The 284,750-nt window shown below is 49.6% G+C and overlaps 2 protein-coding genes and 40 non-coding genes across 42 annotated transcripts; 14 read left to right on the top strand and 28 right to left on the bottom strand.

The window, feature by feature from the left end:
* Positions 1-14,213: 14,213 nt before the first annotated feature.
* Positions 14,214-14,286, top strand: trnak-uuu (transfer RNA lysine (anticodon UUU)). Its single transcript has one exon. It is a non-coding gene; the product is annotated as a tRNA-Lys (tRNA).
* A 3,668-nt stretch (positions 14,287-17,954) lies between these two features.
* trnak-uuu (transfer RNA lysine (anticodon UUU)) lies at positions 17,955-18,027 on the top strand. Its single transcript has one exon. It is a non-coding gene; the product is annotated as a tRNA-Lys (tRNA).
* A 219-nt stretch (positions 18,028-18,246) lies between these two features.
* trnaq-uug (transfer RNA glutamine (anticodon UUG)) lies at positions 18,247-18,318 on the top strand. The gene has a single exon. It is a non-coding gene; the product is annotated as a tRNA-Gln (tRNA).
* Positions 18,319-19,820: 1,502 nt separating this feature from the next.
* Positions 19,821-19,893, top strand: trnak-uuu (transfer RNA lysine (anticodon UUU)). The gene has a single exon. It is a non-coding gene; the product is annotated as a tRNA-Lys (tRNA).
* Positions 19,894-21,693: 1,800 nt separating this feature from the next.
* On the top strand, positions 21,694-21,766 carry trnak-uuu (transfer RNA lysine (anticodon UUU)). Its single transcript has one exon. It is a non-coding gene; the product is annotated as a tRNA-Lys (tRNA).
* A 3,669-nt stretch (positions 21,767-25,435) lies between these two features.
* Positions 25,436-25,508, top strand: trnak-uuu (transfer RNA lysine (anticodon UUU)). The gene has a single exon. It is a non-coding gene; the product is annotated as a tRNA-Lys (tRNA).
* A 5,547-nt stretch (positions 25,509-31,055) lies between these two features.
* trnak-uuu (transfer RNA lysine (anticodon UUU)) lies at positions 31,056-31,128 on the top strand. The gene has a single exon. It is a non-coding gene; the product is annotated as a tRNA-Lys (tRNA).
* Positions 31,129-35,941: 4,813 nt separating this feature from the next.
* On the top strand, positions 35,942-36,014 carry trnak-uuu (transfer RNA lysine (anticodon UUU)). Its single transcript has one exon. It is a non-coding gene; the product is annotated as a tRNA-Lys (tRNA).
* Positions 36,015-103,440: 67,426 nt separating this feature from the next.
* On the top strand, positions 103,441-103,512 carry trnaq-uug (transfer RNA glutamine (anticodon UUG)). The gene has a single exon. It is a non-coding gene; the product is annotated as a tRNA-Gln (tRNA).
* Positions 103,513-111,841: 8,329 nt separating this feature from the next.
* Positions 111,842-111,914, top strand: trnak-uuu (transfer RNA lysine (anticodon UUU)). Its single transcript has one exon. It is a non-coding gene; the product is annotated as a tRNA-Lys (tRNA).
* A 219-nt stretch (positions 111,915-112,133) lies between these two features.
* trnaq-uug (transfer RNA glutamine (anticodon UUG)) lies at positions 112,134-112,205 on the top strand. Its single transcript has one exon. It is a non-coding gene; the product is annotated as a tRNA-Gln (tRNA).
* A 2,647-nt stretch (positions 112,206-114,852) lies between these two features.
* Positions 114,853-114,925, top strand: trnak-uuu (transfer RNA lysine (anticodon UUU)). The gene has a single exon. It is a non-coding gene; the product is annotated as a tRNA-Lys (tRNA).
* Positions 114,926-115,144: 219 nt separating this feature from the next.
* Positions 115,145-115,216, top strand: trnaq-uug (transfer RNA glutamine (anticodon UUG)). Its single transcript has one exon. It is a non-coding gene; the product is annotated as a tRNA-Gln (tRNA).
* Positions 115,217-131,069: 15,853 nt separating this feature from the next.
* Positions 131,070-133,317, bottom strand: LOC140348017 (cilia- and flagella-associated protein 91-like). The gene has a single exon (XM_072434253.1). It carries the CDS (start codon positions 133,269-133,271, stop codon positions 131,070-131,072), a length of 2,202 nt encoding a protein of 733 aa, XP_072290354.1. The 5' UTR covers positions 133,272-133,317.
* Positions 133,318-145,569: 12,252 nt separating this feature from the next.
* Positions 145,570-147,021, top strand: LOC140348016 (tripartite motif-containing protein 16-like). The gene has a single exon (XM_072434252.1). It carries the CDS (start codon positions 145,575-145,577, stop codon positions 147,000-147,002), a length of 1,428 nt encoding a protein of 475 aa, XP_072290353.1. The 5' UTR covers positions 145,570-145,574; the 3' UTR covers positions 147,003-147,021.
* Positions 147,022-154,265: 7,244 nt separating this feature from the next.
* trnaa-ugc (transfer RNA alanine (anticodon UGC)) lies at positions 154,266-154,337 on the bottom strand. Its single transcript has one exon. It is a non-coding gene; the product is annotated as a tRNA-Ala (tRNA).
* Positions 154,338-164,053: 9,716 nt separating this feature from the next.
* On the bottom strand, positions 164,054-164,135 carry trnas-cga (transfer RNA serine (anticodon CGA)). Its single transcript has one exon. It is a non-coding gene; the product is annotated as a tRNA-Ser (tRNA).
* A 1,626-nt stretch (positions 164,136-165,761) lies between these two features.
* On the bottom strand, positions 165,762-165,833 carry trnaa-ugc (transfer RNA alanine (anticodon UGC)). The gene has a single exon. It is a non-coding gene; the product is annotated as a tRNA-Ala (tRNA).
* Positions 165,834-170,062: 4,229 nt separating this feature from the next.
* On the bottom strand, positions 170,063-170,144 carry trnas-uga (transfer RNA serine (anticodon UGA)). Its single transcript has one exon. It is a non-coding gene; the product is annotated as a tRNA-Ser (tRNA).
* A 1,258-nt stretch (positions 170,145-171,402) lies between these two features.
* Positions 171,403-171,474, bottom strand: trnaa-ugc (transfer RNA alanine (anticodon UGC)). Its single transcript has one exon. It is a non-coding gene; the product is annotated as a tRNA-Ala (tRNA).
* A 4,228-nt stretch (positions 171,475-175,702) lies between these two features.
* trnas-cga (transfer RNA serine (anticodon CGA)) lies at positions 175,703-175,784 on the bottom strand. The gene has a single exon. It is a non-coding gene; the product is annotated as a tRNA-Ser (tRNA).
* A 1,282-nt stretch (positions 175,785-177,066) lies between these two features.
* On the bottom strand, positions 177,067-177,138 carry trnaa-ugc (transfer RNA alanine (anticodon UGC)). Its single transcript has one exon. It is a non-coding gene; the product is annotated as a tRNA-Ala (tRNA).
* Positions 177,139-181,366: 4,228 nt separating this feature from the next.
* On the bottom strand, positions 181,367-181,448 carry trnas-cga (transfer RNA serine (anticodon CGA)). The gene has a single exon. It is a non-coding gene; the product is annotated as a tRNA-Ser (tRNA).
* Positions 181,449-182,699: 1,251 nt separating this feature from the next.
* Positions 182,700-182,771, bottom strand: trnaa-ugc (transfer RNA alanine (anticodon UGC)). The gene has a single exon. It is a non-coding gene; the product is annotated as a tRNA-Ala (tRNA).
* A 4,203-nt stretch (positions 182,772-186,974) lies between these two features.
* Positions 186,975-187,056, bottom strand: trnas-cga (transfer RNA serine (anticodon CGA)). The gene has a single exon. It is a non-coding gene; the product is annotated as a tRNA-Ser (tRNA).
* Positions 187,057-188,308: 1,252 nt separating this feature from the next.
* Positions 188,309-188,380, bottom strand: trnaa-ugc (transfer RNA alanine (anticodon UGC)). The gene has a single exon. It is a non-coding gene; the product is annotated as a tRNA-Ala (tRNA).
* A 4,203-nt stretch (positions 188,381-192,583) lies between these two features.
* Positions 192,584-192,665, bottom strand: trnas-cga (transfer RNA serine (anticodon CGA)). Its single transcript has one exon. It is a non-coding gene; the product is annotated as a tRNA-Ser (tRNA).
* Positions 192,666-193,922: 1,257 nt separating this feature from the next.
* On the bottom strand, positions 193,923-193,994 carry trnaa-ugc (transfer RNA alanine (anticodon UGC)). The gene has a single exon. It is a non-coding gene; the product is annotated as a tRNA-Ala (tRNA).
* A 4,229-nt stretch (positions 193,995-198,223) lies between these two features.
* On the bottom strand, positions 198,224-198,305 carry trnas-cga (transfer RNA serine (anticodon CGA)). Its single transcript has one exon. It is a non-coding gene; the product is annotated as a tRNA-Ser (tRNA).
* A 7,445-nt stretch (positions 198,306-205,750) lies between these two features.
* trnas-cga (transfer RNA serine (anticodon CGA)) lies at positions 205,751-205,832 on the bottom strand. The gene has a single exon. It is a non-coding gene; the product is annotated as a tRNA-Ser (tRNA).
* Positions 205,833-227,079: 21,247 nt separating this feature from the next.
* On the bottom strand, positions 227,080-227,161 carry trnas-cga (transfer RNA serine (anticodon CGA)). The gene has a single exon. It is a non-coding gene; the product is annotated as a tRNA-Ser (tRNA).
* Positions 227,162-228,425: 1,264 nt separating this feature from the next.
* Positions 228,426-228,497, bottom strand: trnaa-ugc (transfer RNA alanine (anticodon UGC)). The gene has a single exon. It is a non-coding gene; the product is annotated as a tRNA-Ala (tRNA).
* A 4,228-nt stretch (positions 228,498-232,725) lies between these two features.
* trnas-cga (transfer RNA serine (anticodon CGA)) lies at positions 232,726-232,807 on the bottom strand. Its single transcript has one exon. It is a non-coding gene; the product is annotated as a tRNA-Ser (tRNA).
* A 1,264-nt stretch (positions 232,808-234,071) lies between these two features.
* On the bottom strand, positions 234,072-234,143 carry trnaa-ugc (transfer RNA alanine (anticodon UGC)). Its single transcript has one exon. It is a non-coding gene; the product is annotated as a tRNA-Ala (tRNA).
* A 4,229-nt stretch (positions 234,144-238,372) lies between these two features.
* On the bottom strand, positions 238,373-238,454 carry trnas-cga (transfer RNA serine (anticodon CGA)). The gene has a single exon. It is a non-coding gene; the product is annotated as a tRNA-Ser (tRNA).
* A 1,252-nt stretch (positions 238,455-239,706) lies between these two features.
* On the bottom strand, positions 239,707-239,778 carry trnaa-ugc (transfer RNA alanine (anticodon UGC)). Its single transcript has one exon. It is a non-coding gene; the product is annotated as a tRNA-Ala (tRNA).
* A 4,203-nt stretch (positions 239,779-243,981) lies between these two features.
* On the bottom strand, positions 243,982-244,063 carry trnas-cga (transfer RNA serine (anticodon CGA)). The gene has a single exon. It is a non-coding gene; the product is annotated as a tRNA-Ser (tRNA).
* Positions 244,064-245,315: 1,252 nt separating this feature from the next.
* On the bottom strand, positions 245,316-245,387 carry trnaa-ugc (transfer RNA alanine (anticodon UGC)). Its single transcript has one exon. It is a non-coding gene; the product is annotated as a tRNA-Ala (tRNA).
* Positions 245,388-249,615: 4,228 nt separating this feature from the next.
* trnas-cga (transfer RNA serine (anticodon CGA)) lies at positions 249,616-249,697 on the bottom strand. Its single transcript has one exon. It is a non-coding gene; the product is annotated as a tRNA-Ser (tRNA).
* Positions 249,698-270,571: 20,874 nt separating this feature from the next.
* On the bottom strand, positions 270,572-270,643 carry trnaa-ugc (transfer RNA alanine (anticodon UGC)). The gene has a single exon. It is a non-coding gene; the product is annotated as a tRNA-Ala (tRNA).
* Positions 270,644-274,871: 4,228 nt separating this feature from the next.
* On the bottom strand, positions 274,872-274,953 carry trnas-cga (transfer RNA serine (anticodon CGA)). Its single transcript has one exon. It is a non-coding gene; the product is annotated as a tRNA-Ser (tRNA).
* A 1,240-nt stretch (positions 274,954-276,193) lies between these two features.
* Positions 276,194-276,264, bottom strand: trnaa-ugc (transfer RNA alanine (anticodon UGC)). Its single transcript has one exon. It is a non-coding gene; the product is annotated as a tRNA-Ala (tRNA).
* Between the last annotated feature and the right edge of the window lie 8,486 nt (positions 276,265-284,750).

The raw sequence follows: 284,750 nt of genomic DNA, 5'->3' as shown, positions 1-284,750 counted from the left end.
CAGAGTGGCCCTTCCCCGGGCATAGTCTGGGGAGAGTGGGGGGTGGCTCTGGAGGTGCTCCGGGGGCTTCAGGGGGTGCTCAGTGGAGGCCATGCCCAGCCAGAGTGTCCCTTCCCCGGGCAGAGTCTGGAGGAGTGGGGGGTGGCTCTGGAGGTGCTCCGGGGGCTCCAGGGGGTGCTCGGCGGAGGCCATGCCCAGCCAGAGTGGCCCTTCCCCGGGCAGAGTCTGGAGGAGTGGGGGTGGCTCTGGAGGTGCTCCGGGGGCTCCAGGGGTTCCAGGGGGTGCTCAGTGGGGGCCATGCCCAGCCAGAGTGGCCCTTTCCCGGGCAAAGTCTGGTCGTGTGCGGGGTGGATGATCCCTGCTCCGCCTCACGCGAGTTCGAGACCGGCTGGGTGCCCTTTTATCCATGAGGCACTGCACTGCCTCCGGCAGCCGAGTTCGGGGCCCGGTGAGGGCTCCAGGCTCCAGGGGCTCCGACCCGGAGCCTCCGACCCGCAGAAGGTGCTCCCTGGCCGGGCAAAGTCTGGCCGTGTGCGGGGTGGATGATCCCTGCTCCGCCTCACGCGAGTTCGAGACCGGCTGGGTGCCCTTTTATCCATGAGGCACTGCACTGCCTCCGGCAGCCGAGTTCGGGGCCCGGTGAGGGCTCCAGGCTCCAGGGGCTCCGACCCGGAGCCTCCGACCCGCAGAAGGTGCTCCCTGGCCGGGCAAAGTCTGGCCGTGTGCGGGGTGGATGATCCCTGCTCCGCCTCACGCGAGTTCGAGACCGGCTGGGTGCCCTTTTATCCATGAGGCACTGCACTTCCTCCGGCAGCCGAGTTCGGGGCCCGGTGAGGTCTCCAGGCTCCAGGGGCTCCGACCCGGAGCCTCCGACCCGCAGAAGGTGCTCCCTGGCCGGGCAAAGTCTGGCCGTGTGCGGGGTGGATGATCCCTGCTCCGCCTCACGCGAGTTCGAGACCGGCTGGGTGCCCTTTTATCCATGAGGCACTGCACTGCCTCCGGCAGCCGAGTTCGGGGCCCGGTGAGGGCTCCAGGCTCCAGGGGCTCCGACCCGGAGCCTCCGACCCGCAGAAGGTGCTCCCTGGCCGGGCAAAGTCTGGCCGTGTGCGGGGTGGATGATCCCTGCTCCGCCTCACGCGAGTTCGAGACCGGCTGGGTGCCCTTTTATCCATGAGGCACTGCACTGCCTCCGGCAGCCGAGTTCGGGGCCCGGTGAGGGCTCCAGGCTCCAGGGGCTCCGACCCGGAGCCTCCGACCCGCAGAAGGTGCTCCCTGGCCGGGCAAAGTCTGGCCGTGTGCGGGGTGGATGATCCCTGCTCCGCCTCACGCGAGTTCGAGACCGGCTGGGTGCCCTTTTATCCATGAGGCACTGCACTTCCTCCGGCAGCCGAGTTCGGGGCCCGGTGAGGGCTCCAGGCTCCAGGGGCTCCGACCCGGAGCCTCCGACCCGCAGAAGGTGCTCCCTGGCCGGGCAAAGTCTGGCCGTGTGCGGGGTGGATGATCCCTGCTCCGCCTCACGCGAGTTCGAGACCGGCTGGGTACCCTTTTATCCAAGAATCAACTGGAGTGTGGAGCTTCTACGGGCCTCCAGGGGCACTGCCGACCCAGAGCTGTGCCCCGGCTTCAGTTCTCTGTATCTCAGGAAGTTTTTTATTTATACATCTATTTCATCCATAATCTCTGGCGCCTAAAGGGTTATCAGTCCTTGGGGCTTGGGGCTAGGCTTGGCGTTTGTCAAATATTTATTTATTTTTGTCCACCTTTATTTACAAAAAATACAGAAGATGGCAGCAGATGATAAGGTATTGAAACCAACAACTCTGTATTCTAACCCTTTAAGCGCCAAAGTCGCAGAAATGCAACTTTACCGTACAAGGAAATTAATGAAATAATAGTAGAAAATGAATCACTTCAGTCATTGGTCGGTTCGGTGCAACTTCCCTTTATTAGCCAGGTATGATCCAGGGCAGATCCGGTAAGGAAAAAAATGGCTGGAGGAAGTACACGTGGCATGCAATTTACAGCAGATTCTGACTCTGAAGGGTATTATCTCCCCGAGAGTGACGATGGATTTCCAAGTGGAGATGAAGGGACTTCGAAACAACGGACAGGTGCAAAGGACAGACGGAGGCGAGGAACCAGTGGAACCAGTGGCTGCAGTAAAACTTGCCCGGTGGATGAGAGCTGGGACATGCTGAGAGAGGTCGAGGTATTTGAGGCATGGATCAAACCTTTTGAAGACCCAGTTGGCTACACAGGAGAGATGGATCTGACGGATGCTAATCCATTTGATATTCTGTCACTCTTTCTGACCGATCAGTTTTGGACTTTCATTACTGATGAGACAAATAGATATGCACATCAGTGTATGGCACCTATGATTCTGAAGCCACATTCAAGATTTCTTGAGTGGTATGATGTATCAGTCACCGAAATGAAAGCTTTCTTCGCTTTGCATCTCTCCATGGGCCTTGTTGAGAAACCTGAAATCGAGGATTACTGGGGAACATTTTGGCTTACACAAACGCCTGGATTTGGAAATGTAATGTCAAGAAACAGATTTGAAATCATTCTTTCGTTCTTTCATTTTGTCAACAATAATGATTATGTGAGAACAGGCGAGCCCGGGCACGATAAACTGTTCAAAGTCCGCCCAATAATAGATTTGATTATTCCCAAATTTGCAGCAGTTTACAGTCCAATCAAGGAGCTTTCTTTAGATGAAATGACAATAGCTTTCAAGGGGAGATCTTCACTAAAATGTTACTCTCCGAATAAACCTGACAAATATGGCTATAGAGTGTATGCCCTGAGTGAAAGCTGTTCAGGGTATGTTTTGCGCTGGTCAATGCACACTGGACAGTACAAAAATAATGCAAGCAACATCAGTGCAACACACGCAGTTGTCCGTGAGTTGGTTTCTCCCTTTACGGGCAAAGGACACGAGATTTACATGGACAGTTACTATACCTCGCCTGTAATTGCAAATGAATTAGCAGATTTGGAAACTGGACTGTGTGGGACGGTAAGGATTACCAGGTTGGGGATGCCAAAATGCCTTGGTAAAAGTGTCTTACAGCTGAAAAAAGGAGATGACCCAGTTTTTTGCAGAAAGGGAAAACTCCTGGCTTGTGCTTGGCACGATACTAAACGTCTCACCATGTTGTCCACAGTCCATGGAAATGATTGTGTTCAGAGGAGGATCCGATCCAAGACAGATGACACTGGCTTCCGTGACATCAAAAGACCTGTATGTGTCGACCAGTACAACGCCTACATGGGTGGAGTGGACACTGCTGACCAGAGGATGAAGACATACCTCTTTCCACACAGGTCCCGGAAATGGTATCATCGCATATTCAATGCCATTATAAGCATAAGTATTGTCAACTCACACATCATATACACCAAATCCACTCCAGGCCCACACAAACCTTTAAAGGTTTACATTCAGAAGATTATTGATGCATTACTGGCTGATCACTCCAAAAAACAAGAAAGGCGCTCAAGACCGGAGGGTGAAATGCCACAGAGACTCACAGAGCGTCATTGGCTTTGTCAAGCAGAGGGACGTCCAGACTGCGCCGTGTGCTCTGACCGCTCTCGTACCAAAGGCAGGCGGCAAACAAAGTACAGGTGCCGTCAGTGTGGCGTTGGCCTCTGTGCGGTTCCATGCAACGAGAGATACCATACGCTAAAAAACTTTAAATGCTGTCATTTGGATATGTAAAAGTGCAGGGTACCTTGACCCTGGATGGACATCTTTTCTGTGATGGCTCTCTCCTTTCTTCACTGCTTTCTCCACAACCTGCCTGGCACCAATGATGGATGTATAAGTTGGAAAAATAAAAAAAATGAAAAAAATACATAATAAATACCGTGTTTGTCATCATTTGGTCAGAACTTGTAATCAGGGCCCGAGTTTGAAGATGTGAGCAAAAGGGGTGAAAATGGGTTAAAATGTGAAAAAACACCAAAATGAGCAAAATGAAATAATCCCCCATCATCAGTGCACAGTTTGCCCCCAGAAAAGCACTCCCCTGGGGCCTGGAGGTGATCTGACCACCAGAATATAGTACCATATACCCCTGCTGGTCTTAGAAAAAAAACCGAGCTTCCAGCCAATAGTACACTATACCCGAGGGACTCTGTCGTTTTTCGGCAATAGTACACTATACCCGAGGGACTCTGTCGTTTTTCGGCAATAGTACACTATACCCGAGGGACTCTGTCGTTTTTCGGCAATAGTACACTATACCCGAGGGACTCTGTCGTTTTTCGGCAATAGTACACTATACCCGAGGGACTCTGTCGTTTTTCCGGGCCGTAGTATGAAGTTGTGAGCAAAAGGGGTGAAAATGGGTTAAAATGTGAAAAAACACCAAAATGAGCAAAATGAAATAATCCCCCATCATCAGTGCACTGTTTGCCCCCAGAAAAGCACTCCAATGGGGCCTGGAGGTGATCTGACCATCAGAGTATAGCACCATATGCCCCTGAGGGACTTAGAGTAAAAACCGAAATAGTACACTATACCTGAAAAGACTCTGTCATTTTTCGGCAATAGTACACTATACCCGAGCGACTCTGTCGTTTTTCCGGGCCGTAGTATGAAGTTGTGAGCAAATGGGGTGAAAATGGGTTAAAATGTGAAAAAACACCAAAATGAGCAAAATGAAATAATCCCCCATCATCAGTGCACTGTTTGCCCCCAGAAAAGCACTCCCCTGGGGCCTGGAGGTGATCTGACCATCATAGTATAGCACCATATGCCCCTGAGGGACTTAGAGTAAAAACCGAAATAGTACACTATACCTGAAAAGACTCTGTCATTTTTCGGCAATAGTACACTATACCAGAGCGACTCTGTCGTTTTTCGGCAATAGTACACTATATACCGTTGGACTTAGTCGTTTTTTGGGCTCGTGGGAATAAGCGTTCAGCTCAAAATTCCCGGGCTAAATCACGCTGCTCCCGAGAAATTCTTACGCTGCTCTCACGCGGAATGTGCAAAATGGTAATGCTGGGAGGGAGGGGCGGGCGGTTTTTGAGAATGACGTTTTTCGCAATCGAAACAGGTACATTTCCTGGTTGTGCGGATACCGGGCAAGGAGCTCGTTTGACGGGCACACGAGAACCGCGATCGATGGGCCCCGTTCTGGTTTTATCCAGCTTCCAAGGCTCCTTCACAGCCGTAATGTCAAGTCATGGTTCGGAGGTGCGGAGGTGAGCGTCGGATCACGGAGCCTCTGAATGGAGCCCCGCGCTCCGCGCTCCACCGGGCTCTAAGCGCCGCTCAGACCCGGCATGAGAGGGTCTATTTTCGGCTTGATTTTACCAGACTCCCGGGCACTTCCAGAAGCTTCCTGTTTGCTCTGATTGCTCGGGGCAGAGCACGGTGTCACGCTGACCACGGGCTGTACGCGGAGGTGAGAGCTGGTTGTAAGGCGGATCACGGAGCCTCTGAATGGAGCCCCGCGCTCCGCGCTCCACCGGGCTCTAAGCGCCGCTCAGACCCGGCATGAGAGGGTCTATTTTCGGCTTGATTTTACCAGACTCCCGGGCACTTCCAGAAGCTTCCTGTTTGCTCTGATTGCTCGGGGCAGAGCACGGTGTCACGCTGACCACGGGCTGTACGCGGAGGTGAGAGCTGGTTGTAAGGCGGATCACGGAGCCTCTGAATGGAGCCCCGCGCTCCGCGCTCCACCGGGCTCTAAGCGCCGCTCAGACCCGGCATGAGAGGGTCTATTTTCGGCTTGATTTTACCAGACTCCCGGGCACTTCCAGAAGCTTCCTGTTTGCTCTGATTGCTCGGGGCAGAGCACGGTGTCACGCTGACCACGGGCTGTACGCGGAGGTGAGAGCTGGTTGTAAGGCGGATCACGGAGCCTCTGAATGGAGCCCCGCGCTCCGCGCTCCACCGGGCTCTAAGCGCCGCTCAGACCCGGCATGAGAGGGTCTATTTTCGGCTTGATTTTACCAGACTCCCGGGCACTTCCAGAAGCTTCCTGTTTGCTCTGATTGCTCGGGGCAGAGCACGGTGTCACGCTGACCACGGGCTGTACGCGGAGGTGACCCATCCACCCCGCATACGGCCAGACTTTGCCCGGCCAGGGAGCACCTTCTGCGGGTCGGAGGCTCCGGGTCGGAGCCCCTGGAGCCTGGAGCCCTCACCGGGCCCCGAACTCGGCTGCCGGAGGCAGTGCAGTGCCTCATGGATAAAAGGCACCCAGCCGTCCAACTCGCGTGAGGCGGAGCAGGGATCATCCGTGAATCAACCATGAAAATGGTACAAATCATGGTTCTATGTATACCAGACAAGGAGCTTGGTCTATTGGCACTCAAGACCCGCCATCGTAGGGCCCCGTTCTGGTTTTATCCAGCTTCGAAGGCTCCTGCGCACTGCGGGTTTGTTTACATTTTGCGGCTGTGGTTTGCTCCGGCTAACCTCACGCCGGACACGTTGGAAGCGAGGCCGAGACAGAGGTCCCACCAGGCGCGGGGCTTCAGTCTGACTGGCTTCCCCCGCGCCTGGCCCCTTGTCTCCGGAGATGGGACCGTCACTCACCCCCGCACTGAAGGACGCGCGGCTTGAAGGATGATGGCTGCGCTTAGCCCCTGTGCCAGGGGCTCTGAGCCAGTCCCCTTCAGCCTCAACGCGTCCGGTGGGAACACAGTCCGGGTCCATTGTCACTCACCCCTGCGCAGAAGGACGCGCGGCTTGGAGGATGATGGCTGCGCTTAGCCCCTGGCACAGGGGCTCTGCACCAGTCCCCTTCAGCCTCAACGTGTCCGGTGGAACAACAGTCCAGGCCCTCTGTCACTCACCCCCGCACTGAAGGACGCGCGGCTTGAAGGATGATGGCTGTGCTTAGCCCCTGTGCCAGGGGCTCTGAGCCAGTCCCCTTCAGCCTCAACGCGTCCGGTGGGAACACAGTCCGGGTCCACTGTCACTCACCCCTGCGCAGAAGGACGCGCGACTTGGAGGATGATGGCTGCGCTTAGCCCCTGGCACAGGGGCTCTGCACCAGTCCCCTTCAGCCTCAACGCGTCCGGTGGAACAACAGTCCAGGCCCACTGTCACTCACCCCCGCACTGAAGGACGCGCGGCTTGGAGGATGATGGCTGCGCTTAGCCCCTGTGCCAGGGGCTCTGAGCCAGTCCCCTTCAGCCTCAACGCGTCCGGTGGGAACACAGTCCGGGTCCATTGTCACTCACCCCTGCGCAGAAGGACGAGCGGCTTGGAGGATGATGGCTGCGCTTAGCCCCTGGCACAGGGGCTCTGCACCAGTCCCCTTCAGCCTCAACGCGTCCGGTGGAACAACAGTCCAGGCCCTCTGTCACTCACCCCCGCACTGAAGGACGCGCGGCTTGAAGGATGATGGCTGTGCTTAGCCCCTGTGCCAGGGGCTCTGAGCCAGTCCCCTTCAGCCTCAACGCGTCCGGTGGGAACACAGTCCGGGTCCACTGTCACTCACCCCTGCGCAGAAGGACGCGCGGCTTGGAGGATGATGGCTGCGCTTAGCCCCTGGCACAGGGGCTCTGCACCAGTCCCCTTCAGCCTCAACGCGTCCGGTGGAACAACAGTCCAGGCCCACTGTCACTCACCCCCGCACTGAAGGACGCGCGGCTTGGAGGATGATGGCTGCGCTTAGCCCCTGTTACAGGGGCTCTGCGCCAGTCTCCTTCAGCCTCAACGCGTCCGACGGAACCACAGTCCGAGCCCATTGTCACTCACCCCCGCGCAGCAGGAGGCGCGGCTTGAAGGATGATGGCTGCGCTTAGCCCCTGGGCCCAAGGGCTCTGCGCCAGTCCCCTTCAGCCTCAACGTGTCCGATGGCTCTGCGCGGGGCGGGGGGCAGGGCCGGCGCATATTTTTGGTCCGACTCCGGTCCCTTCCTCGTCTCTGAGTTTGTCAAATGCAGCGCCTGTCCAGGGCTCACTTTGCTATCAACTGGCTGGTCACCGCCATCGTAGGGCCCCGTTCTGGTTTCATCCAGCTTCGAAGGCTCCTGCGCACTGCGGGGTTGTTGGCATTTGTGGTCCTGATTTGCGCTGGCTCACCCTTACGCTGGACACAGCGCCAGATGATATATTTGGTCCGACTCCGGTCCCTTCCTCGTCTCTGAGTTTGTCAAATGCAGCTCCTGTCCAGGGCTCACTTTGCTATCAACTGGCTGGTCACCGCCATCGTAGGGCCCCGTTCTGGTTTCATCCAGCTTCGAAGGCTCCTGCGCACTGCGGGGTTGTTGGCATTTGTGGTCCTGATTTGCGCTGGCTCACCCTTACGCTGGACACAGCGCCAGATGATATATTTGGTCCGACTCCGGTCCCTTCCTCGTCTCTGAGTTTGTCAAATGCAGCGCCTGTCCAGGGCTCACTTTGCTATCAACTGGCTGGTCACCGCCATCGTAGGGCCCCGTTCTGGTTTCATCCAGCTTCGAAGGCTCCTGCGCACTGCGGGGTTGTTGGCATTTGTGGTCCTGATTTGCGCTGGCTCACCCTCACGCTGGACACAGCGCCAGATGATATATTTGGTCCGACTCCGGTCCCTTCCTCGTCTCTGAGTTTGTCAAATGCAGCTCCTGTCCAGGGCTCACTTTGCTATCAACTGGCTGGTCACCGCCATCGTAGGGCCCCGTTCTGGTTTCATCCAGCTTCGAAGGCTCCTGCGCACTGCGGGGTTGTTGGCATTTGTGGTCCAGAGCCCCGGCTCTAAATTAAACCTGTTACCCTAGTAGGCCGGCCTCCGGGTCCCCCTCTCTTCTTCGGTTATGGAGTACATTGGGCGCGGGGGCAGCCAGTGGAGGGCAAGGGCCCTGCCTCCAAGTGTGGTGTAGGGGACAGGGGAGCCAGGGCCTTGGGGTCCTGGTGCTTTTTATCTTCTAAAGTGGCTCAGAGTACCAAGGGCACGGACTTCCAGGGGGCTGCACCAAGGGTGTGTAGCTCGTGTTGGGGTGCTTAAGTGTGGGTACCCAGGGACGAAAGGTGGGCCGGGGCCGGCGCGAGCCTCTGTGGTGAGTGCTGGGCCGTTCCCTTGGTACTCCAGTCGGAGTACCAAGGGCACGGACTTCCATGGTACAGTACCAAGGGCACGGACCTCCAGGGGGCTGAAACAAGGGTGTGTAGCCCGTGTGGGGGTGCTTAAGTGTGGGTCCCCGGGTTCGAAGGGAGGGCCTGGTCCCCGGTGGTCATCCCCGGAGTCCCAGAGCCTGCAACCCGGGGAAGAGTGGCCCGTCCCCAGACTGAGTTTGGGGGAATGCGGGGTGGCTCTGGAGGGGCTCCAGGGGTTCCAGGGGGTGCTCGGCGGAGGCCATGCCCAGCCAGAGTGGCCCTTCCCCGGGCAGAATCTGGGGAGAGTGGGGGGTGGCTCTGGAGGTGCTCCGGGGGCTCCAGGGGTTCCAGGGGGTGCTCAGTGGGGGCCATGCCCAGCCAGAGTTGCCCTTCCCCGGGGTGAGTCTGGAGGAGTGGGGGGTGGCTCTGGAGGGGCTCCAGGGGTTCCAGGGGGTGCTCGGCGGAGGCCATGCCCAGCCAGAGTGGCCCTTCCCCGGGCATAGTCTGGGGAGAGTGGGGGGTGGCTCTGGAGGTGCTCCGGGGGCTCCAGGGGGTGCTCAGTGGAGGCCATGCCCAGCCAGAGTGTCCCTTCCCCGTGCAGAGTCTGGAGGAGTGGGGGGTGGCTCTGGAGGTGCTCCGGGGGCTCCAGGGGTTCCAGGGGGTGCTCGGTGGAGGCCATGCCCAGCCAGAGTGGCCCTTCCCCGGGCAGAGTCTGGAGGAGTGGGGGGTGGCTCTGGAGGTGCTCCGGGGGCTCCAGGGGTTCCAGGGGGTGCTCGGAAGAGGCCATGCCCAGCCAGAGTGGCCCTTCCCCGGGCATAGTCTGGGGAGAGTGGGGGGTGGCTCTGGAGGTGCTCCGGGGGCTCCAGGGGGTGCTCAGTGGAGGCCATGCCCAGCCAGAGTGGCCCTTCCCCGGGCATAGTCTGGGGAGAGTGGGGGGTGGCTCTGGAGGTGCTCCGGGGGCTTCAGGGGGTGCTCAGTGGAGGCCATGCCCAGCCAGAGTGTCCCTTCCCCGGGCAGAGTCTGGAGGAGTGGGGGGTGGCTCTGGAGGTGCTCCGGGGGCTCCAGGGGGTGCTCGGCGGAGGCCATGCCCAGCCAGAGTGGCCCTTCCCCGGGCATAGTCTGGGGAGAGTGGGGGGTGGCTCTGGAGGTGCTCCGGGGGCTCCAGGGGGTGCTCAGTGGAGGCCATGCCCAGCCAGAGTGTCCCTTCCCCGGGCAGAGTCTGGAGGAGTGGGGGGTGGCTCTGGAGGTGCTCCGGGGGCTCCAGGGGGTGCTCGGCGGAGGCCATGCCCAGCCAGAGTGGCCCTTCCCCGGGCATAGTCTGGGGAGAGTGGGGGGTGGCTCTGGAGGTGCTCCGGGGGCTCCAGGGGGTGCTCAGTGGAGGCCATGCCCAGCCAGAGTGTCCCTTCCCCGGGCAGAGTCTGGAGGAGTGGGGGGTGGCTCTGGAGGTGCTCCGGGGGCTCCAGGGGGTGCTCGGCGGAGGCCATGCCCAGCCAGAGTGGCCCTTCCCCGGGCATAGTCTGGGGAGAGTGGGGGGTGGCTCTGGAGGTGCTCCGGGGGCTCCAGGGGGTGCTCGGCGGAGGCCATGCCCAGCCAGAGTGGCCCTTCCCCGGGCATAGTCTGGGGAGAGTGGGGGGTGGCTCTGGAGGTGCTCCGGGGGCTCCAGGGGGTGCTCAGTGGAGGCCATGCCCAGCCAGAGTGTCCCTTCCCCGGGCAGAGTCTGGAGGAGTGGGGGGTGGCTCTGGAGGTGCTCCGGGGGCTCCAGGGGGTGCTCGGCGGAGGCCATGCCCAGCCAGAGTGGCCCTTCCCCGGGCATAGTCTGGGGAGAGTGGGGGGTGGCTCTGGAGGTGCTCCGGGGGCTCCAGGGGGTGCTCAGTGGAGGCCATGCCCAGCCAGAGTGTCCCTTCCCCGGGCAGAGTCTGGAGGAGTGGGGGGTGGCTCTGGAGGTGCTCCGGGGGCTCCAGGGGGTGCTCGGCGGAGGCCATGCCCAGCCAGAGTGGCCCTTCCCCGGGCATAGTCTGGGGAGAGTGGGGGGTGGCTCTGGAGGTGCTCCGGGGGCTCCAGGGGGTGCTCAGTGGAGGCCATGCCCAGCCAGAGTGTCCCTTCCCCGGGCAGAGTCTGGAGGAGTGGGGGGTGGCTCTGGAGGTGCTCCGGGGGCTCCAGGGGGTGCTCGGCGGAGGCCATGCCCAGCCAGAGTGGCCCTTCCCCGGGCATAGTCTGGGGAGAGTGGGGGGTGGCTCTGGAGGTGCTCCGGGGGCTCCAGGGGGTGCTCAGTGGAGGCCATGCCCAGCCAGAGTGGCCCTTCCCCGGGCAGAGTCTGGAGGAGTGGGGGGTGGCTCTGGAGGTGCTCCGGGGGCTCCAGGGGTTCCAGGGGGTGCTCGGCGGAGGCCATGCCCAGCCAGAGTGGCCCTTCCCCGGGCATAGTCTGGGGAGAGTGGGGGGTGGCTCTGGAGGTGCTCCGGGGGCTCCAGGGGGTGCTCAGTGGAGGCCATGCCCAGCCAGAGTGGCCCTTCCCCGGGCAGAGTCTGGAGGAGTGGGGGGTGGCTCTGGAGGTGCTCCGGGGGCTCCAGGGGTTCCAGGGGGTGCTCAGCGGAGGCCATGCCCAGCCAGAGTTGCCCTTCCCCGGGGTGAGTCTGGAGGAGTGGGGGGTGGCTCTGGAGGGGCTCCAGGGGTTCCAGGGGGGTGCTCGGCGGAGGCCATGCCCAGCCAGAGTGGCCCTTCCCCGGGGTGAGTCTGGAGGAGTGGGGGGTGGCTCTGGAGGGGCTCCAGGGGTTCCAGGGGGTGCTCGGCGGAGGCCAGGCCCAGCCAGAGTGGCCCTTCCCCGGGCATAGTCTGGGGAGAGTGGGGGGTGGCTCTGGAGGTGCTCCGGGGGCTATGCCCAGCCAGAGTGGCCCTTCCCCGGGCATAGTCTGGGGAGAGTGGGGGGTGGCTCTGGAGGTGCTCCGGGGGCTTCAGGGGGTGCTCAGTGGAGGCCATGCCCAGCCAGAGTGTCCCTTCCCCGGGCAGAGTCTGGAGGAGTGGGGGGTGGCTCTGGAGGTGCTCCGGGGGCTCCAGGGGGTGCTCGGCGGAGGCCATGCCCAGCCAGAGTGGCCCTTCCCCGGGCAGAGTCTGGAGGAGTGGGGGTGGCTCTGGAGGTGCTCCGGGGGCTCCAGGGGTTCCAGGGGGTGCTCAGTGGGGGCCATGCCCAGCCAGAGTGGCCCTTCCCCGGGCAAAGTCTGGTCGTGTGCGGGGTGGATGATCCCTGCTCCGCCTCACGCGAGTTCGAGACCGGCTGGGTGCCCTTTTATCCATGAGGCACTGCACTGCCTCCGGCAGCCGAGTTCGGGGCCCGGTGAGGGCTCCAGGCTCCAGGGGCTCCGACCCGGAGCCTCCGACCCGCAGAAGGTGCTCCCTGGCCGGGCAAAGTCTGGCCGTGTGCGGGGTGGATGATCCCTGCTCCGCCTCACGCGAGTTCGAGACCGGCTGGGTGCCCTTTTATCCATGAGGCACTGCACTGCCTCCGGCAGCCGAGTTCGGGGCCCGGTGAGGGCTCCAGGCTCCAGGGGCTCCGACCCGGAGCCTCCGACCCGCAGAAGGTGCTCCCTGGCCGGGCAAAGTCTGGCCGTGTGCGGGGTGGATGATCCCTGCTCCGCCTCACGCGAGTTCGAGACCGGCTGGGTGCCCTTTTATCCATGAGGCACTGCACTTCCTCCGGCAGCCGAGTTCGGGGCCCGGTGAGGGCTCCAGGCTCCAGGGGCTCCGACCCGGAGCCTCCGACCCGCAGAAGGTGCTCCCTGGCCGGGCAAAGTCTGGCCGTGTGCGGGGTGGATGATCCCTGCTCCGCCTCACGCGAGTTCGAGACCGGCTGGGTGCCCTTTTATCCATGAGGCACTGCACTGCCTCCGGCAGCCGAGTTCGGGGCCCGGTGAGGGCTCCAGGCTCCAGGGGCTCCGACCCGGAGCCTCCGACCCGCAGAAGGTGCTCCCTGGCCGGGCAAAGTCTGGCCGTGTGCGGGGTGGATGATCCCTGCTCCGCCTCACGCGAGTTCGAGACCGGCTGGGTGCCCTTTTATCCATGAGGCACTGCACTGCCTCCGGCAGCCGAGTTCGGGGCCCGGTGAGGGCTCCAGGCTCCAGGGGCTCCGACCCGGAGCCTCCGACCCGCAGAAGGTGCTCCCTGGCCGGGCAAAGTCTGGCCGTGTGCGGGGTGGATGATCCCTGCTCCGCCTCACGCGAGTTCGAGACCGGCTGGGTGCCCTTTTATCCATGAGGCACTGCACTTCCTCCGGCAGCCGAGTTCGGGGCCCGGTGAGGGCTCCAGGCTCCAGGGGCTCCGACCCGGAGCCTCCGACCCGCAGAAGGTGCTCCCTGGCCGGGCAAAGTCTGGCCGTGTGCGGGGTGGATGATCCCTGCTCCGCCTCACGCGAGTTCGAGACCGGCTGGGTACCCTTTTATCCAAGAATCAACTGGAGTGTGGAGCTTCTACGGGCCTCCAGGGGCACTGCCGACCCAGAGCTGTGCCCCGGCTTCAGTTCTCTGTATCTCAGGAAGTTTTTTATTTATACATCTATTTCATCCATAATCTCTGGCGCCTAAAGGGTTAATGTGTTTGCTTCACAATGTCTTAAATGGTGGTCACAACAAGTAGAACTTACTGAAAAAAACAAGTCAATGCTCCTGTTGAACTCCACTGAATCCAGATATTCCTATCAAAGTGGCTGCTGTACTCCAGATCTTCTTCCGATGTCTTCTTGGCCGTCTCTGGTGAGTTGTGCTGGCTAAGGTATGTGACCAGTATAAGTACCGTATGCCATAGCCCCACCTTCTTTTCAGGGTTTCAACGACTGTGGTAATGGCCATTCTGCAAATGGGCCTTCAATGTGTAGTCAATTTACATACAAGCCGTCAACAAAGTTATCGATGCAGACCAACAAGAGACATCAAATACATAGCCAGTGATCAGCCAAACAAGTTGAATCATTGTGAAACTTCAAAATCATTTTTGCAACTGTCTTTGGTACCCATTGAAGGATTACATTGTCATTGACATTGTAAAGATGCAAGGCCTCATGGGAGTCAGACTCTGGATCCAGTTTATTTGCTGCTAAAAGAACACTGTTCCCAAAAAAGGTTATGCACAGCTATGAAATGATCCAGGCTCCATTTGGCTCTGTCTCACTCAGAGCCTGGATAGCTCAGTCGGTAGAGCATCAGACTTTTAATCTGAGGGTCCAGGGTTCAAGTCCCTGTTCAGGCGGTTGTATTACTATGTAATTATTGTAAGATATTAAACACAATACTAGACCATACAATTTTAATGACTCATGCCGGCATGTAGACAGAATTTGGACTTGCCTAATGCGAAAAGAACTTCCCGTGGTTCCCCTACATCAAAAACACTGCATGTGATATATCATATCAGATTGATCACCAACCCTCATCAAATTCAACCCTACATGGCGGTATTGCATTGTATGGTTCCATGGTGTAATGGTTAGCACTCTGGGCTTTGAATGCAGTGATCCGAGTTCAAATCTCGGTGGAACCTAGAACTTTCTTGAGTTGACTGTAAACTGCAAACCAATGTGTGCCATGGTCCCACCCTCTTTTTTCAACGAGTGTCAATTTACATGCAAGCCATCAACAACAGTGTTTATGGAGCCAAGAGCCATACAATATCATGGACATTGATCAAAGTAAAAGTTCAGTTTAGTTTATTACTGAAAAAGAAACAATTCTTGTATTTCGATTTTAAAGCCAGCATCACTGCCCAAGAGTCAGTGTCTAGAGACAGAGTGATATTACTGAGAAAACAAGCTGATATATTCTATTGTGCAATGCTAAATAGTGAAGCCAGAACAACACCCCAACTATGAAGCACTTTCTATAAAATGCAGACAGATCATGGCTGTGGTTGAGCTCTACTTTTGACTTACATTTGGCACAGGAGTCCTGATATTGGCCGTACAGTTCCTATTCGTGAACAAGTTGCTGACAAGAAAACCCCAAAGAGGAGCACTTATGAGCATGAAGAAGCACAAGTGGTTCCATTTGAAGTAATCTTGGAGCAAGGACTTTTTCTTTTGCATTACCAATGGAGGCTTTTGTCATATGGAACTGCCCCCCAACAAAAAGCACTTACTGAATTTCATTGACAAGTCAATGCTCATGTTAGGGAAATAAGAATGACTCTCTGAAACTGGTGTTTAAACAAACTTTTCCAGAACGTAATTTCAAAGTGCATGCAGACAAAGACATCAACACTACCCCAACAAGTAGCACTTACTGCATTCAAAAGTCAAGTCAGTGCTTGTGCCAGGGTAATGTGAATGACCAGGTAGAGTGAAAACTTCATGGTATTTTTCAAAACTTGAGATACTTGCAGTTATTGAGGCCAAAGTCACAACCAAGACAACCCCAAAGAGAAGCACTTATGATTGCAGAAGCCAACAGTGGCTCAAGTTGAGGTCGTCTTAATGTGTTTGCTTCACAATGTCTTAAATGGTGGTCACAACAAGTAGAACTTACTGAAAAAAACAAGTCAATGCTCCTGTTGAACTCCACTGAATCCAGATATTCCTATCAAAGTGGCTGCTGTACTCCAGATCTTCTTCCGATGTCTTCTTGGCCGTCTCTGGTGAGTTGTGCTGGCTAAGGTATGTGACCAGTATAAGTACCGTATGCCATAGCCCCACCTTCTTTTCAGGGTTTCAACGACTGTGGTAATGGCCATTCTGCAAATGGGCCTTCAATGTGTAGTCAATTTACATACAAGCCGTCAACAAAGTTATCGATGCAGACCAACAAGAGACATCAAATACATAGCCAGTGATCAGCCAAACAAGTTGAATCATTGTGAAACTTCAAAATCATTTTTGCAACTGTCTTTGGTACCCATTGAAGGATTACATTGTCATTGACATTGTAAAGATGCAAGGCCTCATGGGAGTCAGACTCTGGATCCAGTTTATTTGCTGCTAAAAGAACACTGTTCCCAAAAAAGGTTATGCACAGCTATGAAATGATCCAGGCTCCATTTGGCTCTGTCTCACTCAGAGCCTGGATAGCTCAGTCGGTAGAGCATCAGACTTTTAATCTGAGAGTCCAGGGTTCAAGTCCCTGTTCAGGCGGTTGTATTACTATGTAATTATTGTAAGATATTAAACACAATACTAGACCATACAATTTTAATGACTCATGCCGGCATGTAGACAGAATTTGGACTTGCCTAATGCGAAAAGAACTTCCCGTGGTTCCCCTACATCAAAAACACTGCATGTGATATATCAGATTGATCACCAACCCTCATCAAATTCAACCCTACATGGCGGTATTGCATTGTATGGTTCCATGGTGTAATGGTTAGCACTCTGGGCTTTGAATGCAGTGATCCGAGTTCAAATCTCGGTGGAACCTAGAACTTTCTTGAGTTGACTGTAAACTGCAAACCAATGTGTGCCATGGTCCCACCCTCTTTTTTCAACGAGTGTCAATTTACATGCAAGCCATCAACAACAGTGTTTATGGAGCCAAGAGCCATACAATATCATGGACATTGATCAAAGTAAAAGTTCAGTTTAGTTTATTACTGAAAAAGAAACAATTCTTGTATTTCGATTTTAAAGCCAGCATCACTGCCCAAGAGTCAGTGTCTAGAGACAGAGTGATATTACTGAGAAAACAAGCTGATATATTCTATTGTGCAATGCTAAATAGTGAAGCCAGAACAACACCCCAACTATGAAGCACTTTCTATAAAATGCAGACAGATCATGGCTGTGGTTGAGCTCTACTTTTGACTTACATTTGGCACAGGAGTCCTGATATTGGCCGTACAGTTCCTATTCGTGAACAAGTTGCTGACAAGAAAACCCCAAAGAGGAGCACTTATGAGCATGAAGAAGCACAAGTGGTTCCATTTGAAGTAATCTTGGAGCAAGGACTTTTTCTTTTGCATTACCAATGGAGGCTTTTGTCATATGGAACTGCCCCCCAACAAAAAGCACTTACTGAATTTCATTGACAAGTCAATGCTCATGTTAGGGAAATAAGAATGACTCTCTGAAACTGGTGTTTAAACAAACTTTTCCAGAACGTAATTTCAAAGTGCATGCAGACAAAGACATCAACACTACCCCAACAAGTAGCACTTACTGCATTCAAAAGTCAAGTCAGTGCTTGTGCCAGGGTAATGTGAATGACCAGGTAGAGTGAAAACTTCATGGTATTTTTCAAAACTTGAGATACTTGCAGTTATTGAGGCCAAAGTCACAACCAAGACAACCCCAAAGAGAAGCACTTATGATTGCAGAAGCCAACAGTGGCTCAAGTTGAGGTCGTCTTAATGTGTTTGCTTCACAATGTCTTAAATGGTGGTCACAACAAGTAGAACTTACTGAAAAAAACAAGTCAATGCTCCTGTTGAACTCCACTGAATCCAGATATTCCTATCAAAGTGGCTGCTGTACTCCAGATCTTCTTCCGATGTCTTCTTGGCCGTCTCTGGTGAGTTGTGCTGGCTAAGGTATGTGACCAGTATAAGTACCGTATGCCATAGCCCCACCTTCTTTTCAGGGTTTCAACGACTGTGGTAATGGCCATTCTGCAAATGGGCCTTCAATGTGTAGTCAATTTACATACAAGCCGTCAACAAAGTTATCGATGCAGACCAACAAGAGACATCAAATACATAGCCAGTGATCAGCCAAACAAGTTGAATCATTGTGAAACTTCAAAATCATTTTTGCAACTGTCTTTGGTACCCATTGAAGGATTACATTGTCATTGACATTGTAAAGATGCAAGGCCTCATGGGAGTCAGACTCTGGATCCAGTTTATTTGCTGCTAAAAGAACACTGTTCCCAAAAAAGGTTATGCACAGCTATGAAATGATCCAGGCTCCATTTGGCTCTGTCTCACTCAGAGCCTGGATAGCTCAGTCGGTAGAGCATCAGACTTTTAATCTGAGGGTCCAGGGTTCAAGTCCCTGTTCAGGCGGTTGTATTACTATGTAATTATTGTAAGATATTAAACACAATACTATACCATACAATTTTAATGACTCATGCCGGCATGTAGACAGAATTTGGACTTGCCTAATGCGAAAAGAACTTCCCGTGGTTCCCCTACATCAAAAACACTGCATGTGATATATCATATCAGATTGATCACCAACCCTCATCAAATTCAATCCTACATGGCGGTATTGCATTGTATGGTTCCATGGTGTAATGGTTAGCACTCTGGGCTTTGAATCCAGTGATCCGAGTTCAAATTTCGGTGGAACCTAGAACTGTCTTGAGTTGACTGCAAACCAATGTGTGCCATGGTCCCACCCTCTTTTTTCAACGAGTGTCAATTTACATGCAAGCCATCAACAACAGTGTTTATGGAGCCAAGAGCCATACAATATCATGGACATTGATCAAAGTAAAAGTTCAGTTTAGTTTATTACTGAAAAAGAAACAATTCTTGTATTTCGATTTTAAAGCCAGCATCACTGCCCAAGAGTCAGTGTCTAGAGACAGAGTGATATTACTGAGAAAACAAGCTGATATATTCTATTGTGCAATGCTAAATAGTGAAGCCAGAACAACACCCCAACTATGAAGCACTTTCTATAAAATGCAGACAGATCATGGCTGTGGTTGAGCTCTACTTTTGACTTACATTTGGCACAGGAGTCCTGATATTGGCCGTACAGTTCCTATTCGTGAACAAGTTGCTGACAAGAAAACCCCAAAGAGGAGCACTTATGAGCATGAAGAAGCACAAGTGGTTCCATTTGAAGTAATCTTGGAGCAAGGACTTTTTCTTTTGCATTACCAATGGAGGCTTTTGTCATATGGAACTGCCCCCCAACAAAAAGCACTTACTGAATTTCATTGACAAGTCAATGCTCATGTTAGGGAAATAAGAATGACTCTCTGAAACTGGTGTTTAAACAAACTTTTCCAGAACGTAATTTCAAAGTGCATGCAGACAAAGACATCAACACTACCCCAACAAGTAGCACTTACTGCATTCAAAAGTCAAGTCAGTGCTTGTGCCAGGGTAATGTGAATGACCAGGTAGAGTGAAAACTTCATGGTATTTTTCAAAACTTGAGATACTTGCAGTTATTGAGGCCAAAGTCACAACCAAGACAACCCCAAAGAGAAGCACTTATGATTGCAGAAGCCAACAGTGGCTCAAGTTGAGGTCGTCTTAATGTGTTTGCTTCACAATGTCTTAAATGGTGGTCACAACAAGTAGAACTTACTGAAAAAAACAAGTCAATGCTCCTGTTGAACTCCACTGAATCCAGATATTCCTATCAAAGTGGCTGCTGTACTCCAGATCTTCTTCCGATGTCTTCTTGGCCGTCTCTGGTGAGTTGTGCTGGCTAAGGTATGTGACCAGTATAAGTACCGTATGCCATAGCCCCACCTTCTTTTCAGGGTTTCAACGACTGTGGTAATGGCCATTCTGCAAATGGGCCTTCAATGTGTAGTCAATTTACATACAAGCCGTCAACAAAGTTATCGATGCAGACCAACAAGAGACATCAAATACATAGCCAGTGATCAGCCAAACAAGTTGAATCATTGTGAAACTTCAAAATCATTTTTGCAACTGTCTTTGGTACCCATTGAAGGATTACATTGTCATTGACATTGTAAAGATGCAAGGCCTCATGGGAGTCAGACTCTGGATCCAGTTTATTTGCTGCTAAAAGAACACTGTTCCCAAAAAAGGTTATGCACAGCTATGAAATGATCCAGGCTCCATTTGGCTCTGTCTCACTCAGAGCCTGGATAGCTCAGTCGGTAGAGCATCAGACTTTTAATCTGAGGGTCCAGGGTTCAAGTCCCTGTTCAGGCGGTTGTATTACTATGTAATTATTGTAAGATATTAAACACAATACTAGACCATACAATTTTAATGACTCATGCCGGCATGTAGACAGAATTTGGACTTGCCTAATGCGAAAAGAACTTCCCGTGGTTCCCCTACATCAAAAACACTGCATGTGATATATCATATCAGATTGATCACCAACCCTCATCAAATTCAACCCTACATGGCGGTATTGCATTGTATGGTTCCATGGTGTAATGGTTAGCACTCTGGGCTTTGAATGCAGTGATCCGAGTTCAAATCTCGGTGGAACCTAGAACTTTCTTGAGTTGACTGTAAACTGCAAACCAATGTGTGCCATGGTCTCACCCTCTTTTTTCAACGAGTGTCAATTTACATGCAAGCCATCAACAACAGTGTTTATGGAGCCAAGAGCCATACAATATCATGGACATTGATCAAAGTAAAAGTTCAGTTTAGTTTATTACTGAAAAAGAAACAATTCTTGTATTTCGATTTTAAAGCCAGCATCACTGCCCAAGAGTCAGTGTCTAGAGACAGAGTGATATTACTGAGAAAACAAGCTGATATATTCTATTGTGCAATGCTAAATAGTGAAGCCAGAACAACACCCCAACTATGAAGCACTTTCTATAAAATGCAGACAGATCATGGCTGTGGTTGAGCTCTACTTTTGACTTACATTTGGCACAGGAGTCCTGATATTGGCCGTACAGTTCCTATTCGTGAACAAGTTGCTGACAAGAAAACCCCAAAGAGGAGCACTTATGAGCATGAAGAAGCACAAGTGGTTCCATTTGAAGTAATCTTGGAGCAAGGACTTTTTCTTTTGCATTACCAATGGAGGCTTTTGTCATATGGAACTGCCCCCCAACAAAAAGCACTTACTGAATTTCATTGACAAGTCAATGCTCATGTTAGGGAAATAAGAATGACTCTCTGAAACTGGTGTTTAAACAAACTTTTCCAGAACGTAATTTCAAAGTGCATGCAGACAAAGACATCAACACTACCCCAACAAGTAGCACTTACTGCATTCAAAAGTCAAGTCAGTGCTTGTGCCAGGGTAATGTGAATGACCAGGTAGAGTGAAAACTTCATGGTATTTTTCAAAACTTGAGATACTTGCAGTTATTGAGGCCAAAGTCACAACCAAGACAACCCCAAAGAGAAGCACTTATGATTGCAGAAGCCAACAGTGGCTCAAGTTGAGGTCGTCTTAATGTGTTTGCTTCACAATGTCTTAAATGGTGGTCACAACAAGTAGAACTTACTGAAAAAAACAAGTCAATGCTCCTGTTGAACTCCACTGAATCCAGATATTCCTATCAAAGTGGCTGCTGTACTCCAGATCTTCTTCCGATGTCTTCTTGGCCGTCTCTGGTGAGTTGTGCTGGCTAAGGTATGTGACCAGTATAAGTACCGTATGCCATAGCCCCACCTTCTTTTCAGGGTTTCAACGACTGTGGTAATGGCCATTCTGCAAATGGGCCTTCAATGTGTAGTCAATTTACATACAAGCCGTCAACAAAGTTATCGATGCAGACCAACAAGAGACATCAAATACATAGCCAGTGATCAGCCAAACAAGTTGAATCATTGTGAAACTTCAAAATCATTTTTGCAACTGTCTTTGGTACCCATTGAAGGATTACATTGTCATTGACATTGTAAAGATGCAAGGCCTCATGGGAGTCAGACTCTGGATCCAGTTTATTTGCTGCTAAAAGAACACTGTTCCCAAAAAAGGTTATGCACAGCTATGAAATGATCCAGGCTCCATTTGGCTCTGTCTCACTCAGAGCCTGGATAGCTCAGTCGGTAGAGCATCAGACTTTTAATCTGAGGGTCCAGGGTTCAAGTCCCTGTTCAGGCGGTTGTATTACTATGTAATTATTGTAAGATATTAAACACAATACTAGACCATACAATTTTAATGACTCATGCCGGCATGTAGACAGAATTTGGACTTGCCTAATGCGAAAAGAACTTCCCGTGGTTCCCCTACATCAAAAACACTGCATGTGATATATCATATCAGATTGATCACCAACCCTCATCAAATTCAACCCTACATGGCGGTATTGCATTGTATGGTTCCATGGTGTAATGGTTAGCACTCTGGGCTTTGAATGCAGTGATCCGAGTTCAAATCTCGGTGGAACCTAGAACTTTCTTGAGTTGACTGTAAACTGCAAACCAATGTGTGCCATGGTCCCACCCTCTTTTTTCAACGAGTGTCAATTTACATGCAAGCCATCAACAACAGTGTTTATGGAGCCAAGAGCCATACAATATCATGGACATTGATCAAAGTAAAAGTTCAGTTTAGTTTATTACTGAAAAAGAAACAATTCTTGTATTTCGATTTTAAAGCCAGCATCACTGCCCAAGAGTCAGTGTCTAGAGACAGAGTGATATTACTGAGAAAACAAGCTGATATATTCTATTGTGCAATGCTAAATAGTGAAGCCAGAACAACACCCCAACTATGAAGCACTTTCTATAAAATGCAGACAGATCATGGCTGTGGTTGAGCTCTACTTTTGACTTACATTTGGCACAGGAGTCCTGATATTGGCCGTACAGTTCCTATTCGTGAACAAGTTGCTGACAAGAAAACCCCAAAGAGGAGCACTTATGAGCATGAAGAAGCACAAGTGGTTCCATTTGAAGTAATCTTGGAGCAAGGACTTTTTCTTTTGCATTACCAATGGAGGCTTTTGTCATATGGAACTGCCCCCCAACAAAAAGCACTTACTGAATTTCATTGACAAGTCAATGCTCATGTTAGGGAAATAAGAATGACTCTCTGAAACTGGTGTTTAAACAAACTTTTCCAGAACGTAATTTCAAAGTGCATGCAGACAAAGACATCAACACTACCCCAACAAGTAGCACTTACTGCATTCAAAAGTCAAGTCAGTGCTTGTGCCAGGGTAATGTGAATGACCAGGTAGAGTGAAAACTTCATGGTATTTTTCAAAACTTGAGATACTTGCAGTTATTGAGGCCAAAGTCACAACCAAGACAACCCCAAAGAGAAGCACTTATGATTGCAGAAGCCAACAGTGGCTCAAGTTGAGGTCGTCTTAATGTGTTTGCTTCACAATGTCTTAAATGGTGGTCACAACAAGTAGAACTTACTGAAAAAAACAAATCAATGCTCCTGTTGAACTCCACTGAATCCAGATATTCCTATCAAAGTGGCTGCTGTACTCCAGATCTTCTTCCGATGTCTTCTTGGCCGTCTCTGGTGAGTTGTGCTGGCTAAGGTATGTGACCAGTATAAGTACCGTATGCCATAGCCCCACCTTCTTTTCAGGGTTTCAACGACTGTGGTAATGGCCATTCTGCAAATGGGCCTTCAATGTGTAGTCAATTTACATACAAGCCGTCAACAAAGTTATCGATGCAGACCAACAAGAGACATCAAATACATAGCCAGTGATCAGCCAAACAAGTTGAATCATTGTGAAACTTCAAAATCATTTTTGCAACTGTCTTTGGTACCCATTGAAGGATTACATTGTCATTGACATTGTAAAGATGCAAGGCCTCATGGGAGTCAGACTCTGGATCCAGTTTATTTGCTGCTAAAAGAACACTGTTCCCAAAAAAGGTTATGCACAGCTATGAAATGATCCAGGCTCCATTTGGCTCTGTCTCACTCAGAGCCTGGATAGCTCAGTCGGTAGAGCATCAGACTTTTAATCTGAGAGTCCAGGGTTCAAGTCCCTGTTCAGGCGGTTGTATTACTATGTAATTATTGTAAGATATTAAACACAATACTAGACCATACAATTTTAATGACTCATGCCGGCATGTAGACAGAATTTGGACTTGCCTAATGCGAAAAGAACTTCCCGTGGTTCCCCTACATCAAAAACACTGCATGTGATATATCAGATTGATCACCAACCATCATCAAATTCAACCCTACATGGCGGTATTGCATTGTATGGTTCCATGGTGTAATGGTTAGCACTCTGGGCTTTGAATGCAGTGATCCGAGTTCAAATCTCGGTGGAACCTAGAACTTTCTTGAGTTGACTGTAAACTGCAAACCAATGTGTGCCATGGTCCCACCCTCTTTTTTCAACGAGTGTCAATTTACATGCAAGCCATCAACAACAGTGTTTATGGAGCCAAGAGCCATACAATATCATGGACATTGATCAAAGTAAAAGTTCAGTTTAGTTTATTACTGAAAAAGAAACAATTCTTGTATTTCGATTTTAAAGCCAGCATCACTGCCCAAGAGTCAGTGTCTAGAGACAGAGTGATATTACTGAGAAAACAAGCTGATATATTCTATTGTGCAATGCTAAATAGTGAAGCCAGAACAACACCCCAACTATGAAGCACTTTCTATAAAATGCAGACAGATCATGGCTGTGGTTGAGCTCTACTTTTGACTTACATTTGGCACAGGAGTCCTGATATTGGCCGTACAGTTCCTATTCGTGAACAAGTTGCTGACAAGAAAACCCCAAAGAGGAGCACTTATGAGCATGAAGAAGCACAAGTGGTTCCATTTGAAGTAATCTTGGAGCAAGGACTTTTTCTTTTGCATTACCAATGGAGGCTTTTGTCATATGGAACTGCCCCCCAACAAAAAGCACTTACTGAATTTCATTGACAAGTCAATGCTCATGTTAGGGAAATAAGAATGACTCTCTGAAACTGGTGTTTAAACAAACTTTTCCAGAACGTAATTTCAAAGTGCATGCAGACAAAGACATCAACACTACCCCAACAAGTAGCACTTACTGCATTCAAAAGTCAAGTCAGTGCTTGTGCCAGGGTAATGTGAATGACCAGGTAGAGTGAAAACTTCATGGTATTTTTCAAAACTTGAGATACTTGCAGTTATTGAGGCCAAAGTCACAACCAAGACAACCCCAAAGAGAAGCACTTATGATTGCAGAAGCCAACAGTGGCTCAAGTTGAGGTCGTCTTAATGTGTTTGCTTCACAATGTCTTAAATGGTGGTCACAACAAGTAGAACTTACTGAAAAAAAACAAGTCAATGCTCCTGTTGAACTCCACTGAATCCAGATATTCCTATCAAAGTGGCTGCTGTACTCCAGATCTTCTTCCGATGTCTTCTTGGCCGTCTCTGGTGAGTTGTGCTGGCTAAGGTATGTGACCAGTATAAGTACCGTATGCCATAGCCCCACCTTCTTTTCAGGGTTTCAACGACTGTGGTAATGGCCATTCTGCAAATGGGCCTTCAATGTGTAGTCAATTTACATACAAGCCGTCAACAAAGTTATCGATGCAGACCAACAAGAGACATCAAATACATAGCCAGTGATCAGCCAAACAAGTTGAATCATTGTGAAACTTCAAAATCATTTTTGCAACTGTCTTTGGTACCCATTGAAGGATTACATTGTCATTGACATTGTAAAGATGCAAGGCCTCATGGGAGTCAGACTCTGGATCCAGTTTATTTGCTGCTAAAAGAACACTGTTCCCAAAAAAGGTTATGCACAGCTATGAAATGATCCAGGCTCCATTTGGCTCTGTCTCACTCAGAGCCTGGATAGCTCAGTCGGTAGAGCATCAGACTTTTAATCTGAGGGTCCAGGGTTCAAGTCCCTGTTCAGGCGGTTGTATTACTATGTAATTATTGTAAGATATTAAACACAATACTAGACCATACAATTTTAATGACTCATGCCGGCATGTAGACAGAATTTGGACTTGCCTAATGCGAAAAGAACTTCCCGTGGTTCCCCTACATCAAAAACACTGCATGTGATATATCATATCAGATTGATCACCAACCCTCATCAAATTCAACCCTACATGGCGGTATTGCATTGTATGGTTCCATGGTGTAATGGTTAGCACTCTGGGCTTTGAATGCAGTGATCCGAGTTCAAATCTCGGTGGAACCTAGAACTTTCTTGAGTTGACTGTAAACTGCAAACCAATGTGTGCCATGGTCCCACCCTCTTTTTTCAACGAGTGTCAATTTACATGCAAGCCATCAACAACAGTGTTTATGGAGCCAAGAGCCATACAATATCATGGACATTGATCAAAGTAAAAGTTCAGTTTAGTTTATTACTGAAAAAGAAACAATTCTTGTATTTCGATTTTAAAGCCAGCATCACTGCCCAAGAGTCAGTGTCTAGAGACAGAGTGATATTACTGAGAAAACAAGCTGATATATTCTATTGTGCAATGCTAAATAGTGAAGCCAGAACAACACCCCAACTATGAAGCACTTTCTATAAAATGCAGACAGATCATGGCTGTGGTTGAGCTCTACTTTTGACTTACATTTGGCACAGGAGTCCTGATATTGGCCGTACAGTTCCTATTCGTGAACAAGTTGCTGACAAGAAAACCCCAAAGAGGAGCACTTATGAGCATGAAGAAGCACAAGTGGTTCCATTTGAAGTAATCTTGGAGCAAGGACTTTTTCTTTTGCATTACCAATGGAGGCTTTTGTCATATGGAACTGCCCCCCAACAAAAAGCACTTACTGAATTTCATTGACAAGTCAATGCTCATGTTAGGGAAATAAGAATGACTCTCTGAAACTGGTGTTTAAACAAACTTTTCCAGAACGTAATTTCAAAGTGCATGCAGACAAAGACATCAACACTACCCCAACAAGTAGCACTTACTGCATTCAAAAGTCAAGTCAGTGCTTGTGCCAGGGTAATGTGAATGACCAGGTAGAGTGAAAACTTCATGGTATTTTTCAAAACTTGAGATACTTGCAGTTATTGAGGCCAAAGTCACAACCAAGACAACCCCAAAGAGAAGCACTTATGATTGCAGAAGCCAACAGTGGCTCAAGTTGAGGTCGTCTTAATGTGTTTGCTTCACAATGTCTTAAATGGTGGTCACAACAAGTAGAACTTACTGAAAAAAACAAGTCAATGCTCCTGTTGAACTCCACTGAATCCAGATATTCCTATCAAAGTGGCTGCTGTACTCCAGATCTTCTTCCGATGTCTTCTTGGCCGTCTCTGGTGAGTTGTGCTGGCTAAGGTATGTGACCAGTATAAGTACCGTATGCCATAGCCCCACCTTCTTTTCAGGGTTTCAACGACTGTGGTAATGGCCATTCTGCAAATGGGCCTTCAATGTGTAGTCAATTTACATACAAGCCGTCAACAAAGTTATCGATGCAGACCAACAAGAGACATCAAATACATAGCCAGTGATCAGCCAAACAAGTTGAATCATTGTGAAACTTCAAAATCATTTTTGCAACTGTCTTTGGTACCCATTGAAGGATTACATTGTCATTGACATTGTAAAGATGCAAGGCCTCATGGGAGTCAGACTCTGGATCCAGTTTATTTGCTGCTAAAAGAACACTGTTCCCAAAAAAGGTTATGCACAGCTATGAAATGATCCAGGCTCCATTTGGCTCTGTCTCACTCAGAGCCTGGATAGCTCAGTCGGTAGAGCATCAGACTTTTAATCTGAGAGTCCAGGGTTCAAGTCCCTGTTCAGGCGGTTGTATTACTATGTAATTATTGTAAGATATTAAACACAATACTAGACCATACAATTTTAATGACTCATGCCGGCATGTAGACAGAATTTGGACTTGCCTAATGCGAAAAGAACTTCCCGTGGTTCCCCTACATCAAAAACACTGCATGTGATATATCATATCAGATTGATCACCAACCCTCATCAAATTCAACCCTACATGGCGGTATTGCATTGTATGGTTCCATGGTGTAATGGTTAGCACTCTGGGCTTTGAATGCAGTGATCCGAGTTCAAATCTCGGTGGAACCTAGAACTTTCTTGAGTTGACTGTAAACTGCAAACCAATGTGTGCCATGGTCCCACCCTCTTTTTTCAACGAGTGTCAATTTACATGCAAGCCATCAACAACAGTGTTTATGGAGCCAAGAGCCATACAATATCATGGACATTGATCAAAGTAAAAGTTCAGTTTAGTTTATTACTGAAAAAGAAACAATTCTTGTATTTCGATTTTAAAGCCAGCATCACTGCCCAAGAGTCAGTGTCTAGAGACAGAGTGATATTACTGAGAAAACAAGCTGATATATTCTATTGTGCAATGCTAAATAGTGAAGCCAGAACAACACCCCAACTATGAAGCACTTTCTATAAAATGCAGACAGATCATGGCTGTGGTTGAGCTCTACTTTTGACTTACATTTGGCACAGGAGTCCTGATATTGGCCGTACAGTTCCTATTCGTGAACAAGTTGCTGACAAGAAAACCCCAAAGAGGAGCACTTATGAGCATGAAGAAGCACAAGTGGTTCCATTTGAAGTAATCTTGGAGCAAGGACTTTTTCTTTTGCATTACCAATGGAGGCTTTTGTCATATGGAACTGCCCCCCAACAAAAAGCACTTACTGAATTTCATTGACAAGTCAATGCTCATGTTAGGGAAATAAGAATGACTCTCTGAAACTGGTGTTTAAACAAACTTTTCCAGAACGTAATTTCAAAGTGCATGCAGACAAAGACATCAACACTACCCCAACAAGTAGCACTTACTGCATTCAAAAGTCAAGTCAGTGCTTGTGCCAGGGTAATGTGAATGACCAGGTAGAGTGAAAACTTCATGGTATTTTTCAAAACTTGAGATACTTGCAGTTATTGAGGCCAAAGTCACAACCAAGACAACCCCAAAGAGAAGCACTTATGATTGCAGAAGCCAACAGTGGCTCAAGTTGAGGTCGTCTTAATGTGTTTGCTTCACAATGTCTTAAATGGTGGTCACAACAAGTAGAACTTACTGAAAAAAACAAGTCAATGCTCCTGTTGAACTCCACTGAATCCAGATATTCCTATCAAAGTGGCTGCTGTACTCCAGATCTTCTTCCGATGTCTTCTTGGCCGTCTCTGGTGAGTTGTGCTGGCTAAGGTATGTGACCAGTATAAGTACCGTATGCCATAGCCCCACCTTCTTTTCAGGGTTTCAACGACTGTGGTAATGGCCATTCTGCAAATGGGCCTTCAATGTGTAGTCAATTTACATACAAGCCGTCAACAAAGTTATCGATGCAGACCAACAAGAGACATCAAATACATAGCCAGTGATCAGCCAAACAAGTTGAATCATTGTGAAACTTCAAAATCATTTTTGCAACTGTCTTTGGTACCCATTGAAGGATTACATTGTCATTGACATTGTAAAGATGCAAGGCCTCATGGGAGTCAGACTCTGGATCCAGTTTATTTGCTGCTAAAAGAACACTGTTCCCAAAAAAGGTTATGCACAGCTATGAAATGATCCAGGCTCCATTTGGCTCTGTCTCACTCAGAGCCTGGATAGCTCAGTCGGTAGAGCATCAGACTTTTAATCTGAGGGTCCAGGGTTCAAGTCCCTGTTCAGGTGGTTGTATTACTATGTAATTATTGTAAGACATTAAACACAATACTAGACCATACAATTTTAATGACTCATGCCGGCATGTAGACAGAATTTGGACTTGCCTAATGCGAAAAGAACTTCCCGTGGTTCCCCTACATCAAAAACACTGCATGTGATATATCATATCAGATTGATCACCAACACTCATCAAATTCAACCCTACATGGCGGTATTGCATTGTATGGTTCCATGGTGTAATGGTTAGCACTCTGGGCTTTGAATGCAGTGATCTGAGTTCAAATCTCGGTGGAACCTAGAACTGTCTTGAGTTGACTGTAAACTGCAAACCAATGTGTGCCATGGTCCCACCCTCTTTTTTCAACGAGTTTCAATTTACATGCAAGCCATCAACAACAGTGTTTATGGAGCCAAGAGCCATACAATATCATGGACATTGATCAAAGTAAAAGTTCAGTTTAGTTTATTACTGAAAAAGAAACAATTCTTGTATTTCGATTTTAAAGCCAGCATCACTGCCCAAGAGTCAGTGTCTAGAGACAGAGTGATATTACTGAGAAAACAAGCTGATATATTCTATTGTGCAATGCTAAATAGTGAAGCCAGAACAACACCCCAACTATGAAGCACTTTCTATAAAATGCAGACAGATCATGGCTGTGGTTGAGCTCTACTTTTGACTTACATTTGGCACAGGAGTCCTGATATTGGCCGTACAGTTCCTATTCGTGAACAAGTTGCTGACAAGAAAACCCCAAAGAGGAGCACTTATGAGCATGAAGAAGCACAAGTGGTTCCATTTGAAGTAATCTTGGAGCAAGGACTTTTTCTTTTGCATTACCAATGGAGGCTTTTGTCATATGGAACTGCCCCCCAACAAAAAGCACTTACTGAATTTCATTGACAAGTCAATGCTCATGTTAGGGAAATAAGAATGACTATCTGAAACTGGTGTTTAAACAAACTTTTCCAGAACGTAATTTCAAAGTGCATGCAGACAAAGACATCAACACTACCCCAACAAGTAGCACTTACTGCATTCAAAAGTCAAGTCAGTGCTTGTGCCAGGGTAATGTGAATGACCAGGTAGAGTGAAAACTTCATGGTATTTTTCAAAACTTGAGATACTTGCAGTTATTGAGGCCAAAGTCACAACCAAGACAACCCCAAAGAGAAGCACTTATGATTGCAGAAGCCAACAGTGGCTCAAGTTGAGGTCGTCTTAATGTGTTTGCTTCACAATGTCTTAAATGGTGGTCACAACAAGTAGAACTTACTGAAAAAAAACAAGTCAATGCTCCTGTTGAACTCCACTGAATCCAGATATTCCTATCAAAGTGGCTGCTGTACTCCAGATCTTCTTCCGATGTCTTCTTGGCCGTCTCTGGTGAGTTGTGCTGGCTAAGGTATGTGACCAGTATAAGTACCGTATGCCATAGCCCCACCTTCTTTTCAGGGTTTCAACGACTGTGGTAATGGCCATTCTGCAAATGGGCCTTCAATGTGTAGTCAATTTACATACAAGCCGTCAACAAAGTTATCGATGCAGACCAACAAGAGACATCAAATACATAGCCAGTGATCAGCCAAACAAGTTGAATCATTGTGAAACTTCAAAATCATTTTTGCAACTGTCTTTGGTACCCATTGAAGGATTACATTGTCATTGACATTGTAAAGATGCAAGGCCTCATGGGAGTCAGACTCTGGATCCAGTTTATTTGCTGCTAAAAGAACACTGTTCCCAAAAAAGGTTATGCACAGCTATGAAATGATCCAGGCTCCATTTGGCTCTGTCTCACTCAGAGCCTGGATAGCTCAGTCGGTAGAGCATCAGACTTTTAATCTGAGGGTCCAGGGTTCAAGTCCCTGTTCAGGCGGTTGTATTACTATGTAATTATTGTAAGATATTAAACACGATACTAGACCATACAATTTTAATGACTCATGCCGGCATGTAGACAGAATTTGGACTTGCCTAATGCGAAAAGAACTTCCCGTGGTTCCCCTACATCAAAAACACTGCATGTGATATATCATATCAGATTGATCACCAACCCTCATCAAATTCAACCCTACATGGCGGTATTGCATTGTATGGTTCCATGGTGTAATGGTTAGCACTCTGGGCTTTGAATGCAGTGATCCGAGTTCAAATCTCGGTGGAACCTAGAACTTTCTTGAGTTGACTGTAAACTGCAAACCAATGTGTGCCATGGTCCCACCCTCTTTTTTCAACGAGTGTCAATTTACATGCAAGCCATCAACAACAGTGTTTATGGAGCCAAGAGCCATACAATATCATGGACATTGATCAAAGTAAAAGTTCAGTTTAGTTTATTACTGAAAAAGAAACAATTCTTGTATTTCGATTTTAAAGCCAGCATCACTGCCCAAGAGTCAGTGTCTAGAGACAGAGTGATATTACTGAGAAAACAAGCTGATATATTCTATTGTGCAATGCTAAATAGTGAAGCCAGAACAACACCCCAACTATGAAGCACTTTCTATAAAATGCAGACAGATCATGGCTGTGGTTGAGCTCTACTTTTGACTTACATTTGGCACAGGAGTCCTGATATTGGCCGTACAGTTCCTATTCGTGAACAAGTTGCTGACAAGAAAACCCCAAAGAGGAGCACTTATGAGCATGAAGAAGCACAAGTGGTTCCATTTGAAGTAATCTTGGAGCAAGGACTTTTTCTTTTGCATTACCAATGGAGGCTTTTGTCATATGGAACTGCCCCCCAACAAAAAGCACTTACTGAATTTCATTGACAAGTCAATGCTCATGTTAGGGAAATAAGAATGACTCTCTGAAACTGGTGTTTAAACAAACTTTTCCAGAACGTAATTTCAAAGTGCATGCAGACAAAGACATCAACACTACCCCAACAAGTAGCACTTACTGCATTCAAAAGTCAAGTCAGTGCTTGTGCCAGGGTAATGTGAATGACCAGGTAGAGTGAAAACTTCATGGTATTTTTCAAAACTTGAGATACTTGCAGTTATTGAGGCCAAAGTCACAACCAAGACAACCCCAAAGAGAAGCACTTATGATTGCAGAAGCCAACAGTGGCTCAAGTTGAGGTCGTCTTAATGTGTTTGCTTCACAATGTCTTAAATGGTGGTCACAACAAGTAGAACTTACTGAAAAAAACAAGTCAATGCTCCTGTTGAACTCCACTGAATCCAGATATTCCTATCAAAGTGGCTGCTGTACTCCAGATCTTCTTCCGATGTCTTCTTGGCCGTCTCTGGTGAGTTGTGCTGGCTAAGGTATGTGACCAGTATAAGTACCGTATGCCATAGCCCCACCTTCTTTTCAGGGTTTCAACGACTGTGGTAATGGCCATTCTGCAAATGGGCCTTCAATGTGTAGTCAATTTACATACAAGCCGTCAACAAAGTTATCGATGCAGACCAACAAGAGACATCAAATACATAGCCAGTGATCAGCCAAACAAGTTGAATCATTGTGAAACTTCAAAATCATTTTTGCAACTGTCTTTGGTACCCATTGAAGGATTACATTGTCATTGACATTGTAAAGATGCAAGGCCTCATGGGAGTCAGACTCTGGATCCAGTTTATTTGCTGCTAAAAGAACACTGTTCCCAAAAAAGGTTATGCACAGCTATGAAATGATCCAGGCTCCATTTGGCTCTGTCTCACTCAGAGCCTGGATAGCTCAGTCGGTAGAGCATCAGACTTTTAATCTGAGGGTCCAGGGTTCAAGTCCCTGTTCAGGTGGTTGTATTACTATGTAATTATTGTAAGACATTAAACACAATACTAGACCATACAATTTTAATGACTCATGCCGGCATGTAGACAGAATTTGGACTTGCCTAATGCGAAAAGAACTTCCCGTGGTTCCCCTACATCAAAAACACTGCATGTGATATATCATATCAGATTGATCACCAACCCTCATCAAATTCAACCCTACATGGCGGTATTGCATTGTATGGTTCCATGGTGTAATGGTTAGCACTCTGGGCTTTGAATGCAGTGATCTGAGTTCAAATCTCGGTGGAACCTAGAACTGTCTTGAGTTGACTGTAAACTGCAAACCAATGTGTGCCATGGTCCCACCCTCTTTTTTCAACGAGTTTCAATTTACATGCAAGCCATCAACAACAGTGTTTATGGAGCCAAGAGCCATACAATATCATGGACATTGATCAAAGTAAAAGTTCAGTTTAGTTTATTACTGAAAAAGAAACAATTCTTGTATTTCGATTTTAAAGCCAGCATCACTGCCCAAGAGTCAGTGTCTAGAGACAGAGTGATATTACTGAGAAAACAAGCTGATATATTCTATTGTGCAATGCTAAATAGTGAAGCCAGAACAACACCCCAACTATGAAGCACTTTCTATAAAATGCAGACAGATCATGGCTGTGGTTGAGCTCTACTTTTGACTTACATTTGGCACAGGAGTCCTGATATTGGCCGTACAGTTCCTATTCGTGAACAAGTTGCTGACAAGAAAACCCCAAAGAGGAGCACTTATGAGCATGAAGAAGCACAAGTGGTTCCATTTGAAGTAATCTTGGAGCAAGGACTTTTTCTTTTGCATTACCAATGGAGGCTTTTGTCATATGGAACTGCCCCCCAACAAAAAGCACTTACTGAATTTCATTGACAAGTCAATGCTCATGTTAGGGAAATAAGAATGACTATCTGAAACTGGTGTTTAAACAAACTTTTCCAGAACGTAATTTCAAAGTGCATGCAGACAAAGACATCAACACTACCCCAACAAGTAGCACTTACTGCATTCAAAAGTCAAGTCAGTGCTTGTGCCAGGGTAATGTGAATGACCAGGTAGAGTGAAAACTTCATGGTATTTTTCAAAACTTGAGATACTTGCAGTTATTGAGGCCAAAGTCACAACCAAGACAACCCCAAAGAGAAGCACTTATGATTGCAGAAGCCAACAGTGGCTCAATTTGAGGTCGTCTTAATGTGTTTGCTTCACAATGTCTTAAATGGTGGTCACAACAAGTAGAACTTACTGAAAAAAAACAAGTCAATGCTCCTGTTGAACTCCACTGAATCCAGATATTCCTATCAAAGTGGCTGCTGTACTCCAGATCTTCTTCCGATGTCTTCTTGGCCGTCTCTGGTGAGTTGTGCTGGCTAAGGTATGTGACCAGTATAAGTACTGTATGCCATAGCCCCACCTTCTTTTCAGGGTTTCAACGACTGTGGTAATGGCCATTCTGCAAATGGGCCTTCAATGTGTAGTCAATTTACATACAAGCCGTCAACAACAGTGTTTATGCAGCCAAGAGCCATACAATATCATGGACATTGATCAAAGTAAAAGTTCAGTTTAGTTTATTACTGAAAAAGAAACAATTCTTGTATTTCGATTTTAAAGCCAGCATCACTGCCCAAGAGTCAGTGTCTAGAGACAGAGTGATATTACTGAGAAAACAAGCTGATATATTCTATTGTGCAATGCTAAATAGTGAAGCCAGAACAACACCCCAACTATGAAGCACTTTCTATAAAATGCAGACAGATCATGGCTGTGGTTGAGCTCTACTTTTGACTTACATTTGGCACAGGAGTCCTGATATTGGCCGTACAGTTCCTATTCGTGAACAAGTTGCTGACAAGAAAACCCCAAAGAGGAGCACTTATGAGCATGAAGAAGCACAAGTGGTTCCATTTGAAGTAATCTTGGAGCAAGGACTTTTTCTTTTGCATTACCAATGGAGGCTTTTGTCATATGGAACTGCCCCCCAACAAAAAGCACTTACTGAATTTCATTGACAAGTCAATGCTCATGTTAGGGAAATAAGAATGACTCTCTGAAACTGGTGTTTAAACAAACTTTTCCAGAACGTAATTTCAAAGTGCATGCAGACAAAGACATCAACACTACCCCAACAAGTAGCACTTACTGCATTCAAAAGTCAAGTCAGTGCTTGTGCCAGGGTAATGTGAATGACCAGGTAGAGTGAAAACTTCATGGTATTTTTCAAAACTTGAGATACTTGCAGTTATTGAGGCCAAAGTCACAACCAAGACAACCCCAAAGAGAAGCACTTATGATTGCAGAAGCCAACAGTGGCTCAAGTTGAGGTCGTCTTAATGTGTTTGCTTCACAATGTCTTAAATGGTGGTCACAACAAGTAGAACTTACTGAAAAAAAACAAGTCAATGCTCCTGTTGAACTCCACTGAATCCAGATATTCCTATCAAAGTGGCTGCTGTACTCCAGATCTTCTTCCGATGTCTTCTTGGCCGTCTCTGGTGAGTTGTGCTGGCTAAGGTATGTGACCAGTATAAGTACCGTATGCCATAGCCCCACCTTCTTTTCAGGGTTTCAACGACTGTGGTAATGGCCATTCTGCAAATGGGCCTTCAATGTGTAGTCAATTTACATACAAGCCGTCAACAAAGTTATCGATGCAGACCAACAAGAGACATAAAATACATAGCCAGTGATCAGCCAAACAAGTTGAATCATTGTGAAACTTCAAAATCATTTTTGCAACTGTCTTTGGTACCCATTGAAGGATTACATTGTCATTGACATTGTAAAGATGCAAGGCCTCATGGGAGTCAGACTCTGGATCCAGTTTATTTGCTGCTAAAAGAACACTGTTCCCAAAAAAGGTTATGCACAGCTATGAAATGATCCAGGCTCCATTTGGCTCTGTCTCACTCAGAGCCTGGATAGCTCAGTCGGTAGAGCATCAGACTTTTAATCTGAGGGTCCAGGGTTCAAGTCCCTGTTCAGGCGGTTGTATTACTATGTATTTATTGTAAGATATTAACCCTTTAGGCGCCAGAGATTATGGATGAAATAGATGTATAAATAAAAAACTTCCTGAGATACAGAGAACTGAAGCCGGGGCACAGCTCTGGGTCGGCAGTGCCCCTGGAGGCCCGTAGAAGCTCCACACTCCAGTTGATTCTTGGATAAAAGGGTACCCAGCCGGTCTCGAACTCGCGTGAGGCGGAGCAGGGATCATCCACCCCGCACACGGCCAGACTTTGCCCGGCCAGGGAGCACCTTCTGCGGGTCGGAGGCTCCGGGTCGGAGCCCCTGGAGCCTGGAGCCCTCACCGGGCCCCGAACTCGGCTGCCGGAGGAAGTGCAGTGCCTCATGGATAAAAGGGCACCCAGCCGGTCTCGAACTCGCGTGAGGCGGAGCAGGGATCATCCACCCCGCACACGGCCAGACTTTGCCCGGCCAGGGAGCACCTTCTGCGGGTCGGAGGCTCCGGGTCGGAGCCCCTGGAGCCTGGAGCCCTCACCGGGCCCCGAACTCGGCTGCCGGAGGCAGTGCAGTGCCTCATGGATAAAAGGGCACCCAGCCGGTCTCGAACTCGCGTGAGGCGGAGCAGGGATCATCCACCCCGCACACGGCCAGACTTTGCCCGGCCAGGGAGCACCTTCTGCGGGTCGGAGGCTCCGGGTCGGAGCCCCTGGAGCCTGGAGCCCTCACCGGGCCCCGAACTCGGCTGCCGGAGGCAGTGCAGTGCCTCATGGATAAAAGGGCACCCAGCCGGTCTCGAACTCGCGTGAGGCGGAGCAGGGATCATCCACCCCGCACACGGCCAGACTTTGCCCGGCCAGGGAGCACCTTCTGCGGGTCGGAGGCTCCGGGTCGGAGCCCCTGGAGCCTGGAGCCCTCACCGGGCCCCGAACTCGGCTGCCGGAGGAAGTGCAGTGCCTCATGGATAAAAGGGCACCCAGCCGGTCTCGAACTGGCGTGAGGCGGAGCAGGGATCATCCACCCCGCACACGGCCAGACTTTGCCCGGCCAGGGAGCACCTTCTGCGGGTCGGAGGCTCCGGGTCGGAGCCCCTGGAGCCTGGAGCCCTCACCGGGCCCCGAACTCGGCTGCCGGAGGCAGTGCAGTGCCTCATGGATAAAAGGGCACCCAGCCGGTCTCGAACTCGCGTGAGGCGGAGCAGGGATCATCCACCCCGCACACGACCAGACTTTGCCCGGGGAAGGGCCACTCTGGCTGGGCATGGCCCCCACTGAGCACCCCCTGGAACCCCTGGAGCCCCCGGAGCACCTCCAGAGCCACCCCCACTCCTCCAGACTCTGCCCGGGGAAGGGCCACTCTGGCTGGGCATGGCCTCCGCCGAGCACCCCCTGGAGCCCCCGGAGCACCTCCAGAGCCACCCCCCACTCCTCCAGACTCTGCCCGGGGAAGGGACACTCTGGCTGGGCATGGCCTCCACTGAGCACCCCCTGAAGCCCCCGGAGCACCTCCAGAGCCACCCCCCACTCTCCCCAGACTATGCCCGGGGAAGGGCCACTCTGGCTGGGCATGGCCTCCACTGAGCACCCCCTGGAGCCCCCGGAGCACCTCCAGAGCCACCCCCCACTCTCCCCAGACTATGCCCGGGGAAGGGCCACTCTGGCTGGGCCTGGCCTCCGCCGAGCACCCCCTGGAACCCCTGGAGCCCCTCCAGAGCCACCCCCCACTCCTCCAGACTCACCCCGGGGAAGGGCCACTCTGGCTGGGCATGGCCTCCGCCGAGCACCCCCCTGGAACCCCTGGAGCCCCTCCAGAGCCACCCCCCACTCCTCCAGACTCACCCCGGGGAAGGGCAACTCTGGCTGGGCATGGCCTCCGCTGAGCACCCCCTGGAACCCCTGGAGCCCCCGGAGCACCTCCAGAGCCACCCCCCACTCCTCCAGACTCTGCCCGGGGAAGGGCCACTCTGGCTGGGCATGGCCTCCACTGAGCACCCCCTGGAGCCCCCGGAGCACCTCCAGAGCCACCCCCCACTCTCCCCAGACTATGCCCGGGGAAGGGCCACTCTGGCTGGGCATGGCCTCCGCCGAGCACCCCCTGGAGCCCCCGGAGCACCTCCAGAGCCACCCCCCACTCCTCCAGACTCTGCCCGGGGAAGGGCCACTCTGGCTGGGCATGGCCTCCACTGAGCACCCCCTGGAGCCCCCGGAGCACCTCCAGAGCCACCCCCCACTCTCCCCAGACTATGCCCGGGGAAGGGCCACTCTGGCTGGGCATGGCCTCCGCCGAGCACCCCCTGGAGCCCCCGGAGCACCTCCAGAGCCACCCCCCACTCCTCCAGACTCTGCCCGGGGAAGGGACACTCTGGCTGGGCATGGCCTCCGCCGAGCACCCCCTGGAGCCCCCGGAGCACCTCCAGAGCCACCCCCCACTCCTCCAGACTCTGCCCGGGGAAGGGACACTCTGGCTGGGCATGGCCTCCACTGAGCACCCCCTGGAGCCCCCGGAGCACCTCCAGAGCCACCCCCCACTCTCCCCAGACTATGCCCGGGGAAGGGCCACTCTGGCTGGGCATGGCCTCCGCCGAGCACCCCCTGGAGCCCCCGGAGCACCTCCAGAGCCACCCCCCACTCCTCCAGACTCTGCCCGGGGAAGGGCCACTCTGGCTGGGCATGGCCTCCACCGAGCACCCCCTGGAACCCCTGGAGCCCCCGGAGCACCTCCAGAGCCACCCCCCACTCCTCCAGACTCTGCACGGGGAAGGGACACTCTGGCTGGGCATGGCCTCCACTGAGCACCCCCTGGAGCCCCCGGAGCACCTCCAGAGCCACCCCCCACTCTCCCCAGACTATGCCCGGGGAAGGGCCACTCTGGCTGGGCATGGCCTCCGCCGAGCACCCCCTGGAACCCCTGGAGCCCCTCCAGAGCCACCCCCCACTCCTCCAGACTCACCCCGGGGAAGGGCAACTCTGGCTGGGCATGGCCCCCACTGAGCACCCCCTGGAACCCCTGGAGCCCCCGGAGCACCTCCAGAGCCACCCCCCACTCTCCCCAGATTCTGCCCGGGGAAGGGCCACTCTGGCTGGGCATGGCCTCCGCCGAGCACCCCCTGGAACCCCTGGAGCCCCTCCAGAGCCACCCCGCATTCCCCCAAACTCAGTCTGGGGACGGGCCACTCTTCCCCGGGTTGCAGGCTCTGGGACTCCGGGGATGACCACCGGGGACCAGGCCCTCCCTTCGAACCCGGGGACCCACACTTAAGCACCCCCACACGGGCTACACACCCTTGTTTCAGCCCCCTGGAGGTCCGTGCCCTTGGTACTATACCATGGAAGTCCGTGCCCTTGGTACTCCGACTGGAGTACCAAGGGAACGGCCCAGCACTCACCACAGAGGCTCGCGCCGGCCCCGGCCCACCTTTCGTCCCCGGGTACCCACACTTAAGCACCCCAACACGAGCTACACACCCTTGGTGCAGCCCCCTGGAAGTCCGTGCCCTTGGTACTCTGAGCCACTTTAAAAGATAAAAAGCACCAGGACCCCAAGGCCCTGGCTCCCCTGTCCCCTACACCACACTTGGAGGCAGGGCCCTTGCCCTCCACTGGCTGCCCCCGCGCCCAATGTACTCCATAACCGAAGAAGAGAGGGGGACCCGGAGGCCGGCCTACTAGGGTAACAGGTTTAATTTAGAGCCGGGGCTCTGGACCACAAATGCCAACAACCCCGCAGTGCGCAGGAGCCTTCGAAGCTGGATGAAACCAGAACGGGGCCCTACGATGGCGGTGACCAGCCAGTTGATAGCAAAGTGAGCCCTGGACAGGAGCTGCATTTGACAAACTCAGAGACGAGGAAGGGACCGGAGTCGGACCAAATATATCATCTGGCGCTGTGTCCAGCGTGAGGGTGAGCCAGCGCAAATCAGGACCACAAATGCCAACAACCCCGCAGTGCGCAGGAGCCTTCGAAGCTGGATGAAACCAGAACGGGGCCCTACGATGGCGGTGACCAGCCAGTTGATAGCAAAGTGAGCCCTGGACAGGCGCTGCATTTGACAAACTCAGAGACGAGGAAGGGACCGGAGTCGGACCAAATATATCATCTGGCGCTGTGTCCAGCGTAAGGGTGAGCCAGCGCAAATCAGGACCACAAATGCCAACAACCCCGCAGTGCGCAGGAGCCTTCGAAGCTGGATGAAACCAGAACGGGGCCCTACGATGGCGGTGACCAGCCAGTTGATAGCAAAGTGAGCCCTGGACAGGAGCTGCATTTGACAAACTCAGAGACGAGGAAGGGACCGGAGTCGGACCAAATATATCATCTGGCGCTGTGTCCAGCGTAAGGGTGAGCCAGCGCAAATCAGGACCACAAATGCCAACAACCCCGCAGTGCGCAGGAGCCTTCGAAGCTGGATGAAACCAGAACGGGGCCCTACGATGGCGGTGACCAGCCAGTTGATAGCAAAGTGAGCCCTGGACAGGCGCTGCATTTGACAAACTCAGAGACGAGGAAGGGACCGGAGTCGGACCAAATATATCATCTGGCGCTGTGTCCAGCGTAAGGGTGAGCCAGCGCAAATCAGGACCACAAATGCCAACAACCCCGCAGTGCGCAGGAGCCTTCGAAGCTGGATGAAACCAGAACGGGGCCCTACGATGGCGGTGACCAGCCAGTTGATAGCAAAGTGAGCCCTGGACAGGCGCTGCATTTGACAAACTCAGAGACGAGGAAGGGACCGGAGTCGGACCAAAAATATGCGCCGGCCCTGCCCCCCGCCCCGCGCAGAGCCATCGGACACGTTGAGGCTGAAGGGGACTGGCGCAGAGCCCTTGGGCCCAGGGGCTAAGCGCAGCCATCATCCTTCAAGCCGCGCCTCCTGCTGCGCGGGGGTGAGTGACAATGGGCTCGGACTGTGGTTCCGTCGGACGCGTTGAGGCTGAAGGAGACTGGCGCAGAGCCCCTGTAACAGGGGCTAAGCGCAGCCATCATCCTCCAAGCCGCGCGTCCTTCAGTGCGGGGGTGAGTGACAGTGGGCCTGGACTGTTGTTCCACCGGACGCGTTGAGGCTGAAGGGGACTGGTGCAGAGCCCCTGTGCCAGGGGCTAAGCGCAGCCATCATCCTCCAAGCCGCGCGTCCTTCTGCGCAGGGGTGAGTGACAGTGGACCCGGACTGTGTTCCCACCGGACGCGTTGAGGCTGAAGGGGACTGGCTCAGAGCCCCTGGCACAGGGGCTAAGCACAGCCATCATCCTTCAAGCCGCGCGTCCTTCAGTGCGGGGGTGAGTGACAGAGGGCCTGGACTGTTGTTCCACCGGACGCGTTGAGGCTGAAGGGGACTGGTGCAGAGCCCCTGTGCCAGGGGCTAAGCGCAGCCATCATCCTCCAAGCCGCGCGTCCTTCTGCGCAGGGGTGAGTGACAATGGACCCGGACTGTGTTCCCACCGGACGCGTTGAGGCTGAAGGGGACTGGCTCAGAGCCCCTGGCACAGGGGCTAAGCGCAGCCATCATCCTCCAAGCCGCGCGTCCTTCAGTGCGGGGGTGAGTGACAGTGGGCCTGGACTGTTGTTCCACCGGACGCGTTGAGGCTGAAGGGGACTGGTGCAGAGCCCCTGTGCCAGGGGCTAAGCGCAGCCATCATCCTCCAAGTCGCGCGTCCTTCTGCGCAGGGGTGAGTGACAGTGGACCCGGACTGTGTTCCCACCGGACGCGTTGAGGCTGAAGGGGACTGGCTCAGAGCCCCTGGCACAGGGGCTAAGCACAGCCATCATCCTTCAAGCCGCGCGTCCTTCAGTGCGGGGGTGAGTGACAGAGGGCCTGGACTGTTGTTCCACCGGACGCGTTGAGGCTGAAGGGGACTGGTGCAGAGCCCCTGTGCCAGGAGCTAAGCGCAGCCATCATCCTCCAAGCCGCGCGTCCTTCTGCGCAGGGGTGAGTGACAATGGACCCGGACTGTGTTCCCACCGGACGCGTTGAGGCTGAAGGGGACTGGCTCAGAGCCCCTGGCACAGGGGCTAAGCGCAGCCATCATCCTTCAAGCCGCGCGTCCTTCAGTGCAGGGGTGAGTGACGGTCCCATCTCCGGAGACAAGGGGCCAGGCGCGGGGGAAGCCAGTCAGACTGAAGCCCCGCGCCTGGTGGGACCTCTGTCTCGGCCTCGCTTCCAACGTGTCCGGCGTGAGGTTAGCCGGAGCAAACCACAGCCGCAAAATGTAAACAAACCCGCAGTGCGCAGGAGCCTTCGAAGCTGGATAAAACCAGAACGGGGCCCTACGATGGCGGGTCTTGAGTGCCAATAGACCAAGCTCCTTGTCTGGTATACATAGAACCATGATTTGTACCATTTTCATGGTTGATTCACGGATGATCCCTGCTCCGCCTCACGCGAGTTGGACGGCTGGGTGCCTTTTATCCATGAGGCACTGCACTGCCTCCGGCAGCCGAGTTCGGGGCCCGGTGAGGGCTCCAGGCTCCAGGGGCTCCGACCCGGAGCCTCCGACCCGCAGAAGGTTCTCCCTGGCCGGGCAAAGTCTGGCCGTATGCGGGGTGGATGGCCCTGGGTCTGGGCGGCGCTAAGATCACGGAGCGGGTCACCTCCGCGTACAGCCCGTGGTCAGCGTGACACCGTGCTCTGCCCCGAGCAATCAGAGCAAACAGGAAGCTTCTGGAAGTGCCCGGGAGTCTGGTAAAATCAAGCCGAAAATAGACCCTCTCATGCCGGGTCTGAGCGGCACTTAGAGCCCGGAGGAGCGCGGAGCGCGGGGCTCCATTCAGAGGCTCCGTGATCCGCCTTACAACCAGCTCTCACCTCCGCGTACAGCCCGTGGTCAGCGTGACACCGTGCTCTGCCCCGAGCAATCAGAGCAAACAGGAAGCTTCTGGAAGTGCCCGGGAGTCTGGTAAAATCAAGCCGAAAATAGACCCTCTCATGCCGGGTCTGAGCGGCGCTTAGAGCCCGGTGGAGCGCGGAGCGCGGGGCTCCATTCAGAGGCTCCGTGATCCGACGCTCACCTCCGCACCTCCGAACCATGACTTGACATTACGGCTGTGAAGGAGCCTTGGAAGCTGGATAAAACCAGAACGGGGCCCATCGATCGCGGTTCTCGTGTGCCCGTCAAACGAGCTCCTTGCCCGGTATCCGCACAACCAGGAAATGTACCTGTTTCGATTGCGAAAAACGTCATTCTCAAAAACCGCCCGCCCCTCCCTCCCAGCATTACCATTTTGCACATTCCGCGTGAGAGCAGCGTAAGAATTTCTCGGGAGCAGCGTGATTTAGCCCGGGAATTTTGAGCTGAACGCTTATTCCCACGAGCCCAAAAAACGACTAAGTCCAACGGTATATAGTGTACTATTGCCGAAAAACGACAGAGTCGCTCTGGTATAGTGTACTATTGCCGAAAAATGAGAGTCTTTTCAGGTTTAGTGTACTATTTCGGTTTTTACTCTAAGTCCCTCAGGGGCATATGGTGCTATACTATGATGGTCAGATCACCTCCAGGCCCCAGGGGAGTGCTTTTCTGGGGGCAAACAGTGCACTGATGATGGGGGATTATTTCATTTTGCTCATTTTGGTGTTTTTTCACATTTTAACCCATTTTCACCCCATTTGCTCACAACTTCATACTACGGCCCGGAAAAACGACAGAGTCGCTCGGGTATAGTGTACTATTGCCGAAAAATGACAGAGTCTTTTCAGGTATAGTGTACTATTTCGGTTTTTACTCTAAGTCCCTCAGGGGCATATGGTGCTATACTCTGATGGTCAGATCACCTCCAGGCCCCATTGGAGTGCTTTTCTGGGGGCAAACAGTGCACTGATGATGGGGGATTATTTCATTTTGCTCATTTTGGTGTTTTTTCACATTTTAACCCATTTTCACCCCTTTTGCTCACAACTTCATACTACGGCCCGGAAAAACGACAGAGTCCCTCGGGTATAGTGTACTATTGCCGAAAAACGACAGAGTCCCTCGGGTATAGTGTACTATTGCCGAAAAACGACAGAGTCCCTCGGGTATAGTGTACTATTGCCGAAAAACGACAGAGTCCCTCGGGTATAGTGTACTATTGCCGAAAAACGACAGAGTCCCTCGGGTATAGTGTACTATTGGCTGGAAGCTCGGTTTTTTTTCTAAGACCAGCAGGGGTATATGGTACTATATTCTGGTGGTCAGATCACCTCCAGGCCCCAGGGGAGTGCTTTTCTGGGGGCAAACTGTGCACTGATGATGGGGGATTATTTCATTTTGCTCATTTTGGTGTTTTTTCACATTTTAACCCATTTTCACCCCTTTTGCTCACATCTTCAAACTCGGGCCCTGATTACAAGTTCTGACCAAATGATGACAAACACGGTATTTATTATGTATTTTTTTCATTTTTTTTATTTTTCCAACTTATACATCCATCATTGGTGCCAGGCAGGTTGTGGAGAAAGCAGTGAAGAAAGGAGAGAGCCATCACAGAAAAGATGTCCATCCAGGGTCAAGGTACCCTGCACTTTTACATATCCAAATGACAGCATTTAAAGTTTTTTAGCGTATGGTATCTCTCGTTGCATGGAACCGCACAGAGGCCAACGCCACACTGACGGCACCTGTACTTTGTTTGCCGCCTGCCTTTGGTACGAGAGCGGTCAGAGCACACGGCGCAGTCTGGACGTCCCTCTGCTTGACAAAGCCAATGACGCTCTGTGAGTCTCTGTGGCATTTCACCCTCCGGTCTTGAGCGCCTTTCTTGTTTTTTGGAGTGATCAGCCAGTAATGCATCAATAATCTTCTGAATGTAAACCTTTAAAGGTTTGTGTGGGCCTGGAGTGGATTTGGTGTATATGATGTGTGAGTTGACAATACTTATGCTTATAATGGCATTGAATATGCGATGATACCATTTCCGGGACCTGTGTGGAAAGAGGTATGTCTTCATCCTCTGGTCAGCAGTGTCCACTCCACCCATGTAGGCGTTGTACTGGTCGACACATACAGGTCTTTTGATGTCACGGAAGCCAGTGTCATCTGTCTTGGATCGGATCCTCCTCTGAACACAATCATTTCCATGGACTGTGGACAACATGGTGAGACGTTTAGTATCGTGCCAAGCACAAGCCAGGAGTTTTCCCTTTCTGCAAAAAACTGGGTCATCTCCTTTTTTCAGCTGTAAGACACTTTTACCAAGGCATTTTGGCATCCCCAACCTGGTAATCCTTACCGTCCCACACAGTCCAGTTTCCAAATCTGCTAATTCATTTGCAATTACAGGCGAGGTATAGTAACTGTCCATGTAAATCTCGTGTCCTTTGCCCGTAAAGGGAGAAACCAACTCACGGACAACTGCGTGTGTTGCACTGATGTTGCTTGCATTATTTTTGTACTGTCCAGTGTGCATTGACCAGCGCAAAACATACCCTGAACAGCTTTCACTCAGGGCATACACTCTATAGCCATATTTGTCAGGTTTATTCGGAGAGTAACATTTTAGTGAAGATCTCCCCTTGAAAGCTATTGTCATTTCATCTAAAGAAAGCTCCTTGATTGGACTGTAAACTGCTGCAAATTTGGGAATAATCAAATCTATTATTGGGCGGACTTTGAACAGTTTATCGTGCCCGGGCTCGCCTGTTCTCACATAATCATTATTGTTGACAAAATGAAAGAACGAAAGAATGATTTCAAATCTGTTTCTTGACATTACATTTCCAAATCCAGGCGTTTGTGTAAGCCAAAATGTTCCCCAGTAATCCTCGATTTCAGGTTTCTCAACAAGGCCCATGGAGAGATGCAAAGCGAAGAAAGCTTTCATTTCGGTGACTGATACATCATACCACTCAAGAAATCTTGAATGTGGCTTCAGAATCATAGGTGCCATACACTGATGTGCATATCTATTTGTCTCATCAGTAATGAAAGTCCAAAACTGATCGGTCAGAAAGAGTGACAGAATATCAAATGGATTAGCATCCGTCAGATCCATCTCTCCTGTGTAGCCAACTGGGTCTTCAAAAGGTTTGATCCATGCCTCAAATACCTCGACCTCTCTCAGCATGTCCCAGCTCTCATCCACCGGGCAAGTTTTACTGCAGCCACTGGTTCCACTGGTTCCTCGCCTCCGTCTGTCCTTTGCACCTGTCCGTTGTTTCGAAGTCCCTTCATCTCCACTTGGAAATCCATCGTCACTCTCGGGGAGATAATACCCTTCAGAGTCAGAATCTGCTGTAAATTGCATGCCACGTGTACTTCCTCCAGCCATTTTTTTCCTTACCGGATCTGCCCTGGATCATACCTGGCTAATAAAGGGAAGTTGCACCGAACCGACCAATGACTGAAGTGATTCATTTTCTACTATTATTTCATTAATTTCCTTGTACGGTAAAGTTGCATTTCTGCGACTTTGGCGCTTAAAGGGTTAGAATACAGAGTTGTTGGTTTCAATACCTTATCATCTGCTGCCATCTTCTGTATTTTTTGTAAATAAAGGTGGACAAAAATAAATAAATATTTGACAAACGCCAAGCCTAGCCCCAAGCCCCAAGGACTGATAACCCTTTAGGCGCCAGAGATTATGGATGAAATAAATGTATAAATAAAAAACTTCCTGAGATACAGAGAACTGAAGCCGGGGCACAGCTCTGGGTCGGCAGTGCCCCTGGAGGCCCGTAGAAGCTCCACACTCCAGTTGATTCTTGGATAAAAGGGTACCCAGCCGGTCTCGAACTCGCGTGAGGCGGAGCAGGGATCATCCACCCCGCACACGGCCAGACTTTGCCCGGCCAGGGAGCACCTTCTGCGGGTCGGAGGCTCCGGGTCGGAGCCCCTGGAGCCTGGAGCCCTCACCGGGCCCCGAACTCGGCTGCCGGAGGAAGTGCAGTGCCTCATGGATAAAAGGGCACCCAGCCGGTCTCGAACTCGCGTGAGGCGGAGCAGGGATCATCCACCCCGCACACGGCCAGACTTTGCCCGGCCAGGGAGCACCTTCTGCGGGTCGGAGGCTCCGGGTCGGAGCCCCTGGAGCCTGGAGCCCTCACCGGGCCCCGAACTCGGCTGCCGGAGGCAGTGCAGTGCCTCATGGATAAAAGGGCACCCAGCCGGTCTCGAACTCGCGTGAGGCGGAGCAGGGATCATCCACCCCGCACACGGCCAGACTTTGCCCGGCCAGGGAGCACCTTCTGCGGGTCGGAGGCTCCGGGTCGGAGCCCCTGGAGCCTGGAGCCCTCACCGGGCCCCGAACTCGGCTGCCGGAGGCAGTGCAGTGCCTCATGGATAAAAGGGCACCCAGCCGGTCTCGAACTCGCGTGAGGCGGAGCAGGGATCATCCACCCCGCACACGACCAGACTTTGCCCGGGGAAGGGCCACTCTGGCTGGGCATGGCCCCCACTGAGCACCCCCTGGAACCCCTGGAGCCCCCGGAGCACCTCCAGAGCCACCCCCACTCCTCCAGACTCTGCCCGGGGAAGGGCCACTCTGGCTGGGCATGGCCTCCGCCGAGCACCCCCTGGAGCCCCCGGAGCACCTCCAGAGCCACCCCCCACTCCTCCAGACTCTGCCCGGGGAAGGGACACTCTGGCTGGGCATGGCCTCCACTGAGCACCCCCTGAAGCCCCCGGAGCACCTCCAGAGCCACCCCCCACTCTCCCCAGACTATGCCCGGGGAAGGGCCACTCTGGCTGGGCATGGCCTCCACTGAGCACCCCCTGGAGCCCCCGGAGCACCTCCAGAGCCACCCCCCACTCTCCCCAGACTATGCCCGGGGAAGGGCCACTCTGGCTGGGCCTGGCCTCCGCCGAGCACCCCCTGGAACCCCTGGAGCCCCTCCAGAGCCACCCCCCACTCCTCCAGACTCACCCCGGGGAAGGGCCACTCTGGCTGGGCATGGCCTCCGCCGAGCACCCCCCTGGAACCCCTGGAGCCCCTCCAGAGCCACCCCCCACTCCTCCAGACTCACCCCGGGGAAGGGCAACTCTGGCTGGGCATGGCCTCCGCTGAGCACCCCCTGGAACCCCTGGAGCCCCCGGAGCACCTCCAGAGCCACCCCCCACTCCTCCAGACTCTGCCCGGGGAAGGGCCACTCTGGCTGGGCATGGCCTCCACTGAGCACCCCCTGGAGCCCCCGGAGCACCTCCAGAGCCACCCCCCACTCTCCCCAGACTATGCCCGGGGAAGGGCCACTCTGGCTGGGCATGGCCTCCGCCGAGCACCCCCTGGAACCCCTGGAGCCCCCGGAGCACCTCCAGAGCCACCCCCCACTCCTCCAGACTCTGCCCGGGGAAGGGCCACTCTGGCTGGGCATGGCCTCCACTGAGCACCCCCTGGAGCCCCCGGAGCACCTCCAGAGCCACCCCCCACTCTCCCCAGACTATGCCCGGGGAAGGGCCACTCTGGCTGGGCATGGCCTCCGCCGAGCACCCCCTGGAGCCCCCGGAGCACCTCCAGAGCCACCCCCCACTCCTCCAGACTCTGCCCGGGGAAGGGCCACTCTGGCTGGGCATGGCCTCCACTGAGCACCCCCTGGAGCCCCCGGAGCACCTCCAGAGCCACCCCCCACTCTCCCCAGACTATGCCCGGGGAAGGGCCACTCTGGCTGGGCATGGCCTCCGCCGAGCACCCCCTGGAGCCCCCGGAGCACCTCCAGAGCCACCCCCCACTCCTCCAGACTCTGCCCGGGGAAGGGACACTCTGGCTGGGCATGGCCTCCACTGAGCACCCCCTGGAGCCCCCGGAGCACCTCCAGAGCCACCCCCCACTCTCCCCAGACTATGCCCGGGGAAGGGCCACTCTGGCTGGGCATGGCCTCCGCCGAGCACCCCCTGGAGCCCCCGGAGCACCTCCAGAGCCACCCCCCACTCCTCCAGACTCTGCCCGGGGAAGGGACACTCTGGCTGGGCATGGCCTCCACTGAGCACCCCCTGAAGCCCCCGGAGCACCTCCAGAGCCACCCCCCACTCTCCCCAGACTATGCCCGGGGAAGGGCCACTCTGGCTGGGCATGGCCTCCATTGAGCACCCCCTGGAGCCCCCGGAGCACCTCCAGAGCCACCCCCCACTCTCCCCAGACTATGCCCGGGGAAGGGCCACTCTGGCTGGGCATGGCCTCCGCCGAGCACCCCCTGGAACCCCTGGAGCCCCCGGAGCACCTCCAGAGCCACCCCCCACTCCTCCAGACTCTGCCCGGGGAAGGGCCACTCTGGCTGGGCATGGCCTCCACCGAGCACCCCCTGGAACCCCTGGAGCCCCCGGAGCACCTCCAGAGCCACCCCCCACTCCTCCAGACTCTGCACGGGGAAGGGACACTCTGGCTGGGCATGGCCTCCACTGAGCACCCCCTGGAGCCCCCGGAGCACCTCCAGAGCCACCCCCCACTCTCCCCAGACTATGCCCGGGGAAGGGCCACTCTGGCTGGGCATGGCCTCCGCCGAGCACCCCCTGGAACCCCTGGAGCCCCTCCAGAGCCACCCCCCACTCCTCCAGACTCACCCTGGGGAAGGGCAACTCTGGCTGGGCATGGCCCCCACTGAGCACCCCCTGGAACCCCTGGAGCCCCCGGAGCACCTCCAGAGCCACCCCCCACTCTCCCCAGATTCTGCCCGGGGAAGGGCCACTCTGGCTGGGCATGGCCTCCGCCGAGCACCCCCTGGAACCCCTGGAGCCCCTCCAGAGCCACCCCGCATTCCCCCAAACTCAGTCTGGGGACGGGCCACTCTTCCCCGGGTTGCAGGCTCTGGGACTCCGGGGATGACCACCGGGGACCAGGCCCTCCCTTCGAACCCGGGGACCCACACTTAAGCACCCCCACACGGGCTACACACCCTTGTTTCAGCCCCCTGGAGGTCCGTGCCCTTGGTACTATACCATGGAAGTCCGTGCCCTTGGTACTCCGACTGGAGTACCAAGGGAACGGCCCAGCACTCACCACAGAGGCTCGCGCCGGCCCCGGCCCACCTTTCGTCCCCGGGTACCCACACTTAAGCACCCCAACACGAGCTACACACCCTTGGTGCAGCCCCCTGGAAGTCCGTGCCCTTGGTACTCTGAGCCACTTTAAAAGATAAAAAGCACCAGGACCCCAAGGCCCTGGCTCCCCTGTCCCCTACACCACACTTGGAGGCAGGGCCCTTGCCCTCCACTGGCTGCCCCCGCGCCCAATGTACTCCATAACCGAAGAAGAGAGGGGGACCCGGAGGCCGGCCTACTAGGGTAACAGGTTTAATTTAGAGCCGGGGCTCTGGACCACAAATGCCAACAACCCCGCAGTGCGCAGGAGCCTTCGAAGCTGGATGAAACCAGAACGGGGCCCTACGATGGCGGTGACCAGCCAGTTGATAGCAAAGTGAGCCCTGGACAGGAGCTGCATTTGACAAACTCAGAGACGAGGAAGGGACCGGAGTCGGACCAAATATATCATCTGGCGCTGTGTCCAGCGTGAGGGTGAGCCAGCGCAAATCAGGACCACAAATGCCAACAACCCCGCAGTGCGCAGGAGCCTTCGAAGCTGGATGAAACCAGAACGGGGCCCTACGATGGCGGTGACCAGCCAGTTGATAGCAAAGTGAGCCCTGGACAGGCGCTGCATTTGACAAACTCAGAGACGAGGAAGGGACCGGAGTCGGACCAAATATATCATCTGGCGCTGTGTCCAGCGTAAGGGTGAGCCAGCGCAAATCAGGACCACAAATGCCAACAACCCCGCAGTGCGCAGGAGCCTTCGAAGCTGGATGAAACCAGAACGGGGCCCTACGATGGCGGTGACCAGCCAGTTGATAGCAAAGTGAGCCCTGGACAGGAGCTGCATTTGACAAACTCAGAGACGAGGAAGGGACCGGAGTCGGACCAAATATATCATCTGGCGCTGTGTCCAGCGTAAGGGTGAGCCAGCGCAAATCAGGACCACAAATGCCAACAACCCCGCAGTGCGCAGGAGCCTTCGAAGCTGGATGAAACCAGAACGGGGCCCTACGATGGCGGTGACCAGCCAGTTGATAGCAAAGTGAGCCCTGGACAGGAGCTGCATTTGACAAACTCAGAGACGAGGAAGGGACCGGAGTCGGACCAAAAATATGCGCCGGCCCTGCCCCCCGCCCCGCGCAGAGCCATCGGACACGTTGAGGCTGAAGGGGACTGGCGCAGAGCCCTTGGGCCCAGGGGCTAAGCGCAGCCATCATCCTTCAAGCCGCGCCTCCTGCTGCGCGGGGGTGAGTGACAATGGGCTCGGACTGTGGTTCCGTCGGACGCGTTGAGGCTGAAGGAGACTGGCGCAGAGCCCCTGTAACAGGGGCTAAGCGCAGCCATCATCCTCCAAGCCGCGCGTCCTTCAGTGCGGGGGTGAGTGACAGTGGGCCTGGACTGTTGTTCCACCGGACGCGTTGAGGCTGAAGGGGACTGGTGCAGAGCCCCTGTGCCAGGGGAAAAGCGCAGCCATCATCCTCCAAGCCGCGCGTCCTTCTGCGCAGGGGTGAGTGACAGTGGACCCGGACTGTGTTCCCACCGGACGCGTTGAGGCTGAAGAGGACTGGCTCAGAGCCCCTGGCACAGGGGCTAAGCACAGCCATCATCCTTCAAGCCGCGCGTCCTTCAGTGCGGGGGTGAGTGACAGAGGGCCTGGACTGTTGTTCCACCGGACGCGTTGAGGCTGAAGGGGACTGGTGCAGAGCCCCTGTGCCAGGGGCTAAGCGCAGCCATCATCCTCCAAGCCGCGCGTCCTTCTGCGCAGGGGTGAGTGACAATGGACCCGGACTGTGTTCCCACCGGACGCGTTGAGGCTGAAGGGGACTGGCTCAGAGCCCCTGGCACAGGGGCTAAGCGCAGCCATCATCCTCCAAGCCGCGCGTCCTTCAGTGCGGGGGTGAGTGACAGTGGGCCTGGACTGTTGTTCCACCGGACGCGTTGAGGCTGAAGGGGACTGGTGCAGAGCCCCTGTGCCAGGGGCTAAGCGCAGCCATCATCCTTCAAGCCGCGCGTCCTTCAGTGCGGGGGTGAGTGACGGTCCCATCTCCGGAGACAAGGGGCCAGGCGCGGGGGAAGCCAGTCAGACTGAAGCCCCGCGCCTGGTGGGACCTCTGTCTCGGCCTCGCTTCCAACGTGTCCGGCGTGAGGTTAGCCGGAGCAAACCACAGCCGCAAAATGTAAACAAACCCGCAGTGCGCAGGAGCCTTCGAAGCTGGATAAAACCAGAACGGGGCCCTACGATGGCGGGTCTTGAGTGCCAATAGACCAAGCTCCTTGTCTGGTATACATAGAACCATGATTTGTACCATTTTCATGGTTGATTCACGGATGATCCCTGCTCCGCCTCACGCGAGTTGGACGGCTGGGTGCCTTTTATCCATGAGGCACTGCACTGCCTCCGGCAGCCGAGTTCGGGGCCCGGTGAGGGCTCCAGGCTCCAGGGGCTCCGACCCGGAGCCTCCGACCCGCAGAAGGTTCTCCCTGGCCGGGCAAAGTCTGGCCGTATGCGGGGTGGATGGCCCTGGGTCTGGGCGGCGCTAAGATCACGGAGCGGGTCACCTCCGCGTACAGCCCGTGGTCAGCGTGACACCGTGCTCTGCCCCGAGCAATCAGAGCAAACAGGAAGCTTCTGGAAGTGCCCGGGAGTCTGGTAAAATCAAGCCGAAAATAGACCCTCTCATGCCGGGTCTGAGCGGCACTTAGAGCCCGGAGGAGCGCGGAGCGCGGGGCTCCATTCAGAGGCTCCGTGATCCGCCTTACAACCAGCTCTCACCTCCGCGTACAGCCCGTGGTCAGCGTGACACCGTGCTCTGCCCCGAGCAATCAGAGCAAACAGGAAGCTTCTGGAAGTGCCCGGGAGTCTGGTAAAATCAAGCCGAAAATAGACCCTCTCATGCCGGGTCTGAGCGGCGCTTAGAGCCCGGAGGAGCGCGGAGCGCGGGGCTCCATTCAGAGGCTCCGTGATCCGCCTTACAACCAGCTCTCACCTCCGCGTACAGCCCGTGGTCAGCGTGACACCGTGCTCTGCCCCGAGCAATCAGAGCAAACAGGAAGCTTCTGGAAGTGCCCGGGAGTCTGGTAAAATCAAGCCGAAAATAGACCCTCTCATGCCGGGTCTGAGCGGCGCTTAGAGCCCGGTGGAGCGCGGAGCGCGGGGCTCCATTCAGAGGCTCCGTGATCCGACGCTCACCTCCGCACCTCCGAACCATGACTTGACATTACGGCTGTGAAGGAGCCTTGGAAGCTGGATAAAACCAGAACGGGGCCCATCGATCGCGGTTCTCGTGTGCCCGTCAAACGAGCTCCTTGCCCGGTATCCGCACAACCAGGAAATGTACCTGTTTCGATTGCGAAAAACGTCATTCTCAAAAACCGCCCGCCCCTCCCTCCCAGCATTACCATTTTGCACATTCCGCGTGAGAGCAGCGTAAGAATTTCTCGGGAGCAGCGTGATTTAGCCCGGGAATTTTGAGCTGAACGCTTATTCCCACGAGCCCAAAAAACGACTAAGTCCAACGGTATATAGTGTACTATTGCCGAAAAACGACAGAGTCGCTCTGGTATAGTGTACTATTGCCGAAAAATGAGAGTCTTTTCAGGTATAGTGTACTATTTCGGTTTTTACTCTAAGTCCCTCAGGGGCATATGGTGCTATACTATGATGGTCAGATCACCTCCAGGCCCCATTGGAGTGCTTTTCTGGGGTCAAACAGTGCACTGATGATGGGGGATTATTTCATTTTGCTCATTTTGGTGTTTTTTCACATTTTAACCCATTTTCACCCCATTTGCTCACAACTTCATACTACGGCCCGGAAAAACGACAGAGTCGCTCGGGTATAGTGTACTATTGCCGAAAAATGACAGAGTCTTTTTAGGTATAGTGTACTATTTCGGTTTTTACTCTAAGTCCCTCAGGGGCATATGGTGCTATACTCTGATGGTCAGATCACCTCCAGGCCCCATTGGAGTGCTTTTCTGGGGGCAAACAGTGCACTGATGATGGGGGATTATTTCATTTTGCTCATTTTGGTGTTTTTTCACATTTTAACCCATTTTCACCCCTTTTGCTCACAACTTCATACTACGGCCCGGAAAAACGACAGAGTCCCTCGGGTATAGTGTACTATTGCCGAAAAATGAGAGTCTTTTCAGGTATAGTGTACTATTTCGGTTTTTACTCTAAGTCCCTCAGGGGCATATGGTGCTATACTATGATGGTCAGATCACCTCCAGGCCCCATTGGAGTGCTTTTCTGGGGTCAAACAGTGCACTGATGATGGGGGATTATTTCATTTTGCTCATTTTGGTGTTTTTTCACATTTTAACCCATTTTCACCCCATTTGCTCACAACTTCATACTACGGCCCGGAAAAACGACAGAGTCGCTCGGGTATAGTGTACTATTGCCGAAAAATGACAGAGTCTTTTTAGGTATAGTGTACTATTTCGGTTTTTACTCTAAGTCCCTCAGGGGCATATGGTGCTATACTCTGATGGTCAGATCACCTCCAGGCCCCATTGGAGTGCTTTTCTGGGGGCAAACAGTGCACTGATGATGGGGGATTATTTCATTTTGCTCATTTTGGTGTTTTTTCACATTTTAACCCATTTTCACCCCTTTTGCTCACAACTTCATACTACGGCCCGGAAAAACGACAGAGTCCCTCGGGTATAGTGTACTATTGCCGAAAAACGACAGAGTCCCTCGGGTATAGTGTACTATTGCCGAAAAACGACAGAGTCCCTCGGGTATAGTGTACTATTGCCGAAAAACGACAGAGTCCCTCGGGTATAGTGTACTATTGCCGAAAAACGACAGAGTCCCTCGGGTATAGTGTACTATTGCCGAAAAACGACAGAGTCCCTCGGGTATAGTGTACTATTGGCTGGAAGCTCGGTTTTTTTTCTAAGACCAGCAGGGGTATATGGTACTATATTCTGGTGGTCAGATCACCTCCAGGCCCCAGGGGAGTGCTTTTCTGGGGGCAAACTGTGCACTGATGATGGGGGATTATTTCATTTTGCTCATTTTGGTGTTTTTTCACATTTTAACCCATTTTCACCCCTTTTGCTCACATCTTCAAACTCGGGCCCTGATTACAAGTTCTGACCAAATGATGACAAACACGGTATTTATTATGTATTTTTTTCATTTTTTTTATTTTTCCAACTTATACATCCATCATTGGTGCCAGGCAGGTTGTGGAGAAAGCAGTGAAGAAAGGAGAGAGCCATCACAGAAAAGATGTCCATCCAGGGTCAAGGTACCCTGCACTTTTACATATCCAAATGACAGCATTTAAAGTTTTTTAGCGTATGGTATCTCTCGTTGCATGGAACCGCACAGAGGCCAACGCCACACTGACGGCACCTGTACTTTGTTTGCCGCCTGCCTTTGGTACGAGAGCGGTCAGAGCACACGGCGCAGTCTGGACGTCCCTCTGCTTGACAAAGCCAATGACGCTCTGTGAGTCTCTGTGGCATTTCACCCTCCGGTCTTGAGCGCCTTTCTTGTTTTTTGGAGTGATCAGCCAGTAATGCATCAATAATCTTCTGAATGTAAACCTTTAAAGGTTTGTGTGGGCCTGGAGTGGATTTGGTGTATATGATGTGTGAGTTGACAATACTTATGCTTATAATGGCATTGAATATGCGATGATACCATTTCCGGGACCTGTGTGGAAAGAGGTATGTCTTCATCCTCTGGTCAGCAGTGTCCACTCCACCCATGTAGGCGTTGTACTGGTCGACACATACAGGTCTTTTGATGTCACGGAAGCCAGTGTCATCTGTCTTGGATCGGATCCTCCTCTGAACACAATCATTTCCATGGACTGTGGACAACATGGTGAGACGTTTAGTATCGTGCCAAGCACAAGCCAGGAGTTTTCCCTTTCTGCAAAAAACTGGGTCATCTCCTTTTTTCAGCTGTAAGACACTTTTACCAAGGCATTTTGGCATCCCCAACCTGGTAATCCTTACCGTCCCACACAGTCCAGTTTCCAAATCTGCTAATTCATTTGCAATTACAGGCGAGGTATAGTAACTGTCCATGTAAATCTCGTGTCCTTTGCCCGTAAAGGGAGAAACCAACTCACGGACAACTGCGTGTGTTGCACTGATGTTGCTTGCATTATTTTTGTACTGTCCAGTGTGCATTGACCAGCGCAAAACATACCCTGAACAGCTTTCACTCAGGGCATACACTCTATAGCCATATTTGTCAGGTTTATTCGGAGAGTAACATTTTAGTGAAGATCTCCCCTTGAAAGCTATTGTCATTTCATCTAAAGAAAGCTCCTTGATTGGACTGTAAACTGCTGCAAATTTGGGAATAATCAAATCTATTATTGGGCGGACTTTGAACAGTTTATCGTGCCCGGGCTCGCCTGTTCTCACATAATCATTATTGTTGACAAAATGAAAGAACGAAAGAATGATTTCAAATCTGTTTCTTGACATTACATTTCCAAATCCAGGCGTTTGTGTAAGCCAAAATGTTCCCCAGTAATCCTCGATTTCAGGTTTCTCAACAAGGCCCATGGAGAGATGCAAAGCGAAGAAAGCTTTCATTTCGGTGACTGATACATCATACCACTCAAGAAATCTTGAATGTGGCTTCAGAATCATAGGTGCCATACACTGATGTGCATATCTATTTGTCTCATCAGTAATGAAAGTCCAAAACTGATCGGTCAGAAAGAGTGACAGAATATCAAATGGATTAGCATCCGTCAGATCCATCTCTCCTGTGTAGCCAACTGGGTCTTCAAAAGGTTTGATCCATGCCTCAAATACCTCGACCTCTCTCAGCATGTCCCAGCTCTCATCCACCGGGCAAGTTTTACTGCAGCCACTGGTTCCACTGGTTCCTCGCCTCCGTCTGTCCTTTGCACCTGTCCGTTGTTTCGAAGTCCCTTCATCTCCACTTGGAAATCCATCGTCACTCTCGGGGAGATAATACCCTTCAGAGTCAGAATCTGCTGTAAATTGCATGCCACGTGTACTTCCTCCAGCCATTTTTTTCCTTACCGGATCTGCCCTGGATCATACCTGGCTAATAAAGGGAAGTTGCACCGAACCGACCAATGACTGAAGTGATTCATTTTCTACTATTATTTCATTAATTTCCTTGTACGGTAAAGTTGCATTTCTGCGACTTTGGCGCTTAAAGGGTTAGAATACAGAGTTGTTGGTTTCAATACCTTATCATCTGCTGCCATCTTCTGTATTTTTTGTAAATAAAGGTGGACAAAAATAAATAAATATTTGACAAACGCCAAGCCTAGCCCCAAGCCCCAAGGACTGATAACCCTTTAGGCGCCAGAGATTATGGATGAAATAGATGTATAAATAAAAAACTTCCTGAGATACAGAGAACTGAAGCCGGGGCACAGCTCTGGGTCGGCAGTGCCCCTGGAGGCCCGTAGAAGCTCCACACTCCAGTTGATTCTTGGATAAAAGGGTACCCAGCCGGTCTCGAACTCGCGTGAGGCGGAGCAGGGATCATCCACCCCGCACACGGCCAGACTTTGCCCGGCCAGGGAGCACCTTCTGCGGGTCGGAGGCTCCGGGTCGGAGCCCCTGGAGCCTGGAGCCCTCACCGGGCCCCGAACTCGGCTGCCGGAGGAAGTGCAGTGCCTCATGGATAAAAGGGCACCCAGCCGGTCTCGAACTCGCGTGAGGCGGAGCAGGGATCATCCACCCCGCACACGGCCAGACTTTGCCCGGCCAGGGAGCACCTTCTGCGGGTCGGAGGCTCCGGGTCGGAGCCCCTGGAGCCTGGAGCCCTCACCGGGCCCCGAACTCGGCTGCCGGAGGCAGTGCAGTGCCTCATGGATAAAAGGGCACCCAGCCGGTCTCGAACTCGCGTGAGGCGGAGCAGGGATCATCCACCCCGCACACGGCCAGACTTTGCCCGGCCAGGGAGCACCTTCTGCGGGTCGGAGGCTCCGGGTCGGAGCCCCTGGAGCCTGGAGCCCTCACCGGGCCCCGAACTCGGCTGCCGGAGGCAGTGCAGTGCCTCATGGATAAAAGGGCACCCAGCCGGTCTCGAACTCGCGTGAGGCGGAGCAGGGATCATCCACCCCGCACACGGCCAGACTTTGCCCGGCCAGGGAGCACCTTCTGCGGGTCGGAGGCTCCGGGTCGGAGCCCCTGGAGCCTGGAGCCCTCACCGGGCCCCGAACTCGGCTGCCGGAGGAAGTGCAGTGCCTCATGGATAAAAGGGCACCCAGCCGGTCTCGAACTCGCGTGAGGCGGAGCAGGGATCATCCACCCCGCACACGGCCAGACTTTGCCCGGCCAGGGAGCACCTTCTGCGGGTCGGAGGCTCCGGGTCGGAGCCCCTGGAGCCTGGAGCCCTCACCGGGCCCCGAACTCGGCTGCCGGAGGCAGTGCAGTGCCTCATGGATAAAAGGGCACCCAGCCGGTCTCGAACTCGCGTGAGGCGGAGCAGGGATCATCCACCCCGCACACGACCAGACTTTGCCCGGGGAAGGGCCACTCTGGCTGGGCATGGCCCCCACTGAGCACCCCCTGGAACCCCTGGAGCCCCCGGAGCACCTCCAGAGCCACCCCCACTCCTCCAGACTCTGCCCGGGGAAGGGCCACTCTGGCTGGGCATGGCCTCCGCCGAGCACCCCCTGGAGCCCCCGGAGCACCTCCAGAGCCACCCCCCACTCCTCCAGACTCTGCCCGGGGAAGGGACACTCTGGCTGGGCATGGCCTCCACTGAGCACCCCCTGAAGCCCCCGGAGCACCTCCAGAGCCACCCCCCACTCTCCCCAGACTATGCCCGGGGAAGGGCCACTCTGGCTGGGCATGGCCTCCACTGAGCACCCCCTGGAGCCCCCGGAGCACCTCCAGAGCCACCCCCCACTCTCCCCAGACTATGCCCGGGGAAGGGCCACTCTGGCTGGGCCTGGCCTCCGCCGAGCACCCCCTGGAACCCCTGGAGCCCCTCCAGAGCCACCCCCCACTCCTCCAGACTCACCCCGGGGAAGGGCCACTCTGGCTGGGCATGGCCTCCGCCGAGCACCCCCCTGGAACCCCTGGAGCCCCTCCAGAGCCACCCCCCACTCCTCCAGACTCACCCCGGGGAAGGGCAACTCTGGCTGGGCATGGCCTCCGCTGAGCACCCCCTGGAACCCCTGGAGCCCCCGGAGCACCTCCAGAGCCACCCCCCACTCCTCCAGACTCTGCCCGGGGAAGGGCCACTCTGGCTGGGCATGGCCTCCACTGAGCACCCCCTGGAGCCCCCGGAGCACCTCCAGAGCCACCCCCCACTCTCCCCAGACTATGCCCGGGGAAGGGCCACTCTGGCTGGGCATGGCCTCCGCCGAGCACCCCCTGGAACCCCTGGAGCCCCCGGAGCACCTCCAGAGCCACCCCCCACTCCTCCAGACTCTGCCCGGGGAAGGGCCACTCTGGCTGGGCATGGCCTCCACTGAGCACCCCCTGGAGCCCCCGGAGCACCTCCAGAGCCACCCCCCACTCTCCCCAGACTATGCCCGGGGAAGGGCCACTCTGGCTGGGCATGGCCTCCGCCGAGCACCCCCTGGAGCCCCCGGAGCACCTCCAGAGCCACCCCCCACTCCTCCAGACTCTGCCCGGGGAAGGGCCACTCTGGCTGGGCATGGCCTCCACTGAGCACCCCCTGGAGCCCCCGGAGCACCTCCAGAGCCACCCCCCACTCTCCCCAGACTATGCCCGGGGAAGGGCCACTCTGGCTGGGCATGGCCTCCGCCGAGCACCCCCTGGAGCCCCCGGAGCACCTCCAGAGCCACCCCCCACTCCTCCAGACTCTGCCCGGGGAAGGGACACTCTGGCTGGGCATGGCCTCCACTGAGCACCCCCTGGAGCCCCCGGAGCACCTCCAGAGCCACCCCCCACTCTCCCCAGACTATGCCCGGGGAAGGGCCACTCTGGCTGGGCATGGCCTCCGCCGAGCACCCCCTGGAGCCCCCGGAGCACCTCCAGAGCCACCCCCCACTCCTCCAGACTCTGCCCGGGGAAGGGACACTCTGGCTGGGCATGGCCTCCACTGAGCACCCCCTGAAGCCCCCGGAGCACCTCCAGAGCCACCCCCCACTCTCCCCAGACTATGCCCGGGGAAGGGCCACTCTGGCTGGGCATGGCCTCCACTGAGCACCCCCTGGAGCCCCCGGAGCACCTCCAGAGCCACCCCCCACTCTCCCCAGACTATGCCCGGGGAAGGGCCACTCTGGCTGGGCATGGCCTCCGCCGAGCACCCCCTGGAACCCCTGGAGCCCCCGGAGCACCTCCAGAGCCACCCCCCACTCCTCCAGACTCTGCCCGGGGAAGGGCCACTCTGGCTGGGCATGGCCTCCACCGAGCACCCCCTGGAACCCCTGGAGCCCCCGGAGCACCTCCAGAGCCAGCCCCCACTCCTCCAGACTCTGCACGGGGAAGGGACACTCTGGCTGGGCATGGCCTCCACTGAGCACCCCCTGGAGCCCCCGGAGCACCTCCAGAGCCACCCCCCACTCTCCCCAGACTATGCCCGGGGAAGGGCCACTCTGGCTGGGCATGGCCTCCGCCGAGCACCCCCTGGAACCCCTGGAGCCCCTCCAGAGCCACCCCCCACTCCTCCAGACTCACCCCGGGGAAGGGCAACTCTGGCTGGGCATGGCCCCCACTGAGCACCCCCTGGAACCCCTGGAGCCCCCGGAGCACCTCCAGAGCCACCCCCCACTCTCCCCAGATTCTGCCCGGGGAAGGGCCACTCTGGCTGGGCATGGCCTCCGCCGAGCACCCCCTGGAACCCCTGGAGCCCCTCCAGAGCCACCCCGCATTCCCCCAAACTCAGTCTGGGGACGGGCCACTCTTCCCCGGGTTGCAGGCTCTGGGACTCCGGGGATGACCACCGGGGACCAGGCCCTCCCTTCGAACCCGGGGACCCACACTTAAGCACCCCCACACGGGCTACACACCCTTGTTTCAGCCCCCTGGAGGTCCGTGCCCTTGGTACTATACCATGGAAGTCCGTGCCCTTGGTACTCCGACTGGAGTACCAAGGGAACGGCCCAGCACTCACCACAGAGGCTCGCGCCGGCCCCGGCCCACCTTTCGTCCCCGGGTACCCACACTTAAGCACCCCAACACGAGCTACACACCCTTGGTGCAGCCCCCTGGAAGTCCGTGCCCTTGGTACTCTGAGCCACTTTAAAAGATAAAAAGCACCAGGACCCCAAGGCCCTGGCTCCCCTGTCCCCTACACCACACTTGGAGGCAGGGCCCTTGCCCTCCACTGGCTGCCCCCGCGCCCAATGTACTCCATAACCGAAGAAGAGAGGGGGACCCGGAGGCCGGCCTACTAGGGTAACAGGTTTAATTTAGAGCCGGGGCTCTGGACCACAAATGCCAACAACCCCGCAGTGCGCAGGAGCCTTCGAAGCTGGATGAAACCAGAACGGGGCCCTACGATGGCGGTGACCAGCCAGTTGATAGCAAAGTGAGCCCTGGACAGGAGCTGCATTTGACAAACTCAGAGACGAGGAAGGGACCGGAGTCGGACCAAATATATCATCTGGCGCTGTGTCCAGCGTGAGGGTGAGCCAGCGCAAATCAGGACCACAAATGCCAACAACCCCGCAGTGCGCAGGAGCCTTCGAAGCTGGATGAAACCAGAACGGGGCCCTACGATGGCGGTGACCAGCCAGTTGATAGCAAAGTGAGCCCTGGACAGGCGCTGCATTTGACAAACTCAGAGACGAGGAAGGGACCGGAGTCGGACCAAATATATCATCTGGCGCTGTGTCCAGCGTAAGGGTGAGCCAGCGCAAATCAGGACCACAAATGCCAACAACCCCGCAGTGCGCAGGAGCCTTCGAAGCTGGATGAAACCAGAACGGGGCCCTACGATGGCGGTGACCAGCCAGTTGATAGCAAAGTGAGCCCTGGACAGGAGCTGCATTTGACAAACTCAGAGACGAGGAAGGGACCGGAGTCGGACCAAATATATCATCTGGCGCTGTGTCCAGCGTAAGGGTGAGCCAGCGCAAATCAGGACCACAAATGCCAACAACCCCGCAGTGCGCAGGAGCCTTCGAAGCTGGATGAAACCAGAACGGGGCCCTACGATGGCGGTGACCAGCCAGTTGATAGCAAAGTGAGCCCTGGACAGGCGCTGCATTTGACAAACTCAGAGACGAGGAAGGGACCGGAGTCGGACCAAATATATCATCTGGCGCTGTGTCCAGCGTAAGGGTGAGCCAGCGCAAATCAGGACCACAAATGCCAACAACCCCGCAGTGCGCAGGAGCCTTCGAAGCTGGATGAAACCAGAACGGGGCCCTACGATGGCGGTGACCAGCCAGTTGATAGCAAAGTGAGCCCTGGACAGGCGCTGCATTTGACAAACTCAGAGACGAGGAAGGGACCGGAGTCGGACCAAAAATATGCGCCGGCCCTGCCCCCCGCCCCGCGCAGAGCCATCGGACACGTTGAGGCTGAAGGGGACTGGCGCAGAGCCCTTGGGCCCAGGGGCTAAGCGCAGCCATCATCCTTCAAGCCGCGCCTCCTGCTGCGCGGGGGTGAGTGACAATGGGCTCGGACTGTGGTTCCGTCGGACGCGTTGAGGCTGAAGGAGACTGGCGCAGAGCCCCTGTAACAGGGGCTAAGCGCAGCCATCATCCTCCAAGCCGCGCGTCCTTCAGTGCGGGGGTGAGTGACAGTGGGCCTGGACTGTTGTTCCACCGGACGCGTTGAGGCTGAAGGGGACTGGTGCAGAGCCCCTGTGCCAGGGGCTAAGCGCAGCCATCATCCTCCAAGCCGCGCGTCCTTCTGCGCAGGGGTGAGTGACAGTGGACCCGGACTGTGTTCCCACCGGACGCGTTGAGGCTGAAGGGGACTGGCTCAGAGCCCCTGGCACAGGGGCTAAGCACAGCCATCATCCTTCAAGCCGCGCGTCCTTCAGTGCGGGGGTGAGTGACAGAGGGCCTGGACTGTTGTTCCACCGGACGCGTTGAGGCTGAAGGGGACTGGTGCAGAGCCCCTGTGCCAGGGGCTAAGCGCAGCCATCATCCTCCAAGCCGCGCGTCCTTCTGCGCAGGGGTGAGTGACAATGGACCCGGACTGTGTTCCCACCGGACGCGTTGAGGCTGAAGGGGACTGGCTCAGAGCCCCTGGCACAGGGGCTAAGCGCAGCCATCATCCTCCAAGCCGCGCGTCCTTCAGTGCGGGGGTGAGTGACAGTGGGCCTGGACTGTTGTTCCACCGGACGCGTTGAGGCTGAAGGGGACTGGTGCAGAGCCCCTGTGCCAGGGGCTAAGCGCAGCCATCATCCTCCAAGTCGCGCGTCCTTCTGCGCAGGGGTGAGTGACAGTGGACCCGGACTGTGTTCCCACCGGACGCGTTGAGGCTGAAGGGGACTGGCTCAGAGCCCCTGGCACAGGGGCTAAGCACAGCCATCATCCTTCAAGCCGCGCGTCCTTCAGTGCGGGGGTGAGTGACAGAGGGCCTGGACTGTTGTTCCACCGGACGCGTTGAGGCTGAAGGGGACTGGTGCAGAGCCCCTGTTCCAGGAGCTAAGCGCAGCCATCATCCTCCAAGCCGCGCGTCCTTCTGCGCAGGGGTGAGTGACAATGGACCCGGACTGTGTTCCCACCGGACGCGTTGAGGCTGAAGGGGACTGGCTCAGAGCCCCTGGCACAGGGGCTAAGCACAGCCATCATCCTTCAAGCCGCGCGTCCTTCAGTGCGGGGGTGAGTGACGGTCCCATCTCCGGAGACAAGGGGCCAGGCGCGGGGGAAGCCAGTCAGACTGAAGCCCCGCGCCTGGTGGGACCTCTGTCTCGGCCTCGCTTCCAACGTGTCCGGCGTGAGGTTAGCCGGAGCAAACCACAGCCGCAAAATGTAAACAAACCCGCAGTGCGCAGGAGCCTTCGAAGCTGGATAAAACCAGAACGGGGCCCTACGATGGCGGGTCTTGAGTGCCAATAGACCAAGCTCCTTGTCTGGTATACATAGAACCATGATTTGTACCATTTTCATGGTTGATTCACGGATGATCCCTGCTCCGCCTCACGCGAGTTTGACGGCTGGGTGCCTTTTATCCATGAGGCACTGCACTGCCTCCGGCAGCCGAGTTCGGGGCCCGGTGAGGGCTCCAGGCTCCAGGGGCTCCGACCCGGAGCCTCCGACCCGCAGAAGGTTCTCCCTGGCCGGGCAAAGTCTGGCCGTATGCGGGGTGGATGGCCCTGGGTCTGGGCGGCGCTAAGATCACGGAGCGGGTCACCTCCGCGTACAGCCCGTGGTCAGCGTGACACCGTGCTCTGCCCCGAGCAATCAGAGCAAACAGGAAGCTTCTGGAAGTGCCCGGGAGTCTGGTAAAATCAAGCCGAAAATAGACCCTCTCATGCCGGGTCTGAGCGGCACTTAGAGCCCGGAGGAGCGCGGAGCGCGGGGCTCCATTCAGAGGCTCCGTGATCCGCCTTACAACCAGCTCTCACCTCCGCGTACAGCCCGTGGTCAGCGTGACACCGTGCTCTGCCCCGAGCAATCAGAGCAAACAGGAAGCTTCTGGAAGTGCCCGGGAGTCTGGTAAAATCAAGCCGAAAATAGACCCTCTCATGCCGGGTCTGAGCGGCGCTTAGAGCCCGGTGGAGCGCGGAGCGCGGGGCTCCATTCAGAGGCTCCGTGATCCGCCTTACAACCAGCTCTCACCTCCGCGTACAGCCCGTGGTCAGCGTGACACCGTGCTCTGCCCCGAGCAATCAGAGCAAACAGGAAGCTTCTGGAAGTGCCCGGGAGTCTGGTAAAATCAAGCCGAAAATAGACCCTCTCATGCCGGGTCTGAGCGGCGCTTAGAGCCCGGTGGAGCGCGGAGCGCGGGGCTCCATTCAGAGGCTCCGTGATCCGACGCTCACCTCCGCACCTCCGAACCATGACTTGACATTACGGCTGTGAAGGAGCCTTGGAAGCTGGATAAAACCAGAACGGGGCCCATCGATCGCGGTTCTCGTGTGCCCGTCAAACGAGCTCCTTGCCCGGTATCCGCACAACCAGGAAATGTACCTGTTTCGATTGCGAAAAACGTCATTCTCAAAAACCGCCCGCCCCTCCCTCCCAGCATTACCATTTTGCACATTCCGCGTGAGAGCAGCGTAAGAATTTCTCGGGAGCAGCGTGATTTAGCCCGGGAATTTTGAGCTGAACGCTTATTCCCACGAGCCCAAAAAACGACTAAGTCCAACGGTATATAGTGTACTATTGCCGAAAAACGACAGAGTCGCTCGGGTATAGTGTACTATTGCCGAAAAATGAGAGTCTTTTCAGGTATAGTGTACTATTTCGGTTTTTACTCTAAGTCCCTCAGGGGCATATGGTGCTATACTATGATGGTCAGATCACCTCCAGGCCCCAGGGGAGTGCTTTTCTGGGGGCAAACAGTGCACTGATGATGGGGGATTATTTCATTTTGCTCATTTTGGTGTTTTTTCACATTTTAACCCATTTTCACCCCATTTGCTCACAACTTCATACTACGGCCCGGAAAAACGACAGAGTCGCTCGGGTATAGTGTACTATTGCCGAAAAATGACAGAGTCTTTTTAGGTATAGTGTACTATTTCGGTTTTTACTCTAAGTCCCTCAGGGGCATATGGTGCTATACTCTGATGGTCAGATCACCTCCAGGCCCCATTGGAGTGCTTTTCTGGGGGCAAACAGTGCACTGATGATGGGGGATTATTTCATTTTGCTCATTTTGGTGTTTTTTCACATTTTAACCCATTTTCACCCCTTTTGCTCACAACTTCATACTACGGCCCGGAAAAACGACAGAGTCCCTCGGGTATAGTGTACTATTGCCGAAAAACGACAGAGTCCCTCGGGTATAGTGTACTATTGCCGAAAAACGACAGAGTCCCTCGGGTATAGTGTACTATTGCCGAAAAACGACAGAGTCCCTCGGGTATAGTGTACTATTGCCGAAAAACGACAGAGTCCCTCGGGTATAGTGTACTATTGCCGAAAAACGACAGAGTCCCTCGGGTATAGTGTACTATTGGCTGGAAGCTCGGTTTTTTTTCTAAGACCAGCAGGGGTATATGGTACTATATTCTGGTGGTCAGATCACCTCCAGGCCCCAGGGGAGTGCTTTTCTGGGGGCAAACTGTGCACTGATGATGGGGGATTATTTCATTTTGCTCATTTTGGTGTTTTTTCACATTTTAACCCATTTTCACCCCTTTTGCTCACATCTTCAAACTCGGGCCCTGATTACAAGTTCTGACCAAATGATGACAAACACGGTATTTATTATGTATTTTTTTCATTTTTTTTATTTTTCCAACTTATACATCCATCATTGGTGCCAGGCAGGTTGTGGAGAAAGCAGTGAAGAAAGGAGAGAGCCATCACAGAAAAGATGTCCATCCAGGGTCAAGGTACCCTGCACTTTTACATATCCAAATGACAGCATTTAAAGTTTTTTAGCGTATGGTATCTCTCGTTGCATGGAACCGCACAGAGGCCAACGCCACACTGACGGCACCTGTACTTTGTTTGCCGCCTGCCTTTGGTACGAGAGCGGTCAGAGCACACGGCGCAGTCTGGACGTCCCTCTGCTTGACAAAGCCAATGACGCTCTGTGAGTCTCTGTGGCATTTCACCCTCCGGTCTTGAGCGCCTTTCTTGTTTTTTGGAGTGATCAGCCAGTAATGCATCAATAATCTTCTGAATGTAAACCTTTAAAGGTTTGTGTGGGCCTGGAGTGGATTTGGTGTATATGATGTGTGAGTTGACAATACTTATGCTTATAATGGCATTGAATATGCGATGATACCATTTCCGGGACCTGTGTGGAAAGAGGTATGTCTTCATCCTCTGGTCAGCAGTGTCCACTCCACCCATGTAGGCGTTGTACTGGTCGACACATACAGGTCTTTTGATGTCACGGAAGCCAGTGTCATCTGTCTTGGATCGGATCCTCCTCTGAACACAATCATTTCCATGGACTGTGGACAACATGGTGAGACGTTTAGTATCGTGCCAAGCACAAGCCAGGAGTTTTCCCTTTCTGCAAAAAACTGGGTCATCTCCTTTTTTCAGCTGTAAGACACTTTTACCAAGGCATTTTGGCATCCCCAACCTGGTAATCCTTACCGTCCCACACAGTCCAGTTTCCAAATCTGCTAATTCATTTGCAATTACAGGCGAGGTATAGTAACTGTCCATGTAAATCTCGTGTCCTTTGCCCGTAAAGGGAGAAACCAACTCACGGACAACTGCGTGTGTTGCACTGATGTTGCTTGCATTATTTTTGTACTGTCCAGTGTGCATTGACCAGCGCAAAACATACCCTGAACAGCTTTCACTCAGGGCATACACTCTATAGCCATATTTGTCAGGTTTATTCGGAGAGTAACATTTTAGTGAAGATCTCCCCTTGAAAGCTATTGTCATTTCATCTAAAGAAAGCTCCTTGATTGGACTGTAAACTGCTGCAAATTTGGGAATAATCAAATCTATTATTGGGCGGACTTTGAACAGTTTATCGTGCCCGGGCTCGCCTGTTCTCACATAATCATTATTGTTGACAAAATGAAAGAACGAAAGAATGATTTCAAATCTGTTTCTTGACATTACATTTCCAAATCCAGGCGTTTGTGTAAGCCAAAATGTTCCCCAGTAATCCTCGATTTCAGGTTTCTCAACAAGGCCCATGGAGAGATGCAAAGCGAAGAAAGCTTTCATTTCGGTGACTGATACATCATACCACTCAAGAAATCTTGAATGTGGCTTCAGAATCATAGGTGCCATACACTGATGTGCATATCTATTTGTCTCATCAGTAATGAAAGTCCAAAACTGATCGGTCAGAAAGAGTGACAGAATATCAAATGGATTAGCATCCGTCAGATCCATCTCTCCTGTGTAGCCAACTGGGTCTTCAAAAGGTTTGATCCATGCCTCAAATACCTCGACCTCTCTCAGCATGTCCCAGCTCTCATCCACCGGGCAAGTTTTACTGCAGCCACTGGTTCCACTGGTTCCTCGCCTCCGTCTGTCCTTTGCACCTGTCCGTTGTTTCGAAGTCCCTTCATCTCCACTTGGAAATCCATCGTCACTCTCGGGGAGATAATACCCTTCAGAGTCAGAATCTGCTGTAAATTGCATGCCACGTGTACTTCCTCCAGCCATTTTTTTCCTTACCGGATCTGCCCTGGATCATACCTGGCTAATAAAGGGAAGTTGCACCGAACCGACCAATGACTGAAGTGATTCATTTTCTACTATTATTTCATTAATTTCCTTGTACGGTAAAGTTGCATTTCTGCGACTTTGGCGCTTAAAGGGTTAGAATACAGAGTTGTTGGTTTCAATACCTTATCATCTGCTGCCATCTTCTGTATTTTTTGTAAATAAAGGTGGACAAAAATAAATAAATATTTGACAAACGCCAAGCCTAGCCCCAAGCCCCAAGGACTGATAACCCTTTAGGCGCCAGAGATTATGGATGAAATAGATGTATAAATAAAAAACTTCCTGAGATACAGAGAACTGAAGCCGGGGCACAGCTCTGGGTCGGCAGTGCCCCTGGAGGCCCGTAGAAGCTCCACACTCCAGTTGATTCTTGGATAAAAGGGTACCCAGCCGGTCTCGAACTCGCGTGAGGCGGAGCAGGGATCATCCACCCCGCACACGGCCAGACTTTGCCCGGCCAGGGAGCACCTTCTGCGGGTCGGAGGCTCCGGGTCGGAGCCCCTGGAGCCTGGAGCCCTCACCGGGCCCCGAACTCGGCTGCCGGAGGAAGTGCAGTGCCTCATGGATAAAAGGGCACCCAGCCGGTCTCGAACTCGCGTGAGGCGGAGCAGGGATCATCCACCCCGCACACGGCCAGACTTTGCCCGGCCAGGGAGCACCTTCTGCGGGTCGGAGGCTCCGGGTCGGAGCCCCTGGAGCCTGGAGCCCTCACCGGGCCCCGAACTCGGCTGCCGGAGGCAGTGCAGTGCCTCATGGATAAAAGGGCACCCAGCCGGTCTCGAACTCGCGTGAGGCGGAGCAGGGATCATCCACCCCGCACACGGCCAGACTTTGCCCGGCCAGGGAGCACCTTCTGCGGGTCGGAGGCTCCGGGTCGGAGCCCCTGGAGCCTGGAGCCCTCACCGGGCCCCGAACTCGGCTGCCGGAGGCAGTGCAGTGCCTCATGGATAAAAGGGCACCCAGCCGGTCTCGAACTCGCGTGAGGCGGAGCAGGGATCATCCACCCCGCACACGGCCAGACTTTGCCCGGCCAGGGAGCACCTTCTGCGGGTCGGAGGCTCCGGGTCGGAGCCCCTGGAGCCTGGAGCCCTCACCGGGCCCCGAACTCGGCTGCCGGAGGAAGTGCAGTGCCTCATGGATAAAAGGGCACCCAGCCGGTCTCGAACTCGCGTGAGGCGGAGCAGGGATCATCCACCCCGCACACGGCCAGACTTTGCCCGGCCAGGGAGCACCTTCTGCGGGTCGGAGGCTCCGGGTCGGAGCCCCTGGAGCCTGGAGCCCTCACCGGGCCCCGAACTCGGCTGCCGGAGGCAGTGCAGTGCCTCATGGATAAAAGGGCACCCAGCCGGTCTCGAACTCGCGTGAGGCGGAGCAGGGATCATCCACCCCGCACACGACCAGACTTTGCCCGGGGAAGGGCCACTCTGGCTGGGCATGGCCCCCACTGAGCACCCCCTGGAACCCCTGGAGCCCCCGGAGCACCTCCAGAGCCACCCCCACTCCTCCAGACTCTGCCCGGGGAAGGGCCACTCTGGCTGGGCATGGCCTCCGCCGAGCACCCCCTGGAGCCCCCGGAGCACCTCCAGAGCCACCCCCCACTCCTCCAGACTCTGCCCGGGGAAGGGACACTCTGGCTGGGCATGGCCTCCACTGAGCACCCCCTGAAGCCCCCGGAGCACCTCCAGAGCCACCCCCCACTCTCCCCAGACTATGCCCGGGGAAGGGCCACTCTGGCTGGGCATGGCCTCCACTGAGCACCCCCTGGAGCCCCCGGAGCACCTCCAGAGCCACCCCCCACTCTCCCCAGACTATGCCCGGGGAAGGGCCACTCTGGCTGGGCCTGGCCTCCGCCGAGCACCCCCTGGAACCCCTGGAGCCCCTCCAGAGCCACCCCCCACTCCTCCAGACTCACCCCGGGGAAGGGCCACTCTGGCTGGGCATGGCCTCCGCCGAGCACCCCCCTGGAACCCCTGGAGCCCCTCCAGAGCCACCCCCCACTCCTCCAGACTCACCCCGGGGAAGGGCAACTCTGGCTGGGCATGGCCTCCGCTGAGCACCCCCTGGAACCCCTGGAGCCCCCGGAGCACCTCCAGAGCCACCCCCCACTCCTCCAGACTCTGCCCGGGGAAGGGCCACTCTGGCTGGGCATGGCCTCCACTGAGCACCCCCTGGAGCCCCCGGAGCACCTCCAGAGCCACCCCCCACTCTCCCCAGACTATGCCCGGGGAAGGGCCACTCTGGCTGGGCATGGCCTCCGCCGAGCACCCCCTGGAACCCCTGGAGCCCCCGGAGCACCTCCAGAGCCACCCCCCACTCCTCCAGACTCTGCCCGGGGAAGGGCCACTCTGGCTGGGCATGGCCTCCACTGAGCACCCCCTGGAGCCCCCGGAGCACCTCCAGAGCCACCCCCCACTCTCCCCAGACTATGCCCGGGGAAGGGCCACTCTGGCTGGGCATGGCCTCCGCCGAGCACCCCCTGGAGCCCCCGGAGCACCTCCAGAGCCACCCCCCACTCCTCCAGACTCTGCCCGGGGAAGGGCCACTCTGGCTGGGCATGGCCTCCACTGAGCACCCCCTGGAGCCCCCGGAGCACCTCCAGAGCCACCCCCCACTCTCCCCAGACTATGCCCGGGGAAGGGCCACTCTGGCTGGGCATGGCCTCCGCCGAGCACCCCCTGGAGCCCCCGGAGCACCTCCAGAGCCACCCCCCACTCCTCCAGACTCTGCCCGGGGAAGGGACACTCTGGCTGGGCATGGCCTCCACTGAGCACCCCCTGGAGCCCCCGGAGCACCTCCAGAGCCACCCCCCACTCTCCCCAGACTATGCCCGGGGAAGGGCCACTCTGGCTGGGCATGGCCTCCGCCGAGCACCCCCTGGAGCCCCCGGAGCACCTCCAGAGCCACCCCCCACTCCTCCAGACTCTGCCCGGGGAAGGGACACTCTGGCTGGGCATGGCCTCCACTGAGCACCCCCTGAAGCCCCCGGAGCACCTCCAGAGCCACCCCCCACTCTCCCCAGACTATGCCCGGGGAAGGGCCACTCTGGCTGGGCATGGCCTCCACTGAGCACCCCCTGGAGCCCCCGGAGCACCTCCAGAGCCACCCCACACTCTCCCCAGACTATGCCCGGGGAAGGGCCACTCTGGCTGGGCATGGCCTCCGCCGAGCACCCCCTGGAACCCCTGGAGCCCCCGGAGCACCTCCAGAGCCACCCCCCACTCCTCCAGACTCTGCCCGGGGAAGGGCCACTCTGGCTGGGCATGGCCTCCACCGAGCACCCCCTGGAACCCCTGGAGCCCCCGGAGCACCTCCAGAGCCAGCCCCCACTCCTCCAGACTCTGCACGGGGAAGGGACACTCTGGCTGGGCATGGCCTCCACTGAGCACCCCCTGGAGCCCCCGGAGCACCTCCAGAGCCACCCCCCACTCTCCCCAGACTATGCCCGGGGAAGGGCCACTCTGGCTGGGCATGGCCTCCGCCGAGCACCCCCTGGAACCCCTGGAGCCCCTCCAGAGCCACCCCCCACTCCTCCAGACTCACCCCGGGGAAGGGCAACTCTGGCTGGGCATGGCCCCCACTGAGCACCCCCTGGAACCCCTGGAGCCCCCGGAGCACCTCCAGAGCCACCCCCCACTCTCCCCAGATTCTGCCCGGGGAAGGGCCACTCTGGCTGGGCATGGCCTCCGCCGAGCACCCCCTGGAACCCCTGGAGCCCCTCCAGAGCCACCCCGCATTCCCCCAAACTCAGTCTGGGGACGGGCCACTCTTCCCCGGGTTGCAGGCTCTGGGACTCCGGGGATGACCACCGGGGACCAGGCCCTCCCTTCGAACCCGGGGACCCACACTTAAGCACCCCCACACGGGCTACACACCCTTGTTTCAGCCCCCTGGAGGTCCGTGCCCTTGGTACTATACCATGGAAGTCCGTGCCCTTGGTACTCCGACTGGAGTACCAAGGGAACGGCCCAGCACTCACCACAGAGGCTCGCGCCGGCCCCGGCCCACCTTTCGTCCCCGGGTACCCACACTTAAGCACCCCAACACGAGCTACACACCCTTGGTGCAGCCCCCTGGAAGTCCGTGCCCTTGGTACTCTGAGCCACTTTAAAAGATAAAAAGCACCAGGACCCCAAGGCCCTGGCTCCCCTGTCCCCTACACCACACTTGGAGGCAGGGCCCTTGCCCTCCACTGGCTGCCCCCGCGCCCAATGTACTCCATAACCGAAGAAGAGAGGGGGACCCGGAGGCCGGCCTACTAGGGTAACAGGTTTAATTTAGAGCCGGGGCTCTGGACCACAAATGCCAACAACCCCGCAGTGCGCAGGAGCCTTCGAAGCTGGATGAAACCAGAACGGGGCCCTACGATGGCGGTGACCAGCCAGTTGATAGCAAAGTGAGCCCTGGACAGGAGCTGCATTTGACAAACTCAGAGACGAGGAAGGGACCGGAGTCGGACCAAATATATCATCTGGCGCTGTGTCCAGCGTGAGGGTGAGCCAGCGCAAATCAGGACCACAAATGCCAACAACCCCGCAGTGCGCAGGAGCCTTCGAAGCTGGATGAAACCAGAACGGGGCCCTACGATGGCGGTGACCAGCCAGTTGATAGCAAAGTGAGCCCTGGACAGGCGCTGCATTTGACAAACTCAGAGACGAGGAAGGGACCGGAGTCGGACCAAATATATCATCTGGCGCTGTGTCCAGCGTAAGGGTGAGCCAGCGCAAATCAGGACCACAAATGCCAACAACCCCGCAGTGCGCAGGAGCCTTCGAAGCTGGATGAAACCAGAACGGGGCCCTACGATGGCGGTGACCAGCCAGTTGATAGCAAAGTGAGCCCTGGACAGGAGCTGCATTTGACAAACTCAGAGACGAGGAAGGGACCGGAGTCGGACCAAATATATCATCTGGCGCTGTGTCCAGCGTAAGGGTGAGCCAGCGCAAATCAGGACCACAAATGCCAACAACCCCGCAGTGCGCAGGAGCCTTCGAAGCTGGATGAAACCAGAACGGGGCCCTACGATGGCGGTGACCAGCCAGTTGATAGCAAAGTGAGCCCTGGACAGGCGCTGCATTTGACAAACTCAGAGACGAGGAAGGGACCGGAGTCGGACCAAATATATCATCTGGCGCTGTGTCCAGCGTAAGGGTGAGCCAGCGCAAATCAGGACCACAAATGCCAACAACCCCGCAGTGCGCAGGAGCCTTCGAAGCTGGATGAAACCAGAACGGGGCCCTACGATGGCGGTGACCAGCCAGTTGATAGCAAAGTGAGCCCTGGACAGGCGCTGCATTTGACAAACTCAGAGACGAGGAAGGGACCGGAGTCGGACCAAAAATATGCGCCGGCCCTGCCCCCCGCCCCGCGCAGAGCCATCGGACACGTTGAGGCTGAAGGGGACTGGCGCAGAGCCCTTGGGCCCAGGGGCTAAGCGCAGCCATCATCCTTCAAGCCGCGCCTCCTGCTGCGCGGGGGTGAGTGACAATGGGCTCGGACTGTGGTTCCGTCGGACGCGTTGAGGCTGAAGGAGACTGGCGCAGAGCCCCTGTAACAGGGGCTAAGCGCAGCCATCATCCTCCAAGCCGCGCGTCCTTCAGTGCGGGGGTGAGTGACAGTGGGCCTGGACTGTTGTTCCACCGGACGCGTTGAGGCTGAAGGGGACTGGTGCAGAGCCCCTGTGCCAGGGGCTAAGCGCAGCCATCATCCTCCAAGCCGCGCGTCCTTCTGCGCAGGGGTGAGTGACAGTGGACCCGGACTGTGTTCCCACCGGACGCGTTGAGGCTGAAGGGGACTGGCTCAGAGCCCCTGGCACAGGGGCTAAGCACAGCCATCATCCTTCAAGCCGCGCGTCCTTCAGTGCGGGGGTGAGTGACAGAGGGCCTGGACTGTTGTTCCACCGGACGCGTTGAGGCTGAAGGGGACTGGTGCAGAGCCCCTGTGCCAGGGGCTAAGCGCAGCCATCATCCTCCAAGCCGCGCGTCCTTCTGCGCAGGGGTGAGTGACAATGGACCCGGACTGTGTTCCCACCGGACGCGTTGAGGCTGAAGGGGACTGGCTCAGAGCCCCTGGCACAGGGGCTAAGCGCAGCCATCATCCTCCAAGCCGCGCGTCCTTCAGTGCGGGGGTGAGTGACAGTGGGCCTGGACTGTTGTTCCACCGGACGCGTTGAGGCTGAAGGGGACTGGTGCAGAGCCCCTGTGCCAGGGGCTAAGCGCAGCCATCATCCTCCAAGTCGCGCGTCCTTCTGCGCAGGGGTGAGTGACAGTGGACCCGGACTGTGTTCCCACCGGACGCGTTGAGGCTGAAGGGGACTGGCTCAGAGCCCCTGGCACAGGGGCTAAGCACAGCCATCATCCTTCAAGCCGCGCGTCCTTCAGTGCGGGGGTGAGTGACAGAGGGCCTGGACTGTTGTTCCACCGGACGCGTTGAGGCTGAAGGGGACTGGTGCAGAGCCCCTGTGCCAGGAGCTAAGCGCAGCCATCATCCTCCAAGCCGCGCGTCCTTCTGCGCAGGGGTGAGTGACAATGGACCCGGACTGTGTTCCCACCGGACGCGTTGAGGCTGAAGGGGACTGGCTCAGAGCCCCTGGCACAGGGGCTAAGCACAGCCATCATCCTTCAAGCCGCGCGTCCTTCAGTGCGGGGGTGAGTGACGGTCCCATCTCCGGAGACAAGGGGCCAGGCGCGGGGGAAGCCAGTCAGACTGAAGCCCCGCGCCTGGTGGGACCTCTGTCTCGGCCTCGCTTCCAACGTGTCCGGCGTGAGGTTAGCCGGAGCAAACCACAGCCGCAAAATGTAAACAAACCCGCAGTGCGCAGGAGCCTTCGAAGCTGGATAAAACCAGAACGGGGCCCTACGATGGCGGGTCTTGAGTGCCAATAGACCAAGCTCCTTGTCTGGTATACATAGAACCATGATTTGTACCATTTTCATGGTTGATTCACGGATGATCCCTGCTCCGCCTCACGCGAGTTTGACGGCTGGGTGCCTTTTATCCATGAGGCACTGCACTGCCTCCGGCAGCCGAGTTCGGGGCCCGGTGAGGGCTCCAGGCTCCAGGGGCTCCGACCCGGAGCCTCCGACCCGCAGAAGGTTCTCCCTGGCCGGGCAAAGTCTGGCCGTATGCGGGGTGGATGGCCCTGGGTCTGGGCGGCGCTAAGATCACGGAGCGGGTCACCTCCGCGTACAGCCCGTGGTCAGCGTGACACCGTGCTCTGCCCCGAGCAATCAGAGCAAACAGGAAGCTTCTGGAAGTGCCCGGGAGTCTGGTAAAATCAAGCCGAAAATAGACCCTCTCATGCCGGGTCTGAGCGGCACTTAGAGCCCGGAGGAGCGCGGAGCGCGGGGCTCCATTCAGAGGCTCCGTGATCCGCCTTACAACCAGCTCTCACCTCCGCGTACAGCCCGTGGTCAGCGTGACACCGTGCTCTGCCCCGAGCAATCAGAGCAAACAGGAAGCTTCTGGAAGTGCCCGGGAGTCTGGTAAAATCAAGCCGAAAATAGACCCTCTCATGCCGGGTCTGAGCGGCGCTTAGAGCCCGGTGGAGCGCGGAGCGCGGGGCTCCATTCAGAGGCTCCGTGATCCGCCTTACAACCAGCTCTCACCTCCGCGTACAGCCCGTGGTCAGCGTGACACCGTGCTCTGCCCCGAGCAATCAGAGCAAACAGGAAGCTTCTGGAAGTGCCCGGGAGTCTGGTAAAATCAAGCCGAAAATAGACCCTCTCATGCCGGGTCTGAGCGGCGCTTAGAGCCCGGTGGAGCGCGGAGCGCGGGGCTCCATTCAGAGGCTCCGTGATCCGACGCTCACCTCCGCACCTCCGAACCATGACTTGACATTACGGCTGTGAAGGAGCCTTGGAAGCTGGATAAAACCAGAACGGGGCCCATCGATCGCGGTTCTCGTGTGCCCGTCAAACGAGCTCCTTGCCCGGTATCCGCACAACCAGGAAATGTACCTGTTTCGATTGCGAAAAACGTCATTCTCAAAAACCGCCCGCCCCTCCCTCCCAGCATTACCATTTTGCACATTCCGCGTGAGAGCAGCGTAAGAATTTCTCGGGAGCAGCGTGATTTAGCCCGGGAATTTTGAGCTGAACGCTTATTCCCACGAGCCCAAAAAACGACTAAGTCCAACGGTATATAGTGTACTATTGCCGAAAAACGACAGAGTCGCTCTGGTATAGTGTACTATTGCCGAAAAATGAGAGTCTTTTCAGGTATAGTGTACTATTTCGGTTTTTACTCTAAGTCCCTCAGGGGCATATGGTGCTATACTATGATGGTCAGATCACCTCCAGGCCCCAGGGGAGTGCTTTTCTGGGGGCAAACAGTGCACTGATGATGGGGGATTATTTCATTTTGCTCATTTTGGTGTTTTTTCACATTTTAACCCATTTTCACCCCATTTGCTCACAACTTCATACTACGGCCCGGAAAAACGACAGAGTCGCTCGGGTATAGTGTACTATTGCCGAAAAATGACAGAGTCTTTTTAGGTATAGTGTACTATTTCGGTTTTTACTCTAAGTCCCTCAGGGGCATATGGTGCTATACTCTGATGGTCAGATCACCTCCAGGCCCCATTGGAGTGCTTTTCTGGGGGCAAACAGTGCACTGATGATGGGGGATTATTTCATTTTGCTCATTTTGGTGTTTTTTCACATTTTAACCCATTTTCACCCCTTTTGCTCACAACTTCATACTACGGCCCGGAAAAACGACAGAGTCCCTCGGGTATAGTGTACTATTGCCGAAAAACGACAGAGTCCCTCGGGTATAGTGTACTATTGCCGAAAAACGACAGAGTCCCTCGGGTATAGTGTACTATTGCCGAAAAACGACAGAGTCCCTCGGGTATAGTGTACTATTGCCGAAAAACGACAGAGTCCCTCGGGTATAGTGTACTATTGCCGAAAAACGACAGAGTCCCTCGGGTATAGTGTACTATTGGCTGGAAGCTCGGTTTTTTTTCTAAGACCAGCAGGGGTATATGGTACTATATTCTGGTGGTCAGATCACCTCCAGGCCCCAGGGGAGTGCTTTTCTGGGGGCAAACTGTGCACTGATGATGGGGGATTATTTCATTTTGCTCATTTTGGTGTTTTTTCACATTTTAACCCATTTTCACCCCTTTTGCTCACATCTTCAAACTCGGGCCCTGATTACAAGTTCTGACCAAATGATGACAAACACGGTATTTATTATGTATTTTTTTCATTTTTTTTATTTTTCCAACTTATACATCCATCATTGGTGCCAGGCAGGTTGTGGAGAAAGCAGTGAAGAAAGGAGAGAGCCATCACAGAAAAGATGTCCATCCAGGGTCAAGGTACCCTGCACTTTTACATATCCAAATGACAGCATTTAAAGTTTTTTAGCGTATGGTATCTCTCGTTGCATGGAACCGCACAGAGGCCAACGCCACACTGACGGCACCTGTACTTTGTTTGCCGCCTGCCTTTGGTACGAGAGCGGTCAGAGCACACGGCGCAGTCTGGACGTCCCTCTGCTTGACAAAGCCAATGACGCTCTGTGAGTCTCTGTGGCATTTCACCCTCCGGTCTTGAGCGCCTTTCTTGTTTTTTGGAGTGATCAGCCAGTAATGCATCAATAATCTTCTGAATGTAAACCTTTAAAGGTTTGTGTGGGCCTGGAGTGGATTTGGTGTATATGATGTGTGAGTTGACAATACTTATGCTTATAATGGCATTGAATATGCGATGATACCATTTCCGGGACCTGTGTGGAAAGAGGTATGTCTTCATCCTCTGGTCAGCAGTGTCCACTCCACCCATGTAGGCGTTGTACTGGTCGACACATACAGGTCTTTTGATGTCACGGAAGCCAGTGTCATCTGTCTTGGATCGGATCCTCCTCTGAACACAATCATTTCCATGGACTGTGGACAACATGGTGAGACGTTTAGTATCGTGCCAAGCACAAGCCAGGAGTTTTCCCTTTCTGCAAAAAACTGGGTCATCTCCTTTTTTCAGCTGTAAGACACTTTTACCAAGGCATTTTGGCATCCCCAACCTGGTAATCCTTACCGTCCCACACAGTCCAGTTTCCAAATCTGCTAATTCATTTGCAATTACAGGCGAGGTATAGTAACTGTCCATGTAAATCTCGTGTCCTTTGCCCGTAAAGGGAGAAACCAACTCACGGACAACTGCGTGTGTTGCACTGATGTTGCTTGCATTATTTTTGTACTGTCCAGTGTGCATTGACCAGCGCAAAACATACCCTGAACAGCTTTCACTCAGGGCATACACTCTATAGCCATATTTGTCAGGTTTATTCGGAGAGTAACATTTTAGTGAAGATCTCCCCTTGAAAGCTATTGTCATTTCATCTAAAGAAAGCTCCTTGATTGGACTGTAAACTGCTGCAAATTTGGGAATAATCAAATCTATTATTGGGCGGACTTTGAACAGTTTATCGTGCCCGGGCTCGCCTGTTCTCACATAATCATTATTGTTGACAAAATGAAAGAACGAAAGAATGATTTCAAATCTGTTTCTTGACATTACATTTCCAAATCCAGGCGTTTGTGTAAGCCAAAATGTTCCCCAGTAATCCTCGATTTCAGGTTTCTCAACAAGGCCCATGGAGAGATGCAAAGCGAAGAAAGCTTTCATTTCGGTGACTGATACATCATACCACTCAAGAAATCTTGAATGTGGCTTCAGAATCATAGGTGCCATACACTGATGTGCATATCTATTTGTCTCATCAGTAATGAAAGTCCAAAACTGATCGGTCAGAAAGAGTGACAGAATATCAAATGGATTAGCATCCGTCAGATCCATCTCTCCTGTGTAGCCAACTGGGTCTTCAAAAGGTTTGATCCATGCCTCAAATACCTCGACCTCTCTCAGCATGTCCCAGCTCTCATCCACCGGGCAAGTTTTACTGCAGCCACTGGTTCCACTGGTTCCTCGCCTCCGTCTGTCCTTTGCACCTGTCCGTTGTTTCGAAGTCCCTTCATCTCCACTTGGAAATCCATCGTCACTCTCGGGGAGATAATACCCTTCAGAGTCAGAATCTGCTGTAAATTGCATGCCACGTGTACTTCCTCCAGCCATTTTTTTCCTTACCGGATCTGCCCTGGATCATACCTGGCTAATAAAGGGAAGTTGCACCGAACCGACCAATGACTGAAGTGATTCATTTTCTACTATTATTTCATTAATTTCCTTGTACGGTAAAGTTGCATTTCTGCGACTTTGGCGCTTAAAGGGTTAGAATACAGAGTTGTTGGTTTCAATACCTTATCATCTGCTGCCATCTTCTGTATTTTTTGTAAATAAAGGTGGACAAAAATAAATAAATATTTGACAAACGCCAAGCCTAGCCCCAAGCCCCAAGGACTGATAACCCTTTAGGCGCCAGAGATTATGGATGAAATAGATGTATAAATAAAAAACTTCCTGAGATACAGAGAACTGAAGCCGGGGCACAGCTCTGGGTCGGCAGTGCCCCTGGAGGCCCGTAGAAGCTCCACACTCCAGTTGATTCTTGGATAAAAGGGTACCCAGCCGGTCTCGAACTCGCGTGAGGCGGAGCAGGGATCATCCACCCCGCACACGGCCAGACTTTGCCCGGCCAGGGAGCACCTTCTGCGGGTCGGAGGCTCCGGGTCGGAGCCCCTGGAGCCTGGAGCCCTCACCGGGCCCCGAACTCGGCTGCCGGAGGAAGTGCAGTGCCTCATGGATAAAAGGGCACCCAGCCGGTCTCGAACTCGCGTGAGGCGGAGCAGGGATCATCCACCCCGCACACGGCCAGACTTTGCCCGGCCAGGGAGCACCTTCTGCGGGTCGGAGGCTCCGGGTCGGAGCCCCTGGAGCCTGGAGCCCTCACCGGGCCCCGAACTCGGCTGCCGGAGGCAGTGCAGTGCCTCATGGATAAAAGGGCACCCAGCCGGTCTCGAACTCGCGTGAGGCGGAGCAGGGATCATCCACCCCGCACACGGCCAGACTTTGCCCGGCCAGGGAGCACCTTCTGCGGGTCGGAGGCTCCGGGTCGGAGCCCCTGGAGCCTGGAGCCCTCACCGGGCCCCGAACTCGGCTGCCGGAGGCAGTGCAGTGCCTCATGGATAAAAGGGCACCCAGCCGGTCTCGAACTCGCGTGAGGCGGAGCAGGGATCATCCACCCCGCACACGGCCAGACTTTGCCCGGCCAGGGAGCACCTTCTGCGGGTCGGAGGCTCCGGGTCGGAGCCCCTGGAGCCTGGAGCCCTCACCGGGCCCCGAACTCGGCTGCCGGAGGAAGTGCAGTGCCTCATGGATAAAAGGGCACCCAGCCGGTCTCGAACTCGCGTGAGGCGGAGCAGGGATCATCCACCCCGCACACGGCCAGACTTTGCCCGGCCAGGGAGCACCTTCTGCGGGTCGGAGGCTCCGGGTCGGAGCCCCTGGAGCCTGGAGCCCTCACCGGGCCCCGAACTCGGCTGCCGGAGGCAGTGCAGTGCCTCATGGATAAAAGGGCACCCAGCCGGTCTCGAACTCGCGTGAGGCGGAGCAGGGATCATCCACCCCGCACACGACCAGACTTTGCCCGGGGAAGGGCCACTCTGGCTGGGCATGGCCCCCACTGAGCACCCCCTGGAACCCCTGGAGCCCCCGGAGCACCTCCAGAGCCACCCCCACTCCTCCAGACTCTGCCCGGGGAAGGGCCACTCTGGCTGGGCATGGCCTCCGCCGAGCACCCCCTGGAGCCCCCGGAGCACCTCCAGAGCCACCCCCCACTCCTCCAGACTCTGCCCGGGGAAGGGACACTCTGGCTGGGCATGGCCTCCACTGAGCACCCCCTGAAGCCCCCGGAGCACCTCCAGAGCCACCCCCCACTCTCCCCAGACTATGCCCGGGGAAGGGCCACTCTGGCTGGGCATGGCCTCCACTGAGCACCCCCTGGAGCCCCCGGAGCACCTCCAGAGCCACCCCCCACTCTCCCCAGACTATGCCCGGGGAAGGGCCACTCTGGCTGGGCCTGGCCTCCGCCGAGCACCCCCTGGAACCCCTGGAGCCCCTCCAGAGCCACCCCCCACTCCTCCAGACTCACCCCGGGGAAGGGCCACTCTGGCTGGGCATGGCCTCCGCCGAGCACCCCCCTGGAACCCCTGGAGCCCCTCCAGAGCCACCCCCCACTCCTCCAGACTCACCCCGGGGAAGGGCAACTCTGGCTGGGCATGGCCTCCGCTGAGCACCCCCTGGAACCCCTGGAGCCCCCGGAGCACCTCCAGAGCCACCCCCCACTCCTCCAGACTCTGCCCGGGGAAGGGCCACTCTGGCTGGGCATGGCCTCCACTGAGCACCCCCTGGAGCCCCCGGAGCACCTCCAGAGCCACCCCCCACTCTCCCCAGACTATGCCCGGGGAAGGGCCACTCTGGCTGGGCATGGCCTCCGCCGAGCACCCCCTGGAACCCCTGGAGCCCCCGGAGCACCTCCAGAGCCACCCCCCACTCCTCCAGACTCTGCCCGGGGAAGGGCCACTCTGGCTGGGCATGGCCTCCACTGAGCACCCCCTGGAGCCCCCGGAGCACCTCCAGAGCCACCCCCCACTCTCCCCAGACTATGCCCGGGGAAGGGCCACTCTGGCTGGGCCTGGCCTCCGCCGAGCACCCCCTGGAACCCCTGGAGCCCCTCCAGAGCCACCCCCCACTCCTCCAGACTCACCCCGGGGAAGGGCCACTCTGGCTGGGCATGGCCTCCGCCGAGCACCCCCCTGGAACCCCTGGAGCCCCTCCAGAGCCACCCCCCACTCCTCCAGACTCACCCCGGGGAAGGGCAACTCTGGCTGGGCATGGCCTCCGCTGAGCACCCCCTGGAACCCCTGGAGCCCCCGGAGCACCTCCAGAGCCACCCCCCACTCCTCCAGACTCTGCCCGGGGAAGGGCCACTCTGGCTGGGCATGGCCTCCACTGAGCACCCCCTGGAGCCCCCGGAGCACCTCCAGAGCCACCCCCCACTCTCCCCAGACTATGCCCGGGGAAGGGCCACTCTGGCTGGGCATGGCCTCCGCCGAGCACCCCCTGGAACCCCTGGAGCCCCCGGAGCACCTCCAGAGCCACCCCCCACTCCTCCAGACTCTGCCCGGGGAAGGGCCACTCTGGCTGGGCATGGCCTCCACTGAGCACCCCCTGGAGCCCCCGGAGCACCTCCAGAGCCACCCCCCACTCTCCCCAGACTATGCCCGGGGAAGGGCCACTCTGGCTGGGCATGGCCTCCGCCGAGCACCCCCTGGAGCCCCCGGAGCACCTCCAGAGCCACCCCCCACTCCTCCAGACTCTGCCCGGGGAAGGGCCACTCTGGCTGGGCATGGCCTCCACTGAGCACCCCCTGGAGCCCCCGGAGCACCTCCAGAGCCACCCCCCACTCTCCCCAGACTATGCCCGGGGAAGGGCCACTCTGGCTGGGCATGGCCTCCGCCGAGCACCCCCTGGAGCCCCCGGAGCACCTCCAGAGCCACCCCCCACTCCTCCAGACTCTGCCCGGGGAAGGGACACTCTGGCTGGGCATGGCCTCCACTGAGCACCCCCTGGAGCCCCCGGAGCACCTCCAGAGCCACCCCCCACTCTCCCCAGACTATGCCCGGGGAAGGGCCACTCTGGCTGGGCATGGCCTCCGCCGAGCACCCCCTGGAGCCCCCGGAGCACCTCCAGAGCCACCCCCCACTCCTCCAGACTCTGCCCGGGGAAGGGACACTCTGGCTGGGCATGGCCTCCACTGAGCACCCCCTGAAGCCCCCGGAGCACCTCCAGAGCCACCCCCCACTCTCCCCAGACTATGCCCGGGGAAGGGCCACTCTGGCTGGGCATGGCCTCCACTGAGCACCCCCTGGAGCCCCCGGAGCACCTCCAGAGCCACCCCCCACTCTCCCCAGACTATGCCCGGGGAAGGGCCACTCTGGCTGGGCATGGCCTCCGCCGAGCACCCCCTGGAACCCCTGGAGCCCCCGGAGCACCTCCAGAGCCACCCCCCACTCCTCCAGACTCTGCCCGGGGAAGGGCCACTCTGGCTGGGCATGGCCTCCACCGAGCACCCCCTGGAACCCCTGGAGCCCCCGGAGCACCTCCAGAGCCACCCCCCACTCCTCCAGACTCTGCACGGGGAAGGGACACTCTGGCTGGGCATGGCCTCCACTGAGCACCCCCTGGAGCCCCCGGAGCACCTCCAGAGCCACCCCCCACTCTCCCCAGACTATGCCCGGGGAAGGGCCACTCTGGCTGGGCATGGCCTCCGCCGAGCACCCCCTGGAACCCCTGGAGCCCCTCCAGAGCCACCCCCCACTCCTCCAGACTCACCCCGGGGAAGGGCAACTCTGGCTGGGCATGGCCCCCACTGAGCACCCCCTGGAACCCCTGGAGCCCCCGGAGCACCTCCAGAGCCACCCCCCACTCTCCCCAGATTCTGCCCGGGGAAGGGCCACTCTGGCTGGGCATGGCCTCCGCCGAGCACCCCCTGGAACCCCTGGAGCCCCTCCAGAGCCACCCCGCATTCCCCCAAACTCAGTCTGGGGACGGGCCACTCTTCCCCGGGTTGCAGGCTCTGGGACTCCGGGGATGACCACCGGGGACCAGGCCCTCCCTTCGAACCCGGGGACCCACACTTAAGCACCCCCACACGGGCTACACACCCTTGTTTCAGCCCCCTGGAGGTCCGTGCCCTTGGTACTATACCATGGAAGTCCGTGCCCTTGGTACTCCGACTGGAGTACCAAGGGAACGGCCCAGCACTCACCACAGAGGCTCGCGCCGGCCCCGGCCCACCTTTCGTCCCCGGGTACCCACACTTAAGCACCCCAACACGAGCTACACACCCTTGGTGCAGCCCCCTGGAAGTCCGTGCCCTTGGTACTCTGAGCCACTTTAAAAGATAAAAAGCACCAGGACCCCAAGGCCCTGGCTCCCCTGTCCCCTACACCACACTTGGAGGCAGGGCCCTTGCCCTCCACTGGCTGCCCCCGCGCCCAATGTACTCCATAACCGAAGAAGAGAGGGGGACCCGGAGGCCGGCCTACTAGGGTAACAGGTTTAATTTAGAGCCGGGGCTCTGGACCACAAATGCCAACAACCCCGCAGTGCGCAGGAGCCTTCGAAGCTGGATGAAACCAGAACGGGGCCCTACGATGGCGGTGACCAGCCAGTTGATAGCAAAGTGAGCCCTGGACAGGAGCTGCATTTGACAAACTCAGAGACGAGGAAGGGACCGGAGTCGGACCAAATATATCATCTGGCGGTGTGTCCAGCGTGAGGGTGAGCCAGCGCAAATCAGGACCACAAATGCCAACAACCCCGCAGTGCGCAGGAGCCTTCGAAGCTGGATGAAACCAGAACGGGGCCCTACGATGGCGGTTACCAGCCAGTTGATAGCAAAGTGAGCCCTGGACAGGCGCTGCATTTGACAAACTCAGAGACGAGGAAGGGACCGGAGTCGGACCAAATATATCATCTGGCGCTGTGTCCAGCGTAAGGGTGAGCCAGCGCAAATCAGGACCACAAATGCCAAAAACCCCGCAGTGCGCAGGAGCCTTCGAAGCTGGATGAAACCAGAACGGGGCCCTACGATGGCGGTGACCAGCCAGTTGATAGCAAAGTGAGCCCTGGACAGGCGCTGCATTTGACAAACTCAGAGACGAGGAAGGGACCGGAGTCGGACCAAATATATCATCTGGCGCTGTGTCCAGCGTAAGGGTGAGCCAGCGCAAATCAGGACCACAAATGCCAACAACCCCGCAGTGCGCAGGAGCCTTCGAAGCTGGATGAAACCAGAACGGGGCCCTACGATGGCGGTGACCAGCCAGTTGATAGCAAAGTGAGCCCTGGACAGGCGCTGCATTTGACAAACTCAGAGACGAGGAAGGGACCGGAGTCGGACCAAAAATATGCGCCGGCCCTGCCCCCCGCCCCGCGCAGAGCCATCGGACACGTTGAGGCTGAAGGGGACTGGCGCAGAGCCCTTGGGCCCAGGGGCTAAGCGCAGCCATCATCCTTCAAGCCGCGCCTCCTGCTGCGCGGGGGTGAGTGACAATGGGCTCGGACTGTGGTTCCGTCGGACGCGTTGAGGCTGAAGGAGACTGGCGCAGAGCCCCTGTAACAGGGGCTAAGCGCAGCCATCATCCTCCAAGCCGCGCGTCCTTCAGTGCGGGGGTGAGTGACAGTGGGCCTGGACTGTTGTTCCACCGGACGCGTTGAGGCTGAAGGGGACTGGTGCAGAGCCCCTGTGCCAGGGGCTAAGCGCAGCCATCATCCTCCAAGCCGCGCGTCCTTCTGCGCAGGGGTGAGTGACAGTGGACCCGGACTGTGTTCCCACCGGACGCGTTGAGGCTGAAGGGGACTGGCTCAGAGCCCCTGGCACAGGGGCTAAGCACAGCCATCATCCTTCAAGCCGCGCGTCCTTCAGTGCGGGGGTGAGTGACAGAGGGCCTGGACTGTTGTTCCACCGGACGCGTTGAGGCTGAAGGGGACTGGTGCAGAGCCCCTGTGCCAGGGGCTAAGCGCAGCCATCATCCTCCAAGCCGCGCGTCCTTCTGCGCAGGGGTGAGTGACAATGGACCCGGACTGTGTTCCCACCGGACGCGTTGAGGCTGAAGGGGACTGGCTCAGAGCCCCTGGCACAGGGGCTAAGCGCAGCCATCATCCTCCAAGCCGCGCGTCCTTCAGTGCGGGGGTGAGTGACAGTGGGCCTGGACTGTTGTTCCACCGGACGCGTTGAGGCTGAAGGGGACTGGTGCAGAGCCCCTGTGCCAGGGGCTAAGCGCAGCCATCATCCTCCAAGTCGCGCGTCCTTCTGCGCAGGGGTGAGTGACAGTGGACCCGGACTGTGTTCCCACCGGACGCGTTGAGGCTGAAGGGGACTGGCTCAGAGCCCCTGGCACAGGGGCTAAGCACAGCCATCATCCTTCAAGCCGCGCGTCCTTCAGTGCGGGGGTGAGTGACAGAGGGCCTGGACTGTTGTTCCACCGGACGCGTTGAGGCTGAAGGGGACTGGTGCAGAGCCCCTGTGCCAGGAGCTAAGCGCAGCCATCATCCTCCAAGCCGCGCGTCCTTCTGCGCAGGGGTGAGTGACAATGGACCCGGACTGTGTTCCCACCGGACGCGTTGAGGCTGAAGGGGACTGGCTCAGAGCCCCTGGCACAGGGGCTAAGCGCAGCCATCATCCTTCAAGCCGCGCGTCCTTCAGTGCGGGGGTGAGTGACGGTCCCATCTCCGGAGACAAGGGGCCAGGCGCGGGGGAAGCCAGTCAGACTGAAGCCCCGCGCCTGGTGGGACCTCTGTCTCGGCCTCGCTTCCAACGTGTCCGGCGTGAGGTTAGCCGGAGCAAACCACAGCCGCAAAATGTAAACAAACCCGCAGTGCGCAGGAGCCTTCGAAGCTGGATAAAACCAGAACGGGGCCCTACGATGGCGGGTCTTGAGTGCCAATAGACCAAGCTCCTTGTCTGGTATACATAGAACCATGATTTGTACCATTTTCATGGTTGATTCACGGATGATCCCTGCTCCGCCTCACGCGAGTTGGACGGCTGGGTGCCTTTTATCCATGAGGCACTGCACTGCCTCCGGCAGCCGAGTTCGGGGCCCGGTGAGGGCTCCAGGCTCCAGGGGCTCCGACCCGGAGCCTCCGACCCGCAGAAGGTTCTCCCTGGCCGGGCAAAGTCTGGCCGTATGCGGGGTGGATGGCCCTGGGTCTGGGCGGCGCTAAGATCACGGAGCGGGTCACCTCCGCGTACAGCCCGTGGTCAGCGTGACACCGTGCTCTGCCCCGAGCAATCAGAGCAAACAGGAAGCTTCTGGAAGTGCCCGGGAGTCTGGTAAAATCAAGCCGAAAATAGACCCTCTCATGCCGGGTCTGAGCGGCGCTTAGAGCCCGGTGGAGCGCGGAGCGCGGGGCTCCATTCAGAGGCTCCGTGATCCGACGCTCACCTCCGCACCTCCGAACCATGACTTGACATTACGGCTGTGAAGGAGCCTTGGAAGCTGGATAAAACCAGAACGGGGCCCATCGATCGCGGTTCTCGTGTGCCCGTCAAACGAGCTCCTTGCCCGGTATCCGCACAACCAGGAAATGTACCTGTTTCGATTGCGAAAAACGTCATTCTCAAAAACCGCCCGCCCCTCCCTCCCAGCATTACCATTTTGCACATTCCGCGTGAGAGCAGCGTAAGAATTTCTCGGGAGCAGCGTGATTTAGCCCGGGAATTTTGAGCTGAACGCTTATTCCCACGAGCCCAAAAAACGACTAAGTCCAACGGTATATAGTGTACTATTGCCGAAAAACGACAGAGTCGCTCTGGTATAGTGTACTATTGCCGAAAAATGAGAGTCTTTTCAGGTATAGTGTACTATTTCGGTTTTTACTCTAAGTCCCTCAGGGGCATATGGTGCTATACTATGATGGTCAGATCACCTCCAGGCCCCAGGGGAGTGCTTTTCTGGGGGCAAACAGTGCACTGATGATGGGGGATTATTTCATTTTGCTCATTTTGGTGTTTTTTCACATTTTAACCCATTTTCACCCCATTTGCTCACAACTTCATACTACGGCCCGGAAAAACGACAGAGTCGCTCGGGTATAGTGTACTATTGCCGAAAAATGACAGAGTCTTTTTAGGTATAGTGTACTATTTCGGTTTTTACTCTAAGTCCCTCAGGGGCATATGGTGCTATACTCTGATGGTCAGATCACCTCCAGGCCCCATTGGAGTGCTTTTCTGGGGGCAAACAGTGCACTGATGATGGGGGATTATTTCATTTTGCTCATTTTGGTGTTTTTTCACATTTTAACCCATTTTCACCCCTTTTGCTCACAACTTCATACTACGGCCCGGAAAAACGACAGAGTCCCTCGGGTATAGTGTACTATTGCCGAAAAACGACAGAGTCCCTCGGGTATAGTGTACTATTGCCGAAAAACGACAGAGTCCCTCGGGTATAGTGTACTATTGCCGAAAAACGACAGAGTCCCTCGGGTATAGTGTACTATTGCCGAAAAACGACAGAGTCCCTCGGGTATAGTGTACTATTGCCGAAAAACGACAGAGTCCCTCGGGTATAGTGTACTATTGGCTGGAAGCTCGGTTTTTTTTCTAAGACCAGCAGGGGTATATGGTACTATATTCTGGTGGTCAGATCACCTCCAGGCCCCAGGGGAGTGCTTTTCTGGGGGCAAACTGTGCACTGATGATGGGGGATTATTTCATTTTGCTCATTTTGGTGTTTTTTCACATTTTAACCCATTTTCACCCCTTTTGCTCACATCTTCAAACTCGGGCCCTGATTACAAGTTCTGACCAAATGATGACAAACACGGTATTTATTATGTATTTTTTTCATTTTTTTTATTTTTCCAACTTATACATCCATCATTGGTGCCAGGCAGGTTGTGGAGAAAGCAGTGAAGAAAGGAGAGAGCCATCACAGAAAAGATGTCCATCCAGGGTCAAGGTACCCTGCACTTTTACATATCCAAATGACAGCATTTAAAGTTTTTTAGCGTATGGTATCTCTCGTTGCATGGAACCGCACAGAGGCCAACGCCACACTGACGGCACCTGTACTTTGTTTGCCGCCTGCCTTTGGTACGAGAGCGGTCAGAGCACACGGCGCAGTCTGGACGTCCCTCTGCTTGACAAAGCCAATGACGCTCTGTGAGTCTCTGTGGCATTTCACCCTCCGGTCTTGAGCGCCTTTCTTGTTTTTTGGAGTGATCAGCCAGTAATGCATCAATAATCTTCTGAATGTAAACCTTTAAAGGTTTGTGTGGGCCTGGAGTGGATTTGGTGTATATGATGTGTGAGTTGACAATACTTATGCTTATAATGGCATTGAATATGCGATGATACCATTTCCGGGACCTGTGTGGAAAGAGGTATGTCTTCATCCTCTGGTCAGCAGTGTCCACTCCACCCATGTAGGCGTTGTACTGGTCGACACATACAGGTCTTTTGATGTCACGGAAGCCAGTGTCATCTGTCTTGGATCGGATCCTCCTCTGAACACAATCATTTCCATGGACTGTGGACAACATGGTGAGACGTTTAGTATCGTGCCAAGCACAAGCCAGGAGTTTTCCCTTTCTGCAAAAAACTGGGTCATCTCCTTTTTTCAGCTGTAAGACACTTTTACCAAGGCATTTTGGCATCCCCAACCTGGTAATCCTTACCGTCCCACACAGTCCAGTTTCCAAATCTGCTAATTCATTTGCAATTACAGGCGAGGTATAGTAACTGTCCATGTAAATCTCGTGTCCTTTGCCCGTAAAGGGAGAAACCAACTCACGGACAACTGCGTGTGTTGCACTGATGTTGCTTGCATTATTTTTGTACTGTCCAGTGTGCATTGACCAGCGCAAAACATACCCTGAACAGCTTTCACTCAGGGCATACACTCTATAGCCATATTTGTCAGGTTTATTCGGAGAGTAACATTTTAGTGAAGATCTCCCCTTGAAAGCTATTGTCATTTCATCTAAAGAAAGCTCCTTGATTGGACTGTAAACTGCTGCAAATTTGGGAATAATCAAATCTATTATTGGGCGGACTTTGAACAGTTTATCGTGCCCGGGCTCGCCTGTTCTCACATAATCATTATTGTTGACAAAATGAAAGAACGAAAGAATGATTTCAAATCTGTTTCTTGACATTACATTTCCAAATCCAGGCGTTTGTGTAAGCCAAAATGTTCCCCAGTAATCCTCGATTTCAGGTTTCTCAACAAGGCCCATGGAGAGATGCAAAGCGAAGAAAGCTTTCATTTCGGTGACTGATACATCATACCACTCAAGAAATCTTGAATGTGGCTTCAGAATCATAGGTGCCATACACTGATGTGCATATCTATTTGTCTCATCAGTAATGAAAGTCCAAAACTGATCGGTCAGAAAGAGTGACAGAATATCAAATGGATTAGCATCCGTCAGATCCATCTCTCCTGTGTAGCCAACTGGGTCTTCAAAAGGTTTGATCCATGCCTCAAATACCTCGACCTCTCTCAGCATGTCCCAGCTCTCATCCACCGGGCAAGTTTTACTGCAGCCACTGGTTCCACTGGTTCCTCGCCTCCGTCTGTCCTTTGCACCTGTCCGTTGTTTCGAAGTCCCTTCATCTCCACTTGGAAATCCATCGTCACTCTCGGGGAGATAATACCCTTCAGAGTCAGAATCTGCTGTAAATTGCATGCCACGTGTACTTCCTCCAGCCATTTTTTTCCTTACCGGATCTGCCCTGGATCATACCTGGCTAATAAAGGGAAGTTGCACCGAACCGACCAATGACTGAAGTGATTCATTTTCTACTATTATTTCATTAATTTCCTTGTATGGTAAAGTTGCATTTCTGCGACTTTGGCGCTTAAAGGGTTAGAATACAGAGTTGTTGGTTTCAATACCTTATCATCTGCTGCCATCTTCTGTATTTTTTGTAAATAAAGGTGGACAAAAATAAATAAATATTTGACAAACGCCAAGCCTAGCCCCAAGCCCCAAGGACTGATAACCCTTTAGGCGCCAGAGATTATGGATGAAATAGATGTATAAATAAAAAACTTCCTGAGATACAGAGAACTGAAGCCGGGGCACAGCTCTGGGTCGGCAGTGCCCCTGGAGGCCCGTAGAAGCTCCACACTCCAGTTGATTCTTGGATAAAAGGGTACCCAGCCGGTCTCGAACTCGCGTGAGGCGGAGCAGGGATCATCCACCCCGCACACGGCCAGACTTTGCCCGGCCAGGGAGCACCTTCTGCGGGTCGGAGGCTCCGGGTCGGAGCCCCTGGAGCCTGGAGCCCTCACCGGGCCCCGAACTCGGCTGCCGGAGGAAGTGCAGTGCCTCATGGATAAAAGGGCACCCAGCCGGTCTCGAACTCGCGTGAGGCGGAGCAGGGATCATCCACCCCGCACACGGCCAGACTTTGCCCGGCCAGGGAGCACCTTCTGCGGGTCGGAGGCTCCGGGTCGGAGCCCCTGGAGCCTGGAGCCCTCACCGGGCCCCGAACTCGGCTGCCGGAGGCAGTGCAGTGCCTCATGGATAAAAGGGCACCCAGCCGGTCTCGAACTCGCGTGAGGCGGAGCAGGGATCATCCACCCCGCACACGGCCAGACTTTGCCCGGCCAGGGAGCACCTTCTGCGGGTCGGAGGCTCCGGGTCGGAGCCCCTGGAGCCTGGAGCCCTCACCGGGCCCCGAACTCGGCTGCCGGAGGCAGTGCAGTGCCTCATGGATAAAAGGGCACCCAGCCGGTCTCGAACTCGCGTGAGGCGGAGCAGGGATCATCCACCCCGCACACGGCCAGACTTTGCCCGGCCAGGGAGCACCTTCTGCGGGTCGGAGGCTCCGGGTCGGAGCCCCTGGAGCCTGGAGCCCTCACCGGGCCCCGAACTCGGCTGCCGGAGGAAGTGCAGTGCCTCATGGATAAAAGGGCACCCAGCCGGTCTCGAACTCGCGTGAGGCGGAGCAGGGATCATCCACCCCGCACACGGCCAGACTTTGCCCGGCCAGGGAGCACCTTCTGCGGGTCGGAGGCTCCGGGTCGGAGCCCCTGGAGCCTGGAGCCCTCACCGGGCCCCGAACTCGGCTGCCGGAGGCAGTGCAGTGCCTCATGGATAAAAGGGCACCCAGCCGGTCTCGAACTCGCGTGAGGCGGAGCAGGGATCATCCACCCCGCACACGACCAGACTTTGCCCGGGGAAGGGCCACTCTGGCTGGGCATGGCCCCCACTGAGCACCCCCTGGAACCCCTGGAGCCCCCGGAGCACCTCCAGAGCCACCCCCACTCCTCCAGACTCTGCCCGGGGAAGGGCCACTCTGGCTGGGCATGGCCTCCGCCGAGCACCCCCTGGAGCCCCCGGAGCACCTCCAGAGCCACCCCCCACTCCTCCAGACTCTGCCCGGGGAAGGGACACTCTGGCTGGGCATGGCCTCCACTGAGCACCCCCTGAAGCCCCCGGAGCACCTCCAGAGCCACCCCCCACTCTCCCCAGACTATGCCCGGGGAAGGGCCACTCTGGCTGGGCATGGCCTCCACTGAGCACCCCCTGGAGCCCCCGGAGCACCTCCAGAGCCACCCCCCACTCTACCCAGACTATGCCCGGGGAAGGGCCACTCTGGCTGGGCCTGGCCTCCGCCGAGCACCCCCTGGAACCCCTGGAGCCCCTCCAGAGCCACCCCCCACTCCTCCAGACTCACCCCGGGGAAGGGCCACTCTGGCTGGGCATGGCCTCCGCCGAGCACCCCCCTGGAACCCCTGGAGCCCCTCCAGAGCCACCCCCCACTCCTCCAGACTCACCCCGGGGAAGGGCAACTCTGGCTGGGCATGGCCTCCGCTGAGCACCCCCTGGAACCCCTGGAGCCCCCGGAGCACCTCCAGAGCCACCCCCCACTCCTCCAGACTCTGCCCGGGGAAGGGCCACTCTGGCTGGGCATGGCCTCCACTGAGCACCCCCTGGAGCCCCCGGAGCACCTCCAGAGCCACCCCCCACTCTCCCCAGACTATGCCCGGGGAAGGGCCACTCTGGCTGGGCATGGCCTCCGCCGAGCACCCCCTGGAACCCCTGGAGCCCCCGGAGCACCTCCAGAGCCACCCCCCACTCCTCCAGACTCTGCCCGGGGAAGGGCCACTCTGGCTGGGCATGGCCTCCACTGAGCACCCCCTGGAGCCCCCGGAGCACCTCCAGAGCCACCCCCCACTCTCCCCAGACTATGCCCGGGGAAGGGCCACTCTGGCTGGGCATGGCCTCCGCCGAGCACCCCCTGGAGCCCCCGGAGCACCTCCAGAGCCACCCCCCACTCCTCCAGACTCTGCCCGGGGAAGGGCCACTCTGGCTGGGCATGGCCTCCACTGAGCACCCCCTGGAGCCCCCGGAGCACCTCCAGAGCCACCCCCCACTCTCCCCAGACTATGCCCGGGGAAGGGCCACTCTGGCTGGGCATGGCCTCCGCCGAGCACCCCCTGGAGCCCCCGGAGCACCTCCAGAGCCACCCCCCACTCCTCCAGACTCTGCCCGGGGAAGGGACACTCTGGCTGGGCATGGCCTCCACTGAGCACCCCCTGGAGCCCCCGGAGCACCTCCAGAGCCACCCCCCACTCTCCCCAGACTATGCCCGGGGAAGGGCCACTCTGGCTGGGCATGGCCTCCGCCGAGCACCCCCTGGAGCCCCCGGAGCACCTCCAGAGCCACCCCCCACTCCTCCAGACTCTGCCCGGGGAAGGGACACTCTGGCTGGGCATGGCCTCCACTGAGCACCCCCTGAAGCCCCCGGAGCACCTCCAGAGCCACCCCCCACTCTCCCCAGACTATGCCCGGGGAAGGGCCACTCTGGCTGGGCATGGCCTCCACTGAGCACCCCCTGGAGCCCCCGGAGCACCTCCAGAGCCACCCCCCACTCTCCCCAGACTATGCCCGGGGAAGGGCCACTCTGGCTGGGCATGGCCTCCGCCGAGCACCCCCTGGAACCCCTGGAGCCCCCGGAGCACCTCCAGAGCCACCCCCCACTCCTCCAGACTCTGCCCGGGGAAGGGCCACTCTGGCTGGGCATGGCCTCCACCGAGCACCCCCTGGAACCCCTGGAGCCCCCGGAGCACCTCCAGAGCCACCCCCCACTCCTCCAGACTCTGCACGGGGAAGGGACACTCTGGCTGGGCATGGCCTCCACTGAGCACCCCCTGGAGCCCCCGGAGCACCTCCAGAGCCACCCCCCACTCTCCCCAGACTATGCCCGGGGAAGGGCCACTCTGGCTGGGCATGGCCTCCGCCGAGCACCCCCTGGAACCCCTGGAGCCCCTCCAGAGCCACCCCCCACTCCTCCAGACTCACCCCGGGGAAGGGCAACTCTGGCTGGGCATGGCCCCCACTGAGCACCCCCTGGAACCCCTGGAGCCCCCGGAGCACCTCCAGAGCCACCCCCCACTCTCCCCAGATTCTGCCCGGGGAAGGGCCACTCTGGCTGGGCATGGCCTCCGCCGAGCACCCCCTGGAACCCCTGGAGCCCCTCCAGAGCCACCCCGCATTCCCCCAAACTCAGTCTGGGGACGGGCCACTCTTCCCCGGGTTGCAGGCTCTGGGACTCCGGGGATGACCACCGGGGACCAGGCCCTCCCTTCGAACCCGGGGACCCACACTTAAGCACCCCCACACGGGCTACACACCCTTGTTTCAGCCCCCTGGAGGTCCGTGCCCTTGGTACTATACCATGGAAGTCCGTGCCCTTGGTACTCCGACTGGAGTACCAAGGGAACGGCCCAGCACTCACCACAGAGGCTCGCGCCGGCCCCGGCCCACCTTTCGTCCCCGGGTACCCACACTTAAGCACCCCAACACGAGCTACACACCCTTGGTGCAGCCCCCTGGAAGTCCGTGCCCTTGGTACTCTGAGCCACTTTAAAAGATAAAAAGCACCAGGACCCCAAGGCCCTGGCTCCCCTGTCCCCTACACCACACTTGGAGGCAGGGCCCTTGCCCTCCACTGGCTGCCCCCGCGCCCAATGTACTCCATAACAGAAGAAGAGAGGGGGACCCGGAGGCCGGCCTACTAGGGTAACAGGTTTAATTTAGAGCCGGGGCTCTGGACCACAAATGCCAACAACCCCGCAGTGCGCAGGAGCCTTCGAAGCTGGATGAAACCAGAACGGGGCCCTACGATGGCGGTGACCAGCCAGTTGATAGCAAAGTGAGCCCTGGACAGGAGCTGCATTTGACAAACTCAGAGACGAGGAAGGGACCGGAGTCGGACCAAATATATCATCTGGCGCTGTGTCCAGCGTGAGGGTGAGCCAGCGCAAATCAGGACCACAAATGCCAACAACCCCGCAGTGCGCAGGAGCCTTCGAAGCTGGATGAAACCAGAACGGGGCCCTACGATGGCGGTGACCAGCCAGTTGATAGCAAAGTGAGCCCTGGACAGGCGCTGCATTTGACAAACTCAGAGACGAGGAAGGGACCGGAGTCGGACCAAATATATCATCTGGCGCTGTGTCCAGCGTAAGGGTGAGCCAGCGCAAATCAGGACCACAAATGCCAACAACCCCGCAGTGCGCAGGAGCCTTCGAAGCTGGATGAAACCAGAACGGGGCCCTACGATGGCGGTGACCAGCCAGTTGATAGCAAAGTGAGCCCTGGACAGGAGCTGCATTTGACAAACTCAGAGACGAGGAAGGGACCGGAGTCGGACCAAATATATCATCTGGCGCTGTGTCCAGCGTAAGGGTGAGCCAGCGCAAATCAGGACCACAAATGCCAACAACCCCGCAGTGCGCAGGAGCCTTCGAAGCTGGATGAAACCAGAACGGGGCCCTACGATGGCGGTGACCAGCCAGTTGATAGCAAAGTGAGCCCTGGACAGGCGCTGCATTTGACAAACTCAGAGACGAGGAAGGGACCGGAGTCGGACCAAATATATCATCTGGCGCTGTGTCCAGCGTAAGGGTGAGCCAGCGCAAATCAGGACCACAAATGCCAACAACCCCGCAGTGCGCAGGAGCCTTCGAAGCTGGATGAAACCAGAACGGGGCCCTACGATGGCGGTGACCAGCCAGTTGATAGCAAAGTGAGCCCTGGACAGGCGCTGCATTTGACAAACTCAGAGACGAGGAAGGGACCGGAGTCGGACCAAAAATATGCGCCGGCCCTGCCCCCCGCCCCGCGCAGAGCCATCGGACACGTTGAGGCTGAAGGGGACTGGCGCAGAGCCCTTGGGCCCAGGGGCTAAGCGCAGCCATCATCCTTCAAGCCGCGCCTCCTGCTGCGCGGGGGTGAGTGACAATGGGCTCGGACTGTGGTTCCGTCGGACGCGTTGAGGCTGAAGGAGACTGGCGCAGAGCCCCTGTAACAGGGGCTAAGCGCAGCCATCATCCTCCAAGCCGCGCGTCCTTCAGTGCGGGGGTGAGTGACAGTGGGCCTGGACTGTTGTTCCACCGGACGCGTTGAGGCTGAAGGGGACTGGTGCAGAGCCCCTGTGCCAGGGGCTAAGCGCAGCCATCATCCTCCAAGCCGCGCGTCCTTCTGCGCAGGGGTGAGTGACAGTGGACCCGGACTGTGTTCCCACCGGACGCGTTGAGGCTGAAGGGGACTGGCTCAGAGCCCCTGGCACAGGGGCTAAGCACAGCCATCATCCTTCAAGCCGCGCGTCCTTCAGTGCGGGGGTGAGTGACAGAGGGCCTGGACTGTTGTTCCACCGGACGCGTTGAGGCTGAAGGGGACTGGTGCAGAGCCCCTGTGCCAGGGGCTAAGCGCAGCCATCATCCTCCAAGCCGCGCGTCCTTCTGCGCAGGGGTGAGTGACAATGGACCCGGACTGTGTTCCCACCGGACGCGTTGAGGCTGAAGGGGACTGGCTCAGAGCCCCTGGCACAGGGGCTAAGCGCAGCCATCATCCTCCAAGCCGCGCGTCCTTCAGTGCGGGGGTGAGTGACAGTGGGCCTGGACTGTTGTTCCACCGGACGCGTTGAGGCTGAAGGGGACTGGTGCAGAGCCCCTGTGCCAGGGGCTAAGCGCAGCCATCATCCTCCAAGTCGCGCGTCCTTCTGCGCAGGGGTGAGTGACAGTGGACCCGGACTGTGTTCCCACCGGACGCGTTGAGGCTGAAGGGGACTGGCTCAGAGCCCCTGGCACAGGGGCTAAGCACAGCCATCATCCTTCAAGCCGCGCGTCCTTCAGTGCGGGGGTGAGTGACAGAGAGCCTGGACTGTTGTTCCACCGGACGCGTTGAGGCTGAAGGGGACTGGTGCAGAGCCCCTGTGCCAGGAGCTAAGCGCAGCCATCATCCTCCAAGCCGCGCGTCCTTCTGCGCAGGGGTGAGTGACAATGGACCCGGACTGTGTTCCCACCGGACGCGTTGAGGCTGAAGGGGACTGGCTCAGAGCCCCTGGCACAGGGGCTAAGCGCAGCCATCATCCTTCAAGCCGCGCGTCCTTCAGTGCGGGGGTGAGTGACGGTCCCATCTCCGGAGACAAGGGGCCAGGCGCGGGGGAAGCCAGTCAGACTGAAGCCCCGCGCCTGGTGGGACCTCTGTCTCGGCCTCGCTTCCAACGTGTCCGGCGTGAGGTTAGCCGGAGCAAACCACAGCCGCAAAATGTAAACAAACCCGCAGTGCGCAGGAGCCTTCGAAGCTGGATAAAACCAGAACGGGGCCCTACGATGGCGGGTCTTGAGTGCCAATAGACCAAGCTCCTTGTCTGGTATACATAGAACCATGATTTGTACCATTTTCATGGTTGATTCACGGATGATCCCTGCTCCGCCTCACGCGAGTTGGACGGCTGGGTGCCTTTTATCCATGAGGCACTGCACTGCCTCCGGCAGCCGAGTTCGGGGCCCGGTGAGGGCTCCAGGCTCCAGGGGCTCCGACCCGGAGCCTCCGACCCGCAGAAGGTTCTCCCTGGCCGGGCAAAGTCTGGCCGTATGCGGGGTGGATGGCCCTGGGTCTGGGCGGCGCTAAGATCACGGAGCGGGTCACCTCCGCGTACAGCCCGTGGTCAGCGTGACACCGTGCTCTGCCCCGAGCAATCAGAGCAAACAGGAAGCTTCTGGAAGTGCCCGGGAGTCTGGTAAAATCAAGCCGAAAATAGACCCTCTCATGCCGGGTCTGAGCGGCACTTAGAGCCCGGAGGAGCGCGGAGCGCGGGGCTCCATTCAGAGGCTCCGTGATCCGCCTTACAACCAGCTCTCACCTCCACGTACAGCCCGTGGTCAGCGTGACACCGTGCTCTGCCCCGAGCAATCAGAGCAAACAGGAAGCTTCTGGAAGTGCCCGGGAGTCTGGTAAAATCAAGCCGAAAATAGACCCTCTCATGCCGGGTCTGAGCGGCGCTTAGAGCCCGGAGGAGCGCGGAGCGCGGGGCTCCATTCAGAGGCTCCGTGATCCGCCTTACAACCAGCTCTCACCTCCGCGTACAGCCCGTGGTCAGCGTGACACCGTGCTCTGCCCCGAGCAATCAGAGCAAACAGGAAGCTTCTGGAAGTGCCCGGGAGTCTGGTAAAATCAAGATGAAAATAGACCCTCTCATGCCGGGTCTGAGCGGCGCTTAGAGCCCGGAGGAGCGCGGAGCGCGGGGCTCCATTCAGAGGCTCCGTGATCCGACGCTCACCTCCGCACCTCCGAACCATGACTTGACATTACGGCTGTGAAGGAGCCTTGGAAGCTGGATAAAACCAGAACGGGGCCCATCGATCGCGGTTCTCGTGTGCCCGTCAAACGAGCTCCTTGCCCGGTATCCGCACAACCAGGAAATGTACCTGTTTCGATTGCGAAAAACGTCATTCTCAAAAACCGCCCGCCCCTCCCTCCCAGCATTACCATTTTGCACATTCCGCGTGAGAGCAGCGTAAGAATTTCTCGGGAGCAGCGTGATTTAGCCCGGGAATCTTGAGCTGAACGCTTATTCCCACGAGCCCAAAAAACGACTAAGTCCAACGGTATATAGTGTACTATTGCCGAAAAACGACAGAGTCGCTCTGGTATAGTGTACTATTGCCGAAAAATGAGAGTCTTTTCAGGTATAGTGTACTATTTCGGTTTTTACTCTAAGTCCCTCAGGGGCATATGGTGCTATACTCTGATGGTCAGATCACCTCCAGGCCCCATTGGAGTGCTTTTCTGGGGGCAAACAGTGCACTGATGATGGGGGATTATTTCATTTTGCTCATTTTGGTGTTTTTTCACATTTTAACCCATTTTCACCCCTTTTGCTCACAACTTCATACTACGGCCCGGAAAAACGACAGAGTCCCTCGGGTATAGTGTACTATTGCCGAAAAACGACAGAGTCCCTCGGGTATAGTGTACTATTGCCGAAAAACGACAGAGTCCCTCGGGTATAGTGTACTATTGCCGAAAAACGACAGAGTCCCTCGGGTATAGTGTACTATTGCCGAAAAACGACAGAGTCCCTCGGGTATAGTGTACTATTGCCGAAAAACGACAGAGTCCCTCGGGTATAGTGTACTATTGGCTGGAAGCTCGGTTTTTTTTCTAAGACCAGCAGGGGTATATGGTACTATATTCTGGTGGTCAGATCACCTCCAGGCCCCAGGGGAGTGCTTTTCTGGGGGCAAACTGTGCACTGATGATGGGGGATTATTTCATTTTGCTCATTTTGGTGTTTTTTCACATTTTAACCCATTTTCACCCCTTTTGCTCACATCTTCAAACTCGGGCCCTGATTACAAGTTCTGACCAAATGATGACAAACACGGTATTTATTATGTATTTTTTTCATTTTTTTTATTTTTCCAACTTATACATCCATCATTGGTGCCAGGCAGGTTGTGGAGAAAGCAGTGAAGAAAGGAGAGAGCCATCACAGAAAAGATGTCCATCCAGGGTCAAGGTACCCTGCACTTTTACATATCCAAATGACAGCATTTAACGTTTTTTAGCGTATGGTATCTCTCGTTGCATGGAACCGCACAGAGGCCAACGCCACACTGACGGCACCTGTACTTTGTTTGCCGCCTGCCTTTGGTACGAGAGCGGTCAGAGCACACGGCGCAGTCTGGACGTCCCTCTGCTTGACAAAGCCAATGACGCTCTGTGAGTCTCTGTGGCATTTCACCCTCCGGTCTTGAGCGCCTTTCTTGTTTTTTGGAGTGATCAGCCAGTAATGCATCAATAATCTTCTGAATGTAAACCTTTAAAGGTTTGTGTGGGCCTGGAGTGGATTTGGTGTATATGATGTGTGAGTTGACAATACTTATGCTTATAATGGCATTGAATATGCGATGATACCATTTCCGGGACCTGTGTGGAAAGAGGTATGTCTTCATCCTCTGGTCAGCAGTGTCCACTCCACCCATGTAGGCGTTGTACTGGTCGACACATACAGGTCTTTTGATGTCACGGAAGCCAGTGTCATCTGTCTTGGATCGGATCCTCCTCTGAACACAATCATTTCCATGGACTGTGGACAACATGGTGAGACGTTTAGTATCGTGCCAAGCACAAGCCAGGAGTTTTCCCTTTCTGCAAAAAACTGGGTCATCTCCTTTTTTCAGCTGTAAGACACTTTTACCAAGGCATTTTGGCATCCCCAACCTGGTAATCCTTACCGTCCCACACAGTCCAGTTTCCAAATCTGCTAATTCATTTGCAATTACAGGCGAGGTATAGTAACTGTCCATGTAAATCTCGTGTCCTTTGCCCGTAAAGGGAGAAACCAACTCACGGACAACTGCGTGTGTTGCACTGATGTTGCTTGCATTATTTTTGTACTGTCCAGTGTGCATTGACCAGCGCAAAACATACCCTGAACAGCTTTCACTCAGGGCATACACTCTATAGCCATATTTGTCAGGTTTATTCGGAGAGTAACATTTTAGTGAAGATCTCCCCTTGAAAGCTATTGTCATTTCATCTAAAGAAAGCTCCTTGATTGGACTGTAAACTGCTGCAAATTTGGGAATAATCAAATCTATTATTGGGCGGACTTTGAACAGTTTATCGTGCCCGGGCTCGCCTGTTCTCACATAATCATTATTGTTGACAAAATGAAAGAACGAAAGAATGATTTCAAATCTGTTTCTTGACATTACATTTCCAAATCCAGGCGTTTGTGTAAGCCAAAATGTTCCCCAGTAATCCTCGATTTCAGGTTTCTCAACAAGGCCCATGGAGAGATGCAAAGCGAAGAAAGCTTTCATTTCGGTGACTGATACATCATACCACTCAAGAAATCTTGAATGTGGCTTCAGAATCATAGGTGCCATACACTGATGTGCATATCTATTTGTCTCATCAGTAATGAAAGTCCAAAACTGATCGGTCAGAAAGAGTGACAGAATATCAAATGGATTAGCATCCGTCAGATCCATCTCTCCTGTGTAGCCAACTGGGTCTTCAAAAGGTTTGATCCATGCCTCAAATACCTCGACCTCTCTCAGCATGTCCCAGCTCTCATCCACCGGGCAAGTTTTACTGCAGCCACTGGTTCCACTGGTTCCTCGCCTCCGTCTGTCCTTTGCACCTGTCCGTTGTTTCGAAGTCCCTTCATCTCCACTTGGAAATCCATCGTCACTCTCGGGGAGATAATACCCTTCAGAGTCAGAATCTGCTGTAAATTGCATGCCACGTGTACTTCCTCCAGCCATTTTTTTCCTTACCGGATCTGCCCTGGATCATACCTGGCTAATAAAGGGAAGTTGCACCGAACCGACCAATGACTGAAGTGATTCATTTTCTACTATTATTTCATTAATTTCCTTGTACGGTAAAGTTGCATTTCTGCGACTTTGGCGCTTAAAGGGTTAGACACAATACTATACCATACAATTTTAATGACTCATGCCGGCATGTAGACAGAATTTGGACTTGCCTAATGCGAAAAGAACTTCCCGTGGTTCCCCTACATCAAAAACACTGCATGTGATATATCATATCAGATTGATCACCAACCCTCATCAAATTCAACCCTACATGGCGGTATTGCATTGTATGGTTCCATGGTGTAATGGTTAGCACTCTGGGCTTTGAATGCAGTGATCCGAGTTCAAATCTCGGTGGAACCTAGAACTGTCTTGAGTTGACTGTAAACTGCAAACCAATGTGTGCCATGGTCCCACCCTCTTTTTTCAACGAGTTTCAATTTACATGCAAGCCATCAACAACAGTGTTTATGGAGCCAAGAGCCATACAATATCATGGACATTGATCAAAGTAAAAGTTCAGTTTAGTTTATTACTGAAAAAGAAACAATTCTTGTATTTCGATTTTAAAGCCAGCATCACTGCCCAAAAGTCAGTGTCTAGAGACAGAGTGATATTACTGAGAAAACAAGCTGATATATTCTATTGTGCAATGCTAAATAGTGAAGCCAGAACAACACCCCAACTATGAAGCACTTTCTATAAAATGCAGACAGATCATGGCTGTGGTTGAGCTCTACTTTTGACTTACATTTGGCACAGGAGTCCTGATATTGGCCGTACAGTTCCTATTCGTGAACAAGTTGCTGACAAGAAAACCCCAAAGAGGAGCACTTATGAGCATGAAGAAGCACAAGTGGTTCCATTTGAAGTAATCTTGGAGCAAGGACTTTTTCTTTTGCATTACCAATGGAGGCTTTTGTCATATGGAACTGCCCCCCAACAAAAAGCACTTACTGAATTTCATTGACAAGTCAATGCTCATGTTAGGGAAATAAGAATGACTATCTGAAACTGGTGTTTAAACAAACTTTTCCAGAACGTAATTTCAAAGTGCATGCAGACAAAGACATCAACACTACCCCAACAAGTACTACTTACTGCATTCAAAAGTCAAGTCAGTGCTTGTGCCAGGGTAATGTGAATGACCAGGTAGAGTGAAAACTTCATGGTATTTTTCAAAACTTGAGATACTTGCAGTTATTGAGGCCAAAGTCACAACCAAGACAACCCCAAAGAGAAGCACTTATGATTGCAGAAGCCAACAGTGGCTCAAGTTGAGGTCGTCTTAATGTGTTTGCTTCACAATGTCTTAAATGGTGGTCACAACAAGTAGAACTTACTGAAAAAAAACAAGTCAATGCTCCTGTTGAACTCCACTGAATCCAGATATTCCTATCAAAGTGGCTGCTGTACTCCAGATCTTCTTCCGATGTCTTCTTGGCCGTCTCTGGTGAGTTGTGCTGGCTAAGGTATGTGACCAGTATAAGTACCGTATGCCATAGCCCCACCTTCTTTTCAGGGTTTCAACGACTGTGGTAATGGCCATTCTGCAAATGGGCCTTCAATGTGTAGTCAATTTACATACAAGCCGTCAACAAAGTTATCGATGCAGACCAACAAGAGACATCAAATACATAGCCAGTGATCAGCCAAACAAGTTGAATCATTGTGAAACTTCAAAATCATTTTTGCAACTGTCTTTGGTACCCATTGAAGGATTACATTGTCATTGACATTGTAAAGATGCAAGGCCTCATGGGAGTCAGACTCTGGATCCAGTTTATTTGCTGCTAAAAGAACACTGTTCCCAAAAAAGGTTATGCACAGCTATGAAATGATCCAGGCTCCATTTGGCTCTGTCTCACTCAGAGCCTGGATAGATCAGTCGGTAGAGCATCAGACTTTTAATCTGAGGGTCCAGGGTTCAAGTCCCTGTTCAGGCGGTTGTATTACTATGTAATTATTGTAAGATATTAAACACAATACTAGACCATACAATTTTAATGACTCATGCCGGCATGTAGACAGAATTTGGACTTGCCTAATGCGAAAAGAACTTCCCGTGGTTCCCCTACATCAAAAACACTGCATGTGATATATCAAATCAGATTGATCACCAACCCTCATCAAATTCAATCCTACATGGCGGTATTGCATTGTATGGTTCCATGGTGTAATGGTTAGCACTCTAGGCTTTGAATCCAGTGATCCGAGTTCAAATCTCGGTGGAACCTAGCACTGTCTTGAGTTGACTGTAAACTGCAAACCAATGTGTGCCATGGTCCCACCCTCTTTTTTCAACGAGTGTCAATTTACATGCAAGCCATCAACAACAGTGTTTATGGAGCCAAGAGCCATACAATATCATGGACATTGATCAAAGTAAAAGTTCAGTTTAGTTTATTACTGAAAAAGAAACAATTCTTGTATTTCGATTTTAAAGCCAGCATCACTGCCCAAGAGTCAGTGTCTAGAGACAGAGTGATATTACTGAGAAAACAAGCTGATATATTCTATTGTGCAATGCTAAATAGTGAAGCCAGAACAACACCCCAACTATGAAGCACTTTCTATAAAATGCAGACAGATCATGGCTGTGGTTGAGCTCTACTTTTGACTTACATTTGGCACAGGAGTCCTGATATTGGCCGTACAGTTCCTATTCGTGAACAAGTTGCTGACAAGAAAACCCCAAAGAGGAGCACTTATGAGCATGAAGAAGCACAAGTGGTTCCATTTGAAGTAATCTTGGAGCAAGGACTTTTTCTTGTGCATTACCAATGGAGGCTTTTGTCATATGGAACTGCCCCCCAACAAAAAGCACTTACTGAATTTCATTGACAAGTCAATGCTCATGTTAGGGAAATAAGAATGACTCTCTGAAACTGGTGTTTAAACAAACTTTTCCAGAACGTAATTTCAAAGTGCATGCAGACAAAGACATCAACACTACCCCAACAAGTAGCACTTACTGCATTCAAAAGTCAAGTCAGTGCTTGTGCCAGGGTAATGTGAATGACCAGGTAGAGTGAAAACTTCATGGTATTTTTCAAAACTTGAGATACTTGCAGTTATTGAGGCCAAAGTCACAACCAAGACAACCCCAAAGAGAAGCACTTATGATTGCAGAAGCCAACAGTGGCTCAAGTTGAGGTCGTCTTAATGTGTTTGCTTCACAATGTCTTAAATGGTGGTCACAACAAGTAGAACTTACTGAAAAAAAACAAGTCAATGCTCCTGTTGAACTCCACTGAATCCAGATATTCCTATCAAAGTGGCTGCTGTACTCCAGATCTTCTTCCGATGTCTTCTTGGCCGTCTCTGGTGAGTTGTGCTGGCTAAGGTATGTGACCAGTATAAGTACTGTATGCCATAGCCCCACCTTCTTTTCAGGGTTTCAACGACTGTGGTAATGGCCATTCTGCAAATGGGCCTTCAATGTGTAGTCAATTTACATACAAGCCGTCAACAACAGTGTTTATGCAGCCAAGAGCCATACAATATCATGGACATTGATCAGGGTAAAAGTTCAGTCAAGTTAATTACTTAAAAAGAAACAATTCTTGTATTTCAATTTTAAAGCCACTATCACTGCCCAAGAGTCAGTGTCTAGAGACAGAGTGATATTACTGAGAAAACAAGCTGATATATTCTATTGTGCAATGCTAAATAGTGAAGCCAGAACAACACCCCAACTATGAAGCACTTTCTATAAAATGCAGACAGATCAAGGCTGTGGTTGAGCTCTACTTTTGACTTACATTTGGCACAGGAGTCCTGATATTGGCCGTACAGTTCCTATTCGTGAACAAGTTGCTGACAAGAAAACCCCAAAGAGGAGCACTTATGAGCACGAAGAAGCACAAGTGGTTCCATTTGAAGTAATCTCGGAGCAAAGACTTTTTCTTTTGCATTACCAGTGGAGGCTTTTGTCATATGGAACTGCCCCCCAACAAAAAGCACTTACTGAATTTCATTGACAAGTCAATGCTCATGTTAGGGAAATAAGAATGACTCTCTGAAACTGGTGTTTAAACAAACTTTTCCAAAACGTAATTTCAAAGTGCATGCAGACAAAGACATCAACACTACCCCAACAAGTAGCACTTACTGCATTCAAAAGTCAAGTCAGTGCTTGTGCCAGGGTAATGTGAATGACCAGGTAGAGTGAAAACTTCATGGTATTTTTCAAAACTTGAGATACTTGCAGTTATTGAGGCCAAAGTCACAACCAAGACAACCCCAAAGAGAAGCACTTATGATTGCAGAAGCCAACAGTGGCTCAATTTGAGGTTGTCTTTATGTGTTTGCTTCGCAATGTCTTAAATGGTGGTCACAACAAGTAGAACTTACTGAAAAAAACAAGTCAATGCTCCTGTTGAACTCCACTGAATCCAGATATTCCTATCAAAGTGGCTGCTGTACTCCAGATCTTCTTCCGATGTCTTCTTGGCCGTCTCTGGTGAGTTGTGCTGGCTAAGGTATGTGACCAGTATAAGTACTGTATGCCATAGCCCCACCTTCTTTTCAGGGTTTCAACGACTGTGGTAATGGCCATTCTGCAAATGGGCCTTCAATGTGTAGTCAATTTACATACAAGCCGTCAACAACAGTGTTTATGCAGCCAAGAGCCATACAATATCATGGACATTGATCAGGGTAAAAGTTCAGTCAAGTTAATTACTTAAAAAGAAACAATTCTTGTATTTCAATTTTAAAGCCACTATCACTGCCCAAGAGTCTGTGTCTAGAGACAGAGTGATATTACTGAGAAAACAAGCTGATATATTCTATTGTGCAATGCTAAATAGTGAAGCCAGAACAACACCCCAACTATGAAGCACTTTCTATAAAATGCAGACAGATCAAGGCTGTGGTTGAGCTCTACTTTTGACTTACATTTGGCACAGGAGTCCTGATATTGGCCGTACAGTTCCTATTCGTGAACAAGTTGCTGACAAGAAAACCCCAAAGAGGAGCACTTATGAGCACGAAGAACCACAAGTGGTTCCATTTGAAGTAATCTCGGAGCAAAGACTTTTTCTTTTGCATTACCAGTGGAGGCTTTTGTCATATGGAACTGCCCCAACAAAAAGCACTTACTGAATTTCATTGACAAGTCAATGCTCATGTTAGGGAAATAAGAATGACTCTCTGAAACTGGTGTTTAAACAAACTTTTCCAGAACGTAATTTCAAAGTGCATGCAGACAAAGACATCAACACTACCCCAACAAGTAGCACTTACTGCATTCAAAAGTCAAGTCAGTGCTTGTGCCAGGGTAATGTGAATGACCAGGTAGAGTGAAAACTTCATGGTATTTTTCAAAACTTGAGATACTTGCAGTTATTGAGGCCAAAGTCACAACCAAGACAACCCCAAAGAGAAGCACTTATGATTGCAGAAGCCAACAGTGGCTCAATTTGAGGTCGTCTTAATGTGTTTGCTTCACAATGTCTTAAATGGTGGTCACAACAAGTAGAACTTACTGAAAAAAACAAGTCAATGCTCCTGTTGAACTCCACTGAATCCAGATATTCCTATCAAAGTGGCTGCTGTACTCCAGATCTTCTTCCGATGTCTTCTTGGCCGTCTCTGGTGAGTTGTGCTGGCTAAGGTATGTGACCAGTATAAGTACCGTATGCCATAGCCCCACCTTCTTTTCAGGGTTTCAACGACTGTGGTAATGGCCATTCTGCAAATGGGCCTTCAATGTGTAGTCAATTTACATACAAGCCGTCAACAACAGTGTTTATGCAGCCAAGAGCCATACAATATCATGGACATTGATCAGGGTAAAAGTTCAGTCAAGTTAATTACTTAAAAAGAAACAATTCTTGTATTTCAATTTTAAAGCCACTATCACTGCCCAAGAGTCAGTGTCTAGAGACAGAGTGATATTACTGAGAAAACAAGCTGATATATTCTATTGTGCAATGCTAAATAGTGAAGCCAGAACAACACCCCAACTATGAAGCACTTTCTATAAAATGCAGACAGATCAAGGCTGTGGTTGAGCTCTACTTTTGACTTACATTTGGCACAGGAGTCCTGATATTGGCCGTACAGTTCCTATTCGTGAACAAGTTGCTGACAAGAAAACCCCAAAGAGGAGCACTTATGAGCATGAAGAAGCACAAGTGGTTCCATTTGAAGTAATCTTGGAGCAAGGACTTTTTCTTTTGCATTACCAATGGAGGCTTTTGTCATATGGAACTGCCCCAACAAAAAGCACTTACTGAATTTCATTGACAAGTCAATGCTCATGTTAGGGAAATAAGAATGACTCTCTGAAACTGGTGTTTAAACAAACTTTTCCAGAACGTAATTTCAAAGTGCATGCAGACAAAGACATCAACACTACCCCAACAAGTAGCACTTACTGCATTCAAAAGTCAAGTCAGTGCTTGTGCCAGGGTAATGTGAATGACCAGGTAGAGTGAAAACTTCATGGTATTTTTCAAAACTTGAGATACTTGCAGTTATTGAGGCCAAAGTCACAACCAAGACAACCCCAAAGAGAAGCACTTATGATTGCAGAAGCCAACAGTGGCTCAAGTTGAGGTCGTCTTAATGTGTTTGCTTCACAATGTCTTAAATGGTGGTCACAACAAGTAGAACTTACTGAAAAAAACAAGTCAATGCTCCTGTTGAACTCCACTGAATCCAGATATTCCTATCAAAGTGGCTGCTGTACTCCAGATCTTCTTCCGATGTCTTCTTGGCCGTCTCTGGTGAGTTGTGCTGGCTAAGGTATGTGACCAGTATAAGTACTGTATGCCATAGCCCCACCTTCTTTTCAGGGTTTCAACGACTGTGGTAATGGCCATTCTGCAAATGGGCCTTCAATGTGTAGTCAATTTACATACAAGCCGTCAACAACAGTGTTTATGCAGCCAAGAGCCATACAATATCATGGACATTGATCAGGGTAAAAGTTCAGTCAAGTTAATTACTTAAAAAGAAACAATTCTTGTATTTCAATTTTAAAGCCACTATCACTGCCCAAGAGTCAGTGTCTAGAGACAGAGTGATATTACTGAGAAAACAAGCTGATATATTCTATTGTGCAATGCTAAATAGTGAAGCCAGAACAACACCCCAACTATGAAGCACTTTCTATAAAATGCAGACAGATCAAGGCTGTGGTTGAGCTCTACTTTTGACTTACATTTGGCACAGGAGTCCTGATATTGGCCGTACAGTTCCTATTCGTGAACAAGTTGCTGACAAGAAAACCCCAAAGAGGAGCACTTATGAGCACGAAGAACCACAAGTGGTTCCATTTGAAGTAATCTCGGAGCAAAGACTTTTTCTTTTGCATTACCAATGGAGGCTTTTGTCATATGGAACTGCCCCAACAAAAAGCACTTACTGAATTTCATTGACAAGTCAATGCTCATGTTAGGGAAATAAGAATGACTCTCTGAAACTGGTGTTTCAACAAACTTTTCCAAAACGTAATTTCAAAGTGCATGCAGACAAAGACATCAACACTACCCCAACAAGTAGCACTTACTGCATTCAAAAGTCAAGTCAGTGCTTGTGCCAGGGTAATGTGAATGACCAGGTAGAGTGAAAACTTCATGGTATTTTTTAAACTTGAGATACTTGCAGTTATTGAGGCCAAAGTCACAACCAAGACAACCCCAAAGAGAAGCACTTATGATTGCAGAAGCCAACAGTGGCTCAATTTGAGGTCGTCTTAATGTGTTTGCTTCACAATGTCTTAAATGGTGGTCACAACAAGTAGAACTTACTGAAAAAAACAAGTCAATGCTCCTGTTGAACTCCACTGAATCCAGATATTCCTATCAAAGTGGCTGCTGTACTCCAGATCTTCTTCCGATGTCTTCTTGGCCGTCTCTGGTGAGTTGTGCTGGCTAAGGTATGTGACCAGTATAAGTACCGTATGCCATAGCCCCACCTTCTTTTCAGGGTTTCAACGACTGTGGTAATGGCCATTCTGCAAATGGGCCTTCAATGTGTAGTCAATTTACATACAAGCCGTCAACAACAGTGTTTATGCAGCCAAGAGCCATACAATATCATGGACATTGATCAGGGTAAAAGTTCAGTCAAGTTAATTACTTAAAAAGAAACAATTCTTGTATTTCAATTTTAAAGCCACTATCACTGCCCAAGAGTCAGTGTCTAGAGACAGAGTGATATTACTGAGAAAACAAGCTGATATATTCTATTGTGCAATGCTAAATAGTGAAGCCAGAACAACACCCCAACTATGAAGCACTTTCTATAAAATGCAGACAGATCAAGGCTGTGGTTGAGCTCTACTTTTGACTTACATTTGGCACAGGAGTCCTGATATTGGCCGTACAGTTCCTATTCGTGAACAAGTTGCTGACAAGAAAACCCCAAAGAGGAGCACTTATGAGCATGAAGAAGCACAAGTGGTTCCATTTGAAGTAATCTTGGAGCAAGGACTTTTTCTTTTGCATTACCAATGGAGGCTTTTGTCATATGGAACTGCCCCAACAAAAAGCACTTACTGAATTTCATTGACAAGTCAATGCTCATGTTAGGGAAATAAGAATGACTCTCTGAAACTGGTGTTTAAACAAACTTTTCCAGAACGTAATTTCAAAGTGCATGCAGACAAAGACATCAACACTACCCCAACAAGTAGCACTTACTGCATTTAAAAGTCAAGTCAGTGCTTGTGCCAGGGTAATGTGAATGACCAGGTAGAGTGAAAACTTCATGGTATTTTTTAAACTTGAGATACTTGCAGTTATTGAGGCCAAAGTCACAACCAAGACAACCCCAAAGAGAAGCACTTATGATTGCAGAAGCCAACAGTGGCTCAATTTGAGGTCGTCTTAATGTGTTTGCTTCACAATGTCTTAAATGGTGGTCACAACAAGTAGAACTTACTGAAAAAAACAAGTCAATGCTCCTGTTGAACTCCACTGAATCCAGATATTCCTATCAAAGTGGCTGCTGTACTCCAGATCTTCTTCCGATGTCTTCTTGGCCGTCTCTGGTGAGTTGTGCTGGCTAAGGTATGTGACCAGTATAAGTACCGTATGCCATAGCCCCACCTTCTTTTCAGGGTTTCAACGACTGTGGTAATGGCCATTCTGCAAATGGGCCTTCAATGTGTAGTCAATTTACATACAAGCCGTCAACAACAGTGTTTATGCAGCCAAGAGCCATACAATATCATGGACATTGATCAGGGTAAAAGTTCAGTCAAGTTAATTACTTAAAAAGAAACAATTCTTGTATTTCAATTTTAAAGCCACTATCACTGCCCAAGAGTCAGTGTCTAGAGACAGAGTGATATTACTGAGAAAACAAGCTGATATATTCTATTGTGCAATGCTAAATAGTGAAGCCAGAACAACACCCCAACTATGAAGCACTTTCTATAAAATGCAGACAGATCAAGGCTGTGGTTGAGCTCTACTTTTGACTTACATTTGGCACAGGAGTCCTGATATTGGCCGTACAGTTCCTATTCGTGAACAAGTTGCTGACAAGAAAACCTCAAAGAGGAGCACTTATGAGCACGAAGAAGCACAAGTGGTTCCATTTGAAGTAATCTCGGAGCAAAGACTTTTTCTTTTGCATTACCAATGGAGGCTTTTGTCATATGGAACTGCCCCCCAACAAAAAGCACTTACTGAATTTCATTGACAAGTCAATGCTCATGTTAGGGAAATAAGAATGACTCTCTGAAACTGGTGTTTCAACAAACTTTTCCAAAACGTAATTTCAAAGTGCATGCAGACAAAGACATCAACACTACCCCAACAAGTAGCACTTACTGCATTCAAAAGTCAAGTCAGTGCTTGTGCCAGGGTAATGTGAATGACCAGGTAGAGTGAAAACTTCATGGTATTTTTCAAAACTTGAGATACTTGCAGTTATTGAGGCCAAAGTCACAACCAAGACAACCCCAAAGAGAAGCACTTATGATTGCAGAAGCCAACAGTGGCTCAAGTTGAGGTCGTCTTAATGTGTTTGCTTCACAATGTCTTAAATGGTGGTCATAACAAGTAGAACTTACTGAAAAAAAACAAGTCAATGCTCCTGTTGAACTCCACTGAATCCAGATATTCCTATCAAAGTGGCTGCTGTACTCCAGATCTTCTTCCGTTGTCTTCTTGGCCGTCTCTGGTGAGTTGTGCTGGCTAAGGTATGTGACCAGTATAAGTACCGTATGCCATAGCCCCACCTTCTTTTCAGGGTTTCAACGACTGTGGTAATGGCCATTCTGCAAATGGGCCTTCAATGTGTAGTCAATTTACATACAAGCCGTCAACAAAGTTATCGATGCAGACCAACAAGAGACATCAAATACATAGCCAGTGATCAGCCAAACAAGTTGAATCATTGTGAAACTTCAAAATCATTTTTGCAACTGTCTTTGGTACCCATTGAAGGATTACATTGTCATTGACATTGTAAAGATGCAAGGCCTCATGGGAGTCAGACTCTGGATCCAGTTTATTTGCTGCTAAAAGAACACTGTTCCCAAAAAAGGTTATGCACAGCTATGAAATGATCCAGGCTCCATTTGGCTCTGTCTCACTCAGAGCCTGGATAGCTCAGTCGGTAGAGCATCAGACTTTTAATCTGAGGGTCCAGGGTTCAAGTCCCTGTTCAGGCGGTTGTATTACTATGTAATTATTGTAAGATATTAAACACAATACTAGACCATACAATTTTAATGACTCATGCCGGCATGTAGACAGAATTTGGACTTGCCTAATGCGAAAAGAACTTCCCGTGGTTCCCCTACATCAAAAACACTGCATGTGATATATCAAATCAGATTGATCACCAACCCTCATCAAATTCAACCCTACATGGTGGTATTGCATTGTATGGTTCCATGGTGTAATGGTTAGCACTCTGGGCTTTGAATCCAGTGATCCGAGTTCAAATCTCGGTGGAACCTAGAACTGTCTTGAGTTGACTGTAAACTGCAAACCAATGTGTGCCATGGTCCCACCCTCTTTTTTCAACGAGTGTCAATTTACATGCAAGCCATCAACAACAGTGTTTATGGAGCCAAGAGCCATACAATATCATGGACATTGATCAAAGTAAAAGTTCAGTTTAGTTTATTACTGAAAAAGAAACAATTCTTGTATTTCGATTTTAAAGCCAGCATCACTGCCCAAGAGTCAGTGTCTAGAGACAGAGTGATATTACTGAGAAAACAAGCTGATATATTCTATTGTGCAATGCTAAATAGTGAAGCCAGAACAACACCCCAACTATGAAGCGCTTTCTATAAAATGCAGACAGATCATGGCTGTGGTTGAGCTCTACTTTTGACTTACATTTGGCACAGGAGTCCTGATATTGGCCGTACAGTTCCTATTCGTGAACAAGTTGCTGACAAGAAAACCCCAAAGAGGAGCACTTATGAGCATGAAGAAGCACAAGTGGTTCCATTTGAAGTAATCTTGGAGCAAGGACTTTTTCTTTTGCATTACCAATGGAGGCTTTTGTCATATGGAACTGCCCCCCAACAAAAAGCACTTACTGAATTTCATTGACAAGTCAATGCTCATGTTAGGGAAATAAGAATGACTCTCTGAAACTGGTGTTTAAACAAACTTTTCCAGAACGTAATTTCAAAGTGCATGCAGACAAAGACATCAACACTACCCCAACAAGTAGCACTTACTGCATTCAAAAGTCAAGTCAGTGCTTGTGCCAGGGTAATGTGAATGACCAGGTAGAGTGAAAACTTCATGGTATTTTTTAAACTTGAGATACTTGCAGTTATTGAGGCCAAAGTCACAACCAAGACAACCCCAAAGAGAAGCACTTATGATTGCAGAAGCCAACAGTGGCTCAATTTGAGGTCGTCTTAATGTGTTTGCTTCACAATGTCTTAAATGGTGGTCACAACAAGTAGAACTTACTGAAAAAAACAAGTCAATGCTCCTGTTGAACTCCACTGAATCCAGATATTCCTATCAAAGTGGCTGCTGTACTCCAGATCTTCTTCCGATGTCTTCTTGGCCGTCTCTGGTGAGTTGTGCTGGCTAAGGTATGTGACCAGTATAAGTACCGTATGCCATAGCCCCACCTTCTTTTCAGGGTTTCAACGACTGTGGTAATGGCCATTCTGCAAATGGGCCTTCAATGTGTAGTCAATTTACATACAAGCCGTCAACAACAGTGTTTATGCAGCCAAGAGCCATACAATATCATGGACATTGATCAGGGTAAAAGTTCAGTCAAGTTAATTACTTAAAAAGAAACAATTCTTGTATTTCAATTTTAAAGCCACTATCACTGCCCAAGAGTCAGTGTCTAGAGACAGAGTGATATTACTGAGAAAACAAGCTGATATATTCTATTGTGCAATGCTAAATAGTGAAGCCAGAACAACACCCCAACTATGAAGCACTTTCTATAAAATGCAGACAGATCAAGGCTGTGGTTGAGCTCTACTTTTGACTTACATTTGGCACAGGAGTCCTGATATTGGCCGTACAGTTCCTATTCGTGAACAAGTTGCTGACAAGAAAACCTCAAAGAGGAGCACTTATGAGCACGAAGAAGCACAAGTGGTTCCATTTGAAGTAATCTCGGAGCAAAGACTTTTTCTTTTGCATTACCAATGGAGGCTTTTGTCATATGGAACTGCCCCCCAACAAAAAGCACTTACTGAATTTCATTGACAAGTCAATGCTCATGTTAGGGAAATAAGAATGACTCTCTGAAACTGGTGTTTCAACAAACTTTTCCAAAACGTAATTTCAAAGTGCATGCAGACAAAGACATCAACACTACCCCAACAAGTAGCACTTACTGCATTCAAAAGTCAAGTCAGTGCTTGTGCCAGGGTAATGTGAATGACCAGGTAGAGTGAAAACTTCATGGTATTTTTCAAAACTTGAGATACTTGCAGTTATTGAGGCCAAAGTCACAACCAAGACAACCCCAAAGAGAAGCACTTATGATTGCAGAAGCCAACAGTGGCTCAAGTTGAGGTCGTCTTAATGTGTTTGCTTCACAATGTCTTAAATGGTGGTCATAACAAGTAGAACTTACTGAAAAAAAACAAGTCAATGCTCCTGTTGAACTCCACTGAATCCAGATATTCCTATCAAAGTGGCTGCTGTACTCCAGATCTTCTTCCGTTGTCTTCTTGGCCGTCTCTGGTGAGTTGTGCTGGCTAAGGTATGTGACCAGTATAAGTACCGTATGCCATAGCCCCACCTTCTTTTCAGGGTTTCAACGACTGTGGTAATGGCCATTCTGCAAATGGGCCTTCAATGTGTAGTCAATTTACATACAAGCCGTCAACAAAGTTATCGATGCAGACCAACAAGAGACATCAAATACATAGCCAGTGATCAGCCAAACAAGTTGAATCATTGTGAAACTTCAAAATCATTTTTGCAACTGTCTTTGGTACCCATTGAAGGATTACATTGTCATTGACATTGTAAAGATGCAAGGCCTCATGGGAGTCAGACTCTGGATCCAGTTTATTTGCTGCTAAAAGAACACTGTTCCCAAAAAAGGTTATGCACAGCTATGAAATGATCCAGGCTCCATTTGGCTCTGTCTCACTCAGAGCCTGGATAGCTCAGTCGGTAGAGCATCAGACTTTTAATCTGAGGGTCCAGGGTTCAAGTCCCTGTTCAGGCGGTTGTATTACTATGTAATTATTGTAAGATATTAAACACAATACTAGACCATACAATTTTAATGACTCATGCCGGCATGTAGACAGAATTTGGACTTGCCTAATGCGAAAAGAACTTCCCGTGGTTCCCCTACATCAAAAACACTGCATGTGATATATCAAATCAGATTGATCACCAACCCTCATCAAATTCAACCCTACATGGTGGTATTGCATTGTATGGTTCCATGGTGTAATGGTTAGCACTCTGGGCTTTGAATCCAGTGATCCGAGTTCAAATCTCGGTGGAACCTAGAACTGTCTTGAGTTGACTGTAAACTGCAAACCAATGTGTGCCATGGTCCCACCCTCTTTTTTCAACGAGTGTCAATTTACATGCAAGCCATCAACAACAGTGTTTATGGAGCCAAGAGCCATACAATATCATGGACATTGATCAAAGTAAAAGTTCAGTTTAGTTTATTACTGAAAAAGAAACAATTCTTGTATTTCGATTTTAAAGCCAGCATCACTGCCCAAGAGTCAGTGTCTAGAGACAGAGTGATATTACTGAGAAAACAAGCTGATATATTCTATTGTGCAATGCTAAATAGTGAAGCCAGAACAACACCCCAACTATGAAGCGCTTTCTATAAAATGCAGACAGATCATGGCTGTGGTTGAGCTCTACTTTTGACTTACATTTGGCACAGGAGTCCTGATATTGGCCGTACAGTTCCTATTCGTGAACAAGTTGCTGACAAGAAAACCCCAAAGAGGAGCACTTATGAGCATGAAGAAGCACAAGTGGTTCCATTTGAAGTAATCTTGGAGCAAGGACTTTTTCTTTTGCATTACCAATGGAGGCTTTTGTCATATGGAACTGCCCCCCAACAAAAAGCACTTACTGAATTTCATTGACAAGTCAATGCTCATGTTAGGGAAATAAGAATGACTCTCTGAAACTGGTGTTTAAACAAACTTTTCCAGAACGTAATTTCAAAGTGCATGCAGACAAAGACATCAACACTACCCCAACAAGTAGCACTTACTGCATTCAAAAGTCAAGTCAGTGCTTGTGCCAGGGTAATGTGAATGACCAGGTAGAGTGAAAACTTCATGGTATTTTTCAAAACTTGAGATACTTGCAGTTATTGAGGCCAAAGTCACAACCAAGACAACCCCAAAGAGAAGCACTTATGATTGCAGAAGCCAACAGTGGCTCAAGTTGAGGTCGTCTTAATGTGTTTGCTTCACAATGTCTTAAATGGTGGTCACAACAAGTAGAACTTACTGAAAAAAACAAGTCAATGCTCCTGTTGAACTCCACTGAATCCAGATATTCCTATCAAAGTGGCTGCTGTACTCCAGATCTTCTTCCGATGTCTTCTTGGCCGTCTCTGGTGAGTTGTGCTGGCTAAGGTATGTGACCAGTATAAGTACTGTATGCCATAGCCCCACCTTCTTTTCAGGGTTTCAACGACTGTGGTAATGGCCATTCTGCAAATGGGCCTTCAATGTGTAGTCAATTTACATACAAGCCGTCAACAACAGTGTTTATGCAGCCAAGAGCCATACAATATCATGGACATTGATCAGGGTAAAAGTTCAGTCAAGTTAATTACTTAAAAAGAAACAATTCTTGTATTTCAATTTTAAAGCCACTATCACTGCCCAAGAGTCAGTGTCTAGAGACAGAGTGATATTACCGAGAAAACAAGCTGATATATTCTATTGTGCAATGCTAAATAGTGAAGCCAGAACAACACCCCAACTATGAAGCACTTTCTATAAAATGCAGACAGATCAAGGCTGTGGTTGAGCTCTACTTTTGACTTACATTTGGCACAGGAGTCCTGATATTGGCCGTACAGTTCCTATTCGTGAACAAGTGGCTGACAAGAAAACCCCAAAGAGGAGCACTTATGAGCACGAAGAAGCACAAGTGGTTCCATTTGAAGTAATCTCGGAGCAAAGACTTTTTCTTTTGCATTACCAGTGGAGGCTTTTGTCATATGGAACTGCCCCCCAACAAAAAGCACTTACTGAATTTCATTGACAAGTCAATGCTCATGTTAGGGAAATAAGAATGACTCTCTGAAACTGGTGTTTAAACAAACTTTTCCAAAACGTAATTTCAAAGTGCATGCAGACAAAGACATCAACACTACCCCAACAAGTAGCACTTACTGCATTCAAAAGTCAAGTCAGTGCTTGTGCCAGGGTAATGTGAATGACCAGGTAGAGTGAAAACTTCATGGTATTTTTCAAAACTTGAGATACTTGCAGTTATTGAGGCCAAAGTCACAACCAAGACAACCCCAAAGAGAAGCACTTATGATTGCAGAAGCCAACAGTGGCTCAATTTGAGGTCGTCTTAATGTGTTTGCTTCACAATGTCTTAAATGGTGGTCACAACAAGTAGAACTTACTGAAAAAACAAGTCAATGCTCCTGTTGAACTCCACTGAATCCAGATATTCCTATCAAAGTGGCTGCTGTACTCCAGATCTTCTTCCGATGTCTTCTTGGCCGTCTCTGGTGAGTTGTGCTGGCTAAGGTATGTGACCAGTATAAGTACTGTATGCCATAGCCCCACCTTCTTTTCAGGGTTTCAACGACTGTGGTAATGGCCATTCTGCAAATGGGCCTTCAATGTGTAGTCAATTTACATACAAGCCGTCAACAACAGTGTTTATGCAGCCAAGAGCCATACAATATCATGGACATTGATCAGGGTAAAAGTTCAGTCAAGTTAATTACTTAAAAAGAAACAATTCTTGTATTTCAATTTTAAAGCCACTATCACTGCCCAAGAGTCAGTGTCTAGAGACAGAGTGATATTACTGAGAAAACAAGCTGATATATTCTATTGTGCAATGCTAAATAGTGAAGCCAGAACAACACCCCAACTATGAAGCACTTTCTATAAAATGCAGACAGATCAAGGCTGTGGTTGAGCTCTACTTTTGACTTACATTTGGCACAGGAGTCCTGATATTGGCCGTACAGTTCCTATTCGTGAACAAGTTGCTGACAAGAAAACCCCAAAGAGGAGCACTTATGAGCACGAAGAACCACAAGTGGTTCCATTTGAAGTAATCTCGGAGCAAAGACTTTTTCTTTTGCATTACCAATGGAGGCTTTTGTCATATGGAACTGCCCCAACAAAAAGCACTTACTGAATTTCATTGACAAGTCAATGCTCATGTTAGGGAAATAAGAATGACTCTCTGAAACTGGTGTTTAAACAAACTTTTCCAAAACGTAATTTCAAAGTGCATGCAGACAAAGACATCAACACTACCCCAACAAGTAGCACTTACTGCATTCAAAAGTCAAGTCAGTGCTTGTGCCAGGGTAATGTGAATGACCAGGTAGAGTGAAAACTTCATGGTATTTTTCAAAACTTGAGATACTTGCAGTTATTGAGGCCAAAGTCACAACCAAGACAACCCCAAAGAGAAGCACTTATGATTGCAGAAGCCAACAGTGGCTCAAGTTGAGGTCGTCTTAATGTGTTTGCTTCACAATGTCTTAAATGGTGGTCACAACAAGTAGAACTTACTGAAAAAAAACAAGTCAATGCTCCTGTTGAACTCCACTGAATCCAGATATTCCTATCAAAGTGGCTGCTGTACTCCAGATCTTCTTCCGATGTCTTCTTGGCCGTCTCTGGTGAGTTGTGCTGGCTAAGGTATGTGACCAGTATAAGTACTGTATGCCATAGCCCCACCTTCTTTTCAGGGTTTCAACGACTGTGGTAATGGCCATTCTGCAAATGGGCCTTCAATGTGTAGTCAATTTACATGCAAGCCATCAACAACAGTGTTTATGGAGCCAAGAGCCATACAATATCATGGACATTGATCAAAGTAAAAGTTCAGTTTAGTTTATTACTGAAAAAGAAACAATTCTTGTATTTCGATTTTAAAGCCACTATCACTGCCCAAGAGTCAGTGTCTAGAGACAGAGTGATATTACTGAGAAAACAAGCTGATATATTCTATTGTGCAATGCTAAATAGTGAAGCCAGAACAACACCCCAACTATGAAGCACTTTCTATAAAATGCAGACAGATCAAGGCTGTGGTTGAGCTCTACTTTTGACTTACATTTGGCACAGGAGTCCTGATATTGGCCGTACAGTTCCAATTCGTGAACAAGTTGCTGACAAGAAAACCCCAAAGAGGAGCACTTATGAGCATGAAGAAGCACAAGTGGTTCCATTTGAAGTAATCTCGGAGCAAAGACTTTTTCTTTTGCATTACCAATGGAGGCTTTTGTCATATGGAACTGCCCCCCAACAAAAAGCACTTACTGAATTTCATTGACAAGTCAATGCTCATGTTAGGGAAATAAGAATGACTCTCTGAAACTGGTGTTTAAACAAACTTTTCCAGAACGTAATTTCAAAGTGCATGCAGACAAAGACATCAACACTACCCCAACAAGTAGCACTTACTGCATTCAAAAGTCAAGTCAGTGCTTGTGCCAGGGTAATGTGAATGACCAGGTAGAGTGAAAACTTCATGGTATTTTTCAAAACTTGAGATACTTGCAGTTATTGAGGCCAAAGTCACAACCAAGACAACCCCAAAGAGAAGCACTTATGATTGCAGAAGCCAACAGTGGCTCAATTTGAGGTCGTCTTAATGTGTTTGCTTCACAATGTCTTAAATGGTGGTCACAACAAGTAGAACTTACTGAAAAAAACAAGTCAATGCTCCTGTTGAACTCCACTGAATCCAGATATTCCTATCAAAGTGGCTGCTGTACTCCAGATCTTCTTCCGATGTCTTCTTGGCCGTCTCTGGTGAGTTGTGCTGGCTAAGGTATGTGACCAGTATAAGTACCGTATGCCATAGCCCCACCTTCTTTTCAGGGTTTCAACGACTGTGGTAATGGCCATTCTGAAAATGGGCCTTCAATGTGTAGTCAATTTACATGCAAGCCATCAACAACAGTGTTTATGGAGCCAAGAGCCATACAATATCATGGACATTGATCAGGGTAAAAGTTCAGTCAAGTTAATTACTTAAAAAGAAACAATTCTTGTATTTCAATTTTAAAGCCACTATCACTGCCCAAGAGTCAGTGTCTAGAGACAGAGTGATATTACTGAGAAAACAAGCTGATATATTCTATTGTGCAATGCTAAATAGTGAAGCCAGAACAACACCCCAACTATGAAGCACTTTCTATAAAATGCAGACAGATCAAGGCTGTGGTTGAGCTCTACTTTTGACTTACATTTGGCACAGGAGTCCTGATATTGGCCGTACAGTTCCTATTCGTGAACAAGTTGCTGACAATAAAACCCCAAAGAGGAGCACTTATGAGCATGAAGAAGCACAAGTGGTTCCATTTGAAGTAATCTTGGAGCAAGGACTTTTTCTTTTGCATTACCAATGGAGGCTTTTGTCATATGGAACTGCCCCAACAAAAAGCACTTACTGAATTTCATTGACAAGTCAATGCTCATGTTAGGGAAATAAGAATGACTCTCTGAAACTGGTGTTTAAACAAACTTTTCCAGAACGTAATTTCAAAGTGCATGCAGACAAAGACATCAACACTACCCCAACAAGTAGCACTTACTGCATTCAAAAGTCAAGTCAGTGCTTGTGCCAGGGTAATGTGAATGACCAGGTAGAGTGAAAACTTCATGGTATTTTTCAAAACTTGAGATACTTGCAGTTATTGAGGCCAAAGTCACAACCAAGACAACCCCAAAGAGAAGCACTTATGATTGCAGAAGACAACAGTGGCTCAATTTGAGGTCGTCTTAATGTGTTTGCTTCACAATGTCATAACCCTTTAGGCGCCAGAGATTATGGATGAAATAAATGTATAAATAAAAAACTTCCTGAGATACAGAGAACTGAAGCCGGGGCACAGCTCTGGGTCGGCAGTGCCCCTGGAGGCCCGTAGAAGCTCCGCACTCCAATTGATTCTTGGATAAAAGTGCACCCAGCCGTCTCGAACTCGCGTGAGGCGGAGCAGGGATCATCCACCCCGCACACGGCCAGACTCAGCCCGGCCCCAGGGAGCACCTTCTGCGGGTCTGGAGCCCCTACCGGGCCCCGAACTCAGCTGCCGGAGGCAGTGCAGTGCCTCATGGATAAAAGTGCACCCAGCCAGTCTTGAACTCGCGTGAGGCGGAGCAGGGATCATCCACCCCGCACACGGCCAGACTCTGCCCGGGGAAGGGCCACTCTGGCCGGTCACTGCCTCCGCTGAGCACCCCCTGGAGCCCCATTGAGCACCTCCAGAGCCACCCCCCACTCCCCCCAGACTCTGTCCGGGGAAGGGCCACTCTGGCCGGGCATGGCCTCCGCTGAGCACCCCCTGGAACCCCTGGAGCCCCCGGAGCACCTCCAGAGCCACCCCCCCACTCCTTCAGACTCACCCCGGGGAAGGGCCACTCTGGCTGGGCATGGTCTCCACTGAGCACCCCCTGGAGCCCCCGGAGTACCTCCAGAGCCACCCCCCACTCCTCCAGACTCACCCCGGGGAAGGGCCACTCCGGCCGGGCATGGCCTCCACTGAGCACCCCCTGGAACCCCCGGAGCACCTCCAGAGCCACCCCGCTTTCCCCCAAACTTAGCCCGGGGAAGAGCCACTCTGGCCGGGCTCGGCCTCCGCTGATCACCACACCCTGGAGCCTGGAGCTCCGGCCCACCCCGCACCCCCCCAGACTCAGTCTGGGGACGGGCCACTCTTCCCCGTGTTGCGGGCTCTGGGACTCCGGGGATGACCACCGGGGACCAGGCTCTCCCTTCGAACCCGGGGACCTACACTTAAGCACCCCCACACGGGCTACACACCCTTGGTTCAGCCCCCTGGAGGTCCGTGCCCTTGGTACTATACCATGGAAGTCCGTGCCCTTGGTACGCTGACTGGAGTACCAAGGGAACGGCCCAGCACTCACCACAGGGGCTCGCGCCGGCCCCGTTCCCGGCCCCGGCCCACCTTTCGTCCCCGGGTACCCACACTTAAGCACCCCCACACGGGCTACACACCCTTGGTGCAGCCCCCTGGAAGTCCGAGCCCTTGGTACTCTGAGCCATTTTAAAAAATAAAATAGAACCAGGGCCCCAAGGCCCTGGCTCCCCTGTCCCCTGCACCACACTTGGAGGCAGGGCCCTTGCCCTCCACTGGCTGCCCCCGCGCCCAGTGTACTCCTTAACCGAAGAAGAGAGGTGGACCCGGAGGCCGGCCTACTAGGGTAACAGGTTTAATTTAGACCCGGGGCTCTGGACCACAAATGCCTACAACCCAGCAGTGCGCAGGAGCCTTCGAAGCTGGATGAAACCAGAACGGGGCCCTACGATGGCGGTGACCAGCCACGGGAAAGGTGACCCCAATTGATAGCAAAGTGAGCCCTGGACAGGCGCCGCATTTGACAAACTCAAGAGACAAGGAAGGGACCCGAGTCGGACCAAAAATATGCGCTGGCGCTGCCCCCCGCCCCGCGCAGAGCCATCGGTAACGTTGAGGCTGAAGGGGACTGGCGCAGAGCCCTTGGGCCCAGGGGCTAAGCGCAGCCATCATCCTTCAAGCCGCGCGTCCTTCTGCGCAGGGGTGAGTGACAGTGGGCCCGGACTGTGGTTCCGTCGGACGCGTTGAGGCTGAAGGGGACTGGCTCAGAGCCCCTGGCACAGGGGCTAAGCACAGCCATCATCCTTCAAGCCGCGCGTCCTTCAGTGCGGGGGTGAGTGACAGAGGGCCTGGACTGTTGTTCCACCGGACGCGTTGAGGCTGAAGGGGACTGGTGCAGAGCCCCTGTGCCAGGGGCTAAGCGCAGCCATCATCCTCCAAGCCGCGCGTCCTTCTGCGCAGGGGTGAGTGACAATGGACCTGGACTGTGTTCCCACCGGACGCGTTGAGGCTGAAGGGGACTGGCTCAGAGCCCCTGGCACAGGGGCTAAGCGCACCCATCATCCTCCAAGCCGCGCGTCCTTCAGTGCGGGGGTGAGTGACAGTGGGCCTGGACTGTTGTTCCACCGGACGCGTTGAGGCTGAAGGGGACTGGTGCAGAGCCCCTGGCACAGGGGCTAAGCGCAGCCATCATCCTTCAAGCCGCGCGTCCTACTGCACGGGGGTGAGTGACGGTCCCATCTCCGGAGACAAGCGGGGAGAGCCAGTCAGACTGAAGCCCCGCGCCTGGTGGGACCTCCGTCTCGGCCTCGCTTCCAACGTGTCCGGCGTGAGGTTAGCCGGAGCAAACCACAGCCGCAAAATGTAAACAAACCTGCAGTGCGCAGGAGCCTTCGAAGCTGGATAAAACCAGAACGGGGCCCTACGATGGCGGGTCATGTGTGCCCGTCGACCAAGCTCCTTTTGTCCGGTATACATAGAACCATGTTTTGTACCAATTTCAATCGCAAAAAAACAGACCCTGGCCGGGTCTGGGCCGTTCTGAAACCACGGAGCCGGGCTCCACCAGAGGATCCAGACCCAGGACCCAGGCTGGAGCTAAGTGTCAGCAGGCACTCCGCTACTCATATGAAGCCGGGGGGAAACTGCGCGTCCCTGGCCGGGTCTGGGCACCTCCAAGCTTCCTCCTCTCCCTCTCTGTGATGCTGCTGCTCCAGCAGGCCACACCCTACAGGAGGGCTGATGCCACCACAGTGTCGTAGAAGGTCTTCAGGAGTGGCCCTGTCACTCCAAAAAACCTGAGTCTCCTCAGGAGGTAGAGCCGACTCTGGCTCTTCCTGTACAGTGCGTCTGTGTTATGAGTCCAGTCCAGTTTGTGGTTCAGATGAACACCCAGGTACTTGTATGAGTCCACTCTCTCAATGTCCCGTCCCTGGATGTTCACTGGTGAGTGGGCAGTTAAGTGGCGTCTGCGGAAGTCCACCACCATCTCCTTGGACTTCCCTGTGTTTATGAGGAGGTGTTTCCGCTGACACCAGTCCACAAAGTCCTGCTCCAGTCCTCTGTTCTCCGCATCATCGTTGTCCGTATGCAAAATGCAGCGGGTCCATGGCTGAGCTCACGGTGGAGCGGACGTGGTCCAGGACCAGCCGTTCCAGTGTCTTCATCAGGTGGGATGTGAGAGCCACCGGCCTGAAGCTGTTGAGGTCTTTGACGCGCGGTGTCTTGGGGCACAGGTACCAGACAGGAGGTCTTCCAGACCTGTGGTACCACCCTTAGCTTCAGGCTCATGTTGAAGACATGCTCCATAACTCCACACAGTTCATCTGCAGGACTTAAGGAGCCTGGAGCTGATGCCTCAGGTCCTGCTGCCTTCCTCACTTTAATCCTCTTCAGCTCTCTCCTCACCTGTGCTGCTGTGACAGTCAGTGGATGGCAGGGGGACTGTGTGCTGGGGGGATGGGCGGGTCCGGGTGGAGTGGGGAGCTGATGGGCCGGGGCGGAGATGTGAAGAGGAACGGACGCAGGCCATTGTCTAGCTGTGGAAGAGAGAGTATGCATCTGTCCCATAGGCCATAGGCTGTAACTCAGAATGTGGCTAGAAAATTTATTTCGCTCCACCACACCAAGACTACTTTTCAAAAGTGGTTTTCCAATCTCAAATATATACTTGAGCTGGGGCAAAAAGTTCTCCGCATGATTTCTTCCAGTATTTGAGAAAATAGGTGTCGAAGTTGCCAGTTTACCCAAATATGTGACAAATTGGGGTGTACACCCATCTTCATACCTTCTTATTTTTTTCATTCTTTGATTTATTACTTCAGAAATTCAGATTCTCAGAGACATAACTACTTTCTTGGAGGATGTAAAGTGGTGAGACTCTGGGTGCTTTAGTTTATGTGCAAACGTAAGTTAAAAAAACAGTTTTAACAATTTTGCATGTTATCGTTACGCACTTGAAAACTCTTACTCCACATTTAGTATTCAACTGATGCTTCAACAATTACAAATTCTCTAGTCTTGATTCATACTACACTATAAAAACATAATATAAAAGTAGTATTTTAACCCTTTCAACACCAGTTGCCCATTTGAAGAAAGCAAACATAGGCTATTGGTAAAAGTTTTATTCTATAGAACGGATATAATTTTATGTGATGTATTTACAATATGAACAAATAATTACAATCATAAAAGCAGTATTTACATCGTGATAAACAGGCTAATTAACATGTGTATCTTTCGATCTGGTATAAGGCAAACTTTCTGCAGAATAGGATATACATACAAACAGAGGAATGATATAAGTATGATTGATGTCAAAATGTGTAAGTACAACATTAACATGAGGCCATTACATTGTACTGGTTTGATTTTTACCTTTTGAGGACAAATATATATCTTGGCAAATTGACAGTAAACAAAGATCAACCTCCTCGGATACATTTACCATGTTTGACAATATCAATTCATCACTAGCACCTACACACCAAGCTAGTAAGTTATAAAGTTCAATTGGCACAATCTTTCTGGCAGAGGAAACATTTAGATCCTCTGATGTAGGAGGCAGATTTGCATCCATCCCTGGGGCACTTTTGACCGCTTGTTTCATCCATACTAGGGGCACTCTTGACCGCTTGTTTCAGTGATACTAGGGGCACTCTTGACCGCTTGTTTCAGTAATACACCTGCACTGTAAACTGTCCTTGAGTGCTCTCGCAATGCTGCATCTATACCACTTTCTGGCACCATTTCTCCATCACTACATGACATCTCAGAAACTGACATATCAGTTTCAGTTGAAAAATCCTGGTGGAGAAGTCCTGTCGTCTTTGTGGAAACCATTTCACTCAGGTTTCTTCTTGGTGGTTTGTGGAAATTCAGCTGTGGGAAGTCTCGCTGTAATCTCTTCTTCAGAAGATCGGATCTGTAAAAATTAGACAAGGAACAGAAATTCATAAGTATTGATAGATAGAAATTATTATTTTATTTGTGTTTTAGTATCCTATGTTTGTCGTTTATTTTGTGTTGTGTTTTAACAGGGTAAAGACTTTTCTCATAGGGTTTTCCCTGTATAAATAAATAAAATTAATGAAAATATGTAGACTCCTGTAGCTAACAGGATTGGTTTGATCTTGAATGAAATTTCATGAATAAACATAGCTGTGATGTTTATCTGATCTTCTATTGTTTTCTTTCATAAACAATAAGAAGGATTTAATTACCGATAACCTCCATGAGCAGAGTGTTTTTTGATGAATTTCTGGAACAGGGACAAAAGCTTCTTCATTCTGAGGATTTCCTGGTTTCAATCAGTTGTGTCCAGATGACAGTGTCACAGAATACTGTATGTCTGCCGTACTCCCAGACTTTAGGTCACCTGTATAAAGCAAGGAAATGCAGTGATTGGTCAGTGATTGAAATATACTAGCTCACTAGAAACAGAAATTTGCTTTGATTCAAACGTTTTTAAAAGTATTGTGTAGTCATTACAATTCTTTTCAATTAAATTATGAATTTATCTAAATATATGGAAATATACATATTTTATTTGATTACCAAAATGTTACCTTTCATCACTTGTCTTCTTTGTCAGAAAGCTTGTGTATTCTTTGTAACACCTCTTGTGATAGAGGTGCCTCTGGTACACATCAGGATGGATTCATCTGCTCTTGATTCAGCTGCTTTGACCAAACTTCCTAGTAAAGGAGAAGTAAAAGAATTTCAATCAAGGGTGAGCACAATCAGTAAACAATCGCAAAAGTTGTATTGCCCTTTTATTCAACTCACATCATCATACAGTCTTACATACATTACATCTACACCTACATGTCATAAACTAGGCACATATATGTATATTTTGGCCAACTTATTTCACTGTGATTAGTCCTATTTACTACGAGCAAGAGAAAACACACACATGCCAGAATCAGTATATAATCTACTCACCAGCAGTTAAAGTTTAAGTTTAAGTTCCAGCTTGGACCAATTTATCTTTCTTTGTCTTGTGAGCCTCTTTGATATAGCGATCAACCTTCTTGCAAATTATGCAAACTGCAAGAAGTACATTGCTTGACTTTTTAGATGATTTTGTCTTAACATCTGTGGTCGTTTGGGAGAAGGTGGCAGAGTTTATGTGGTAGATTCAGAGTCATCCTCACCCTCTCCATGCTGCCCACACACCAACTGTTTTGCCGCAAGCTTTTCAGCACTAGTAATTTGTTTCTTGTCAATGAAACGTCTATAGCATGTAGGGTGAAACGTCTATAGCATGTAGGGTGAAACGTCTATAGCATGTAGGGTGAAAGCCTGGCTTGTTACTCTCCAGAAGATGAGCAAGATTTTCGTCCGAAGAAGCCACAGAAGACGTAGGATAGTTTTGTTTGGCGAAGTTGTCATTGTGTACACAAACAGCTGTTGCTAACGCGCGGTCTATTCCGTCGATTTCTATCCACTTTCGAGCACAAGTCACCAGCTTCCGCCAACGGACAACAGTCAGTGGCTGTGTTTGTTCTTTTTCTACCGATAAAATGTGTGTGATGCACGTGTAATCCATATTTTCATAGCGTTTTCTATCGGCTCGAGAGACAACATGCCGCTCCACGGGAGCAGCCATGTTTGATGTTGTTGTAGTAATCTCTCACCTGATTGGCTGATTCAGAGGCGGAATGATTCAGGCGTAGGGATATTGTTCCGCATTTAAGTTATCGCCGTAAAAAAACTGGTGCGATGCGAGTGGAGAACTTTTGGTCATGAGCTAATGGTACAATGATAATTTTATATTATTTGGAGTAATTTTTTAGTTCTTTGACAGGTGTAGTGAACTTGAACGATACAGGCTACAGCCTATGACCTACCAGGGGAGGGGTGGGCGATTGATCAAATCTCAAGAAGTGAGAATTCAGTTCATTCACCTGCTGTAGGTCCCCCTCCGCCTGGACAGGGGGGACTTTGAAGCCTGAGATGGTTTTCAGGTTCCTCTACACTCCCTGAAGGTTCAAATGGTCAAAAGCACCAAAACGCCTATTCCTAGAGATCTGAAACTTTACACAGTTGTTGTCAGAGGCCGTTTCTTCAGTAGTCTAATCTCCTGGAGACATTCATCAAAGCTTATAAATCTGAACTTTCAAGGGGATTAATATCTAAATTGTATAAATGTATTAACAATAAACAACTGACTACATTAAGGGTAAATGGGAAAGAGGGGGTCAATTTTGTTCTGGGTGATTAAGAGTGGGAATGTATAAGTACATCTCAGTGGAGAACCACAGGATCACATGTTTTGAGGGGATTCTGTTGGGAAAGTGTGCCTCGTTTCTTTATAAGCCCATGTCAAAGCAGCAGGAGGCAAACCACTATCATGTGTTTTGGGATTGTCCTGTTGTTCACAAGTATTGGACTGAGATCAACACAGCCTTACAGACAATTTAGACGTCACCATCCCACTGAATTTCAGAACAATGTATTTGGGCCTTAGAACTCCAGCCATGGACACAATCGGCAGCTAGCATTAGAAGCTTCTCCTGGCAGCAGCGAAAAAAGCAATTACAAAAAAATGGATGACAAAAATGTACCAACAATCAAGGACTGGACTCACATTATACTGGACATTCATAGATTGAAAAAAAATATATATTCAGACTTAATTTGAAAGGGGACACATTTATGGGACTGCGGGCTGAATTGGACTCTTGGGTTGAATTATAAATGCTTTAATTTCCTTTTACTTTGTGTTGGATAGCTACTGTTTATGATTTCCGTATTTTCTCTCTCTCTCTCTCTCTGGTCAGGTTATGTTCGGTTTTGATGTTTATTTTAATCGTAAAAAACTTCAAAAAATAAAATGAAAATAGTATGCTGTGTATAAACGAAAGTGTGTTGTGAGAGTGAAAGTGTGAAAACGGATGGAAATGTGACGCGTTTACATGTATAATATACATGTATGTTCATTAACAAGCACTGTCCCGACCAAATAAATAAACAGATGTTTATAATGTTTCTCCCTGGTTGTATAGACAGCAAATATGACATAACTAATTCCACAACTTTTACCTTGCAACCATAAACAAGAGCCAAAATCTATTTAAATTATGAAATAATAATACTAGCCCATGGACCCCAAAATTTGACATATTGGTACCACTCAAGATGACAATGGCGAGTGAACTTTGTAAAGGTCCATATCTAAGCTTAATATTTGGTTATGATGAACTTTTCAGTTTCTATAGTATCAGTTCCCAGCCCCTGAAGTTTAAAAAACCTCACATCACAAAATTCACTTTAAACAGTCATTACTGTATTGTCTCAAACTTTCATATGAGAATTTTTTTTACTTGGTTAGTTGAGCCCCGGCCCAGTTTCCCAGACATTTATATAAGTAAAATCATCTGTAAAATGTCCTTTTTTTTGAGGGGAGTGTTATTTTGTAATGAAGCCTGCGTAAATTCAGCCTGGAAGACCTAACTCCACCCAATCACGTCTACTGCTATGACAGGGCCGCCTGCTCCCCAGCCCAAGTTACTCCTCTCCATGGCACGGCGCACCTCCTCTTCTCCCAATCAGAGCACCATTTAAACCCTCATGCAGCTGACTCGGCTGCTTCAGACCGTACTGCGTCCCACCACCTCCCCTCCTCCTCTGAATCCCTCTCGTCCTAATCATCCTCTCTACCCTCTCCCCATATCTACCACCACCAGTCTTCAGGCCCAGGGGGGAGACATCTAATGGAATTAGATTATGGAGCGCCCATAATTGCAATTTCTTCCGTCGGGGTCTGAGCGCCAAATAACCCACGTAATAAAAGCTTGCTAAACGGTCCTTTCTGTGTTTAAGTCTCTCCAGGGTGAATTACATTCTATGTGAACCTATTGTTTTACACATAAACAACTATTCAACTATATCTGTGTTTTTTCCTGTGTTTATCTGATACCCTGCATCAGCCCTTTAAAATAGCTCCTGTAATTGATAATACTGTAAATATTTGTAAAGGATTGTCAAAAGAAGATGAAAAACTACAACAGCGTAAAAGGGCCATTCCAAATAAAAAACAAATATGCAGGCACTACGAGAATGAAGTCATAAAATCTCGACATTAAAAGAATTATGGAGGATTTTTTTGCGCCAAATCTGAGTCTCTTCGTGGCGTGGACAGCCGAGTAGTTCATCCACATGTCAATCATAGGACCCACCTATTGCTCAGCTTCGTTGGCTCGTCCCCAGGAGAGCAGCACGTTTCCCTGGCTGCGCATGCGTGGTTGATATGCCGGTGTGTGTCTAAGCGCATGGATCTATTATAATATAGTTCCTCAGTGTACAGCACAAAATTACACTGACAGTTTGAGCTGGCTCTGAAGAGACTGAAATCTATGGAGACGAGAGATGCGATCCGTCGCGCTAATAAACAAACGTATGTGTAGCAGCGAGGCATTTGTGTGCGTCCGCATGGGGGGAGTGCGCATGCGCACTTCCGCTTGAGTTCTCAAATCAGCGAAAAATCCTCCATTATTCCTTTTAAGTTATAATTTTATGAGATTACAGTCAAAGCCAGAAACAAGTGCTAAATTTACAAGAATAAACACGTAGTCAAAATAAAAACATAATTTTTCAAATTTAAATTCAATAATTAAACGTTTAGGGGTCAACGTTGAGGTTGCCACCACGGCTAGTACGCAAAAGAAAACAATGTCTACGTGATTAAAAAACACTACTAACCTTAGAAATCAGCGTGAACCTAAACATCTACTCAATGACATTACTTTAGTGTATAAAACAGCACATAATAGAGCATTTGCTCCAGATTTAACAATACACAAGTATGTGCACAGTGCATACATACACTGTAAATTCAAGCATGAATACATTTAGAGCTATGCACACTGGATGGACAAAATAAATGTTACTAAACTTAAAAAAAAAAAAAGTTCAAATTTTAATTTATTCAACTTAGAGCGTCTCACAGAACTTGTGGATCCACCCCTCACTCCTAATGATGTGTGATCTTGAGGAGTGGAGGAGTCCACACTTTCTCAATTTCAGTTTCTCCTGCTGAAAAGGCTTTACAAATTTTCATGAACCTAGAAACTTAAAAAAAGAACAGATAAATCTAGACTAACTCATGGCCAATGTAGATATTTTGGTTAAAACTTAAAACCAAAAAATATTCATCATATCCTCAAACACATCTCGCTCCCTTTCATAATGCTCCTTTATCTCATGCAGTTGTTTAATTACTGTGTCCTTCTTATCAACCTCCTTCTGTAGAGACATGAATAACTGATATATCAGGTTAATTGTTTGCGTCTGTATGCGGCCCTGGCTCTTTCACTCTCTCGTCGAAGGGGTTCTGAGTAAGAGGGTTAGACAGGCTTTGAGTAGTGTGATCTGGGGACGAAACTCTCTCAAAAGCTTCTTGGATGATGCTTTGAGCTGCTTGCAAGTGTCTCTCCTGTCTTTGTTGAACCTTTTGCCTGACGCTGGTCTTAACCACTTCTGGGAGGAGGAAGCTGTACACCAAGTCATAAACAATGACTTCAGACTGAAGGCTTTCCTCCAGGGCGCACGCCACTTCATTGAACTCTTTGGTCAATTGGTGGATCTCCTTTCTCGCCTGCTCATTTGCTTCTTTCTCTGTGGTTTCCAGAATGGTGTTCTCCAAGTACAAATCCACACTCTCCTGGTTTATCTGGACCACTTGTCTGAAAATGTCATCTTCCTCTTTTCTTCTGCGTTCTTCAACCTGTCTCTGTCCACTCTCCTCTGCCTCTCGGACACGACGGTCTCTCTCCGCGAGGAGAGTGAAGGCATGGATCCTGCGCTCCTGCTGCAGCCTGATCAGCTCTTTAGATAAAGTGTCAAACATGTATTCAAGCTCTGTGCCCACAGCTCTTGCCTGCAACGCCTCCAACTGTTCAGTCCTGCGACTCTGTACATCTCTCTCCTGTTTAAGGTTCAACATTCGATCCTTTTGAGCTTTCTGTAGCTCCTGTTCTTCACTCTGAAGAGCATGAACTGTCCTCAGTTCTCTGATGAGGTTCAGGTGGTTTTCTTTACCTTTAATAAGCTCATATTGAATGGCTCTTCCTCTCAGTAACTTCTGCAAGTTGATGACAGCAATTTCTCTCTCTTCCTCCCCTTCTGGTGGTTCCACTACTTCAGGGGTGACTGGAGGAGAGGGCGTATCAATATTGACAAGGCATTCCAATGGATTCTCTGACCTGTCACTTCTCAGTAGAGCCTTGTACTGCTCGTAAAGCTGAATGGCTCTCTGACCAGAGTTTTTGATCCTGGAGGATTGGTACCTATTTTCCGCTGGTTTATGTGAGAAAGCAGTGCGAGGTTTCATTGCTGTCAAGCCTGTGGTGTCAAAGTTGTAACTTTTAGACATGTCTGCATCACGTTTTCCTCTTACGGCTGAGTGTCTGTGAGAGTAAAGATCAGAATAATCTTTGAAGTGGTAAAAATGTGTTAATTTTTCCATTGCGGTACTGTGCCGGGAGTCCAGTTTTCTAATTGCCCGGAAACAATCATTGTTGATCTTGTTAATTTTAGAACGCTTCTCTTTCTGCAGTTTATGATTAATCTGCTTCAGTCTGTCATGTGTATAATTCTGCTGATTTTCGTCTCTTTTTCTCCAGAGGTCAGTCAGCACAGCAAGACGGGCCTCCTTTAGTTTGTGGATTTCTCCCTCTCTAAAAGCCCATTCCTTGGCCTCCATCTCCTCCATCATGCGTCTCCTCTTGTCCAGCTGACGGAGGTCATCCAATGGAGGAAGGGTTGCCTCCCATGCTCGTTTGGCTCGAACCCGTTCTATCATTTCTACTTCTGCCAAACCTGCAGGCAGTCCATGACCCCAAGTCAGAGATGCTATAGTCAAAAGTTCAGAGGGTGTTGTCACAGATTGGATGATATATTCTGGACTGTAAGGGTCTGTTTGTGTCTCACTCTCTCTGTAGTCAGTCTGGACGGCCACAGTAACATGTGTGGGCTTCTGTTTTGGGATTTGGTCCACACTTGACACAAATTCTTCTTTTGGCAAAGCAAAGATAACGTCTGGGGGCAACTGCTGTTCAAATGGAATCAAAGGGCGTGCAAAATACTTCCAATGATCAGATCCTGTCACACGACCTTCCTCTTTCTGTAGCCATGATGAGGCACTTCTACCAACACTGGCCAGTTGATGCAGTGCCTCTTTGTATTGCTTAGTGTGACTTCTCCATCGGCGGTCAACAGTGGTTGGTACAGGGTCTGTAGGGTCCAGGCAAAATTTGAATCTTGGATAGTGAGGAAGATTACTGAACATAGATCCATACTCTGGGATCTTAAGCACTCGGTCCTTGGACGTGTAGGCCTTGATACTGGACTTGATATGGTCTACCTCTGATGATACTGTGTAAACTGGGTCATACAGATAGTCATAAGTGCGCTCCCTGTTCACAAATGTGCGTATTGCATCTTTATGGGTGATTGTGCTAGTGTTTGAAACACTCATCTTGACAAATATTTCTTTATTCTTTGAAAAAACAGATTAGGAAAAATCAAGTCTAGCTCTATAGTGTAGTTGTTGTCATGTTACTTTTAATAGCGGTTGGCAGCCAACTGAAAAGGTGCATTTACGGCCATCTACTTTATTCTTTAGACTTTATTTCCTTCTTTTTGGTGTTTTATGGCAGTTGGTATCCAAGTCTTAAATTCTGCCGGCCACTGCTTTCAATGGCGGCCGGCAGCCATGTATCTACTGGATTGAGCGGGCTCTTAACTCCATTTCTTTACTTTTATCACAGACTAACTTCAGAGGTGTTCTTCTTCTTCTTCTTCTTCTTCTTCTGTGGTGTTTTATGGCGGTTGGTATCCAAGCGTTACATTACCACCACCCACTGTAGTTGTCTTAGACTTTAGACTTTAATCTTTCGACTTTTTTTCCTTAAGACTCTTCTTCTTCTTTGGTGTTTTGTCGTGGCGGCTGGTATCGCTAAGACTTTATTCCTCAGACTATTCCACAGAATACTTTATTCTTTACTCTTTATTATTTAGAACTTGTTGTTGTAGTTGTTGTTGTTTTTGTTGTTGTGTTGCTTTTAATGGCAGTTGGCAGCCAACTGAAATTGCATTTACCGCCACCTACTGTAGTTGTACATCATCAAAGTATGTGTTTTATAAGAACGGAATTTAAGGGCCAACCCAAAAAATGCGGGGCACTACTTCTTCTTTGGTTGTTGTTGTTGTTGTTGTTGTTTTATGGCGGTTGGCATCCGAGCGTTGCATTACCGCCAGACTTTGGTGTTTTATGGTGGCTGATATCCAAGCGTTACATTACCGCCAGACTTTCTTCTTTAGACTTTGTTCCTGAGCTGACTTCTTCTTTCTTTAGACTTTATTCCTTAGACTTCTTCGCCTTTGATGTTTTATGGCGGCTGGTATCCACATGCTACATTACTGGCAGACTTTATTCTCTAGACTTTTTTTAAACCGCCTATACTTCCGACTTTCTTCAGTTCAAAGCCCATAAGTTCTTCTTCTTTGGTGTTTTATGGGGGCTGGTAAGCCCACAAGTTGTTGTTGTTGTTGTTGTTTTATGGCGGTTGGTATGAATTCTGATTCTTGAATCTGTTCCTGTATCCAATCTGAACTGTTCTTAAAGTGAGTGAATGACATCATCATTTTGATGTAGATGTCATTAAGCAACAACAACAGAATCTGGTTGTCATGGCGACAAAATATTCTACAATGCCTAAAGTTTAAATAGTTTAGAATTCAATGGTGAAGTTTGCAGTTTAAGGTGCATATGGCAGGTTAGCGTACAATAAACATGCCTGTTTTTCCCCAGTTTGACCATTTTGGTGACTCCAGTTTCCCCTACTGCTAGAAACATGTACAATAGCTTTTCTATTAAGAGTGTTTTTTTTTCCTAAAATCTTTCTATAAGTTATCTGTTCTTTTACTTCTGTACCTACTTGCGTTGCAACACTGAAATTTCCCTGTTGTGTGGACAAATAAAGGCTTATCTTATCTTAATAGAATGCTGGTGTATGAAAGAGAGTGTGTTGTGAGAGTGAATCCGAGACAACGGATGGAAATTAGCCCATGGCGTTTAGAATCAGAATTAGAATCAGAAAAGGTTTATTGCCTTCGTCAATGAACATAATTCACAAACATAGGAACTTGCTTTGGCGAGTCGGTGCAACATAAAACAATGAACAATGATAAAACAACCTATATAAGTCAAAAAGAAAAACAATTAAAATCTGCTATAGAAGAAAAAATAAAAATAGGCTATAAGATAAAAAATAAGAATAAAAATAGGCTTACTATGTACACAAATTTACAGTTAAATTTACATATGTAGTGCAGAAAGTGAACAGTGCAGTGAGTGATTACATTATGGTTAAAGTGACAGTGTTTAAGAAGTGTTCATGAGTCCAACAGCAGAGGGAAAAAAACTGTTCTTATGGGTTCTGGATCAGATGGAGCCTCCTGCCTGAGGGGAGTGGCTCAAATAGTCATGGTGAAGTTTGCAGTTAACTGTGTATTTAAGATGCAAAACGCGGAGATATTGGGACATCTGCCCTCGGCTAGCGATGCTAGCTAGCTCACTTGAGATAACACGGCTCGTAAAAGCAAAACACTTGCTGAACAGCACACCAAAACATAAACATATACTCGAGTTTAAAACCGGCGCACATTAAAGTGATTAAAAGCGGGTGTTTTAGTCGCAAAGCTTACCTGGTTCAGCCGTCCTGTTGTCTCTCCCAACACCGTGCACAGAGAGACACACAGGAAGCTGATAATGGCCAGGCAAGCGCGTGATTGGTTCGAGTGACGCAGTGCGTGCGTGACGTGCGACGTGCGTAAGCCACGTGACCAGAAGTGGTATCGGGAGTTGTAGTTTTTTTCTCTTCCCACGCCGAAAAATAACCCGATAACATAGCAAAGTTTAGCTTACAACTTAGCTCCGAATAGCTGCGTTTAGCTCCGGGCTGTGGGGCTATCAGCCGGTTTAGTCCACCATAAAACACATACAAAGCACGACCCCACACAACCCACGGGCCAACCCACGCCGAAAAATAACCCGATAACATGGTGATAACAGCAAGTAGTCACATTAAGCCCGTATTGCAGAGTACACTGAAGCAACATGTTAGCTTAGCATTAGCTCCACCGGAGCAGACAAGTAAGATTCTAAAGTGATCACGAGACCGCCTTAAAACACAGCGTTAAAGCAATAATTTAGTAGTAAAGTAAAAGTGTACCTGAGTAAACAGTTCCGTTGCAATGTAGTCCAGGAAATGTAAGCTCTGAAGACTGTGCTCTGAAGACGGTCTGGAGTAATGAGAGGAAAACACGGAGCACGCAGCTGCCATGCGGATCATAGTTGATTGGTGGAAAATGTAAACAATACGTTGGCTAGAAAAAGGTGACGCCCCCCCAGGAGAGCAGGAAAAAGACCTGAAAACTCCACATTTTTAACAGCTTAATGTATACGTTAAAGACAACCAATAGTGTTATCTGAAGCACACAGGGGCTTATTCATAACTTCAACTAGCACATTCTGCAAAAAAACGAAAATCACACATTTGAAAAAAAAATAAAAATGTAGGGTTTATTTCAGTTTCACCGAGGCCAACATGTACCGGCATTAAGGCTGCACCGCCACATATGTTCATTAATGTCCCGATCAAATAAATAATGTTTTGTCCTGGTTGGACATGGACAGCAAATATGACTTTTGGTAATTCAACAACTGTTACCTAGCAACCATAACCAAGAGACAAAATCTATTTTAAATTGTAAAATAATAATACTAATCCATGGGCCAAATCCCAAAATTTGACAGGCAAGACCTGCACAGGCTTCTTGACTCTCCATATTCTGCCACTGTGACAAGACAACTCCGCTTCTTTGTTTTTAAAAGAGATTTTTTCCACTACATCGTCAACTAGCTTGCGCTAATTCTGGTCCTTCGAGCTGGATTGGAGCCACCCTTAAGCAGTATGGACCACGCAGCACCCATGGAAGAGGAACTTATCAGGCCCCAAAGAAAAACTCGTCTACCATCACATCTGATGGACTATGAAGTCAACTATGGCATGCACAGCTCACATCCTCCAAACGCTTCATCCAACTTAAGTAGCAAACACAGAAGCACCCCGAGGAGAGCCCACAGCTCTGTATCTGGCTTCAGCTCACACTCAGGGAGACACACAGCTTACTCTATTGGTTGTTAGCCACAAGATGGACTCTCTCCCATACAAGCTGCAATACTGGAAGAGAATGCTAAACAACTTGAACTTGTTAACCTCCGGAGACAGATGAAAGAAGATATACGGGCAGCGCGTGAACTCCATCAAATACAGACCCAAGCTCAAGCTGCTCAACGAGCAAAAGAGGAAGCCCTTCAAGCTAAAGAGGCCCTGAGCAAACGCTTCAACCAAAGCCGCAGACTACAGCAGCTACAGACCAATGTTGAACTAGCCAACCTGGTCATGTCAATGCTCAGCGCTAACAGCAACTCCTCGAGCCCCTATCAGCCACTACCAGCAGCTACAGCTTCACCTGCACAGGTAAGACGCATTGCCTCATCTGCACACCTTAGCTCTGAAGCTCCTCATCTTAACCCAGACATTTTCCAGCCCCATAACTGCTGGTGCCTTCAAGGTCCCATGGCTCCTATCCAAATGGCTCACAATTCGACCCAATGCCTGCATATTGCTACAGCTGCGGCCAACACAGAGTTTCCCTGCCTTCCTTTGAGAAAGTGGTAACCAGGTCAAAGCTCGACCAGCAAGAGCTCGACCTTCTCCAAACATCTACAGTTAGAGTAGACAAAGAAGGTACTCTGCGCTATGCCACCCTGCTCCTCTGCCGCTTTCCACCGATCTCTCAAGCGCCCAAAGAAGTAGGCCAAGTCTCCGCAGCACTGAACGTAGACTTGCCGAAGATCACCTATTGCTCAGAAATCCAGAAGCTCAAGGCAGCAGTTTATGTAGCAAAGATATCACCTGAAGAAGCATGCAAGTCCTGGTACATCCCACACCACATTGTGCACCATTACGGCAAGGACCATATTGTCTTCAACTGCTTGTTTCAATACAAAGGCCAAACCTTAAACAAGCAACTGCTTCCAGGGCCAACCCAGGACAGTCTGTGCTGAGCGTGCTTCTCAGATTTTGCCAGCGCAGCATGGCTATCAGCGGTGACATTCGAAGTATGTTTCACCAGGTACTCCTGCTTGCTGCTTACTAACCCATCATGCGCTTCTTGTGGAGAAACATGCAACAAGAGGAGGAGCCCGAGTGACAGGCCTTTTGGGGCCACCTGCAGTCCATGCTGCGCAACCGCGCCATGTCCACGGCTCTCAAGTCAACCCATCAGGTCTTGCCGAAGTAATGACCCAGGCCTTCTACGTTGACAACTGTCTCTACAGTACACCAGACCCTGCTCATGCCAAGGCTGTCGTGGATTGACTGTGCCAACTCCTTGCAGAAGGTGGTTTCGAGATCAGGCAGTGGGCAAGAAATGTACACATTATCCCGGCGGATATTCTACATAAAATGCAGAGAGGCCGGCGCACGGGGTGCAGACTCCGGGAAAAGGAGAGATGCTCCAGACCCCGCGATCGTCACCGGAAACGTGAGGTCTCTCCAGAACAAGATGACGGAATTGGCGAGTCTGATATTTCCAGCATCACACGATATTTCCAGCATCACACGTTCCTGCTTTGAAAGAGCAGTTTTTCAGATGAACCAGGGCTCTCGGGTCACGGCGGAGCTGTCGCAAAGTAGCGCAGAGCGCCGCCATAGCGGTAGTGACACAGACGCACCGCAGAAGGGCTGATTTTTAAAAAATATATTATTATTTTTTTAATCACGGGGGACCCGGTCCCCCTCCCCCTGCCAAAGTTTTATTGCTGATTTTACTGAGATGCTTTCAGTCGTATGCACAGACTTTGATGTTTTGGTCATTACAGGTGATTTCAATGTGCATGTTGATAATGTTTGTGACAGAAACTCAAAAGAGCTTGACGCTGTCCTTGAAACCTTCAGTCTTACTCAGCATGTGAGAGGCCCCACCCACAGCAAAGGACACACTCTAGATCTCATAATTACAAAGGGGGTAAATATTTCAAATGTTAATGTGATCGATGTTGCTCTGTCTGATCATTTCTGTGTCTTCTTTGACCTGTCTGTTTCTCCCAAACCACCGGTTGGTACTGCAGTTGTTCAGAGGAGACACATAAGTGATGGCACAGGTGCACTGTTTATGGAAATAATAAACTTTGAAAATGTCTCATGTTCGAATGTAAATGATTTGTTGAACTCTGTTACATCTAGTGTTTTGAATGTTCTGGACACCATCGCCCCTATGAAGGCTAAAATGGTTAAAAATAAGCAGAAGGCGCCGTGGAGATGATTCGGTCAGGGCACAGAAAAGGGAGTGCCGCAGGGCCAAACGGAAATGGCGCAAGTCAAAGCTCCAGGTTCAAAAAGAGATTTACAAAAAGAAGCTGAACATGTACGACCTCATTTTATGTAGAACTAGGGAAAGATATTTCTCTGAAATTATTGGAAGCTGCAACTCGAGTGTCCTGTTTGCCACAGTAAACAGATTAACATCCTCCAGCTCAGCTGCCGTTAGAACTCATTTCCACATCCAAGTGTAATGAGTTTGCATTATTCTTTAATGACAAAGTTCAGGGCATTATAAATGCTATAAATCCCACAATGCAAAAAATTGCCCAAGACACTTAGAGCTAACTCACTTTGCACCAGTAACTGACAAAACTGTCCATGAGATCATCACCAGTCTGAGTTCATCTACATGCTGCCTCGATGTGTTACCCACCAGATTTCTAAAGTCTGTGCTGAACAGTTTGTTAGCACCACTCACATAGTCAACATGTCGCTTCAATCTGGAACATTCCCAATGTCTTTGAAAACTGTGGTCATAAAGCCTCTCCTAAAGAAGAGCAGTCTTAATGCCGCAGTACTGAGTAATTACCGGCCCAAGGAATAAAGTCTGGCGGTAATGCAACTCTCGGATGTCAACCGCCATAAAACAACAACAACAACAACAACAACAACATCTCTAATCTGCCATTTTGGGGCAAAGTCCTTGAAATGGTTGTTTACCAACAGCTAACAGATTTCCTCTTAATAAACAACTCATTTGATGTTTTTCAGTCAGGTTTTAGACCTCATCACAGCACTGAGACTGCTCTTGTCAAGGTGACAAATAACATCCGCCTGAACACTGACATGGGCAAAGCCTCAGTCTTAATTCTGTTAGATCTGAGTGCTGCTTTTGACACTGTCGATCATGGGATCCTCTTACAGAGACTAGAGGACTGGGTGGGCATCACTGGCACTGCCCTAAACTGGTTAAGGTCCTATCTGGAAGACAGGAAGTACTTTGTTGAAATTGGTAGCTGTGTCTCAGACCACATGACCCTGACCTGTGGAGTGCCCCAAGGGTCAGTCCTGGGTCCCCTTCTGTTCAACCTCTACATGCTGCCGTTAGGTCAGTTGATACGCAGTGAAAATGTGTCCTATCACAATTATGCAGACGGCACTCAGATCTATGTTTCACTGTCGGCAGCTGAATATGGACCAGTAGATTCACTCTGTCACTGCATCCAACAGATCAGTTTGTGGATGCAGAACAACTTTCTCCAGCTGAACTCAGACAAGACTGAAATCATCGTTTTTGGCCCACAGAAACAAAGAGAAAGTATTAGCGGTCACCTCCAGAGTCTCGCTCTAAAACCTACAAACCAAGTTAGAAATCTGGGGGTAATAATGGACTCAGACTTGAACTTTAATAGCCACGTCAAATCAATAACATCAGCAGCTTTTTACCATCTAAAAAACATTGCCAAAATCAAAAATATAGTGTCAAAAACAGATTTAGAGAGACTTATCCATGCGTTTGTCTCCAGTAGATTAGACTATTGTAACAGCCTGCTCACTGGCCTCTCCAAACGAGTTCTAAAACAGCTGCAGTACATCCAGAACGCTGCTGCTCGAGTCCTAACTAGAACCAGGAAGTACGATAACGTTAGTCCTGTTCTCAGGTCTCTGCACTGGCTCCCTGTGGCTCAGAGAATATAGACTTTAAAGCAGCTCTGCTTGTGTACAAGTCTCTCCATGGCCTAGCACCAAAGTACATCTTGGATATGTTAGTGCCATATGAACCATCTTGGACTCTGAGGACCTCAGGGACCAGCCTCCTGCTGGTGCACAGAGTTAGTACAAAACATGGGGAATCTGCATTTCAGTTTTATGCAGCTAAAATCTGGAACAGTCTTCCTGAAGATGTGAGACAGGCTTCTACTCTGACAATGTTCAAATCTAAGCTAAAAACAGTTTTGTTTAGCTGTGCATATGACTGAAAGGATTTTTTTTCTTTGCACTCTTCTCTTTTGTTTGTGATTTTATTAGTTTAGACAATCAGTTGGATTGATAATTTTTAATTTAGTTAATTTTATTGTATTTCTGTTTCTGTAATTTCTTTGTGATTTTAATGAATTTTTCCTGCTGTGTGAAGCACTTTGAATTGCCTTGTGTATGAAATGTGCTCTACAAATAAACTTGCCTTGCCTTTAGAGGCTCAAACAGGAGGTCCAGGACATCAGCAGCTCTGCCCAGACAGCGGTGCAGCGCAGCAGGGACAGCTTCAGAGAGATGGCACTTCTGGAGAAAAGAGGCTCTGAAGTGGAGCAACAGATCCTCTCCCAGAAGCAGCCCCAACTGAGCCGAGTCCAAGAGCTCCAAAGAGCTGAAGAGGAGCATCTCTGAGCTGGACACACTGTCCCTCACTCCCGATCATAACCAGTTTCTACAGCTCTACGCCTCACTGTCCACAGACACACAGAGCACAGAGCCAGCCAGGATTCAGACAGGGCCCCGGAGCTGCTTTGACGAAGAGACCAGAGCTGTGTCAGCGCTCAGGGACAAACTCCAGCTCACTCTGAGTCCAGTCCAGGTTTTACTGTCACCAACTGAACCCAGCTCCAGAGAGGACTTCTTACAATATTATACAGAAATCACTCTGGACCAAAACAAAGCTCGCACCAGTCTGTCTCTGTCTGATGGAAACAGAAGAGCAGCAATTATGAGTGAATACCAGAGTTATCTTGATCATCCAGACAGATTCAATTTCTGGTGTCAGGTCCTGAGCAGAGAGAGTCTGACGGGCCGCTGTTACTGGGAGGTGGAGTGGAGGGGGGACTGGGTTGAAATAGCAGTTTCATACAGATATATTCAGAGAAAAGGAAACTCTGATGAATGTGGATTTGGACACAATGATAAATCCTGGGCCTTAGTCTGTCACAAAACCGATTCTTCATTTCGGTTTAACTTCCGGTCCGAGGTCCGGTCGGACCGGTCCGGTCCGAGGTCTCAGGTCTGGTCTCGTCCAGAATCAGGGTTTACCTGGACCACAGTGCAGGGGTTTTGGCGTTTTACAGCGTCTCTCAAAGTTCCATGAGCCTCCTCCACAGAGTCCAGACCACTCACCCTCTCTACACTGGAGTCTGAATAAATACTAGATAAACTGCACATTTTCCAAAACTCAAATAAAACAGCCTTTGTTCTCCACAGTTCAGGATCTAATTCGTGCCTTTTATTTTTAAGTAATACATTTTTAAAAATGGGGTGCACGGTGGCAAAGGCGGTTAGCGCTCTTGCCTCCCAAGAAGGAGATCATGGGTTCGATTCCCGGACCAGACCAACATAACATGATCTCTCTGGGTGGAGTCTGCATGTTTCTCCCCGTTGTTACCGTGGGTTCTCTCCGGGTTCTCCGGCTTCCTCCCACCATCCAAAGACATGCATGTGTTAGGTAAAAATTGGTAACTCTAAATTGGCCCTAGTGAATGAATGTGAGCATGAACTGTCTGTCTGTCATGTCTATGTCTCTGTGTTGGCCCTGCGACAAGTTGGCCACTGTCCAGGGTGTACCCCGCCTAAGGCCCGAAGTCACTGGGATAGGCTCCAGTCACCCGCGACCCCGAAAGGGAACAAGCGGTAGAAAAAAATGGATTTTTAAAAATACTTTTATGAGGGTTTTGAAATAAAAAATACAATATTAACAAAATAATATTCTATTCAAACTTGAAATTAATTTGAACAATATTGAGAAAAAAAGAAAGATTTTTTTTTTCTAAAATATTACAAAAATATGTTAATGATCATTCAAACTATGACTGTTCAAACTAAACTCATATATTCTCTACACATTTTACATCAGACACTGTTTTAACTAACTTCATTTGAACTTTCTTTCAATTCGAATGTTATTCCTGGTATAATGTAACTGTATTTAACTCTTTGTCAGAATGTAAAAAGTGATGTTCTCATTTCATCCAAAACTGCACCAATGATACTATTTCTGTTCTGTTTTTCTGTAGATTTTCAGTTTGTTCTATGTTAACTTTGAATCCTGATGTTTATATGCACGTAACCTGCATCAGTGGTTTCCGCTGTGCTTTGTACAGCCTTACAGAGCTCTCGCCAGCTTGTGGTGCTCGGGCCTAATTATATCAAAGCATTGCTAATTTCGACAACTACTCAACTAAATTGTATATTAAAAACAAATGGTAAGAGAAGGCAATCTTGGTTTGACAGATGCAGAATGGGAAAGTATATGTACTTCCCAGTGGAGGACCACAAAGTCTCATGTCTGGAGGGAGTTTTGTTGGAAAAATGTGTCATGTCTTTTCAAAACACCTTAAAGTGCACATTATTCACAAGGAAATACAGCCTGTTGGAGAAACTGTGGCAGCCAGAAGGCAAAACACTATCACGTGTTCTGGGACTGTCCTGTTTGGACTCAGGTTCAAAATGTATATTGATATTGCCATCCCTCTGAACTTTAAAATTGTGTACTTGGTCCTCAAAACTCCTGCCGTGGACACAATTAACATACACCTCTGGATTATACATTTGGCTGCGGGAAAAAAAGCCATCACTAAGAAATGGCTGACACAAACACCCTCAACGACTAAGGACTGGACTAACATCATGGCGGACACTAAACTAATGGAAAAAATCACATTCGGATTTTAATTGGAAATGGACAAATTTGACCGACTATGGACCCAGTGTGACTCACATTTGTTCGATGATGTCTATCTGTGATTTTATTTTTTGTCCTTGATTTCACTCTCTGGTATTTTTACTGTGTTTTATGTTTTAATCTTTTAAAAAGTTAAACGAAAATATCAAAATAAATAAAACGAAATGAGCAATGACATAAATCAATCGTTTTTTATGTGAATTTTCTGTCCCATAATCTAAATTACATTATGAAAACAGAAGGATTAGAAAATACAGTAAGAAAACATTTGTTTTTCTTTTTTTTTTTCCTGTGTGGAAGAAATGTGGACATTTTGTGAGGAAGTGGTGGATCAGAGGGATTCTATGGGTTTCTTTGGATCTTGTGTAGATTAACAAGCGTAGTGTAAGAATTTTATCAGTTCATCTTTCTGTCAAGTTTAGGTTTTTCAATTTGGATATTTCTTTCAAAAACAACTTCTAAAAGAAGAAGAGAGAAGAATAATTGAGGTGATTCGAGCAGACTGCTAACGGTTTGGAGAGACAAACGATTTGAGAAGCAGAAAAGTTAGCACGGGGTGGAGAGGGCGTGGACAGGAGATTCCGGGGGGAAGTGACGGATTGATAATTGATATAGAATTGGAAAGCGTGGATTATAAAAGTTTTGTTACTTTTGAATCTAAAGGTAGTAGACAAAAACATAAAAAAGCCTCAAACCGATCCAAGTCAGAAAGTTCTGGCAGTGAGAGGCAGGAGGAAAACTTCTAGTTTAGTCTAGTTACTAACTTATATAACACAGGGTTAATTGGAAGATTATAGATTTAAGAGCGTCTTTGTAGTGTTACGCTACAATCCCCTTTTGGTATTACAGTTTCCGTTGATCTCCTGTCCACACTCAATCCAGTAGGTGGCGGTAAATGCACCTTTGCAGTTGGCTGTCAACCGCCATTAAAAGTAACACAACAACAACAACAACAAGCTCTTACGTGAATGATTCTCACAACTAAAACACCATTTATTAAAAATAATAAATAAATAAGCAAGTAATGTTTTATCGTACGTATATTTGCTTTGAAGTGTGTTTACTTTGAAGTGCTTCCGTGTGAGCAATGTGCTCTTTAAATTACGTATATTTGCTTTGAAGTGTGTTTACTTTGTGTGTTCTTCTGGACCTGGCGGTAAAGAAGGTTTCTTCAGGTTAAGGTCTGCGGAGTAAGGTCTGCGGTGTAAGGGACTCTGGATTGAGGTCTGCAGCCAGACACTTGAGTTTGTTGGGCCGTTACCAGACAAAGCTAAGTTTGTGTGACATTTGTTGGTTTTCACTTTGGATATTTCTTTCAAAAACAACTTCTAAAGGCCACCGTCCTCTGAAATGATGAGACAAACATGTTGACAGAGAAAAGCTGTGTGTCTTTAAAGTGTTGCTACTCTGTGCTTCCTGCTTCGTCCTCAGATCTACACAGAGCTGTGGGCCTGGCTCTTCCCACTGCTCTGACTCTTTAGTTCCATTTGTGTCAAAGATAAACTCTGAGTTGCTCTGATCCAGGAGAGATGGTGGAGAAAGCACACTTAGTCCCGTGTGTTTGGATCTACTGAAGGATCCAGTGACTGTTCCCTGTGGACACAGCTACTGCAGGAACTGTGTCCAACGCCACCGGGACCAAGAGGACGAGAAGCAGCTCGACAGCTGTCCTGAGGGTCGCCAGAGCTTCAGCCCCAAGCCTGTTCTTGTCAAAAACATCATGTTAGCAGCTTTAATAGAACAGCTGAAGAAGACTGGGCTCACAGCGCCCCCTGCTGACCGCTGCTATGCCGGACCTCAGGATGTGTCCTGTGATGTGTGCACTGGGACAAAGATGAAAGCTGTCCAGTCCTGTCTGCAGTGTTTGGCTTCATACTGTGAGAGCCACCTCCAGCCTCATTGTGATGCTGCAGCGTTACAGAAACACCAGCTGGTGGCGCCATCCCACAAGCTCCAGGAAAACATCTGCCCTCAACACCAAAAAGTGATGGAAATCTTCTGCCACACCGACCAGCAGAACATCTGCTCTCTCTGTTTGGACCAGCACAAGGGCCACAACATAGTGTCCTCTGCCTCAGAGAGGGCCCAGAGGCAGGCAGAGCTGCTGGCCAGAAGGGCCCTGCGGCTCCAGAGCCTCCAGGACAAAGACACAGACGTGAAGAGGCTCAAACAAAAGGCCCAAGACATCAGCCGCTCTGCCCAGACAGCAGTGCATCGCAGCAGGGACAGCTTCAGAGAGATGGCACTTCTCCTGGAGAAAAGAGGCTCTGAAGTGGAGCAGCAGATCCTCTCCCAGGAGCAGACCCAACTGAGTCGAGCCCAAGAGCTCCAGGACCAACTGCAGCAGGACGTGACTGAGCTGAAGAGAAGCATCTCTGAGCTGGACACACTGTCCCTCACTCCGGATCATAACCAGTTTCTACAGCTCTACACCTCACTGTTCACAGACACACAGAGCACAGAGCCAGTCAGGATTCAGACAGGGCCCCAGAGCTACTTTGAGGAAGTGACCAAAGCTGTGTCAGCGCTCAGGGACAAACTCCAGCTCACTCTGAGTTCAGTCCAGGTTTTACTGTCACCAGCTGAACCCAGCTCCAGAGAGGACTTCTTACAATATTATACAGAAATCACTCTGGACCCAAACACAGTTAACACCAGACTGTCTCTGTCTGATGGAAACAGAAGAGCTACAGCTTTGATGCAAGACCAGAGTTATCTTTCTCATCCAGACAGATTCAGTTACTGTAGTCAGGTCCTGAGCAGTGAGAGTCTGACGGGCCGCTGTTACTGGGAGGTGGAGTGGAGCGGGGAGTGGGGTGTTTATATAACAGTTTCATACAAAGATATTCAGAGAAAAGGAGGCTCTGAATGTATATTTGGACACAATGATAAATCCTGGGCCTTATTCTGTGACAAAACCAGTCCTTCATTTCTGTTTAACTCTGTCCGGTCCCAGGTCACAGATCCGGTCTCGTCCAGAATCGGGGTTTACCTGGACCACAGTGCAGGGATTTTGGCGTTTTACAGCGTCTCTGAATGTACCATGAGCCTCCTCCACAGAGTCCAGAACACTTTCACTCACACTCTCTACCCTGGAGTCAAGTTTTGTAATACTGGAGCCACTGCACATTTCCCTAAACTCAAATAAAACGGCTTTTGTTCTCCACAGTTCAAGATCTAATTTGTGCCTTTTAGTTTAAAATTGTTTTTTTGAGGGATTTTCAAAAAAATCAATACTAACAAACTAACAATATAATCAAAACTAGATGCTAATTTGAACAAAGCTGAAAAAATAGAAACGTTCTAGAATATTACAAAAATATGTTACCATCCACCTGCGCGCCGGCGCAGATTATTTTCTCAACAAAACAAATATGTCATTGATTTACATTGAATAATATGCCCCAATAAGCAATTGCCAATAGTTTTTGAGAAAGTCTCAACTTTTAAAAACACATGTCCTGTTTGCTGTTTATGACGGTCGAATCGGCGTTCATTCTGTACATTCTTGTACTCTTCACTCTTGTACTGTCCATAACAATCCATAGGAAAACAATATCGACTTTTTTTCCCTGAAGCTATCCAATTTCGAGATATTGTCAAGTAAACAAAGTTTTTTTCTGTGGAAATATTCACGATGAACGCTCGTCCGGCGCATTTCTCCGTCCATAACAAATGACCTGTTTGACTTATAAGATTGTGTTTGGCATTGATGTTTTCTTCACACTGTTAGCTACAGAATGAGACCATCCACGGGTTTATTTTTTACAGCCTCCGCAAAAAAAATGCACCGCTTCCGACGCACACGGTCGTGTATGTTTACATTGAGAATGCGCGAGCTAAAGGTGACGTAGACCACTTTGATTGACATATTATTCTAGCCAATAACCATAGCTTTCGAATGATGTGTGGGACTTAGGGCTAAAGACAGTCAAAAGCCAGATTTTTCAGCAGGAGGCGACTAGATTTTACGCATCGCGTTTTCTGATTTTATTAGCCTTTCTGACGCGCATTTTGTTAGATGTTTGTATTATACCAATAAAAAAATTAAATTAAAATATAATTATTTTAATCTTTTTCACCTCTATAAGGAAAATTCATGGGTAAACTCATATTTACACATTTTCATATACATTGTTTTTAGCAGTTATAATAGGTATTAGTGGCCTACAGAACATCAAAATGAATGTTTTATGATCATAGAGGAGCTAAAATTGTAATAAAACAGTTTGGCACAGTTGGCACATATTTGGATCACTTGTTCCAAATATACTTTTTGATACAAAAAGGTCAACAGCACCAAAATGCCTGTTCCTAGAGATCTGAAACTTTACACAGTTGTCAACAAGATAAACATCATGTATGTATGTCATGCTCAGGACCTTGACAATATTCAGGCGAGACTAAAAAAAGGATGTTTTGTTTATGTTTGGGCTTCTGTAGTGTAAGTTCTGAAGCCCTGACAGTGTTCATGTGCACATCTGCAGAAACTAGAAGGCCTAAGCTTTCTAATGATGCATCACACTTGCATGTGGGCTGAAACATCCTCTTTTAATAAGCAATGGCATTTGGGTCCAACCATTGTGCACAGGGCCAAATAGGTGGATGGTAACAGGTTGATGATCAATGTATCAAAAGTGAGGTAGAAATTAACATGAAATTAAGTTTTACTTAGAATTATGTGGTTATTTTTGCTAAACAAGTTTAAACTTATCATGTGGAGAACCAAATCATGAGAAAAACTGATTTATTAAAACATTTGACACAATATTGAGTTAGAATGTGGTTCAGACGAGCTTTTTTTTTAAAGGAGTAATGGACGATTTTTCGGCGATTTGAGAACTCAGGCGGAAGTGCACATGCCACTCCCCCGTGCTCGTGCCACTCTTCCAAGTGGACTGATACAACACACACGTGCGTTTATTTATTAGCGTAACGAATCGCATCGCATCTCTCGTCTCTCGTAGATTTCTGTCTCTTCAGAGTCAGCTCCGTCCTAATTTTGTCCCATACACGGAGGGAACTATATTATGATAGATCCATGCGCTTAGACACGCGGAAACGTGCTACTCGTGGGGACGAGCCGACGAGGCTGCAGGTGAGCGGTAGGTGCGTTCTATGATTGATACGTGGCAGGACTAATCGGCCGTCCACGCCACGAGGAAATAAGACTTGGACCACAAAAATAGTCCATTCAACCTCTAACTCACCTGCAACAATACAAACTATGACTGTTCATACCATGACTGTTCAAACTATGACTGTTCAAACTATGACTGCTCAAACTATTATTGTTCAAATTATGACTGATTTGAACAGTCATAATTTGAACAATAATAGTTGACTGTTCAAACTTAACTCATATGTTTTCTACATATTTTACATCAGACACTGTTTTTAACTAACTTCATTTGAACTTTCTTTCAGTTCAAATGTTATTCCTGGTGTAATGTAACTGCATTTAACTCTTTGTCAGAATGTAAAAAGTGATGTTCTTATTTCATCTAAAACTGCACCAATGAAACTATTTGTGTTCTGTTTGTTTCTCTGTAGATTTTCAGTGTGTTTTATGTTGACTTTGAATCCTAATATTAAAAGTGTCTCAGAGTCACAGAATGAGTAACACTGGTCATACAATGGTGAAGGCAAACAGCATCATCTTTACTCTGGAACCTTCAAATCAACAATAAAGTAAAAAATCCATCTGTTTTCATGTGGAGTTTTCTGTCTCAAAACCTAAAATACATCAGAAATAGTGAGATTAGAACGTGAATTGCAGTGTCATTACAGTTTTTTACGATTGAATAAACACTCAAATCTAAAGTTCAGCCCAATTATCAAAACCTTACACTCAAGGAGCAAAACTCGGCCTCAGATTTGCAGTTCAATAGACACTGGTGTGTCACTATTGTGTAAATGAGACTTTCTTGGCCAGACCTGACTTACGAGTCAAAGACACATGTGCATCATTATCTGGACCATATTTCTGTGTAAATATCTCATGTCACAGTAACACTCACTCGATGTGTACGAGCTCAGGAGCAGATGATCCTGATGTGAAGACACAGGTAAATCAGCCACACAGAGTCATCAAGGACAGAGGGGACACTAGAGACAGCTGTGATTTGTTCTAAAGCGGGTCTAAAGCAGGACTAAAGTGGACCGCGGGTGCGCCGCGTGCGCCACGAGGCCCCCGGTTTAAAAGACGCATCATTACTGCGTTTATTTCTGTGTAAATATCTCGTTACAACGTGGGCACCTGCGTTTATGACAGTGCGGCCCTGTTAGTTTATGAATAATATCATCCAGAAATGGTCTTGAAGTGGCAAATTTTGGAGCAGTTGATGAGCATAAAGTCACAGCAAGAAGCAAACGAAGCATCAACCTGGACAAAGTGTCCAGCCACTGGAGACGTGAGAAGGACAGAAGTGCAAAAAGTAACATTAAAGTCAAAATGTTTGCATATTCTGGTGATATTTATTAAGATGTTTTATTCACGGATATTAATCATTACATGCTGTTACTACTAGATCATTTATGGGTAGAATAAATGCTAATAAAAAAACTGTCCAACACTCTTAAACTTAACGACTTTAATGCTTCACTGAAGGAAACAAAACCTCCGGAGGACGAACAGAAGATGCTGGTCTTGTTTGGCTCGACCTTCATATGTGAGACATTCAGTGTCATGAACATGAACAAAGCCCATCACAGATCCAGCTTCACTGACCAACACTTACACCAGACTTTGATGCAAAACAGGGAGATCAACAACACTGTTCCCACTGAAATTCAAGGTCAATTTTCCTACTGTGTTTATTCAACTGAAATGTAGTTAAAATAATCATTATTTAATGCATTTGAAAAACAATTTGTACATTCAGCCTTGCATTTGTTGCTTTGTTACAAGTTACAGGTCAAATCTTGCGTGTAATTTATATTAACCCAAACACACCATATTTTCCTGGCCCGGCCCCTCCGTCAAATTTTAGAACCCAATTGTGGCCCTCGAGTCAAAACGTTTGGGGACCACTGGTTTAGCCCAATTATCAAAACCTTACACTCAAGGAGCAAAACTCGGCCTCAGATTTGCACCACTGTAACACAATAAGTCAGTTCACACTTTGTGCAAAACAATACACACAGTGATTTGTAACACTGAACACACTTGTATGTATTTATACACAGAAGTATATAGAGATGTCACTTCCTTGCAATTCTAAAGCACTGACTGTCAAATGACCACACCCATGTGCCAATCCATTGAACACTGCCATTAGGTGACCAAACACAAGATTGCTTAATTGTAGACACTCCAATCAGATTCAAGCACTATAAAAATGCAGCATGTGAGTTCACCAAGCTGAACCAAAATGGAAGGAAGAGGAAGAGGAAGAGTGAGGATGAGAAGGACGAAGAGGAGAAGGAGAAGGAGAAGGAGAAGGAGGCAGAGGCCGTGCCAGAGGTGTAGGTCGAGGTGGAGGTAGGTAGAGGTAGAGATAGCGGTAGAGGAAGAGGAAGACTTCAAGCAGGAGGAAGAGGGGGAGGAGTTTGGGAGGGTTCTTTTTTGTACTGGATAAAATGTAATGTTCATGAAAACATTGGGAAATGTTTTTTTTTTTTGCAATGCTGGCTTGAGTATATGGAAAAAAATAAATGACACTGTCAACAGCATTAGTCTTGTGTCCTGTGTGGTGTCTACAGTAACACATACAAGTGTGTGTAGTGTTCACTGTGTGTGTTGTTGTGCACAAAGTGTGAGCAGACATTGTGTTTCCAGTTGTGCAAATCCGAGCGGTATTTTGCAAATTCACGGTGTACTTCACCCACACGACTCTATGCACTTAGAAGCAGGATTAGCCAAAAGTGTTTAAGGTTTTCCACAGCAGTGTGTAACTGGTGTGTAACTGGTGTGTAACTGGTGTGTAACTGGTGTGTAACTGGTGTGTAACTGGTTTGTAACTGGTGTGTAACTGGTGTGTAACTGGTGTGTAACTGGTGTGTAACTGGTGTGTAACTGGTGTGTAACTGGGGCAAACATAGTTAAGTCATATGCAACGAGTGTGTTTCATATGGTAAAAAAAATATGGTTTTGATCAATTAGTGTATAGTTTTTACAAGAGTGGTTCATTTTGCAAAGGAGATAAGGTGTTTTGCTAATTGGGTTTGTGGTTGTGCTAATTGTGTGTAGGGTTTTGCTAAATAAAACAAAATCATCAAAATTGTGTTTTTGAGCCCCTGACCCAGCTATATTGTCCCCTCCAAAGTTCCCCCTGGCCGGCCTGGGTCTGGCCGTGTGCTGGGTGGATCACCCAGGCTCCAGGGGGTTTCTCCCCAGAGCCCATGCCCGAAGAGGGTGCTCCCTGAACGGCCTGGGTCTGCACTGCCTCCGGCAGCCGCGTTCGGCAGCCGCGTTCGGCAGCCGCGTTCGGCAGCCGCGTTCGGCAGCCGCGTTCGGCAGCCGCGTTCGGCAGCCGCGTTCGGCAGCCGCGTTCGGCAGCCGCGTTCGGCAGCCGCGTTCGGCAGCCGCGTTCGGCAGCCGCGTTCGGCAGCCGCGTTCGGGGTCCGGTGGAGGCTCCAGACTCCAGGGGAGTCCTTCCCAGAGCCCATGCCTGGAGAAGGTGCTCCCTGGCCGGCCTGTGTCTGGCCGTGTGCGGCGTGGAGGCTCCATGCTCCGCCCCAAGCGGGTTCGAGCCTGCGTCATGGCACTTTTTTCCAAGAAGCAAGTGGAGTGTGGAGCTTGTCCGGGCCTCCAGGGGCACTGCTTCCCCAGAGCTGTGCCCGGCTTCAGTTCTCTGTATCTCAGGCAGTTTTTTATTTATACATTTATTTCATCCATAATCTCTGGCGCCTAAAGGGTTAACCCTCCATGAATTCTTGCAGGATTGCTTCAATGATATCTGCAGACAGCATGTTTTATTAAGCATTGTAAACTCAGGTTTGGCAAGACATACCCATATTGGAAGTTGGGAATGTCGCCCAGGCTGCCTCGGCGAGAACTAGAAATTCTAACCCCTAGACCATATGAGAAATTTAAATATCAAGAGTAACCGATTGAATTGTAACATAAGCCTAATTGATGTTTGAGAGGTTAAGGAACAGTGCATAGTTGGATCACCAGCTTTTAAACAAGCATTTTTAATATCTAAATGTGCTTGGTTCTGCATGTAATGGAAAGCAGCACATATCTCGGGATTTGAATTTTGCTTTTGGTTCAGCCAAATAGAGCCACTTTTGATTTTCAATACAGTTTGTTAAAAATGGGATAAGAAGCACTATCAAGCAGCTCTGAGTTTGTGTTGTGCCCCTCTACATATTCTGGCCGAGTGTTTTAAGGCGCTAGATTTAAGTTCCGGTCCCAGTGAAGGCATGCTTTCAAGTACAACCGCTGCTACATGGCATGGAACAGCTAAAGGTTGATTACTACATATTGCATGCTGCATCCTAAATGGATGAGATTTTTCTATGCCTCTCTTGACACCATCCAGTTTTATTTCACTTGTATCCACAGCGAGTCTTATTCATACTGTGGATTCAAGTCTTCCAAAAGGCTGACCACGATGTTCCCATGCCAGGAGTTGAACCCAGGCCACCTGGGTGGGCCACTTTGTCTCACCTTCCTGCAGGTAGTGTGGATGGATGAAATAATATTGTTTGAATTTTACAAGTGCCGCCAGGTTCAAAGGTAATGTGGGACTGGGAGCTTGCACCGAAGCTTGCGTTTGGGCATCTATCTCGGCATCAGATGAGAATAAACCTACTCTATACCATACTTACACTTTTACTGACAGATATTTCAACAAAAGGTATCTAAAAAAATCACTGCCTTGTAATATGGCAAGGTGACAGTCCACAATGTATTTATTGAGTTTTTTAAGCTTGTGGATGCAATTTTGATTTTTGAATATCCATTAGCCAAAGAGTAGGAGCTATCATTTATGTCCGTGGCTGGAGAGCCGGAGCGCGGTCAAATGGCCGCGCAGTTTCAGGGACCGCGGCATTTCCCTTATAGCCCGTTATAGCCTCATCCTAACCTTAATCCTAACCTAAACCCTAACCCTAACCTTAACCCGGCGCGGTCTAAAACGGCGCTAAAACGCGTTCAAATAGCGCAGCAGTTTCAGGAGCCGCGGCGCGCGGCCGGCACAAAAATAACATGGCAGTTTCGGCCGCGCGCCGCGGCTCTGCAGACACTCCCATCGTTTATACTGCTCAAAGCCCAAAACTACTTAAAAACTTCACTGTAGCGGAAAACAGTTTTGACACACTCCAGATGGGACTTGAACTCACAATCCCTGGCTTATCCATTAGGCCACTGGGGCTCCACGTGTGCTGATGTGATGAATTTAAGCGAAGGTCTCTAAAAATCAATGCAGTGCAATGTGCCAATTAGCAAAGATGTACTATTGCCTGGAGATACTAGGGATTGAACCCAGGACCTCATACATGCAAAGCATGTGCTCTACCACTGAGCTACATCCCCTTCATTAACCATGCTCCAAAATGATAGAATGCACAAAAACAGAACAGATAGAATAGAAACAGAACAGAAACCGTGATCGGATAAAAAATTCTATTCTGTATTTTTTTTTAATTCATATTTTACTGGTTATGGCACAAGTTGTTACTTTACTTACATGTGCGTCACTTTTTGTGTGTTACAGTAACTTCTTTGGCCTGATCACCCAGTCCACAAGTGTTCCTGTACCTATATATTTACAAATCAAGCACTGTTAAGCAGGTGACGTCCTTTGCTGGTCAGGGGGAAGAGAAAGGTATGTTTCCAGCAGGGTTCTAAGAAATATGAAGCAATGCCAATGGATTTCTTGCCCATCGGCTTGACCACCTGGCCACCACAATACTGCATCTTTGGAAAAATACAGTTAAAGCTTGAGACCAATAAAAAATCAAGATATGCTTGTCCAGTCAAGCATTGCTGGAAAACATGTCTGATCCAAAATGAAGGAAAGTATGCGCTCTATCGCTGACCCACTTTGTCTAGAAATGCTCCAAAAAGAAACACCATCTAACCCACTGGTCTATAGATGCATGGAAAAGCTAAAGCGTGATGACAAACTTTTGCACGCTGCGCCCAAATGGATGCCATGTTTCTATGCTTCTCTTGACATCCATCCAGCTTGAATGTACTTGTATCCTCAGCGAGTCTTGTACACAATGTGGCTGCAAGTCTTCCAACAGGGCTGACTAGATATTCCCATACCGGGAGTTGAACCCACCTGGGTGAGAGCCAGGAATCCTAACCGCTAGACCATATGGGAAGGATTTTGAGAGATGAGAGCTGATTAAATTGTAAAGTAGGCCTCATTGAGGCCTCGTTGATGCTTGAGAGTTAAGAAACAGTTCTACATGTAATGGATATAAGCCCATTCTAAGTGCAACAAATCTAGTAATTTGTATTTTCCTTCTGGCTCGGCCTATTAGATCACGGACTTGAAATCCACAATCCCAGATTTTGGAGGCTAGTGTCCTGTGCATATTGCTTGTGGGGTTATTTACCCATAATAGGCTCAAATTCATTCAAAATGTCTAATCATGGGTCTTTTTTTAACCTACATCTTCTTTCACTACACAGCTATCCTTTTCCCCAAAAAATAAATAACAATATAGGATGGACAAAAGCAATGTGCTACTAGTTTCAAAGGTAATGTGGAACTGGGAGCTTGCACTGAAAATGGGCTTCCATCATCCAACACATTACTAACTAGTTTGATGAATTCTAATGAACAATCCCTATAATGCAAGTAAAAATATTCTAGCAGAGGATGGTTTCGATCCATCGACCTCTGGGTCATGGGCCCAGCAGGCTTCCGCTGCGCCACTCTGCTGATTGGCAACAATGATGGGACTCGAACCCACAATCCCTGGTTCAAGAGGCCAGTGCATTATGCCTATGGGGCTGTATAAGTCTAATGGACTCAAATTGCTTCAAAATATGAAATCTATATTTAAAGGAATGTGGAAGTTGAATTCGCAACGAAAGACTGTGCTCTAACACTGAGCTACATAACCATCGATTACCTGTCATGATTTTTTTCCCAAGCAAGACCTGGAGACAACCGCTTTCACTTTGTGCCATCAACGGAATATTGAATGGAGATGCAGGGGATCGAACAAAGGATTTCATACATGCCCTCGTTCTGAAAGAACTGCTCCGAAATTAACCCTTGAAGCGCCAAAGTCGCAGAAATGCGACTTTACCGTACAAGGAAATTAATGAAATAATAGTAGAAAATGAATCACTTCAGTCATTGGTCGGTTCGGTGCAACTTCCTCTTATTAGCCAGGTATGATCCAGGGCAGATCCGGTAAGGAAAAAAATGGCTGGAGGAAGTACACGTGGCATGCAATTTACAGCAGATTCTGACTCTGAAGGGTATTATCTCCCCGAGAGTGACGATGGATTTCCAAGTGGAGATGAAGGGACTTCGAAACAACGGACAGGTGCAAAGGACAGACGGAGGCGAGGAACCAGTGGAACCAGTGGCTGCAGTAAAACTTGCCCGGTGGATGAGAGCTGGGACATGCTGAGAGAGGTCGAGGTATTTGAGGCATGGATCAAACCTTTTGAAGACCCAGTTGGCTACACAGGAGAGATGGATCTGACGGATGCTAATCCATTTGATATTCTGTCACTCTTTCTGACCGATCAGTTTTGGACTTTCATTACTGATGAGACAAATAGATATGCACATCAGTGTATGGCACCTATGATTCTGAAGCCACATTCAAGATTTCTTGAGTGGTATGATGTATCAGTCACCGAAATGAAAGCTTTCTTCGCTTTGCATCTCTCCATGGGCCTTGTTGAGAAACCTGAAATCGAGGATTACTGGGGAACATTTTGGCTTACACAAACGCCTGGATTTGGAAATGTAATGTCAAGAAACAGATTTGAAATCATTCTTTCGTTCTTTCATTTTGTCAACAATAATGATTATGTGAGAACAGGCGAGCCCGGGCACGATAAACTGTTCAAAGTCCGCCCAATAATAGATTTGATTATTCCCAAATTTGCAGCAGTTTACAGTCCAATCAAGGAGCTTTCTTTAGATGAAATGACAATAGCTTTCAAGGGGAGATCTTCACTAAAATGTTACTCTCCGAATAAACCTGACAAATATGGCTATAGAGTGTATGCCCTGAGTGAAAGCTGTTCAGGGTATGTTTTGCGCTGGTCAATGCACACTGGACAGTACAAAAATAATGCAAGCAACATCAGTGCAACACACGCAGTTGTCCGTGAGTTGGTTTCTCCCTTTACGGGCAAAGGACACGAGATTTACATGGACAGTTACTATACCTCGCCTGTAATTGCAAATGAATTAGCAGATTTGGAAACTGGACTGTGTGGGACGGTAAGGATTACCAGGTTGGGGATGCCAAAATGCCTTGGTAAAAGTGTCTTACAGCTGAAAAAAGGAGATGACCCAGTTTTTTGCAGAAAGGGAAAACTCCTGGCTTGTGCTTGGCACGATACTAAACGTCTCACCATGTTGTCCACAGTCCATGGAAATGATTGTGTTCAGAGGAGGATCCGATCCAAGACAGATGACACTGGCTTCCGTGACATCAAAAGACCTGTATGTGTCGACCAGTACAACGCCTACATGGGTGGAGTGGACACTGCTGACCAGAGGATGAAGACATACCTCTTTCCACACAGGTCCCGGAAATGGTATCATCGCATATTCAATGCCATTATAAGCATAAGTATTGTCAACTCACACATCATATACACCAAATCCACTCCAGGCCCACACAAACCTTTAAAGGTTTACATTCAGAACATTATTGATGCATTACTGGCTGATCACTCCAAAAAACAAGAAAGGCGCTCAAGACCGGAGGGTGAAATGCCACAGAGACTCACAGAGCGTCATTGGCTTTGTCAAGCAGAGGGACGTCCAGACTGCGCCGTGTGCTCTGACCGCTCTCGTACCAAAGGCAGGCGGCAAACAAAGTACAGGTGCCGTCAGTGTGGCGTTGGCCTCTGTGCGGTTCCATGCAACGAGAGATACCATACGCTAAAAAACTTTAAATGCTGTCATTTGGATATGTAAAAGTGCAGGGTACCTTGACCCTGGATGGACATCTTTTCTGTGATGGCTCTCTCCTTTCTTCACTGCTTTCTCCACAACCTGCCTGGCACCAATGATGGATGTATAAGTTGGAAAAATAAAAAAAATGAAAAAAATACATAATAAATACCGTGTTTGTCATCATTTGGTCAGAACTTGTAATCAGGGCCCGAGTTTGAAGATGTGAGCAAAAGGGGTGAAAATGGGTTAAAATGTGAAAAAACACCAAAATGAGCAAAATGAAATAATCCCCCATCATCAGTGCACAGTTTGCCCCCAGAAAAGCACTCCCCTGGGGCCTGGAGGTGATCTGACCACCAGAATATAGTACCATATACCCCTGCTGGTCTTAGAAAAAAAACCGAGCTTCCAGCCAATAGTACACTATACCCGAGGGACTCTGTCGTTTTTCGGCAATAGTACGCTATACCCGAGGGACTCTGTCGTTTTTCGGCAATAGTACACTATACCCGAGGGACTCTGTCGTTTTTCGGCAATAGTACACTATACCCGAGGGACTCTGTCGTTTTTCGGCAATATTACACTATACCCGAGGGACTCTGTCGTTTTTCCGGGCCGTAGTATGAAGTTGTGAGCAAAAGGGGTGAAAATGGGTTAAAATGTGAAAAAACACCAAAATGAGCAAAATGAAATAATCCCCCATCATCAGTGCACTGTTTGCCCCCAGAAAAGCACTCCCCTGGGGCCTGGAGGTGATCTGACCATCAGAGTATAGCACCATATGCCCCTGAGGGACTTAGAGTAAAAACCGAAATAGTACACTAAACCTGAAAAGACTCTGTCATTTTTCGGCAATAGTACACTTTACCCGAGCGACTCTGTCGTTTTTCGGCAATAGTACACTATATACCGTTGGACTTAGTCGTTTTTTGGGCTCGTGGGAATAAGCGTTAAGCTCAAGATTCCCGGGCTAAATCACGCTGCTCCCGAGAAATTCTTACGCTGCTCTCACGCGGAATGTGCAAAATGGTAATGCTGGGAGGGAGGGGCGGGCGGTTTTTGAGAATGACGTTTTTCGCAATCGAAACAGGTACATTTCCTGGTTGAGCGGCTACCGGGCAAGGAGCTCGTTTGACGGGCACACGAGAACCGCGATCGATGAGCCCCGTTCTGGTTTTATCCAGCTTCCAAGGCTCCTTCACAGCCGTAATGTCAAGTCATGGTTCGGAGGTGCGGAGGTGAGCGTCGGATCACGGAGCCTCTGAATGGAGCCCCGCGCTCCGCGCTCCTCCGGGCTCTAAGCACCGCTCAGACCCGGCATGAGAGGGTCTATTTTCGGCTTGATTTTACCAGACTCCCGGGCACTTCCAGAAGCTTCCTGTTTGCTCTGATTGCTCGGGGCAGAGCACGGTGTCACGCTGACCACGGGCTGTACGCGGAGGTGACCCGCTCCGTGATCTTAGCGCCGCCCAGACCCAGGGCCATCCACCCCGCACACGGCCAGACTTTGCCCGGCCAGGGAGCACCTTCTGCGGGTCGGAGGCTCCGGGTCGGAGCCCCTGGAGCCCGGAGCCCTCACCGGGCCCCGAACTTGGCTGCCGGAGGCAGTGCAGTGCCTCATGGATAAAAGGGCACCCAGCCGTCCAACTCGCGTGAGGCGGAGCAGGGATCATCCATGAATCAACCATGAAAATGGTACAAATCATGGTTCTATGTATACCAGACAAGGAGCTTGGTCTATTGGCACTCAAGACCCGCCATCGTAGGGCCCTGTTCTGGTTTTATCCAGCTTCGAAGGCTCCTGCGCGCTGCGGGTTTGTTTACATTTTGCGGCTGTGGTTTGCTCCGGCTAACCTCACGCCGGACACGTTGGAAGCGAGGCCGAGACAGAGGTCCCACCAGGCGCAGGGCTTCAGTCTGACTGGCTTCCCCCGCGCCTGGCCCCTTGTCTCCGGAGATGGGACCGTCACTCACCCCCGCACTGAAGGACGCGCGGCTTGAAGGATGATGGCTGCGCTTAGCCCCTGTGCCAGGGGCTCTGAGCCAGTCCCCTTCAGCCTCAACGCGTCCGGTGGGAACACAGTCCGGGTCCATTGTTGCTCACCCCTGCGCAGAAGGACGCGCGGCTTGGAGGATGATGGCTGCGCTTAGCCCCTGGCACAGGGGCTCTGCACCAGTCCCCTTCAGCCTCAACGCGTCCGGTGGAACAACAGTCCAGGCCCACTGTCACTCACCCCCGCACTGAAGGACGCGCGGCTTGGAGGATGATGGCTGCGCTTAGCCCCTGTTACAGGGGCTCTGCGCCAGTCTCCTTCAGCCTCAACGCGTCCGACGGAACCACAGTCCGAGCCCATTGTCACTCACCCCCGCGCAGCAGGAGGCGCGGCTTGAAGGATGATGGCTGCGCTTAGCCCCTGGGCCCAAGGGCTCTGCGCCAGTCCCCTTCAGCCTCAACGTGTCCGATGGCTCTGCGCGGGGCGGGGGGCAGGGCCGGCGCATATTTTTGGTCCGACTCCGGTCCCTTCCTCGTCTCTGAGTTTGTCAAATGCAGCGCCTGTCCAGGGCTCACTTTGCTATCAACTGGCTGGTCACCGCCATCGTAGGGCCCCGTTCTGGTTTCATCCAGCTTCGAAGGCTCCTGCGCACTGCGGGGTTGTTGGCATTTGTGGTCCTGATTTGCGCTGGCTCACCCTTACGCTGGACACAGCGCCAGATGATATATTTGGTCCGACTCCGGTCCCTTCCTCGTCTCTGAGTTTGTCAAATGCAGCGCCTGTCCAGGGCTCACTTTGCTATCAACTGGCTGGTCACCGCCATCGTAGGGCCCCGTTCTGGTTTCATCCAGCTTCGAAGGCTCCTGCGCACTGCTGGGTTGTTGGCATTTGTGGTCCAGAGCCCCGGCTCTAAATTAAACCTGTTACCCTAGTAGGCCGGCCTCCGGGTCCCCCTCTCTTCTTCGGTTATTGGGCGCGGGGGCAGCCAGTGGAGGGCAAGGGCCCTGCCTCCAAGTGTGGTGTAGGGGACAGGGGAGCCAGGGCCTTGGGGTCCTGGTGCTTTTTATGTTTTAAAGTGGCTCAGAGTACCAAGGGCACGGACTTCCAGGGGGCTGCACCAAGGGTGTGTAGCTCGTGTTGGGGTGCTTAAGTGTGGGTACCCGGGGACGAAAGGTGGGCCGGGGCCGGCGCGAGCCTCTGTGGTGAGTGCTGGGCCGTTCCCTTGGTACTCCAGTCGGAGTACCAAGGGCACGGACTTCCATGGTATAGTACCAAGGGCTTGGACCTGCAGGGGGCTGAAACAAGGGTGTGTAGCCCGTGTGGGGGTGCTTAAGTGTGGGTCCCCGGGTTCGAAGGGAGGGCCTGGTCCCCGGTGGTCATCCCCGGAGTCCCAGAGCCTGCAACCCGGGGAAGAGTGGCCCGTCCCCAGACTGAGTTTGGGGGAATGCGGGGTGGCTCTGGAGGTGCTCCGTGGGTTCCAGGGGGTGTTCAGTGGAGGCCATGCCCAGCCAGAGTGGCCCGTCCCCAGACTGAGTTTGGGGGAATGCGGGGTGGCTCTGGAGGGGCTCCAGGGGTTCCAGGGGGTGCTCGGCGGAGGCCATGCCCAGCCAGAGTGGCCCTTCCCCGGGCAGAATCTGGGGAGAGTGGGGGGTGGCTCTGGAGGTGCTCCGGGGGCTCCAGGGGTTCCAGGGGGTGCTCAGTGGGGGCCATGCCCAGCCAGAGTGGCCCTTCCCCGGGGTGAGTCTGGAGGAGTGGGGGGTGGCTCTGGAGGGGCTCCAGGGGTTCCAGGGGGTGCTCGGCGGAGGCCATGCCCAGCCAGAGTGGCCCTTCCCCGGGCATAGTCTGGGGAGAGTGGGGGGTGGCTCTGGAGGTGCTCCGGGGGCTCCAGGGGGTGCTCAGTGGAGGCCATGCCCAGCCAGAGTGGCCCTTCCCCGGGCAGAATCTGGGGAGAGTGGGGGGTGGCTCTGGAGGTGCTCCGGGGGCTCCAGGGGTTCCAGGGGGTGCTCAGTGGGGGCCATGCCCAGCCAGAGTGGCCCTTCCCCGGGGTGAGTCTGGAGGAGTGGGGGGTGGCTCTGGAGGGGCTCCAGGGGTTCCAGGGGGTGCTCGGCGGAGGCCATGCCCAGCCAGAGTGGCCCTTCCCCGGGGTGAGTCTGGAGGAGTGGGGGGTGGCTCTGGAGGGGCTCCAGGGGTTCCAGGGGGTGCTCGGCGGAGGCCATGCCCAGCCAGAGTGGCCCTTCCCCGGGCATAGTCTGGGGAGAGTGGGGGGTGGCTCTGGAGGTGCTCCAGGGGCTCCAGGGGGTGCTCAGTGGAGGCCATGCCCAGCCAGAGTGTCCCTTCTCCGGGCAGAGTCTGGAGGAGTGGGGGGTGGCTCTGGAGGTGCTCCGGGGGCTCCAGGGGTTCCAGGGGGTGCTCAGTGGGGGCCATGCCCAGCCAGAGTGGCCCTTCCCCGGGCAAAGTCTGGAGGAGTGGGGGGTGGCTCTGGAGGGGCTCCAGGGGTTCCAGGGGGTGCTCGGCGGAGGCCATGCCCAGCCAGAGTGGCCCTTCCCCGGGGTGAGTCTGGAGTAGTGGGGGGTGGCTCTGGAGGGCCTCCGGGGGTTCCAGGGGGTGCTCGGCGGAGGCCATGCCCAGCCAGAGTGTCCCTTCCCCGGGCAGAGTCTGGGGAGAGTGGGGGGTGGCTCTGGAGGTGCTCCGGGGGCTCCAGGGGTTCCAGGTGGTGGTCAGCGGAGGCCATGCCCAGCCAGAGTGGACCTTCCCCGGGGTGAGTCTGGAGGAGTGGGGGGTGGCCCTGGAGGTGCTCCAGGGGTTCCAGGGGGTGCTCGGCGGAGGCCATGCCCAGCCAGAGTGGCCCTTCCCCGGGGTTAGTCTGGAGTAGTGGGGGGTGGCTCTGGAGGGCCTCCGGGGGTTCCAGGGGGTGCTCAGCGGAGGCCATGCCCGGCCAGAGTGGCCCTTCCCCGGGCAGAGTCTGGGGAGAGTGGGGGGTGGCTCTGGAGGTGCTCCGGGGGCTCCAGGGGGTGCTCAGTGGAGGCCATGCCCAGCCAGAGTGTCCCTTCCCCGGGCAGAGTCTGGAGGAGTGGGGGGTGGCTCTGGAGGTGCTCCGGGGGCTCCAGGGGGTGCTCAGTGGAGGCCATGCCCAGCCAGAGTGGCCCTTCCCCGGGCAGAATCTGGGGAGAGTGGGGGGTGGCTCTGGAGGTGCTCCGGGGGCTCCAGGGGTTCCAGGGGGTACTCAGTGGGGGCCATGCCCAGCCAGAGTGGCCCTTCCCCGGGCAAAGTCTGGAGGAGTGGGGGGTGGCTCTGGAGGGGCTCCAGGGGTTCCAGGGGGTGCTCGGCGGAGGCCATGCCCAGCCAGAGTGGCCCTTCCCCGGGCATAGTCTGGGGAGAGTGGGGGGTGGCTCTGGAGGTGCTCCGGGGGCTCCAGGGGTTCCAGGGGGTGCTCAGTGGGGGCCATGCCCAGCCAGAGTGGCCCTTCCCCGGGCAAAGTCTGGCCGTGTGCGGGGTGGATGATCCCTGCTCCGCCTCACGCGAGTTCGAGACCGGCTGGGTGCCCTTTTATCCATGAGGCACTGCACTGCCTCCGGCAGCCGAGCACGGGGCCCGGTGAGGGCTCCAGGCTCCAGGGGCTCCGACCCGGAGCCTCCGACCCGCAGAAGGTGCTCCCTGGCCGGGCAAAGTCTGGCCGTGTGCGGGGTGGATGATCCCTGCTCCGCCTCACGCGAGTTCGAGACCGGCTGGGTGCCCCTTTATCCATGAGGCACTGCACTGCCTCCGGCAGCCGAGTTCGGGGCCCGGTGAGGGCTCCAGGCTCCAGGGGCTCCGACCCGGAGCCTCCGACCCGCAGAAGGTGCTCCCTGGCCGGGCAAAGTCTGGCCGTGTGCGGGGTGGATGATCCCTGCTCCGCCTCACGCGAGTTCGAGACCGGCTGGGTGCCCTTTTATCCAAGAATAAACTGGAGTGTGGAGCTTCTACGGGCCTCCAGGGGCACTGCCGACCCAGAGCTGTGCCCCGGCTTCAGTTCTCTGTATCTCAGGAAGTTTTTTATTTATACATTTATTTCATCCATAATCTCTGGCGCCTAAAGGGTTAAACATCTGCGAACATGCTGGTTTATAGAATGGAACGAAACCTCAAAAACTGTGCTGCTAAACAGACGTTGTTGACAGGATTCGAACCTGTGCGGGGAAACCCCAATGGATTTCGAGTCCATCGCCTTAACCTCTCGGCCACAACAACAATAGGCATACACTCTGAGTTTAAGAAAGTGGAAATGATACACATTATTCTCTGAAACCAACGCAATTACGTTACCAGATTTAACCCTCCATGAATTCTTGCAGGATTGCTTCAATGATATCTGCAGACAGCATGTTTTATTAAGCATTGTAAGCTCAGGTTTGGCAAGACATACCCATATTGGAAGTTGGGAATGTCGCCCAGGCTGCCTCGGCGAGAACTAGAAATTCTAACCCCTAGACCATATGAGAAATTTAAAGATCAAGAGTAACCGATTGAATTGTAACATAAGCCTAATTGATGTTTGAGAGGTTAAGGAACAGTGCATAGTTGGGTCATCAGCTTTTAAACATGCATTTTTAATATATAAATGTGCTTGGTTCTGCATGTAATGGAAAGCAGCACATATCTCGGGATTTGTATTTTGCTTTTGGTTCAGCCAAATAGAGCCACTTTGTGATTTTTAATACAGTTTTCTTTTAGATGGGATAAGACGCACTATCAAGCAGCTCTGAGTTTGTGTTGTGCCCCTCTACATATTCTGGCCGAGTGTTTTAAGGCGCTAGATTTAAGTTCCGGTCCCAGTGAAGGCATGCTTTCAAGTACAACCGCTGCTACATGGCATGGAACAGCTAAAGGTTGATTACTACATATTGCATGCTGCATCCTAAATGGATGAGATTTTTCTATGCCTCTCTTGACACCATCCAGTTTTATTTCACTTGTATCCACAGCGAGTCTTATTCATACTGTGGATTCAAGTCTTCCAAAAGGCTGACCACGATGTTCCCATGCCAGGAGTTGAACCCAGGCCACCTGGGTGGGCCACTTTGTCTCACCTTCCTGCAGGTAGTGTGGATGGATGAAATAATATTGTTTGAATTTTACAAGTGCCGCCAGGTTCAAAGGTAATGTGGGACTGGGAGCTTGCACCGAAGCTTGCGTTTGGGCATCTATCTCGGCATCAGATGAGAATAAACCTACTCTATACCATACTTACACTTTTACTGACAGATATTTCAACAAAAGGTATCTAAAAAATCACTGCGTTGTAATATGGCAAGGTGACAGTCCACAATGTATTTATTGAGCTTTTCAAGCTTGTGGATGCAATTTTGAATTTTGAATATCCATTAGCCAAAGAGTAGGAGCTATCATTTATGGCCGTGGCTGGAGAGCCGGAGCGCGGTCAAATGGCCGCGCAGTTTCAGGGACCGCGGCATTTCCCTTATAGCCCGTTATAGCCTCATGGCTAACCCTAACCTTAACCTTAACCCTAACCTAAACGCTAACCCTAACCTTAACCCGGCGCGGTCTAAAAGGCGCTAAAACGCGTTCAAATAGCGCAGCAGTTTCAGGAGCCGCGGCGCGCGGCCGGCACAAAAATAACATGGCAGTTTCGGCCGCGCTTCGCGGCTCTGCAGACACTCCCATCGTTTATACTGCTCAAAGCCCAAAACTACTTAAAAACTTCACTGTAGCGGAAAACAGTTTTGACACACTCCAGATGGGACTTGAACTCACAATCCCTGGCTTATCCATTAGGCCACTGGGGCTCCACGTGTGCTGGGCCTCTAAAAATCAATGCAGTGCAATGTGCCAATTAGCAATGAATATGGTATTGCCCGGAGATGCTGGGGACTGAACCCAGGACCTCATACATGCAAAGCATGCGCTCTACCACTGAGCTACATCCCCTTCATTAAAAATGCTCAGAAATGATAGAATGTACAAAAACAGAACAGATAGAATAGAAACAGAACAGAAACCGTGATCGGATAAAAAATTCTATTCTGTATTTTTTTTTAATTCATATTTTACTGGTTATGGCACAAGTTGTTACTTTACTTACATGTGTGTCACTTTTTGTGTGTTACAGTAACTTCTTTGGCCTGATCACCCAGTCCACAAGTGTTCCTGTACCTATATATTTACAAATCAAGCACTGTTAAGCAGGTGACGTCCTTTGCTGGTCAGGGGGAAGAGAAAGGTATGTTTCCAGCAGGGTTCTAAGAAATATGAAGCAATACCAATGGATTTCTTGCCCATCGGCTTGACCACCTGGCCACCACAATACTGCATCTTTGGAAAAATACAGTGAAAGCTTGAGACCAATAAAAAAATCCTTCTGGCTCGGCCTATTAGATCACGGACCTGAAATCCACAATCCCAGATTTTGGAGGCTAGTGTCCTGTGCATATTGCTTATGGGGTTATGTACCCATAATAGGCTCAAATTGCTTCAAAATGTCTAATCATGGGTCTTTTTTTAACCTACATCTTCTTTCACTACACAGCTATCCATTTCCCCAAAAAATAAATAACAATATAGGATGGACAAAAGCAATGTGCTACTAATGTCAGATCCTTATGTAACAAATCTCTCTTAATTAATAATTTTATTTCTTCTTATAATCTTGATTTTATGTTTTTAACTGAAACATGGCTTGACAAAAACACAGGAAATGTAGTTCTGATAGAATCTGCTCCACCCAACTTTAAGTTTGAATCTGAAACACGAGAAAACAAAAAAGGGGGTGGAGTCTGTGCTGTCTTTAGAGATGAAATAATTATCCGCAGGTTGTTCTTTTGGGGTGTTTTCATCATTTGAGTATGTATCCTTTAAAATGGAGCTAAAACGGTCTCCATCCATTCTCTTCATTGTTTTATACAAGCCTCCCCAGCACTGCCAAAGTTTTACTGATGATTTTACTGAGATGCTTTCAGTCATATGCACAGACTTTGATGGTTTGGTCATTACAGGTGATTTCAATGTGCATGTTGATAATATTTGTGACAGAAACGCTAAAGAGCTTGATGCTGTCCTTGAAACCTTCAGTCTTACTCAGCATGTGAGAGGCCCCACCCACAGCAAAGGACACACTCTAGATCTCATAATTACAAAGGGGGTAAATATTTCAAATGTTAATGTGATCGATGTTGCTCTGTCTGATCATTTCTGTGTCTTCTTTGACCTGTCTGTTTCTCCCAAACCTCCGGTTGGTCCTGCAATTGTTCAGAGGAGACACATAAGTGATGGCACAGGTGCACTGTTTATGGAAATGATAAACTTTGAAAATGTCTCATGTTCTAATGTAAATGATTTGTTGAACTCTGTTACATCTAGTGTTTTGAATGTTCTGGACACCATCGCCCCTATAAAGGCTAAAATGGTTAAAAATAAGCAGAAGGCGCCGTGGAGAAATGATGATTCGGTCAGGGCACAGAAAAGGGAGTGCCGCAGGGCCGAACGGAAATGGCGCAAGTCAAAGCTCCAGGTTCAAAAAGAGATTTACAAAGAGAAGCTGAACATGTACAACCTAATCTTATGTAGAACTAGGGAAAGATATGTCTCTGAAATTATTGGAAGCTGCAACTCGCGTGTCCTGTTTGCCACAGTAAACAGATTAACAAACCCTCCAGCTCAGCTGCCGTTAGAACTAATTTCCACATCCAAGTGTAATGAGTTTGCATTATTCTTTAATGACAAAGTTCAGGGCATTAAAAATGCTATAAATCCCACAATGCAAAAAAATTACCCTAAAACCACCAAGACACTTAGAGCTAACTCACTTTGCACCAGTAACTGACAAAACTGTCCATGAGATCATCACCAGTCTGAGTTCATCTACATGCTGCCTTGATGTGTTACCCACCAGATTTCTAAAGTCTGTGCTGAACAGTTTGTTAGCACAATTCACTCACATAGTTAACATGTCGCTTCAATCTGGAACATTCCCAATGTCTTTGAAAACTGCGGTCATAAAGCCTCTCCTAAAGAAGAGCAGTCTTGATGCCGCAGTACTGAGTCATTACCGGCCCATCTCTAATCTGACATTTTGGGGCAAAGTCCTTGAAAAGGTTGTTTACCAACAGCTCACAGATTTCCTCTTAATAAACAACTCATTTGATGCTTTTCAGTCAGGTTTTAGACCTCATCACAGCACTGAGACTGCTCTTGTCAAGGTGACAAATGACATCCGCCTGAACACTGACACGGGCAAAGCCTCAGTCTTAATTCTGTTAGATCTGAGTGCTGCTTTTGACACTGTTGATCATGGGATCCTCTTACAGAGACTAGAGGACTGGGTGGGCATCACTGGCACTGCCCTAAACTGGTTAAGGTCCTATCTGGAAGACAGGAAGTACTTTGTTGAAATTGGTAGCTGTGTCTCAGACCACATGACCCTGACCTGTGGAGTGCCCCAAGGGTCAGTCCTGGGTCCCCTTCTGTTCAACCTCTACATGCTGCCGTTAGGTCAGTTGATACGCAGTGAAAATGTGTCCTATCACAATTATGCAGACGACACTCAGATCTATGTTTCACTATCGGCAGGTGACTATGGACCAGTAGATTCACTCTGTCACTGCATCCAACAGATCAGTTTGTGGATGCAAAACAACTTTCTCCAGCTGAACTCAGACAAGACTGAAATAATTGTTTTTGGCCCACAGAAACAAAGAGAAAGTGTTAGCGGTCACCTCCAGAGTCTCGCTCTAAAACCTACAAACCAAATTAGAAATCTGGGGGTAATAATGGACTCAGATTTGAACTTTAATAGCCACGTCAAATAAATAACATCAGCAGCTTTTTACCATCGAAAAAACATTGCCAAAATCAAAAATATAGTGTCAAAACCAGATTTAGAGAGACTTATCCATGCGTTTGTCTCCAGTAGATTAGACTATTGTAACAGCCTGCTCACTGGCCTCTCCAAACGAGTTCTAAAACAGCTGCAGTACATCCAGAACGCTGCTGCTCGGGTCCTGACTAGAACCAGGAAGTATGATCACATTAGTCCTGTTCTCAGGTCTCTGCAATGGCTCCCTGTGGCTCAGAGAATAGACTTTAAAGCAGCTCTGCTTGTGTACAAGTCTCTCCATGGCCTAGCACCAAAGTACATCTTGGATGTGTTAGTGCCATATGAACCATCTCGGACTCTGAGGACCTCAGGGACCGGCCTCTTGCTGGTGCCCAGAGTCAGGACAAAACATGGGGAATCTGCGTTTCAGTTTTATGCAGCTAAAATCTGGAACAGTCTTCCTGAAGATGTGAGACAGGCTTCAACTCTGACAATGTTCAAATCTAAGCTAAAAACAGTTTTGTTTAGCTGCGCATGTGATTGAAAGGATTTTTTCTTTGCACTCTTCTCTTTTGTTTGTGATTATTAGTTTAAAAAATCAGTTGGATTGATCATTTTTAATTTAGTTAATTTTATTGTATTTCTGTTTCTGTAATTTCTTTGTGATTTGAATGCATTTTTCCTGCTGTGTGAAGCACTTTGAATTGCCTTGTGTATGAAATGTGCTCTACAAATAAACTTGCCTTGCCTAGTTTCAAAGGTAATGTGGAACCGGGAGCTTTCACTGAAGATCGGCTTCCATCATCCAACACATTGCTGACTAGTTTGATGAATTCTAATGAACAATCCCTATAATGCAAGTAAACTTATTCTAGCAGAGGATGGTTTCGATCTATCGACCTCTGGGTTATGGGCCCAGCAGGCTTCCGCTGCGCCACTCTGCTGATTGGCAACATCGATGGGACTCGAACCTGCAATCCCTGGTTCAAGAGGCCAGTGCATTATGCCTATGGGGCTGTATAAGTCTAATGGACTCAAATTGCTTCAAAATATGAAATCTAAATTTAAAGGAATGTGGAAGTTGAATCTCGCAACGAAAGACTGTGCTCTAACACTGAGCTACATAACCACCTATTACCTGTCATGATTTTTTTCCCAAGCAAGACCTGGAGACAACCTCTTTCACTTTGTGCCATCAACGGAATATTGAATGGAGATGCAGGGGATCGAACAAAGGATTTCATACATGCCCTCGTTCTGAAAGAACTGCTCCGAAATTAAACATCTGCGAACATGCTGGTTTATAGAATGGAACGAAACCTCAAAAACTGTGCTGCTAAACAGACGTTGTTGACAGGATTCGAACCTGTGCGGGGAAACCCCAATGGATTTCAAGTCCATCGCCTTAACCTCTCGGCCACAACAACAATATGCATACACTCTGAGTTTAAGAAAGTGGAAATGATACACATTATTCTCTGAAACCAACGCAATTACGTTACCAGATTTAACCCTCCATGAATTCTTGCAGGATTGCTTCAATGATATCTGCAGACAGCATGTTTTATTAAGCATTGTAAGCTCAGGTTTGGCAAGACATACCCATATTGGAAGTTGGGAATGTCGCCCAGGCTGCCTCGGCGAGAACTAGAAATTCTAACCCCTAGACCATATGAGAAATTTAAAGATCAAGAGTAACCGATTGAATTGTAACATAAGCCTAATTGATGTTTGAGAGGTTAAGGAACAGTGCATAGTTGGGTCATCAGCTTTTAAACATGCATTTTTAAAGCAGCACATATCTCGGGATTTGTATTTTGCTTTTGGTTCAGCCAAATAGAGCCACTTTGTGATTTTTAATAGAGTTTTTTTTTTAGATGGGATAAGACGCACTATCAAGCATATTTCATATTTCAACAAAAGGTATCTAAAAAATCACTGCCTTGTAATATGGCAAGGTGACAGTCCACAATGTATTTATTGATTTTTTTAAGCTTGTGGATGCAATTTTGATTTTTGAATATCCATTAGCCAAAGAGTAGGAGCTATCATTTATGGCCGTGGCTGGAGAGGCGCAGCGCGGTCAAATGGCCGCGCAGTTTCAGGGACCGCGGCATTTCCCTTATAGCCCGTTATAGCCTCATGGCTAACCCTAACCTTAACCTTAACCTTAACCCTAACCTAAACGCTAACCCTAACCCTAACCTTAACCTTAACTTTAACCTTAACCTTAACCTTAACCTTAACCTTAACCTTAACCTTAACCTTAACCTTAACCTTAACCTTAACCCTAACCTTTACCCTAACCTTAACCTTAAACCCTAACCCTAACCCTAACCTTAACCCGGCGCGGTCTAAAACGGCGCTAAAACGCGTTCAAATAGCGCAGCAGTTTCAGGAGCCGCGGCGCGCGGCCGGCACAAAAATAACATGGCAGTTTCGGCCGCGCGCCGCGGCTCTGCAGACACTCCCATCGTTTATACTGCTCAAAGCCCAAAACTACTTAAAAACTTCACTGTAGCGGAAAACAGTTTTGACACACTCCAGATGGGACTTGAACTCACAATCCCTGGCTTATCCATTAGGCCACTGGGGCTCCACGTGTGCTGATGTGATGAATTTAAGCGAAGGTCTCTAAAAAGCAATGCAGCGCAATGTGCCAATTAGCAAAGATGTACTATTGCCTGGAGATGCTGGGGATTGAACCCAGGACCTCATACATGCAAAGCATGCGCTCTACCACTGAGCTACATCCCCTTCATTAAAAATGCTCAGAAATGATAGAATGCACAAAAGCAGAACAGATAGAATAGAAACAGAACAGAAACCGTGATCGGATAAAAAATTCTATTCTGTATTTTTTTTTAATTCATATTTTACTGGTTATGGCACAAGTTGTTACTTTACTTACATGTGTGTCACTTTTTGTGTGTTACAGTAACTTCTTTGGCCTGATCACCCAGTCCACAAGTGTTCCTGTACCTATATATTTACAAATCAAGCACTGTTAAGCAGGTGACGTCCTTTGCTGGTCAGGGGGAAGAGAAAGGTATGTTTCCAGCAGGGTTCTAAGAAATATGAAGCAATGCCAATGGATTTCTTGCCCATCGGCTTGACCACCTGGCCACCACAATACTGCATCTTTGGAAAAATACAGTGAAAGCTTGAGACCAATAAAAAATCCTTCTGGCTCGGCCTATTAGATCACGGACCTGAAATCCACAATCCCAGATTTTGGAGGCTAGTGTCCTGTGCATATTGCTTATGGGGTTATGTACCCATAATAGGCTCAAATTGCTTCAAAATGTCTAATCATGGGTCTTTTTTTAACCTACATCTTCTTTCACTACACAGCTATCCTTTTCCCCAAAAAATAAATAACAATATAGGATGGACAAAAGCAATGTGCTACTAATGTCAGATCCTTATGTAACAAATCTCTCTTAATTAATAATTTTATTTCTTCTTATAATATTGATTTTATGTTTTTAACTGAAACATGGCTTGACAAAAACACAGGAAATGTAGTTCTGATAGAATCTGCTCCACTCAACTTTAAGTTTGAATCTGAAACACGAGAAAACAAAAAAGGGGGTGGAGTCTGTGCTGTCTTTAGAGATGAAATAATTATCCGCAGGTTGTTCTTTTGGGGTGTTTTCATCATTTGAGTATGTATCCTTTAAAATGGAGCTAAAACGGTCTCCATCCATTCTCTTCATTGTTTTATACAAGCCTCCCCAGCACTGCCAAAGTTTTACTGATGATTTTACTGAGATGCTTTCAGTCATATGCACAGACTTTGATGGTTTGGTCATTACAGGTGATTTCAATGTGCATGTTGATAATATTTGTGACAGAAACGCTAAAGAGCTTGATGCTGTCCTTGAAACCTTCAGTCTTACTCAGCATGTGAGAGGCCCCACCCACAGCAAAGGACACACTCTAGATCTCATAATTACAAAGGGGGTAAATATTTCAAATGTTAATGTGATCGATGTTGCTCTGTCTGATCATTTCTGTGTCTTCTTTGACCTGTCTGTTTCTCCCAAACCTCCGGTTGGTCCTGCAATTGTTCAGAGGAGACACATAAGTGATGGCACAGGTGCACTGTTTATGGAAATGATAAACTTTGAAAATGTCTCATGTTCTAATGTAAATGATTTGTTGAACTCTGTTACATCTAGTGTTTTGAATGTTCTGGACACCATCGCCCCTATAAAGGCTAAAATGGTTAAAAATAAGCAGAAGGCGCCGTGGAGAAATGATGATTCGGTCAGGGCACAGAAAAGGGAGTGCCGCAGGGCCGAACGGAAATGGCGCAAGTCAAAGCTCCAGGTTCAAAAAGAGATTTACAAAGAGAAGCTGAACATGTACAACCTAATCTTATGTAGAACTAGGGAAAGATATGTCTCTGAAATTATTGGAAGCTGCAACTCGCGTGTCCTGTTTGCCACAGTAAACAGATTAACAAACCCTCCAGCTCAGCTGCCGTTAGAACTAATTTCCACATCCAAGTGTAATGAGTTTGCATTATTCTTTAATGACAAAGTTCAGGGCATTAAAAATGCTATAAATCCCACAATGCAAAAAAATTACCCTAAAACCACCAAGACACTTAGAGCTAACTCACTTTGCACCAGTAACTGACAAAACTGTCCATGAGATCATCACCAGTCTGAGTTCATCTACATGCTGCCTTGATGTGTTACCCACCAGATTTCTAAAGTCTGTGCTGAACAGTTTGTTAGCACAATTCACTCACATAGTTAACATGTCGCTTCAATCTGGAACATTCCCAATGTCTTTGAAAACTGCGGTCATAAAGCCTCTCCTAAAGAAGAGCAGTCTTGATGCCGCAGTACTGAGTCATTACCGGCCCATCTCTAATCTGACATTTTGGGGCAAAGTCCTTGAAAAGGTTGTTTACCAACAGCTCACAGATTTCCTCTTAATAAACAACTCATTTGATGCTTTTCAGTCAGGTTTTAGACCTCATCACAGCACTGAGACTGCTCTTGTCAAGGTGACAAATGACATCCGCCTGAACACTGACACGGGCAAAGCCTCAGTCTTAATTCTGTTAGATCTGAGTGCTGCTTTTGACACTGTTGATCATGGGATCCTCTTACAGAGACTAGAGGACTGGGTGGGCATCACTGGCACTGCCCTAAACTGGTTAAGGTCCTATCTGGAAGACAGGAAGTACTTTGTTGAAATTGGTAGCTGTGTCTCAGACCACATGACCCTGACCTGTGGAGTGCCCCAAGGGTCAGTCCTGGGTCCCCTTCTGTTCAACCTCTACATGCTGCCGTTAGGTCAGTTGATACGCAGTGAAAATGTGTCCTATCACAATTATGCAGACGACACTCAGATCTATGTTTCACTATCGGCAGGTGACTATGGACCAGTAGATTCACTCTGTCACTGCATCCAACAGATCAGTTTGTGGATGCAAAACAACTTTCTCCAGCTGAACTCAGACAAGACTGAAATAATTGTTTTTGGCCCACAGAAACAAAGAGAAAGTGTTAGCGGTCACCTCCAGAGTCTCGCTCTAAAACCTACAAACCAAATTAGAAATCTGGGGGTAATAATGGACTCAGATTTGAACTTTAATAGCCACGTCAAATAAATAACATCAGCAGCTTTTTACCATCGAAAAAACATTGCCAAAATCAAAAATATAGTGTCAAAACCAGATTTAGAGAGACTTATCCATGCGTTTGTCTCCAGTAGATTAGACTATTGTAACAGCCTGCTCACTGGCCTCTCCAAACGAGTTCTAAAACAGCTGCAGTACATCCAGAACGCTGCTGCTCGGGTCCTGACTAGAACCAGGAAGTATGATCACATTAGTCCTGTTCTCAGGTCTCTGCAATGGCTCCCTGTGGCTCAGAGAATAGACTTTAAAGCAGCTCTGCTTGTGTACAAGTCTCTCCATGGCCTAGCACCAAAGTACATCTTGGATGTGTTAGTGCCATATGAACCATCTCGGACTCTGAGGACCTCAGGGACCGGCCTCTTGCTGGTGCCCAGAGTCAGGACAAAACATGGGGAATCTGCGTTTCAGTTTTATGCAGCTAAAATCTGGAACAGTCTTCCTGAAGATGTGAGACAGGCTTCAACTCTGACAATGTTCAAATCTAAGCTAAAAACAGTTTTGTTTAGCTGCGCATGTGATTGAAAGGATTTTTTCTTTGCACTCTTCTCTTTTGTTTGTGATTATTAGTTTAAAAAATCAGTTGGATTGATCATTTTTAATTTAGTTAATTTTATTGTATTTCTGTTTCTGTAATTTCTTTGTGATTTGAATGCATTTTTCCTGCTGTGTGAAGCACTTTGAATTGCCTTGTGTATGAAATGTGCTCTACAAATAAACTTGCCTTGCCTAGTTTCAAAGGTAATGTGGAACCGGGAGCTTTCACTGAAGATCGGCTTCCATCATCCAACACATTGCTGACTAGTTTGATGAATTCTAATGAACAATCCCTATAATGCAAGTAAACTTATTCTAGCAGAGGATGGTTTCGATCTATCGACCTCTGGGTTATGGGCCCAGCAGGCTTCCGCTGCGCCACTCTGCTGATTGGCAACATCGATGGGACTCGAACCTGCAATCCCTGGTTCAAGAGGCCAGTGCATTATGCCTATGGGGCTGTATAAGTCTAATGGACTCAAATTGCTTCAAAATATGAAATCTAAATTTAAAGGAATGTGGAAGTTGAATCTCGCAACGAAAGACTGTGCTCTAACACTGAGCTACATAACCACCTATTACCTGTCATGATTTTTTTCCCAAGCAAGACCTGGAGACAACCTCTTTCACTTTGTGCCATCAACGGAATATTGAATGGAGATGCAGGGGATCGAACAAAGGATTTCATACATGCCCTCGTTCTGAAAGAACTGCTCCGAAATTAAACATCTGCGAACATGCTGGTTTATAGAATGGAACGAAACCTCAAAAACTGTGCTGCTAAACAGACGTTGTTGACAGGATTCGAACCTGTGCGGGGAAACCCCAATGGATTTCGAGTCCATCGCCTTAACCTCTCGGCCACAACAACAATATGCATACACTCTGAGTTTAAGAAAGTGGAAATGATACACATTATTCTCTGAAACCAACGCAATTACGTTACCAGATTTAACCCTCCATGAATTCTTGCAGGATTGCTTCAATGATATCTGCAGACAGCATGTTTTATTAAGCATTGTAAGCTCAGGTTTGGCAAGACATACCCATATTGGAAGTTGGGAATGTCGCCCAGGCTGCCTCGGCGAGAACTAGAAATTCTAACCCCTAGACCATATGAGAAATTTAAAGATCAAGAGTAACCGATTGAATTGTAACATAAGCCTAATTGATGTTTGAGAGGTTAAGGAACAGTGCATAGTTGGGTCATCAGCTTTTAAACATGCATTTTTAAAGCAGCACATATCTCGGGATTTGTATTTTGCTTTTGGTTCAGCCAAATAGAGCCACTTTGTGATTTTTAATAGAGTTTTTTTTTTAGATGGGATAAGACGCACTATCAAGCATATTTCATATTTCAACAAAAGGTATCTAAAAAATCACTGCCTTGTAATATGGCAAGGTGACAGTCCACAATGTATTTATTGATTTTTTTAAGCTTGTGGATGCAATTTTGATTTTTGAATATCCATTAGCCAAAGAGTAGGAGCTATCATTTATGGCCGTGGCTGGAGAGGCGCAGCGCGGTCAAATGGCCGCGCAGTTTCAGGGACCGCGGCATTTCCCTTATAGCCCGTTATAGCCTCATGGCTAACCCTAACCTTAACCTTAACCTTAACCTTAACCCTAACCTAAACGCTAACCCTAACCCTAACCTTAACCTTAACTTTAACCTTAACCTTAACCTTAACCTTAACCTTAACCTTAACCTTAACCTTAACCTTAACCTTAACCTTAACCTTAACCTTAACCTTAACCCTAACCTTTACCCTAACCTTAACCTTAAACCCTAACCCTAACCCTAACCTTAACCCGGCGCGGTCTAAAACGGCGCTAAAACGCGTTCAAATAGCGCAGCAGTTTCAGGAGCCGCGGCGCGCGGCCGGCACAAAAATAACATGGCAGTTTCGGCCGCGCGCCGCGGCTCTGCAGACACTCCCATCGTTTATACTGCTCAAAGCCCAAAACTACTTAAAAACTTCACTGTAGCGGAAAACAGTTTTGACACACTCCAGATGGGACTTGAACTCACAATCCCTGGCTTATCCATTAGGCCACTGGGGCTCCACGTGTGCTGATGTGATGAATTTAAGCGAAGGTCTCTAAAAAGCAATGCAGCGCAATGTGCCAATTAGCAAAGATGTACTATTGCCTGGAGATGCTGGGGATTGAACCCAGGACCTCATACATGCAAAGCATGCGCTCTACCACTGAGCTACATCCCCTTCATTAAAAATGCTCAGAAATGATAGAATGCACAAAAACAGAACAGATAGAATAGAAACAGAACAGAAACCGTGATCGGATAAAAAATTCTATTCTGTATTTTTTTTTAATTCATATTTTACTGGTTATGGCACAAGTTGTTACTTTACTTACATGTGTGTCACTTTTTGTGTGTTACAGTAACTTCTTTGGCCTGATCACCCAGTCCACAAGTGTTCCTGTACCTATATATTTACAAATCAAGCACTGTTAAGCAGGTGACGTCCTTTGCTGGTCAGGGGGAAGAGAAAGGTATGTTTCCAGCAGGGTTCTAAGAAATATGAAGCAATGCCAATGGATTTCTTGCCCATCGGCTTGACCACCTGGCCACCACAATACTGCATCTTTGGAAAAATACAGTGAAAGCTTGAGACCAATAAAAAATCCTTCTGGCTCGGCCTATTAGATCACGGACCTGAAATCCACAATCCCAGATTTTGGAGGCTAGTGTCCTGTGCATATTGCTTATGGGGTTATGTACCCATAATAGGCTCAAATTGCTTCAAAATGTCTAATCATGGGTCTTTTTTTAACCTACATCTTCTTTCACTACACAGCTATCCTTTTCCCCAAAAAATAAATAACAATATAGGATGGACAAAAGCAATGTGCTACTAATGTCAGATCCTTATGTAACAAATCTCTCTTAATTAATAATTTTATTTCTTCTTATAATATTGATTTTATGTTTTTAACTGAAACATGGCTTGACAAAAACACAGGAAATGTAGTTCTGATAGAATCTGCTCCACCCAACTTTAAGTTTGAATCTGAAACACGAGAAAACAAAAAAGGGGGTGGAGTCTGTGCTGTCTTTAGAGATGAAATAATTATCCGCAGGTTGTTCTTTTGGGGTGTTTTCATCATTTGAGTATGTATCCTTTAAAATGGAGCTAAAACGGTCTCCATCCATTCTCTTCATTGTTTTATACAAGCCTCCCCAGCACTGCCAAAGTTTTACTGATGATTTTACTGAGATGCTTTCAGTCATATGCACAGACTTTGATGGTTTGGTCATTACAGGTGATTTCAATGTGCATGTTGATAATATTTGTGACAGAAACGCTAAAGAGCTTGATGCTGTCCTTGAAACCTTCAGTCTTACTCAGCATGTGAGAGGCCCCACCCACAGCAAAGGACACACTCTAGATCTCATAATTACAAAGGGGGTAAATATTTCAAATGTTAATGTGATCGATGTTGCTCTGTCTGATCATTTCTGTGTCTTCTTTGACCTGTCTGTTTCTCCCAAACCTCCGGTTGGTCCTGCAATTGTTCAGAGGAGACACATAAGTGATGGCACAGGTGCACTGTTTATGGAAATGATAAACTTTGAAAATGTCTCATGTTCTAATGTAAATGATTTGTTGAACTCTGTTACATCTAGTGTTTTGAATGTTCTGGACACCATCGCCCCTATAAAGGCTAAAATGGTTAAAAATAAGCAGAAGGCGCCGTGGAGAAATGATGATTCGGTCAGGGCACAGAAAAGGGAGTGCCGCAGGGCCGAACGGAAATGGCGCAAGTCAAAGCTCCAGGTTCAAAAAGAGATTTACAAAGAGAAGCTGAACATGTACAACCTAATCTTATGTAGAACTAGGGAAAGATATGTCTCTGAAATTATTGGAAGCTGCAACTCGCGTGTCCTGTTTGCCACAGTAAACAGATTAACAAACCCTCCAGCTCAGCTGCCGTTAGAACTAATTTCCACATCCAAGTGTAATGAGTTTGCATTATTCTTTAATGACAAAGTTCAGGGCATTAAAAATGCTATAAATCCCACAATGCAAAAAAATTACCCTAAAACCACCAAGACACTTAGAGCTAACTCACTTTGCACCAGTAACTGACAAAACTGTCCATGAGATCATCACCAGTCTGAGTTCATCTACATGCTGCCTTGATGTGTTACCCACCAGATTTCTAAAGTCTGTGCTGAACAGTTTGTTAGCACAATTCACTCACATAGTTAACATGTCGCTTCAATCTGGAACATTCCCAATGTCTTTGAAAACTGCGGTCATAAAGCCTCTCCTAAAGAAGAGCAGTCTTGATGCCGCAGTACTGAGTCATTACCGGCCCATCTCTAATCTGACATTTTGGGGCAAAGTCCTTGAAAAGGTTGTTTACCAACAGCTCACAGATTTCCTCTTAATAAACAACTCATTTGATGCTTTTCAGTCAGGTTTTAGACCTCATCACAGCACTGAGACTGCTCTTGTCAAGGTGACAAATGACATCCGCCTGAACACTGACACGGGCAAAGCCTCAGTCTTAATTCTGTTAGATCTGAGTGCTGCTTTTGACACTGTCGATCATGGGATCCTCTTACAGAGACTAGAGGACTGGGTGGGCATCACTGGCACTGCCCTAAACTGGTTAAGGTCCTATCTGGAAGACAGGAAGTACTTTGTTGAAATTGGTAGCTGTGTCTCAGACCACATGACCCTGACCTGTGGAGTGCCCCAAGGGTCAGTCCTGGGTCCCCTTCTGTTCAACCTCTACATGCTGCCGTTAGGTCAGTTGATACGCAGTGAAAATGTGTCCTATCACAATTATGCAGACGACACTCAGATCTATGTTTCACTATCGGCAGGTGACTATGGACCAGTAGATTCACTCTGTCACTGCATCCAACAGATCAGTTTGTGGATGCAAAACAACTTTCTCCAGCTGAACTCAGACAAGACTGAAATAATTGTTTTTGGCCCACAGAAACAAAGAGAAAGTGTTAGCGGTCACCTCCAGAGTCTCGCTCTAAAACCTACAAACCAAATTAGAAATCTGGGGGTAATAATGGACTCAGATTTGAACTTTAATAGCCACGTCAAATAAATAACATCAGCAGCTTTTTACCATCGAAAAAACATTCCCAAAATCAAAAATATAGTGTCAAAACCAGATTTAGAGAGACTTATCCATGCGTTTGTCTCCAGTAGATTAGACTATTGTAACAGCCTGCTCACTGGCCTCTCCAAACGAGTTCTAAAACAGCTGCAGTACATCCAGAACGCTGCTGCTCGGGTCCTGACTAGAACCAGGAAGTATGATCACATTAGTCCTGTTCTCAGGTCTCTGCAATGGCTCCCTGTGGCTCAGAGAATAGACTTTAAAGCAGCTCTGCTTGTGTACAAGTCTCTCCATGGCCTAGCACCAAAGTACATCTTGGATGTGTTAGTGCCATATGAACCATCTCGGACTCTGAGGACCTCAGGGACCGGCCTCTTGCTGGTGCCCAGAGTCAGGACAAAACATGGGGAATCTGCGTTTCAGTTTTATGCAGCTAAAATCTGGAACAGTCTTCCTGAAGATGTGAGACAGGCTTCAACTCTGACAATGTTCAAATCTAAGCTAAAAACAGTTTTGTTTAGCTGCGCATGTGATTGAAAGGATTTTTTCTTTGCACTCTTCTCTTTTGTTTGTGATTATTAGTTTAAAAAATCAGTTGGATTGATCATTTTTAATTTAGTTAATTTTATTGTATTTCTGTTTCTGTAATTTCTTTGTGATTTGAATGCATTTTTCCTGCTGTGTGAAGCACTTTGAATTGCCTTGTGTATGAAATGTGCTCTACAAATAAACTTGCCTTGCCTAGTTTCAAAGGTAATGTGGAACCGGGAGCTTTCACTGAAGATCGGCTTCCATCATCCAACACATTACTGACTAGTTTGATGAATTCTAATGAACAATCCCTATAATGCAAGTAAACTTATTCTAGCAGAGGATGGTTTCGATCTATCCACCTCTGGGTTATGGGCCCAGCACGCTTCCGCTGCGCCACTCTGCTGATTGGCAACATCGATGGGACTCGAACCTGCAATCCCTGGTTCAAGAGGCCAGTGCATTATGCCTATGGGGCTGTATAAGTCTAATGGACTCAAATTGCTTCAAAATATGAAATCTAAATTTAAAGGAATGTGGAAGTTGAATCTCGCAACGAAAGACTGTGCTCTAACACTGAGCTACATAACCACCTATTACCTGTCATGATTTTTTTCCCAAGCAAGACCTGGAGACAACCTCTTTCACTTTGTGCCATCAACGGAATATTGAATGGAGATGCAGGGGATCGAACAAAGGATTTCATACATGCCCTCGTTCTGAAAGAACTGCTCCGAAATTAAACATCTGCGAACATGCTGGTTTATAGAATGGAACGAAACCTCAAAAACTGTGCTGCTAAACAGACGTTGTTGACAGGATTTGAACCTGTGCGGGGAAACCCCAATGGATTTCGAGTCCATCGCCTTAACCTCTCGGCCACAACAACAATATGCATACACTCTGAGTTTAAGAAAGTGGAAATGATACACATTATTCTCTGAAACCAACGCAATTACGTTACCAGATTTAACCCTCCATGAATTCTTGCAGGATTGCTTCAATGATATCTGCAGACAGCATGTTTTATTAAGCATTGTAAGCTCAGGTTTGGCAAGACATACCCATATTGGAAGTTGGGAATGTCGCCCAGGCTGCCTCGGCGAGAACTAGAAATTCTAACCCCTAGACCATATGAGAAATTTAAAGATCAAGAGTAACCGATTGAATTGTAACATAAGCCTAATTGATGTTTGAGAGGTTAAGGAACAGTGCATAGTTGGGTCATCAGCTTTTAAACATGCATTTTTAAAGCAGCACATATCTCGGGATTTGTATTTTGCTTTTGGTTCAGCCAAATAGAGCCACTTTGTGATTTTTAATAGAGTTTTTTTTTTAGATGGGATAAGACGCACTATCAAGCATATTTCATATTTCAACAAAAGGTATCTAAAAAATCACTGCCTTGTAATATGGCAAGGTGACAGTCCACAATGTATTTATTGATTTTTTTAAGCTTGTGGATGCAATTTTGATTTTTGAATATCCATTAGCCAAAGAGTAGGAGCTATCATTTATGGCCGTGGCTGGAGAGGCGCAGCGCGGTCAAATGGCCGCGCAGTTTCAGGGACCGCGGCATTTCCCTTATAGCCCGTTATAGCCTCATGGCTAACCCTAACCTTAACCTTAACCCTAACCTAAACGCTAACCCTAACCCTAACCCTAACCTAACCTTAACCTTAACCTTAACCTTAACCTTAACCTTAACCTTAACCTTAACCTTAACCTTAACCTTAACCCTAACCTTTACCCTAACCTTAACCTTAACCTTAAACCCTAACCCTAACCCTAACCTTAACCCGGCGCGGTCTAAAACGGCGCTAAAACGCGTTCAAATAGCGCAGCAGTTTCAGGAGCCGCGGCGCGCGGCCGGCACAAAAATAACATGGCAGTTTCGGCCGCGCGCCGCGGCTCTGCAGACACTCACATCGTTTATACTGCTCAAAGCCCAAAACTACTTAAAAACTTCACTGTAGCGGAAAACAGTTTTGACACACTCCAGATGGGACTTGAACTCACAATCCCTGGCTTATCCATTAGGCCACTGGGGCTCCACGTGTGCTGATGTGATGAATTTAAGCGAAGGTCTCTAAAAAGCAATGCAGCGCAATGTGCCAATTAGCAAAGATGTACTATTGCCTGGAGATGCTGGGGATTGAACCCAGGACCTCATACATGCAAAGCATGCGCTCTACCACTGAGCTACATCCCCTTCATTAAAAATGCTCAGAAACAGATCACGGTTTCAGAACAGAAACCGTGATCGGATAAAAAATTCTATTCTGTATTTTTTTTTAATTCATATTTTACTGGTTATGGCACAAGTTGTTACTTTACTTACATGTGTGTCACTTTTTGTGTGTTACAGTAACTTCTTTGGCCTGATCACCCAGTCCACAAGTGTTCCTGTACCTATATATTTACAAATCAAGCACTGTTAAGCAGGTGACGTCCTTTGCTGGTCAGGGGGAAGAGAAAGGTATGTTTCCAGCAGGGTTCTAAGAAATATGAAGCAATGCCAATGGATTTCTTGCCCATCGGCTTGACCACCTGGCCACCACAATACTGCATCTTTGGAAAAATACAGTGAAAGCTTGAGACCAATAAAAAATCCTTCTGGCTCGGCCTATTAGATCACGGACCTGAAATCCACAATCCCAGATTTTGGAGGCTAGTGTCCTGTGCATATTGCTTATGGGGTTATGTACCCATAATAGGCTCAAATTGCTTCAAAATGTCTAATCATGGGTCTTTTTTTAACCTACATCTTCTTTCACTACACAGCTATCCTTTTCCCCAAAAAATAAATAACAATATAGGATGGACAAAAGCAATGTGCTACTAATGTCAGATCCTTATGTAACAAATCTCTCTTAATTAATAATTTTATTTCTTCTTATAATCTTGATTTTATGTTTTTAACTGAAACATGGCTTGACAAAAACACAGGAAATGTAGTTCTGATAGAATCTGCTCCACCCAACTTTAAGTTTGAATCTGAAACACGAGAAAACAAAAAAGGGGGTGGAGTCTGTGCTGTCTTTAGAGATGAAATAATTATCCGCAGGTTGTTCTTTTGGGGTGTTTTCATCATTTGAGTATGTATCCTTTAAAATGGAGCTAAAACGGTCTCCATCCATTCTCTTCATTGTTTTATACAAGCCTCCCCAGCACTGCCAAAGTTTTACTGATGATTTTACTGAGATGCTTTCAGTCATATGCACAGACTTTGATGGTTTGGTCATTACAGGTGATTTCAATGTGCATGTTGATAATATTTGTGACAGAAACGCTAAAGAGCTTGATGCTGTCCTTGAAACCTTCAGTCTTACTCAGCATGTGAGAGGCCCCACCCACAGCAAAGGACACACTCTAGATCTCATAATTACAAAGGGGGTAAATATTTCAAATGTTAATGTGATCGATGTTGCTCTGTCTGATCATTTCTGTGTCTTCTTTGACCTGTCTGTTTCTCCCAAACCTCCGGTTGGTCCTGCAATTGTTCAGAGGAGACACATAAGTGATGGCACAGGTGCACTGTTTATGGAAATGATAAACTTTGAAAATGTCTCATGTTCTAATGTAAATGATTTGTTGAACTCTGTTACATCTAGTGTTTTGAATGTTCTGGACACCATCGCCCCTATAAAGGCTAAAATGGTTAAAAATAAGCAGAAGGCGCCGTGGAGAAATGATGATTCGGTCAGGGCACAGAAAAGGGAGTGCCGCAGGGCCGAACGGAAATGGCGCAAGTCAAAGCTCCAGGTTCAAAAAGAGATTTACAAAGAGAAGCTGAACATGTACAACCTAATCTTATGTAGAACTAGGGAAAGATATGTCTCTGAAATTATTGGAAGCTGCAACTCGCGTGTCCTGTTTGCCACAGTAAACAGATTAACAAACCCTCCAGCTCAGCTGCCGTTAGAACTAATTTCCACATCCAAGTGTAATGAGTTTGCATTATTCTTTAATGACAAAGTTCAGGGCATTAAAAATGCTATAAATCCCACAATGCAAAAAAATTACCCTAAAACCACCAAGACACTTAGAGCTAACTCACTTTGCACCAGTAACTGACAAAACTGTCCATGAGATCATCACCAGTCTGAGTTCATCTACATGCTGCCTTGATGTGTTACCCACCAGATTTCTAAAGTCTGTGCTGAACAGTTTGTTAGCACAATTCACTCACATAGTTAACATGTCGCTTCAATCTGGAACATTCCCAATGTCTTTGAAAACTGCGGTCATAAAGCCTCTCCTAAAGAAGAGCAGTCTTGATGCCGCAGTACTGAGTCATTACCGGCCCATCTCTAATCTGACATTTTGGGGCAAAGTCCTTGAAAAGGTTGTTTACCAACAGCTCACAGATTTCCTCTTAATAAACAACTCATTTGATGCTTTTCAGTCAGGTTTTAGACCTCATCACAGCACTGAGACTGCTCTTGTCAAGGTGACAAATGACATCCGCCTGAACACTGACACGGGCAAAGCCTCAGTCTTAATTCTGTTAGATCTGAGTGCTGCTTTTGACACTGTCGATCATGGGATCCTCTTACAGAGACTAGAGGACTGGGTGGGCATCACTGGCACTGCCCTAAACTGGTTAAGGTCCTATCTGGAAGACAGGAAGTACTTTGTTGAAATTGGTAGCTGTGTCTCAGACCACATGACCCTGACCTGTGGAGTGCCCCAAGGGTCAGTCCTGGGTCCCCTTCTGTTCAACCTCTACATGCTGCCGTTAGGTCAGTTGATACGCAGTGAAAATGTGTCCTATCACAATTATGCAGACGACACTCAGATCTATGTTTCACTATCGGCAGGTGACTATGGACCAGTAGATTCACTCTGTCACTGCATCCAACAGATCAGTTTGTGGATGCAAAACAACTTTCTCCAGCTGAACTCAAACAAGACTGAAATAATTGTTTTTGGCCCACAGAAACAAAGAGAAAGTGTTAGCGGTCACCTCCAGAGTCTCGCTCTAAAACCTACAAACCAAATTAGAAATCTGGGGGTAATAATGGACTCAGATTTGAACTTTAATAGCCACGTCAAATAAATAACATCAGCAGCTTTTTACCATCGAAAAAACATTCCCAAAATCAAAAATATAGTGTCAAAACCAGATTTAGAGAGACTTATCCATGCGTTTGTCTCCAGTAGATTAGACTATTGTAACAGCCTGCTCACTGGCCTCTCCAAACGAGTTCTAAAACAGCTGCAGTACATCCAGAACGCTGCTGCTCGGGTCCTGACTAGAACCAGGAAGTATGATCACATTAGTCCTGTTCTCAGGTCTCTGCAATGGCTCCCTGTGGCTCAGAGAATAGACTTTAAAGCAGCTCTGCTTGTGTACAAGTCTCTCCATGGCCTAGCACCAAAGTACATCTTGGATGTGTTAGTGCCATATGAACCATCTCGGACTCTGAGGACCTCAGGGACCGGCCTCTTGCTGGTGCCCAGAGTCAGGACAAAACATGGGGAATCTGCGTTTCAGTTTTATGCAGCTAAAATCTGGAACAGTCTTCCTGAAGATGTGAGACAGGCTTCAACTCTGACAATGTTCAAATCTAAGCTAAAAACAGTTTTGTTTAGCTGCGCATGTGATTGAAAGGATTTTTTCTTTGCACTCTTCTCTTTTGTTTGTGATTATTAGTTTAAAAAATCAGTTGGATTGATCATTTTTAATTTAGTTAATTTTATTGTATTTCTGTTTCTGTAATTTCTTTGTGATTTGAATGCATTTTTCCTGCTGTGTGAAGCACTTTGAATTGCCTTGTGTATGAAATGTGCTCTACAAATAAACTTGCCTTGCCTAGTTTCAAAGGTAATGTGGAACCGGGAGCTTTCACTGAAGATCGGCTTCCATCATCCAACACATTACTGACTAGTTTGATGAATTCTAATGAACAATCCCTATAATGCAAGTAAACTTATTCTAGCAGAGGATGGTTTCGATCTATCCACCTCTGGGTTATGGGCCCAGCACGCTTCCGCTGCGCCACTCTGCTGATTGGCAACATCGATGGGACTCGAACCTGCAATCCCTGGTTCAAGAGGCCAGTGCATTATGCCTATGGGGCTGTATAAGTCTAATGGACTCAAATTGCTTCAAAATATGAAATCTAAATTTAAAGGAATGTGGAAGTTGAATCTCGCAACGAAAGACTGTGCTCTAACACTGAGCTACATAACCACCTATTACCTGTCATGATTTTTTTCCCAAGCAAGACCTGGAGACAACCTCTTTCACTTTGTGCCATCAACGGAATATTGAATGGAGATGCAGGGGATCGAACAAAGGATTTCATACATGCCCTCGTTCTGAAAGAACTGCTCCGAAATTAAACATCTGCGAACATGCTGGTTTATAGAATGGAACGAAACCTCAAAAACTGTGCTGCTAAACAGACGTTGTTGACAGGATTTGAACCTGTGCGGGGAAACCCCAATGGATTTCGAGTCCATCGCCTTAACCTCTCGGCCACAACAACAATATGCATACACTCTGAGTTTAAGAAAGTGGAAATGATACACATTATTCTCTGAAACCAACGCAATTACGTTACCAGATTTAACCCTCCATGAATTCTTGCAGGATTGCTTCAATGATATCTGCAGACAGCATGTTTTATTAAGCATTGTAAGCTCAGGTTTGGCAAGACATACCCATATTGGAAGTTGGGAATGTCGCCCAGGCTGCCTCGGCGAGAACTAGAAATTCTAACCCCTAGACCATATGAGAAATTTAAAGATCAAGAGTAACCGATTGAATTGTAACATAAGCCTAATTGATGTTTGAGAGGTTAAGGAACAGTGCATAGTTGGGTCATCAGCTTTTAAACATGCATTTTTAAAGCAGCACATATCTCGGGATTTGTATTTTGCTTTTGGTTCAGCCAAATAGAGCCACTTTGTGATTTTTAATAGAGTTTTTTTTTTAGATGGGATAAGACGCACTATCAAGCATATTTCATATTTCAACAAAAGGTATCTAAAAAATCACTGCCTTGTAATATGGCAAGGTGACAGTCCACAATGTATTTATTGATTTTTTTAAGCTTGTGGATGCAATTTTGATTTTTGAATATCCATTAGCCAAAGAGTAGGAGCTATCATTTATGGCCGTGGCTGGAGAGGCGCAGCGCGGTCAAATGGCCGCGCAGTTTCAGGGACCGCGGCATTTCCCTTATAGCCCGTTATAGCCTCATGGCTAACCCTAACCTTAACCTTAACCCTAACCTAAACGCTAACCCTAACCCTAACCCTAACCCTAACCTTAACCTTAACCTTAACCTTAACCTTAACCTTAACCTTAACCTTAACCTTAACCTTAACCTTAACCCTAACCTTTACCCTAACCTTAACCTTAACCTTAAACCCTAACCCTAACCCTAACCTTAACCCGGCGCGGTCTAAAACGGCGCTAAAACGCGTTCAAATAGCGCAGCAGTTTCAGGAGCCGCGGCGCGCGGCCGGCACAAAAATAACATGGCAGTTTCGGCCGCGCGCCGCGGCTCTGCAGACACTCACATCGTTTATACTGCTCAAAGCCCAAAACTACTTAAAAACTTCACTGTAGCGGAAAACAGTTTTGACACACTCCAGATGGGACTTGAACTCACAATCCCTGGCTTATCCATTAGGCCACTGGGGCTCCACGTGTGCTGATGTGATGAATTTAAGCGAAGGTCTCTAAAAAGCAATGCAGCGCAATGTGCCAATTAGCAAAGATGTACTATTGCCTGGAGATGCTGGGGATTGAACCCAGGACCTCATACATGCAAAGCATGCGCTCTACCACTGAGCTACATCCCCTTCATTAAAAATGCTCAGAAACAGATCACGGTTTCAGAACAGAAACCGTGATCGGATAAAAAATTCTATTCTGTATTTTTTTTTAATTCATATTTTACTGGTTATGGCACAAGTTGTTACTTTACTTACATGTGTGTCACTTTTTGTGTGTTACAGTAACTTCTTTGGCCTGATCACCCAGTCCACAAGTGTTCCTGTACCTATATATTTACAAATCAAGCACTGTTAAGCAGGTGACGTCCTTTGCTGGTCAGGGGGAAGAGAAAGGTATGTTTCCAGCAGGGTTCTAAGAAATATGAAGCAATGCCAATGGATTTCTTGCCCATCGGCTTGACCACCTGGCCACCACAATACTGCATCTTTGGAAAAATACAGTGAAAGCTTGAGACCAATAAAAAATCCTTCTGGCTCGGCCTATTAGATCACGGACCTGAAATCCACAATCCCAGATTTTGGAGGCTAGTGTCCTGTGCATATTGCTTATGGGGTTATGTACCCATAATAGGCTCAAATTGCTTCAAAATGTCTAATCATGGGTCTTTTTTTAACCTACATCTTCTTTCACTACACAGCTATCCTTTTCCCCAAAAAATAAATAACAATATAGGATGGACAAAAGCAATGTGCTACTAATGTCAGATCCTTATGTAACAAATCTCTCTTAATTAATAATTTTATTTCTTCTTATAATCTTGATTTTATGTTTTTAACTGAAACATGGCTTGACAAAAACACAGGAAATGTAGTTCTGATAGAATCTGCTCCACCCAACTTTAAGTTTGAATCTGAAACACGAGAAAACAAAAAAGGGGGTGGAGTCTGTGCTGTCTTTAGAGATGAAATAATTATCCGCAGGTTGTTCTTTTGGGGTGTTTTCATCATTTGAGTATGTATCCTTTAAAATGGAGCTAAAACGGTCTCCATCCATTCTCTTCATTGTTTTATACAAGCCTCCCCAGCACTGCCAAAGTTTTACTGATGATTTTACTGAGATGCTTTCAGTCATATGCACAGACTTTGATGGTTTGGTCATTACAGGTGATTTCAATGTGCATGTTGATAATATTTGTGACAGAAACGCTAAAGAGCTTGATGCTGTCCTTGAAACCTTCAGTCTTACTCAGCATGTGAGAGGCCCCACCCACAGCAAAGGACACACTCTAGATCTCATAATTACAAAGGGGGTAAATATTTCAAATGTTAATGTGATCGATGTTGCTCTGTCTGATCATTTCTGTGTCTTCTTTGACCTGTCTGTTTCTCCCAAACCTCCGGTTGGTCCTGCAATTGTTCAGAGGAGACACATAAGTGATGGCACAGGTGCACTGTTTATGGAAATGATAAACTTTGAAAATGTCTCATGTTCTAATGTAAATGATTTGTTGAACTCTGTTACATCTAGTGTTTTGAATGTTCTGGACACCATCGCCCCTATAAAGGCTAAAATGGTTAAAAATAAGCAGAAGGCGCCGTGGAGAAATGATGATTCGGTCAGGGCACAGAAAAGGGAGTGCCGCAGGGCCGAACGGAAATGGCGCAAGTCAAAGCTCCAGGTTCAAAAAGAGATTTACAAAGAGAAGCTGAACATGTACAACCTAATCTTATGTAGAACTAGGGAAAGATATGTCTCTGAAATTATTGGAAGCTGCAACTCGCGTGTCCTGTTTGCCACAGTAAACAGATTAACAAACCCTCCAGCTCAGCTGCCGTTAGAACTAATTTCCACATCCAAGTGTAATGAGTTTGCATTATTCTTTAATGACAAAGTTCAGGGCATTAAAAATGCTATAAATCCCACAATGCAAAAAAATTACCCTAAAACCACCAAGACACTTAGAGCTAACTCACTTTGCACCAGTAACTGACAAAACTGTCCATGAGATCATCACCAGTCTGAGTTCATCTACATGCTGCCTTGATGTGTTACCCACCAGATTTCTAAAGTCTGTGCTGAACAGTTTGTTAGCACAATTCACTCACATAGTTAACATGTCGCTTCAATCTGGAACATTCCCAATGTCTTTGAAAACTGCGGTCATAAAGCCTCTCCTAAAGAAGAGCAGTCTTGATGCCGCAGTACTGAGTCATTACCGGCCCATCTCTAATCTGACATTTTGGGGCAAAGTCCTTGAAAAGGTTGTTTACCAACAGCTCACAGATTTCCTCTTAATAAACAACTCATTTGATGCTTTTCAGTCAGGTTTTAGACCTCATCACAGCACTGAGACTGCTCTTGTCAAGGTGACAAATGACATCCGCCTGAACACTGACACGGGCAAAGCCTCAGTCTTAATTCTGTTAGATCTGAGTGCTGCTTTTGACACTGTCGATCATGGGATCCTCTTACAGAGACTAGAGGACTGGGTGGGCATCACTGGCACTGCCCTAAACTGGTTAAGGTCCTATCTGGAAGACAGGAAGTACTTTGTTGAAATTGGTAGCTGTGTCTCAGACCACATGACCCTGACCTGTGGAGTGCCCCAAGGGTCAGTCCTGGGTCCCCTTCTGTTCAACCTCTACATGCTGCCGTTAGGTCAGTTGATACGCAGTGAAAATGTGTCCTATCACAATTATGCAGACGACACTCAGATCTATGTTTCACTATCGGCAGGTGACTATGGACCAGTAGATTCACTCTGTCACTGCATCCAACAGATCAGTTTGTGGATGCAAAACAACTTTCTCCAGCTGAACTCAAACAAGACTGAAATAATTGTTTTTGGCCCACAGAAACAAAGAGAAAGTGTTAGCGGTCACCTCCAGAGTCTCGCTCTAAAACCTACAAACCAAATTAGAAATCTGGGGGTAATAATGGACTCAGATTTGAACTTTAATAGCCACGTCAAATAAATAACATCAGCAGCTTTTTACCATCGAAAAAACATTCCCAAAATCAAAAATATAGTGTCAAAACCAGATTTAGAGAGACTTATCCATGCGTTTGTCTCCAGTAGATTAGACTATTGTAACAGCCTGCTCACTGGCCTCTCCAAACGAGTTCTAAAACAGCTGCAGTACATCCAGAACGCTGCTGCTCGGGTCCTGACTAGAACCAGGAAGTATGATCACATTAGTCCTGTTCTCAGGTCTCTGCAATGGCTCCCTGTGGCTCAGAGAATAGACTTTAAAGCAGCTCTGCTTGTGTACAAGTCTCTCCATGGCCTAGCACCAAAGTACATCTTGGATGTGTTAGTGCCATATGAACCATCTCGGACTCTGAGGACCTCAGGGACCGGCCTCTTGCTGGTGCCCAGAGTCAGGACAAAACATGGGGAATCTGCGTTTCAGTTTTATGCAGCTAAAATCTGGAACAGTCTTCCTGAAGATGTGAGACAGGCTTCAACTCTGACAATGTTCAAATCTAAGCTAAAAACAGTTTTGTTTAGCTGCGCATGTGATTGAAAGGATTTTTTCTTTGCACTCTTCTCTTTTGTTTGTGATTATTAGTTTAAAAAATCAGTTGGATTGATCATTTTTAATTTAGTTAATTTTATTGTATTTCTGTTTCTGTAATTTCTTTGTGATTTGAATGCATTTTTCCTGCTGTGTGAAGCACTTTGAATTGCCTTGTGTATGAAATGTGCTCTACAAATAAACTTGCCTTGCCTAGTTTCAAAGGTAATGTGGAACCGGGAGCTTTCACTGAAGATCGGCTTCCATCATCCAACACATTACTGACTAGTTTGATGAATTCTAATGAACAATCCCTATAATGCAAGTAAACTTATTCTAGCAGAGGATGGTTTCGATCTATCCACCTCTGGGTTATGGGCCCAGCACGCTTCCGCTGCGCCACTCTGCTGATTGGCAACATCGATGGGACTCGAACCTGCAATCCCTGGTTCAAGAGGCCAGTGCATTATGCCTATGGGGCTGTATAAGTCTAATGGACTCAAATTGCTTCAAAATATGAAATCTAAATTTAAAGGAATGTGGAAGTTGAATCTCGCAACGAAAGACTGTGCTCTAACACTGAGCTACATAACCACCTATTACCTGTCATGATTTTTTTCCCAAGCAAGACCTGGAGACAACCTCTTTCACTTTGTGCCATCAACGGAATATTGAATGGAGATGCAGGGGATCGAACAAAGGATTTCATACATGCCCTCGTTCTGAAAGAACTGCTCCGAAATTAAACATCTGCGAACATGCTGGTTTATAGAATGGAACGAAACCTCAAAAACTGTGCTGCTAAACAGACGTTGTTGACAGGATTTGAACCTGTGCGGGGAAACCCCAATGGATTTCGAGTCCATCGCCTTAACCTCTCGGCCACAACAACAATATGCATACACTCTGAGTTTAAGAAAGTGGAAATGATACACATTATTCTCTGAAACCAACGCAATTACGTTACCAGATTTAACCCTCCATGAATTCTTGCAGGATTGCTTCAATGATATCTGCAGACAGCATGTTTTATTAAGCATTGTAAGCTCAGGTTTGGCAAGACATACCCATATTGGAAGTTGGGAATGTCGCCCAGGCTGCCTCGGCGAGAACTAGAAATTCTAACCCCTAGACCATATGAGAAATTTAAAGATCAAGAGTAACCGATTGAATTGTAACATAAGCCTAATTGATGTTTGAGAGGTTAAGGAACAGTGCATAGTTGGGTCATCAGCTTTTAAACATGCATTTTTAAAGCAGCACATATCTCGGGATTTGTATTTTGCTTTTGGTTCAGCCAAATAGAGCCACTTTGTGATTTTTAATAGAGTTTTTTTTTTAGATGGGATAAGACGCACTATCAAGCATATTTCATATTTCAACAAAAGGTATCTAAAAAATCACTGCCTTGTAATATGGCAAGGTGACAGTCCACAATGTATTTATTGATTTTTTAAGCTTGTGGATGCAATTTTGATTTTTGAATATCCATTAGCCAAAGAGTAGGAGCTATCATTTATGGCCGTGGCTGGAGAGGCGCAGCGCGGTCAAATGGCCGCGCAGTTTCAGGGACCGCGGCATTTCCCTTATAGCCCGTTATAGCCTCATGGCTAACCCTAACCTTAACCTTAAACCTAACCTAAACGCTAACCCTAACCCTAACCTTAACCTTAACTTTAACCTTAACCTTAACCTTAACCTTAACCTTAACCTTAACCTTAACCTTAACCTTAACCTTAACCTTAACCCTAACCTTTACCCTAACCTTAACCTTAAACCCTAACCCTAACCCTAACCCTAACCTTAACCCGGCGCGGTCTAAAACGGCGCTAAAACGCGTTCAAATAGCGCAGCAGTTTCAGGAGCCGCGGCGCGCGGCCGGCACAAAAATAACATGGCAGTTTCGGCCACGCGCCGCGGCTCTGCAGACACTCCCATCGTTTATACTGCTCAAAGCCCAAAACTACTTAAAAACTTCACTGTAGCGGAAAACAGTTTTGACACACTCCAGATGGGACTTGAACTCACAATCCCTGGCTTATCCATTAGGCCACTGGGGCTCCACGTGTGCTGATGTGATGAATTTAAGCGAAGGTCTCTAAAAATCAATGCAGCGCAATGTGCCAATTAGCAAAGATGTACTATTGCCTGGAGATGCTGGGGATTGAACCCAGGACCTCATACATGCAAAGCATGCGCTCTACCACTGAGCTACATCCCCCTTCATTAAAAATGCTCAGAAATGATAGAATACACAAAAACAGAACAGATAGAATAGAAACAGAACAGAAACCGTGATCGGATAAAAAATTCTATTCTGTATTTTTTTTTAATTCATATTTTACTGGTTATGGCACAAGTTGTTACTTTACTTACATGTGTGTCACTTTTTGTGTGTTACAGTAACTTCTTTGGCCTGATCACCCAGTCCACAAGTGTTCCTGTACCTATATATTTACAAATCAAGCACTGTTAAGCAGGTGACGTCCTTTGCTGGTCAGGGGGAAGAGAAAGGTATGTTTCCAGCAGGGTTCTAAGAAATATGAAGCAATACCAATGGATTTCTTGCCCATCGGCTTGACCACCTGGCCACCACAATACTGCATCTTTGGAAAAATACAGTGAAAGCTTGAGACCAATAAAAAATCCTTCTGGCTCGGCCTATTAGATCACGGACCTGAAATCCACAATCCCAGATTTTGGAGGCTAGTGTCCTGTGCATATTGCTTATGGGGTTATGTACCCATAATAGGCTCAAATTGCTTCAAAATGTCTAATCATGGGTCTTTTTTTAACCTACATCTTCTTTCACTACACAGCTATCCTTTTCCCCAAACAATAAATAACAATATAGGATGGACAAAAGCAATGTGCTACTAATGTCAGATCCTTATGTAACAAATCTCTCTTAATTAATAATTTTATTTCTTCTTATAATCTTGATTTTATGTTTTTAACTGAAACATGGCTTGACAAAAACACAGGAAATGTAGTTCTGATAGAATCTGCTCCACCCAACTTTAAGTTTGAATCTGAAACACGAGAAAACAAAAAAGGGGGTGGAGTCTGTGCTGTCTTTAGAGATGAAATAATTATCCGCAGGTTGTTCTTTTGGGGTGTTTTCATCATTTGAGTATGTATCCTTTAAAATGGAGCTAAAACGGTCTCCATCCATTCTCTTCATTGTTTTATACAAGCCTCCCCAGCACTGCCAAAGTTTTACTGATGATTTTACTGAGATGCTTTCAGTCATATGCACAGACTTTGATGGTTTGGTCATTACAGGTGATTTCAATGTGCATGTTGATAATATTTGTGACAGAAACGCTAAAGAGCTTGATGCTGTCCTTGAAACCTTCAGTCTTACTCAGCATGTGAGAGGCCCCACCCACAGCAAAGGACACACTCTAGATCTCATAATTACAAAGGGGGTAAATATTTCAAATGTTAATGTGATCGATGTTGCTCTGTCTGATCATTTCTGTGTCTTCTTTGACCTGTCTGTTTCTCCCAAACCTCCGGTTGGTCCTGCAATTGTTCAGAGGAGACACATAAGTGATGGCACAGGTGCACTGTTTATGGAAATGATAAACTTTGAAAATGTCTCATGTTCTAATGTAAATGATTTGTTGAACTCTGTTACATCTAGTGTTTTGAATGTTCTGGACACCATCGCCCCTATAAAGGCTAAAATGGTTAAAAATAAGCAGAAGGCGCCGTGGAGAAATGATGATTCGGTCAGGGCACAGAAAAGGGAGTGCCGCAGGGCCGAACGGAAATGGCGCAAGTCAAAGCTCCAGGTTCAAAAAGAGATTTACAAAGAGAAGCTGAACATGTACAACCTAATCTTATGTAGAACTAGGGAAAGATATGTCTCTGAAATTATTGGAAGCTGCAACTCGCGTGTCCTGTTTGCCACAGTAAACAGATTAACAAACCCTCCAGCTCAGCTGCCGTTAGAACTAATTTCCACATCCAAGTGTAATGAGTTTGCATTATTCTTTAATGACAAAGTTCAGGGCATTAAAAATGCTATAAATCCCACAATGCAAAAAAATTACCCTAAAACCACCAAGACACTTAGAGCTAACTCACTTTGCACCAGTAACTGACAAAACTGTCCATGAGATCATCACCAGTCTGAGTTCATCTACATGCTGCCTTGATGTGTTACCCACCAGATTTCTAAAGTCTGTGCTGAACAGTTTATTAGCACAATTCACTCACATAGTTAACATGTCGCTTCAATCTGGAACATTCCCAATGTCTTTGAAAACTGCGGTCATAAAGCCTCTCCTAAAGAAGAGCAGTCTTGATGCCGCAGTACTGAGTCATTACCGGCCCATCTCTAATCTGACATTTTGGGGCAAAGTCCTTGAAAAGGTTGTTTACCAACAGCTCACAGATTTCCTCTTAATAAACAACTCATTTGATGCTTTTCAGTCAGGTTTTAGACCTCATCACAACACTGAGACTGCTCTTGTCAAGGTGACAAATGACATCCGCCTGAACACTGACACGGGCAAAGCCTCAGTCTTAATTCTGTTAGATCTGAGTGCTGCTTTTGACACTGTCGATCATGGGATCCTCTTACAGAGACTAGAGGACTGGGTGGGCATCACTGGCACTGCCCTAAACTGGTTAAGGTCCTATCTGGAAGACAGGAAGTACTTTGTTGAAATTGGTAGCTGTGTCTCAGACCACATGACCCTGACCTGTGGAGTGCCCCAAGGGTCAGTCCTGGGTCCCCTTCTGTTCAACCTCTACATGCTGCCGTTAGGTCAGTTGATACGCAGTGAAAATGTGTCCTATCACAATTATGCAGACGACACTCAGATCTATGTTTCACTATCGGCAGGTGACTATGGACCAGTAGATTCACTCTGTCACTGCATCCAACAGATCAGTTTGTGGATGCAAAACAACTTTCTCCAGCTGAACTCAGACAAGACTGAAATAATTGTTTTTGGCCCACAGAAACAAAGAGAAAGTGTTAGCGGTCACCTCCAGAGTCTCGCTCTAAAACCTACAAACCAAATTAGAAATCTGGGGGTAATAATGGACTCAGATTTGAACTTTAATAGCCACGTCAAATAAATAACATCAGCAGCTTTTTACCATCGAAAAAACATTGCCAAAATCAAAAATATAGTGTCAAAACCAGATTTAGAGAGACTTATCCACGCGTTTGTCTCCAGTAGATTAGACTATTGTAACAGCCTGCTCACTGGCCTCTCCAAACGAGTTCTAAAACAGCTGCAGTACATCCAGAACGCTGCTGCTCGGGTCCTGACTAGAACCAGGAAGTATGATCACATTAGTCCTGTTCTCAGGTCTCTGCAATGGCTCCCTGTGGCTCAGAGAATAGACTTTAAAGCAGCTCTGCTTGTGTACAAGTCTCTCCATGGCCTAGCACCAAAGTACATCTTGGATGTGTTAGTGCCATATGAACCATCTCGGACTCTGAGGACCTCAGGGACCGGCCTCTTGCTGGTGCCCAGAGTCAGGACAAAACATGGGGAATCTGCGTTTCAGTTTTATGCAGCTAAAATCTGGAACAGTCTTCCTGAAGATGTGAGACAGGCTTCAACTCTGACAATGTTCAAATCTAAGCTAAAAACAGTTTTGTTTAGCTGCGCATGTGATTGAAAGGATTTTTTCTTTGCACTCTTCTCTTTTGTTTGTGATTATTAGTTTAAAAAATCAGTTGGATTGATCATTTTTAATTTAGTTAATTTTATTGTATTTCTGTTTCTGTAATTTCTTTGTGATTTGAATGCATTTTTCCTGCTGTGTGAAGCACTTTGAATTGCCTTGTGTATGAAATGTGCTCTACAAATAAACTTGCCTTGCCTAGTTTCAAAGGTAATGTGGAACCGGGAGCTTTCACTGAAGATCGGCTTCCATCATCCAACACATTACTGACTAGTTTGATGAATTCTAATGAACAATCCCTATAATGCAAGTAAACTTATTCTAGCAGAGGATGGTTTCGATCTTTCGACCTCTGGGTTATGGGCCCAGCACGCTTCCGCTGCGCCACTCTGCTGATTGGCAACATCGATGGGACTCGAACCTGCAATCCCTGGTTCAAGAGGCCAGTGCATTATGCCTATGGGGCTGTATAAGTCTAATGGACTCAAATTGCTTCAAAATATGAAATCTAAATTTAAAGGAATGTGGAAGTTGAATCTCGCAACGAAAGACTGTGCTCTAACACTGAGCTACATAACCACCTATTACCTGTCATGATTTTTTTCCCAAGCAAGACCTGGAGACAACCGCTTTCACTTTGTGCCATCAACGGAATATTGAATGGAGATGCAGGGGATCGAACAAAGGATTTCATACATGCCCTCGTTCTGAAAGAACTGCTCCGAAATTAAACATCTGCGAACATGCTGGTTTATAGAATGGAACGAAACCTCAAAAACTGTGCTGCTAAACACACGTTGTTGACAGGATTCGAACCTGTGCGGGGAAACCCCAATGGATTTCGAGTCCATCGCCTTAACCTCTCGGCCACAACAACAATATGCATACACTTTGAGTTTAAGAAAGTGGAAATGATACACATTATTCTCTGAAACCAACGCAATTACGTTACCAGATTTAACCCTCCATGAATTCTTGCAGGATTGCTTCAATGATATCTGCAGACAGCATGTTTTATTAAGCATTGTAAGCTCAGGTTTGGCAAGACATACCCATATTGGAAGTTGGGAATGTCGCCCAGGCTGCCTCGGCGAGAACTAGAAATTCTAACCCCTAGACCATATGAGAAATTTAAAGATCAAGAGTAACCGATTGAATTGTAACATAAGCCTAATTGATGATTGAGAGGTTAAGGAACAGTGCATAGTTGGGTCATCAGCTTTTAAACATGCATTTTTAATATATAAATGTGCTTGGTTCTGCATGTAATGGAAAGCAGCACATATCTCGTGATTTGTATTTTGCTTTTGGTTCAGCCAAATAGAGCCACTTTGTGATTTTTAATACAGTTTTCTTTTAGATGGGATAAGACGCACTATCAAGCAGCTCTGAGTTTGTGTTGTGCCCCTCTACATATTCTGGCCGAGTGTTTTAAGGCGCTAGATTTAAGTTCCGGTCCCAGTGAAGGCATGCTTTCAAGTACAACCGCTGCTACATGGCATGGAACAGCTAAAGGTTGATTACTACATATTGCATGCTGCATCCTAAATGGATGAGATTTTTCTATGCCTCTCTTGACACCATCCAGTTTTATTTCACTTGTATCCACAGCGAGTCTTATTCATACTGTGGATTCAAGTCTTCCAAAAGGCTGACCACGATGTTCCCATGCCAGGAGTTGAACCCAGGCCACCTGGGTGGGCCACTTTGTCTCACCTTCCTGCAGGTAGTGTGGATGGATGAAATAATATTGTTTGAATTTTACAAGTGCCGCCAGGTTCAAAGGTAATGTGGGACTGGGAGCTTGCACCGAAGCTTGCGTTTGGGCATCTATCTCGGCATCAGATGAGAATAAACCTACTCTATACCATACTTACACTTTTACTGACAGATATTTCAACAAAAGGTATCTAAAAAAATCACTGCCTTGTAATATGGCAAGGTGACAGTCCACAATGTATTTATTGAGTTTTTTAAGCTTGTGGATGCAATTTTGATTTTTGAATATCCATTAGCCAAAGAGTAGGAGCTATCATTTATGTCCGTGGCTGGAGAGCCGGAGCGCGGTCAAATGGCCGCGCAGTTTCAGGGACCGCGGCATTTCCCTTATAGCCCGTTATAGCCTCATGGCTAACCCTAACCTTAACCTTAACCCTAACCTAAACGCTAACCCTAACCTTAACCCGGCGCGGTCTAAAACGGCGCTAAAACGCGTTCAAATAGCGCAGCAGTTTCAGGAGCCGCGGCGCGCGGCCGGCACAAAAATAACATGGCAGTTTCGGCCGCGCTTCGCGGCTCTGCAGACACTCCCATCGTTTATACTGCTCAAAGCCCAAAACTACTTAAAAACTTCACTGTAGCGGAAAACAGTTTTGACACACTCCAGATGGGACTTGAACTCACAATCCCTGGCTTATCCGTTAGGCCACTGGGGCTCCACGTGTGCTGATGTGATGAATTTAAGCGAAGGTCTCTAAAAAGCAATGCACTGCAACGTGCAAACTAGCAACGTATATAGTATTGCCTGGAGATGCTGGGGATTGAACCCAGGACCTCCCGCGCGGCAGCCGTGGATTCTTTAGCTAAACAGCCCTAAACAGAATCCCATTCATTTCCTATGGTAGTGCTAAACCACTACGGATGTAATATACTTTTGGCCAGCGGCGGCGCTGTGGCGAGAGCGCGCCATGTTTGAATGCAGAGTGACGTCATTCATTCAATGTGACCGGGACAAGTTTAGCACTAGATGTGCTCCTGTTTTCACCTTCTTATGGACATTTTACTGCCCCAGAACACTCGTATTTTGTGGCATTTATAACGGGCATTTGAAGACGTTTTCAGGTAAAGTTCGTCTTGTGTTTTGCACTTTTGAAACTGTGTTTTTAGTCACGTAAAATCACTGCTACTTCCATGTCTCTGTTGAACAACTAACGCGACTTTTCTGTCAGTTTTGTGTGATATTCAGCCCTGTGAAGTTAAACTTTATTACATTTAAAGGTTTGCAGTTGTGCAGTTTTATTTAAGGTGTAATATTACGTGATCTGTGTGTTGTGTTGTCTCTTATTGTGCATAAAAGTAGTTGTAGCATCAACAATTCATCACAAGTAAGAGAGACTTTGTTTGTCCCACAATGGGGGAAATGCCTTCACTTAATGTTAATGTGGAGGACATTCCACAACTGTTACCTAGCAACAGACTGTAAACAAGAGCCAAAATCCATATGAATGACTCAACAATTATGTTGATTATGTTGTTCCTCTCTCCTGTCCTGTCCTCTGTCCTTTCCTCTCTCCTGTCCTCCTCTCCCCTGTCCTCCTCTCCCCCATCCTCCTCTGCCCTGTCCTCCACTATCCTGCCCTCCTCTGTCCTTTCCTCTGTCCTTTCCTATGTCCTGTCCTCTCTCCTGTCCTCCTCTCCCCCGTACTCCTCTGCCCCGTACTCCTCTGTCCTGTCCTCCTCTGCCCTGTCCTCCTCTGTCCTGTCCTCCACTATCCTGTCCTCCTCTACCCTGTCCTCCTCTGCCCTATCCTCTGCCCTGTCCTCCTCTGTCCTGTCCTCCACTATCCTGTCCTCCTCTACCCTGTCCTCCTCTGCCCTATCCTCTGCCCTGTCCTCCTCTCTCCTGCCCTCCTCTGTCCTGTCCTCCACTATCCTGCCCTCCTCTGTCCTGTCCTCCACTATCCTGTCCTCCTCTGTCCCGTCCTCCTCTGTCCCGTCCTCCTCTGTCCCGTCCTCCTCTGTCCTGTCCTCCTCTGTCCTGTCTTCCTCTGTCCTGTCCTCCTCTGTCCTGTCCTCCTCTCTCCTGCCCTCCTCTGTCCCGTCCTCTGTCCCACCCACTCGTGTCCCCACCAGCTCTCTTCGTGAGCCCTTGGGTGAGTATAACTACTTAAATCATGTGTTCTTGGTTTGTGTGGAGTCACACAGAGTCACACCGTGTAGAGGAGCAGTCACTTCTGTTTCATTTCATGTCTTTTCCTTTAGTAGTGACTGAAGAGGACGCGCTGGAGAGGACAATGTTCAGCATCTCCGTCCAATCAACACGTGGATGTGTGTAATGTGTCTGTAACGCTTTAGCTCCATTTTGGATGTACCATGTGTTATAAAGGTTTGTCTTTTATTCCAGCCGTGTCTGCACCAGTCGCTGCTGAGCTCCATCATCCTCAGGTTTACAGAAGTTCACACACAGATGTCCTGCCATGAAAGACACTTTGGGACACGTTCTGTCCTGTGCATGAGTTCAGTTGTTCCTGACCCTGTTCAGGTCCTGCTCTGAATTCATGCATCTGTGATGAGAGTAAGTCATATTATCTGGTGTTCAATATGAATGAGTGAGAGCTTCTTCTGCTCATTCACACTAACATTGCTAAATAAAACAGCCATATAAACTTACTTATGATATAAACAACAGGTCAAATGTAAGTGTGCGTTGTTACTAACGGCTAAATATGACTCATTATTCGTCTTCTTCTCTTACAGCAGCTGCACAGTCCAAACAGACTGTTCTGGAGGAACCACAGGACGGTAAGAGCTTTTACTTGTTGCTTATTCACTGTAAGATCAAAGTTGATCAAACGTATCATACATTTCTTTCCTCTCTTCAGCTGCTGCAGATGTGCTGCCCCTTAAGCCTCCAGTGCCACTTCCACAGGAGCTGAGGTTTGTTCTGGCCGAGTCTGGAAGTACTTCAGCTCCAGGTCTGACATTTTAATAGAATAATCTAAACAAACATAAACCTATATTGTGGTGTTTTAGTTGTTTCAGATGCAGCTCGTCCCACACATTCTGCATCTGATGCTCCTGGAGAAGAGACAACCCAGAGTGAGTGAGCTCCATGTGTGTCTGTGTCTGTCTCAGTCAAACCATCACAGAGTGAACAGATGAATGCTTCATGCTCCATGTGTGTCTGTCTCAGTCAAACCATCACAGAGTGAACAGATGAATGCTTCATGCTCCATGTGTGTCTGTCTCAGTCAAACCATCACAGAGTGAACAGATGAATGCTTCATGCTGACTGTAGTTTGACAGCCAGTGCAGTGGTTCTAAATGTGTGTCATGTCTTGTATTTCACGTGTTGCTTATCACTAAAACATTCATCTGTTTTGTTCTGTAGTTCCTCCTCCAGTGAAGCTTCAGCCGCAGTCGTCACAACAGGCCGCCTCCACCTCCACTGCCCCTGAGCCAATCAGCCAACAGCACGCTACACCCGACCACAAAACTACATATTTATCATTACATCATCATCACATCAAATTATTAAATGCCACATCTTCACTCAACATCAGCCCGAAAAACTGGAGCAAACACAGACACTCTGGCAGCACCACCACAACTCTGCCTGTTGTCACCATGACAACTGTCGTCACCACGACGACTGCCGTCACCACGACGACTGCCGTCACCACGACGACTGTCGTCACCACGACACCTGCCACAGTGAAGCCTCCTCCTCAGACCATCACCTCGCCTCCTACAGTTCTGACCATCACCGTCTCTTTCTCAGGACGCCCTGAGCAGCAGCAGCAGCCCTGAAGAAACACCACCTTTTAAGGACTTTGTGGACACAGAGTTCTTCCAGAGGGAGCTGGAGGCCACAAGACAGAGAGAGGAGGAAAGGAAGCAACAGAAGAGGAAGAGAGAGGAGTCACCTGCCCCAGGGAGAACGTGCAGGTTCTGCCCCAGGGAGAACGTGAAGGTTCTGCCCCAGGGAGAACGTGCAGGTTCTGCAAACTGGTGCTGAAGCAGGCCCCGCACAGTCCTCACATCCACACATACTTCCCTGGACTGTATATATCTGTATATTTATTGTAAATACTACTGTCAAGTAATGAATGCTGTCTGAATTGTAAATAAATGAAACTTAATATTTCTGGTATTTCCCTGTCAATAAATATTCTTAAAAGTATATGTTATTGTGTTTTCTTATATAATAATACAATAATATTCCATACATGATTGAGATATCATATCATTAATAATATGAGTAAATGTTTTATTTCTCTGCAGAACATAAACTGAACACAATAGTACAGTTCAGTGCTGCAGTGTTAGAGATGTGATAGTGTGACCTCTGACCCCTGCGGACTAAACTCCCTGTTTCTGACCCACTCCAAGTTTATTCATGCAGAAGATGTGACGTGGGTTAATCTCTTAAGGTGAAGCAGAAATCACTTTTTGTGATCAATTTGTGATTCTATTAATATTGCAAATCAGTCCCAGCAGCTGCATGTGAGTCCTTCTCATGATCTGACCTTTAACAAGTGCAAACTGACACACCAACTCATAAACTTTATACATTTAAAGTTTGAACTTATAAACTTCATATATTTAAAGTTTTGATCCTTTGAAACGTTCCTCTTCTTCTGGGCACAGCAGGATTTGAACTCTGGTCTCTTGAGATGAATTTGTGAACAACACGAATCTCTGCATTCTGATTGGTTGGCCTTCATCACAGTGGCACATGGCACACAGGCTCATTCTGATTGGCTGACGCTCTATGCCCACTATCCACGGCTGGCCCCCGCGTGCAAAGCATGCGCTCTACCACTGAGCTACATCCCCTTCATTAAAAATGCTCAGAAATGATAGAATTCACAAAAACAGAACAGATAGAATAGAAACAGAACAGAAACCGTGATCGGATAAAAAATTCTATTCTGTATTTTTTTTTAATTCATATTTTACTGGTTATGACACAAGTTGTTACTTTACTTACATGTGCGTCACTTTTTGTGTGTTACAGTAACTTCTTTGGCCTGATCACCCAGTCCACAAGTGTTCCTGTACCTATATATTTACAAATCAAGCACTGTTAAGCAGGTGACGTCCTTTGCTGGTCAGGGGGAAGAGAAAGGTATGTTTCCAGCAGGGTTCTAAGAAATATGAAGCAATGCCAATGGATTTCTTGCCCATCGGCTTGACCACCTGGCCACCACGATACTGCATCTTTGGAAAAATACAGTGAAAGCTTGAGACCAATAAAAAATCAAGATATGCTTGTCCAGTCAAGCATTGCTGGAAAACATGTCTGATCCAAAATGAAGGAAAGTATGCGCTCTATCGCTGACCCACTTTGTCTAGAAATGCTCCAAAAAGAAACACCATCAAACCCACTGGTCTATAGATGCATGGAAAAGCTAAAGCGTGATTAATAACTTTTGCACGCTGCGCCCAAATGGATGCCATGTTTCTATGCCTCTCTTGACATCCATCCAGCTTGAATGTACTTGTATCCTCAGCGAGTCTTGTACACAATGTGGCTGCAAGTCTTCCAACATGGCTGACTAGATATTCCCACACCGGGAGTTGAACCCACCTGGGTGAGAGCCAGGAATCCTAACCGCTAGACCATATGGGAAGGATTTTAAGAGATGAGAGCTGATTCAATTGTAAAGTAGGCCTCATTGAGGCCTCGTTGATGCTTGAGAGTTAAGGAACAGTTCTACGTGTAATGGATATAAGCCCATTCTAAGTGCAACAAATCTAGTAATTTGTATTTTCCTTCTGGCTCGGCCTATTAGATCACGGACCTGAAATCCACAATCCCAGATTTTGGAGGCTAATGTCCTGTGCATATTGCTTATGGGGTTATTTACCCATAATAGGCTCAAATTGCTTCAAAATGTCTAATCATGGGTCTTTTTTTAACCTACATCTTCTTTCACTACACAGCTATCCTTTTCCCCAAAAAATAAATAACAATATAGGATGGATAAAAGCAATGTGCTACTAGTTTCAAAGGTAATGTGGAACTGGGAGCTTGCACTGAAAATGGGGTTCCATCATCCAACACATTACTGACTAGTTTGATGAATTCTAATGAACAATCCCTATAATGCAAGTAAACATAATCTAGCAGTAGATGGTTTCGATCTATCGACCTCTGGGTTATGGGCCCAGCACGCTTCCGCTGCGCCACTCTGCTGATTGGCAACCATGATGGGACTCGAACCCACAATCCCTGGTTCAAGAGGCCAGTGCATTATGCCTATGGGGCTGTATAAGTCTAATGGACTCAAATTGCTTCAAAATATGAAATCTAAATTTAAAGGAATGTGGAAGTTGAATCTCGCAACGAAAGACTGTGCTCTAACACTGAGCTACATAACCACCTATTACCTGTCATGATTTTTTTCCCAAGCAAGACCTGGAGACAACCTCTTTCACTTTGTGCCATCAACGGAATATTGAATGGAGATGCAGGGGATCGAACAAAGGATTTCATACATGCCCTCGTTCTGAAAGAACTGCTCCGAAATTAAACATCTGCGAACATGCTGGTTTATAGAATGGAACGAAACCTCAAAAACTGTGCTGCTAAACAGACGTTGTTGACAGGATTCGAACCTGTGCGGGGAAACCCCAATGGATTTCGAGTCCATCGCCTTAACCTCTCGGCCACAACAACAATATGCATACACTCTGAGTTTAAGAAAGTGGAAATGATACACATTATTCTCTGAAACCAACGCAATTACGTTACCAGATTTAACCCTCCATGAATTCTTGCAGGATTGCTTCAATGATATCTGCAGACAGCATGTTTTATTAAGCATTGTAAGCTCAGGTTTGGCAAGACATACCCATATTGGAAGTTGGGAATGTCGCCCAGGCTGCCTCGGCGAGAACTAGAAATTCTAACCCCTAGACCATATGAGAAATTTAAAGATCAAGAGTAACCGATTGAATTGTAACATAAGCCTAATTGATGTTTGAGAGGTTAAGGAACAGTGCATAGTTGGGTCATCAGCTTTTAAACATGCATTTTTAAAGCAGCACATATCTCGGGATTTGTATTTTGCTTTTGGTTCAGCCAAATAGAGCCACTTTGTGATTTTTAATAGAGTTTTTTTTTTAGATGGGATAAGACGCACTATCAAGCATATTTCATATTTCAACAAAAGGTATCTAAAAAATCACTGCCTTGTAATATGGCAAGGTGACAGTCCACAATGTATTTATTGATTTTTTTAAGCTTGTGGATGCAATTTTGATTTTTGAATATCCATTAGCCAAAGAGTAGGAGCTATCATTTATGGCCGTGGCTGGAGAGGCGCAGCGCTGTCAAATGGCCGCGCAGTTTCAGGGACCGCGGCATTTCCCTTATAGCCCGTTATAGCCTCATGGCTAACCCTAACCTTAACCCTAACCTAAACGCTAACCCTAACCCTAACCTTAACCTTAACTTTAACCTTAACCTTAACCTTAACCTTAACCTTAACCTTAACCTTAACCTTAACCCTAACCCTTTAAGCGCCAAAGTCGCAGAAATGCAACTTTACCGTACAAGGAAATTAATGAAATAATAGTAGAAAATGAATCACTTCAGTCATTGGTCGGTTCGGTGCAACTTCCCTTTATTAGCCAGGTATGATCCAGGGCAGATCCGGTAAGGAAAAAAATGGCTGGAGGAAGTACACGTGGCATGCAATTTACAGCAGATTCTGACTCTGAAGGGTATTATCTCCCCGAGAGTGACGATGGATTTCCAAGTGGAGATGAAGGGACTTCGAAACAACGGACAGGTGCAAAGGACAGACGGAGGCGAGGAACCAGTGGAACCAGTGGCTGCAGTAAAACTTGCCCGGTGGATGAGAGCTGGGACATGCTGAGAGAGGTCGAGGTATTTGAGGCATGGATCAAACCTTTTGAAGACCCAGTTGGCTACACAGGAGAGATGGATCTGACGGATGCTAATCCATTTGATATTCTGTCACTCTTTCTGACCGATCAGTTTTGGACTTTCATTACTGATGAGACAAATAGATATGCACATCAGTGTATGGCACCTATGATTCTGAAGCCACATTCAAGATTTCTTGAGTGGTATGATGTATCAGTCACCGAAATGAAAGCTTTCTTCGCTTTGCATCTCTCCATGGGCCTTGTTGAGAAACCTGAAATCGAGGATTACTGGGGAACATTTTGGCTTACACAAACGCCTGGATTTGGAAATGTAATGTCAAGAAACAGATTTGAAATCATTCTTTCGTTCTTTCATTTTGTCAACAATAATGATTATGTGAGAACAGGCGAGCCCGGGCACGATAAACTGTTCAAAGTCCGCCCAATAATAGATTTGATTATTCCCAAATTTGCAGCAGTTTACAGTCCAATCAAGGAGCTTTCTTTAGATGAAATGACAATAGCTTTCAAGGGGAGATCTTCACTAAAATGTTACTCTCCGAATAAACCTGACAAATATGGCTATAGAGTGTATGCCCTGAGTGAAAGCTGTTCAGGGTATGTTTTGCGCTGGTCAATGCACACTGGACAGTACAAAAATAATGCAAGCAACATCAGTGCAACACACGCAGTTGTCCGTGAGTTGGTTTCTCCCTTTACGGGCAAAGGACACGAGATTTACATGGACAGTTACTATACCTCGCCTGTAATTGCAAATGAATTAGCAGATTTGGAAACTGGACTGTGTGGGACGGTAAGGATTACCAGGTTGGGGATGCCAAAATGCCTTGGTAAAAGTGTCTTACAGCTGAAAAAAGGAGATGACCCAGTTTTTTGCAGAAAGGGAAAACTCCTGGCTTGTGCTTGGCACGATACTAAACGTCTCACCATGTTGTCCACAGTCCATGGAAATGATTGTGTTCAGAGGAGGATCCGATCCAAGACAGATGACACTGGCTTCCGTGACATCAAAAGACCTGTATGTGTCGACCAGTACAACGCCTACATGGGTGGAGTGGACACTGCTGACCAGAGGATGAAGACATACCTCTTTCCACACAGGTCCCGGAAATGGTATCATCGCATATTCAATGCCATTATAAGCATAAGTATTGTCAACTCACACATCATATACACCAAATCCACTCCAGGCCCACACAAACCTTTAAAGGTTTACATTCAGAAGATTATTGATGCATTACTGGCTGATCACTCCAAAAAACAAGAAAGGCGCTCAAGACCGGAGGGTGAAATGCCACAGAGACTCACAGAGCGTCATTGGCTTTGTCAAGCAGAGGGACGTCCAGACTGCGCCGTGTGCTCTGACCGCTCTCGTACCAAAGGCAGGCGGCAAACAAAGTACAGGTGCCGTCAGTGTGGCGTTGGCCTCTGTGCGGTTCCATGCAACGAGAGATACCATACGCTAAAAAACTTTAAATGCTGTCATTTGGATATGTAAAAGTGCAGGGTACCTTGACCCTGGATGGACATCTTTTCTGTGATGGCTCTCTCCTTTCTTCACTGCTTTCTCCACAACCTGCCTGGCACCAATGATGGATGTATAAGTTGGAAAAATAAAAAAAATGAAAAAAATACATAATAAATACCGTGTTTGTCATCATTTGGTCAGAACTTGTAATCAGGGCCCGAGTTTGAAGATGTGAGCAAAAGGGGTGAAAATGGGTTAAAATGTGAAAAAACACCAAAATGAGCAAAATGAAATAATCCCCCATCATCAGTGCACAGTTTGCCCCCAGAAAAGCACTCCCCTGGGGCCTGGAGGTGATCTGACCACCAGAATATAGTACCATATACCCCTGCTGGTCTTAGAAAAAAAACCGAGCTTCCAGCCAATAGTACACTATACCCGAGGGACTCTGTCGTTTTTCGGCAATAGTACACTATACCCGAGGGACTCTGTCGTTTTTCGGCAATAGTACACTATACCCGAGGGACTCTGTCGTTTTTCGGCAATAGTACACTATACCCGAGGGACTCTGTCGTTTTTCGGCAATAGTACACTATACCCGAGGGACTCTGTCGTTTTTCCGGGCCGTAGTATGAAGTTGTGAGCAAAAGGGGTGAAAATGGGTTAAAATGTGAAAAAACACCAAAATGAGCAAAATTAAATAATCCCCCATCATCAGTGCACTGTTTGCCCCCAGAAAAGCACTCCCCTGGGGCCTGGAGGTGATCTGACCATCAGAGTATAGCACCATATGCCCCTGAGGGACTTAGAGTAAAAACCGAAATAGTACACTATGCCTGAAAAGACTCTGTCGTTTTTCTGCAATAGTACACTATACCCGAGCGACTCTGTCGTTTTTCCGGGCCGTAGTATGAAGTTGTGAGCAAAAGGGGTGAAAATGGGTTAAAATGTGAAAAAACACCAAAATGAGCAAAATGAAATAATTCCCCATCATCAGTGCACTGTTTGCCCCCAGAAAAGCACTCCCCTGGGGCCTGGAGGTGATCTGACCATCAGAGTATAGCACCATATGCCCCTGAGGGACTTAGAGTAAAAACCGAAATAGTACACTATACCTGAAAAGACTCTGTCATTTTTCGGCAATAGTACACTATACCAGAGCGACTCTGTCGTTTTTCGGCAATAGTACACTATATACCGTTGGACTTAGTCGTTTTTTGGGCTCGTGGGAATAAGCGTTCAGCTCAAAATTCCCGGGCTAAATCACGCTGCTCCCGAGAAATTCTTACGCTGCTCTCACGCGGAATGTGCAAAATGGTAATGCTGGGAGGGAGGGGCGGGCGGTTTTTGAGAATGACGTTTTTCGCAATCGAAACAGGTACATTTCCTGGTTGTGCGGATACCGGGCAAGGAGCTCGTTTGACGGGCACACGAGAACCGCGATCGATGGGCCCCGTTCTGGTTTTATCCAGCTTCCAAGGCTCCTTCACAGCCGTAATGTCAAGTCATGGTTCGGAGGTGCGGAGGTGAGCGTCGGATCACGGAGCCTCTGAATGGAGCCCCGCGCTCCGCGCTCCACCGGGCTCTAAGCGCCGCTCAGACCCGGCATGAGAGGGTCTATTTTCGGCTTGATTTTACCAGACTCCCGGGCACTTCCAGAAGCTTCCTGTTTGCTCTGATTGCTCGGGGCAGAGCACGGTGTCACGCTGACCACGGGCTGTACGTGGAGGTGAGAGCTGGTTGTAAGGCGGATCACGGAGCCTCTGAATGGAGCCCCGCGCTCCGCGCTCCTCCGGGCTCTAAGTGCCGCTCAGACCCGGCATGAGAGGGTCTATTTTCGGCTTGATTTTACCAGACTCCCGGGCACTTCCAGAAGCTTCCTGTTTGCTCTGATTGCTCGGGGCAGAGCACGGTGTCACGCTGACCACGGGCTGTACGCGGAGGTGACCCGCTCCGTGATCTTAGCGCCGCCCAGACCCAGGGCCATCCACCCCGCATACGGCCAGACTTTGCCCGGCCAGGGAGCACCTTCTGCGGGTCGGAGGCTCCGGGTCGGAGCCCCTGGAGCCTGGAGCCCTCACCGGGCCCCGAACTCGGCTGCCGGAGGCAGTGCAGTGCCTCATGGATAAAAGGCACCCAGCCGTCCAACTCGCGTGAGGCGGAGCAGGGATCATCCGTGAATCAACCATGAAAATGGTACAAATCATGGTTCTATGTATACCAGACAAGGAGCTTGGTCTATTGGCACTCAAGACCCGCCATCGTAGGGCCCCGTTCTGGTTTTATCCAGCTTCGAAGGCTCCTGCGCACTGCGGGTTTGTTTACATTTTGCGGCTGTGGTTTGCTCCGGCTAACCTCACGCCGGACACGTTGGAAGCGAGGCCGAGACAGAGGTCCCACCAGGCGCGGGGCTTCAGTCTGACTGGCTTCCCCCGCGCCTGGCCCCTTGTCTCCGGAGATGGGACCGTCACTCACACCCGCACTGAAGGACGCGCGGCTTGAAGGATGATGGCTGCGCTTAGCCCCTGTGCCAGGGGCTCTGAGCCAGTCCCCTTCAGCCTCAACGCGTCCGGTGGGAACACAGTCCGGGTCCACTGTCACTCACCCCTGCGCAGAAGGACGCGCGACTTGGAGGATGATGGCTGCGCTTAGCCCCTGGCACAGGGGCTCTGCACCAGTCCCCTTCAGCCTCAACGCGTCCGGTGGAACAACAGTCCAGGCCCACTGTCACTCACCCCCGCACTGAAGGACGCGCGGCTTGGAGGATGATGGCTGCGCTTAGCCCCTGTGCCAGGGGCTCTGAGCCAGTCCCCTTCAGCCTCAACGCGTCCGGTGGGAACACAGTCCGGGTCCATTGTCACTCACCCCTGCGCAGAAGGACGCGCGGCTTGGAGGATGATGGCTGCGCTTAGCCCCTGGCACAGGGGCTCTGCACCAGTCCCCTTCAGCCTCAACGCGTCCGGTGGAACAACAGTCCAGGCCCTCTGTCACTCACCCCCGCACTGAAGGACGCGCGGCTTGAAGGATGATGGCTGTGCTTAGCCCCTGTGCCAGGGGCTCTGAGCCAGTCCCCTTCAGCCTCAACGCGTCCGGTGGGAACACAGTCCGGGTCCACTGTCACTCACCCCTGCGCAGAAGGACGCGCGGCTTGGAGGATGATGGCTGCGCTTAGCCCCTGGCACAGGGGCTCTGCACCAGTCCCCTTCAGCCTCAACGCGTCCGGTGGAACAACAGTCCAGGCCCACTGTCACTCACCCCCGCACTGAAGGACGCGCGGCTTGGAGGATGATGGCTGCGCTTAGCCCCTGTTACAGGGGCTCTGCGCCAGTCTCCTTCAGCCTCAACGCGTCCGACGGAACCACAGTCCGAGCCCATTGTCACTCACCCCCGCGCAGCAGGAGGCGCGGCTTGAAGGATGATGGCTGCGCTTAGCCCCTGGGCCCAAGGGCTCTGCGCCAGTCCCCTTCAGCCTCAACGTGTCCGATGGCTCTGCGCGGGGCGGGGGGCAGGGCCGGCGCATGTTTTTGGTCCGACTCCGGTCCCTTCCTCGTCTCTGAGTTTGTCAAATGCAGCGCCTGTCCAGGGCTCACTTTGCTATCAACTGGCTGGTCACCGCCATCGTAGGGCCCCGTTCTGGTTTCATCCAGCTTCGAAGGCTCCTGCGCACTGCGGGGTTGTTGGCATTTGTGGTCCTGATTTGCGCTGGCTCACCCTTACGCTGGACACAGCGCCAGATGATATATTTGGTCCGACTCCGGTCCCTTCCTCGTCTCTGAGTTTGTCAAATGCAGCGCCTGTCCAGGGCTCACTTTACTATCAACTGGCTGGTCACCGCCATCGTAGGGCCCCGTTCTGGTTTCATCCAGCTTCGAAGGCTCCTGCGCACTGCGGGGTTGTTGGCATTTGTGGTCCTGATTTGCGCTGGCTCACCCTTACGCTGGACACAGCGCCAGATGATATATTTGGTCCGACTCTGGTCCCTTCCTCGTCTCTGAGTTTGTCAAATGCAGCTCCTGTCCAGGGCTCACTTTGCTATCAACTGGCTGGTCACCGCCATCGTAGGGCCCCGTTCTGGTTTCATCCAGCTTCGAAGGCTCCTGCGCACTGCGGGGTTGTTGGCATTTGTGGTCCTGATTTGCGCTGGCTCACCCTTACGCTGGACACAGCGCCAGATGATATATTTGGTCCGACTCCGGTCCCTTCCTCGTCTCTGAGTTTGTCAAATGCAGCGCCTGTCCAGGGCTCACTTTGCTATCAACTGGCTGGTCACCGCCATCGTAGGGCCCCGTTCTGGTTTCATCCAGCTTCGAAGGCTCCTGCGCACTGCGGGGTTGTTGGCATTTGTGGTCCTGATTTGCGCTGGCTCACCCTCACGCTGGACACAGCGCCAGATGATATATTTGGTCCGACTCCGGTCCCTTCCTCGTCTCTGAGTTTGTCAAATGCAGCTCCTGTCCAGGGCTCACTTTGCTATCAACTGGCTGGTCACCGCCATCGTAGGGCCCCGTTCTGGTTTCATCCAGCTTCGAAGGCTCCTGCGCACTGCGGGGTTGTTGGCATTTGTGGTCCAGAGCCCCGGCTCTAAGTTAAACCTGTTACCCTAGTAGGCCGGCCTCCGGGTCCCCCTCTCTTCTTCGGTTATGGAGTACATTGGGCGCGGGGGCAGCCAGTGGAGGGCAAGGGCCCTGCCTCCAAGTGTGGTGTAGGGGACAGGGGAGCCAGGGCCTTGGGGTCCTGGTGCTTTTTATCTTTTAAAGTGGCTCAGAGTACCAAGGGCACGGACTTCCAGGGGGCTGCACCAAGGGTGTGTAGCTCGTGTTGGGGTGCTTAAGTGTGGGTACCCGGGGACGAAAGGTGGGCCGGGGCCGGCGCGAGCCTCTGTGGTGAGTGCTGGGCCGTTCCCTTGGTACTCCAGTCGGAGTACCAAGGGCACGGACTTCCATGGGCACGGACTTCCATGGTATAGTACCAAGGGCACGGACCTCCAGGGGGCTGAAACAAGGGTGTGTAGCCCGTGTGGGGGTGCTTAAGTGTGGGTCCCCGGGTTCGAAGGGAGGGCCTGGTCCCCGGTGGTCATCCCCGGAGTCCCAGAGCCTTCAACCGGGGAAGAGTGGCCCGTCCCCAGACTGAGTTTGGGGGAATGCGGGGTGGCTCTGGAGGGGTTCCAGGGGTTCCAGGGGGTGCTCGGCGGAGGCCATGCCCAGCCAGAGTGGCCCTTCCCCGGGCAGAATCTGGGGAGAGTGGGGGGTGGCTCTGGAGGTGCTCCGGGGGCTCCAGGGGTTCCAGGGGGTGCTCAGTGGGGGCCATGCCCAGCCAGAGTTGCCCTTCCCCGGGGTGAGTCTGGAGGAGTGGGGGGTGGCTCTGGAGGGGCTCCAGGGGTTCCAGGGGGTGCTCGGCGGAGGCCATGCCCAGCCAGAGTGGCCCTTCCCCGGGCAGAGTCTGGAGGAGTGGGGGGTGGCTCTGGAGGTGCTCCGGGGGCTCCAGGGGTTCCAGGGGGTGCTCAGCGGAGGCCATGCCCAGCCAGAGTTGCCCTTCCCCGGGGTGAGTCTGGAGGAGTGGGGGGTGGCTCTGGAGGGGCTCCAGGGGTTCCAGGGGGGTGCTCGGCGGAGGCCATGCCCAGCCAGAGTGGCCCTTCCCCGGGGTGAGTCTGGAGGAGTGGGGGGTGGCTCTGGAGGGGCTCCAGGGGTTCCAGGGGGTGCTCGGCGGAGGCCATGCCCAGCCAGAGTGGCCCTTCCCCGGGCATAGTCTGGGGAGAGTGGGGGGTGGCTCTGGAGGTGCTCCGGGGGCTCCAGGGGGTGCTCAGTGGAGGCCATGCCCAGCCAGAGTGGCCCTTCCCCGGGCATAGTCTGGGGAGAGTGGGGGGTGGCTCTGGAGGTGCTCCGGGGGCTTCAGGGGGTGCTCAGTGGAGGCCATGCCCAGCCAGAGTGTCCCTTCCCCGGGGTGAGTCTGGAGGAGTGGGGGGTGGCTCTGGAGGTGCTCCGGGGGCTCCAGGGGGTGCTCGGCGGAGGCCATGCCCAGCCAGAGTGGCCCTTCCCCGGGCAAAGTCTGGTCGTGTGCGGGGTGGATGATCCCTGCTCCGCCTCACGCGAGTTCGAGACCGGCTGGGTGCCCTTTTATCCATGAGGCACTGCACTGCCTCCGGCAGCCGAGTTCGGGGCCCGGTGAGGGCTCCAGGCTCCAGGGGCTCCGACCCGGAGCCTCCGACCCGCAGAAGGTGCTCCCTGGCCGGGCAAAGTCTGGCCGTGTGCGGGGTGGATGATCCCTGCTCCGCCTCACGCGAGTTCGAGACCGGCTGGGTGCCCTTTTATCCATGAGGCACTGCACTGCCTCCGGCAGCCGAGTTCGGGGCCCGGTGAGGGCTCCAGGCTCCAGGGGCTCCGACCCGGAGCCTCCGACCCGCAGAAGGTGCTCCCTGGCCGGGCAAAGTCTGGCCGTGTGCGGGGTGGATGATCCCTGCTCCGCCTCACGCGAGTTCGAGACCGGCTGGGTGCCCTTTTATCCATGAGGCACTGCACTGCCTCCGGCAGCCGAGTTCGGGGCCCGGTGAGGGCTCCAGGCTCCAGGGGCTCCGACCCGGAGCCTCCGACCCGCAGAAGGTGCTCCCTGGCCGGGCAAAGTCTGGCCGTGTGCGGGGTGGATGATCCCTGCTCCGCCTCACGCGAGTTCGAGACCGGCTGGGTGCCCTTTTATCCATGAGGCACTGCACTGCCTCCGGCAGCCGAGTTCGGGGCCCGGTGAGGGCTCCAGGCTCCAGGGGCTCCGACCCGGAGCCTCCGACCCGCAGAAGGTGCTCCCTGGCCGGGCAAAGTCTGGCCGTGTGCGGGGTGGATGATCCCTGCTCCGCCTCACGCGAGTTCGAGACCGGCTGGGTGCCCTTTTATCCATGAGGCACTGCACTGCCTCCGGCAGCCGAGTTCGGGGCCCGGTGAGGGCTCCAGGCTCCAGGGGCTCCGACCCGGAGCCTCCGACCCGCAGAAGGTGCTCCCTGGCCGGGCAAAGTCTGGTCGTGTGCGGGGTGGATGATCCCTGCTCCGCCTCACGCGAGTTCGAGACCGGCTGGGTGCCCTTTTATCCATGAGGCACTGCACTGCCTCCGGCAGCCGAGTTCGGGGCCCGGTGAGGGCTCCAGGCTCCAGGGGCTCCGACCCGGAGCCTCCGACCCGCAGAAGGTGCTCCCTGGCCGGGCAAAGTCTGGCCGTGTGCGGGGTGGATGATCCCTGCTCCGCCTCACGCGAGTTCGAGACCGGCTGGGTGCCCTTTTATCCATGAGGCACTGCACTGCCTCCGGCAGCCGAGTTCGGGGCCCGGTGAGGGCTCCAGGCTCCAGGGGCTCCGACCCGGAGCCTCCGACCCGCAGAAGGTGCTCCCTGGCCGGGCAAAGTCTGGCCGTGTGCGGGGTGGATGATCCCTGCTCCGCCTCACGCGAGTTCGAGACCGGCTGGGTGCCCTTTTATCCATGAGGCACTGCACTGCCTCCGGCAGCCGAGTTCGGGGCCCGGTGAGGGCTCCAGGCACCAGGGGCTCCGACCCGGAGCCTCCGACCCGCAGAAGGTGCTCCCTGGCCGGGCAAAGTCTGGCCGTGTGCGGGGTGGATGATCCCTGCTCCGCCTCACGCGAGTTCGAGACCGGCTGGGTGCCCTTTTATCCATGAGGCACTGCACTGCCTCCGGCAGCCGAGTTCGGGGCCCGGTGAGGGCTCCAGGCTCCAGGGGCTCCGACCCGGAGCCTCCGACCCGCAGAAGGTGCTCCCTGGCCGGGCAAAGTCTGGTCGTGTGCGGGGTGGATGATCCCTGCTCCGCCTCACGCGAGTTCGAGACCGGCTGGGTGCCCTTTTATCCATGAGGCACTGCACTGCCTCCGGCAGCCGAGTTCGGGGCCCGGTGAGGGCTCCAGGCTCCAGGGGCTCCGACCCGGAGCCTCCGACCCGCAGAAGGTGCTCCCTGGCCGGGCAAAGTCTGGCCGTGTGCGGGGTGGATGATCCCTGCTCCGCCTCACGCGAGTTCGAGACCGGCTGGGTGCCCTTTTATCCATGAGGCACTGCACTGCCTCCGGCAGCCGAGTTCGGGGCCCGGTGAGGGCTCCAGGCTCCAGGGGCTCCGACCCGGAGCCTCCGACCCGCAGAAGGTGCTCCCTGGCCGGGCAAAGTCTGGCCGTGTGCGGGGTGGATGATCCCTGCTCCGCCTCACGCGAGTTCGAGACCGGCTGGGTGCCCTTTTATCCATGAGGCACTGCACTGCCTCCGGCAGCCGAGTTCGGGGCCCGGTGAGGGCTCCAGGCTCCAGGGGCTCCGACCCGGAGCCTCCGACCCGCAGAAGGTGCTCCCTGGCCGGGCAAAGTCTGGCCGTGTGCGGGGTGGATGATCCCTGCTCCGGCTCACGCGAGTTCGAGACCGGCTGGGTGCCCTTTTATCCATGAGGCACTGCACTGCCTCCGGCAGCCGAGTTCGGGGCCCGGTGAGGGCTCCAGGCTCCAGGGGCTCCGACCCGGAGCCTCCGACCCGCAGAAGGTGCTCCCTGGCCGGGCAAAGTCTGGCCGTGTGCGGGGTGGATGATCCCTGCTCCGCCTCACGCGAGTTCGAGACCGGCTGGGTGCCCTTTTATCCATGAGGCACTGCACTGCCTCCGGCAGCCGAGTTCGGGGCCCGGTGAGGGCTCCAGGCTCCAGGGGCTCCGACCCGGAGCCTCCGACCCGCAGAAGGTGCTCCCTGGCCGGGCAAAGTCTGGCCGTGTGCGGGGTGGATGATCCCTGCTCCGCCTCACGCGAGTTCGAGACCGGCTGGGTGCCCTTTTATCCATGAGGCACTGCACTGCCTCCGGCAGCCGAGTTCGGGGCCCGGTGAGGGCTCCAGGCTCCAGGGGCTCCGACCCGGAGCCTCCGACCCGCAGAAGGTGCTCCCTGGCCGGGCAAAGTCTGGCCGTGTGCGGGGTGGATGATCCCTGCTCCGCCTCACGCGAGTTCGAGACCGGCTGGGTGCCCTTTTATCCATGAGGCACTGCACTGCCTCCGGCAGCCGAGTTCGGGGCCCGGTGAGGGCTCCAGGCACCAGGGGCTCCGACCCGGAGCCTCCGACCCGCAGAAGGTGCTCCCTGGCCGGGCAAAGTCTGGCCGTGTGCGGGGTGGATGATCCCTGCTCCGCCTCACGCGAGTTCGAGACCGGCTGGGTGCCCTTTTATCCATGAGGCACTGCACTGCCTCCGGCAGCCGAGTTCGGGGCCCGGTGAGGGCTCCAGGCTCCAGGGGCTCCGACCCGGAGCCTCCGACCCGCAGAAGGTGCTCCCTGGCCGGGCAAAGTCTGGTCGTGTGCGGGGTGGATGATCCCTGCTCCGCCTCACGCGAGTTCGAGACCGGCTGGGTGCCCTTTTATCCATGAGGCACTGCACTGCCTCCGGCAGCCGAGTTCGGGGCCCGGTGAGGGCTCCAGGCTCCAGGGGCTCCGACCCGGAGCCTCCGACCCGCAGAAGGTGCTCCCTGGCCGGGCAAAGTCTGGCCGTGTGCGGGGTGGATGATCCCTGCTCCGCCTCACGCGAGTTCGAGACCGGCTGGGTGCCCTTTTATCCATGAGGCACTGCACTGCCTCCGGCAGCCGAGTTCGGGGCCCGGTGAGGGCTCCAGGCTCCAGGGGCTCCGACCCGGAGCCTCCGACCCGCAGAAGGTGCTCCCTGGCCGGGCAAAGTCTGGCCGTGTGCGGGGTGGATGATCCCTGCTCCGCCTCACGCGAGTTCGAGACCGGCTGGGTGCCCTTTTATCCATGAGGCACTGCACTGCCTCCGGCAGCCGAGTTCGGGGCCCGGTGAGGGCTCCAGGCTCCAGGGGCTCCGACCCGGAGCCTCCGACCCGCAGAAGGTGCTCCCTGGCCGGGCAAAGTCTGGCCGTGTGCGGGGTGGATGATCCCTGCTCCGCCTCACGCGAGTTCGAGACCGGCTGGGTGCCCTTTTATCCAAGAATCAACTGGAGTGTGGAGCTTCTACGGGCCTCCAGGGGCACTGCCGACCCAGAGCTGTGCCCCGGCTTCAGTTCTCTGTATCTCAGGAAGTTTTTTATTTATACATTTATTTCATCCATAATCTCTGGCGCCTAAAGGGTTATCAGTCCTTGGGGCTTGGGGCTAGGCTTGGCGTTTGTCAAATATTTATTTATTTTTGTCCACCTTTATTTACAAAAAATACAGAAGATGGCAGCAGATGATAAGGTATTGAAACCAAAAACTCTGTATTCTAACCCTTTAAGCGCCAAAGTCGCAGAAATGCAACTTTACCGTACAAGGAAATTAATGAAATAATAGTAGAAAATGAATCACTTCAGTCATTGGTCGGTTCGGTGCAACTTCCCTTTATTAGCCAGGTATGATCCAGGGCAGATCCGGTAAGGAAAAAAATGGCTGGAGGAAGTACACGTGGCATGCAATTTACAGCAGATTCTGACTCTGAAGGGTATTATCTCCCCGAGAGTGACGATGGATTTCCAAGTGGAGATGAAGGGACTTCGAAACAACGGACAGGTGCAAAGGACAGACGGAGGCGAGGAACCAGTGGAACCAGTGGCTGCAGTAAAACTTGCCCGGTGGATGAGAGCTGGGACATGCTGAGAGAGGTCGAGGTATTTGAGGCATGGATCAAACCTTTTGAAGACCCAGTTGGCTACACAGGAGAGATGGATCTGACGGATGCTAATCCATTTGATATTCTGTCACTCTTTCTGACCGATCAGTTTTGGACTTTCATTACTGATGAGACAAATAGATATGCACATCAGTGTATGGCACCTATGATTCTGAAGCCACATTCAAGATTTCTTGAGTGGTATGATGTATCAGTCACCGAAATGAAAGCTTTCTTCGCTTTGCATCTCTCCATGGGCCTTGTTGAGAAACCTGAAATCGAGGATTACTGGGGAACATTTTGGCTTACACAAACGCCTGGATTTGGAAATGTAATGTCAAGAAACAGATTTGAAATCATTCTTTCGTTCTTTCATTTTGTCAACAATAATGATTATGTGAGAACAGGCGAGCCCGGGCACGATAAACTGTTCAAAGTCCGCCCAATAATAGATTTGATTATTCCCAAATTTGCAGCAGTTTACAGTCCAATCAAGGAGCTTTCTTTAGATGAAATGACAATAGCTTTCAAGGGGAGATCTTCACTAAAATGTTACTCTCCGAATAAACCTGACAAATATGGCTATAGAGTGTATGCCCTGAGTGAAAGCTGTTCAGGGTATGTTTTGCGCTGGTCAATGCACACTGGACAGTACAAAAATAATGCAAGCAACATCAGTGCAACACACGCAGTTGTCCGTGAGTTGGTTTCTCCCTTTACGGGCAAAGGACACGAGATTTACATGGACAGTTACTATACCTCGCCTGTAATTGCAAATGAATTAGCAGATTTGGAAACTGGACTGTGTGGGACGGTAAGGATTACCAGGTTGGGGATGCCAAAATGCCTTGGTAAAAGTGTCTTACAGCTGAAAAAAGGAGATGACCCAGTTTTTTGCAGAAAGGGAAAACTCCTGGCTTGTGCTTGGCACGATACTAAACGTCTCACCATGTTGTCCACAGTCCATGGAAATGATTGTGTTCAGAGGAGGATCCGATCCAAGACAGATGACACTGGCTTCCGTGACATCAAAAGACCTGTATGTGTCGACCAGTACAACGCCTACATGGGTGGAGTGGACACTGCTGACCAGAGGATGAAGACATACCTCTTTCCACACAGGTCCCGGAAATGGTATCATCGCATATTCAATGCCATTATAAGCATAAGTATTGTCAACTCACACATCATATACACCAAATCCACTCCAGGCCCACACAAACCTTTAAAGGTTTACATTCAGAACATTATTGATGCATTACTGGCTGATCACTCCAAAAAACAAGAAAGGCGCTCAAGACCGGAGGGTGAAATGCCACAGAGACTCACAGAGCGTCATTGGCTTTGTCAAGCAGAGGGACGTCCAGACTGCGCCGTGTGCTCTGACCGCTCTCGTACCAAAGGCAGGCGGCAAACAAAGTACAGGTGCCGTCAGTGTGGCGTTGGCCTCTGTGCGGTTCCATGCAACGAGAGATACCATACGCTAAAAAACTTTAAATGCTGTCATTTGGATATGTAAAAGTGCAGGGTACCTTGACCCTGGATGGACATCTTTTCTGTGATGGCTCTCTCCTTTCTTCACTGCTTTCTCCACAACCTGCCTGGCACCAATGATGGATGTATAAGTTGGAAAAATAAAAAAAATGAAAAAAATACATAATAAATACCGTGTTTGTCATCATTTGGTCAGAACTTGTAATCAGGGCCCGAGTTTGAAGATGTGAGCAAAAGGGGTGAAAATGGGTTAAAATGTGAAAAAACACCAAAATGAGCAAAATGAAATAATCCCCCATCATCAGTGCACAGTTTGCCCCCAGAAAAGCACTCCCCTGGGGCCTGGAGGTGATCTGACCACCAGAATATAGTACCATATACCCCTGCTGGACTTAGAAAAAAAACCGAGCTTCCAGCCAATAGTACACTATACCCGAGGGACTCTGTCGTTTTTCGGCAATAGTACACTATACCCGAGGGACTCTGTCGTTTTTCGGCAATAGTACGCTATACCCGAGGGACTCTGTCGTTTTTCGGCAATAGTACACTATACCCGAGGGACTCTGTCGTTTTTCGGCAATATTACACTATACCCGAGGGACTCTGTCGTTTTTCCGGGCCGTAGTATGAAGTTGTGAGCAAAAGGGGTGAAAATGGGTTAAAATGTGAAAAAACACCAAAATGAGCAAAATGAAATAATCCCCCATCATCAGTGCACTGTTTGCCCCCAGAAAAGCACTCCCCTGGGGCCTGGAGGTGATCTGACCATCAGAGTATAGCACCATATGCCCCTGAGGGACTTAGAGTAAAAACCGAAATAGTACACTATGCCTGAAAAGACTCTGTCATTTTTCGGCAATAGTACACTTTACCCGAGCGACTCTGTCGTTTTTCGGCAATAGTACACTATATACCGTTGGACTTAGTCGTTTTTTGGGCTCGTGGGAATAAGCGTTAAGCTCAAGATTCCCGGGCTAAATCACGCTGCTCCCGAGAAATTCTTACGCTGCTCTCACGCGGAATGTGCAAAATGGTAATGCTGGGAGGGAGGGGCGGGCGGTTTTTGAGAATGACGTTTTTCGCAATCGAAACAGGTACATTTCCTGGTTGAGCGGCTACCGGGCAAGGAGCTCGTTTGACGGGCACACGAGAACCGCGATCGATGGGCCCCGTTCTGGTTTTATCCAGCTTCCAAGGCTCCTTCACAGCCGTAATGTCAAGTCATGGTTCGGAGGTGCGGAGGTGAGCGTCGGATCACGGAGCCTCTGAATGGAGCCCCGCGCTCCGCGCTCCTCCGGGCTCTAAGCACCGCTCAGACCCGGCATGAGAGGGTCTATTTTCGGCTTGATTTTACCAGACTCCCGGGCACTTCCAGAAGCTTCCTGTTTGCTCTGATTGCTCGGGGCAGAGCACGGTGTCACGCTGACCACGGGCTGTACGCGGAGGTGACCCGCTCCGTGATCTTAGCGCCGCCCAGACCCAGGGCCATCCACCCCGCACACGGCCAGACTTTGCCCGGCCAGGGAGCACCTTCTGCGGGTCGGAGGCTCCGGGTCGGAGCCCCTGGAGCCTGGAGCCCTCACCGGGCCCCGAACTTGGCTGCCGGAGGCAGTGCAGTGCCTCATGGATAAAAGGGCACCCAGCCGTCCAACTCGCGTGAGGCGGAGCAGGGATCATCCATGAATCAACCATGAAAATGGTACAAATCATGGTTCTATGTATACCAGACAAGGAGCTTGGTCTATTGGCACTCAAGACCCGCCATCGTAGGGCCCTGTTCTGGTTTTATCCAGCTTCGAAGGCTCCTGCGCACTGCGGGTTTGTTTACATTTTGCGGCTGTGGTTTGCTCCGGCTAACCTCACGCCGGACACGTTGGAAGCGAGGCCGAGACAGAGGTCCCACCAGGCGCGGGGCTTCAGTCTGACTGGCTTCCCCCGCGCCTGGCCCCTTGTCTCCGGAGATGGGACCGTCACTCACCCCCGCACTGAAGGACGCGCGGCTTGAAGGATGATGGCTGCGCTTAGCCCCTGTGCCAGGGGCTCTGAGCCAGTCCCCTTCAGCCTCAACGCGTCCGGTGGGAACACAGTCCGGGTCCATTGTTGCTCACCCCTGCGCAGAAGGACGCGCGGCTTGGAGGATGATGGCTGCGCTTAGCCCCTGGCACAGGGGCTCTGCACCAGTCCCCTTCAGCCTCAACGCGTCCGGTGGAACAACAGTCCAGGCCCACTGTCACTCACCCCCGCACTGACGGACGCGCGGCTTGGAGGATGATGGCTGCGCTTAGCCCCTGTTACAGGGGCTCTGCGCCAGTCTCCTTCAGCCTCAACGCGTCCGACGGAACCACAGTCCGAGCACATTGTCACTCACCCCCGCGCAGCAGGAGGCGCGGCTTGAAGGATGATGGCTGCGCTTAGCCCCTGGGCCCAAGGGCTCTGCGCCAGTCCCCTTCAGCCTCAACGTGTCCGATGGCTCTGCGCGGGGCGGGGGGCAGGGCCGGCGCATATTTTTGGTCCGACTCCGGTCCCTTCCTCGTCTCTGAGTTTGTCAAATGCAGCGCCTGTCCAGGGCTCACTTTGCTATCAACTGGCTGGTCACCGCCATCGTAGGGCCCCGTTCTGGTTTCATCCAGCTTCGAAGGCTCCTGCGCACTGCGGGGTTGTTGGCATTTGTGGTCCTGATTTGCGCTGGCTCACCCTTACGCTGGACACAGCGCCAGATGATATATTTGGTCCGACTCCGGTCCCTTCCTCGTCTCTGAGTTTGTCAAATGCAGCGCCTGTCCAGGGCTCACTTTGCTATCAACTGGCTGGTCACCGCCATCGTAGGGCCCCGTTCTGGTTTCATCCAGCTTCGAAGGCTCCTGCGCACTGCTGGGTTGTTGGCATTTGTGGTCCAGAGCCCCGGCTCTAAATTAAACCTGTTACCCTAGTAGGCCGGCCTCCGGGTCCCCCTCTCTTCTTCGGTTATTGGGCGCGGGGGCAGCCAGTGGAGGGCAAGGGCCCTGCCTCCAAGTGTGGTGTAGGGAACAGGGGAGCCAGGGCCTTGGGGTCCTGGTGCTTTTTATGTTTTAAAGTGGCTCAGAGTACCAAGGGCACGGACTTCCAGGGGGCTGCACCAAGGGTGTGTAGGTCGTGTTGGGGTGCTTAAGTGTGGGTACCCGGGGACGAAAGGTGGGCCGGGGCCGGCGCGAGCCTCTGTGGTGAGTGCTGGGCCGTTCCCTTGGTACTCCAGTCGGAGTACCAAGGGCACGGACTTCCATGGTATAGTACCAAGGGCTTGGACCTGCAGGGGGCTGAAACAAGGGTGTGTAGCCCGTGTGGGGGTGCTTAAGTGTGGGTCCCCGGGTTCGAAGGGAGGGCCTGGTCCCCGGTGGTCATCCCCGGAGTCCCAGAGCCTGCAACCCGGGGAAGAGTGGCCCGTCCCCAGACTGAGTTTGGGGGAATGCGGGGTGGCTCTGGAGGTGCTCCGTGGGTTCCAGGGGGTGTTCAGTGGAGGCCATGCCCAGCCAGAGTGGCCCGTCCCCAGACTGAGTTTGGGGGAATGCGGGGTGGCTCTGGAGGGGCTCCAGGGGTTCCAGGGGGTGCTCGGCGGAGGCCATGCCCAGCCAGAGTGGCCCTTCCCCGGGCAGAATCTGGGGAGAGTGGGGGGTGGCTCTGGAGGTGCTCCGGGGGCTCCAGGGGTTCCAGGGGGTGCTCAGTGGGGGCCATGCCCAGCCAGAGTGGCCCTTCCCCGGGGTGAGTCTGGAGGAGTGGGGGGTGGCTCTGGAGGGGCTCCAGGGGTTCCAGGGGGTGCTCGGCGGAGGCCATGCCCAGCCAGAGTGGCCCTTCCCCGGGCAGAGTCTGGAGGAGTGGGGGGTGGCTCTGGAGGTGCTCCGGGGGCTCCAGGGGTTCCAGGGGGTGCTCAGCGGAGGCCATGCCCAGCCAGAGTTGCCCTTCCCCGGGGTGAGTCTGGAGGAGTGGGGGGTGGCTCTGGAGGGGCTCCAGGGGTTCCAGGGGGGTGCTCGGCGGAGGCCATGCCCAGCCAGAGTGGCCCTTCCCCGGGGTGAGTCTGGAGGAGTGGGGCCTGGCTCTGGAGGTGCTCCGGGGGCTCCAGGGGGTGCTCAGTGGAGGCCATGCCCAGCCAGAGTGGCCCTTCCCCGGGCAGAATCTGGGGAGAGTGGGGGGTGGCTCTGGAGGTGCTCCGGGGGCTCCAGGGGTTCCAGGGGGTGCTCAGTGGGGGCCATGCCCAGCCAGAGTGGCCCTTCCCCGGGGTGAGTCTGGAGGAGTGGGGGGTGGCTCTGGAGGGGCTCCAGGGGTTCCAGGGGGTGCTCGGCGGAGGCCATGCCCAGCCAGAGTGGCCCTTCCCCGGGGTGAGTCTGGAGGAGTGGGGGGTGGCTCTGGAGGGGCTCCAGGGGTTCCAGGGGGTGCTCGGCGGAGGCCATGCCCAGCCAGAGTGGCCCTTCCCCGGGCATAGTCTGGGGAGAGTGGGGGGTGGCTCTGGGGGTGCTCCGGGGGCTCCAGGGGGTGCTCAGTGGAGGCCATGCCCAGCCAGAGTGTCCCTTCTCCGGGCAGAGTCTGGAGGAGTGGGGGGTGGCTCTGGAGGTGCTCCGGGGGCTCCAGGGGTTCCAGGGGGTGCTCAGTGGGGGCCATGCCCAGCCAGAGTGGCCCTTCCCCGGGCAAAGTCTGGAGGAGTGGGGGGTGGCTCTGGAGGGGCTCCAGGGGTTCCAGGGGGTGCTCGGCGGAGGCCATGCCCAGCCAGAGTGGCCCTTCCCCGGGGTGAGTCTGGAGTAGTGGGGGGTGGCTCTGGAGGGCCTCCGGGGGTTCCAGGGGGTGCTCGGCGGAGGCCATGCCCAGCCAGAGTGTCCCTTCCCCGGGCAGAGTCTGGGGAGAGTGGGGGGTGGCTCTGGAGGTGCTCCGGGGGCTCCAGGGGTTCCAGGTGGTGGTCAGCGGAGGCCATGCCCAGCCAGAGTGGACCTTCCCCGGGGTGAGTCTGGAGGAGTGGGGGGTGGCCCTGGAGGTGCTCCAGGGGTTCCAGGGGGTGCTCGGCGGAGGCCATGCCCAGCCAGAGTGGCCCTTCCCCGGGGTTAGTCTGGAGTAGTGGGGGGTGGCTCTGGAGGGCCTCCGGGGGTTCCAGGGGGTGCTCAGCGGAGGCCATGCCCGGCCAGAGTGGCCCTTCCCCGGGCAGAGTCTGGGGAGAGTGGGGGGTGGCTCTGGAGGTGCTCCGGGGGCTCCAGGGGGTGCTCAGTGGAGGCCATGCCCAGCCAGAGTGTCCCTTCCCCGGGCAGAGTCTGGAGGAGTGGGGGGTGGCTCTGGAGGTGCTCCGGGGGCTCCAGGGGGTGCTCAGTGGAGGCCATGCCCAGCCAGAGTGGCCCTTCCCCGGGCAGAATCTGGGGAGAGTGGGGGGTGGCTCTGGAGGTGCTCCGGGGGCTCCAGGGGTTCCAGGGGGTACTCAGTGGGGGCCATGCCCAGCCAGAGTGGCCCTTCCCCGGGCAAAGTCTGGAGGAGTGGGGGGTGGCTCTGGAGGGGCTCCAGGGGTTCCAGGGGGTGCTCGGCGGAGGCCATGCCCAGCCAGAGTGGCCCTTCCCCGGGGTGAGTCTGGAGGAGTGGGGGGTGGCTCTGGAGGGGCTCCAGGGGTTCCAGGGGGTGCTCGGCGGAGGCCATGCCCAGCCAGAGTGGCACTTCCCCGGGCATAGTCTGGGGAGAGTGGGGGGTGGCTCTGGAGGTGCTCCGGGGGCTCCAGGGGTTCCAGGGGGTGCTCAGTGGGGGCCATGCCCAGCCAGAGTGGCCCTTCCCCGGGCAAAGTCTGGCCGTGTGCGGGGTGGATGATCCCTGCTCCGCCTCACGCGAGTTCGAGACCGGCTGGGTGCCCTTTTATCCATGAGGCACTGCACTGCCTCCGGCAGCCGAGTTCGGGGCCCGGTGAGGGCTCCAGGCTCCAGGGGCTCCGACCCGGAGCCTCCGACCCGCAGAAGGTGCTCCCTGGCCGGGCAAAGTCTGGCCGTGTGCGGGGTGGATGATCCCTGCTCCGCCTCACGCGAGTTCGAGACCGGCTGGGTGCCCCTTTATCCATGAGGCACTGCACTGCCTCCGGCAGCCGAGTTCGGGGCCCGGTGAGGGCTCCAGGCTCCAGGGGCTCCGACCCGGAGCCTCCGACCCGCAGAAGGTGCTCCCTGGCCGGGCAAAGTCTGGCCGTGTGCGGGGTGGATGATCCCTGCTCCGCCTCACGCGAGTTCGAGACCGGCTGGGTGCCCTTTTATCCAAGAATAAACTGGAGTGTGGAGCTTCTACGGGCCTCCAGGGGCACTGCCGACCCAGAGCTGTGCCCCGGCTTCAGTTCTCTGTATCTCAGGAAGTTTTTTATTTATACATTTATTTCATCCATAATCTCTGGCGCCTAAAGGGTTAAACATCTGCGAACATGCTGGTTTATAGAATGGAACGAAACCTCAAAAACTGTGCTGCTAAACAGACGTTGTTGACAGGATTCGAACCTGTGCGGGGAAACCTCAATGGATTTCGAGTCCATCGCCTTAACCTCTCGGCCACAACAACAATAGGCATACACTCTGAGTTTAAGAAAGTGGAAATGATACACATTATTCTCTGAAACCAACGCAATTACGTTACCAGATTTAACCCTCCATGAATTCTTGCAGGATTGCTTCAATGATATCTGCAGACAGCATGTTTTATTAAGCATTGTAAGCTCAGGTTTGGCAAGACATACCCATATTGGAAGTTGGGAATGTCGCCCAGGCTGCCTCGGCGAGAACTAGAAATTCTAACCCCTAGACCATATGAGAAATTTAAAGATCAAGAGTAACCGATTGAATTGTAACATAAGCCTAATTGATGTTTGAGAGGTTAAGGAACAGTGCATAGTTGGGTCATCAGCTTTTAAACATGCATTTTTAAAGCAGCACATATCTCGGGATTTGTATTTTGCTTTTGGTTCAGCCAAATAGAGCCACTTTGTGATTTTTAATAGAGTTTTTTTTTTAGATGGGATAAGACGCACTATCAAGCATATTTCATATTTCAACAAAAGGTATCTAAAAAATCACTGCCTTGTAATATGGCAAGGTGACAGTCCACAATGTATTTATTGATTTTTTTAAGCTTGTGGATGCAATTTTGATTTTTGAATATCCATTAGCCAAAGAGTAGGAGCTATCATTTATGGCCGTGGCTGGAGAGGCGCAGCGCGGTCAAATGGCCGCGCAGTTTCAGGGACCGCGGCATTTCCCTTATAGCCCGTTATAGCCTCATGGCTAACCCTAACCTTAACCTTAACCTTAACCCTAACCTAAACGCTAACCCTAACCCTAACCTTAACCTTAACTTTAACCTTAACCTTAACCTTAACCTTAACCTTAACCTTAACCTTAACCTTAACCTTAACCTTAACCTTAACCTTAACCCTAACCTTTACCCTAACCTTAACCTTAAACCCTAACCCTAACCCTAACCTTAACCCGGCGCGGTCTAAAACGGCGCTAAAACGCGTTCAAATAGCGCAGCAGTTTCAGGAGCCGCGGCGCGCGGCCGGCACAAAAATAACATGGCAGTTTCGGCCGCGCGCCGCGGCTCTGCAGACACTCCCATCGTTTATACTGCTCAAAGCCCAAAACTACTTAAAAACTTCACTGTAGCGGAAAACAGTTTTGACACACTCCAGATGGGACTTGAACTCACAATCCCTGGCTTATCCATTAGGCCACTGGGGCTCCACGTGTGCTGATGTGATGAATTTAAGCGAAGGTCTCTAAAAAGCAATGCAGCGCAATGTGCCAATTAGCAAAGATGTACTATTGCCTGGAGATGCTGGGGATTGAACCCAGGACCTCATACGTGCAAAGCATGTGCTCTACCACTGAGCTACATCCCCTTCATTAAAAATGCTCAGAAATGATAGAATGCACAAAAACAGAACAGATAGAATAGAAACAGAACAGAAACCGTGATCGGATAAAAAATTCTATTCTGTATTTTTTTTTAATTCATATTTTACTGGTTATGGCACAAGTTGTTACTTTACTTACATGTGTGTCACTTTTTGTGTGTTACAGTAACTTCTTTGGCCTGATCACCCAGTCCACAAGTGTTCCTGTACCTATATATTTACAAATCAAGCACTGTTAAGCAGGTGACGTCCTTTGCTGGTCAGGGGGAAGAGAAAGGTATGTTTCCAGCAGGGTTCTAAGAAATATGAAGCAATGCCAATGGATTTCTTGCCCATCGGCTTGACCACCTGGCCACCACAATACTGCATCTTTGGAAAAATACAGTGAAAGCTTGAGACCAATAAAAAATCCTTCTGGCTCGGCCTATTAGATCACGGACCTGAAATCCACAATCCCAGATTTTGGAGGCTAGTGTCCTGTGCATATTGCTTATGGGGTTATGTACCCATAATAGGCTCAAATTGCTTCAAAATGTCTAATCATGGGTCTTTTTTTAACCTACATCTTCTTTCACTACACAGCTATCCTTTTCCCCAAAAAATAAATAACAATATAGGATGGACAAAAGCAATGTGCTACTAATGTCAGATCCTTATGTAACAAATCTCTCTTAATTAATAATTTTATTTCTTCTTATAATATTGATTTTATGTTTTTAACTGAAACATGGCTTGACAAAAACACAGGAAATGTAGTTCTGATAGAATCTGCTCCACCCAACTTTAAGTTTGAATCTGAAACACGAGAAAACAAAAAAGGGGGTGGAGTCTGTGCTGTCTTTAGAGATGAAATAATTATCCGCAGGTTGTTCTTTTGGGGTGTTTTCATCATTTGAGTATGTATCCTTTAAAATGGAGCTAAAACGGTCTCCATCCATTCTCTTCATTGTTTTATACAAGCCTCCCCAGCACTGCCAAAGTTTTACTGATGATTTTACTGAGATGCTTTCAGTCATATGCACAGACTTTGATGGTTTGGTCATTACAGGTGATTTCAATGTGCATGTTGATAATATTTGTGACAGAAACGCTAAAGAGCTTGATGCTGTCCTTGAAACCTTCAGTCTTACTCAGCATGTGAGAGGCCCCACCCACAGCAAAGGACACACTCTAGATCTCATAATTACAAAGGGGGTAAATATTTCAAATGTTAATGTGATCGATGTTGCTCTGTCTGATCATTTCTGTGTCTTCTTTGACCTGTCTGTTTCTCCCAAACCTCCGGTTGGTCCTGCAATTGTTCAGAGGAGACACATAAGTGATGGCACAGGTGCACTGTTTATGGAAATGATAAACTTTGAAAATGTCTCATGTTCTAATGTAAATGATTTGTTGAACTCTGTTACATCTAGTGTTTTGAATGTTCTGGACACCATCGCCCCTATAAAGGCTAAAATGGTTAAAAATAAGCAGAAGGCGCCGTGGAGAAATGATGATTCGGTCAGGGCACAGAAAAGGGAGTGCCGCAGGGCCGAACGGAAATGGCGCAAGTCAAAGCTCCAGGTTCAAAAAGAGATTTACAAAGAGAAGCTGAACATGTACAACCTAATCTTATGTAGAACTAGGGAAAGATATGTCTCTGAAATTATTGGAAGCTGCAACTCGCGTGTCCTGTTTGCCACAGTAAACAGATTAACAAACCCTCCAGCTCAGCTGCCGTTAGAACTAATTTCCACATCCAAGTGTAATGAGTTTGCATTATTCTTTAATGACAAAGTTCAGGGCATTAAAAATGCTATAAATCCCACAATGCAAAAAAATTACCCTAAAACCACCAAGACACTTAGAGCTAACTCACTTTGCACCAGTAACTGACAAAACTGTCCATGAGATCATCACCAGTCTGAGTTCATCTACATGCTGCCTTGATGTGTTACCCACCAGATTTCTAAAGTCTGTGCTGAACAGTTTGTTAGCACAATTCACTCACATAGTTAACATGTCGCTTCAATCTGGAACATTCCCAATGTCTTTGAAAACTGCGGTCATAAAGCCTCTCCTAAAGAAGAGCAGTCTTGATGCTGCAGTACTGAGTCATTACCGGCCCATCTCTAATCTGACATTTTGGGGCAAAGTCCTTGAAAAGGTTGTTTACCAACAGCTCACAGATTTCCTCTTAATAAACAACTCATTTGATGCTTTTCAGTCAGGTTTTAGACCTCATCACAGCACTGAGACTGCTCTTGTCAAGGTGACAAATGACATCCGCCTGAACACTGACACGGGCAAAGCCTCAGTCTTAATTCTGTTAGATCTGAGTGCTGCTTTTGACACTGTTGATCATGGGATCCTCTTACAGAGACTAGAGGACTGGGTGGGCATCACTGGCACTGCCCTAAACTGGTTAAGGTCCTATCTGGAAGACAGGAAGTACTTTGTTGAAATTGGTAGCTGTGTCTCAGACCACATGACCCTGACCTGTGGAGTGCCCCAAGGGTCAGTCCTGGGTCCCCTTCTGTTCAACCTCTACATGCTGCCGTTAGGTCAGTTGATACGCAGTGAAAATGTGTCCTATCACAATTATGCAGACGACACTCAGATCTATGTTTCACTATCGGCAGGTGACTATGGACCAGTAGATTCACTCTGTCACTGCATCCAACAGATCAGTTTGTGGATGCAAAACAACTTTCTCCAGCTGAACTCAGACAAGACTGAAATAATTGTTTTTGGCCCACAGAAACAAAGAGAAAGTGTTAGCGGTCACCTCCAGAGTCTCGCTCTAAAACCTACAAACCAAATTAGAAATCTGGGGGTAATAATGGACTCAGATTTGAACTTTAATAGCCACGTCAAATAAATAACATCAGCAGCTTTTTACCATCGAAAAAACATTGCCAAAATCAAAAATATAGTGTCAAAACCAGATTTAGAGAGACTTATCCAGGCGTTTGTCTCCAGTAGATTAGACTATTGTAACAGCCTGCTCACTGGCCTCTCCAAACGAGTTCTAAAACAGCTGCAGTACATCCAGAACGCTGCTGCTCGGGTCCTGACTAGAACCAGGAAGTATGATCACATTAGTCCTGTTCTCAGGTCTCTGCAATGGCTCCCTGTGGCTCAGAGAATAGACTTTAAAGCAGCTCTGCTTGTGTACAAGTCTCTCCATGGCCTAGCACCAAAGTACATCTTGGATGTGTTAGTGCCATATGAACCATCTCGGACTCTGAGGACCTCAGGGACCGGCCTCTTGCTGGTGCCCAGAGTCAGGACAAAACATGGGGAATCTGCGTTTCAGTTTTATGCAGCTAAAATCTGGAACAGTCTTCCTGAAGATGTGAGACAGGCTTCAACTCTGACAATGTTCAAATCTAAGCTAAAAACAGTTTTGTTTAGCTGCGCATGTGATTGAAAGGATTTTTTCTTTGCACTCTTCTCTTTTGTTTGTGATTATTAGTTTAAAAAATCAGTTGGATTGATCATTTTTAATTTAGTTAATTTTTTTGTATTTCTGTTTCTGTAATTTCTTTGTGATTTGAATGCATTTTTCCTGCTGTGTGAAGCACTTTGAATTGCCTTGTGTATGAAATGTGCTCTACAAATAAACTTGCCTTGCCTAGTTTCAAAGGTAATGTGGAACCGGGAGCTTTCACTGAAGATCGGCTTCCATCATCCAACACATTACTGACTAGTTTGATGAATTCTAATGAACAATCCCTATAATGCAGGTAAACTTATTCTAGCAGAGGATGGTTTCGATCTATCGACCTCTGGGTTATGGGCCCAGCACGCTTCCGCTGCGCCACTCTGCTGATTGGCAACCATGATGGGACTCGAACCTGCAATCCCTGGTTCAAGAGGCCAGTGCATTATGCCTATGGGGCTGTATAAGTCTAATGGACTCAAATTGCTTCAAAATATGAAATCTAAATTTAAAGGAATGTGGAAGTTGAATCTCGCAACGAAAGACTGTGCTCTAACACTGAGCTACATAACCATCTATTACCTGTCATGATTTTTTTCCCAAGCAAGACCTGGAGACAACCTCTTTCACTTTGTGCCATCAACGGAATATTGAATGGAGATGCAGGGGATCGAACAAAGGATTTCATACATGCCCTCGTTCTGAAAGAACTGCTCCGAAATTAAACATCTGCGAACATGCTGGTTTATAGAATGGAACGAAACCTCAAAAACTGTGCTGCTAAACAGACGTTGTTGACAGGATTCGAACCTGTGCGGGGAAACCCCAATGGATTTCGAGTCCATCGCCTTAACCTCTCGGCCACAACAACAATATGCATACACTCTGAGTTTAAGAAAGTGGAAATGATACACATTATTCTCTGAAACCAACGCAATTACGTTACCAGATTTAACCCTCCATGAATTCTTGCAGGATTGCTTCAATGATATCTGCAGACAGCATGTTTTATTAAGCATTGTAAGCTCAGGTTTGGCAAGACATACCCATATTGGAAGTTGGGAATGTCGCCCAGGCTGCCTCGGCGAGAACTAGAAATTCTAACCCCTAGACCATATGAGAAATTTAAAGATCAAGAGTAACCGATTGAATTGTAACATAAGCCTAATTGATGTTTGAGAGGTTAAGGAACAGTGCATAGTTGGGTCATCAGCTTTTAAACATGCATTTTTAAAGCAGCACATATCTCGGGATTTGTATTTTGCTTTTGGTTCAGCCAAATAGAGCCACTTTGTGATTTTTAATAGAGTTTTTTTTTTAGATGGGATAAGACGCACTATCAAGCATATTTCATATTTCAACAAAAGGTATCTAAAAAATCACTGCCTTGTAATATGGCAAGGTGACAGTCCACAATGTATTTATTGATTTTTTTAAGCTTGTGGATGCAATTTTGATTTTTGAATATCCATTAGCCAAAGAGTAGGAGCTATCATTTATGGCCGTGGCTGGAGAGGCGCAGCGCGGTCAAATGGCCGCGCAGTTTCAGGGACCGCGGCATTTCCCTTATAGCCCGTTATAGCCTCATGGCTAACCCTAACCTTAACCTTAACCTTAACCCTAACCTAAACGCTAACCCTAACCCTAACCTTAACCTTAACTTTAACCTTAACCTTAACCTTAACCTTAACCTTAACCTTAACCTTAACCTTAACCTTAACCTTAACCTTAACCTTAACCCTAACCTTTACCCTAACCTTAACCTTAAACCCTAACCCTAACCCTAACCTTAACCCGGCGCGGTCTAAAACGGCGCTAAAACGCGTTCAAATAGCGCAGCAGTTTCAGGAGCCGCGGCGCGCGGCCGGCACAAAAATAACATGGCAGTTTCGGCCGCGCGCCGCGGCTCTGCAGACACTCCCATCGTTTATACTGCTCAAAGCCCAAAACTACTTAAAAACTTCACTGTAGCGGAAAACAGTTTTGACACACTCCAGATGGGACTTGAACTCACAATCCCTGGCTTATCCATTAGGCCACTGGGGCTCCACGTGTGCTGATGTGATGAATTTAAGCGAAGGTCTCTAAAAAGCAATGCAGCGCAATGTGCCAATTAGCAAAGATGTACTATTGCCTGAAGATGCTGGGGATTGAACCCAGGACCTCATACATGCAAAGCATGTGCTCTACCACTGAGCTACATCCCCTTCATTAAAAATGCTCAGAAATGATAGAATGCACAAAAACAGAACAGATAGAATAGAAACAGAACAGAAACCGTGATCGGATAAAAAATTCTATTCTGTATTTTTTTTTAATTCATATTTTACTGGTTATGGCACAAGTTGTTACTTTACTTACATGTGTGTCACTTTTTGTGTGTTACAGTAACTTCTTTGGCCTGATCACCCAGTCCACAAGTGTTCCTGTACCTATATATTTACAAATCAAGCACTGTTAAGCAGGTGACGTCCTTTGCTGGTCAGGGGGAAGAGAAAGGTATGTTTCCAGCAGGGTTCTAAGAAATATGAAGCAATACCAATGGATTTCTTGCCCATCGGCTTGACCACCTGGCCACCACAATACTGCATCTTTGGAAAAATACAGTGAAAGCTTGAGACCAATAAAAAATCCTTCTGGCTCGGCCTATTAGATCACGGACCTGAAATCCACAATCCCAGATTTTGGAGGCTAGTGTCCTGTGCATATTGCTTATGGGGTTATGTACCCATAATAGGCTCAAATTGCTTCAAAATGTCTAATCATGGGTCTTTTTTTAACCTACATCTTCTTTCACTACACAGCTATCCTTTTCCCCAAACAATAAATAACAATATAGGATGGACAAAAGCAATGTGCTACTAATGTCAGATCCTTATGTAACAAATCTCTCTTAATTAATAATTTTATTTCTTCTTATAATCTTGATTTTATGTTTTTAACTGAAACATAGCTTGACAAAAACACAGGAAATGTAGTTCTGATAGAATCTGCTCCACCCAACTTTAAGTTTGAATCTGAAACACGAGAAAACAAAAAAGGGGGTGGAGTCTGTGCTGTCTTTAGAGATGAAATAATTATCCACAGGTTGTTCTTTTGGGGTGTTTTCATCATTTGAGTATGTATCCTTTAAAATGGAGCTAAAACGGTCTCCATCCATTCTCTTCATTGTTTTATACAAGCCTCCCCAGCACTGCCAAAGTTTTACTGATGATTTTACTGAGATGCTTTCAGTCATATGCACAGACTTTGATGGTTTGGTCATTACAGGTGATTTCAATGTGCATGTTGATAATATTTGTGACAGAAACGCTAAAGAGCTTGATGCTGTCCTTGAAACCTTCAGTCTTACTCAGCATGTGAGAGGCCCCACCCACAGCAAAGGACACACTCTAGATCTCATAATTACAAAGGGGGTAAATATTTCAAATGTTAATGTGATCGATGTTGCTCTGTCTGATCATTTCTGTGTCTTCTTTGACCTGTCTGTTTCTCCCAAACCTCCGGTTGGTCCTGCAATTGTTCAGAGGAGACACATAAGTGATGGCACAGGTGCACTGTTTATGGAAATGATAAACTTTGAAAATGTCTCATGTTCTAATGTAAATGATTTGTTGAACTCTGTTACATCTAGTGTTTTGAATGTTCTGGACACCATCGCCCCTATAAAGGCTAAAATGGTTAAAAATAAGCAGAAGGCGCCGTGGAGAAATGATGATTCGGTCAGGGCACAGAAAAGGGAGTGCCGCAGGGCCGAACGGAAATGGCGCAAGTCAAAGCTCCAGGTTCAAAAAGAGATTTACAAAGAGAAGCTGAACATGTACAACCTAATCTTATGTAGAACTAGGGAAAGATATGTCTCTGAAATTATTGGAAGCTGCAACTCGCGTGTCCTGTTTGCCACAGTAAACAGATTAACAAACCCTCCAGCTCAGCTGCCGTTAGAACTAATTTCCACATCCAAGTGTAATGAGTTTGCATTATTCTTTAATGACAAAGTTCAGGGCATTAAAAATGCTATAAATCCCACAATGCAAAAAAATTACCCTAAAACCACCAAGACACTTAGAGCTAACTCACTTTGCACCAGTAACTGACAAAACTGTCCATGAGATCATCACCAGTCTGAGTTCATCTACATGCTGCCTTGATGTGTTACCCACCAGATTTCTAAAGTCTGTGCTGAACAGTTTGTTAGCACAATTCACTCACATAGTTAACATGTCGCTTCAATCTGGAACATTCCCAATGTCTTTGAAAACTGCGGTCATAAAGCCTCTCCTAAAGAAGAGCAGTCTTGATGCCGCAGTACTGAGTCATTACCGGCCCATCTCTAATCTGACATTTTGGGGCAAAGTCCTTGAAAAGGTTGTTTACCAACAGCTCACAGATTTCCTCTTAATAAACAACTCATTTGATGCTTTTCAGTCAGGTTTTAGACCTCATCACAGCACTGAGACTGCTCTTGTCAAGGTGACAAATGACATCCGCCTGAACACTGACACGGGCAAAGCCTCAGTCTTAATTCTGTTAGATCTGAGTGCTGCTTTTGACACTGTCGATCATGGGATCCTCTTACAGAGACTAGAGGACTGGGTGGGCATCACTGGCACTGCCCTAAACTGGTTAAGGTCCTATCTGGAAGACAGGAAGTACTTTGTTGAAATTGGTAGCTGTGTCTCAGACCACATGACCCTGACCTGTGGAGTGCCCCAAGGGTCAGTCCTGGGTCCCCTTCTGTTCAACCTCTACATGCTGCCGTTAGGTCAGTTGATACGCAGTGAAAATGTGTCCTATCACAATTATGCAGACGACACTCAGATCTATGTTTCACTATCGGCAGGTGACTATGGACCAGTAGATTCACTCTGTCACTGCATCCAACAGATCAGTTTGTGGATGCAAAACAACTTTCTCCAGCTGAACTCAGACAAGACTGAAATAATTGTTTTTGGCCCACAGAAACAAAGAGAAAGTGTTAGCGGTCACCTCCAGAGTCTCGCTCTAAAACCTACAAACCAAATTAGAAATCTGGGGGTAATAATGGACTCAGATTTGAACTTTAATAGCCACGTCAAATAAATAACATCAGCAGCTTTTTACCATCGAAAAAACATTGCCAAAATCAAAAATATAGTGTCAAAACCAGATTTAGAGAGACTTATCCATGCGTTTGTCTCCAGTAGATTAGACTATTGTAACAGCCTGCTCACTGGCCTCTCCAAACGAGTTCTAAAACAGCTGCAGTACATCCAGAACGCTGCTGCTCGGGTCCTGACTAGAACCAGGAAGTATGATCACATTAGTCCTGTTCTCAGGTCTCTGCAATGGCTCCCTGTGGCTCAGAGAATAGACTTTAAAGCAGCTCTGCTTGTGTACAAGTCTCTCCATGGCCTAGCACCAAAGTACATCTTGGATGTGTTAGTGCCATATGAACCATCTCGGACTCTGAGGACCTCAGGGACCGGCCTCTTGCTGGTGCCCAGAGTCAGGACAAAACATGGGGAATCTGCGTTTCAGTTTTATGCAGCTAAAATCTGGAACAGTCTTCCTGAAGATGTGAGACAGGCTTCAACTCTGACAATGTTCAAATCTAAGCTAAAAACAGTTTTGTTTAGCTGCGCATGTGAATTGAAAGGATTTTTTCTTTGCACTCTTCTCTTTTGTTTTTGATTATTAGTTTAAAAAATCAGTTGGATTGATCATTTTTAATTTAGTTAATTTTATTGTATTTCTGTTTCTGTAATTTCTTTGTGATTTGAATGCATTTTTCCTGCTGTGTGAAGCACTTTGAATTGCCTTGTGTATGAAATGTGCTCTACAAATAAACTTGCCTTGCCTAGTTTCAAAGGTAATGTGGAACCGGGAGCTTTCACTGAAGATCGGCTTCCATCATCCAACACATTGCTGACTAGTTTGATGAATTCTAATGAACAATCCCTATAATGCAAGTAAACTTATTCTAGCAGAGGATGGTTTCGATCTATCGACCTCTGGGTTATGGGCCCAGCACGCTTCCGCTGCGCCACTCTGCTGATTGGCAACATCAATGGGACTCGAACCTGCAATCCCTGGTTCAAGAGGCCAGTGCATTATGCCTATGGGGCTGTATAAGTCTAATGGACTCAAATTGCTTCAAAATATGAAATCTAAATTTAAAGGAATGTGGAAGTTGAATCTCGCAACGAAAGACTGTGCTCTAACACTGAGCTACATAACCATCTATTACCTGTCATGATTTTTTTCCCAAGCAAGACCTGGAGACAACCTCTTTCACTTTGTGCCATCAACGGAATATTGAATGGAGATGCAGGGGATCGAACAAAGGATTTCATACATGCCCTCGTTCTGAAAGAACTGCTCCGAAATTAAACATCTGCGAACATGCTGGTTTATAGAATGGAACGAAACCTCAAAAACTGTGCTGCTAAACACACGTTGTTGACAGGGTTCGAACCTGTGCGGGGAAACCCCAATGGATTTCGAGTCCATCGCCTTAACCTCTCGGCCACAACAACAATATGCATACACTCTGAGTTTAAGAAAGTGAAAATGATACACATTATTCTCTGAAACCAACGCAATTACGTTACCAGATTTAACCCTCCATGAATTCTTGCAGGATTGCTTCAATGATATCTGCAGACAGCATGTTTTATTAAGCATTGTAAGCTCAGGTTTGGCAAGACATACCCATATTGGAAGTTGGGAATGTCGCCCAGGCTGCCTCGGCGAGAACTAGAAATTCTAACCCCTAGACCATATGAGAAATTTAAAGATCAAGAGTAACCGATTGAATTGTAACATAAGCCTAATTGATGTTTGAGAGGTTAAGGAACAGTGCATAGTTGGGTCATCAGCTTTTAAACATGCATTTTTAAAGCAGCACATATCTCGGGATTTGTATTTTGCTTTTGGTTCAGCCAAATAGAGCCACTTTGTGATTTTTAATAGAGTTTTTTTTTTAGATGGGATAAGACGCACTATCAAGCATATTTCATATTTCAACAAAAGGTATCTAAAAAATCACTGCCTTGTAATATGGCAAGGTGACAGTCCACAATGTATTTATTGATTTTTTTAAGCTTGTGGATGCAATTTTGATTTTTGAATATCCATTAGCCAAAGAGTAGGAGCTATCATTTATGGCCGTGGCTGGAGAGGCGCAGCGCTGTCAAATGGCCGCGCAGTTTCAGGGACCGCGGCATTTCCCTTATAGCCCGTTATAGCCTCATGGCTAACCCTAACCTTAACCTTAACCTTAACCCTAACCTAAACGCTAACCCTAACCCTAACCTTAACCTTAACCTTAACCTTAACCTTAACCTTAACCTTAACCTTAACCTTAACCTTAACCTTAACCTTAACCCTAACCTTTACCCTAACCTTAACCTTAACCTTAAACCCTAACCCTAACCCTAACCTTAACCCGGCGCGGTCTAAAACGGCGCTAAAACGCGTTCAAATAGCGCAGCAGTTTCAGGAGCCGCGGCGCGCGGCCGGCACAAAAATAACATGGCAGTTTCGGCCGCGCGCCGCGGCTCTGCAGACACTCCCATCGTTTATACTGCTCAAAGCCCAAAACTACTTAAAAACTTCACTGTAGCGGAAAACAGTTTTGACACACTCCAGATGGGACTTGAACTCACAATCCCTGGCTTATCCATTAGGCCACTGGGGCTCCACGTGTGCTGATGTGATGAATTTAAGCGAAGGTCTCTAAAAAGCAATGCAGCGCAATGTGCCAATTAGCAAAGATGTACTATTGCCTGGAGATGCTGGGGATTGAACCCAGGACCTCATACATGCAAAGCATGCGCTCTACCACTGAGCTACATCCCCTTCATTAAAAATGCTCAGAAACAGATCACGGTTTCAGAACAGAAACCGTGATCGGATAAAAAATTCTATTCTGTATTTTTTTTTAATTCATATTTTACTGGTTATGGCACAAGTTGTTACTTTACTTACATGTGTGTCACTTTTTGTGTGTTACAGTAACTTCTTTGGCCTGATCACCCAGTCCACAAGTGTTCCTGTACCTATATATTTACAAATCAAGCACTGTTAAGCAGGTGACGTCCTTTGCTGGTCAGGGGGAAGAGAAAGGTATGTTTCCAGCAGGGTTCTAAGAAATATGAAGCAATGCCAATGGATTTCTTGCCCATCGGCTTGACCACCTGGCCACCACAATACTGCATCTTTGGAAAAATACAGTGAAAGCTTGAGACCAATAAAAAATCCTTCTGGCTCGGCCTATTAGATCACGGACCTGAAATCCACAATCCCAGATTTTGGAGGCTAGTGTCCTGTGCATATTGCTTATGGGGTTATGTACCCATAATAGGCTCAAATTGCTTCAAAATGTCTAATCATGGATCTTTTTTTAACCTACATCTTCTTTCACTACACAGCTATCCTTTTCCCCAAAAAATAAATAACAATATAGGATGGACAAAAGCAATGTGCTACTAATGTCAGATCCTTATGTAACAAATCTCTCTTAATTAATAATTTTATTTCTTCTTATAATCTTGATTTTATGTTTTTAACTGAAACATGGCTTGACAAAAACACAGGAAATGTAGTTCTGATAGAATCTGCTCCACCCAACTTTAAGTTTGAATCTGAAACACGAGAAAACAAAAAAGGGGGTGGAGTCTGTGCTGTCTTTAGAGATGAAATAATTATCCGCAGGTTGTTCTTTTGGGGTGTTTTCATCATTTGAGTATGTATCCTTTAAAATGGAGCTAAAACGGTCTCCATCCATTCTCTTCATTGTTTTATACAAGCCTCCCCAGCACTGCCAAAGTTTTACTGATGATTTTACTGAGATGCTTTCAGTCATATGCACAGACTTTGATGGTTTGGTCATTACAGGTGATTTCAATGTGCATGTTGATAATATTTGTGACAGAAACGCTAAAGAGCTTGATGCTGTCCTTGAAACCTTCAGTCTTACTCAGCATGTGAGAGGCCCCACCCACAGCAAAGGACACACTCTAGATCTCATAATTACAAAGGGGGTAAATATTTCAAATGTTAATGTGATCGATGTTGCTCTGTCTGATCATTTCTGTGTCTTCTTTGACCTGTCTGTTTCTCCCAAACCTCCGGTTGGTCCTGCAATTGTTCAGAGGAGACACATAAGTGATGGCACAGGTGCACTGTTTATGGAAATGATAAACTTTGAAAATGTCTCATGTTCTAATGTAAATGATTTGTTGAACTCTGTTACATCTAGTGTTTTGAATGTTCTGGACACCATCGCCCCTATAAAGGCTAAAATGGTTAAAAATAAGCAGAAGGCGCCGTGGAGAAATGATGATTCGGTCAGGGCACAGAAAAGGGAGTGCCGCAGGGCCGAACGGAAATGGCGCAAGTCAAAGCTCCAGGTTCAAAAAGAGATTTACAAAGAGAAGCTGAACATGTACAACCTAATCTTATGTAGAACTAGGGAAAGATATGTCTCTGAAATTATTGGAAGCTGCAACTCGCGTGTCCTGTTTGCCACAGTAAACAGATTAACAAACCCTCCAGCTCAGCTGCCGTTAGAACTAATTTCCACATCCAAGTGTAATGAGTTTGCATTATTCTTTAATGACAAAGTTCAGGGCATTAAAAATGCTATAAATCCCACAATAAAAAAAAATTACCCTAAAACCACCAAGACACTTAGAGCTAACTCACTTTGCACCAGTAACTGACAAAACTGTCCATGAGATCATCACCAGTCTGAGTTCATCTACATGCTGCCTTGATGTGTTACCCACCAGATTTCTAAAGTCTGTGCTGAACAGTTTGTTAGCACAATTCACTCACATAGTTAACATGTCGCTTCAATCTGGAACATTCCCAATGTCTTTGAAAACTGCGGTCATAAAGCCTCTCCTAAAGAAGAGCAGTCTTGATGCCGCAGTACTGAGTCATTACCGGCCCATCTCTAATCTGACATTTTGGGGCAAAGTCCTTGAAAAGGTTGTTTACCAACAGCTCACAGATTTCCTCTTAATAAACAACTCATTTGATGCTTTTCAGTCAGGTTTTAGACCTCATCACAGCACTGAGACTGCTCTTGTCAAGGTGACAAATGACATCCGCCTGAACACTGACACGGGCAAAGCCTCAGTCTTAATTCTGTTAGATCTGAGTGCTGCTTTTGACACTGTCGATCATGGGATCCTCTTACAGAGACTAGAGGACTGGGTGGGCATCACTGGCACTGCCCTAAACTGGTTAAGGTCCTATCTGGAAGACAGGAAGTACTTTGTTGAAATTGGTAGCTGTGTCTCAGACCACATGACCCTGACCTGTGGAGTGCCCCAAGGGTCAGTCCTGGGTCCCCTTCTGTTCAACCTCTACATGCTGCCGTTAGGTCAGTTGATACGCAGTGAAAATGTGTCCTATCACAATTATGCAGACGACACTCAGATCTATGTTTCACTATCGGCAGGTGACTATGGACCAGTAGATTCACTCTGTCACTGCATCCAACAGATCAGTTTGTGGATGCAAAACAACTTTCTCCAGCTGAACTCAGACAAGACTGAAATAATTGTTTTTGGCCCACAGAAACAAAGAGAAAGTGTTAGCGGTCACCTCCAGAGTCTCGCTCTAAAACCTACAAACCAAATTAGAAATCTGGGGGTAATAATGGACTCAGATTTGAACTTTAATAGCCACGTCAAATAAATAACATCAGCAGCTTTTTACCATCGAAAAAACATTGCCAAAATCAAAAATATAGTGTCAAAACCAGATTTAGAGAGACTTATCCATGCGTTTGTCTCCAGTAGATTAGACTATTGTAACAGCCTGCTCACTGGCCTCTCCAAACGAGTTCTAAAACAGCTGCAGTACATCCAGAACGCTGCTGCTCGGGTCCTGACTAGAACCAGGAAGTATGATCACATTAGTCCTGTTCTCAGGTCTCTGCAATGGCTCCCTGTGGCTCAGAGAATGGACTTTAAAGCAGCTCTGCTTGTGTACAAGTCTCTCCATGGCCTAGCACCAAAGTACATCTTGGATGTGTTAGTGCCATATGAACCATCTCGGACTCTGAGGACCTCAGGGACCGGCCTCTTGCTGGTGCCCAGAGTCAGGACAAAACATGGGGAATCTGCGTTTCAGTTTTATGCAGCTAAAATCTGGAACAGTCTTCCTGAAGATGTGAGACAGGCTTCAACTCTGACAATGTTCAAATCTAAGCTAAAAACAGTTTTGTTTAGCTGCGCATGTGATTGAAAGGATTTTTTCTTTGCACTCTTCTCTTTTGTTTGTGATTATTAGTTTAAAAAATCAGTTGGATTGATCATTTTTAATTTAGTTAATTTTATTGTATTTCTGTTTCTGTAATTTCTTTGTGATTTGAATGCATTTTTCCTGCTGTGTGAAGCACTTTGAATTGCCTTGTGTATGAAATGTGCTCTACAAATAAACTTGCCTTGCCTAGTTTCAAAGGTAATGTGGAACCGGGAGCTTTCACTGAAGATCGGCTTCCATCATCCAACACATTACTGACTAGTTTGATGAATTCTAATGAACAATCCCTATAATGCAAGTAAACTTATTCTAGCAGAGGATGGTTTCGATCTATCGACCTCTGGGTTATGGGCCCAGCACGCTTCCGCTGCGCCACTCTGCTGATTGGCAACATCGATGGGACTCGAACCCGCAATCCCTGGTTCAAGAGGCCAGTGCATTATGCCTATGGGGCTGTATAAGTCTAATGGACTCAAATTGCTTCAAAATATGAAATCTAAATTTAAAGGAATGTGGAAGTTGAATCTCGCAACGAAAGACTGTGCTCTAACACTGAACTACATAACCACCTATTACCTGTCATGATTTTTTTCCCAAGCAAGACCTGGAGACAACCGCTTTCACTTTGTGCCATCAACGGAATATTGAATGGAGATGCAGGGGATCGAACAAAGGATTTCATACATGCCCTCGTTCTGAAAGAACTGCTCCGAAATTAAACATCTGCGAACATGCTGGTTTATAGAATGGAACGAAACCTCAAAAACTGTGCTGCTAAACACACGTTGTTGACAGGATTCGAACCTGTGCGGGGAAACCCCAATGGATTTCGAGTCCATCGCCTTAACCTCTCGGCCACAACAACAATATGCATACACTCTGAGTTTAAGAAAGTGGAAATGATACACATTATTCTCTGAAACCAACGCAATTACGTTACCAGATTTAACCCTCCATGAATTCTTGCAGGATTGCTTCAATGATATCTGCAGACAGCATGTTTTATTAAGCATTGTAAGCTCAGGTTTGGCAAGACATACCCATATTGGAAGTTGGGAATGTCGCCCAGGCTGCCTCGGCGAGAACTAGAAATTCTAACCCCTAGACCATATGAGAAATTTAAAGATCAAGAGTAACCGATTGAATTGTAACATAAGCCTAATTGATGTTTGAGAGGTTAAGGAACAGTGCATAGTTGGGTCATCAGCTTTTAAACATGCATTTTTAAAGCAGCACATATCTCGGGATTTGTATTTTGCTTTTGGTTCAGCCAAATAGAGCCACTTTGTGATTTTTAATAGAGTTTTTTTTTTAGATGGGATAAGACGCACTATCAAGCATATTTCATATTTCAACAAAAGGTATCTAAAAAATCACTGCCTTGTAATATGGCAAGGTGACAGTCCACAATGTATTTATTGATTTTTTTAAGCTTGTGGATGCAATTTTGATTTTTGAATATCCATTAGCCAAAGAGTAGGAGCTATCATTTATGGCCGTGGCTGGAGAGGCGCAGCGCGGTCAAATGGCCGCGCAGTTTCAGGGACCGCGGCATTTCCCTTATAGCCCGTTATAGCCTCATGGCTAACCCTAACCTTAACCTTAACCCTAACCTAAACGCTAACCCTAACCTTAACCTTAACTTTAACCTTAACCTTAACCTTAACCTTAACCTTAACCTTAACCTTAACCTTAACCTTAACCTTAACCTTAACCTTAACCTTAACCCTAACCTTTACCCTAACCTTAACCTTAAACCCTAACCCTAACCTTAACCCGGCGCGGTCTAAAACGGCGCTAAAACGCGTTCAAATAGCGCAGCAGTTTCAGGAGCCGCGGCGCGCGGCCGGCACAAAAATAACATGGCAGTTTCGGCCGCGCGCCGCGGCTCTGCAGACACTCCCATCGTTTATACTGCTCAAAGCCCAAAACTACTTAAAAACTTCACTGTAGCGGAGAACAGTTTTGACACACTCCAGATGGGACTTGAACTCACAATCCCTGGCTTATCCATTAGGCCACTGGGGCTCCACGTGTGCTGATGTGATGAATTTAAGCGAAGGTCTCTAAAACTCAATGCAGCGCAATGTGCCAATTAGCAAGGATGTACTATTGCCTGGAGATGCTGGGGATTGAACCCAGGACCTCATACATGCAAAGCATGCGCTCTACCACTGAGCTACATCCCCTTCATTAAAAATGCTCAGAAATGATAGAATGCACAAAAACAGAACAGATAGAATAGAAACAGAACAGAAACCGTGATCGGATAAAAAATTCTATTCTGTATTTTTTTTTAATTCATATTTTACTGGTTAAGGCACAAGTTGTTACTTTACTTACATGTGTGTCACTTTTTGTGTGTTACAGTAACTTCTTTGGCCTGATCACCCAGTCCACAAGTGTTCCTGTACCTATATATTTACAAATCAAGCACTGTTAAGCAGGTGACGTCCTTTGCTGGTCAGGGGGAAGAGAAAGGTATGTTTCCAGCAGGGTTCTAAGAAATATGAAGCAATGCCAATGGATTTCTTGCCCATCGGCTTGACCACCTGGCCACCACAATACTGCATCTTTGGAAAAATACAGTGAAAGCTTGAGACCAATAAAAAATCCTTCTGGCTCGGCCTATTAGATCACGGACCTGAAATCCACAATCCCAGATTTTGGAGGCTAGTGTCCTGTGCATATTGCTTATGGGGTTATGTACCCATAATAGGCTCAAATTGCTTCAAAATGTCTAATCATGGGTCTTTTTTTAACCTACATCTTCTTTCACTACACAGCTATCCTTTTCCCCAAACAATAAATAACAATATAGGATGGACAAAAGCAATGTGCTACTAATGTCAGATCCTTATGTAACAAATCTCTCTTAATTAATAATTTTATTTCTTCTTATAATCTTGATTTTATGTTTTTAACTGAAACATGGCTTGACAAAAACACAGGAAATGTAGTTCTGATAGAATCTGCTCCACCCAACTTTAAGTTTGAATCTGAAACACGAGAAAACAAAAAAGGGGGTGGAGTCTGTGCTGTCTTTAGAGATGAAATAATTATCCGCAGGTTGTTCTTTTGGGGTGTTTTCATCATTTGAGTATGTATCCTTTAAAATGGAGCTAAAACGGTCTCCATCCATTCTCTTCATTGTTTTATACAAGCCTCCCCAGCACTGCCAAAGTTTTACTGATGATTTTACTGAGATGCTTTCAGTCATATGCACAGACTTTGATGGTTTGGTCATTACAGGTGATTTCAATGTGCATGTTGATAATATTTGTGACAGAAACGCTAAAGAGCTTGATGCTGTCCTTGAAACCTTCAGTCTTACTCAGCATGTGAGAGGCCCCACCCACAGCAAAGGACACACTCTAGATCTCATAATTACAAAGGGGGTAAATATTTCAAATGTTAATGTGATCGATGTTGCTCTGTCTGATCATTTCTGTGTCTTCTTTGACCTGTCTGTTTCTCCCAAACCTCCGGTTGGTCCTGCAATTGTTCAGAGGAGACACATAAGTGATGGCACAGGTGCACTGTTTATGGAAATGATAAACTTTGAAAATGTCTCATGTTCTAATGTAAATGATTTGTTGAACTCTGTTACATCTAGTGTTTTGAATGTTCTGGACACCATCGCCCCTATAAAGGCTAAAATGGTTAAAAATAAGCAGAAGGCGCCGTGGAGAAATGATGATTCGGTCAGGGCACAGAAAAGGGAGTGCCGCAGGGCCGAACGGAAATGGCGCAAGTCAAAGCTCCAGGTTCAAAAAGAGATTTACAAAGAGAAGCTGAACATGTACAACCTAATCTTATGTAGAACTAGGGAAAGATATGTCTCTGAAATTATTGGAAGCTGCAACTCGCGTGTCCTGTTTGCCACAGTAAACAGATTAACAAACCCTCCAGCTCAGCTGCCGTTAGAACTAATTTCCACATCCAAGTGTAATGAGTTTGCATTATTCTTTAATGACAAAGTTCAGGGCATTAAAAATGCTATAAATCCCACAATGCAAAAAAAATACCCTAAAACCACCAAGACACTTAGAGCTAACTCACTTTGCACCAGTAACTGACAAAACTGTCCATGAGATCATCACCAGTCTGAGTTCATCTACATGCTGCCTTGATGTGTTACCCACCAGATTTCTAAAGTCTGTGCTGAACAGTTTGTTAGCACAATTCACTCACATAGTTAACATGTCGCTTCAATCTGGAACATTCCCAATGTCTTTGAAAACTGCGGTCATAAAGCCTCTCCTAAAGAAGAGCAGTCTTGATGCCGCAGTACTGAGTCATTACCGGCCCATCTCTAATCTGACATTTTGGGGCAAAGTCCTTGAAAAGGTTGTTTACCAACAGCTCACAGATTTCCTCTTAATAAACAACTCATTTGATGCTTTTCAGTCAGGTTTTAGACCTCATCACAGCACTGAGACTGCTCTTGTCAAGGTGACAAATGACATCCGCCTGAACACTGACACGGGCAAAGCCTCAGTCTTAATTCTGTTAGATCTGAGTGCTGCTTTTGACACTGTCGATCATGGGATCCTCTTACAGAGACTAGAGGACTGGGTGGGCATCACTGGCACTGCCCTAAACTGGTTAAGGTCCTATCTGGAAGACAGGAAGTACTTTGTTGAAATTGGTAGCTGTGTCTCAGACCACATGACCCTGACCTGTGGAGTGCCCCAAGGGTCAGTCCTGGGTCCCCTTCTGTTCAACCTCTACATGCTGCCGTTAGGTCAGTTGATACGCAGTGAAAATGTGTCCTATCACAATGATGCAGACGACACTCAGATCTATGTTTCACTATCGGCAGGTGACTATGGACCAGTAGATTCACTCTGTCACTGCATCCAACAGATCAGTTTGTGGATGCAAAACAACTTTCTCCAGCTGAACTCAGACAAGACTGAAATAATTGTTTTTGGCCCACAGAAACAAAGAGAAAGTGTTAGCGGTCACCTCCAGAGTCTCGCTCTAAAACCTACAAACCAAATTAGAAATCTGGGGGTAATAATGGACTCAGATTTGAACTTTAATAGCCACGTCAAATAAATAACATCAGCAGCTTTTTACCATCGAAAAAACATTGCCAAAATCAAAAATATAGTGTCAAAACCAGATTTAGAGAGACTTATCCATGCGTTTGTCTCCAGTAGATTAGACTATTGTAACAGCCTGCTCACTGGCCTCTCCAAACGAGTTCTAAAACAGCTGCAGTACATCCAGAACGCTGCTGCTCGGGTCCTGACTAGAACCAGGAAGTATGATCACATTAGTCCTGTTCTCAGGTCTCTGCAATGGCTCCCTGTGGCTCAGAGAATAGACTTTAAAGCAGCTCTGCTTGTGTACAAGTCTCTCCATGGCCTAGCACCAAAGTACATCTTGGATGTGTTAGTGCCATATGAACCATCTCGGACTCTGAGGACCTCAGGGACCGGCCTCTTGCTGGTGCCCAGAGTCAGGACAAAACATGGGGAATCTGCGTTTCAGTTTTATGCAGCTAAAATCTGGAACAGTCTTCCTGAAGATGTGAGACAGGCTTCAACTCTGACAATGTTCAAATCTAAGCTAAAAACAGTTTTGTTTAGCTGCGCATGTGATTGAAAGGATTTTTTCTTTGCACTCTTCTCTTTTGTTTGTGATTATTAGTTTAAAAAATCAGTTGGATTGATCATTTTTAATTTAGTTAATTTTATTGTATTTCTGTTTCTGTAATTTCTTTGTGATTTGAATGCATTTTTCCTGCTGTGTGAAGCACTTTGAATTGCCTTGTGTATGAAATGTGCTCTACAAATAAACTTGCCTTGCCTAGTTTCAAAGGTAATGTGGAACCGGGAGCTTTCACTGAAGATCGGCTTCCATCATCCAACACATTGCTGACTAGTTTGATGAATTCTAATGAACAATCCCTATAATGCAAGTAAACTTATTCTAGCAGAGGATGGTTTCGATCTATCGACCTCTGGGTTATGGGCCCAGCACGCTTCCGCTGCGCCACTCTGCTGATTGGCAACGTCGATGGGACTCGAACCTGCAATCCCTGGTTCAAGAGGCCAGTGCATTATGCCTATGGGGCTGTATAAGTCTAATGGACTCAAATTGCTTCAAAATATGAAATCTAAATTTAAAGGAATGTGGAAGTTGAATCTCGCAACGAAAGACTGTGCTCTAACACTGAGCTACATAACCACCTATTACCTGTCATGATTTTTTTCCCAAGCAAGACCTGGAGACAACCGCTTTCACTTTGTGCCATCAACGGAATATTGAATGGAGATGCAGGGGATCGAACAAAGGATTTCATACATGCCCTCGTTCTGAAAGAACTGCTCCGAAATTAAACATCTGCGAACATGCTGGTTTATAGAATGGAACGAAACCTCAAAAACTGTGCTGCTAAACAGACGTTGTTGACAGGATTCGAACCTGTGCTGGGAAACCCCAATGGATTTCGAGTCCATCGCCTTAACCTCTCGGCCACAACAACAATATGCATACACTTTGAGTTTAAGAAAGTGGAAATGATACACATTATTCTCTGAAACCAACGCAATTACGTTACCAGATTTAACCCTCCATGAATTCTTGCAGGATTGCTTCAATGATATCTGCAGACAGCATGTTTTATTAAGCATTGTAAGCTCAGGTTTGGCAAGACATACCCATATTGGAAGTTGGGAATGTCGCCCAGGCTGCCTCGGCGAGAACTAGAAATTCTAACCCCTAGACCATATGAGAAATTTAAAGATCAAGAGTAACCGATTGAATTGTAACATAAGCCTAATTGATGTTTGAGAGGTTAAGGAACAGTGCATAGTTGGGTCATCAGCTTTTAAACATGCATTTTTAAAGCAGCACATATCTCGGGATTTGTATTTTGCTTTTGGTTCAGCCAAATAGAGCCACTTTGTGATTTTTAATAGAGTTTTTTTTTTAGATGGGATAAGACGCACTATCAAGCATATTTCATATTTCAACAAAAGGTATCTAAAAAATCACTGCCTTGTAATATGGCAAGGTGACAGTCCACAATGTATTTATTGATTTTTTTAAGCTTGTGGATGCAATTTTGATTTTTGAATATCCATTAGCCAAAGAGTAGGAGCTATCATTTATGGCCGTGGCTGGAGAGGCGCAGCGCTGTCAAATGGCCGCGCAGTTTCAGGGACCGCGGCATTTCCCTTATAGCCCGTTATAGCCTCATGGCTAACCCTAACCTTAACCCTAACCTAAACGCTAACCCTAACCCTAACCTTAACTTTAACCTTAACCTTAACCTTAACCTTAACCTTAACCTTAACCTTAACCTTAACCCTAACCCTTTAAGCGCCAAAGTCGCAGAAATGCAACTTTACCGTACAAGGAAATTAATGAAATAATAGTAGAAAATGAATCACTTCAGTCATTGGTCGGTTCGGTGCAACTTCCCTTTATTAGCCAGGTATGATCCAGGGCAGATCCGGTAAGGAAAAAAATGGCTGGAGGAAGTACACGTGGCATGCAATTTACAGCAGATTCTGACTCTGAAGGGTATTATCTCCCCGAGAGTGACGATGGATTTCCAAGTGGAGATGAAGGGACTTCGAAACAACGGACAGGTGCAAAGGACAGACGGAGGCGAGGAACCAGTGGAACCAGTGGCTGCAGTAAAACTTGCCCGGTGGATGAGAGCTGGGACATGCTGAGAGAGGTCGAGGTATTTGAGGCATGGATCAAACCTTTTGAAGACCCAGTTGGCTACACAGGAGAGATGGATCTGACGGATGCTAATCCATTTGATATTCTGTCACTCTTTCTGACCGATCAGTTTTGGACTTTCATTACTGATGAGACAAATAGATATGCACATCAGTGTATGGCACCTATGATTCTGAAGCCACATTCAAGATTTCTTGAGTGGTATGATGTATCAGTCACCGAAATGAAAGCTTTCTTCGCTTTGCATCTCTCCATGGGCCTTGTTGAGAAACCTGAAATCGAGGATTACTGGGGAACATTTTGGCTTACACAAACGCCTGGATTTGGAAATGTAATGTCAAGAAACAGATTTGAAATCATTCTTTCGTTCTTTCATTTTGTCAACAATAATGATTATGTGAGAACAGGCGAGCCCGGGCACGATAAACTGTTCAAAGTCCGCCCAATAATAGATTTGATTATTCCCAAATTTGCAGCAGTTTACAGTCCAATCAAGGAGCTTTCTTTAGATGAAATGACAATAGCTTTCAAGGGGAGATCTTCACTAAAATGTTACTCTCCGAATAAACCTGACAAATATGGCTATAGAGTGTATGCCCTGAGTGAAAGCTGTTCAGGGTATGTTTTGCGCTGGTCAATGCACACTGGACAGTACAAAAATAATGCAAGCAACATCAGTGCAACACACGCAGTTGTCCGTGAGTTGGTTTCTCCCTTTACGGGCAAAGGACACGAGATTTACATGGACAGTTACTATACCTCGCCTGTAATTGCAAATGAATTAGCAGATTTGGAAACTGGACTGTGTGGGACGGTAAGGATTACCAGGTTGGGGATGCCAAAATGCCTTGGTAAAAGTGTCTTACAGCTGAAAAAAGGAGATGACCCAGTTTTTTGCAGAAAGGGAAAACTCCTGGCTTGTGCTTGGCACGATACTAAACGTCTCACCATGTTGTCCACAGTCCATGGAAATGATTGTGTTCAGAGGAGGATCCGATCCAAGACAGATGACACTGGCTTCCGTGACATCAAAAGACCTGTATGTGTCGACCAGTACAACGCCTACATGGGTGGAGTGGACACTGCTGACCAGAGGATGAAGACATACCTCTTTCCACACAGGTCCCGGAAATGGTATCATCGCATATTCAATGCCATTATAAGCATAAGTATTGTCAACTCACACATCATATACACCAAATCCACTCCAGGCCCACACAAACCTTTAAAGGTTTACATTCAGAAGATTATTGATGCATTACTGGCTGATCACTCCAAAAAACAAGAAAGGCGCTCAAGACCGGAGGGTGAAATGCCACAGAGACTCACAGAGCGTCATTGGCTTTGTCAAGCAGAGGGACGTCCAGACTGCGCCGTGTGCTCTGACCGCTCTCGTACCAAAGGCAGGCGGCAAACAAAGTACAGGTGCCGTCAGTGTGGCGTTGGCCTCTGTGCGGTTCCATGCAACGAGAGATACCATACGCTAAAAAACTTTAAATGCTGTCATTTGGATATGTAAAAGTGCAGGGTACCTTGACCCTGGATGGACATCTTTTCTGTGATGGCTCTCTCCTTTCTTCACTGCTTTCTCCACAACCTGCCTGGCACCAATGATGGATGTATAAGTTGGAAAAATAAAAAAAATGAAAAAAATACATAATAAATACCGTGTTTGTCATCATTTGGTCAGAACTTGTAATCAGGGCCCGAGTTTGAAGATGTGAGCAAAAGGGGTGAAAATGGGTTAAAATGTGAAAAAACACCAAAATGAGCAAAATGAAATAATCCCCCATCATCAGTGCACAGTTTGCCCCCAGAAAAGCACTCCCCTGGGGCCTGGAGGTGATCTGACCACCAGAATATAGTACCATATACCCCTGCTGGTCTTAGAAAAAAAACCGAGCTTCCAGCCAATAGTACACTATACCCGAGGGACTCTGTCGTTTTTCGGCAATAGTACACTATACCCGAGGGACTCTGTCGTTTTTCGGCAATAGTACACTATACCCGAGGGACTCTGTCGTTTTTCGGCAATAGTACACTATACCCGAGGGACTCTGTCGTTTTTCGGCAATAGTACACTATACCCGAGGGACTCTGTCGTTTTTCCGGGCCGTAGTATGAAGTTGTGAGCAAAAGGGGTGAAAATGGGTTAAAATGTGAAAAAACACCAAAATGAGCAAAATTAAATAATCCCCCATCATCAGTGCACTGTTTGCCCCCAGAAAAGCACTCCCCTGGGGCCTGGAGGTGATCTGACCATCAGAGTATAGCACCATATGCCCCTGAGGGACTTAGAGTAAAAACCGAAATAGTACACTATGCCTGAAAAGACTCTGTCGTTTTTCTGCAATAGTACACTATACCCGAGCGACTCTGTCGTTTTTCCGGGCCGTAGTATGAAGTTGTGAGCAAAAGGGGTGAAAATGGGTTAAAATGTGAAAAAACACCAAAATGAGCAAAATGAAATAATTCCCCATCATCAGTGCACTGTTTGCCCCCAGAAAAGCACTCCCCTGGGGCCTGGAGGTGATCTGACCATCAGAGTATAGCACCATATGCCCCTGAGGGACTTAGAGTAAAAACCGAAATAGTACACTATACCTGAAAAGACTCTGTCATTTTTCGGCAATAGTACACTATACCAGAGCGACTCTGTCGTTTTTCGGCAATAGTACACTATATACCGTTGGACTTAGTCGTTTTTTGGGCTCGTGGGAATAAGCGTTCAGCTCAAAATTCCCGGGCTAAATCACGCTGCTCCCGAGAAATTCTTACGCTGCTCTCACGCGGAATGTGCAAAATGGTAATGCTGGGAGGGAGGGGCGGGCGGTTTTTGAGAATGACGTTTTTCGCAATCGAAACAGGTACATTTCCTGGTTGTGCGGATACCGGGCAAGGAGCTCGTTTGACGGGCACACGAGAACCGCGATCGATGGGCCCCGTTCTGGTTTTATCCAGCTTCCAAGGCTCCTTCACAGCCGTAATGTCAAGTCATGGTTCGGAGGTGCGGAGGTGAGCGTCGGATCACGGAGCCTCTGAATGGAGCCCCGCGCTCCGCGCTCCACCGGGCTCTAAGCGCCGCTCAGACCCGGCATGAGAGGGTCTATTTTCGGCTTGATTTTACCAGACTCCCGGGCACTTCCAGAAGCTTCCTGTTTGCTCTGATTGCTCGGGGCAGAGCACGGTGTCACGCTGACCACGGGCTGTACGTGGAGGTGAGAGCTGGTTGTAAGGCGGATCACGGAGCCTCTGAATGGAGCCCCGCGCTCCGCGCTCCTCCGGGCTCTAAGTGCCGCTCAGACCCGGCATGAGAGGGTCTATTTTCGGCTTGATTTTACCAGACTCCCGGGCACTTCCAGAAGCTTCCTGTTTGCTCTGATTGCTCGGGGCAGAGCACGGTGTCACGCTGACCACGGGCTGTACGCGGAGGTGACCCGCTCCGTGATCTTAGCGCCGCCCAGACCCAGGGCCATCCACCCCGCATACGGCCAGACTTTGCCCGGCCAGGGAGCACCTTCTGCGGGTCGGAGGCTCCGGGTCGGAGCCCCTGGAGCCTGGAGCCCTCACCGGGCCCCGAACTCGGCTGCCGGAGGCAGTGCAGTGCCTCATGGATAAAAGGCACCCAGCCGTCCAACTCGCGTGAGGCGGAGCAGGGATCATCCGTGAATCAACCATGAAAATGGTACAAATCATGGTTCTATGTATACCAGACAAGGAGCTTGGTCTATTGGCACTCAAGACCCGCCATCGTAGGGCCCCGTTCTGGTTTTATCCAGCTTCGAAGGCTCCTGCGCACTGCGGGTTTGTTTACATTTTGCGGCTGTGGTTTGCTCCGGCTAACCTCACGCCGGACACGTTGGAAGCGAGGCCGAGACAGAGGTCCCACCAGGCGCGGGGCTTCAGTCTGACTGGCTTCCCCCGCGCCTGGCCCCTTGTCTCCGGAGATGGGACCGTCACTCACACCCGCACTGAAGGACGCGCGGCTTGAAGGATGATGGCTGCGCTTAGCCCCTGTGCCAGGGGCTCTGAGCCAGTCCCCTTCAGCCTCAACGCGTCCGGTGGGAACACAGTCCGGGTCCACTGTCACTCACCCCTGCGCAGAAGGACGCGCGACTTGGAGGATGATGGCTGCGCTTAGCCCCTGGCACAGGGGCTCTGCACCAGTCCCCTTCAGCCTCAACGCGTCCGGTGGAACAACAGTCCAGGCCCACTGTCACTCACCCCCGCACTGAAGGACGCGCGGCTTGGAGGATGATGGCTGTGCTTAGCCCCTGTGCCAGGGGCTCTGAGCCAGTCCCCTTCAGCCTCAACGCGTCCGGTGGGAACACAGTCCGGGTCCATTGTCACTCACCCCTGCGCAGAAGGACGCGCGGCTTGGAGGATGATGGCTGCGCTTAGCCCCTGGCACAGGGGCTCTGCACCAGTCCCCTTCAGCCTCAACGCGTCCGGTGGAACAACAGTCCAGGCCCTCTGTCACTCACCCCCGCACTGAAGGACGCGCGGCTTGAAGGATGATGGCTGTGCTTAGCCCCTGTGCCAGGGGCTCTGAGCCAGTCCCCTTCAGCCTCAACGCGTCCGGTGGGAACACAGTCCGGGTCCACTGTCACTCACCCCTGCGCAGAAGGACGCGCGGCTTGGAGGATGATGGCTGCGCTTAGCCCCTGGCACAGGGGCTCTGCACCAGTCCCCTTCAGCCTCAACGCGTCCGGTGGAACAACAGTCCAGGCCCACTGTCACTCACCCCCGCACTGAAGGACGCGCGGCTTGGAGGATGATGGCTGCGCTTAGCCCCTGTTACAGGGGCTCTGCGCCAGTCTCCTTCAGCCTCAACGCGTCCGACGGAACCACAGTCCGAGCCCATTGTCACTCACCCCCGCGCAGCAGGAGGCGCGGCTTGAAGGATGATGGCTGCGCTTAGCCCCTGGGCCCAAGGGCTCTGCGCCAGTCCCCTTCAGCCTCAACGTGTCCGATGGCTCTGCGCGGGGCGGGGGGCAGGGCCGGCGCATGTTTTTGGTCCGACTCCGGTCCCTTCCTCGTCTCTGAGTTTGTCAAATGCAGCGCCTGTCCAGGGCTCACTTTGCTATCAACTGGCTGGTCACCGCCATCGTAGGGCCCCGTTCTGGTTTCATCCAGCTTCGAAGGCTCCTGCGCACTGCGGGGTTGTTGGCATTTGTGGTCCTGATTTGCGCTGGCTCACCCTTACGCTGGACACAGCGCCAGATGATATATTTGGTCCGACTCCGGTCCCTTCCTCGTCTCTGAGTTTGTCAAATGCAGCGCCTGTCCAGGGCTCACTTTACTATCAACTGGCTGGTCACCGCCATCGTAGGGCCCCGTTCTGGTTTCATCCAGCTTCGAAGGCTCCTGCGCACTGCGGGGTTGTTGGCATTTGTGGTCCTGATTTGCGCTGGCTCACCCTTACGCTGGACACAGCGCCAGATGATATATTTGGTCCGACTCTGGTCCCTTCCTCGTCTCTGAGTTTGTCAAATGCAGCTCCTGTCCAGGGCTCACTTTGCTATCAACTGGCTGGTCACCGCCATCGTAGGGCCCCGTTCTGGTTTCATCCAGCTTCGAAGGCTCCTGCGCACTGCGGGGTTGTTGGCATTTGTGGTCCTGATTTGCGCTGGCTCACCCTTACGCTGGACACAGCGCCAGATGATATATTTGGTCCGACTCCGGTCCCTTCCTCGTCTCTGAGTTTGTCAAATGCAGCGCCTGTCCAGGGCTCACTTTGCTATCAACTGGCTGGTCACCGCCATCGTAGGGCCCCGTTCTGGTTTCATCCAGCTTCGAAGGCTCCTGCGCACTGCGGGGTTGTTGGCATTTGTGGTCCTGATTTGCGCTGGCTCACCCTCACGCTGGACACAGCGCCAGATGATATATTTGGTCCGACTCCGGTCCCTTCCTCGTCTCTGAGTTTGTCAAATGCAGCTCCTGTCCAGGGCTCACTTTGCTATCAACTGGCTGGTCACCGCCATCGTAGGGCCCCGTTCTGGTTTCATCCAGCTTCGAAGGCTCCTGCGCACTGCGGGGTTGTTGGCATTTGTGGTCCAGAGCCCCGGCTCTAAGTTAAACCTGTTACCCTAGTAGGCCGGCCTCCGGGTCCCCCTCTCTTCTTCGGTTATGGAGTACATTGGGCGCGGGGGCAGCCAGTGGAGGGCAAGGGCCCTGCCTCCAAGTGTGGTGTAGGGGACAGGGGAGCCAGGGCCTTGGGGTCCTGGTGCTTTTTATCTTTTAAAGTGGCTCAGAGTACCAAGGGCACGGACTTCCAGGGGGCTGCACCAAGGGTGTGTAGCTCGTGTTGGGGTGCTTAAGTGTGGGTACCCGGGGACGAAAGGTGGGCCGGGGCCGGCGCGAGCCTCTGTGGTGAGTGCTGGGCCGTTCCCTTGGTACTCCAGTCGGAGTACCAAGGGCACGGACTTCCATGGTATAGTACCAAGGGCACGGACCTCCAGGGGGCTGAAACAAGGGTGTGTAGCCCGTGTGGGGGTGCTTAAGTGTGGGTCCCCGGGTTCGAAGGGAGGGCCTGGTCCCCGGTGGTCATCCCCGGAGTCCCAGAGCCTTCAACCCGGGGAAGAGTGGCCCGTCCCCAGACTGAGTTTGGGGGAATGCGGGGTGGCTCTGGAGGGGTTCCAGGGGTTCCAGGGGGTGCTCGGCGGAGGCCATGCCCAGCCAGAGTGGCCCTTCCCCGGGCAGAATCTGGGGAGAGTGGGGGGTGGCTCTGGAGGTGCTCCGGGGGCTCCAGGGGTTCCAGGGGGTGCTCAGTGGGGGCCATGCCCAGCCAGAGTTGCCCTTCCCCGGGGTGAGTCTGGAGGAGTGGGGGGTGGCTCTGGAGGGGCTCCAGGGGTTCCAGGGGGTGCTCGGCGGAGGCCATGCCCAGCCAGAGTGGCCCTTCCCCGGGCAGAGTCTGGAGGAGTGGGGGGTGGCTCTGGAGGTGCTCCGGGGGCTCCAGGGGTTCCAGGGGGTGCTCAGCGGAGGCCATGCCCAGCCAGAGTTGCCCTTCCCCGGGGTGAGTCTGGAGGAGTGGGGGGTGGCTCTGGAGGGGCTCCAGGGGTTCCAGGGGGGTGCTCGGCGGAGGCCATGCCCAGCCAGAGTGGCCCTTCCCCGGGGTGAGTCTGGAGGAGTGGGGGGTGGCTCTGGAGGGGCTCCAGGGGTTCCAGGGGGTGCTCGGCGGAGGCCATGCCCAGCCAGAGTGGCCCTTCCCCGGGCATAGTCTGGGGAGAGTGGGGGGTGGCTCTGGAGGTGCTCCGGGGGCTCCAGGGGGTGCTCAGTGGAGGCCATGCCCAGCCAGAGTGGCCCTTCCCCGGGCATAGTCTGGGGAGAGTGGGGGGTGGCTCTGGAGGTGCTCCGGGGGCTTCAGGGGGTGCTCAGTGGAGGCCATGCCCAGCCAGAGTGTCCCTTCCCCGGGGTGAGTCTGGAGGAGTGGGGGGTGGCTCTGGAGGTGCTCCGGGGGCTCCAGGGGGTGCTCGGCGGAGGCCATGCCCAGCCAGAGTGGCCCTTCCCCGGGCAAAGTCTGGTCGTGTGCGGGGTGGATGATCCCTGCTCCGCCTCACGCGAGTTCGAGACCGGCTGGGTGCCCTTTTATCCATGAGGCTCTGCACTGCCTCCGGCAGCCGAGTTCGGGGCCCGGTGAGGGCTCCAGGCTCCAGGGGCTCCGACCCGGAGCCTCCGACCCACAGAAGGTGCTCCCTGGCCGGGCAAAGTCTGGCCGTGTGCGGGGTGGATGATCCCTGCTCCGCCTCACGCGAGTTCGAGACCGGCTGGGTGCCCTTTTATCCATGAGGCACTGCACTGCCTCCGGCAGCCGAGTTTGGGGCCCGGTGAGGGCTCCAGGCTCCAGGGGCTCCGACCCGGAGCCTCCGACCCGCAGAAGGTGCTCCCTGGCCGGGCAAAGTCTGGCCGTGTGCGGGGTGGATGATCCCTGCTCCGCCTCACGCGAGTTCGAGACCGGCTGGGTGCCCTTTTATCCATGAGGCACTGCACTGCCTCCGGCAGCCGAGTTCGGGGCCCGGTGAGGGCTCCAGGCTCCAGGGGCTCCGACCCGGAGCCTCCGACCCGCAGAAGGTGCTCCCTGGCCGGGCAAAGTCTGGTCGTGTGCGGGGTGGATGATCCCTGCTCCGCCTCACGCGAGTTCGAGACCGGCTGGGTGCCCTTTTATCCATGAGGCACTGCACTGCCTCCGGCAGCCGAGTTCGGGGCCCGGTGAGGGCTCCAGGCTCCAGGGGCTCCGACCCGGAGCCTCCGACCCGCAGAAGGTGCTCCCTGGCCGGGCAAAGTCTGGCCGTGTGCGGGGTGGATGATCCCTGCTCCGCCTCACGCGAGTTCGAGACCGGCTGGGTGCCCTTTTATCCATGAGGCACTGCACTGCCTCCGGCAGCCGAGTTCGGGGCCCGGTGAGGGCTCCAGGCTCCAGGGGCTCCGACCCGGAGCCTCCGACCCGCAGAAGGTGCTCCCTGGCCGGGCAAAGTCTGGCCGTGTGCGGGGTGGATGATCCCTGCTCCGCCTCACGCGAGTTCGAGACCGGCTGGGTGCCCTTTTATCCATGAGGCACTGCACTGCCTCCGGCAGCCGAGTTCGGGGCCCGGTGAGGGCTCCAGGCTCCAGGGGCTCCGACCCGGAGCCTCCGACCCGCAGAAGGTGCTCCCTGGCCGGGCAAAGTCTGGCCGTGTGCGGGGTGGATGATCCCTGCTCCGCCTCACGCGAGTTCGAGACCGGCTGGGTGCCCTTTTATCCATGAGGCACTGCACTGCCTCCGGCAGCCGAGTTCGGGGCCCGGTGAGGGCTCCAGGCTCCAGGGGCTCCGACCCGGAGCCTCCGACCCGCAGAAGGTGCTCCCTGGCCGGGCAAAGTCTGGCCGTGTGCGGGGTGGATGATCCCTGCTCCGCCTCACGCGAGTTCGAGACCGGCTGGGTGCCCTTTTATCCATGAGGCACTGCACTGCCTCCGGCAGCCGAGTTCGGGGCCCGGTGAGGGCTCCAGGCTCCAGGGGCTCCGACCCGGAGCCTCCGACCCGCAGAAGGTGCTCCCTGGCCGGGCAAAGTCTGGCCGTGTGCGGGGTGGATGATCCCTGCTCCGCCTCACGCGAGTTCGAGACCGGCTGGGTGCCCTTTTATCCAAGAATCAACTGGAGTGTGGAGCTTCTACGGGCCTCCAGGGGCACTGCCGACCCAGAGCTGTGCCCCGGCTTCAGTTCTCTGTATCTCAGGAAGTTTTTTATTTATACATTTATTTCATCCATAATCTCTGGCGCCTAAAGGGTTATCAGTCCTTGGGGCTTGGGGCTAGGCTTGGCGTTTGTCAAATATTTATTTATTTTTGTCCACCTTTATTTACAAAAAATACAGAAGATGGCAGCAGATGATAAGGTATTGAAACCAAAAACTCTGTATTCTAACCCTTTAAGCGCCAAAGTCGCAGAAATGCAACTTTACCGTACAAGGAAATTAATGAAATAATAGTAGAAAATGAATCACTTCAGTCATTGGTCGGTTCGGTGCAACTTCCCTTTATTAGCCAGGTATGATCCAGGGCAGATCCGGTAAGGAAAAAAATGGCTGGAGGAAGTACACGTGGCATGCAATTTACAGCAGATTCTGACTCTGAAGGGTATTATCTCCCCGAGAGTGACGATGGATTTCCAAGTGGAGATGAAGGGACTTCGAAACAACGGACAGGTGCAAAGGACAGACGGAGGCGAGGAACCAGTGGAACCAGTGGCTGCAGTAAAACTTGCCCGGTGGATGAGAGCTGGGACATGCTGAGAGAGGTCGAGGTATTTGAGGCATGGATCAAACCTTTTGAAGACCCAGTTGGCTACACAGGAGAGATGGATCTGACGGATGCTAATCCATTTGATATTCTGTCACTCTTTCTGACCGATCAGTTTTGGACTTTCATTACTGATGAGACAAATAGATATGCACATCAGTGTATGGCACCTATGATTCTGAAGCCACATTCAAGATTTCTTGAGTGGTATGATGTATCAGTCACCGAAATGAAAGCTTTCTTCGCTTTGCATCTCTCCATGGGCCTTGTTGAGAAACCTGAAATCGAGGATTACTGGGGAACATTTTGGCTTACACAAACGCCTGGATTTGGAAATGTAATGTCAAGAAACAGATTTGAAATCATTCTTTCGTTCTTTCATTTTGTCAACAATAATGATTATGTGAGAACAGGCGAGCCCGGGCACGATAAACTGTTCAAAGTCCGCCCAATAATAGATTTGATTATTCCCAAATTTGCAGCAGTTTACAGTCCAATCAAGGAGCTTTCTTTAGATGAAATGACAATAGCTTTCAAGGGGAGATCTTCACTAAAATGTTACTCTCCGAATAAACCTGACAAATATGGCTATAGAGTGTATGCCCTGAGTGAAAGCTGTTCAGGGTATGTTTTGCGCTGGTCAATGCACACTGGACAGTACAAAAATAATGCAAGCAACATCAGTGCAACACACGCAGTTGTCCGTGAGTTGGTTTCTCCCTTTACGGGCAAAGGACACGAGATTTACATGGACAGTTACTATACCTCGCCTGTAATTGCAAATGAATTAGCAGATTTGGAAACTGGACTGTGTGGGACGGTAAGGATTACCAGGTTGGGGATGCCAAAATGCCTTGGTAAAAGTGTCTTACAGCTGAAAAAAGGAGATGACCCAGTTTTTTGCAGAAAGGGAAAACTCCTGGCTTGTGCTTGGCACGATACTAAACGTCTCACCATGTTGTCCACAGTCCATGGAAATGATTGTGTTCAGAGGAGGATCCGATCCAAGACAGATGACACTGGCTTCCGTGACATCAAAAGACCTGTATGTGTCGACCAGTACAACGCCTACATGGGTGGAGTGGACACTGCTGACCAGAGGAGGAAGACATACCTCTTTCCACACAGGTCCCGGAAATGGTATCATCGCATATTCAATGCCATTATAAGCATAAGTATTGTCAACTCACACATCATATACACCAAATCCACTCCAGGCCCACACAAACCTTTAAAGGTTTACATTCAGAAGATTATTGATGCATTACTGGCTGATCACTCCAAAAAACAAGAAAGGCGCTCAAGACCGGAGGGTGAAATGCCACAGAGACTCACAGAGCGTCATTGGCTTTGTCAAGCAGAGGGACGTCCAGACTGCGCCGTGTGCTCTGACCGCTCTCGTACCAAAGGCAGGCGGCAAACAAAGTACAGGTGCCGTCAGTGTGGCGTTGGCCTCTGTGCGGTTCCATGCAACGAGAGATACCATACGCTAAAAAACTTTAAATGCTGTCATTTGGATATGTAAAAGTGCAGGGTACCTTGACCCTGGATGGACATCTTTTCTGTGATGGCTCTCTCCTTTCTTCACTGCTTTCTCCACAACCTGCCTGGCACCAATGATGGATGTATAAGTTGGAAAAATAAAAAAAATGAAAAAAATACATAATAAATACCGTGTTTGTCATCATTTGGTCAGAACTTGTAATCAGGGCCCGAGTTTGAAGATGTGAGCAAAAGGGGTGAAAATGGGTTAAAATGTGAAAAAACACCAAAATGAGCAAAATGAAATAATCCCCCATCATCAGTGCACAGTTTGCCCCCAGAAAAGCACTCCCCTGGGGCCTGGAGGTGATCTGACCACCAGAATATAGTACCATATACCCCTGCTGGTCTTAGAAAAAAAACCGAGCTTCCAGCCAATAGTACACTATACCCGAGGGACTCTGTCGTTTTTCGGCAATAGTACACTATACCCGAGGGACTCTGTCGTTTTTCGGCAATAGTACACTATACCCGAGGGACTCTGTCGTTTTTCGGCAATAGTACACTATACCCGAGGGACTCTGTCGTTTTTCGGCAATAGTACACTATACCCGAGGGACTCTGTCGTTTTTCGGCAATAGTACACTATACCCGAGGGACTCTGTCGTTTTTCCGGGCCGTAGTATGAAGTTGTGAGCAAAAGGGGTGAAAATGGGTTAAAATGTGAAAAAAACACCAAAATGAGCAAAATTAAATAATCCCCCATCATCAGTGCACTGTTTGCCCCCAGAAAAGCACTCCAATGGGGCCTGGAGGTGATCTGACCATCAGAGTATAGCACCATATGCCCCTGAGGGACTTAGAGTAAAAACCGAAATAGTACACTATGCCTGAAAAGACTCTGTCGTTTTTCTGCAATAGTACACTATACCCGAGGGACTCTGTCGTTTTTCCGGGCCGTAGTATGAAGTTGTGAGCAAAAGGGGTGAAAATGGGTTAAAATGTGAAAAAACACCAAAATGAGCAAAATGAAATAATTCCCCATCATCAGTGCACTGTTTGCCCCCAGAAAAGCACTCCCCTGGGGCCTGGAGGTGATCTGACCATCAGAGTATAGCACCATATGCCCCTGAGGGACTTAGAGTAAAAACCGAAATAGTACACTATACCTGAAAAGACTCTGTCATTTTTCGGCAATAGTACACTATACCCGAGCGACTCTGTCGTTTTTCCGGGCCGTAGTATGAAGTTGTGAGATAAATGGGGTGAAAATGGGTTAAAATGTGAAAAAACACCAAAATGAGCAAAATGAAATAATCCCCCATCATCAGTGCACTGTTTGCCCCCAGAAAAGCACTCCCCTCGGGCCTGGAGGTGATCTGACCATCAGAGTATAGCACCATATGCCCCTGAGGGACTTAGAGTAAAAACCGAAATAGTACACTATACCTGAAAAGACTCTGTCATTTTTCGGCAATAGTACACTATACCAGAGCGACTCTGTCGTTTTTCGGCAATAGTACACTATATACCGTTGGACTTAGTCGTTTTTTGGGCTCATGGGAATAAGCGTTCAGCTCAAAATTCCCGGGCTAAATCACGCTGCTCCCGAGAAATTCTTACGCTGCTCTCACGCGGAATGTGCAGAATGGTAATGCTGGGAGGGAGGGGCGGGCGGTTTTTGAGAATGACGTTTTTCGCAATCGAAACAGGTACATTTCCTGGTTGTGCGGATACCGGGCAAGGAGCTCGTTTGACGGGCACACGAGAACCGCGATCGATGGGCCCCGTTCTGGTTTTATCCAGCTTCCAAGGCTCCTTCACAGCCGTAATGTCAAGTCATGGTTCGGAGGTGCGGAGGTGAGCGTCGGATCACAGAGCCTCTGAATGGAGCCCCGCGCTCCGCGCTCCTCCGGGCTCTAAGTGCCGCTCAGACCCGGCATGAGAGGGTCTATTTTCGGCTTGATTTTACCAGACTCCCGGGCACTTCCAGAAGCTTCCTGTTTGCTCTGATTGCTCGGGGCAGAGCACGGTGTCACGCTGACCACGGGCTGTACGCGGAGGTGAGAGCTGGTTGTAAGGCGGATCACGGAGCCTCTGAATGGAGCCCCGCGCTCCGCGCTCCTCCGGGCTCTAAGTGCCGCTCAGACCCGGCATGAGAGGGTCTATTTTCGGCTTGATTTTACCAGACTCCCGGGCACTTCCAGAAGCTTCCTGTTTGCTCTGATTGCTCGGGGCAGAGCACGGTGTCACGCTGACCACGGGCTGTACGCGGAGGTGACCCGCTCCGTGATCTTAGCGCCGCCCAGACCCAGGGCCATCCACCCCGCATACGGCCAGACTTTGCCCGGCCAGGGAGCACCTTCTGCGGGTCGGAGGCTCCGGGTCGGAGCCCCTGGAGCCTGGAGCCCTCACCGGGCCCCGAACTCGGCTGCCGGAGGCAGTGCAGTGCCTCATGGATAAAAGGCACCCAGCCGTCCAACTCGCGTGAGGCGGAGCAGGGATCATCCGTGAATCAACCATGAAAATGGTACAAATCATGGTTCTATGTATACCAGACAAGGAGCTTGGTCTATTGGCACTCAAGACCCGCCATCGTAGGGCCCCGTTCTGGTTTTATCCAGCTTCGAAGGCTCCTGCGCACTGCGGGTTTGTTTACATTTTGCGGCTGTGGTTTGCTCCGGCTAACCTCACGCCGGACACGTTGGAAGCGAGGCCGAGACAGAGGTCCCACCAGGCGCGGGGCTTCAGTCTGACTGGCTTCCCCCGCGCCTGGCCCCTTGTCTCCGGAGATGGGACCGTCACTCACACCCGCACTGAAGGACGCGCGGCTTGAAGGATGATGGCTGCGCTTAGCCCCTGTGCCAGGGGCTCTGAGCCAGTCCCCTTCAGCCTCAACGCGTCCGGTGGGAACACAGTCCAGGTCCATTGTCACTCACCCCTGCGCAGAAGGACGCGCGGCTTGGAGGATGATGGCTGCGCTTAGCTCCTGGCACAGGGGCTCTGCACCAGTCCCCTTCAGCCTCAACGCGTCCGGTGGAACAACAGTCCAGGCCCACTGTCACTCACCCCCGCACTGAAGGACGCGCGGCTTGGAGGATGATGGCTGCGCTTAGCTCCTGGCACAGGGGCTCTGCACCAGTCCCCTTCAGCCTCAACGCGTCCGGTGGGAACACAGTCCGGGTCCACTGTCACTCACCCCTGCGCAGAAGGACGCGCGACTTGGAGGATGATGGCTGCGCTTAGCCCCTGGCACAGGGGCTCTGCACCAGTCCCCTTCAGCCTCAACGCGTCCGGTGGAACAACAGTCCAGGCCCACTGTCACTCACCCCCGCACTGAAGGACGCGCGGCTTGGAGGATGATGGCTGCGCTTAGCCCCTGTGCCAGGGGCTCTGAGCCAGTCCCCTTCAGCCTCAACGCGTCCGGTGGGAACACAGTCCGGGTCCATTGTCACTCACCCCTGCGCAGAAGGACGCGCGGCTTGGAGGATGATGGCTGCGCTTAGCCCCTGGCACAGGGGCTCTGCACCAGTCCCCTTCAGCCTCAACGCGTCCGGTGGAACAACAGTCCAGGCCCTCTGTCACTCACCCCCGCACTGAAGGACGCGCGGCTTGAAGGATGATGGCTGTGCTTAGCCCCTGTGCCAGGGGCTCTGAGCCAGTCCCCTTCAGCCTCAACGCGTCCGGTGGGAACACAGTCCGGGTCCACTGTCACTCACCCCTGCGCAGAAGGACGCGCGGCTTGGAGGATGATGGCTGCGCTTAGCCCCTGGCACAGGGGCTCTGCACCAGTCCCCTTCAGCCTCAACGCGTCCGGTGGAACAACAGTCCAGGCCCACTGTCACTCACCCCCGCACTGAAGGACGCGCGGCTTGGAGGATGATGGCTGCGCTTAGCCCCTGTTACAGGGGCTCTGCGCCAGTCTCCTTCAGCCTCAACGCGTCCGACGGAACCACAGTCCGAGCCCATTGTCACTCACCCCCGCGCAGCAGGAGGCGCGGCTTGAAGGATGATGGCTGCGCTTAGCCCCTGGGCCCAAGGGCTCTGCGCCAGTCCCCTTCAGCCTCAACGTGTCCGATGGCTCTGCGCGGGGCGGGGGGCAGGGCCGGCGCATATTTTTGGTCCGACTCCGGTCCCTTCCTCGTCTCTGAGTTTGTCAAATGCAGCGCCTGTCCAGGGCTCACTTTGCTATCAACTGGCTGGTCACCGCCATCGTAGGGCCCCGTTCTGGTTTCATCCAGCTTCGAAGGCTCCTGCGCACTGCGGGGTTGTTGGCATTTGTGGTCCTGATTTGCGCTGGCTCACCCTTACGCTGGACACAGCGCCAGATGATATATTTGGTCCGACTCCGGTCCCTTCCTCGTCTCTGAGTTTGTCAAATGCAGCGCCTGTCCAGGGCTCACTTTACTATCAACTGGCTGGTCACCGCCATCGTAGGGCCCCGTTCTGGTTTCATCCAGCTTCGAAGGCTCCTGCGCACTGCGGGGTTGTTGGCATTTGTGGTCCTGATTTGCGCTGGCTCACCCTTACGCTGGACACAGCGCCAGATGATATATTTGGTCCGACTCCGGTCCCTTCCTCGTCTCTGAGTTTGTCAAATGCAGCTCCTGTCCAGGGCTCACTTTGCTATCAACTGGCTGGTCACCGCCATCGTAGGGCCCCGTTCTGGTTTCATCCAGCTTCGAAGGCTCCTGCGCACTGCGTGGTTGTTGGCATTTGTGGTCCTGATTTGCGCTGGCTCACCCTTACGCTGGACACAGCGCCAGATGATATATTTGGTCCGACTCCGGTCCCTTCCTCGTCTCTGAGTTTGTCAAATGCAGCGCCTGTCCAGGGCTCACTTTGCTATCAACTGGCTGGTCACCGCCATCGTAGGGCCCCGTTCTGGTTTCATCCAGCTTCGAAGGCTCCTGCGCACTGCGGGGTTGTTGGCATTTGTGGTCCTGATTTGCGCTGGCTCACCCTCACGCTGGACACAGCGCCAGATGATATATTTGGTCCGACTCCGGTCCCTTCCTCGTCTCTGAGTTTGTCAAATGCAGCTCCTGTCCAGGGCTCACTTTGCTATCAACTGGCTGGTCACCGCCATCGTAGGGCCCCGTTCTGGTTTCATCCAGCTTCGAAGGCTCCTGCGCACTGCGGGGTTGTTGGCATTTGTGGTCCAGAGCCCCGGCTCTAAGTTAAACCTGTTACCCTAGTAGGCCGGCCTCCGGGTCCCCCTCTCTTCTTCGGTTATGGAGTACATTGGGCGCGGGGGCAGCCAGTGGAGGGCAAGGGCCCTGCCTCCAAGTGTGGTGTAGGGGACAGGGGAGCCAGGGCCTTGGGGTCCTGGTGCTTTTTATCTTTTAAAGTGGCTCAGAGTACCAAGGGCACGGACTTCCAGGGGGCTGCACCAAGGGTGTGTAGCTCGTGTTGGGGTGCTTAAGTGTGGGTTCCCGGGGACGAAAGGTGGGCCGGGGCCGGCGCGAGCCTCTGTGGTGAGTGCTGGGCCGTTCCCTTGGTACTCCAGTCGGAGTACCAAGGGCACGGACTTCCATGGTATAGTACCAAGGGCACGGACCTCCAGGGGGCTGAAACAAGGGTGTGTAGCCCGTGTGGGGGTGCTTAAGTGTGGGTCCCCGGGTTCGAAGGGAGGGCCTGGTCCCCGGTGGTCATCCCCGGAGTCCCAGAGCCTTCAACCCGGGGAAGAGTGGCCCGTCCCCAGACTGAGTTTGGGGGAATGCGGGGTGGCTCTGGAGGGGTTCCAGGGGTTCCAGGGGGTGCTCGGCGGATGCCATGCCCAGCCAGAGTGGCCCTTCCCCGGGCAGAGTCTGGAGGAGTGGGGGGTGGCTCTGGAGGTGCTCCGGGGGCTCCAGGGGTTCCAGGGGGTGCTCAGCGGAGGCCATGCCCAGCCAGAGTTGCCCTTCCCCGGGGTGAGTCTGGAGGAGTGGGGGGTGGCTCTGGAGGGGCTCCAGGGGTTCCAGGGGGGTGCTCGGCGGAGGCCATGCCCAGCCAGAGTGGCCCTTCCCCGGGGTGAGTCTGGAGGAGTGGGGGGTGGCTCTGGAGGGGCTCCAGGGGTTCCAGGGGGTGCTCGGCGGAGGCCATGCCCAGCCAGAGTGGCCCTTCCCCGGGCATAGTCTGGGGAGAGTGGGGGGTGGCTCTGGAGGTGCTCCGGGGGCTCCAGGGGGTGCTCAGTGGAGGCCATGCCCAGCCAGAGTGGCCCTTCCCCGGGCATAGTCTGGGGAGAGTGGGGGGTGGCTCTGGAGGTGCTCCGGGGGCTTCAGGGGGTGCTCAGTGGAGGCCATGCCCAGCCAGAGTGTCCCTTCCCCGGGGTGAGTCTGGAGGAGTGGGGGGTGGCTCTGGAGGTGCTCCGGGGGCTCCAGGGGGTGCTCGGCGGAGGCCATGCCCAGCCAGAGTGGCCCTTCCCCGGGCAAAGTCTGGTCGTGTGCGGGGTGGATGATCCCTGCTCCGCCTCACGCGAGTTCGAGACCGGCTGGGTGCCCTTTTATCCATGAGGCACTGCACTGCCTCCGGCAGCCGAGTTCGGGGCCCGGTGAGGGCTCCAGGCTCCAGGGGCTCCGACCCGGAGCCTCCGACCCGCAGAAGGTGCTCCCTGGCCGGGCAAAGTCTGGCCGTGTGCGGGGTGGATGATCCCTGCTCCGCCTCACGCGAGTTCGAGACCGGCTGGGTGCCCTTTTATCCATGAGGCACTGCACTGCCTCCGGCAGCCGAGTTCGGGGCCCGGTGAGGGCTCCAGGCTCCAGGGGCTCCGACCCGGAGCCTCCGACCCGCAGAAGGTGCTCCCTGGCCGGGCAAAGTCTGGCCGTGTGCGGGGTGGATGATCCCTGCTCCGCCTCACGCGAGTTCGAGACCGGCTGGGTGCCCTTTTATCCATGAGGCACTGCACTGCCTCCGGCAGCCGAGTTCGGGGCCCGGTGAGCGCTCCAGGCTCCAGGGGCTCCGACCCGGAGCCTCCGACCCGCAGAAGGTGCTCCCTGGCCGGGCAAAGTCTGGCCGTGTGCGGGGTGGATGATCCCTGCTCCGCCTCACGCGAGTTCGAGACCGGCTGGGTGCCCTTTTATCCATGAGGCACTGCACTGCCTCCGGCAGCCGAGTTCGGGACCCGGTGAGGGCTCCAGGCTCCAGGGGCTCCGACCCGGAGCCTCCGACCCGCAGAAGGTGCTCCCTGGCCGGGCAAAGTCTGGCCGTGTGCGGGGTGGATGATCCCTGCTCCGCCTCACGCGAGTTCGAGACCGGCTGGGTGCCCTTTTATCCATGAGGCACTGCACTGCCTCCGGCAGCCGAGTTCGGGGCCCGGTGAGGGCTCCAGGCTCCAGGGGCTCCGACCCGGAGCCTCCGACCCGCAGAAGGTGCTCCCTGGCCGGGCAAAGTCTGGCCGTGTGCGGGGTGGATGATCCCTGCTCCGCCTCACGCGAGTTCGAGACCGGCTGGGTGCCCTTTTATCCATGAGGCACTGCACTGCCTCCGGCAGCCGAGTTCGGGGCCCGGTGAGGGCTCCAGGCTCCAGGGGCTCCGACCCGGAGCCTCCGACCCGCAGAAGGTGCTCCCTGGCCCGGCAAAGTCTGGCCGTGTGCGGGGTGGATGATCCCTGCTCCGCCTCACGCGAGTTCGAGACCGGCTGGGTGCCCTTTTATCCATGAGGCACTGCACTGCCTCCGGCAGCCGAGTTCGGGGCCCGGTGAGGGCTCCAGGCTCCAGGGGCTCCGACCCGGAGCCTCCGACCCGCAGAAGGTGCTCCCTGGCCGGGCAAAGTCTGGCCGTGTGCGGGGTGGATGATCCCTGCTCCGCCTCACGCGAGTTCGAGACCGGCTGGGTGCCCTTTTATCCAAGAATCAACTGGAGTGTGGAGCTTCTACGGGCCTCCAGGGGCACTGCCGACCCAGAGCTGTGCCCCGGCTTCAGTTCTCTGTATCTCAGGAAGTTTTTTATTTATACATTTATTTCATCCATAATCTCTGGCGCCTAAAGGGTTAACCTTAACCTTAACCTTAACCTTAACCCTAACCTTTACCCTAACCTTAACCTTAACCTTAAACCCTAACCCTAACCCTAACCCTAACCTTAACCCGGCGCGGTCTAAAACGGCGCTAAAACGCGTTCAAATAGCGCAGCAGTTTCAGGAGCCGCGGCGCGCGGCCGGCACAAAAATAACATGGCAGTTTCGGCCGCGCGCCGCGGCTCTGCAGACACTCCCATCGTTTATACTGCTCAAAGCCCAAAACTACTTAAAAACTTCACTGTAGCGGAAAACAGTTTTGACACACTCCAGATGGGACTTGAACTCACAATCCCTGGCTTATCCATTAGGCCACTGGGGCTCCACGTGTGCTGATGTGATGAATTTAAGCGAAGGTCTCTAAAAAGCAATGCAGCGCAATGTGCCAATTAGCAAAGATGTACTATTGCCTGGAGATGCTGGGGATTGAACCCAGGACCTCATACATGCAAAGCATGCGCTCTACCACTGAGCTACATCCCCTTCATTAAAAATGCTCAGAAATGATAGAATGCACAAAAACAGAACAGATAGAATAGAAACAGAACAGAAACCGTGATCGGATAAAAAATTCTATTCTGTATTTTTTTTTAATTCATATTTTACTGGTTATGGCACAAGTTGTTACTTTACTTACATGTGTGTCACTTTTTGTGTGTTACAGTAACTTCTTTGGCCTGATCACCCAGTCCACAAGTGTTCCTGTACCTATATATTTACAAATCAAGCACTGTTAAGCAGGTGACGTCCTTTGCTGGTCAGGGGGAAGAGAAAGGTATGTTTCCAGCAGGGTTCTAAGAAATATGAAGCAATACCAATGGATTTCTTGCCCATCGGCTTGCCCACCTGGCCACCACAATACTGCATCTTTGGAAAAATACAGTGAAAGCTTGAGACCAATAAAAAATCCTTCTGGCTCGGCCTATTAGATCACGGACCTGAAATCCACAATCCCAGATTTTGGAGGCTAGTGTCCTGTGCATATTGCTTATGGGGTTATGTACCCATAATAGGCTCAAATTGCTTCAAAATGTCTAATCATGGGTCTTTTTTTAACCTACATCTTCTTTCACTACACAGCTATCCTTTTCCCCAAACAATAAATAACAATATAGGATGGACAAAAGCAATGTGCTACTAATGTCAGATCCTTATGTAACAAATCTCTCTTAATTAATAATTTTATTTCTTCTTATAATCTTGATTTTATGTTTTTAACTGAAACATGGCTTGACAAAAACACAGGAAATGTAGTTCTGATAGAATCTGCTCCACCCAACTTTAAGTTTGAATCTGAAACACGAGAAAACAAAAAAGGGGGTGGAGTCTGTGCTGTCTTTAGAGATGAAATAATTATCCACAGGTTGTTCTTTTGGGGTGTTTTCATCATTTGAGTATGTATCCTTTAAAATGGAGCTAAAACGGTCTCCATCCATTCTCTTCATTGTTTTATACAAGCCTCCCCAGCACTGCCAAAGTTTTACTGATGATTTTACTGAGATGCTTTCAGTCATATGCACAGACTTTGATGGTTTGGTCATTACAGGTGATTTCAATGTGCATGTTGATAATATTTGTGACAGAAACGCTAAAGAGCTTGATACTGTCCTTGAAACCTTCAGTCTTACTCAGCATGTGAGAGGCCCCACCCACAGCAAAGGACACACTCTAGATCTCATAATTACAAAGGGGGTAAATATTTCAAATGTTAATGTGATCGATGTTGCTCTGTCTGATCATTTCTGTGTCTTCTTTGACCTGTCTGTTTCTCCCAAACCTCCGGTTGGTCCTGCAATTGTTCAGAGGAGACACATAAGTGATGGCACAGGTGCACTGTTTATGGAAATGATAAACTTTGAAAATGTCTCATGTTCTAATGTAAATGATTTGTTGAACTCTGTTACATCTAGTGTTTTGAATGTTCTGGACACCATCGCCCCTATAAAGGCTAAAATGGTTAAAAATAAGCAGAAGGCGCCGTGGAGAAATGATGATTCGGTCAGGGCACAGAAAAGGGAGTGCCGCAGGGCCGAACGGAAATGGCGCAAGTCAAAGCTCCAGGTTCAAAAAGAGATTTACAAAGAGAAGCTGAACATGTACGACCTCATTTTATGTAGAACTAGGGAAAGATATGTCTCTGAAATTATTGGAAGCTGCAACTCGCGTGTCCTGTTTGCCACAGTAAACAGATTAACAAACCCTCCAGCTCAGCTGCCGTTAGAACTAATTTCCACATCCAAGTGTAATGAGTTTGCATTATTCTTTAATGACAAAGTTCAGGGCATTAAAAATGCTATAAATCCCACAATGCAAAAAAATTACCCTAAAACCACCAAGACACTTAGAGCTAACTCACTTTGCACCAGTAACTGACAAAACTGTCCATGAGATCATCACCAGTCTGAGTTCATCTACATGCTGCCTTGATGTGTTACCCACCAGATTTCTAAAGTCTGTGCTGAACAGTTTGTTAGCACAATTCACTCACATAGTTAACATGTCGCTTCAATCTGGAACATTCCCAATGTCTTTGAAAACTGCGGTCATAAAGCCTCTCCTAAAGAAGAGCAGTCTTGATGCCGCAGTACTGAGTCATTACCGGCCCATCTCTAATCTGACATTTTTGGGCAAAGTCCTTGAAAAGGTTGTTTACCAACAGCTCACAGATTTCCTCTTAATAAACAACTCATTTGATGCTTTTCAGTCAGGTTTTAGACCTCATCACAACACTGAGACTGCTCTTGTCAAGGTGACAAATGACATCCGCCTGAACACTGACACGGGCAAAGCCTCAGTCTTAATTCTGTTAGATCTGAGTGCTGCTTTTGACACTGTCGATCATGGGATCCTCTTACAGAGACTAGAGGACTGGGTGGGCATCACTGGCACTGCCCTAAACTGGTTAAGGTCCTATCTGGAAGACAGGAAGTACTTTGTTGAAATTGGTAGCTGTGTCTCAGACCACATGACCCTGACCTGTGGAGTGCCCCAAGGGTCAGTCCTGGGTCCCCTTCTGTTCAACCTCTACATGCTGCCGTTAGGTCAGTTGATACGCAGTGAAAATGTGTCCTATCACAATTATGCAGACGACACTCAGATCTATGTTTCACTATCGGCAGGTGACTATGGACCAGTAGATTCACTCTGTCACTGCATCCAACAGATCAGTTTGTGGATGCAAAACAACTTTCTCCAGCTGAACTCAGACAAGACTGAAATAATTGTTTTTGGCCCACAGAAACAAAGAGAAAGTGTTAGCGGTCACCTCCAGAGTCTCGCTCTAAAACCTACAAACCAAATTAGAAATCTGGGGGTAATAATGGACTCAGATTTGAACTTTAATAGCCACGTCAAATAAATAACATCAGCAGCTTTTTACCATCGAAAAAACATTGCCAAAATCAAAAATATAGTGTCAAAACCAGATTTAGAGAGACTTATCCATGCGTTTGTCTCCAGTAGATTAGACTATTGTAACAGCCTGCTCACTGGCCTCTCCAAACGAGTTCTAAAACAGCTGCAGTACATCCAGAACGCTGCTGCTCGGGTCCTGACTAGAACCAGGAAGTATGATCACATTAGTCCTGTTCTCAGGTCTCTGCAATGGCTCCCTGTGGCTCAGAGAATGGACTTTAAAGCAGCTCTGCTTGTGTACAAGTCTCTCCATGGCCTAGCACCAAAGTACATCTTGGATGTGTTAGTGCCATATGAACCATCTCGGACTCTGAGGACCTCAGGGACCGGCCTCTTGCTGGTGCCCAGAGTCAGGACAAAACATGGGGAATCTGCGTTTCAGTTTTATGCAGCTAAAATCTGGAACAGTCTTCCTGAAGATGTGAGACAGGCTTCAACTCTGACAATGTTCAAATCTAAGCTAAAAACAGTTTTGTTTAGCTGCGCATGTGATTGAAAGGATTTTTTCTTTGCACTCTTCTCTTTTGTTTGTGATTATTAGTTTAAAAAATCAGTTGGATTGATCATTTTTAATTTAGTTAATTTTATTGTATTTCTGTTTCTGTAATTTCTTTGTGATTTGAATGCATTTTTCCTGCTGTGTGAAGCACTTTGAATTGCCTTGTGTATGAAATGTGCTCTACAAATAAACTTGCCTTGCCTAGTTTCAAAGGTAATGTGGAACCGGGAGCTTTCACTGAAGATCGGCTTCCATCATCCAACACATTACTGACTAGTTTGATGAATTCTAATGAACAATCCCTATAATGCAAGTAAACTTATTCTAGCAGAGGATGGTTTCGATCTATCGACCTCTGGGTTATGGGCCCAGCACGCTTCCGCTGCGCCACTCTGCTGATTGGCAACATCGATGGGACTCGAACCCGCAATCCCTGGTTCAAGAGGCCAGTGCATTATGCCTATGGGGCTGTATAAGTCTAATGGACTCAAATTGCTTCAAAATATGAAATCTAAATTTAAAGGAATGTGGAAGTTGAATCTCGCAACGAAAGACTGTGCTCTAACACTGAACTACATAACCACCTATTACCTGTCATGATTTTTTTCCCAAGCAAGACCTGGAGACAACCGCTTTCACTTTGTGCCATCAACGGAATATTGAATGGAGATGCAGGGGATCGAACAAAGGATTTCATACATGCCCTCGTTCTGAAAGAACTGCTCCGAAATTAAACATCTGCGAACATGCTGGTTTATAGAATGGAACGAAACCTCAAAAACTGTGCTGCTAAACACACGTTGTTGACAGGATTCGAACCTGTGCGGGGAAACCCCAATGGATTTCGAGTCCATCGCCTTAACCTCTCGGCCACAACAACAATATGCATACACTCTGAGTTTAAGAAAGTGGAAATGATACACATTATTCTCTGAAACCAACGCAATTACGTTACCAGATTTAACCCTCCATGAATTCTTGCAGGATTGCTTCAATGATATCTGCAGACAGCATGTTTTATTAAGCATTGTAAGCTCAGGTTTGGCAAGACATACCCATATTGGAAGTTGGGAATGTCGCCCAGGCTGCCTCGGCGAGAACTAGAAATTCTAACCCCTAGACCATATGAGAAATTTAAAGATCAAGAGTAACCGATTGAATTGTAACATAAGCCTAATTGATGTTTGAGAGGTTAAGGAACAGTGCATAGTTCGGTCATCAGCTTTTAAACATGCATTTTTAAAGCAGCACATATCTCGGGATTTGTATTTTGCTTTTGGTTCAGCCAAATAGAGCCACTTTGTGATTTTTAATAGAGTTTTTTTTTTAGATGGGATAAGACGCACTATCAAGCATATTTCATATTTCAACAAAAGGTATCTAAAAAATCACTGCCTTGTAATATGGCAAGGTGACAGTCCACAATGTATTTATTGATTTTTTTAAGCTTGTGGATGCAATTTTGATTTTTGAATATCCATTAGCCAAAGAGTAGGAGCTATCATTTATGGCCGTGGCTGGAGAGGCGCAGCGCGGTCAAATGGCCGCGCAGTTTCAGGGACCGCGGCATTTCCCTTATAGCCCGTTATAGCCTCATGGCTAACCCTAACCTTAACCTTAACCCTAACCTAAACGCTAACCCTAACCTTAACCTTAACTTTAACCTTAACCTTAACCTTAACCTTAACCTTAACCTTAACCTTAACCTTAACCTTAACCTTAACCTTAACCCTAACCTTTACCCTAACCTTAACCTTAAACCCTAACCCTAACCTTAACCCGGCGCGGTCTAAAACGGCGCTAAAACGCGTTCAAATAGCGCAGCAGTTTCAGGAGCCGCGGCGCGCGGCCGGCACAAAAATAACATGGCAGTTTCGGCCGCGCGCCGCGGCTCTGCAGACACTCCCATCGTTTATACTGCTCAAAGCCCAAAACTACTTAAAAACTTCACTGTAGCGGAAAACAGTTTTGACACACTCCAGATGGGACTTGAACTCACAATCCCTGGCTTATCCATTAGGCCACTGGGGCTCCACGTGTGCTGATGTGATGAATTTAAGCGAAGGTCTCTAAAACTCAATGCAGCGCAATGTGCCAATTAGCAAGGATGTACTATTGCCTGGAGATGCTGGGGATTGAACCAGGATCTCATACATGCAAAGCATGCGCTCTACCACTGAGCTACATCCCCTTCATTAAAAATGCTCAGAAATGATAGAATGCACAAAAACAGAACAGATAGAATAGAAACAGAACAGAAACCGTGATCGGATAAAAAATTCTATTCTGTATTTTTTTTTAATTCATATTTTACTGGTTAAGGCACAAGTTGTTACTTTACTTACATGTGTGTCACTTTTTGTGTGTTACAGTAACTTCTTTGGCCTGATCACCCAGTCCACAAGTGTTCCTGTACCTATATATTTACAAATCAAGCACTGTTAAGCAGGTGACGTCCTTTGCTGGTCAGGGGGAAGAGAAAGGTATGTTTCCAGCAGGGTTCTAAGAAATATGAAGCAATGCCAATGGATTTCTTGCCCATCGGCTTGACCACCTGGCCACCACAATACTGCATCTTTGGAAAAATACAGTGAAAGCTTGAGACCAATAAAAAATCCTTCTGGCTCGGCCTATTAGATCACGGACCTGAAATCCACAATCCCAGATTTTGGAGGCTAGTGTCCTGTGCATATTGCTTATGGGGTTATGTACCCATAATAGGCTCAAATTGCTTCAAAATGTCTAATCATGGGTCTTTTTTTAACCTACATCTTCTTTCACTACACAGCTATCCTTTTCCCCAAAAAATAAATAACAATATAGGATGGACAAAAGCAATGTGCTACTAATGTCAGATCCTTATGTAACAAATCTCTCTTAATTAATAATTTTATTTCTTCTTATAATCTTGATTTTATGTTTTTAACTGAAACATGGCTTGACAAAAACACAGGAAATGTAGTTCTGATAGGAATCTGCTCCACCCAACTTTAAGTTTGAATCTGAAACACGAGAAAACAAAAAAGGGGGTGGAGTCTGTGCTGTCTTTAGAGATGAAATAATTATCCGCAGGTTGTTCTTTTGGGGTGTTTTCATCATTTGAGTATGTATCCTTTAAAATGGAGCTAAAACGGTCTCCATCCATTCTCTTCATTGTTTTATACAAGCCTCCCCAGCACTGCCAAAGTTTTACTGATGATTTTACTGAGATGCTTTCAGTCATATGCACAGACTTTGATGGTTTGGTCATTACAGGTGATTTCAATGTGCATGTTGATAATATTTGTGACAGAAACGCTAAAGAGCTTGATGCTGTCCTTGAAACCTTCAGTCTTACTCAGCATGTGAGAGGCCCCACCCACAGCAAAGGACACACTCTAGATCTCATAATTACAAAGGGGGTAAATATTTCAAATGTTAATGTGATCGATGTTGCTCTGTCTGATCATTTCTGTGTCTTCTTTGACCTGTCTGTTTCTCCCAAACCTCCGGTTGGTCCTGCAATTGTTCAGAGGAGACACATAAGTGATGGCACAGGTGCACTGTTTATGGAAATGATAAACTTTGAAAATGTCTCATGTTCTAATGTAAATGATTTGTTGAACTCTGTTACATCTAGTGTTTTGAATGTTCTGGACACCATCGCCCCTATAAAGGCTAAAATGGTTAAAAATAAGCAGAAGGCGCCGTGGAGAAATGATGATTCGGTCAGGGCACAGAAAAGGGAGTGCCGCAGGGCCGAACGGAAATGGCGCAAGTCAAAGCTCCAGGTTCAAAAAGAGATTTACAAAGAGAAGCTGAACATGTACAACCTAATCTTATGTAGAACTAGGGAAAGATATGTCTCTGAAATTATTGGAAGCTGCAACTCGCGTGTCCTGTTTGCCACAGTAAACAGATTAACAAACCCTCCAGCTCAGCTGCCGTTAGAACTAATTTCCACATCCAAGTGTAATGAGTTTGCATTATTCTTTAATGACAAAGTTCAGGGCATTAAAAATGCTATAAATCCCACAATGCAAAAAATTACCCTAAAACCACCAAGACACTTAGAGCTAACTCACTTTGCACCAGTAACTGACAAAACTGTCCATGAGATCATCACCAGTCTGAGTTCATCTACATGCTGCCTTGATGTGTTACCCACCAGATTTCTAAAGTCTGTGCTGAACAGTTTGTTAGCACAATTCACTCACATAGTTAACATGTCGCTTCAATCTGGAACATTCCCAATGTCTTTGAAAACTGCGGTCATAAAGCCTCTCCTAAAGAAGAGCAGTCTTGATGCCGCAGTACTGAGTCATTACCGGCCCATCTCTAATCTGACATTTTGGGGCAAAGTCCTTGAAAAGGTTGTTTACCAACAGCTCACAGATTTCCTCTTAATAAACAACTCATTTGATGCTTTTCAGTCAGGTTTTAGACCTCATCACAGCACTGAGACTGCTCTTGTCAAGGTGACAAATGACATCCGCCTGAACACTGACACGGGCAAAGCCTCAGTCTTAATTCTGTTAGATCTGAGTGCTGCTTTTGACACTGTCGATCATGGGATCCTCTTACAGAGACTAGAGGACTGGGTGGGCATCACTGGCACTGCCCTAAACTGGTTAAGGTCCTATCTGGAAGACAGGAAGTACTTTGTTGAAATTGGTAGCTGTGTCTCAGACCACATGACCCTGACCTGTGGAGTGCCCCAAGGGTCAGTCCTGGGTCCCCTTCTGTTCAACCTCTACATGCTGCCGTTAGGTCAGTTGATACGCAGTGAAAATGTGTCCTATCACAATTATGCAGACGACACTCAGATCTATGTTTCACTATCGGCAGGTGACTATGGACCAGTAGATTCACTCTGTCACTGCATCCAACAGATCAGTTTGTGGATGCAAAACAACTTTCTCCAGCTGAACTCAGACAAGACTGAAATAATTGTTTTTGGCCCACAGAAACAAAGAGAAAGTGTTAGCGGTCACCTCCAGAGTCTCGCTCTAAAACCTACAAACCAAATTAGAAATCTGGGGGTAATAATGGACTCAGATTTGAACTTTAATAGCCACGTCAAATAAATAACATCAGCAGCTTTTTACCATCGAAAAAACATTGCCAAAATCAAAAATATAGTGTCAAAACCAGATTTAGAGAGACTTATCCATGCGTTTGTCTCCAGTAGATTAGACTATTGTAACAGCCTGCTCACTGGCCTCTCCAAACGAGTTCTAAAACAGCTGCAGTACATCCAGAACGCTGCTGCTCGGGTCCTGACTAGAACCAGGAAGTATGATTACATTAGTCCTGTTCTCAGGTCTCTGCAATGGCTCCCTGTGGCTCAGAGAATAGACTTTAAAGCAGCTCTGCTTGTGTACAAGTCTCTCCATGGCCTAGCACCAAAGTACATCTTGGATGTGTTAGTGCCATATGAACCATCTCGGACTCTGAGGACCTCAGGGACCGGCCTCTTGCTGGTGCCCAGAGTCAGGACAAAACATGGGGAATCTGCGTTTCAGTTTTATGCAGCTAAAATCTGGAACAGTCTTCCTGAAGATGTGAGACAGGCTTCAACTCTGACAATGTTCAAATCTAAGCTAAAAACAGTTTTGTTTAGCTGCGCATGTGATTGAAAGGATTTTTTCTTTGCACTCTTCTCTTTTGTTTGTGATTATTAGTTTAAAAAATCAGTTGGATTGATCATTTTTAATTTAGTTAATTTTATTGTATTTCTGTTTCTGTAATTTCTTTGTGATTTGAATGCATTTTTCCTGCTGTGTGAAGCACTTTGAATTGCCTTGTGTATGAAATGTGCTCTACAAATAAACTTGCCTTGCCTAGTTTCAAAGGTAATGTGGAACCGGGAGCTTTCACTGAAGATCGGCTTCCATCATCCAACACATTACTGACTAGTTTGATGAATTCTAATGAACAATTCCTATAATGCAAGTAAACTTATTCTAGCAGAGGATGGTTTCGATCTTTCGACCTCTGGGTTATGGGCCCAGCACGCTTCCGCTGCGCCACTCTGCTGATTGGCAACATCGATGGGACTCGAACCTGCAATCCCTGGTTCAAGAGGCCAGTGCATTATGCCTATGGGGCTGTATAAGTCTAATGGACTCAAATTGCTTCAAAATATGAAATCTAAATTTAAAGGAATGTGGAAGTTGAATCTCGCAACGAAAGACTGTGCTCTAACACTGAGCTACATAACCACCTATTACCTGTCATGATTTTTTTCCCAAGCAAGACCTGGAGACAACCGCTTTCACTTTGTGCCATCAACGGAATATTGAATGGAGATGCAGGGGATCGAACAAAGGATTTCATACATGCCCTCGTTCTGAAAGAACTGCTCCGAAATTAAACATCTGCGAACATGCTGGTTTATAGAATGGAACGAAACCTCAAAAACTGTGCTGCTAAACACACGTTGTTGACAGGGTTCGAACCTGTGCGGGGAAACCCCAATGGATTTCGAGTCCATATGCATACACTTTGAGTTTAAGAAAGTGGAAATGATACACATTATTCTCTGAAACCAACGCAATTACGTTACCAGATTTAACCCTCCATGAATTCTTGCAGGATTGCTTCAATGATATCTGCAGACAGCATGTTTTATTAAGCATTGTAAGCTCAGGTTTGGCAAGACATACCCATATTGGAAGTTGGGAATGTCGCCCAGGCTGCCTCGGCGAGAACTAGAAATTCTAACCCCTAGACCATATGAGAAATTTAAAGATCAAGAGTAACCGATTGAATTGTAACATAAGCCTAATTGATGATTGAGAGGTTAAGGAACAGTGCATAGTTGGGTCATCAGCTTTTAAACATGCATTTTTAATATATAAATGTGCTTGGTTCTGCATGTAATGGAAAGCAGCACATATCTCTTGATTTGTATTTTGCTTTTGGTTCAGCCAAATAGAGCCACTTTGTGATTTTTAATACAGTTTTCTTTTAGATGGGATAAGACGCACTATCAAGCAGCTCTGAGTTTGTGTTGTGCCCCTCTACATATTCTGGCCGAGTGTTTTAAGGCGCTAGATTTAAGTTCCGGTCCCAGTGAAGGCATGCTTTCAAGTACAACCGCTGCTACATGGCATGGAACAGCTAAAGGTTGATTACTACATATTGCATGCTGCATCCTAAATGGATGAGATTTTTCTATGCCTCTCTTGACACCATCCAGTTTTATTAGGCCCGAGCCCCAGCAGGGCGGAGGGCCTATTGCTATTGCTGCCGAAGGCAGCGTTGCAACTGTCTGCCCCGTTGGCCGCCATCTTCCTTTGAAAATGAAAACACGCTGTGTTAGCCATTTTGTTCACGTCAAACTTTGACGAACTCCTCCTAGGGCGTTTTGCCCACCGACTTCAAAATCGGCGGACGTCCTCTGGACAAGTGGGGCATCTAAAGTTATCCAATTTTTTGAGATACCTTTTACGGTCTGTGTGCGGCGCAGCCGCAAAGTTGGACAACTTATTTTGGAATAAAGCAGATCTAAAAATTGCTCCCATTTGATCAAAACGAGTCCGATTAGGACCAAATTTGAATCAGTTGTTAAACTTTCTAGTTTGGACCAGTTTATGATGATAAAATTGAAATGGGCGCGATAGCGCCCCCTACAGAGTGACCTTTAAATTAACATTGAAGGTCAAAAATTAGTTTTACCAAAATGTTCTAAACTTTACCCAAAATTCTATTTTGGCGTCCCGATCAAAAAAGCCAATCAGACAAATGCCTTATTTTTTACGGCGTAGTCGTAGCGATGACATAAACCTCCCATGTTATCCCTATGGGAAAACCGCTAAATCTCTCGAATATCCACATTTTTCTGTTTCACACTTTAACGAACTCCTTCTAGTGCGTTTTGCCCACCGACCTCAAAATCGGTGTACGTCCTCTAGACAAGTGGGGCATCTAAAGTTATCCAAATTTTAAGGATAGCTTTTACGGTCTCTGTGCGACGGAGCCGCAAACGTTTCCCAGATTTCTGACATTTTTGGCCTTCAGAGTGGCCTATAAACAATAGAGTTTTTCCAAATGACATGATATTTTGAACAAAATTCTAATTTGCCATCCTGATCATAAAAGTATGAGAGCCAAAGTCATATTTTGTACGGCGTAACCGTAGCGATGACAGAAACATCCCATGTTATCCTTATGGGAAAATCGTAGAATCGCTCAAATCACCACATTTTTACGCTTCACACTTTAACAAACTCCTCCTAGGGCGATTGTCCGATCAAGTTCATATTTGGAGAATATCATCTACACAAGCGGGACATCAAAACTTGTCCATATTTTGATTCTAAGTGCTACAGTCTCTGTGTGGCGGACCCGCAAATATATGTCAGAAATGGGAAAACAGCGAAATCTCTAAAATGACCACATTTTCACGCTTCACACTTTAACGAACTCCTCCTAGTGCGATTGCCCGATCAAGCTCATATTTGGGGAAAATCATCTACACAAGCGGGGCATCAAAAGTTTGTCATATTTTGATTTTAAGTGGTACGGTCTCTGTGCGGCGGCGCAGCAAATTTGACTGACACTTGTGTTCATTTGCACTGGATTGGCCATGTCCAATGTGTCCCCGTCTGTCAAGTTCTTTTTTAATTCAACACACAATAAGGGCGCCATCTTTATCAAGTCGAAAGCGCAGAGTCGGAAGGCCGGCGGCCCGCGAGGGCCGTTGGATGCCGCTTGCGGCTTTAATTATTATTATTTGTCTTGTTCTTCTTCAGCGCTTTGATCTCTAATTTGACCCCCTGAACATGCTCAAAAACTCACCAAACTTTGCCCAAAATTCAGAATCGGCGAAAAATTTGATTTTTTCTGGGCCATTTTTTTTTTCGTTAAAAAATGGCGCGACAGCGCCACCGACAAAAGTCAAAATACATTGCGCCTATGGGAGACGCCCCGAGGTCAACTTTGGCGTAAAGCTACGAAATTCGGGACACGCATTCCTCTCGTGAGGACAAAGAAAGAAAATCGTTGTGGCCACGCCCCCAGACTTACCCTATGGCCGCCATCTTCCTTTGAAAATGAAAACACGCTGTGTTAGCCATTTTGTTCACGTCAAACTTTGACGAACTCCTCCTAGGGCGTTTTGCCCACCAACTTCAAAATTGGCGTACGTCCTCTGGACAAGTGGGGCATCTAAAGTTATCCAATTTTTGGAGATACCTTTTACGGTCTGTGTGCGGCGCAGCCGCAAAGTTGGACAACTTATTTTGGAATATTGCAGGTCTAAAAATTGCTCCCATTTGATCAAAACCAGTCGATTATGACCAGATTTGAATCAGTTGTTCAACTTTCTAGTTTGGACCAGTTTATGATGACAAAATTTAAATGGGCGTGATAGCGCCCCCTACAGAGTGACCTTTAAATTAACATTGAAGGTCAAAAATTAGTTTGACCAAAATGTTCTAAACTTTACCCAAAATTCTATTTTGGCGTCCCGATCAAAAAAGCCAATCAGACAAATGCCTTAATTTTTACGGCGTAGTCGTAGCGATGACATAAACTTCCCATGTTATCCCTATGGGAATACCGCTAAATCTCTCGAATATCAACATTTTTCTGTTTCACACTTTAACGAACTCCTCCTAGTGCGTTTTGCCCACCAACCCCAAAATCGGTGTACGTCCTCTAGACAAGTGGGGCATCTAAAGTTATCCACATTTTAAGGATAGCTTTTACGGTCTCTGTGCGACGGAGCCGCAAACGTTTCCCAGAATTCTGACTATTTGGCCTTGAGAGTGGCCTATAAGCAATAGAGTTTTTCCAAATGACATGATATTTTGAACAAAATTCTAATTTGCCATCCTAATCATGAAAGTATGAGAGCCAAAGTCATATTTTGTACGGCGTAACCGTAGCGATGACAGAAACATCCCATGTTATCCTTATGGGAAAATCGTTGAATCGCTCAAATCACCACATTTTTACGCTTCACACTTTAACGAACTCCTCCCAGGGCGATTGCCCGATCAAGTTCATATTTGGAGAATCTCATCTACACAAGCGGGGCATCAAAACTTGTCCATATTTTGATTCTAAGTGCTACGGTCTCTGTGTGGCGGACCCGCAAATATGTGACTGAACGTGGCCAATCCAGTTACATGTCTACCCGGAGACATTTTGAGTTATTCACAGATTCTGAAAGTGTGAATTCAAAGCTTTCCAATGATGTCTCACTCATGTAGATCTGATAATATTTGAGTAAGCTGTGGTCATTTGAATGTATACAACTCTCAAACCCATTCACTGAGAAAACGGCTTCCAAAGTTTCTCACCGGAGTGAGCCCAGAGTCACAGGGGGGCTCATTTGCATCTCATTGAGATAAGCCCTCCCCCCTGTCACACTGACACCACCTCCCCCTACAGCTGTCACTCAAGACTCAAGAGTGTTGTTATTGATGGTAACTGGACTTGAATCAGAATTAGAAGTTACTATATTAAAATGGAAATACTTGGATTACAAAAGGCCCTGAATAGAATCAAAGAATCAGAATAGGGTTCATTGCATTTGTCGATAAACATAATTCACAGGTGATTCAGTGCAACACAAACAACAAAAGATAAGATAAGAGCCTTTAATGTTACAACGCAGTAGATACAGGGGGAAAGGACAGTAACTTATAGGAAGTTTAAAAAACACTCTTAATAGAAGAACTCTTA

This window comes from Eucyclogobius newberryi, unplaced genomic scaffold (genome assembly GCF_026437365.1).
Source record: "Eucyclogobius newberryi isolate DKJ021-1_F unplaced genomic scaffold, fEucNew1.0.hap1 SCAF_60, whole genome shotgun sequence".
Lineage (NCBI taxonomy): Eukaryota > Metazoa > Chordata > Actinopteri > Gobiiformes > Gobiidae > Eucyclogobius > Eucyclogobius newberryi.
Note: the sequence above shows the minus strand (reverse complement) of the source record. Positions and strands in the feature narration are given on the sequence as shown.

Bases quoted from the DNA above. Each gene is read 5' to 3' on its own strand.
- LOC140348017 (XM_072434253.1), bottom strand. From the start codon at position 133,271: ATGAGTGTTTCAAACACTAGCACAATCACCCATAAAGATGCAATACGC.
- LOC140348016 (XM_072434252.1), top strand. From the start codon at position 145,575: ATGTTAGCAGCTTTAATAGAACAGCTGAAGAAGACTGGGCTCACAGCG.